The sequence below is a fragment of the Chrysemys picta genome, chromosome 9, assembly GCF_011386835.1.
Source record: "Chrysemys picta bellii isolate R12L10 chromosome 9, ASM1138683v2, whole genome shotgun sequence".
Taxonomy (NCBI): domain Eukaryota; kingdom Metazoa; phylum Chordata; order Testudines; family Emydidae; genus Chrysemys; species Chrysemys picta.
The window spans coordinates 9,304,616-9,592,973 of record NC_088799.1 but is presented as its reverse complement, the minus strand read 5'-3'; the positions used below and the strand labels follow the sequence as shown (position 1 = coordinate 9,592,973).

The 288,358-nt window shown below is 41.6% G+C and overlaps 1 protein-coding gene and 2 long non-coding RNA genes across 9 annotated transcripts; 2 read left to right on the top strand and 1 right to left on the bottom strand.

Moving 5' to 3' along the window:
• The first annotated feature begins 66,281 nt into the window (after window positions 1–66,281).
• On the top strand, window positions 66,282–74,925 carry LOC101942515 (uncharacterized). The gene is made up of 3 exons (XR_509095.3): window positions 66,282–66,408; window positions 74,611–74,712; window positions 74,844–74,925. It is a non-coding gene; the product is annotated as an uncharacterized LOC101942515 (long non-coding RNA).
• Window positions 74,926–175,019: 100,094 nt separating this feature from the next.
• ATP11B (ATPase phospholipid transporting 11B (putative)) lies at window positions 175,020–281,564 on the top strand. Of its 7 annotated transcripts, XR_010590569.1 has the most exons (32): window positions 175,049–175,289; window positions 196,818–196,934; window positions 197,905–197,994; window positions 199,336–199,416; window positions 207,196–207,303; window positions 207,509–207,637; window positions 208,464–208,567; window positions 209,991–210,038; window positions 212,724–212,788; window positions 213,320–213,401; window positions 214,672–214,822; window positions 217,668–217,865; window positions 218,129–218,287; window positions 218,549–218,724; window positions 219,913–219,981; window positions 221,065–221,138; window positions 221,225–221,328; window positions 222,931–223,112; window positions 224,087–224,290; window positions 224,573–224,726; window positions 229,696–229,798; window positions 232,045–232,190; window positions 242,616–242,675; window positions 248,182–248,309; window positions 252,016–252,154; window positions 256,971–257,036; window positions 257,356–257,459; window positions 258,648–258,813; window positions 269,193–269,278; window positions 272,265–272,390; window positions 275,884–276,017; window positions 280,382–281,564. XR_010590569.1 is itself a non-coding variant. In XM_008170681.4 (31 exons), the coding sequence occupies exons 1-30, from the start codon at window positions 175,263–175,265 to the stop codon at window positions 275,984–275,986; spliced, it is 3,423 nt and encodes a 1,140-aa protein (XP_008168903.1). In that variant the 5' UTR covers window positions 175,049–175,262; the 3' UTR covers window positions 275,987–276,017; window positions 280,382–281,564. The 7 variants fall into 7 exon arrangements, 5 of the variants coding, with proteins under 5 accessions (XP_008168905.1, XP_065413774.1, XP_008168903.1 ...); XR_010590570.1 differs by lacking the exon at window positions 269,193–269,278; XM_008170681.4 differs by lacking the exon at window positions 272,265–272,390.
• On the bottom strand, window positions 248,170–253,627 carry LOC135973634 (uncharacterized). Its single transcript, XR_010590571.1, has 2 exons — window positions 248,924–253,627; window positions 248,170–248,835 (listed from the first exon to the last, which is right to left on the bottom strand). It is a non-coding gene; the product is annotated as an uncharacterized LOC135973634 (long non-coding RNA).
• Window positions 281,565–288,358: the final 6,794 nt, after the last annotated feature.

Sequence of the window (288,358 nt, the reverse complement as noted above, 5' to 3'; positions counted from 1 at the left end):
GGTGAAGTATTTACAAATATTCATCAAATAAGTTATTAGTAAAATTATTATGAAATTAACTGAATAAAAAATGTGTGCCTATATTCTCTGAGCCCTGATCTAACATAGCACCTGAACGAGTGCTTAAATTTAAACATGCGAGTAATCCCATCTCTGATCAGCAAAGCACTTAAAAATGTGAGATTTATGGAACAAAAGCATTCTATAAAAGAGGTAGACATACTAATTAATTTGAAACATTGGCAGTGCAAAGCCCTTTACTGCACATAATAAACTATACTGAACATCAGCAAAATGCATCCAACAACATGGAAGAAGATACTGTGGAATAAGACAAGGGGAAATATTGAGGCTGGATAGATGGTATGAGAGTATGTCTATACTACCCGCCGGATCGGCGGGCCGCGATCGATCCAGCGGGGGTTGATTTATCGCGTCTAGACTAGATGCGATATATTGACCCCCAAGCATTCTCCCGTCAACTCCTGTACTCCACCAGAGCGAGAGGCGCAGGTGGAGTTGACGGAGGAGCGTCAGCAGTCGACTCACCGCAGTGAAGACACCCGCGGAGAGTAGATCTAAGTACATCGACTTCAGCTACGTTATTCACGTAGTTGAAGTTGTGTAACTTAGATCGATCCCCTCCCAGTGTAGACCAGGCCTAAGTCTCTTGTTGACTCTCTTTCCAGCCAATAATGTTACACAGAGGCTGTTGCTCAGTGCAAACGTGTGACTACAAAACAACTTTTAAACTGTTAGAAAAGAACAAGTGCTTTCCCAAATATCACACATTGTCCCCCGTTTTCATCATCAACCATTCTTACAGTTCTGTGCCCAGCGTATGGTTTAGTTAATGTATATAGTGATGGAGAGATTTAGCAATTTACCTGGTGGATTCTGAACAGAATGACCACAGCTATGCTAGGGTTTATGTGGCAGGGGCCTGTAGCTGGTAGCCGGCGTATGTAGTTTTTTCCCGTAACGTTCACTGGATATTCACACCTGTATGGAAAGAATGGTAAAGGGATAGTCTAGGCCCCAGTGATGCTGTAAAGATAAGGAAGGGTGGTCTATGGCTGGAGCAGTAGCCTTGCAGTTGGGAGACTCAGGCTCAATTCCCTGCTTTGCTACAGAGTTCCTGTTACATGAATACGCCGCTGAGGGTCCAGCTACAGAAGGATACAAAAACCTCTTGCTGGCCTCCATCAGCTGATGCAGAGGTCAGGCTCTGGGGCTGAACAATTGCTGAGTTGACATTTGGGCTCAGCTTGTGAGGGTGGAGGGTCCTCAGGCTCCAGCCTGAGGCCAAACACCTACACAGCAATTTTGAGGCCAGCGAGCCTGAGTCAGCTGACCCATGCTGTGAGACTTCTGGCCCTGTGTAGACGTAGCCTAAGGCTACACTTGCAGAGTTTCAACGGTGATAGTGAACTGGTGAAAGAGAAGCGCTGGTTTGTGTACTCACTACTTCCACAGGCATCACAGAGGGTTTACATTTGCAGCACTTCCGTCACTGATGAGAGCAGCACACTGAGGGCAGCTATCCCACAGGGCAGCTCTCTCCATTTTGATGATGGGTCTTGTGGGAAGAGGGGGCTGATAGCAGGGCATCCTGGGTCCCTGCACAGCCTCCTCTCCCCAAACACTGATCAGCTCCAGTAGTTCAGCATTGCTCCAAGCAGGGGATCATTTGCTCCCTGGAGCAGGCATTGTCATCTGGCCACATCATAAGTGAGCACTTGCCAAGAAAACAGGAAGGGGAGTTTCAAAGTTTCCAGGGCTTTACGGGGCGGGAATGTCTGTTTACCTGGCAGCAGAGCAGCAGAGCTGATGGCCAGAGTGGTCACCTAGGCACTGTGGGATGTCCTCAGGAGGCTAAAAGCTATGTAAACAGGAAGAACGTGTCTTCACTTGCACATTACTGCAAAAGCATCACCGGTAAGAGCTGTACGCCTCTTGTGGAGGTGGTTTTCTTTTTGCGGTGAAACTTCGGAGTTTCACCGCAAAATAGCATTTGAGCATTAGCATTGGCAAGTGTAGACGCTTCCACGGTGTCTGCGCCAAAAAGGACTTTTTCCACTTTAAATGGCAAGTGTAGACAGGCCCTTAGTTTGCCTGTTTGCCTCCGTTCCTCATCTATAAAATAGGGATAAATAGCACTTTCCTGTTTAGCCTTATAGCACAAGGGTGTTATGAGGATAAATACATGAAAAGATTGTGAGGCTCTTGGATATTACCGTAGACAGGGCCCTGTAAGTGTCTAAAATAGATGCTTTTCACCAACCAGTGCCCCTATACCAGCAGATATATGAATCTGCTGCACTGTGTGTACATGTAGCAAAAACCCAAATTTCATAGCAGTCGTCTTTTGGGTGTTTTGCTCCACTTTGCTGAGCCCACCCTTGCTGTGGGTTGTCACGGTTAGATTTGGTTTATTTTTATTCTGACATGCAGAATCCTCCTGTCCAGTTTCCTTACTCTCTTGGCCATTCAAGTTATTCAATAAATAGAACTGCTTGTTAACCAAAAAAAGCCAGATGAATAATAACCTTTCCCTCCTCCACCCAACACCCCATTTAAGAGCCCTGTCTTGGAGCATTTTTCCCAAACTGCATGGCCGTGAAAGTAAATGCTCACATCTGCTTGCATTGTCTGTATCTTCTGGCACAAAGATTGATTTTTCTCCTCAAAATGAAAAAAAAAAAAAAAAAAAAAACGGAGAAAAATAGATATAAGATTAGTGTTAAGTCTTTCTTACTCTGTTCAGAGCCTAGCACAATGGACCTTAATCTTGGTTGCGGCCTTTAAGTGCTACTGGAATACAAATAATTAATAATTATAATCATTCATTGCAGAGCTGAACTATTTATGCAGAACCAGTCGTTCTGTATGCCTTATTAAAGGTTCTGCCAACGAGTGAGGGCAGCTGGTCTAGGGCCTGGGTAGAAAAGAGGCACATGCAGAGTGTAAGTCTAGGTGCGGGGGGAGGGTGCTGTATGATGGAGCAACTGTAAACATGTCAAAAAGTGCTCAGCAAGTTGCAGGTATGTTGGTAATCTAGTGATGGTACTTCATATGGCCCACATCACCATAGTACCTGGGCACCTCACAAACTGTAATGCATTTATTCAGCCTCACAACACATCTGTGAGGTAGAGCCGAGCTATTTCCCCCATTCTACAGATGGGGAATTGAGGCCTAGAGTGACAAAGTAACTTGACCAAGGGATGCTCAGGGCCGGCTCCAGGGTTTTTGCTGCCCCAAGCGGCGAAAAAAAAAAAAAAAAAAAAAGCCCCGATCGCAATTGGCGGCAGCTCCACCACGCCGCTTTCTTCTTCGGCGGCAATTCGGCGCCAGGTCCTTCCCTCCGAGAGGGACAGGGACCCTCTGCCAAATTGCCGCCAAAAAGCCCGACGTGCCGCCCCTTCCCCTTGGCCGCCCCAAGTACCTGCTTGCTCAGCTGGTACCTGGAGTCGGCCCTGGGGATGCCTGTGGTAGATTGATCCCAGGTGTCCCCTGGCTCAGGCTAGGACTGTAACTACTGGATCATTCTTCCTCCTGATCAGTTAGATTGATGAAACTGCTGTACCTTCAGTGGATACGATGGCATACCACAATGTGGGATGTGGTGAAGGAGGACAAAACAGTCCATCGGCACCTCTGGCATGAGACTATGAGCTCCGGCATGAGCTAACTATGGAGTCCCTCTTGATCCTTTAGCGTAAACCAAACACTTCAGGAACACAGACTGCAGCAAAGCCTTTCTGATTGACTTATTTTCATTTTGTATTTGTACTGTGGTGGTTGTTCATTTGCCCCACAGCTAAGCTCTGATGAATTTGGCTACAGGCAATGCACAGACCTGAGCAGCGTATTATCTACGTGTTAATTTTAGAAATGCTCTTGTATTGAGACTCAGGTGCCCCCAAATTTGGGAGATTTCCGATCTGGACTCTCAGCTGGAGTGCAGTTAGATAATTTAGAAGTGACAGTTTCCAGACAGGAGGAAGAGGTCTGTAGCTATTGAGACAATGACGTTTACCCCCAAACCAGCCCAGCTGTGTGATTAGCGCCCATTGCTCCCAAACATCTATAATGGCGTATTTTTACACAAATGTCTCTGACAGCAGTTTTTGAGCATCCACGGACCGGCATGGTAAATTCTATTTGAAGCACAGTGATCCATTTTGAGGGTGGAGATGAAAACTCAGAAAGGAATTTCAAATAGCCTGACCAGCAGAGGGGACATTCCATTCTCCAAAGAGGAGAGTGAGTATGTCACGCCACTGCATTGCTCTGAAAGATAGAGTGGGAACATCTAGGTTTAAATTCTGCTCTCAGCTACATCAGTGTAAATCTGGAATAATTCCAGTAAAGTCAGTTCTGGCGCACAGTAACAGGGTGTCACAGGGTGGATAGATGCCAATCCACCACAGCCACTAAGGAGTTAACAGGTAGGCAAGTTATCTTCTCAGTTGTGACTAACTGCTGGGCCAGCAACAGCTGCGGGATGTGGAAGGTTGGAGATCAGTGGAGAGGGGTGGCTGCCAGGAAGACTGGGGGATTATCTAGAGCAGTGGTTCTCAACCAGGGTTACGTGTACCCCTGGAGTATGCAGAAGTCTTCCAAGAGGTACATCAATTTATCTAGTTTTACAAGAGGCTACATAAAAAGCACTAGCAAAGTCAGTACAAACTAAAATTTCATACAGACACTGACTTGTTTATACTGCTCTATATACAGTAAAAGCTGTTTTATCTGGCATGTTGAGGGAATGGGGGATGCCAGTAAGTGAAAAATGCCGGTTAACTAAGAGGGAGGGAGTTTGGGTACAGGAGAATGTGCGGGGTTGGGGCGCGGGAAGGGGTGTGGAGCGCAGCCTCTGGGAGGGAGTGCAGGGTGCCAGATCCGGGGGGGGCGCTCACCTTGGGCAACTCCCCACAAGCGGCAACCTCCAGCTGCTCCCAGGCGGAGGCGCGGCCGGTGGCTCTGCGCGCTGCCCCCACTCTGCCCCGAGCACCAGCTCTGCAGCTTCCATTTTGGCCATTTTGAATGCAAAGATATTGTGACAAAAAGGGTCTCCTGATTTATTTATTTTTTAATGTAGGGCGGAAATCCTTTTTTTTTTTTTTCCACTCCTTCAGTAAATCCTGGACTCTCGTTGCTCAAACTTTCAAAGTAAAAAAATGCCTTTGAACGAGAACCAAGCATAGCAAATTTCAACCCGGAAGATGAATGTTTCCAAAAGTTATGGTCCTCTGAACATAGGGAATTATAATAGCATTGTTTTATAATCTTGATAATAGAGCCTAAGGCGATAACGAATAAAGTAACCCAGGCAGACTGAAAATAATAGTCAGTAGCAATAACAATACTCAGAATAAGACTTGGCAGAATTCAATTTTTATTAATTTTGACAGATAATATTGATATTTATTTTTAAGCATTTTTTTATATTTTTGTCAATGTACATTTTCAATTGCATGAAATTATGGGGTTCAGGTCTTTTTTCTATTTTTATCAGTTTAAAGTTTTACAGTTGCTGGAAATTGTCAGGGGATGGGGGGAGGTCAGATAGTAATTCTGTAATGAGAGTAAGTGTTGAGATACAAAAAATTAAAGCATTATGACTGTTCAGACACACATTGTCAACATCAGATGTCAAAATACACAAAGTAAATATCCTTAACTCAAGCTCTAATAAATTCTCAAGCAGCATTTTTCTTACTTTGCCTATCTATACATTTTGACTATTATTGATTGGAAATATTTTTTTCATCAGTTCATGTGTGTCTGATGAAATCGACATTTACCAATACAAATCTAATCCTTCCAAGCTTACTTATAATTAAATATTTGAGAATGGGCAGTCTTGGAATGTGAAATATTTTGGAATGAGGTCAGTTTTGCTAGGGCCTCTTAAGGCCAAAGGAAAAAGGAGCATGTTCAACCAAGTGGAGGTCCTTATCCTGCATTTCTGGCTTTAAGTATGTTTCTTTAATTTCAAAAGCTTTTAGATCTAACTGTATTGTGTCCATTTTGTGTAATGGAATTGGTCATATACTGTACATGATTTGGTTTTTTAAAAAAAAGTCAGTTTGAGTTTCATTTTCTTCTTAGGTCAAAGGGAAAACATTTCACAATAGAGGTCAACTGAATGTGGAGGCCGGGGTTATGGGAGAAGCCTCCTCTCTGATTAGCTAGCAAATTGCTCTAGGGGCTGTCAGTCACAGTTTGACTAGTTCAACAACACAAATGCACATTTATTTTTAGCCTATCTGTGACTGGCTAGCGATAGAAATTAAGGAAACAATCTTGAGACATGCAGAACAGTCAGCTTCTATGGAAGCAAACAGAAGTTGTGAGTACTCAGCACCTTTCATGATCAGGCTCTATACTGGGACACATGCCGGTCCCTACATGTAATCAGTCAAAAAGAAGCTGGCATTCAGTTACTAGGGAAACAATACTCTTTATAAAGGTGTCTTACTGTTTTGTTTTGAAGTGTTTCTGTTGTACTCAATCAGTGAGAGCATAGAATCAGGTACTAAATATTACAGAACAACAGAAACATTTTAAAATTAGTAATATGCTTCTATAAAGAGAACTGTATATAGAATATACACGAATATGTAGTAGGGTTGCCAGGTGTCCGGTTTTCGACCAGAGCACCTGGTCGAAAAGGGACCCTGGCAGCTCCGGTCAGCACTGTTGACCAGGCCGCTAAAAGTCCAGTTTTGGCTGCACAGCGGGGCTAAGACAGGCTCCCTGCCTGCCCTGGCTCCATATTGGTTCCAGAAGTGACCAGCATATCCTGCTTCTAGGTGCAGGGGTGGCCACAGGGGTTCCGTACGCTGCCCCCGCCCTGAGCGCCGGTTCCGCAGCTCCCATTGGCTGGGAACTGTGGCCAATGGGAGCTGCGGGGTTGGCACCTGCGGGCACGGGCAGCGCGCAGAGCCCCTGGCTGTGCCTCCGCCTAGGAGCCGCAGGGACATACCAGCCACTTCCAGGAGCTGCATGAGGTAAGTGCCACCCGGAGCCTGCACCCCAAACCCCCTCAAACACCCCAACCCCCTGCCCAGGTCAGAACCCTGTCCCGCACCCAAATTCCATCCCGGACCCCGCACCTGACACCCCCTGCCATACCCCTACCCCAGCCCTGAGCTCCCTCCCATATACTAAATCCCTCATCCCTGGCCCCTCCTCAGAGCCCATACCCCCAGCCAGAGCCCTCACCCCCTCCTGTACCCCAACTCCCTGCCCCAGCCCAGTGAAAGTGAGTGAGGGTGGGGGAGAGCAAAGGAGGGGGGATGGAGTGAGGGGGGGTGGGGCATTGGAAAAGGGGCGGGGCAGGGCCAGAGCCTCGGGGAAAGGGTTTTCGATTTTGTGCTATTAGAAAGATGGCAACCCTAATATAATATAGCCTGATTCTACATTCACACGGGTATAAACCAGGGGTAACTCCACTGAAGTCCGTGGAGTTACATTATTGGAAGTGAGGGTAGAGTCAGATTTATAATATGTATATTTATTTATATTGAAGCGCGTGTGTGTGTGTGTGTGTGTGTATAGATAGATCGATAGATATATGTAGATATGTATTAGAAGATGGATTAAAAAACCCTGTAATGTCCCTATTTTATATAATGTCTACCCTTTTACCCTCTTACAGTGAATTCCAACATCATAAAAAATAAAACTCTATGCCTTTTAGTTTTGTTTCATAAATTTAAAGAAAAATGGCTTGGAACTGTCTTTACAAACAAGCTGCATCTGTTTAATATAAAAGTGCAAAAAATAATCATAAAGGCACTACTTTTTGGAACATCCAAATAACCTGAGGAAAAATAGCATCCATCTGGTCGGTAGTGTAGCTGGTTTTTACATCAGCTGGATGTTTTTGGGATTACAAGATTCGACACTTATCTTTAAGTAGAGTGAGTTTCTAAAGATGTAGCATCCAGAAACTTGTGAGTAATCTGTCGTCTTAGAAGTACAATATTGTGTTACCAGATCTGCTGAGCAAATGCACAATAAAGTTAATCCTTTGGTTCTGGGAAAGCTGTAGGTATTGCAATGGCAGATGTGCTGAAACAGAAGTGTTTACGTTTGTTAGGGCTTGTGAAGCAGCAAAGCTTGGCAGCTCACAAGCATTTGAGTTTCCTGCAAACAGTTACCTAAAGGCTGTGATGAGGGAGGAAAAGGACTCCAGAAGCTCAGTGAGCCCTGCTGGACGACTGGCAAATCTGTATTGCATTTGAGTTGCCTATGGATTGGTTGGCATCTTACTTCCTTTTATTGTGTGTCTCTTACAAAGCACCTTCTGCAGAGTTAATTTTCTTTGAAGTTATCTGTCTCTTTATGTAGCTATTCCCAACACACCCATCTCTGTGGTATCCCAGAGTAAAATATTATATGCAGCAATATTCAGTTGTAAGAAACACATTCTCCACCTCTTCCTTCTTATTCTGCCCTGGGATGTGTGAGGAAGACTTTAGCTTAAGGAGCTGTTGTGTGTGTGTAGAGCATATTTCTTTTCTTGATTTGTGTGGGATGAGGGGATACCTTTTTTATCTGGAGGAAAGCATAGACGGGTCACTTGTCAGGGGGCTGGTTGTGGCAAGGCTAAATCAAAGACATTATTGTTATTTGCATTTATTTTTGTATTACAGTAACACCTAGAGGCCTCAACTGAGATTGAGGCCCCATTGTCCTGGGCACTGTATAAACACATAGTAAGAGACAGATAAAATAACCCCTCCAATAGAAATTGTGGTATTGTGGCTAAAGCATAGGATAGGGTCTCAAGAGATCTAGGTCCTAACCTTGCCTCTTCTACAGATTTGCCAGCTGACATAGGTCAAGTCACCTAACCTCTTAGAGAGCTTGATGTACAATCTGTAAAATGGAGACCATAATGCTGCAATGGTCTTCTCCTCCCCTATTAGAGTACAGCTGGGTGTAGTTTGAGAAAGAGGCAGGGAGAATGGGAATTGAGTTACTTTGCTGAGCGGTGCCACCTGTCACCAGCTATAGGAGAGTTAGGTGCATCTGTGTGAGGGCTCTGGCAGCATTAAAGTTTGTTGGATTTTTGTTTTAACACAATGGGGTCTCACCTCCTTTCTTTGGATATCCCGAAGTTACAATACTTACCTACCTCACAGGGGTATGTGTCAGATTTCATTGATTAATATTTGTAAAACACTTTAAGATCTTCAGATAGAAGGTGGTGTAAAATGGAAAGTGGGTTTTTTTTGTAATCTATCATTTGTTTTTTTTTTTCCTCCATTTGTGCAAGATCTAAACGTCAAGTCAGGCATTTTTCCCCCCATCAGAAAATTCTTGGGCTGCCCAAGCAATGTAAAAGAAATCCTAAATTAACAGTTGGCTTATTTTTTTTTTAACCACAAGGAATGTACATCATGACATCAGGGTAAATAACAATGGGAAAGTATTACAATGAGTTGCCATATAGATTGCCTATGGAATAGATTAGTCATTCAGTGAGTTAGTTCAAAGCATCAGCCTTTTTGTTCTGGAAACTAGAGTTCAAACCCTAGCTTAAAACTAAATGTTGTCCTCCCATGTGAGCGCCTGTTGAAAGCAATGATTGTGCATGCTCATCTGAGGGCAGAATTTGGACTATAGTTTATAAGTGAAAATGGGCTCCGTGGCCTTGTGTTAGTACCAATTTGAGCACTTCTCACAATTCAGTATAATTGTACAATCAGTACAATTTCTGCTCAAGAGAGGCAGAGAGACATGAGTATTGCAGGTCAAGGTTGAGGTGCACTGACAGAGCTGCATGAGGAAGCTCATACAATGCCTGGCTTAAGCACAAAACACTCCGTATTTTAGGAGGGGGGGGGGGTGAAAACTAATGTGGTTGCCCAAGCAGTTCCTGAATGGAGCTCTGTATTCAGGACTCTTGGAAAAGGGTATTAACTCAATAATAATACTTAGCACAGCTGTATAAAATATGTAGTGCTTTTCATCAGTAGATCTCAAAGCACTTCACCATCTTTAATGTATTTATCCTCATAACACCCCTGTGAGGTAGGGAAGTGCCATTAGCCCCATTTTTACAGACGGGGATCTGAGGTGCAGAGAGGCTAAGTGACTTGCCCACAGAGGAAGTCTGCGACAGAGCAGTGAATTGAACTCAGGTTTCCTAAGTTGCAGGTAGTTTCTTTGCCGCGTTCTCTCCACGCTGCCCCCCTCCCCGGTTGCCGGAGTAGTAGAGGGAAGGCTGTGTAGCAGCCTAGAAACGGGCAGTACGTTCCAGTAACCAATCAAAAAAATCAGTCCTGGCAGCACAGTGAGAGAAAAGAAATAAAAATTCAGCAGTGGGCTCAGAGTCTGTTTTTTTAAAAAGGACGATGACCTGTTAACAAAAAAACAATTAAGTGAATTTACTGGTTGGAAAAGCCTGATGGATTGTTATCCCTACGCACTGAATTCCTCCAGCCAGAGAACAGAAGCGAGAACAGCACAACCTTCCCCAGTCTGCCAATGTGCCGACCCCAACAGGGCCATTTGTGGGGCCCCACCCACCATAAAAACCTTTCTATCATAAGACTGACCCTGACACCCCTGCTGCTGCCCATAACTTCTAGCAACAAGAAGTAGTAGTAAAAGAAAAGGAGGGGGGAGAAAAACGAATGAAATATATATATTGGGAGGGGGAAGTGAGGAGGAAACTCTACCCCACCCAGAGTTTTAACTCCAAAAAAAGAAGTGCCGGAGACTCCATGAAGTCCGCTGCGGACTTCTGTATTGCTACTGATTTTACATGGGAGGCCCTCAGATTCTGTGGTGATGGAAGGCAGTATAAAACTAGTAGAAAAATAAGCGCATCCAAAGCTACACCTCTTTGAGACATAATCGTTATTTGTATTGTGGTAGCAGCTAGAAGCCCCAGTCCAGATCAAGGCCCATTGGGCTGGGTGCTGTATATACAGATATAATGAAAAGAGGGTCACTGCCTCAACAAACAGGCAGGGGGCGCACACGGTAACAGCAAGATGATTATTACTTAGTCCAATGATCAGGACATTAGCACACCAGCAGCTTAGCTGTTGGTCAAGTACTTTGTAGACATCCCAGCATAGGTGGGTTTTTGAGAGAGCTTTGGAGGGACTACCGAGGAGGGTGCTGATGGTGGGGTTCATGGTGATCTTAAAAATCATGATAAGCCTGATTCTGCAAGGTTTTGAGCAGCTTCAACTCCCAGGGCAGACAGAGATGAGGGCTTTCAGTACTGCGCCACCCAGGACCAAGTCTGAAAGTCACTCAAGGTGGAAATGTCCTGCCTTTATTGGTTTGGTTTTGTTTTAATTTCAGTGTATAGAAATGTAACTATCCAGTGATCTAGGCATATCTTTCAAATTATTATAATTATTTAAAATGCAGTGAACATTTACATTTGACCATTATTAATTAAAATCCACCCGCTTACATCAGAAGTGAAATGGTCCCCTCTCTACCTATTCATTCACTCATTCAGAAAAATCCTGGGAAAACAGGCTTTGCCACGTGCCCGATAGGTCAATGTATTTGGGCTCTAATTGATCAAGGCGGAGGAGTGAGTTCCAGAATTGGGAAACCTTCATTAAAACTCCCTTCTCAAAGAGAATGAGTTCAGAAATGTGAACAGCACACTCAAGAAAAATGTCTGTGGCCCTTTGCCCAGCTCAGATTTTTAAATGTGTCTTTTGATCTATGCGTAACCAGCTACCCAAGGAGGGGATACCTACCTAGTCTGCATTCTGGAACGGAACAATGGAGTAGACTTCGGAGACCCTTAAGGTTTTGACCCAGGACTTGCCTCCCTCTCTCTCAACTGCCCTCACTAAATATATAGATATATACCCACAACAAACTGTCCTCTCTGTGTTCTGTCAGAGGAATAATTCACCCAGTTTTCCTGTGTCTGCTAAATAATAGCAACTGCTTCCCTGGGGTAGTTAAACTGGTTTATAGTCCGATTACACCACCATTGTCATGTGAAGCGCCCATGTCCTATCAGAGGACCTGGCCCAATAAGGCTACTTTTACCAAGGTCACATAATGAAAATTCCCCCTTATAATAAGGATGAGCCCCACGTCTGACTTCAGAACCTGGAGCCAAACTACCCCAAAGTTTAAAGGAGTTTGATGTTCCATTGCAGATTCAACCCTAAATAGGACTTCCTAAATTGGACTAACCTCTTCCACTGTCTAGATCAGAACTCTTCTTATCCTATTCGCATGTCGGCTAGAAAACACTAGCAATATTTTCAATACCCTGCACAGGCCCCTGTATTTATATCAAGTCCCAATTAAAACCCAAGCTGGAATTTAATGTTGCAAACATTATTTACAATATATGAAGACAGTCAGTCCATTACTTCTGCTCATTACTCTGTTGAAACCTAATATTAGTAACAGCATGTACAGAAGATCTCGACCATGAATTAATAATGAGGCGCTTGTACTGGAAAACATGTCAGACTCTAGTTCTTTTAGTTGGCAGACATCCGGTGGAGACTGGTTTGCTCTTCCTGGCACGGTGATCAAATCATTTGTGTGACTAAACAATCAGGAAGCAAAGTATTTCTGATTAGTTTACTTTTCTGCTGATCGTTTACCAAAAACAATAATGAAGAAAGACAATAAATTACGGGATTCACAATAGTAAATAAATCTTTAACCAGATCAGCATAATACCAGTTAATGCTTCTCTTAGGATGCTGGGGAGCTTCAGTTAGATTAGTGTTGGGAGCCTGCATTCCCTAATCTGCATCTTTACAAATCCCAATGACTCAAAAGCCGCCTCATGCTCTTTTTTAATCTTGAGTTGATTTTTGAACAAATCTTTTTCTCCTTTAATGCCAAGATGTATGGAACTTTCTTAGTTCTATCTGACAGCTATTTTTCAAAATATTGAACGTGTTTGTAGAAAACATCACTTAATAATTCAGATGACTTACACCTATATTTTATTTAATCGGATTCCAAACAGAAAATCAGCATGTGAATGAATCGACAAAGCAAAACAAAAACATGGTGGAAAGATACCCTTCTGGTTCAGGCATGTGACTGGCAACTGGGGGATCTGGATTCTAATTGTAGTTTTGCCACAGACTTCCTATGTGATTTTGGATAAGTCACTTAACGTTTGTGCCTCCGTTTCCCCATCGTTTTCCCCAAAAATGGGGACATTATTTTCCTATCTCAAAAGGGTGTTGTGACATTTAATTAATTCATATTTGCAAAGTGATTTTAGACCGTATGGGGAAGATTCTATATCAACGTAAAGTAACATCATAGAGAGATCCAAAAAACTATAGTAAAGAACATTACGTTTGCAAAGTGAAGCACTCGAAAGTTAGCAATTGCCAAAATTAAGGTTGCCCGGCCCTTTTGTGCATTATGATACAGTCTTTAATTAGATGATTGTATTTTGTTTTTTTCTACAGGATCCCACCTCATTCAGTGCACAGGGTGGATGGTGTTGACCAGTTAGGTGGCTATTCCACATTTCCTTTTGTTCGCATCATTCAATATGTTGCCCCATGCATTTTTTACTGTACACCATCCAAAACCTCCACCGAGTACAGAATTATTAATTTCCTCATGGGCTTTTCTGTGCTGCTCTCATTCTAGTATCTTAGTTCTTTACAAGTATCAGGGGGTAGCCGTGTTAGTCTGTATCTACAAAAACAACAAGGAGTCTGGTGGCACCTTAAAGACTAACAGATTTATTTGGGCATAAGCTTTCGTGAGTAAAAACCTCACTTCTTCGGATGCATCCGAAGAAGTGAGGTTTTTACTCACGAAAGCTTATGCCCAAATAAATCTGTTAGTCTTTAAGGTGCCACCAGACTCCTTGTTGTTTTAGTTCTTTACAAACGTTTATGATCACAACACTGCTATGAGGCGAGGCGATATTATTATCCCCCTTTTACACAGTGATGCAGAGAGATTAAAGCCAAAATGATCAAAAGTGTACATCTCTTGGAAGGGCTTAATTTGAGACACAGAGGGTCTGAATGTGCACAGTATTTAGGGCTTTAGAGCAGATGTTCCGAGCAGAGTTCCCACTGACCTCTACTGCAGTCATGAGCGCTCCCCACTTCTGCAAATTACTCCTCAGACGTTGGCTACCCAGAAAATGAGGAACTCACCTTTGTTTCAGAAAGACACCTGTTCACCTGTGAAAAACGTTGAGCACTTGACTTCACAACCTCCGCATTCTTTTAATGTTGTGTTTTTAATGTAATCGCCTAAGTTTCTAAAAACGTAAACACTGAACAAACAAAAATGTCATCCAGTGGAACCACACGGACCCTCCCCCGCTACATGGGTCGTCTGCTGGGTGGAGAGATCTTTAGACCCACAGCACAGTCTTTTACCGCTTGAGCTGATGGAGTAATGGGTTAGCATCTTCTGTGTTGATCTGCCACTAGAGGGACATGGAAACACACACATTTCCAGTAAAAAGAAGAACAGGAGGACTTGTGGCACCTTAGAGACTAACAAATTTATTAGAGCATAAGCTTTCGTGGACTACAGCCCACTTCTTCGGATGGGCTGTAGTCCACGAAAGCTTATGCTCTAATAAATTTGTTAGTCTCTAAGGTGCCACAAGTCCTCCTGTTCTTCTTTTTGCGGATACAGACTAACACGGCTGCTACTCTGAAACAACACATTTCCAGTGGGTTTCATAGCTATTTGCCAGACTTGGGAACAACTGGTTCAATTCCAGGTTCTGTAGAGGAATGTGTTCTGGAGGTTATGGACTTTTGTGCCCTTGCCTCCTTCTAGCCCCTCCCTGTGCCTTTCTGCACCTATCCCCAGCTCCTGCTCCTATGGACCACCATTATAATTCCACCTGGTCCTTGCCTGTTCCTCCCTCTCTCACTTGTGCCCCTATCCCTCCCCAGCTCCTATTTGCCTCACTATGTTCCTGCTCCTTTAACCTCTCCAGCTCTTGCTTCTATTTCCCATTCCCCCTGAGCACCCACTGTTGTCGTCTCTTGTCTCACTGCATTTCGGTCAGGTTGCCACCTCCTCCAGGCTGCCTGGGCACCGGCATTGGGAGCACGGAAGAGACAGTGCCCCTGCTCTCAGCTGTGGTGATCAGCAGCCGGGGCTGCTGGGAGGAGCAATTTCAGGGAAAGTCCAGGCATTGTGCATGCTCAGATGCTCTGTGAGGATGGTGTGTGTTCTGGTTGGCACTAGGAGCTGTGAGGGGGTGGGGCATGCTTAGTGTAGACACAATCTTCAGATCATTTAGCTGCCAAACTGTAACAAGTTTCTACTGAGCATGTGAGAACTCAGATTTCAGGAATGTATAACATGCTCAAATTTGGGAAGATATTAATGGACATGACAAAAGGCATGGGGATGAAGCCCAGTCCAACCCTCTGCCAAATTTCAACTCCCTGTTCCAGAGCATGAGGGGGGGGAAGGATGCTAGAGCCTAGCAATGAAATAATTGCAAGAATTTTTTTAACATTGGCAAAACTCCACATATTTCCCAACCTTATTCTGGGAAATAGCAAAACCATTTTTCGCTAAAATTTTCAGAAAAAATAATCACATTGAGACGGCCACCCAGTATGGAAAATTTCAGCCTGCATAATTAAAGTTTAACAAATGTATAAGTAACTAAAAACAGGGTCTTATAATGAAAAGTGTTGGGGAACCTTAACTATAAGCATTTCCTGTGCCACCTGTAAGATATCTTTAGAACGCTAGTGTAATAATATGTGCCTGCATCAGGCTGCATTGCCTCCTGTTATCCTCCCCATTTAGCCCTACACCTCACAGGCGGCTCTCCTCAGGGTCTCGGAAAACAGCTGTACTTTGCTGTGGAAGTAACTGACTCCCTTCTGCCTTGACAGTCCCCCCCCCCTCCACTCCCCCCTGTGCAGATCCACATAGCAAGCCCCCACTAACTTTATATCGCTTCCTGGGCACAGGGAAAAATGCCTTCAACATTTGCTGAAAACAAATAATTATTGGCACTATACTTGCCCTGAAACTTTAGCTTTGTGGTAAAATTACACCTACACCCTTCCTTTAAGATGATCCCATATACTTATCCATAGGGAATTAATTGTATATAATTCACTTTTGAGTCTATTGCCGTACTCTCAAAACTGTAAACAAAAAGGAGCCTTCTCTAGGTACAAGGTGCAGAAAGATTTCACAGAATAGAAGAGAGAAAACTATTACGTAATTTTGTGTAATTTTTTGATGCAGGAAATAATTTTGCCAATGCACCTGCATGGGGGGGGGGAAAATACATCAACGAGGCGGCTTCAACCATCAATCTGTGGGACCTAAGCGCTCAGCCTGAAAGCAAAGGTGAAATGGAATACGAAAATTGCAGAGCAGCAGAAGAGGAGTCGGCTATCCAAGGGCCCCTACTGAAATCCCATCTTTGGGGTAGGATTTCTTGTGCATTTTCATGTTTTGGTCACCTGACCTTAGCTCCCTGGTCTAATTGGTCTCCTCATTTACAGACTAACTAATGATGTAACCAGAGTGTGTGGGAACCAGAACTGTGTGACAGATACAATTTTTCCCAGTCATTTATGAGGCTTGGATACTAATTCTGCCTGCTTACCTGGTTCTACTGCTGGTTATCTGGAAATTTGAACTTCTTTAAGGACATAATGAGGCTAGCTATAACTGAGGCTGAACTTAGTCCCTTTAACGTAAAACTATACCTGCTGCAGAATATATTCATCTGTGAAATCGAATTATTTCTGAACGGAACAAACGGTGCTCTATATTTTCATACAAATGGCTGTGTTCATATCTCTCATTTAGTTTTCCTATGATCGGCTAAAGTGAAAATTATTCTCATTGCAGTCTAAGAAACAGATCAACTTACTTTGGTTCTAAAAGGGTTATTTTATCCACCCTCTGCTTCTCCTTCCCCTCCATCCCCCAAGGCTTTTTCACAAACACTACTAACTGGTTTTATTGGTGTAATTTGTTACCATGGTAGTATTAATAATAATAAAGTTTGCAGTGCAGTACTACAGAAAGGCTCCCACCCAAGATTGGTGTTGGGGCATTGTGCAAAGATATAGTGAGAGATGATCCCTATCCCAAAGAGTTTACAATTTAAATAGACCAGACAGAGATGGATTGGGGCTAAGGAAGGGATATAACATACAAGTAAAGCCAACAGTGACGGTACTTTTGAAAATGCTTAACAGTATATGAGAGACAACAATACAGCAGAGGTAATTAAAAAAAAAAGTTGCATTTGGACAACTCTTTCCAAGTATCAGTGATAATACACTGGATGAACTGAACAGTTTCTCAGTGCGGAAGATATGATGCCATATTCTGAATTTTTTTTCTCCTTACACTTGTACAGTTATATTGAGTGGGATGTGGGCTCTTAATTTGGGGGTCACAATAAGTCCAGGGGGGTCATGACCAGTCTCTTTTTTTTATGGCTAGATGAAGGGTGAGGAGGGGACCAAAACGTCTTTTCTGTTGTAACACACAGTTCCTGCATGTAAAGCTTGAGAACAATGGCAGCAGGGCATCTTTGAATGGAGAGACACACCTGTGTACTGTAGTTTTGAGGATTCTTGTGTATCGGAGTATTTTGTAAATCTAGTTAATCTAATGTAGTGGCAGCAAGTTGTTTTTGCTCCACATCAGGAAACATTATCAACAAGGAGAAGAAACTGAAAGCAGTAGCAAAACTTGGAATCCTAAGAGAGAGTGTTAATGTTTTATGTTTCCTATGCAAATAGGACCTTTATGTGTGGTTAAAAGCTGACAGTAATCATGCATATAGCACAGTTTTGCATATGCACAAAGTGGTTAATCCAGTTAGTAAACATGTCAAAAAAGGAAATCCCCCAGTGTTTCTGTATCTTTCTTTTTGGAGTATATATGATGCCCAACACATATGCAATGGATCTGGGACCTGACATCTATTTAAACTCTTTGGGAGCTATATCAAACATTAATGGGGATTAGTGTTAGAACTGGTGTAAACATAGCAAACAATCTGCTGTAAGTGTATGCTCACATTTCCATATGTTATGTAGTTCTGGGAGACGGTTCTCAGTTAACTAGCCTTGGGATTGGTAGAAGCAAACACTACTAGTGCATGGTTATTTCATGATATCAGGCACCTCTATAATCGTAAAGCTGCAATTAATTTTACTAAAAGACAAGCCAGATTTAAGGAGATCCATTTTCATTGTGCACAGCCACTAAAATACAGATAAAAGTTTAGTTAGTACTTCCAGGTGCACTGTAATTCTTGGCAGAAAAAGTTAATTCCAGGTGTGGAACTTCAAAAAAATATTATAATACCCTGTTGTCAAAGGTGGATAAAATCATCAAGTTAGAAAAATGAAAGCTAAACTAGGAACAAAGTCTAAAGGATGGCTAGGGAAAGGCCATCTCTCCATGAAGAAATTATGGCATACAAGAGAATCTCCTTATTACTTATGTAAACATGGTTTGGATCTGGGCAACATTTCAAAAGAGATAAAGCTTCAGCATGCATGAGCACATAGAAATATGACATCGTCTCAGTGGGAGGTATGGGGTGGGGTTTGCAGTCTAGAGCCAAAACCTACCTCACACATGTATATTCAGGACGTATCCAAAGCATGGTGAAGTTAGCAGCAAGTCTTTCCACTGACTTCAGTGGGCTTTTTCCTTTACTCACAGGAAGAGAGGGGAGGAAAAATAGATTTGCTTCTTAACTTAAAGGCAAATTATTTAGCGCCTTTTCCTGCTCCATTTTAGCCCATAGGAGTTTGATCACTGACATCCGCAGGAGCAGGACCTTAATCAACACGTCAAATTATAAACTATACCACAAAATGGAACTGATTATATCAGTTAAAGCAATTTGCTAGCTGAGAACATGTGTTATTCCATAATATAATGCACACTGATTCATTTGACACTTTGTTTAAAAGAGCTTTTATTTGTATGATGGGTTTATGGACAAATATGCACTGAATGCTTTTAAATCCCATTGTGGCTTGTTTTTAGTTCCACGTGTTCACATGAAATGACCCATTACAGTTACTAGAAGCTTACACACTAATAGCAGTTCTTACAGTGTGTTCCAGTTTTATCTCCTGTGGAGCTAGTTACCACTACATTAATATCCTGTGGGTCTAGTTAATCTAAAAAAAATCCAAAACATATTATATAGGCACCATGTGGTTTGATGTGCTGTACTGCTCGGTACATGCCATTTTTGCATCTGGTTCAGAAGAGTCCCTGAACTAAACCAATGCAAACCTCCAAGTGAGTAGGTTGTTGTGAAATGCCACGGGCACACAGAATCAAGATGAAAGTCGTAACCTTCTCCCAAAGGTGCATGTGTAAACCCTATCAGGGTCAATCGCGCTAACTAAGAATGAGCCACATTTCTTGGTGAAGTATGACCTTCTCTGGAGATTGGGTTATCCAGCCCACTCTGTTGTCCTGACCAATCGCTGAGGGCTTGTCTCCACGGAGATGTATTCCAGAATAGCTATACCTGATTAACTGCTTGTCTATGTTCTTATTTTGGAATAAGAATGCCTTGTTCTAAGTAGCTTAATCCACTTGAAATAAGAGCAACCCCACGTGAAGTTAATGAGGAAGCGTTAATCTGCTCTAAATTCACATCCAATTTTATTCTGGACTGACTTTCATACATAGACAAACTCTGAGTTTATGATGGTACACTAGGTACCATCCACCATAAATATCTCAGATGGTTTGAATTGCTTCTATGAACCAAATGTTTTCCCTGTCTCTAACCCTAACCAAAGATTTTTCTAGAAGCCCAAACCTTTCTCAGTCATATGATCATTCCCTCCCATCATCCATGTCAGATGTTATCCATATGATCCTAGTCAATGATGTGACTCTGACATCAGGTGGGCGGGCAATTGAGCGATGTGAAAATAATGCCAACAAATACTACAGGCAGTTTAAAAGGAGTTTTGATCTTGACTAGGGTGACCAGATGTCCTGATTTTATAGGGACAGTCCTGATTTTTGGATCTTTTTCTTATATAGGCTCCTATTACTCCCCACCCCTGTCCCGATTTTTCACACTTGCTGTCTGGTCACCCTAATCTTGACACTACTGGGTTTCCTGACCTTTTCTTTTCGCTTAGGAGGTAGAAGGTATGATTTTGTGCATAGTGCAGAGCAAATAACATAGCTCTTCTGCAAATGCACATTTATGATTCCACTACGTCAATACATAGATCCTTATCTCAGTGTAGGGAGGAAAGTGAAATCTCTGGTTTTGCCATTGTTTGAGAGTTTTAGAATATCTAGGGCATTCAATAGACATTAATTTTATTTTCATTGCATTGCAGTGACAGCAAGGTCACCTATCATTGAGGCCTGGTCTACACCTAAAACTTAGGTCAACCTAGCCGTGTTGGTCAGGGCTATGAAAAACTTCACGCCCTGTGCAATGTAGTTAAGTTGACCTAACCCATGCTGCAGATGCAGCTGTGTTGATGGAAGAATTCTTCCGTCAAGCTAGCTACTTCCCTTTGAGGGGATGGATTTGCTACAGCGACTAAAAAAAACCCTTTCCTTCACTATAGAAAATGTCTACATTATAATGCTAAAGCAGTGTAGCTGAAGCTGTGCCACTGTATCACTTGTAGGATAGACATATCCTGACTTGATAAATATGGCCTGATCCGAACTCATCCCCTCTCAGAGGGATTCAGCACCATGTAAGATTGAGTCCTGAATGAGGTGTGCAGATACATCAGACGGGCTGAGTCGATTTTTGTGTTTGTTACTTTCACCAGAACACTACCCAAAGGCTGTCTGAATAGTTACAGTGATCATTTCACACTTTCCAGTCTACTAGTGCGGTGTTAATATTGAATGTTTAGGTTATGTACAATGGGATCATTCTCTTTATATAGATCAGAGCTTGTCACACTATTCATAACGACATCTCCAACCACGTCTGCTCTTTTTTCTGTTTTAATTATCTGCAGATAGACTTTGATTTTTCCAACTTTCTTCATTATTCAAATCATTCCATGCATGCTTTTCAGAAACATATTTCAGTCTATACATTGGTCTTCAAACTACGCCTTCATGGATTTGCTCTTTGTTATTTGAAGTGTGTGACCGGTCACTAAGCTTATGTGTACACTTACAAGCTTACAGCAGCACAGATGTACCAATACAGCAGTGCCGCTGCAAGATTGCTCATGTAGATGTAGCCACGTTATGCAGACAGGAAGGAGCTCTCCAGTCAACATAATAAAACCAGCTCAACGAGCGGTGGTAGCTATGTTGGTGGAAGAGCGTCTCCCGCTGACATAGCGCTGTGCACACATACGCTTATGCCAGCAAAACTTATGTCGCTCAGGGGCGTGTTTTTTCACACCCATGAGCAACACAAGTTTGGCCAACACAAGTGCTAGTGTAGACATCCCCTAAGTAGCATATGTGGAACTCCCTTTGACTTTAATCAGGGTTTACAGGATTGGACTGAGGATTCACATAATGGCTAGAGATGTTAATCTAAAACCCTCTCACTGCGTGTGGTATTTGGGCACATAGTACTCTTGATCTGTATTTTGTCTTCATTTCTTTAAAAAAATATTAGTTAATTTAGTGCTGATGGAAGCTGCCAGACTGATGGCCAGGGGCAATGAATTCCTCTGTTTATCCACAGAACAAGCACATAGGAGTGCCAATTTCCCAACACTGCTCCATTATGTGACCTAGTGGAGAGAGCATTTGACCGGGAATGTTGCTCTGCCAGTTCCTTGCTGGGCGACCTTGGGCAAGGTCATAGCTCTGTCTCATTTTCTCCTTCTGTAAAATGGGGGTAGTGATACTGACCTCCTTTGCAAAGTACTTGGAGCTCTACTGATGAAAAGCACTTTATAAGAGCTAGGTATTAATAATGTGCCTCGATTCTGATCTGGAGAGACAACAACTAGGAGTGAACTTTTATCTTCATGCCTATTCAGTCAGGATACCACAAATGGATACTGTGGTATCCATCCAATGGCAACTGAGTGCATACTGTAACAAATACATAGAATAGTGCATCTCCAGATTATGATCAAAATGTTAATCCATAGGTAACTTCTATATGATTTTTCTTGTTAAAAGTCCAGTGTGTTTCTCTCCAGTCCAGATACTTTGTTCTTTAAAGAAAAGAAGTGAAGGGGCTCTTTAATTTTATGTCCATTCCATTGCTAATTCATGGCTGAGAGATCTTTTGGGTGCATAACTGAGCAGTTGTTATCTACATACTGGGGAAAAGAGGTTCAAAGTAATGTAGACAAAAATTAAAGTCAGTAGTAAGGAACTAATTTGTGATTGTGGATCTATATATAGTTATAGTCAAATTGATAGTAACAGTCCACAGTAAGACATATTGTGCCTCTTAATACAGCATTAAGATAAGCAATGATTAGAGCCAATTGAATTTTTTTGACCAAAACATTTTCCTACCAAAAATCAGATTTAATCAAAAACAATAGTTTTCACAGGATGATGTGATTGTCAACAAATTTTGATTTTTTTCAGTGAGACGTTTCAAAATGAAACAAAATGAATATTTTTGTTTTACTTCCGTTCAGATTCCATTTTTCATTTTCATTCAGTTTTTGAAAACAGACTTTTTTTTGATATTCTGGGGTTTTTTACCCCATTCCCCTTTTCTATTCCTTGTTACTTTTTCCACTGGAAGAAAAGGAGTAAGGGGAGGGAAAAAAACGGACACAAAGTGCAGAAAGCCTTATTTTTATTTTTTACTCACTGGAAAAAGTTAGAAAATTTTTTTTAAATGTGTGGTAAAATGTGTGTGTGAGAGAGGAAGAACATTTCCTCTACTTTTTCACATTTTAAAATTTAAAAAGTGTTAAAAAGCAGATTCTCACTTTTAAAACTTTTAAAATATATTTTTCACACTTTTCACTTGAGAAAAGTAAACAAGTGAAAGTGGGGTTTCCCACCTTGCCTTTTTTTTTTTTTTTACCTTTTTTTCCTCCTTTTTCTAGGAAATAGGAAATGAAAGATGGTGGAGAAGAAAATCAAAACTACACAAACTGAAAATCGAAAACCTAAATTTTTCAGGTTTCAAACACTGCAATGAAATTTTGTATTTGAAGTCAAATAAACATTTTGATTTGAACTGAAACAAAATCAAGAAATTCTTATTCAAAATTTCCCATGAACATCAAACAATTTTGAATGGAAAATTTCAAATGAAAAAATTTTATGCAAAAATCAAATAGTCTTCAGTCAGCTCTAAAAATGATTTATTCTTATTTCCTTTCACTCCTCTGCCAACATTTATTAACGAATGATTCTTCTATACATGATTTACAGTTATTCAGCTATCTACTGAGACTAGAAATTATATCTACTGGAAATAATACTGGTGGATCTACTGGTAATGGTGTTGATTCGAGCAGTAAAAAATATACTGTATTTCTATAGCAACTTTCCTGTGAGAATCTCAGTGCTTTGCAAACATGATTGAGTTAAGCCTCAGCCGTATTTTACAAATGAGTAAACTGAGGCAGAAAGCGGTTACATATACAGATGGTCCAGCCCTGCGCAGCTCATATCTGGATCTGGATTTTAAATCATCTAAAAGTCTGGCCATGTTTGCGTCTGACATTTTGATTTGGTCTATTTTAGAGATAGGGAGCAGCTCTGACATTTTGAGTGGGGTCAGAGATTAGATTCCAGAAACATCCCCTTGCCAAAAGTTTGGGTTTCTTCTAAGATGCTGTTCTCATTCATTATAGGGCCCTGAAATCCTAATCCTGATGCATGTTCAGGTTCTGACATAATCTCTGTGTCCAACATTTCCGAGTGTTAAAATCCAGGACTTTTGTTCATGAGTATCTCTAATTTTAAAAGCAGCTTACGAACAGATCCCAGGAATACCTCCTATCTTAAACCAACTTGCCTAGCAGCAATGGAGACAATGCCAAAGGGAAAGCACAATAACCTTGTTTTTCTCTTTTGATCACCATTATTTGTAATCTAGTGTTAGAAGCTTGGAAAGACCATGTGTTATTTTGGGTGTTTTTGTCTGTTTCCTGTCATATACATTAATATTAGTCAGTGTTTCTAAAGACGCACCAGCCAAGATGGCACTTCTTCCTTCTGCCAGGGTAGATGTCAGCAGAGTTCCAAGAATAAAGGTTTGTTCATAACCTTGGCTCCCTCTGCTGGCTGGCTCTGCAGCAGTCTAGCACCAAATACTGTTAGCCCTACAAAAATTACAGCTTTTGTTGTTGTTGTTAAAAATGTAAACAAGAGAGAGGACAATATAGGATTTTTCTTTTTTAAAAAAATCTGAGGGCAATTCCCCATCAAAATATAATCCTGTAAAATGAAACAAACAAATCTGGGCTTCAAGCTATTTGCCAATATCCGCTTCGAGCCAATCTTTTCTGAATACAATGTTAGAGAGAGTGTATTTCCTTCGTCTATTTTTCTGGATTACTGCTGTGATTCTTCCTTGTCTTCCAAGCTCTAGACTTCTACTTACTAAGTGTCCCAATAAAGACTGCGTGTGTTAGCCTTAAGCAGTGGTAGCCTTCCCCCCACCTGCTAATTGCTTTATTTGTACTTACTGCTTCCGTCCTCTCATCAACAAAGGCTTTAGCATAAAGGGCAATGAGGTAGAACATGATGAGGAGACTGGGAGCCAGAAGAGAGAATACTTCTGTAATTACGCAGGAGCCTGGAGTAGCTCTTCTCAAATCAATTATGGAGCCTGGATTGCCTAAAACTGAGGACAGAACACCTGTTTTAAGTTGTCTATGCATCTAGGTTACTATAAATAAGGGCAGAGTTTCTGCTTTATTTCCAGTTGCCTGTCATTAATATTCCCATATTTCCTTCCTAAAGTGTTATCAACACACATTTTTATTCAATTAGCATTAATAATGCTTTGGACTTGCATGACTTCTTTCATCCAAGTGCTAGAGTGCTGTACAAACATTAATGAATTAAGCCTCACTGTACCTGTCAGGAAGGTATTCATATGTCCATTTTACAGGTGGGTAAACTGAAGCACAAAGTGGCTGTGTGAGGTGGTTGGATACAAGAGGGATAAGCATCTGTATAAAAACCTACACAACTAAGGTCACTGAGCAAATCAGTGGTTCAGCCAAGAACAGAACCCAGGAATCAAGTATTTAGAGCAGCAGCTCCCAAATTTTATTGGTTCTTGTATGATCTCAAAAGTGTGTTGTGGAGTGAATTGATGGAACATCAAGCTCATGTACCACCAGTGATACATGTACCAAAGTTTAGGAACCCCTGGTCTACAGCATGACACCCAGTCCCATACTCTAGGTCAGGGGGTCCCAAACTGCAGTACATATACCACGGATGGTACATGAGCAAAGGCATATGCAATGCTGACTCAGGTACTCGCTGTGTCTCTTTAGAATCTGTAATGTTTCTGTGGGAAACAATTCATTACGTAACTGTGGACTGAACCAGTAAATCTTACTAGGTTTTTTTAAAGTGGTGAAAGATTGCAGATGGATAGCACTGGAAACCTCAGTTAATTATATATCCACAAAAGAAGTCCAGCAGCTGTGATGCAAGCTTCCCATAGCGCCATACTAAGATGCCCCAATCTTGGCCTGGTGGGGACCCCTATTCAGTACTCAATCTCACCAATGAAACTTCTCATTAGAAAGCCAGATGGCATGGTGGTGTCTCTTAGGGTCAGTAGTTCCCAAACTATGGCAATGAACTACCAGTGCTTCACGGAGAACTAGTCACAGGTGCTAGCTTCTCCTTTATTCCACCTGCAATTACATTAAGAAAAGTAAAAAATGACATTAAATATGGTTCTAATATTAATTTTCCATGTAAGCAATTATTTAGATCCCGCAGAAACATTATTCAATGGCCAGTAGAAAATGAGGGTGGTTACGATTCAGAAGGCAGGAGTCCATGAAACAATCTTTGTACCAAGATGCAGTTCATATGAAAAAGTTTAGGAATGTCTCATTGAAATGTTTATGGGACAACACTCATTATTGTATAGTATCTAGGCCCATGTAGATGTACTGGGGTCACCCTTATGAAAATACCCGTCCACTAGGAAATCCCAGATCAACCACTGAATAGTGGTAGTTATCTGATAGTGATAACTTTCTGCCACTACCAGCCTCAAGATGCATTTGATCTGGTGACCTAGGGGTGAAAGGCTCCATATCTCATTACCAATCCCCTTAACTGCTGAGTCCTGAAAAGCATCTTAGTTCTGACATGTGCAGTTCGATTTCAAGGCACATCTGAAAAACAGTAGATTGCTAATAGACTTATTTCCAAGAAAAAGAAAGCATTTATATTGTCAATTAATCAGGTTAAATTAAGTGACACAAAACTGTGTTTTAATACAAACGTCATAGGTATTTCCACCGCACTATTTATTCTTTTTTATATAGCTGCTAAAGTTTACACCAGGAGTAGCTACTTGCCACACTGATGAAGCCAAAATTCTTCTCTTTAAAAATTTTGATTTTTACCTCCACATTGAAAAAAAACCCCTAATTTGAAAAACAAAGTAGATTTCTAAAGTTTATCAACTATTGTAGACACACACAATCTGTATTGAAAGATATAGGTTCATGTTAGGATCATCACAGGCTCAGACTGGAGCTAACAGCTGGCAGCCTGGTTAATTTTACCATAGTTCAAACTGAGGCCACACTGGAGGGAAGGCAAATTCCAATTTCTGTTTTATCAAACCTCTATGCAGAGGCAAAGATCAGCTTCAGTGTTTAGCTAAAATTCTTCTGCGTTGCATGTTGTCAGATCAAGTGAGCTGCCAACTTCCCTGGAATTACCAACCTGCCGTGTGGGTGTTTTTATTAACATTATGTATACGTGGAAGGACACATTTTATACATCTGAAAAAAAAATCAATGAATTAACAAACTACGTCTCATGCCCCCCAACCTGTATGGAAATGCACGTTAGCTTTTTAATACATGTTAAGTTTTTATCATTACTGATTCAAGGATAGAACGTCACATTCTAAAATAACATTGCACTTCTATAGCACTCTGTAACTTCAGACATCTAGGCAGAATCTGAAGGGAGGAGGCTGTTGCTGATGATATATATATTTTTCTCCCACTCATTTCATACAGTTATATTTATACAAGACTGAAACCCAGAGGTGGCTGGGGGAGAGTTTTAACTAGCAACCTGGACTGTTGGGAAAAGGCATTTTCATCACTAGGAAAGCTCAGAATGGCAAACGAGTTAGTTAAGCTTCCTTTTTCTCAAATCTTTTACCATTTGAGAGTTTTTAAGGGGGGGGGGAGCCAAAAATGCTGACCTTAATTAATGGAGACCCACTAGACCCAAAGGAAAAGTTTGGCTCTCAAGGCCTTGGCCTCCCCCTGAGCCTCTCTTGGGTGTAATGAGAGAGCTCAGCTTCATTACTGGCAGCTGAGGGGAAGGGTCACTGGGGATGGATTTGCAGGGCCCTCATTGAGAGATCACTCCATGCTGAGAGGAGCTGGCCATGCTCTTGGACACCTGGTCATTAACATTGCTAATTAGCGGCCATTAATCAGAGCTCTCATTTTTTTTGTTGTGTGTCACCGGCTCAGAGAAACCAAGTGAATAAGAAGATTGTTTCATTACCTCCACAAGAGGTGGAATGAAAGCAGTTCCCATCAGCTCAAGATGAGATGGATTAAGGGAAAGGTTAGACAACAGTTTAAGATGAGCCAGGGAGGGGGAACAAGGGGACCTGAGCTGTCCTCTGAGGGGGAAACCAGTCACCTATAATTAATGAAATCTTCCGCAACCTAATTCTAATCACCGTGTGAGCTTCCCACCAGCAACCAAACTTCTGCAACTTAAGGGCTCTAATTTATCTGTTTGTGCATGAAATTATCTGGCAACCAATTTCTCTCTTGTTTAGGTTTACTTCGAAACCTAGCAGGTTTTAATTATGTGTCATTTTGCATATATATAGATAAAGAAATTACATTTTGTTCAATACACTTGATTAAATTGGTCATGGTGCCCCTTCCCGAGCCCACCAAGTGGCAGAGAAAATATTTTAGTAGCCTAATGTAGAGCTATATTAATTAGGAATAACTGAGAAAGTAGAGAAGAAAGCTGAAGAAAAAAACTGAGTTGAAATCTTTCAGCCACACAAGAATTAAAACAATATTATTTGTTCTGCTGATACTGGGTTAAAAAAAAAAGACAAAGAAAAATATAATTACTGGTGTATATATACCCAAATAAAGAATATAATGAGCAACTAGATTGTTAAAAGCTCCTTTGCTTGTGAAAATGCACTGTGGTTCTCTGATGCCCTATTGTATAATTTTTTAGAACAGGTGCCTAATTCTCCTACTGGGATACATTTTAATTGACAGGTTTCAGACATTTTAATTGAGTAGTTTGGTTGCTTTACACCAATTTTAATTTTTTTTGTTTACTTTTACTATAAGAAGCTCTTTATTTCCACAGGCGCAGATACCCTCCAGAATGTGATTAGGAGCAGGTTTTATCTGTCTGAGTTTCTATCAAGAGCATTTTGATTTCTAAAACAAACTAACCAAAAGCTTGATTTGTTCTGCTTGTGTGTGAGAGCCAGTAACTTTTAGACATATGCACTGAGCATTTCAATCAAGTTGTTTGCATATCCATTCATTTCAGAAAGACACTCAAAATGGATTACAAACATTTAATTGTGACAGGCATAAAATAGTTAAGCAAGGACAAATGGAAGTTCAAAATATGCCTAAGGATTCACTAGTGTTAGTGGATTGTTCTGATCATGGAACATAAATTCCCCCTTGTAGTTTCAAAGTGACTTCATTCAGCTAATGCACATTCCCTTTCATAGCAACAAAAAGCAAACCCATGTTTCTTATGTACTTGAATTCACTGTTTATGTATAGCAGTGAGGTTGGGTAAAAATGTTCATAAAACCAACCTTTGGAGCCATTTCATTTTGGGCTGGAAATCTAATAATATGATTTCTGGGACTTCATGGGAAAGTTGAAGACTCAAGGGAAAATTCACAATGAACAGCTGAGAAAAAGTTGCATTCTGGCACAGAATCATGCAAATGGGGCACATTCTTCAGTTTTCTCATGACGGATTGTCTCTGAAACTACTGAGCCAAGCTGCTGAAATGCTAATGAAGGAGATGCATCAATGAGCTGTGTCATCCTGGGGGCTTCTGAAGGGGACAGAGTAGGAGAGAAAGGGGGGGGGGGAAGGAAGGAAGGAAGAAAGCGAGAATGAAAAGAAGAGGGGCAGGAGGAGTTTCAAATATTGGGGCTGGTCTGCTCTTAAAATTAGAGAGGGGGAAAATAGAGTTGTGGTGAACTCTGATCAACAAGCCCTCTTTGCTTGTTAATAATATAAAAGAGCTCGCAAGCCAACTGCCCATTAGACTTGGGATGGGGGTGAAAAGACTGGGATCCACACATTTTGGGGGTTTTTTATGTTTTGCAAGAATGAGATCAATGTAGAGAGCAGCAGATTCTTGTGAAAACTCAAAAAAAAAATCCATGCTTTTTCCTGCTTAACTTAGAAGCTCAAAAATTGCTGCTGCTTACAAACTCTGTTCCCTCTTCCATGATATTTAAGAGTCTGTATTTGGTAAGAAGACCTGTTACTTTTCATCCAGGCTGATAGAAAGCCACAGAACTGAACTTTTTTTTGCTAGCAGAGTCTTAACTCAGCTTGTGGCACTTGCTTGCCATCCCCACCTATGAATTTATTTTATAAAATATATTGATAGAGGTGCACCAAGATCTGTATTTTGCTATAAAGTCCTCTGTCTTTATAATGGGGTGAACCAAAATCTCAGATCTGATCTATCCCTAAACTATTCAGGATATGAGATTTGGATCTCAGAATTAAGGCTTGAGACCCTCTCTACCAGCAGGGCTGGCTCCAGCGTTTTTGCCGCCCCAAGCGGCAAAAAAAAACAACAACAAAAAGCCGCAATTGGTGGCACTTCGGCGGCGGCTCTACCGCCGCTGCTTCGTTCTTTGGTGGCAATTCGGAGGCAGTCCAAGAGGGACTGAGGGACCCGCCGCCGAAGACATGGACATGCCGTCCCTTTTCGTTGGCCGCCCCAAGCACCTGCTTGCTGCGCTGGTGCCTGGAGCCGGCCCTGTCTACCAGTCTTAAAAGTATGCTGTAGGGTCCACTTAGGAATAGTTTTTTTTGTTTTGTTTTTTTGATTTTTTTAAAGAGTTCAGCTCCCATTTAGGCACCAAAATAAGCAGCCACGGTTTCCAAAGATCTCAGCATACTGGGCGCTGATGTCTTTTGAAAAGCTGGCTGTAAGTGTCACAAGAGGAATTGCTGGGTGCTGAACACTTTTGAAAATCTGACCCCAATTGGGGGTGCTGAGCACTTCAACATATGGACTTTAACTCTCCAAATATAACATGCAGGATTCAGCCTTGCAAAATTGTCATGAAGAGTTACCAACAGCTGAGGCACAAAATCTACTCACCTGCCCTTTGCCATGAAGATTGGGGATAATAGAATTTTTTTTTATTTACTTACTTGCCCCAGGCAAATGGGCAAATAGAATGTTGTGAATCTGGTTTCATGTAAACTCATCAGATAATATCCTGTGTGGATTTATACCCTCAGAAAGGCAGTATGGTCTGATAGGGAACTGGGCCAGGTGTCAGAAGACCTTGGCATTATTCCTGGCTATGCCACTGACCTGCTGTGTGACCTTTGGCAAGTCACTTCACTTCTCTTTGTTTTCTCTCCCGTTCTTTGTCTATTTAGGTCTATCTAAGCTCTTTAGGGCAGAGACTACTGTTGCTTCGTATATGTTTGTTTGTGCAGCACCTAGCACAATGAGGCCCCAATCTTTGCTGGAGCCTTTGGTGCTACTATTATGCAAATAACAATAATAGTCATAATATAACATAATCCCACTGAAATCAGATGAGTATCAGTCTGCACAGAATTTGGCCCATGGCACTTTAAACTATTATTCTTACGTAAAAATCTGCAAAGCTTCTGTTTAACTCATTACTATTTTATTGTCTCTTTTAAATCTTTTCAGCAAAACCAATTTCAGTTTCAAAATCAGCCTCTAAACGTAAACCAGTATTTGCATGCGTGCGTGTGCTCTCTGTCTCTGTCTGTCTCTCTCTGGATTTGTGTGCACATGAGGTAACCAGAAGTTGTCTGCATGCCCAAATGTAAAGGCTGAGTCCAAAGGCCCATATATTGTGAATTAATTCTTCTTCCAAAAATATCGTCAATAGCTATAATTAGTTTAGTTTCAATGTAGATGCTGTCTGTGCTTTCAAAAAGTACCACTCTAATTCATTCACTCTTGGTGAAATCCAAGGGACTGCATTCTCTTAATTAAGTACTACTCTTTGTTTCTCTAGCTTATTTTATGAGCATCTGTGTTAGAACATATAAACAACCAACTAGCAACATCTCAGCTCTGTGGCCAACTTGCAGCTTTACTGTTACCGTATCAATATGCCGGCTCATCTGAACTGCTAAATATGCATTTGGTAAGAACTAAAATGTTGAGACAAAAATAGTAATTCTTTAGCAGTGTGTTGATACATAGTTCTATGACTACTGTAGAATGCGGGATTTGTTTGTTTTTAATTTCTTTAGATTTAAATAATAAAAAGACACCATACAAAGATTCTGGTACTTAAGGAAATGCTATATCATATTCCAGCAGCATTAAAACAGCAAACAGAATAATTATAGCAAAGTAATCATAATGTAACATAGATGGATGCGGTATAAAGCATGTGTGTGTACAGAAAGATAGACACACACTCACATATAGATAAACCCATATGCCTTAGATGTTAGATGCCAAGTTAGGACTTATGAAGATAAGGATAAATCATAATGTAACGATCTGGAGCTGAATTTCTCCGAGGTCTTGGTGTGTTTGGATCTAAGCTTTTGGTTCAGGTCCATCTCTCAAAAGCAAGGAAATTCTAAAATACAGCTGACAATTTAATGAACCTTTTTGTGCCCCAGCGTGTAAGACCACCCACGCCTCTTAAGATCTCTAATGGAAAATTGTACTAGCTGCTCTAACTAACCATAATTGGATGGGCAAAGGATGGAGTTTTCCAGCCTTCATAATAGTTTAGTTGTTATGTTTTAATGTTAGATTAAATGGAATATGAAATCTTTCAAGGAAATGTGTAAGGGTTCTATATTTTTTTAAGTCTACTAAATCTTATTTGTTCAGAAAGGTGCAGGTGGGTAAATGTATAGTACAAACCCCCTTTTTAATATTATGGACCAAATTCATTCCTGGGGTAAAACTGACATCACTTCTGAGTTATAACAGGGATCAGAGCTGATTGAAAATGGCATGTTTTGCAAGAAGTTTTGAAAATGTTTTTTCTCTGAAAATTTCACTTTTTTTCATATTTTCAGATATTTTAGATGAAAAAAATCAAAATAGGAAAGAAGAAAAAAATTGATTTTGTTTATAAAACCAAAAATGAAAACATTTTGGTTTTTCTTCCTTTCTCTCACTTGGAGAGAACTGGAGAAATGGTCTGAAGTAAATAGGTTGAAATTCAATAAGAACAAATGCAAAGTACTCCACTTAGGAAGGAACAATCAGTTGCACACATACAAAATGGGAAATGATTGCCTAGGAAGGAGTACTGTGTAAAGGGATCTGGGGGTCATAGTGGATCACAAGCTAACTATGAGTCAGCAATGTAACGCTGTTGCAAAAAAAGCAAACATCATTCTGGGATGTATTAGCAAGAGTATTGTAAGCAAGACACAAGAAGTAATTCTTCCGCTCTACTCTGCACTGATTAGGCCTCAACTGGAGTATTGTGTCCAGTTCTGGGTGCCACATTTCAGGAAAGATGTCAACAAATTGGAGAAAGTCCAGAGAAGAGCAACAAAAATGATTAGAGGTCTAGGAAACATTACCTATGAGGGAAGATTGAAAAAATTAGGTTTGTTTAGTCTGGAGAAGAGAAAACTGAGAGAGGACATAACAGTTTTCAAGTACATAAAAAGTTGTTACAAGGAGGAGGGAGAAAAATTGTTCTTCTTAACCTCTGAAGCTAGGACAAGAAGTAATGGGCTTAAATTGCAGCAAGAGCGGTTTAGGTTGGACATTAGGAAAAACTTCCTAATTGTCAGAGTGGTTAAGCACTTGAATAATTGCCTAGGGAGGTTGTGGAATCTCCATCATTGGGGATTTTTAAGAGCATGTTGGACAAACACCTGTCAGGGATGGTCTAGATCAGGGGTAGGCAACCTATGGCACGGGTGCCGAAGGCGGCACGCAAGCTGATTTTCAGTGGCACTCACACTGCCCAGGTCCTGGCCACCAGTCCGGAGGGCTCTGCATTTTAATTTAATTTTAAATGAAGCTTCGTAAACATTTTAAAAACCTTATTTACTTTACATACAACAATAGTTTAGTTCTATATTATAGACTTCTAGAAAGAGACCTTCTAAAAACATTAAAATGTATGACTGGCACGTGAAACCTTAAATTAGAGTGAATAAATGAAGACTCAGCACACCACTTCTGAAAGATTGCCAACCCCTGGTCTAGATAATACTTAGTCCTGCCTTGAATGCAGGAGACTGGACTAGATGACCTCTCAAGGTCCCTTCCAGTTCTCTGATTCCCCTTATTTTCCTTTTTCCATTTTGCCATTGAAAAGGAAGATGAAGGAAAGAGAGGAAGGAGATCGGGATGAATTTGGGCCAAGTTATCTTCCTTACTATAGATGATTAAAAAATAGGGCTTAATTCCCCACCGCCTTGCACCTTGAGTCATGGTTTACACCTGTGAAAAGTGGGTGCAGGACTGTAATAAATTAGAATGGCAGAATTTTATATCCACTTCATGCAGGTACAAATGATAACTCAAGAGGCAAAGTAGTGAAAAATCTGTCCCATAATAATTAATAGTAGTGCATATGTGGCTTTATAATTTGCTCCATAAACCTGTATTTAATCCTCAGATTTGAATCAGCCAATGTCACTGTATCTTGTCATTGCACTTGACACTGAAGTACCTGATTTTTTAAGGAAATCTCTGTTCATATACAGTAACTCAGAGCGGGCATGGCCAGTTGTGGGCATGAGTCCAGGTACCTTTGTGGGAGATGCATTCTGCCTGTTCTCTCCCACCTAGGGTGACCAGACATCCCGATTTTATCGAGACTGTCCCGATATTTCCTTGTTTGTCCCGCGTCCCGACCAATGTTAGGTCGGGACACTGGACAAACAAGCAAATACTCCAGAGCCCAGAAGTGCTCGCGCCCACCCCCCACCCCAACTCCGCCGCCTCTTTCCCCTGTTGGCTCCCTCCCCAAATCCCCACCTCTTCCCCAGGCTCGCCATTCCTCCTCCCTCCAGTGCTTGTGGAGGGAGGCCTGGGAGACGCAGGGGAGCATGGGGCCAGGGTGAGTGAGAGTCCGGCCTGGCCCCGAGCACCAGCGGGCCTCAGTTGGGCGGTAGGGAGAGGAGGGGGGGGGGCGGCTGTTTTCCACCCCCCCCCCCCCCCGGGCAGCAGGACTCGGGAGCAGCCGCTGCTGCAGCTCCCACTGCCACGGGGGGAGGAAGCGGCCGATGGCCAAGCTCGGCGTCTGCGGCTCTGGCGCCCGGGCCTGAACCCCCCGAGCCCGGGCCTAACTTTGGTTAGGTCCCATTTTGTAGTTATACTTTTGATTTATTTCTTTGTATGTGTAGTATTTTGAACTTATCTTTACTGAATTTCATTTTGTTGATTTCAGACCAATTCTCCAATTTGTCAAGGTTGTTTTGAATTCTAATCCTATCCTCCAAAGTGCTTGCAACCCCTCCCATCTTGGGCTAGGTGGTAGTACTGCTGAAAAGGATGGCGGGGGGTGAGGGTTATCGTGGATCACAAATTGAATATGAGTCAACTATGTGATGCAGTTGCGAAAAGGCAAATCTCATTCTGGAGTGTATTAACAATGATGTCATATGTAATATACAAGAGGTAATTGTCTCATTTTATGTGGCACTGGTGAGGCCTCAGCTGGAATACAGTGTCCATCTCTGGGCACCACACTTTAGGAAAGATGTGGATAAATTGGAGAGTCCAGAGGAGAGCAACAAAAATGATAAAAGGTTTAGAAAACCTGATCTGTGAGGAAAGGTTAAATAAACTGGGCACATTTAGTTTTGAAAAAAGAGGACTGAAGGGGAGGGGACCAGATAAGTCTCCAAATATGTGAAGGCCTGTTGTTAAAAGGATGGTGATCAATTATTCTCCATGTCCACTGAAGGTAGGATGAGAAGTAATGGGCTTGATTTGCAGCAAGGGAGATTGTGGTTAGATATTAGGGAAAACTTTCTAACTATAAGAATAGTTAAGTACTGGAGTAGCCTTCCAAGTCAGGTTGTTGGAATCCTCATCTGTGGAGGTTTTTAAGAACAAGTTAGACAAATACCTGTGAGGCATGGTCTAGGTATACTTGGTCTTGCATCACTGCAGGTGGCTGGGCTAGGTGACTTTTCCAGGTCCCTTCCAGCCCTACCTTTCTGTGATTCTATAAAGCTTTTATCTGTAGATCTCAAAAAGAGGCACATGAAAATAAATCAAAAACCTCAACCTCAACACAGGTTTCAGAGTAGCAGCCGTGTTAGTCTGTATCCGCAAAAAGAAGAACAGGAGTACTTGTGGCACCTTAGAGACTAACAAATTTATTAGAGCATAAGCTTTCGTGGACTACAGCCCACTTCTTCGGATGAATTTCCCAAAATTGTTCAATTTCACAAACATCCTATATAATTTTGTGGATTTTTTCAGTTGAAAATGGACCTACTTTTGCTCCAAGTGCACTCAAAACCTGCATATTTATTTGGGATAAAAATCAGTATTCATGAAAAAATGTGCAAAATTTGAAAATATTTTTAATTGTTTTCAATGTAAAAATGACTAGTTTATGAAAAATAGATTTCGGAGTCATGAAACTGCCCAGAACAAAACTATACAAAGTCTCATGTGAAAGATCACTTTTATACAACTCTGGCATAATGAAGTTTTCCTTCTGTAAATCGCTGCTTTGAAACTTGCTCAGGTCTAAAGAGACTGATATGCATTATAACCTATTATTATCAATTGTATTGTGGTAAGGCCCTGATCAGAGACATTGTACTAGCTGCACAAACACAAAACAAAACGATGGTGCCTGCCCCAAGGAGCTTACAGCCTAAAGGTTATTCTGTGGCATATGAGAAATGGGTTGGTGATTTTAATCCAGTGTGTATTGGAAAGGTGCTGACATCACAAAAGTCACCACAACTTGGACTAAGTGACACACTTGTTGATGAAGGCATCAAGCACTGGCCCATCTGGTATAATAACAATAAATATATGAATAATGGGTTGGCAAAAATGCTCTTTTTTCTAAACCATAGCTTTGGGGAAAATATTGTCATCCGATGAAGTGAGCTGTAGTCCACGAAAGCTTATGCTCAAATAAAGTGTTAGTCTCTAAGGTGCCACAAGTACTCCTGTTCTTTTTGCGGATACAGACTAACACGGCTGCTACTCTGAAAATGATCAAAACTGAACATTTTCATGATTTTTTAAATCTAAAAGTTTATTGATATATTCTGTTTACAGGCTTTCAATAAATGACAAATTTCAATAACCATTTAAATTTTAAAATGTGCATTTTTTATGAAAAACAAAAAAAAGGGTCAATTTCAAACCCTGAGAAATTAAAGCAACTTGGACATTTTTCATGGAATGCTTTTCCCAATTTTTTTTTAACCAGTTCCAGTGAATGGACAAAACAACTGAGTTCTCCCTAAAAGTATGGTCCCTTTAGTACAGAGTTGAGGTACATTACTAGAGCACTATGGGGGAAACTTGTATTGAGCCTGTCCCATTGAAGGTCAATGGGAGTTTTGTACCGATTTCAGTGGGAACTGGGTCAGGCCATTTGTGCCTAAACAGAGGATTTCAGCTTCCAGATATTAACATGTTACCTTTGAGCAGCAAAATATTAATTCATAAAATAAAAAATAATAATAATCTGGGCAAACTGATTTAGTTTTGTTTTTTTGTTTACTGAAAACCAAACTGAGTACAAATGAAGTCTTATAATAGGATTCATAGAGGTATCTAGGTGCCGAACTCTCCTGGAAATCAATGGAAGTTACGTCTCTAAATACCTTTGTGAATCCCACCCTTAGTCTAGAACAAAGAATTAGAACCAAATATTCAACATTTTCACTCTATAAACAACTTATTGGCATATTAGACTGCAACAACAAATAAGGAACCTGTATAAGAGGCATAACACATTCATTGGATCGGCATTCAGTCTGGAAAAGAGAACAGCATTGTGTATTTATCAGTCCTTAATGCTTTAACTATTGGTTTGATACATTTCATCATGTGATAAAAAATACCTGTACATAGATAACAGGGAAGAACAATTACTTATATAAAAGCTGCTGAAAAGTTGTCCCGAGGTATATAATAAAAAAAATAAGATTTCCCCCCCTAGTGAGAAATGATTGCACAGTAGTCCAGGCCACTTAGTCAAATACCAGAAACGGATCCCTTAGACCCATAATTACCAATGTAACAAGCAGAGCCTTGAGAAAACAAGCTGGCTGCTAGAACCCAACCGCCAGGCTTCATCTTGAGAAGTGAATGAAGCAGGCAAGGCAATAAAGGGACTTACAGAGCCAGCAGGAAAGTTCCACATGTGCTACTTTGTGAGCGGCCTTCAAGGGGGTAGGAGGTGGGGAGGGGGAGAAAAGCAGGACGAAAAAAAGAAAAATAACAAACCAACTTGCTTCTGCAGCGCTACATAAAAATAATTAATACAACCGTCCCCTGTTTGCAGAAGATCTTATCAGTAAAAATAATAATAAAATGAGCCCTAGCAAGCCTGGATCTCTGCAATTACAGTGTGAATTGCATGAGAGGATTATATGAAGTGCTCTTGGCTTGGAGGGTGGGGAACCAAGACGCTTCAGCTTGAGAGCAGCAAGCAGCTGCTTTGGGGCTTTGCACCTGCTGGTTACCAGGCTGTTTTCACCTCTAGACGAAAAGCAGCCTCTCTGCCTCTCTCTCACTTCTTTTCACACAACTTCCCAATCTGAAAACAGAAAAGGGGAATAGAAAAATAATCAAATCACCCTCCTAAAACCTTAAAGGAGTTCCACTGAAGCAGCAAGAAACTTCTCAAGCCAGTAAAGGGAAAGCTAGAGATGAAGTTTGGGGCCAAAGAAGCGGGGCAGAGGCAGCAGACAGAGTGTGATCTGATATTGGCAAAGTTTCAATGTAAATCCAGGGGGGCAAGGAGGGGGAGGGGGCTGGGGAGAGAAGAAAGGACTCTTTTACTGTTTCATGCTTCTAAGTCCTGCCGATCAGCATAAGCTCAGCTCGACATTCTGGGAATAGCAATGAGGCACACACAACAATCAAAACACACTAAATCTGTTTGATGATTCAGACACTTCGTGCATCTGCACCAACAAAATGGGACTTCAATTAAATAACCTTGCAGATTTCCACAGGAAAAAAAAAAAGTCGGGGGAGCATGAGGATTTTTAATTAGTAACTCCAAATACAAGCCGTTTTTTTAATTAGGTATTTGCATTACCACTTTACTCTAAAGTGAGAGTTGTAAGTGCTCGGGATTGTTCTGAAAGAAGAACCTGGACAGTTTGTTCTTAACGTTTTGCCGCAACCTGGATTTTCCCCATTCAGCTTTCTTTCTTTTTTTTAAAGCAAATTGAACTCGGCTGTAATTCGTCAAGTTGTTCAAAATAAGACAGGCTTCCTTTAAGGCTTTTAAAAATATATCATGAACCAGGAATGTGTTTCAAGGCCATAGAATAGTTGTCCCATATTTTTTAACATGTCAGGTTTCTCTGGGTGTTTGTATTTAATCTCCATATATATGTAGTTATACAGTGGAATATGTATACTCTGGTAGAGTAAAAGTGGGCTTGAATGAAAGTCCTATATAATTGTAGTGCATTGCAACCTGCAATACCAATCAGAGTGAACCTTTGATGATAGTGAACTTATGTGGGCCATAAAAAATAAAATAAAGATAAGTGAAATCTGGGCCCCATTGAAGCCAATGAGAGTTTTTCCATTGACTTCAGTGGGGTCAAGATTTCACCCTATAAGTCTTCCATAGTGTGTTCTGGTATGAGAGTGTACTGTCTCCCTTTCCTCCTCTTTCCAGACACATGCACACCCACACAGCGTCCGTAAGCTTCACCCCTTACCTCCTAGGCAGAACTGCCCCTGAAGTAATACGATTTTTGTCTGCATACGGCCCATGCTGTCTTCTCCTCCTGAAGGTTTAGAGGGAAAACCCAAGCGCTCTGACAGCTTAACCGCCAAATCACAACAGGGTGTGCAAGTGCCTTCATTTTTGTTTAAAAGAATTAGACTGACAAGGATACGTTTGTATTGAATTGTGAAACATATTTTTGAATCTTTGCCTTCTGGCTTTGGTGACAAATTTTTCTTTGACAGGAAATTTTTCGCCACTGATGTGGAAGTGTTAAGATTGGGTTCCTTTTTATTCTCCAGTTTTTAAACCCGTAACCTTTGTTTCCTCCAACTGCAAAAATTAGAAAAAAATATTCCCTCCCTCCCAGAGGTGCTGTGAGACTTACCATTTGTAAATGGCTTTGAGAACCTTGGATACACAAGGCCGTGTGCATTATTAGATACTATTAAATGCTCTGTTTTCTTTTTACATACACAAGCCCTGACTTCCAAAATGGCGAGGAACCCAGGCCCGTGAGCAACTGTGGGCCTCATTTGAATGCACAGTAACTGCAGTTGCATGCACAAATGATGGTATCTGTGCATGCAAACTAGACACACAACTGTTTACAGACCTGGACAGTGTCTGTGTTTTGGAAAATCAGGGCCGCTGTATACTAAGTAGATAAAAAAAAAAATGCTGCCGTCTGTGTAATATCAAATGGCTCCCTGGAAAGCATTTTGAACGGGTTAATAATGTATGATGATATCAATTCCTTGAGAGGCTGAAGTTGAAAACGTTAGGCATTTATTATGTAAACTTCAGGTTATGTTGATTTTGGAAATCTTGCATGGTCACCTAGCTTTAGAAAGGCATGACAGATTAGATTCTTAGCAGAAGAAAAAGTGGATCTTAGCAGGTGTAAAGCAGCGTAACCCCATTGAAGTCAATGGAATAAACCCAATTGAGGATCTGTCTCATTGTATGCTGACCAGGAAACCAAATATATTCAGAGCTGGGTACGTTTATTCTGTGAAGCATTGTGAAGATTCAATTACTTAGGCCTCTCTGGCACTCTTCATTAAGCAAAAGGGAGCAAAACTAGGGAACTTCTCCTAGAAAATAATAGCTCCGATGGGCTTGGGGGAATTGGAAAGGAATTTTGGTGCCGGTTCCTTTTGATTATGATTTATTTGTAAGCTAGTGAAGTATTATGCAAAGAAATAGAGAGAAAAACGGCCAAAGCCAAGCAGAGGGGAAGCAGGGGTGCTGGACCGATTTTTAAAGTGCGGTGCTGATGATGGAAACCATGTATTTGGTGTTTGTTTTTACTACTTTGAGCCAGCACCACTAGGGGGGAATATGTGGCATGTATCCTATCTCTATACAGTTGCATGCAGCCCCAGTTCAAATTGTCCGGGTGAACTGTAACTGTTCAGGAAAAGAGAGCATGGATAAGCCATGGGGGAGTGAGAAAGGTCAGAAGTAGGAGCGGGGCAGAGAGCAGCTACTCATTGCAACATATTTACTTACACATCCCCGCCCCCAACTCCCCATGGGATGTCAAAGCCACATTTCTCAGTGTTAACCAGCAACATTTACTATCCCAATGTATCCTATGCATTTTCCCTACTCTCTGTCATCGAAGGCATATTGCCCAGAGGGTTATGGTGAGACCTTCCATCTACTTGCAAGGAAGGGGGGGGGTGAAGGTTGCTCTGTGGATGCCCACCCTTCACATGCCCACCATGCCTGGGATACACCCTTTTCTGGCCCAGTGTCGAAGTGCTGGAACTAGGGGTACTGGGGGTGCTGCCACACATCCTCTCTTGAAGTGGTTTCCATCATATACAGGGTTTACAGTTTGGTTCAATAGCTCTCAGCACCCCCACTACACACATTGTTCCAGCACCCCTGTCCTGTGTAGTAGAGGATTCCTGTTCCTCTATCCCAGATGTGGGCAAACTACGGCCCGTGGGACCGTCCTGCCCAGCCCCTGAGCACCGGGGAGCCTAATCCCCGGCCCTCCCCCACTGTCCTCCCTCCCCACAGCCATGCCGCCGCGTGGGCCACGCTCTGGCCCGCCGCTCCCGCTGGGGAGCGCAGCTGGCTCTGGCCAGGTGTCGCGGCTGCGAGCTCCTGCTGCTGGTAAGGGGGCAGGGAGCAGGGGGTTCTGTGGGGCAGTCAGGGAGGACGGGGCGGTTGGATGGGGCGGAGGTTCTGGGGGGACGGTCAGGGGATGGGGAACAGGCAGAGTTGGGAGTGGGAGTCCCGAGGGGCCTGTCAGGGGGTGGGGATGTGGATAGGGGTCGGGAGGGCAGTCAGGGGACAGGGAGCAGGGGGAGTTGGATAAGGGGGTGGGATCCTTGGGAGCAGTTAGGGGCGGGGAATCCCAGGAGGGGGCAGTCAGCGGACGAGGAGCAGAGGGCAGTTGGATAGGGGATGGGAGTCCTGGGGGGGGGCTGTCAGGGGGCGAGGGTGTGGATAGGGGTCCAGGCAGTCAGGAGACAGGGAGCAGGGGGGTTGGATGGTGGCGGGGGGTCCCGGGAGGGGGCGGTCAGGGAACAAGGAGCAGAGGGGTTTGGATGGGTTGGGGGTTCTGAGGGAGGCAGTCAGGGGGCGGGAAGTGGGAGGGGACAGATAGGGGGCGGAGGCCAGGCTGTTTGGGAAGGCACAGCCTTCCCTACCCGGCCCTCCATACAGTTGCGCAACCCCGATGTGGCACTCGGGCCAAAAAGTTTGCCCACCCCTGGTCTATCCCCATACCAGGTTTTGAGGTGAATGTTCCTCTCGCTCACCTTTTCACATACGGTTGGGACCTTTTGTTAGCATCTGCCCTTAGCAGTGTACTCACAGGGGAAAGGGACTACAGTGACGCCTGTCTGCAATGTGCACCTCTTCAGCACGGGTGACTGGTGTCAGCTTCTGATGTCCCCATCACCAGGGCTTATATGCTTTAAGCAGTAATACACTAATTCACTACTGTGGTAGGAATGATTGAAATATTTAGACATAATGGAGGAAGTTTAATAGGGTCTACTGGGAAACCCAGGTGTTTAGATCAGCTTAAAAATAATAACCTCCTCCCCTGCTGAGAGCTTTCTTTTCACAATAAGCTCAGCTTTTATTCTTAGCCATAAAGGCTACCTCAGACAGGAAATTATTCACGTGATTGGTCTTTACAAGTAGTGGAGGGTTTAAACTCAGGGCTGGAGAGGTCATTAGTGGACAGCCATGTGATTAACCTTTGCTAGCCCATTTCTTTTCACACTTTGTTAACAGCTTCCATTATTGCCCTTCTATGTCTTAAGGAAGTAGTTTATTGACAGTATTAAAAATACATAGCTACAAATTCCAAAGAGGCCATCCTGGTGTAAAACGTCTAGCAATTTATAACCATCTGATGTAAATGGGACAAAACTCCTCTATTTTTTCATGAGGGAATCCCAAAAGAAATTGAACGGCTAACACTGGATTTGATTCATACCCATTGTTTTACCCTTCACTGTCCCTAGTTCCCCGACCCCTCCCCAAAAATATATTTTATGTGACACACAGACACAAAAACCAGGTCACAGCCGTAAAGCTGGGTTAGCAGTCAGCTGAAAGTGTCAGGGTACAATTGGATGAAATTGGATCCTTAATATTATTTTCACTGGAGATGGGTTTGGACCAAAAGCTGAGGATTTTGAAGATGTTTAAAATTAAAACCTGGATCGAGGTCCAAATTTTGCACATGGCCCCAATTTTTACAGTGGTCTAGGCACCAATAAATGCTGAGATGTTTGATCCAGATCTAAATTGTGTGGTGTGTACTTCTAACACCGGTTTTAGTTTGTCGGTTTTGGTTTTTAAACCAATCACGTGTTATGCTTTTTTCCTAGCTTTTAGTCTGAAGTTATCTTTATTCATAATGTACTGAGACTCTAGGTTGAGAATCTGGCTGGCTAGACATGGGTATAGAGCATTTTGTGGTCTTCTGCCTTAGTGTCTGCATGCGTGGACGTGACCTGCCTCTAACAACATGTAGATTCACAGGTGGGACAGACCCATCAGATGCAATGAATGGAACCAAACTGTGGAAGAAACCAAATCTAGATAAAAATGGAAAACGTTGTGATCTGAATGTGTATTTTGCCAAAACAATGGAAATGAGCAAGATTTTGCACTGACCAAAATTTGCACATTTTTCACAGTAAAGTTCAACAAAAATGTAACAAAGCAAAAGCCGGAGATTTTTTGCACTGCTGCTGAGCAAAGAATTCAAGTGAGTAGTAAAAGTATGTGTGTGTGTGTGTGTGTGTGTGCACGCGCACTAGATGATGGCTTTCCAAATCTAAAGAGCCATTCCTAGAGAAAGAGGGTCAAATCATTTAAATAGAAAGTGGCTGAATGTGTCTTTTCTAGTTAACTTATGGGAATTGTTGGGCATTTTTGCACACAATGGGACACTCTTTTGGTGTCTGAGGAGTGGGGGCAGAAGTCACAGAGGGCAGAGAAGCAAGCCAAAGAAGAACATCAGTTTATGAATGCAAAACTTACAGTAGAATATTTTTTTTTAAAAGTTGAATGTGCAAGTTGAAGCTAGCCCCAGGCAGTAGAACTTCTTCAAGTGGCATTTGTTTGTCAGGAAACCCAAGGCCTCACTCAACTTACCAGTCTTACAGGGGACATCTTTATGTACGATTGAACTGCCAGAACAGTGTAGTATGGAATCATGGGCTCTTTATACAGTAAAAGTGAATTTCCAATCCCCCAAAGCACTTAGCTACAATTTTCTGTCCTGAAGTGCCAAGGAATATAAGGAACAGCTTCCCCTTAGAGTGGTGGGAGACCAGAGGTGAGGCAAGGTGTGGGATCCTTTTCAAGGAACCTGAAGAGGGAAGACTCCCAGGTGTGGGTAAGTTCCTCAAGTGGCTTTAAGGAGATTTGGGAGAAGGCCTAGAAACAGGATATGGAAAGATCCTATGGTGGGGAGAAGTGAGATAAGGAAGAGGATGTGAGTAAAAGGGAGAGGGCTTGGGATAAGAATTGAGCATTAGCTTCCTGTTTGGGCAGTGCATTGCTGGAGCTGAGAGGGAGGGTAGGAGGAAGTTCCCCAATATTGACAGGAGAAAGCCCAGAGAACACATAGGGGAAAGGATGATAGAACTGGTTAGTCCAGAGAGTGCAAAGGCAAACTACAAAGCTATAATTTGTATTGATCAACTCTATATCAACAGAAGGAAAGGCTGTGGCCTGAGCTGGGGCTAAGGGTATATGTTTATATTTGGACTTCTTTTCCCCAGGAAGGGAGGATTATGGTTGGCCAGAGAGCTACACTTTTATCAATTTACCCAAGAGTAAAGGGGAAACTGAGGCTTGGCCACTTTCTGAGGTCTGAAAGATAAGGACATACTATGTTACCTTTTCTTTTGGTCCATGTAAGCTGTGGACCAGAAAATGCCTGATCAATAACATAAAAACATTAATGATATCAATCATGTAACAGAGTCTTTAGTGACATTTTAACAATGCAAAACATTTCAACTGATACATCTATTTGAATATTTTAGTGGCACCGGCTTGCAGCCCTAGTCTTAAAGACGTGTTGGAATTTCTATCCTAAACTCTGAGTTTATTGAGTTTATCATTTTACTGTAAAAAAAAATTAGCTGCTGGCTACAGTTTGACACACAAGGACACAGGAGCATATTTTTGAATGAAATTTTAAAAAATGCAGTTTGACAGGTTTATAAGACAGCCGACTTTCTAAAAAAAAATTGTACACCCAGGTATTTTTTTTGTTCTCTTGTAAATCAAACCCAGCTGGGGGTTTTAAATAGAAATGTTGCTGTCTGTTAGATTGCAATGATTGATACTTTGGGGTATTTTATGGCAGTGGGGAGGGGAATCTGGAAAGGCACCAGGGTAATGTTTCAAAAATCAGCTACTACATATATGCTTAATTAATTGTCTTCCCCATTCACTCCTCGTGCATTTTTTTAGACCAGCCCCTTTGCACTTCTCTGGCAGCACCAAAGGGCTCAGATTTGGCTGAGTGAGATCTCTCTTAAGTGGTGAGGAGCTCTCAGCCAGTATAAAGTTGTCATGCAAGGTCTTGCACCAGCTGACCCTTTCTCTCCAGTCCCTCCCCGACACATACCCCTCCTCAAGCATATGGGGTGTGCCTGGACAGGGAAGAAACATGCCAAGGACGGAGTGCAGTCCTCTGCTTCCCTACTCCTCTCTACCTACACTAGTGACATAACATAGAGCAACCCCTAGACTGCTCGCACAGGACCTGAGCTAACTATCCCCCACAATATGACCCTGACACTGCCCCATCCCTGTTCTCCTGTGCTGAGTGGAGTTTAGCTGCTGGACAGAATCTGACCCTTAGATTAACACAGATTTAGATTTGATATTTGGCCCAATCCTGCTCCCAGTGAAGCCAATTGCAAAAGTCCATTGAATTCAGTCCCAATGTGTGTAAAATGCTTTGAACATGAAGTGCTAAGTATGGTTATTTGAAGTCTGTGGACAGTGCTTGCTCTGGGAATCACCTCCCTACTCCTTAATCCTGCACCATCTCAGTCCTCAACCAGATTCTGGTATCTCAAAGATTTGGATTCAGTTTGATGAATGACTTATTTTAACTAAACTAGTTAGTCTCTTCCTATTATGACCTATATGCACAATGGACATTATCATTGGGATTAGGTTCCATTAGTATTACTTTATGCTGTTACTGGGATATCACAATACACTATATATATATCTTTAAAATGCATATAAATAGGTATCTAAGGCTTGGTCTACACTACCCCCCTAATTCGAACTAAGGTACGCAACTTCAGCTACGTGAATAACGTAGCTGAAGTTCGAAGTACCTTAGTTTGAACTTACCTTGGTCCACACTCGGCAGGCAGGCTCCCCCGTCGACTCCGCGGTACTCCTCTCGCCGAGCTGGAGTACCGCAGTCGACGGCGAGCACTTCCGGGTTCGACTTATCGCGTCCAGACTAGACGCGATAAGTCGAACCCAGAAGTTCGATTGCCAGCCGCCGAACTAGCGGGTAAGTGTAGCCAAGGCCTAATATATATAGTTGCATCTGTCTGATGTATGTGCATTGTTCACTGCAATATATTTGCTAGTAGTATGTGTGGGGTTTTAACCAGATACTTGGGGGGGGGGGTTCCCCATAAATTACTACAATGAGAAAATTTTCTTACCCAGTAGCACTAGTGCACCGTATTGATCTTTATTTTGTTTTATTTTATTTTATTCCGCATCCATAACCCATTCCGATCTAGTATGGAATAGCTAAAGCACTGTTATCAGTTGAGGTTGACCAAATGCTCAAGAGTTCAGAAGCAGAGACCTCATAAGGCACATTACTAACTAACATGCCATTATTTCCCTGTCTGAGCATAGTTTCATGCAGTAATCGAAGGAGGGAAGAATTGTGTTATCTTAAAGAGAACAACACTTAGTCTGAATCGTGAAACTGCTCAATGTGGACATACACCTCGGCATTCTCGCTGCATTGGCACAGGACTCAGCAAAGTTTTCAGTTAGTCACAATATTACACTTTCTGATCATGGTTTAATTTAGCCAAATAGTAAGGGCATGACAAAGGGCATGAAAAAGCCCTGGATGGGATGATTTAGTTGGTGTTGGTCCTGCTTTGAGCAGGGGATTGAATTAGATGACCTCCTGAGGTCTTTTCCAACCCTAATATTTTATGATTCTATGTCTTGACAGGCAAAACAGGTGTTCTTTTCAGTTGTGTTAGCTCATCTGAGTTGGCTAACATGGCTTGAAATACACTAGCCTGTGTATTAACAAGGCTTTTCAATCATGTTAAGCTAACTCGACTGAGGTAACATGGTGTGGGGGCATCAAGACATGGCCTCAGAATCAGCTTTATCTAGTTTTTAGTGAGTGCTTTAGTTAAAGACATACCTGACCTCAACCCAGCTCAGCTGCTGCACAACTGTGCAACACTGTCCTGGAAGAGATTAGAATGACCACAGAACTTGCTGCAGAAAGCACTTCTCCACTGTAGTGCCTCAGCTTTCCCACTCTTATGCAGTTTAAAAAAAATCCTTAAGGCACTGACCTGGGAGACCTGGGTTTAATTCCCAGATTTGGCACCATTTTCCTATGGGACCTTAAGCAAGTCACTTCATCCTAGGGTTACCATATTTCAGCAAGCAAAAAAGAGGACAGGAGGAGCCCTGACCTAGCCCCGCCCCCGTCCTGCCCTAGTCCCGCCCCTGCCCCTTCCACTCCCTCCCACTTCCCGCCCTCCTCAGAACCCCCAACCCTCCCCCCACTCCTTGTCCCCTGACTGCTCCCTCCTGGGACCCCTGCCCCTAACTGCCCCCCCAGGACTCCACCCCCTACCTAAGCCTCCCTGCCTCTTCTCCCCTGACTGCCCCCTCCTGAGACCCTCCCCCCATCCTAACTGGCCCCCTAGGACCCTACCCCCTACCTGTACCCTGACTGCCCCAACCCTTATCCACACCCCCACCCCCAGACAGACCCCTGGGACTCCCACGCCCCATCCAACCACTCCCCACCCCCCTGACAGCCCCCCCCAGAACTCCCGACCCATCTAAACCCCTCTTCTCCCTGTCCCCTGACTGCTCTGATCCCTCTCCCCACCCCTGCGCCCTGACAGCCCTGCCCCCCAGAACTCCCAACCCCCCACCCCCTGCTCCTTGTCCCCTGACTGCTCCCTCCTGGGACCCCTGCTCCTAACTGCCCTCCAGAACGCCACCCCCTACCTAAGCCTCCCTGTTCCTTGTCCCCTAACTGCCCCTCCTAAGACTCCCCCCACCCTAACTGCCCCCCCAGGACCCTACCCCCTACCTGTATCCTGACTGCCCAAAACCTTATCCACACACACCCCAGAAAGCCCCCCCGAACTCCCGACCCCCCCAGCTCTTGACTGCCCCCTCCAGAACCTCTCTGCCCCTTCTCCGACCCCCTGGCCCCCTTACCCTGCCGCTCGTCCCGGCACGCTGGGCAGCAGGGGAGGAGGAGCGGGGGAGGAGCTCCAGGCTGCGGGAGGCGATCTGCGAATGCAGGGAGGGAGGGAGTGATCTCTGCTGCAGGGGAAGCGGAGGAGGGGCTCTCTCTGGCTGTCGGAGCCCCATGTAAGTGGCACCATCCAGCCGGCTGCCCTATTAGCCGCGCGCGCTCTGCATGGGGCGGGGGGAGAGTCCGGACATTTACAAATTACCCCCGGACGCTATTCTTAGCTCAAAAAGCCGGACATGTCCTGGGGAATCCGGACGAATGCTAACCCTACTTCATCCCTCTGTGCCTGCATTTCCCCTCTGTAAAATGGGGTTAATATTTCTTTTGTCTCTATTACCTATTTAGATTGTAAGTGTTCTGGATCAGGGGCTGCCTCTTATCACATGGATTTACAATGCTTAATGCAGTGAGGTTCCCCATCTTGGTTCCCTCCCTTACGCAGTATTGTAATACAAATATTAAATACTGTAGTAATAAATTAGGGAAGGAGAGAGAGAAACAGGTCTTATTCCTATCATTTATTTTAGTTCTTTCAAGATACTTCAGTGCCACTATGATGAATGTTGGGAATACCCAGGTACGCAGCCTGGGGAATGACCAAGCAGGAGGGAAAAGAAAAGACTAATTCCCATCGTGAGGGTTCATTTCAGTGTGTCAGGTTGATGGTTTACAATAACTGCTTGGTATCCAAAGGGAAAAAGAGAGAAAGGACTATTATGCCAATAATATATCATACGGCAGTATACAGCTTTAATTGTGTCCTCTGCATCAGTTTATATCCTGAAATTTGACTCTGCAGATCTGCTCTGATCTACCCTAAATCAGCCGTCCAATTAAAGGATTTGCATATGAGATAATCCTATGAGTCTGCAGGAAGCTGAGTTAATGTTTGCTTTATACTTTAATGTCTAAAAACCCTAATAACTTAAACCTCAAAATGCCCAGTCAAGTTTGGGGAGAAGCCCTTCATTTTTTAATTCAATGCAGTAATGGTTGGGATCAACATGGTATCTCCTCTCCCAGTTCTGGCCACAGCGCCTTGCCATTGCCAGCTATTGGGCTATCTTTTCCACACTGCTTTCTCAGGCTTCTTGAAACTCAGACTGGAAGACAAAAGGCAATTCAGACCAGCTTGATGCTCACATATACTGAGAACTAAACCACTAAGCAGATATCATCAAAACACATTTCACTTGTGACCTTTCACAGCCAATGAATTGGAAGGATTTTCTTTTGCTGTGGATTGAATTTAAAACTACTTCCCAGGAGCGAAAGGTCATCTTGTGGAGTCATGATATCCAGTTAAAGAGTTCTATTTAGCTGTATTTAGCATCACAATGAATGTAGTTATATATTACCTGGTTCGGGACGCTTTTGAGCTGAGAAGGGAGATGTTGGTGGGGGAATAGATCCTTCATCACCCATGGAAATGCACTGTAATAGTTGAGTGAAAGAACAAAGGTAAAATATTTGACTAAATCTGCCCTTAAATCTGTTCCCCTTTGCCAGCAATGTAAGTGGACAGAACAGCAAGGTTTGTGTTGCATAAAGGATGCATTCTCCTCTTGATGTGTACACATTCATGGGAGTTAAGCATGCATTAAAGCGAGAATATACTATTTACCAACTTTCTGCAGAGCTTTGATCTTCAGATACTGAATGTATTGTGGTAAAAAAACAAATTCATTGATCTTGTTGCATGAAACCAAATGCCCCCACAGCAGCAAATTGTACCATGGGCTACAAATCTAATTGGCAGCTAAAGGGCCATATACACCAGGGGATCCCATGACATTATGTATCCTTCGAGGCCATCTCTTTTCTAGGGAGCACTCCCTCTGCTCCAGATCTCTCTTATCTTAAGGCCTCTCTATTTCAGCCTTTCCCTTTCTGTTCAGATTTCAGGAACGACTTTCTCTCTGAGCCAAATTCAGACTAGGTGTAAGTGTGTGCCACTCACAGAGCTGGCTGCAGTTCATGGCACGGGAAGTGATTTCTGTAGACACTTTGGGAAATGTTTTGGGATCCTTTGGCAATATAAAATGAGAGGTTCTACATCCAGTGTTATGCATGATCGTACTGCTGAGCAAATACTGTAGCAAGATGAGGCCCTGAAACAAACTCTTGTGTCAGGTGCCCAGTCTGAGGCCTGAAGCCTGAACCAAAGTACTTCCAGGCATTGCTAAGCAAAAGCTGGGCTGTGAGCCAGAGGCAGGCCTCACTCACAGAAGTTGGCGAGAAAAGGGTTGTTAGAAGCAGGTGCATTCACATATAAGTGCTAATAAGAGGAACTTGTGCCAAGATGGCACCTGGACAGCCCGATACAAGGACACTCCACAGACATAACAAGGAACAGGCAGGTGCATTTTAAAGACAGGCTCAAAAGGACAGCATGATGGATAGATCTGTTTGTTTGAAACAACATGATCAAAGGGGGAGACAGCACGCTAATGAGCCAAGGGGCTGTACCTCAATACGTCAGTAGGAATGAGTAATCTGTCCTGTAACTGTATAAAAGTCGGTCCCGGAGTGCGCATCTTTGTCTGGCCTAAGGGGCAGTGGAAAGTCCCGCCACTGACTGAGCCGGTCCATTGCCAGGGGACACAAATTTGTAGTGTGTCCTGCAGAGTCTATAGGAAACTATTACTGTGCTTTGTTTGACAATAAACCTGTCTGGATGCCTTCGTACCTTATTAGAGTCTGTGGTCATTGGGGGTTCTCTCGGGGTTTGCTGTGTCAGAGATCTGCGCAGAGCCTGGGCAGCACATGGAGGGAACACGCACGCAGCTGACTGTTATCATCATCGAACAAGAGCAGAGCACCACACCGGTAGCTACTGACAACAAATACACTTAGGGAATAATGTGGGTGATTTAGCTGCTTATTCTGTTCATGAGATCGCCGCAACAATTAGGGGTTTTCATGAACTAAGCCATTTTTTAAAAATTTATTCAATCTTAAGTGTTTTTTTTTAAACTTTGTGAATTGCTTTGAATTTGCTGCACTTACCAATACTTAAAACTCATAATTGCTGCCTGTGTTAGTTATATCAATCATGAGTCACATAGATTCATAGATATTTAAAGGCCAGAAGGGACTATGATGGTCATTTTGTCCGACCTCCTGCATAATATGGACCATCGACCTCACCTAATAACTGCTGCCTCAAGCCCATCATTTCTGTTTGAGCTACAGCATACGTCTCAGAAAGACATCCAGTCAAGACTTCAAATGATGGCGAATCCACCCCATCTCTCTGTAGCGTGGTGTTGGAGCGGTTCCCTGACTGGATGAGCGTCACTCTTATAATCAGGAGGTGGGCAGCTTAAAGAAGCCGATGGGGCTTGGAATCTCTCAGGGTGAGGGAGCAGGTAGAGTTGATTGAAAACAAAGGGAAACTGTCATTAAAACGTTCATAAAAAAATTCATTTTGATTTTTTCATCAGAGTTTTGAAATTCAAGGAAAAAACCTTTTGCTTACTGAGCTACACAGGGCTTGCCTGAGGCACCATTCCTAACAAAATTAATGGATTCTAAGGGTACATCCCCACTGCTATAAAATACCCAGGGCACAGCCGTGGCTGGCCTGGGTCAGCTGACTGGGCTTTGGGCTGCGGGACCGTAAATTGCAAGGTTGGTGCTCGGACTAGAACCCTGGCTCTGAAACCCCGCGAGAGGAGGGTCTCAGAGCCTGGGCTTCCTCCAGCCCAAGCCCGCACATCAACACTGCAATATTTCACCCCGCAGCCCAAGCCTTGCTAACCAAAGTCAGCTGACCTAGTCTCGTCTCTGTGACTCAGTGACACAGATTTTTTTATCACAGCATACACATACCTACTATCTAAAATCCTGCACCCAGCCATTACAGGTCTTAATGTGTGCTCTCACCCATGCATGTGCAAGGTCCTAGTTGTAAAGGGTGCAGTCAGGCAGATCTTAGTCTGGTTTATTCAACTCCCACTTTGCAAGGGATCAAGTGAGGCATTTTTGAGGACTCTGTTGCCCTGCTATATTAGGGAGTTTCACATCCCATATAAAATATACCATTTCCTTTGCAAATACTCACCCAAGTCTGCTTAAAACTCAGTTTCTGCAAGGGTTGATGTGAGTAAAACATAATCTGTCAAGTGTCTGCAGGAAGCAAACACACAGGTAGTGTGAGCACGGCCAAAGTTGTTGCTATTAATGTTGATTACTTGCAATGTGGACCAGTTGTGGTAAGCACTGCACAAACACACCAGAAAGCTCTGCCCGGGAGATCTTGCAGTCTAATTTCATATAATGGCAAATTGAAAACTGATAAAAGGAAATCCATTTGATACCAGGTACAGTTACCCTGTGGAACTCATAGCCAAATTGGATTAAACATTGATGTGAATAACAAGAATATTCAGCAAAAAGCAACAGAGGGTCCTGTGGCACCTTAGAGACTAACAGAAGTACTGGGAGCATAAGCTTTCGTGGGTAAGAACCTCACTTCTTCAGATGCAAGTAATGGAAATCTCCAGAGGCAGGTATATATCAGTGTGGAGATAACGAGGTTAGTTCAATCAGGGAGGGTGAGGTGCTCTGCTAGCAGTTGAGGTGTGAACACCAAGGGAGGAGAAACTGTTTCTGTAGTTGGATAGCCATTCACAGTCTTTGTTTAATCCTGATCTGATGGTGTCAAATTTGCAAATGAACTGGAGCTCAGCAGTTTCTCTGAATATTCAGGATCACAATAGTAAATACTAAAAATAAATAAACAAGAGAGGTCAAAACATAAATCATCCCCAGGGACAGATTATCTCATAACTGACTGCTCCAGGGCTGCTTGCACTTTCCTCGGGAGCACCTGGAACGGTATTGTAGGCCAGATGAACCACTGATTGGATCCTGTATGGTTTATGTTCCTAGAAGATGAAACCACTGAGTGTACAAGCAGTGGAGTGCAGGGATGGAAAGAGTATGAGGGGATCAGTATTAAAAACATGCACTCAGGCCACCTAGGGACATAAATTGATGGTTCTGAGTGACTTTTTAAAGTTCAAAATAAAAAAAGTAGTTAAGTAAATATCAGCCATCCTTACTAGCCATCCAAATGGCCTCTCTCTGTGGCGAGTCCCTGTAGATATTATTCTTGAGGTAGGCCTTGGGGGAGGAGGGGATAAGATTTGCCTTGCTCTACAATATAATTAATGGTATAATTGCTTTAAAGTATTCAATGAACACACTATATATGGATCTGAAATGTATTGAAACAGCCCAGTCTTCCTCTGGTGTAAATTAGTTTAGCAGCACTGGAAACAATGCAGCTAATGCTGATTTACATCAGCTGAGAATTTGGCCCAAGGGTGGTGGTGGTGGTGGTTTGTCTCCAGTGTTAAAGCTTTTACTAGCTGGAATAGGGCACATTCCATGCAGGAGCTCACCTTACGCATTTAGCATAGGAAATCATCACCTTTATGCAGGCAAGTAGCAATGTTTCTGGAAGGCTTGCCTTGGGCAAGAGCTGATTTATAGGCGTAAACGAAGCACTTTACACAAAAGTGGACATGCCTACCGTGCGGGCATCTGGAATTCGAGACATGCATATTGCTTTGCTTCATGCTGGTAGAGCTGCAACTAAATTCTGACCCAGAAGACCACTGCCACCTCAGGGTCTCAGATCCTCCAATCACCTACAGTTTTTCTCCTCCCACAGCTTTAACCCTTACAATACTGGCTGATTTAATACTTAATGTGACATAGACATCTGTAGTTTTCAAAAGGCTAATCTGTCCCCTTTCTCCACTCCCCAATTTCAAATTAGAAACCTGCCCCACAATATATCTTTTCGGATTTATGGAAATACTATGTTCACACAAGCCATTAATGAGTGATTCTGTCAGTTAGAACCCTAATATCTCAGAATTATCCTGTACTGTAGCGGTTCCTAAGGCAACCGCACTTTTTGAATGAACTGTAGTGTAAAATATGTAACAGTCAGTCTACAAAAAGCAGCCACTGCTGTTCTAAGTACATGCATATAGCAGGGTAACTGCTCTTACTGCATTTAAAGGCTGGGCCACATCCTCCGCTTCAGTGGAAGGAACTGTAGTGATTTATACCAGCTGAAGCTCTGGCCTTTGGTGATTTGGGATATGATATTTAATATAATCAAGCAGTTGAAGAGGGTAAGACTGTAAGTCAGGAAGAAGGAAAGCCCCCCAAATATTAAGACCAGTCCTTTTCAAGTCCTTTGAGGACTCCCATTGGGCTTGGAGTGAAGAGGAGGTGATTGGAGGGATCCGAGGAATCGTATCTCGTGCTTGGGGTTTCAAGTTGTGCAACAATTTTGGGGTTTTCTGTTTTGTTTTTAAGATCCAAAACTCCTTGAACAATTGGAGAAATTAGTTTGGAACTTTGCAGCCTGGTTTTCTCTTATATCCCTAAGTGTTTCCTCCCCACCCTAGAATAGGAACAATCTGGGTGCTTAAAAAATCTAATTCTAGTTATGTTTTCCCATACACAAAGAGCTGTGCTCTAAGTTTGGTGATAACAGGTCGTATTTTGTATTAAGAGAACACCAGCATCGAGAGAACAAATGTAAGATTTCCATGTGAGAGAGAGGGAGTCTCCTCTGTAATAGGCTGACTCTGGGCACAAAATGGCAGCCTCTGAAGCAAGGAGCGGGAATGCTTTCCGTTTAAAGGTGCAGTACAAATTCAAAAACCTTTTAAGCTGCATATAACGTGGCTCTTACCCTAGTTTTCTCTAATTGAATCTAGTTAAGGCTTTTGAGCACTGGAGAATCTTAAGGAATTCTGAGAACAGTTGTTCTCAAAGTCCATAAAATCCAACCAATAGCATGCTTTAGTCATATCTAACTGAAGAAGGTGATTGGGCCTCCTGGAGAGAGGGCAACAGTGTAGGGTTCTAAAGGAAAGTGATTGACAGGTTCAAAGATGACTGCTAACTAACCCTTATGGCAACTATATTTAATAAAATGTGGATTTCAGTTTGCCCCAACCCCGCCTTCCCCGCCACCATCCTCTAATCAATATTGGACTATGCATGTGGCTATTTTGACATTTCCATATCAACTTTAACCTGATCCACGTGCGTGTTCTTTCAAACAGAATAGCTAAAGGAGACTTTTATAATGCCAGATCTACAGTACAACAATGCAGCATAAAATATACTTTCAACTATTGTGCACTTCTTTTGCAAGGAAAACTTCTGATGCATTCTTTTATCTGCTCCATTTTATGTGGGCCAGCCCTTGTGCTTCTAGATTTTTTTCCCCCTCCAAAAAAGAACTATTTGTCTAATAGGTTGTCACTGCTCTCATATTTCCATTTTTAGCACATGCAGATGTGCTCACTCTGATGGAACCTTTCATTTTACTAAACGTGGAGAAGGATTTTTTGTCCACACACCAATTGGGCTGCAATTAGGGTCATTACAAGAAATAGATCCTGGAAAGTTTCTTGTGTAAAGTAGGTCCTAGGTTTCTTGGCAACAGATTTAAAAAAAAAAAAAAAAAAACAAGAAAAGAAATCCAGGACATTTCCTTCACAACAATCTCCTTCCATCATATCTAGTCTTTTGTTGGGTCTTTTCATTTTTTTCAGTTTCTCTTCCCAAGAAAGTAGGTAGCTATAACCATAGGTATCCCGGAGCCTTTTGTTAATACTGTAATAACAGAAGAAGATTGTTCAAAGGTGTGCTTGAAGTATGCAATTTCCAATTCCCTTTTGAGTGGTCAAACATTATTCAGCCTTTGCTTTTGATTCAAGCTAAACAAAAATCAAAGATACACCCACCAAAATTCAGGATTTGAAAGTTTCATCACCCCATGTTTGCTGCTAATACTGATGAAATAGAAAAGAATTCTAATTTAAAAATCTAGGGGGCGATAGGTTCGCTCTTCTTGCCATCCTAAAGATGTAGTTCAATAGGCATTATGAATTTTGTAATATCCTTGCAGTGTTTTTACTAAAAGCCAAAGCAGAATGACCCTAGCTGAACAATACGTCTTGTAAAATTGCAGCAGTTGCTAAAAGCTTGAATACTGCAGATAGCCACGGGTCTGAATGCAGTTCTGTGTACTCTTTAAGAACAATTGATATAATTTTCAGGTATCTGAAGTACAGAGACTCATCTGCTGCATTCTGCCAGGCAATCATGAGGTTGAAAGTGGCCTGGATCTCAGTAAGTAGACTTGAAAAACCTGTATGCTGGGGATCCTGAAAGGACAACATTGGGGGATTTGCTGGGAGTCAATGATGCTGTACTTCATATGTGGCAGTGAAAATAACACTTAATGGGTGGATGGAAAGGATGCCTTTAACTACTGGAACTTGAGGAAACATTTTAGGTGGGCTGTTTATTTCTGAGACCTTTAATCTATTTTTCTAAGGGAGCAGTCGCCACATTTCCTAAAATGTTTGGACAACAGTAAGTATTTTAAGCTCCAAACAGCTGCTGTCTGTTTAGCAAATTCAGAGAGAGCATGTCTTATGCACATTTAACAGTGGGTGGCAAACATGGAAAAATGTCTTGTTCCATCAAACTGCAACATGCTATGTCATGAACAGCTTGTCAGAAAACAATGTAGGTTTTGTGTTTGCTTCCAGGTATTGCTAGATAGAGAACATCTGACTTGTGATTTTTTTTTTGTAGCTAATTAGTGGGTGGGGTTACCCACACAGATGCAGGTATTTGGGGATTAACTGCAAATCAGGCAGATCAGCAGGTATTCAAAAATTCAAAATAGTTAACACGGCTTACCTGCTACCATCACTTTTTAAGGTGGTCATGATACATACCATACTCTCTTTGCTAATTCATAGATTCAAAGGCCAGAAGGGACCATTATGATCATCTCATCTGACTTCCTGTATAACACAGGCTATAGAACTTCCCCAAAATAAGTCCTAGAGAATATTCTTTTAGAAAAACATCACATTTTGATTTGAAAATTCGCAGTGATGGAGAAACCCTCAGAGCACTTGTTAAGTTGTCCCAGTGGTTAATTACTTTCACCGTTAAAAATTCACACCTTATTTCCAGTCTGAATGTGTCTAGGTGGGATCGTGTTACACCTTTCTCTGCTAAATTGAACATCTTATTATTAAATATTTGTTCCCCATGAAGGTACTTTGAGCAGGGGGTTGGACGAGATGACCTCCTGAGGTCCCTTCCAACCCTAATCTTCTATGATTACAGACTGTAGTTATGTCACCTCTTAACCCCTTAACCTAAATAGATTCTAAGAGACTATCCCTAAAAGGTATGTTTTCTAATCCCTTAATCATCCCTGTGGCTCTTCTCTGAACCCTAACCCAGGCCATGGCCCCCACCCAGACTTTGTCCCGAGGCCCCGCCCTTGCTCCCCCCCACCCCTGAAGCCGGCGGGGGCTCTGTTCCAGCGAGCAGCCAGGGGCTGGGGCGGCCAGGGGCAGCTTGTGCGAGCCCCGGGGGTTGAGCCAGCAGCCTGGGCTGGCTGGTGGCCCGGTTTTTGGGCCAGTGCTCTGGCCGGCCAGCAGCCCAGTGCTTGGGCTGGTGCACGGGCCGGCCTGGGGGTCGGGCAAGTGCAGCTGGGGCAGGCAGTCCTGTGGGCCGGGGTGGGGTGGGCCAGGGCTCCTCCGGCCACGAGGGGCTCAGGGTTCCAGCCACAGGGGGTGGGGGTAGGGGCTCTAGCCATGAGGGCAGGGGTTGAGGTTCTGGCGGGCAGGGCCTCAGGCATAAGGGGTGAAGACTAATCTCCCCGAAAGGGGGATTCCCCCACTGCCCTTGAACAGATAGATGTGTAAGGAGTCAGTCATCCTGTTCCCTAGTGTGATTTGGTATTCTGTAGCAAACACCAACTAATATCCCATCTTGTGCTTTATCCCATTTTGTGCTTTATGGACATTGATCCCTCCTGGCTTTTATAGAGATGAAAACAAACCCTATCACATAGTATATGACTATGGAGGAGCATAAGCATAGTAGCTGATTGCACAACTGAACATGGTCATTTACTATTTTAAAGCTTGTTATTGGGTTTTTAGTGTATTCATTTAGTTGGGCAAGGTAGGAAATTAATAGCATATACGTAGCAGCCTATTTTCATGTTGGAATATCGTTTGATTTTTTCCCCCAATTAAGAGTCTCTGGGACAATGACACAACTTCCAGGATTTGAACCATTAAAAAAACTGAACATTTGAATTTGGGATAAAATGTCTAAGTCAAGGTTTATCCAGATGCAATCAGAAACCCTGCAAATCGGAAGGAAAATGGTCACCTTTAAACATAGGGCCACATTCCACCTACAGATTCCCAAGCACCACTCCTACGAACTTTAATGGGAGTTGTATATGTAACCTCGGACAAAATTTAGCCCACTACTGTGAGGCACTGGTGTAAATCAGGAGTGAAGTATTAATTAAAAGGGCCAATCCTACAATGTGCTGAGCAACTGCTAAAAATTTACTAACCATTCTTGACCTCCTCACTGAGTTGAGGGCATTCAGCACGTTTCAGGAAAACCTAAGCCAATTTTGTTTGGGATACAGGTGACTCTGGACTCTGGACCACATCCATGGCAGAGTGGTACTTTCCTCCCCTGGGAATGTTGCCTTTACCAAAAGAAGAGACAATGTCACCTTCCTATTGAGCCAACATAGACAAATCTGACAGTATGTGCCACAAGCCATATTTGTATCTAGTCCTGTGAGGGCTTCTGGGAGGTATTGAGTAGCCTCAGCAGTCATTGAAGTCCTGAGCGTTAAGTGGAGTTCTTCTGGTTCATGTATCTTCAGCAATAAGAATTCTATGATCAGAACCTAGCAGAAAACAGTGGGCCAAAATCTCTGCTGATGCAATTCTTTGTTCCTTGTCTTTCTTCTATTTATAACTCACCCTTGTGGTGAAAGGGACACAGGACTCTAAAGACCCTGTTCTATTTGGGGAGATACGACAGCGTATGCATCTGGACAATGAGATGTTTGTCTGAAGTTCTCCTGAAAACTATTTGAATGTTCAAGTAACTAGTATGGAGAACCAGGACCAGATTAACATTTTGTGGGCCCAGCACCAAACATATTTGTGGGCCCCCATGGGGCAGGAAGGGTCGGTCACGGGAGCGAATCAGAGGCTGAGGGCAAGAGCATAGAGGAGTGTGGGGGTTGATCCCCAAATGAGGCAGGAGTCAGGGGCAAGCACAGCAGGGAGGGGGTCGGTCTTCAGAGCAAGGCAGGGGCCTGGGACAAGCACAGTGGGGGGGGGCAGACAAGTTCCCCCCCCCCCCCTCGGTGTGGGGAAGAGCTGGTACCTACCTCTCACCTCCAGAGTCGGGTCCTTAGCAGCCAGTTCTCTCTCTCTCCAGCTGAACTGCAGCTCCTCAAGGCACCAGCAGCTGCTTTTCCTGCCCTCCTGGCAGGGAGGCTGATTGCAGTTACTCCTGTAACCGGAATTTTAGTGTCCAGTCAGCACTGCTGACCAGACACTGCCAGGTCCACTTTTTGACTGGACTTTCTGATCAAAAACTGGCCACCTGGCCACAGGGGTACTGGACCAGAGGGGGCCAGGTGCCATGGCTCCATCACTTTTTTCCTTTCCTTAAGCGTGAAAGATGAGGGGAGGGGGCGGAGAGGAGCAAGCAGTGGGCGAGGTCTCAGGGGAAGAGGCAGAGTGGGGCGGGGCCTCAGGGCGGAGCGCAGGTGGGGCCACAGTCCAGGGACCGATGCCCCCCCACACTTCTAGGGAGCTTCTGGCACTCCTGTCTGGCAACCATAATGGGCCCTTCTGAGTGTGGGCCCAGTGTGACGGCGCCATTGGCGGTGGAGAACAATGTATGAATAGTTTATTATGCAATAAAAGAGGAAACTTAAGAGTGATAGCAGGCTCTAAGAACATATGGAGTGTGAATTAGGTGTTCCTACTGTAGGGGCTGATTCAGCTTCCATTGAAGTCAATGAAAAGACTCCTATTGACTTCAATGGGGAATTGAATTGGGTCTCAAAAGACTATTCCTACAGCACTTCCTCACATAAGTAAGAGCAGCAGAATTATGCCCTTAGTGACTGCAATGTTTAACATAAAGGAAGCAGTCATGTTAGTCAGGAGAGAAGATACAGCATTTCCTTATTAAATTCGTTAGCACTTAGCGCCTTCTGAGTCTGCTTCGGCTTCTGAAGCCATAGTTCATGCGGAGCATGCTCACAGGCTTAATACAGGTGCTAGAATAGTCGGTTCCATATTAGAATGACATCATCTTGTTTTTCAAAGTTGAGCCCCTGGTAGTAACTTGATACCTGTCCTGTGATGTGTTCTGGTTCACAACAGGAAGCACTGCTGCCTCTCATTCAATTGTGTCCAGTCAACCAGTCACTAGTGTCTGAGCTGTTCACTGAATTGTGTTTGGGGCAATCCCATCGGGGCTCAGAGTACAGATAACTGAGAGATTTAGTCGGCTAAGGTCCAAAGACCCAATTCTGCAGCTCTTATTTCCATTAGTGAGGATTGAATCTGATAAATGGTATTATTGCCCAGCAAAGCTGGGACCACTTTGCTATCCCATGTTATGCTGCTTAGTTTGGTCAGAAGCCAGCCACGTTGACCATCACTATTGATATTCAATAAAGGAAAAAATGACTCCTGCAAAACAACATACTGAGACCAAGACCAGGCAAACAAGTCCAGGAATGAAACTAACATTTACAGTGTCCCACCGCAAATCTGAACAAACACCCAGACCTGCAGCTGACATCGTATCAATAGAACAAATCAGGGATCTGGATTGTGGATCGGAGAGGAGAATTTTGCTCAGAGAGCTCCACTAATTAGATCCACCAGTGAGCAGCAGCGTCCACCAAGGCAGCACATACAGGGAATGTGAGTTTGTTTTGCAAACGTTAAATGAACTGCATGATGCCTTGTAGAGTACATGAATGGCAGTATTATTCCCATTTTCCTGATGAGTAAAATGAGATACAGAGAAGTTAAGAGAGCCACTATGAGAGCCAAAAGTCCTGACTACCTGCTCCTCTTGTAACCATTAGACAGCATCCTCAAAATCTGTTAGTCTGTTAGGCCTGGTCTACACTGGGGGGGGGGTCGATGTAAGATACACAACTTCAGTACGGGAATACCATAGCTGAAGTCGACTTATCTTATTCCGACTTACCTCCCGTCCTCACGGCATGGGATCGACGGCCGTGGCTCCCCCGTCGACTCCTCTACTGCTGCTCGCTCTGGTGGAGTTCCGGAGTCGATGGGAGCGCTTTCGGGGATCGATATATCGCCTCTCGACGAGGCGCAATATATCAATCCTCGATAAATCGATCGCTACCCACCGATACGGCGGGTAGTCTGGACTTACCCTTGGTCTATAAGGTGCCACAGGACTCTTCATCCTCAAAATGAGGTTCTAAGAGCTTGGCATCCTCTCCTGAAGGATGAATTCCACCAGCGATGGCATTCTTTTGTCCTTAGGCCACGTTTTCACCATAGAACATATCTGCTCGTAATGACGGAATACAGTGTTGGTAGTGAGCGGGAAGGGGGCATCAGGGGGAATTACAGCAATTGTATGTATTTGCTTGCCTTTATGACTTGCAGGTAGGGGACAGCTCCGAAGCACTATTTTGATTTATATAAACAGGGTAACGCATCCAAGAATGAATTTGTACTCCTTGAATGAAAGCAGCATCTGTTCAACACAAATATCAACCTCTGAAATAGACACATCTTCTCATTTCAGCCTAACAACTGTAATCCACCATCAACAAGTTGGAAGAAAATGAATATAAGATATCAGAGCAAGAGGAACAGAGAAGGGAAGTGTGACAGAGGGGTAATGCTTAAGATGATCCAGGAGGAAAAAACAACCCCTAAATAGATTCCATATTCCCTTGCTGTCCTTGTGAAAGGAGGATAAGTCAAGGCTAGACAGAGATGCAAAAAAGATGATACAACACAGGAAGAGGAAGTGACAAGATGAAAGTTTTGCTGAGATCAAACAAGAGAAATGAGAACTATAAGAGTCATTCCTTCCTCTTGCATTTGCAAGTTCAGGATTGGCTTGTGCAAGGAGCCACAAGGGAAAAAGCAGAGTTTAACGGATGACCTAGAGATGCAGGGCCTGATTCACTGCTCCATTACACCAGTTTAGACTGGTATAACTCTGACTTCAGTGCAGAAAAATGGTGCAACACAGTAGTGAATCAGCCCCTAGTTTGGACAAATGTTATAACAGTATAGAGCCTGAACTATGTGGGCTATGGTGCAGAACACTAACAGTGCAATGATTTCCTAGAATCATAGAATAGCAAGACTGGAGTCTCCTGCACTCATGGCAGGATTAAGTATTATCTAGACCATCCCTGACAGGTGTTTGTCTGACATGCTCTTAAAAACCTCCGATGATGGAGATTCCACAACCTCCCTAGGCAATTTATTCCAGTGCTTAATCACTCATTAGGAAGTTTTTCCTAATGTCCAACCTAAACCGCCCTTGCTGCAATTTAAGCCCGTTGCTTCTTACCTTATCCTCAGAGGTTAAGGAGAACAATTTTTCTCTCTCCTCCTTGTAATACCTTTCATGTACTTGAAAATGGTTATCATGTTCCCTCTCAGTTTTCTCTTCCCCAGACTAAACAAACCCAATTTTTTCAATCTTCCCTCACAGGTCATGTTTTCAAGACCTTTAATCATTTTTGTTGCTCTTTTCTGGACTTTCTCCAATTTGTCCCCATCTTTCTTGAAATGTGGCACCCAGAACTGGACACAATACTCTAGTTGAGGTCTAATCAGCGTGGAGTAGAGCAGAAGATTTACTTCTCATGTCTTGCTTACAACACTCCTTCTAATATATCTCAGAATGATGTTTGGTTTTTTTGTAACAGTGTTACGGTGTTGATATATATTTAGTTTGTGATCCACTTTGACCCCCAGATCCCTTTCTGCAGTACTCCTTCCATTTTGTATGTATGCAACTGATTGTTCCTTCCTAAGTGGTGTACTTTGCATTTGTCCTTATTGAATTTCATCCTGTTTACTTCAGATCATTTCTCCAGTTTGTCCAGATCATTTTGAATTTTAATCCTATCCTCCATAGCACTTGCAACCCCTCCCAGCGTGGTATCGGCCACAAAATTTATAAATGTACTTTCTATGCCATTATCTAAATCATTGATGAAGATATTGAACAGAACTGATCCCTGCGCGACCCCACTCACTATGCCCTTCCAGCTTGACTATGAACCACTGATAACTACCCTCTGGGAACAGTTTTCCAACCAGTTATACACCCACCTTTTTGTAGCTCCAGCTAGGTTGTGTTTCCCTAGTTTGTTTATGAGAAGGTCATGTGAAACAATATCAAAAGCCTTATTAAAGTCAAGATATACCACATCTACCCCTTCCCTCCCATCCACAAGGCTTGTTACCCTGTCAAAGAAAGCTATTAGGTTGGTATGACATGATTTGTTCATGACAAATCCATGCTCACTGTTACTTATCACCTTATTATCTTCTAGGTGCTTGCAAATTGCTTAATTCTTTGCTCCATTATTGAAGTTAAGCTGACTGGTCTGTAATACCCCAGGTTGTCCTTTCCCTTTTTATAAACTGGCACTATATTTGCCTTTTTCCAGTCTACTGTAATCTCACCCGTGTTCCATGACTTTTTGAAGATAATTGCTGATGGCTCATTGGTCAGAGGAGTGCACACAATTTTTGGTCAAGATTCTTAATGTTCAACACTTGAGGACTTTCACATTTGGTTGCAAATACAAAAAAAGGCCCTGTCTTTGCAAAAACTTCACAATAAAATGAGATTGTGGAGCAAAATGGTTTTCATTGTGAAATTCCATATGTTTTCAGAGACAAATTACTATTATCATGAAAATGGTCAGAACAGAATTTCATAAGAAACAAAACCACAATGATAGTGCAACTAGCCAATCATACAACAGAAAGACTAGACATAGGAATGGATACCAATATATAGAAGCAATAAGGGGTGGAGATAGAAACAAGCATTCTTCTCTGGTTTGTTCCCCTTTGTATAAACCCTGGGCAAAACTGATCAAGGTTAATGCATTGAAACTTCACAAATGTATCTTTAGCCTGGCTTCCTCTGTGTCTCGTAAGTATTCATGTATGTCCTTGTACTGATACCATGTCATGTGGTTCTTCCCACTACCAGTCTCTAGTCAGTTACTGATGCACTCTTTCACTGAGCAGGTTGTTTCATGTGCATTTAATCAGTCTGGCTGATATTTCCTCAAATATACAGTAGCCTGCAGTTTCCATAATGTATCTCTGTAGCAAATTGTATTTATGAACAGAATTGATCTTTCTTCCCTGAAACTTGGTCTACTTTAAATGTTCCTTACTAAGCTGTAGTTCATGTATATAATCAACATGATTAGTTCTGTAGTGAGATACAGTCCTTTTTTTGTATTTCCCCAAGCACCAACTACCCCTCCCAACAGCAAGTCCTGTGACCCACCTTTCTTTCCTTATATACCTTTGCAGGGAGACATAGTGACCTTTACATTAGAACTGGGCAAAAAGAAATAGGACAATCATTTATTCACTAGAAAATGCAGTTTGGGATGCCCTAAACCTATGTACAAATTTGACAAGAATTCACCAAATAGTTTTGACCCATTGGTCCTGCTTTGAGCAGGGGGTTGGACTAGATGAGCTCCTGTGGTCTCTTCCAACCCTAATCTTCCATGATTCTATGATTTTTTGTTTGAGTTAGAGTCACGAAGGACTTTGGCACCATTCACAAAATGGCCAGAGGAGGAGGTGCTCCTCCCCTTACAACTTTTAGCCCCAGGGTTGGGACTCTCCCCCAGGATGTGGGAGACACAGGTTCAATTCCATCCCTGCACACACACCCACGCCCGATGTGGAGCAGTGTTTTGGTCTTCAGTCTCCCATCTCCCAAGAGACTGCCTAAGCACTGGGCTTATGGGGTATTCTGGAACAGGTCTCTCGCAAGCTTTCCTGTTGATGTTGTTCCACTTTGTATAACATACCTCAATAGTCATTAGGCCAGAGAGAATAGCCCAGTGGTGAGGGCACCCACCTGTGAGGTGGGAAACCAAGTTCAAATCCCTGCTCTACATCAGGCAGAGGTGGGAATTGAACCTACGTTTCCCACATTTTGGGTGAGTGCCCTAACTACTGGGATAAAAGTGATAAAGGGGGTATCACCAGCTCCTTCTCCTGTTTTGTAAATCTAGCCCTTTAAAAATGCCCTGGGAAACAAAATATTTCATTTTCACTAAACATCTTAGTTCAACCCTAAATGAACTTTTTTGATTCACTGAAGATTCAGAACAATTTTAGATTTGGTTCAGCCTGAACCAAAAGTTCTTCGTTTGTTTTAAACTGCTGGCAACCTGAAAAATCAGTTATACAGCGAGCTCTACTTTTCACCCCTTCCTTTTCTTTTTCAAACCTGATGGCCTCCACCACTTCCCACAATCCTCATTGGATGTAGTAATGAGCACAGGATGTGAGTCCTAACTTCTTGCATGAGTATGTAGGCAAGAAAACCTATCCCTGATTGTGCATAATCGTAAAGATGTCCTGTGTGACATGACATGTTCATCACTAGCTGCAGGCTGGAAGCTGCTCACCCCTGCAGTGGCATCCAATAAGGGCTGGTGCCTTCCCCTATCATAAAGGGGATGACAAGTGGAATATGGAACGAGAAAAGGGAAACAAATTTCTAGCTCTGCTGCTGGCTGGCTCTAGTGAGCTGGCGCGGAGAGATCCTGTGTAATGTTTAGCACAATGCCTGTATATTATTAGGGTTCTCTAGCGAATATGTTTGGGATTAGGGGGACTCTAGAGGAATTTGGCAGCAGGAGTTAGGAGTGCTTTTGCTGCTGCTGTTGAACTGGGGCAGGTGCATACTACACTTCTAGAAGAATTTATTTTGGCCTTGGATTAGCATCATTTCCTCCTTTTGTGGTTCTAGGTGACCAGGCTGTGGGAAGCGACCACACATCAATCTCATAGCCCCAGGCAAGGCAGTGAGCCATCTGATTCCAGGAGAGCGGAGCAGGTGTGGGAAAGCCACCAGCCTCCCCTGAAGACAGCTAAGGTACAGTAAGAAGAGGAGTCTGGGGAAGGAACACAGAGAAGCCAGTTCACACAGGTTTTGTAGCTATGCAAACAGCTTCAGTCAGGGATCTCAGGCTCACTGGGTTAAATCTGACCTCACTTTGAAATCAAACTCCCATTGACTCAACAGGGACAGACTTTCACCCACTGAACCTCGAACCCAAGTTTCAGTTGAGTGAATTTGAGATTGATTATTTTACACAGTTTTAGATTTTATATAGATAGATAGATATAAAAACTACTGGATGCCTTTTTCTAGTCCAATAAGATTAATTTATAGCCCTTCTGTCAATGAAAATTGGGCAATGTTTTTATTAGCTGACTGTAGTGAGGTTGAGTGGCCTCCCACTGAGCCAGATGGGGAGGGACCACTCCCTGAACTCAGGTGGGCAGAAGTAGGCCATGCACGCCCCTCCCACCGGAAGTCAGGAGGCGGGACAGGAAGTATAAAGGGCAGGTCCTGGAACTCAGTTGGGCTGCAGCGACTGGAGGAGAAAGATGCCTTCTGCCTGCTCCCGAGCCACGAGAACATAGTGCAGCCCCGCCGAGCTGAGGACTAGGTACATCCCAAGGGGAGGGGAGGAAGTGGCCCACAGGTAGCCGACCTCAGTCTGACTGCATCGCTGCCTAAAACATGGTCAGTGTGTTGCAGCTGAATTCCCTGCAGACCCAGGGGCAGAACACTCCACCTCTGTTAGGGCCCTGGGTTGGGGCCCGGTGGAGTCAGGTGGGCCCGTGTCCCCTTACCCTCTGCCTCCCCTCTCTAGGCCAAGAGACCTGCATTTGTTGGCTGTCCTCTGGAGCTAGGATGCCAGACCCCTTTTTTGCTCTGTCCTGAGTACAGGCGAGAGCCATGGACTATTTGCTGCCCCGCTCTGACTGAGGAGTGGGCTCTTAAACCTTTGCTACTCTAGGCTCAGAGACTCCTTTGCTGGTTGGCCTTGATTGCAACCCAGAGCCCCGAACAGTTTGCTGCTCTGCCCTGACTGCAGGCTGGAATGATAGACCGGCTGTTGCCTAGCCCTGCTTGAGGGCCTGAGGCCCCGAGACTCATTTGCGGCTCTGCCCGGACTGCATGCCAGAGCCATAAACTGTCAGTGCTCTGCTAATTCCCTGACTGTGGGCGACGCCCAGTGATGTAGTGAGGCGGAGTGGGCTCCCACTGACTCAGAGGGGGAGGGACCACCGCTAACCCACTACACTGACTCCATAAGTAATTTTTCCAGTTGCATTGTTGGAACAGTTCACAATGTAACCACTCTTGAAAACTATCAGCAAGATCACGTCTGATTCCATGATGTATTTCGATTAAGCTCTTGGGTGATTGAATTAAAATCCAAGGTGGGCAACATCTCACATCGATGATGTTTTGGAAAGTTTGGTAGTTTCAAGCCCATACCATCTGCTTTGAGGATCTTACATTTAAAAGATCATCTTAAATAAAATTTCCATTGGCATTAAAGATACTGTCATGAAAAATAGTTTAGTTTGGGGCAGTATATTTTCATGAGACTAATATGTATTAAACTAAGCTGTTAACTCAGAGTTGAAGCCAAGACCTGGCAAATCAGATTTGCTCTGCTCACGAAGAGGGATTTTCCATCAATATTATTTTTTCTTAAGATTAAATCATCTTCAGCTGAATTTTGAGCCTATTACCTAACATTTCTCAGAGTGTGCCGGTAGCCAAAATATCTAACCTTGGATGATACATTTGAAAACAACTGCTTGAGAAGTTGAATTTGATTTTTTTCTCAATTAAAAATATAGACCCTTAGTCAAAAATTTGGCTGATACCTCTTATCAAGCCACATGTAATGTGTGTTATGGCTTATTTTTTCTCATACATTAATGAATTATCTTCTCAGTGGAAGAAGACTGCATGTCTCAGCACTCTGAATAAGTACAGAGCATTCAGTTCCTCTCCATAGCAAATTCAGCCTTCAACAAGTCAGTGCTTCCAATGAGGCAGCGATGCAAAACTGCTTCGCAAATGTTTTGCTGGGTTTGTTGCTAGGTGATGACTTGGAAAACTTTGCTATTCCCGCTGAGCGGTTTAAAAAAAAGGCTTCATATTAAATAGCATAAAAATAGGCCATCTTGCTTCTTTAACTTCTGTTTTCTACCCCCTGTAGTTCCCTTTCCCCCGCCCTTGCACACACCCTCCGCTCTGCTCTCCAGAAGTTAGGGCCACTAGAAAACATTTACATTTTATAAGTAAAGCGGGGGAGGGAGGAACATTAATCTTGTTGCACGTGAAATATAGTGACTTTTACAAATGCCCAGTGATTTATGGTGTCTCTTTGTTTCTACTTAAATTTCAAGTTAATAAAATAATCAGATTTTTAATTATTCAATGTGATTGGAGTGGGGTTTACAGGTAACAACAGATTAGGGCGTTCCATTGTTCCTGGGAATGGCCACTCCAGCTTAATATGTCTTGTACCTGAGCTGTATTTCAAAAAGTCCTTGGCTGTGACTCCTTCACCTGCCAACCAGCAGGGAATCCTGGGAAAGCCCCTAGGCTTGTCTGAGGCCTGGTAGCATGTCAGTGATTAATGATGTAAAGTTCTAGAGGTGACACACTGTGAAATCAGATGGTAGCACAAAGAGTTAATTCTTGGGCTATTTCCAAACTGGGCCTGTGAGGGAAGACAAAATATTTATTCAAGACATTGTACATTTTGTATCTATGGAGGTACTTTTGATGTCTTATTCTCTAGACATGATGCCAGCAAAGTAACCCTACAATAGTATAAGGCTAAATACCATACAATTAGATGCAATTATTTACCTTTTTCTTCTGCTTCACTGTAGACTTCTTTTAAAATCTTTGCTCTGTTATGCGATATATTGTAAACATACTGTAGGAACAGCCATTTTGTGTGGCAGATTTGGACAAAAATAAACACTGGCCCAAATTTGCCACAGTCATAAACAAATGCAACTCCACTGACATTAGTGGAGTTACACACATTTTCAGCCAAGAATTTGGACCATTGACTCCTTATATAGGGTGACCAGATGTCCGGTTTTATAGGGACAATCCCGATGTTTGTGTCTTTTTCTTATATAGGCTCCTATTACCCCCTACCCCCGTCCTGATTTTTCACACTTGCTGTCTGGTCACCCTACCCCTATAGCATCCAGTTATAATCTAGCTCATAGGGCCTGATCCTACAATGTGCTAAGTGCAGAGTCCTTAAATCCCACCTCCAAGGAGATGCTCAGCAACTTGCAGGATTGGGTGTTTTAAAAGTGCAGCTTTCTTCCGCCTCCCCCCCCCCCCGCCTCCCCTCGGGTGTGTTTGGTGCTGTACAAGCATAGAGGAAGATGTGGTTCAAGAACCTTACAATCTTAGGCCCCAGTCCTTCAGAGATTATATAGCTATTTAACTCTACATACATGAGTAGCCCCATTGATTTCAATGAGACCACTTGGATGCATAAAATTCAGCATATGTGGAAGTCAGGGTCTAAAACCAGAAAATGAACAAACATCAGCGTTTGTGCTGAGTTTCCCCTAGTCCTGTCCTATGAGGAGTGGGGTGAATGTGGGTTTGGCTCTGCTACAGAACTCGTTTCCTATCTGTGTGTAGTTTCCCCCAGCAGATGCACGAACTTTAGCAGAGTCTCTTTAACACTTCATTAATTATTGAGAGATGGCAGAAGTTGTACGCTCCCACATCAGTAAATAGTAATTTAGAGGAGTGGGGGGTTGCATAAGTGAGCAGCTTTTTCACTACAGCTGCACTCCGAGTGGTATCAAAAGTCTTCCTGTGCTTTTTGCCAAAAGAGCTTGTTAGCATAACCTTTATGGGTTACATTATTTAAAAAAAAAACAAGAAGAACAATTTTGGTGCTAAATATGTGAAGCAAGAATGGGTGAATACATAACATTTTGAACAGACCTATGCTCCCCGTACTTCATTCATTTTATATCTTCATATTGGACTGCAGCGCTGAAAGGCATAAAGACAAATTGATTTCATGATTATATATTACATAACATCATACAAAATTTAACATTCATTACAGCATCGCTCTTCTCAGCAATATACTTGTCGTTCAGTTAGGGGCCTGGAGAAGTTGGGAATGGTTAGCTAAGGTTATCTTATTATCAGGATATTACTTCATGGTTTCTATGATCCATCACTTGGGGGCCGAGGTGTTCAAAGGTTGGAGCCTAACTTTACGCTTCCAAGGCCATAGTTAGGCTCCTAGATAAATGGCTTGAATTACAAAAGTGCTGAGTACTAGACCTGGTTGAAACATTTCAAACAAAACATTTTCCCATTAGAAAATGGGCTTTTGTGGAAATTTTCCATAGGAAAAGATTGATTTTTGCAGAATTTTTCATCAAGAACATCGTAAACCATAGAGAGACTGCAGAGCATCATGGGAGATATAGCCCTAGGATCCCTACTTCCCAGCTGCAAAGAATGGGGGCGCTACGGACATGGAACTACAACTCCCATGAGGCACTGTGGCAACTCAAGTAGATGCAGAAATTAACGTTGATCTGACCTGAAACAAAATGTGTTGATCAAAAATTGTTGGAACTGCTTGTTCCGTGAAAAGTTTTGATATTTTGACTTTTCTTCCTGATTTGAGACAAAAACAAATATCATAATATTGGAATTTCTCACAGGATGGAAATTTTGTTTTGTTTTTTATCACTTCTGTTGAACACCCAGCTACACCTATTGAAGTCAGTGGGTGATAACCACTTCTGAAAAATCAAGGCATTAGCTAAATTGGATTTAGGTGCCTAATTTTAGGCTCCTAAATCTTAATCCTAACTCACTTGGTCTGAGGCAATGGAAGTTGATACAGCAGCGACAACTAATATAAACCCATTTGGCACACTTCTGTATTTGATTGTCAGCTCTCTAGGGCCAGGGACCTTCTCTTTCTTTATATTCTTCTCCTCTCTCACCCACTGGATCTACAAGATGAGGGAGTAGCCACCTGGCAGCCTCTAAATATCCCAGCACAAAGTTACCATGCAGGCACTGCTTCCCAAGACTTCAAAGGAAAGGGATATGCAGGCCTTCTTGAAGTAGAAGGGGGTGTTATGCACAGAGGCAATGCAGTCCAAACATTATCCAAACCCAGGCCAGTTGTGAACACTTTTACCAGCTCTGTGGGCCAACTTGCATTCATTGTTTGTAGCAACCTGCATGGAACTTGGAGGGAGGATCATAGGTTGCAGGAGGGAAACGTATAGAGGAGGCACCAGGAGCCAGTCTGTGTGCACATGACTTGAATGTTAGTGGGAGTTGCAACATCTCTGTCAATAGTTTCCTTAAAGATCCAGTTTAGTTATAGAAACATGGAGCCTTCTCATGTCATTACCTAGGAAGTCATTCATAAAACATGGTTGCAGTAGTCAGTCTAGTGTGACCCACAGCAAGGAAAAGAGTGTGATTAATAGGATAACAAAGAGAAACCTAGAAACAGATGAAATAGGCAGCGTGAAGGGACTCAGACCAATGGGAAAGCTTGATTTGCATCCAAAAAAACGTCTAGAAGTATGAAAGCAGCGGAAGCAAGAATCGAGTCAATATATAGAGATGACCATGGAAGACAAATTTGGGACAATGAAGCTAAAGCTTTCTGCCTATCTCATTTGTGGGGGAAAGGATAAGAAGTGAATGAGACACTGTTGCCAGAATAATGCCCGAAACATTAAAACAGCTGATAAAAGTGACTGATGAGTACTGTGACCCCAGACAGAATAAGGTTGTAGAGAGACTATTTTTTTACCCAAAACCAAGAAGCAGAAGAGGGAATAGATATTTACATTACAGAGCTGCCAACTGTGGCATTCATATGTAACTTTGGAGACATTAACGATGCCCTAATTACAGGATTATTTGTGGGACATGTAATTCCAGTTTACAGCAGATGTGAGAAACAGATCTAACCCTGGAGAAATGTCTCCAAATAGGAAGGGTGAGATGGGACTAAGTGCTGGTGATGCACAATAAAACCATTCTGAGGCCAGTGCACAAATGGAGGCCATCCATAAGAAACCCATGAAACTAGTCCTAAAGTAATGCAATCATGGGGAATGGCTAAGGCCACAGTGTGATGCCTCAGAAGGAGGCCTAAGAACAGCACTGATGCAAAGCCCAGCAACCCTTTGCATTTGCTAGTGAAGCCCTGAGAGACACAGAATGGGAATATGCTCAGATAGAAGAGGAGCTATTGGCTGTGCTCTTTTGATTGGAACAGTTCCATCAGCTGGGCACAAGGTGGATGTGCAGTCTGATCTACCCCCGACTGCCAGGGTCAGGAATGTGGGATTTTATTTAAAGGGGCTAAAGTGTCATCCTAGCAGATTTTAGAGCTGACATAATGAGACTGATACACACTTCACACCTGGGGACAGAAGCATGCCTGAGATGAGCGAGGGAGTATATATGCCAGCCACGCACAAATGCCAAGTTGAAAGCATACATAGAGTCATGGGTGGCGCTTGAACTGCTGGCTGGGGGAGACTAGCTCCCAGTCCCACCCCTTCCACCAGAGGCCCCACCCTTTCCACCCCAGCCTCGGAGCGCCAGGAGGGCAGGTGTCACAACCCCAGCCCCGGAGCGCCGGGAGGGCGGGTGGTGCAGCCTGAGCCAGGGCCACCCCACAGGGAAACTGGTCACTGGAGCCGCGTTGAGTGGAAGCAGGAGGGAGATGGAGCACGAGCATGGCCACATTTGGCTGTTTGGGGAGGCACAGCCGCTCCCAACCTATGTTACCCGCCGCCCATGCATGGAGTGGGGCATAGTGTGCAAAAAGTATAGTGGCCGACAACAGAAGGAAGCTCTACAGCCTAATGAAATCCCAACCCGACCCTGGAAAAAGGTCAGAACAGATCTGTTCACTTTTAATGATAATAACTACATGGTCACAGTAAATTACTACTCCCATTTGTGGGAGGTGGACTATCTGGAGGACACTCAGGCAAGAATTGTGATCAGGAAACTGAAGGCGCATTTTGCAACATATGTCGTACCTGCCACGCTGGGCTCAAGCAATGAGCTGCAGTATGCTGCAGCAGAATTCAAATGATTCCCGGCTAAATGGGATCCAAGGAACCTACCAACCAATGGGAAGACAGAGCTGGCAGTAAAGACAGTGAAGAGTCTGATGGCGGAAGCAAAATAGACAGGAAGGCAATGTTGGACCATCGCAGGCAATGTTGGACCATTGCAATACGCTCTCCCAGGAAGTAAACAGTAGCCCGGCACAGGGACTGACAGGCTGGAAAAACGAGACTCTGCTTCCCGTTAGAGGTAATCTGCTGCAGCCCATCAGAAGGACAGACAGTACACAGAAGCAGTTAAGAAAAGGCCAGGCTAGACAGGCAGTTTGCTACAACAAAGGAGCCAGTGATCTGAGCCCACTACACATGGGTGAGCTGGTCTGGGTCCCACCATCAAATAGCTACACAAAGCAATGGCAAAAAGCCACAGTCCCATCTGGGACGCAAGTCATATTGAGGTAGGTACAGACTCAGGAAGGCAATGGAGACAAAACCAAAGACAACTGAGGAGTAGTGGCAGACAGTAGACCCACGGGACCAAGGCCAGAACCAGGAGAACCAGATGGACTGACATACCTCATTTCTTCTGACTATATGTGAGCAATACAACAGGACAACACCCACCAGAATTACAGCAGTGGAGTGGAAGTAAGTTCCCCACCAACAGCAGCAACACAAACCAGAAGTGGCAGACAGGTTCTAAGACCAGCACCCTTAGAAGACTATCAGGCCTATCAGAGGTCATGATAGGCTGGTGGTAAAGGCCACATCCCTAAGGTGGGCTGTGTACTAGCAATCTCTGGCCTGCGCAACTCAGCAAACACTGGCACAGAAGACACAACAACAACAAAAACTGATGAAAGATGTAGCAACCTGAGTAGGTCTTGGAGGGGGGGAGCACAAGTTGTAGGAGGGAAGAGTGTGAAGGAGAGGCCAGGAGACAAGTCTTTGTGCATGTGGCTTGAATGCTCGTTGCGGTTGCAGCATCTCTGTAAATATTGTCCTTAACAAAGAGCCAGTTTAGTTTTAGAAACGTGGAGTCTTCTCATGTTATTACCCAGCATAAAGGACATGCAACAACTGTCTTGTTTTAACCACTTAAACGACTAATGCTTTTCCACTCTGGCTGTACTTATAGATATCCTGGTCTAGATCTTGAGTGTCTGATGGGAGCTTGGTGTAGCTCAGAATGGAGGATGGCTTTAAGCATCTTCCCCATCCTTGGCATAAACTAAAGCAGGTGAGGATTGCCATGGAATAAGAAAACTCTGGACACACCCTTTGTGTCATCTTGGGGGGTGGGACATTAGTGTAGGAACCATAACCAGAAGGTGACTGACTAACATCTGAACTGTTCTTTTTATCACTTAGCATCTGCTAACAGGGAAAATGTTCTAGGTCAGCCAGTATTTACATGACAGACTGAACGGCACTAAGGGGGCTTATTCTGGTCTATTTGGTAAGTAATCATATATCTTTCACATTTTTCTTTTTAATATGTATTTGCATGATAGACTGGAATGGCTCAGAAGAAGCAGTTTTGTTCTCTTGGGTACAAAACACATGGTGTGTTTTTGTTGTTGTTTTTTTGGTTTTTGTGTTTTTATTAACTTCCTGAATACGCATTTACTTAATCCCCAACATAGCAGTTCTGTTTTCTTGAATAAATAATACAACTCTTATAACCTTCCATTACATTTGAAAAGAAATACATCAATTATATGATTTTTTTTAAAACATGTTATACAGATGGAAAAGTTTTGGCAAATCTACAGGAGCCAGAAAACTCTAAGCTTAAAGAACACCGTTGGATTAAAAATGTCCTTCTCTTTATTGCAAACACCACCTTAGATTAGGGTGACCAGATCACCAAAGAAAAATATCGGGACGCGGGGGGGGGGGGGGGGGGTGATGTGGGGGGGGGGCGTCGCGGGGGGGGTGACGTGGGGGGGCGTGGCAGGGGGCGGGGCCAAAAAAAAAAAAAAAAAAAACTTCCTCCGCAAGTGCTGGAGGGAGGCCCGGGAGACTCAGGGGAAGCGCGGGGCCGGGGTGAGTAAGAGTCCGGCCTGGTCCCGAGCAGGCAGGACTCAGTCGGGTGGTAAGGAGAGGAGGGGGGCGGCCCGCGGGGCCAGGCGGCGGTTGTTCTCCCCCCCGGGCAGCGGGACTCGGGAGCAGCCGCTGCTGCAGCTCCCACTGCCGCGGGGGAGGAAGCGGCCATGGCGCTCCGCGGCTGCGGCTCTGGCGCCCCCGAACCCCCCGAGCCGGGGCCTGCTGCGGGGACCCAGTAGCGCGCACGCTGGGCCCAGCCCCTGGCCAGCGTCTGGGCTGCTGCCCAGCTGGTGCTATCCCGCGGCGGCCCCGGAGTGGGGGCAGCAGGCCCCAGCCCCCCCGTCCCGCAGGGGAACGAACGGGGCTGGGCGGCCGATGCCTCCACCCCGGGGCCGCCGCGGGATAGCACCAGCTGGGCAGCCCAGACGTGCCTAGCCAGGGGCTGGGCCCAGCGTACGCGCTGCTGCAGGCCCCGGCTCGGGGGGTTCGGGGGCGCCAGAGCCGCCGAGCGCCATGGCCGCTTCCTCCCCCGTCGCCTGGCCCCGCGGGTCGCCCCCCTCCTCTCCCAACCACCCGAGTCCTGCCTGCACTGCGCCAGGCCGGACTGTTACTCACCCCGGCCCCGCGCTTCCCCTGCGTCTCCCGGGCCTCCCTCCAGCGCTTGTGGAGGGAGGGGGAATGGTGAGCCCGGGGAAGAGGCGGGGATTCGGGGAGGGAGCCAATCGGGGGAGGAGGGGGCGGAGTCGGGGCAGGGGGGGGGGCGCGAGCACTTCCGGGCTCGAGGCTCGGGGCATTTCCTTGTTTGTCCGGTTGTCCCGACCGCATGTCGGTCGGGACGCGGGACAAACAAGGAAATATCGGGACGGTCCCGATAAAATCGGGACGTCTGGTCACCCTACCTTAGATTATTAATAGTGGATGAATATATTCTTTGGCCTTTGTTCGCTTTTTCATTTGTGTAAGCACAAACAGTGAAACCAGACAAGTATTCTGTTCGCTATTGCTTATGACAGGTTTCTAGGCAATTGCACTCTCCGGTTCTCATGGTTTAATGCTACAATCGGTGAGTCCTATTGGGCACGTTTCTGGGGGCAGGACCATTGTTTTGTTCTTTGTACAGCACCTAGCACAATGGGAGTGGGGACTGGCTCATGACGGGGCTCTTAGATGCTGCAGCAATGCAAACAATAACTTGTAAGTAAGCACTTTTTCCTGCTGGCTGTCATCTTTTGCTCCAGAGTCTAAGCTTTCTCTTAAAGTAAAAAAGGATGGTCCTGATCCGAAGCCCCCAAATGTCAGTAGATGGCCTTCCCAGGATGAATTTTTTAATTTTACCCATATAACTCTAGGTTCCTCAGCTCCTTGGAGGAACCTGATTATGTTCTGAATCTTGTGGGAAAACACATCTTTTTGAAGGAACTCTCTTCCTGGGTTTACATTTCATTGTATGCCCCATTCATGAGCTCATTTTAGAATGTGTTTTTTCCCCCAGCTTCTGTTGTGGTACTGACCATTTAATGGTGCCAACATTCTGCTAGGACAGCAACGTTTGCTGATGAGACAGATTCGGTAGCTGGGATAAACTGTGCATCTAAACTTCCATTTTTTTGCAGATTAAAAACAATCCAGTCCTGCCCCAAACTGCTCTGAGCAAAATGTTTCTGTGCCCTACAAACACCAACAGTCAAAAGGTAGCATGGCGGAGATAACAGGAAAGGACACAACCACACCACTAAACATGGATTTGTAGCTGGTCTTCAATAGCTCATGGTTCAAGGAGGGGGAACGCTGTTCAGCCCATTGTATGTTTCTCCATTACATAACTTGACAGCATCATATGTTCTCATGTGGCTATACAGTTCGATCCATGATGAGCAAGATTGCAAACTGTTGTCACATAGGAATGTGCAGGCTTCAGCACAAGACGTGGCATCACATGTGGCCCTTTTTTTCAATCAGTTTTTTGCATCTGTCTTCCTCAAAGTGTTTACAGCCTTTATTGATAATTGCCATGCGTATCTGTCCTTGGTTCCGTCTTTGAAGTTATCAATATTTATGCTGCATAAGGGCAAATTATGTTATGGGCGTCTTTGAAGTGTTTTTGTTGACCACTCTTCCTGCACGTTCCAAGTTTCAGTTCACCATAGAGAACTTTTTTCACTTATTCTGATAATGTCCTGTCCCTCTAAATTGAGCTTTGATGATCATTGCCGGTGGTTTTTGATCTTTCAGCAATGTTAATAATGGATACTTTGTCTTGCCAGTGGACCTTCAGAACAGAGCATATGGCATTTTTCAAGTTGTTTAATGTGTCTGTGGTAAACTATCCATGAATCATGCCCATGTAAAAGGCCCTTTGCTGTATTGTACATCATCAGTCTTATTGACTGTTTGATGGTGTGCTGGTTGAGTATCCTATGGTGAAATCTTCTGAAGGCCTGGCTTGCCTTTCATAGTGTGTCTGACATTTCTTGATATAGGGAACCATCACCAGAGATGGTACTGTCAAAGTGTATAGCTATACATTATACAGCTAGGGGTTAGGCACAAAACTAAGTTCCAGACCCAAATGTTCCCCACATCAAAGCCAGTTCATACATGCTGCCACATGTGCCTTTGCAGAGGACTTCCAGGAAAAGGAGGCCGCGCTCCACCAGGGACAGGGTAAAATACTACTGAAGGGTTTTCCCTTTGCGTTCCAGTGACGTGTTATGTAGAGTATCAGCAGATTTTAGATGACTGAACTGTGATAACAACTTTAGCCCTATGTGGAGCTGGAACATTTCCCTCACTGTGTAGCCCTGGCCAGAACACATCATGGTTCCCCCTTCCTCCTGTGTAAAGGGAATGTCCATTCTCTATTCCCCCATCTCCACTCTCACACATTCATAATGGGAGACATTACACCAGATTCTGATTGCATTTATACCTGTGGAAATATGATGTGACTTCACTGAAGTAATCATGTCTTTCCCCTGTTTGCCCCTGCGGGAATAAACACTCCCCTTCCTTCCCTAGCTGGCATGGCATAGGCAGTATTACTAATCTCAAGCATTCAAACAGGTCCCCGGAATTGAGAGAGGCTGAAAAACCATGAGACTTTTAAAAAGGTATGGTGTTTGGGGTTTGGTTTGTTTTCTTTCTGGTTCTGAGCCTTTAGGGTCACTGTTTCAAGCTTTTCTGTGCAGCCATGAGAGCTAGAAACTTGTATTAAAAAAAAAAAGCAAGCTGAGATTCTCATGTGATCACATGATTCCAGAAGCTGGGGCTCTTAAAAAAATCCCCCAAATATAGTGAGAGTGATGATAAAAGTGCCAGAGTTGGCAACACAGACACTGACAAGATTTTGAAAGTCACCTGGATCAATATTTAGATTTTCATGAGGTAGCAAGTTTGGAAAGCTTTGAAGGTGGCTATTTGCATTTAAACCCTAACTGCAAGTGAAAAGAAAAGCACGCTTAAAATAACAACCACCTCCTTTCTATGCCTCCCAGTGTGCAAAAGGGAGGCTTTAAGACTTTGTTTGCCAATTTCCGTTCACAGTGCTGGCGGGGGGTCGGGGGTGGGAGAGGCAGGTTTATAGCTTCCCCCCCCCCCCCTTTTTTTTTTTTTAAATATGAGAAAGGGAAGTTCACTGTAAGTTGAAAAGCAAACAACCAAGCAAAGAATTTCCATGTACAAAGCAGATGGATGCGCATGGCCTTTCTTGAGGGAACTGGGCAGGTCTCCTTAACCACAGCTTGTTTTGTACTGCACATCACTCCGCACTAGCAATTGTTACTGTGCACCTGTCTGTAATTTCAGAGGTTCACCCACCTCAAGCAAACTATATTTAAAAACTCGACGCTGATAAAAAAAAAAAAAGTTCAGAGGAAGGGATTTCCTAGTTCACAAATAAAAATGTGCAGTTGAGCGCTCACTAAGTAAACAGAAAACATGGGCAGCTGAGAGAAATCAATTTAGCTGAACAAACAATGTTCCATGTAATGAACTACTAATTATCCTTTTATGCCATGTCAGTCTGAGTGATTACAGAGCTGTGCAGTTTAATTTGACGTTTGAGCATTGCCTTGCTCCATTAGCCTCATATAAAGCTACGACACGTCGAGAGGGGGGAAAAAGTGGTGTATGGGGCGGGGGAAGCTGTCTTTATCTAGAACTAAGTAAGCACCTGTAGCAATACTAAGGAAAATATCTTTTGACAAATATCCTGATGGTGATAAAGGGCCCAGCATCTGGGGACTGTAGCAAGCATGAGGAGGCATCTGCTGCCCTTTCAGAAAACTTAGCTCTATGCGTTGATGGTGTCCCAAATATTTGAGGCTTGCATTAAACTATCCATAAGTACAGAAATAAATTCCACAGATCAGACACATGGACAGGTTGTCTCTGTCTCCAATTCACAGGCTCCTGCATGGTGTTTGCCTTTGGCTGCAAGCTCTGAACAAGAGGATGCGTGGGCCTCCCAGATTTGAGAGGAAAAAAACAACACTTCGTGAGCATAAATATCTTTCCATGTGTGTGTGGCGTGGGTTGTTGGGGGTCCCTTCTCTCCCCACACACACACACTTTTATCTGGCAATTTTCACACTGTAGGTAAAGCAAATCCCCTTAGTATTTGGGAAATCTCCTGGTTAATCTGGAATTGAAAGAAGTGTATGATAAATACTAGTTTATTATCACACTGTTTGTCCAACTAGCTGTACTGATAACAGGATTAAGGAGAATTAACATGTGGAGAAAGCTAAAGACAATTATTTGGTATATACATTGTGGCTATTAACTCTGAGGATACCAGTGTAATTACCATATTCTAATATCTGGAGATAAACATTTTAGACTTGATTCTTTTCTCACAACAGTATAAATCCAAAGCAATTCCACTGAAGTCACTGGAGTTACTGCAGTGTAAACTAGTATAAGTGTGGAGAATTGGGCCCATTGTCCAGTATAATAAAATGCAGATTCTTTCATTGCAAAACAGTGACATTCAGAATAAATTTGATCCAGTGTAACTAATGTAACAGTTTCTGGAGTTAGGTTAAATAATGACAAACCTTCACCCAAGCAAAAATTTATAGTAGGTTTTTATAATCTGTACATCGGAAATGCCTCCCATTTTCAATATCTTCAGTATTGAAAATTGTTAGTGGACTGATAGATGCTAAAATAGTCCATACTCAGGGGGAGCTGATTGGCAGGTGTAAAAGTGGTTCAGAGCACTCCAATTTGAGTTAAAATTAAATTAAATGATTTTTCAACTGATCAGTTTTATTGCTCATTCTCTTTTGGAGTCAAAATTAATATTTTCCCCTAAAAATAACCACCCAAACCTGGAAACCCCAAGGATATATTTCAGAATGTTATCTTTCATATAGGATGTACCATCTATAGTTCATCTACGTTCAGATCCCCAGCTGGAGTAAATCAGCGTAGCTACATTGACATCAGTGAAGTTATACGGCAGCTGAGGCTCAGGTCCACAGTACATAACATACTCAAACGTCCACCCTCCCGAGTTCTTGCTGTTTCCACCCCTTGTACCATCATTCAATTTGGCCCTTCCTTAGGCTATTCCCAGAGCTTCCACACTGTCCCCAGTTTAAGCAAATTTAGAGCTGTTGAAAAGTATCATGTTGACAACCCTGAAGAGTGAAGTCCTCTTACCCACAGTACAAGTATCACAAAATTTACCGTTTCCCTGACACTTTTTTGCCTAAAGGCTTCAACCGTAATTTGGCATGACCATCATTAGAGAGGTTCAGTCTCTATGCTCATTCGGTTCTTGGCCTTTCTACTGAGCCAAGAACCACAGCTGCGATTGGTGGGTTTTGTTATTTGTTGTTCTCAGTGGACAGGTGTCCAGAATTGAGAACACCAAGCTCATTTGGCATAGGATCCCAAGCACCTACAGGGTAATGGCGACTTTTTGGTCACTGCCAACCTGGGCCAGGTTACAACACATTGGGTAAAATTCAACTCTGGTGTAAGCGACAGGATTTAAAAATAGAACTGCATCTAATCACCCCAGGGCTGAACTGGCTCCATTATTTCTTTTTAATCTGTCACTGTTGTACACATTGGGGTCTCTCTCCAAAGAGCGTTTTAACTCCCATTGATGCTAATGGGTGTGACATGCGTGTATCCAGAAGAGAATAGATCCCATTGACTATCGTAGCTCCCTGGACTTGAGCGATGCTCGACACTTGATTAACCTAAACTAATGAGGCACAACTAGAGCCAGTGGAAATGCACAGGACGCATGCCCTCTGAAAGGCTGTAGTGCAGAGTTTACAGTGGTGTTTTCCAATCAGACACACCAGAGGGCTTCACCCTCATCCTGAGAGAGACCAGTGGAAAGTGACGGCAAGAAAAAAGTACTCTTAGGAGCAAGCACTTTCTTCCTTACATATGTGTACAGTGCACAATGGGGCCCTGATCCTTGGCTAGTGCTCCTGCAATATAAATAATAATAAAAATGACATAGGAGATTGTTTCAAATTCCTGGGAAGTTTAAGGTTTTGCAAGATTTGAAACAAGATTTGATGTCAGCTCTCCACTCATGCACTCGTCCCCTTCATAGGCCGGGAGCTTGGAGGTTGCCTGGGATTCTTTCTCTAGGGAATTCAGGTGTGGCAAGAGCAGGGTCTCCTTCAGGGCTCTCACCAGATAGGCACCTGGTCCCAAAGGAACTTTCCCAGCTGGCATTAGGCAAGCAAGAATGACCAGCTCTTTCCAACATAAAACACTGCCAATTTGGCAAGCAGGAACCTGTGAAATCTGTGAAAAGCCAGTGTCCCATGCAGTGGACACTGGTCACGTACCGACAAGTATCAACCTGGTCCTGAAGGGAGGCCAACACTTCTGCAAGGCGATAAGTACCATCATTTATTCATTGATTCTCCTGCTTATGGAGTGTAGTGTGCACATTTTGGATCGCCCAGTCTCCTGCCAGTATTGCAGCCTGCCCTGTATTAAGGCTGAGGTAGGCGAGGTCGGAAGCCACAACATCCCTCCAGCATTTGTGAGGCCATCCACAAGGTCTTCTCCATCCAGCTTTTATTGGATCAAGTGCATAAAGCTGGTGGGCTTGCATGGACTCCAGCATATAGAGCAAAAGTCCAAGCATCCTGAGCTCGTGTTGAGTCATTTGGGAAGACATTGGAGGCTGGCTGATCTGACACCTGACATCCTTGTTCAGAATGTGATGAAACCACCATGTATGCTTTCAATTCATCCTCGCTGGTTCATGTTGTTCGTGTCCAGCTGACGCATTTGAATCTCTGTGGTGGCCCAGGTTTCAGAGCCATACAAAAGGATAGAAGCCACTGCTGCTTGATAGATGTGCATCTTAGTCCAAGTTGATATGTAGCGTTGATGCCATAGAGGCTTCCAGAGCATGCATAACACCCATAGCCTTGCTGATGCAATGTGTCATATCAGCAAGGCAACCTCCCTTCTTGGTGACAAGAGAGCCAAGATACGCAAATAAGTTAAAAAGAACAGGAGTACTTGCAGCACCTCAGAGACTAACAAATGTATTTGAGCATAAGCTTTCGTGGGCTACAGCCCACTTCATTGGATGCAAATAAGTTAACAGATTCAACTTCTTGTCCATCAGTTACAATGGGAAGGAGTAGAGGTCCACCATCAGCGTGGTCTTTTTCCAATTGACTTGAAGACCAAGGTTACCATTCAAATTAATGCAAAGGGGGGTCCTATTAATCTGCTCCTTCTCCCCTTGAAGTTAATGGCAAAACGCCAAGGGAAGCAGGATCAGACCCTTATACAGATAAGAAACAGTTTTAAAAATCGGAGTCTCATGTAAAACATATAGTTTATTGGGAACACTTGGTATAAAAGTTCTGTAATACATCAGTCTTTCTCATTGTATTTTACACTGCCAGTGCATTCCAGGTCACAGCAGGTTAGTGTTTTTGTCATATCTTGCAATGCTTGCCTTTATGTAAGTGCTGCTAAGAATAAAATTAGCAGTGGGAGCGAAACAGCAGTTGGATGTCTAAATTTAGAAAACTTGATGAATAAATCTATTAACTTCATTGCAGGAGGAGAAAAGAATAGCAACCCTTTGTTTAAAGAAAAAATAAAATAAATATAAAATAAGAGCTGATTGCCCCTTTAGTTTCTTGAGGTGGCTGATTTAAAGTCTTCTCATTCCAAGTAGAAATCTAAATATTAGTTGATTGCCTGGTTTGATTCATGGGACCATGACTTAAGAAGACATTTTCCAGACAGATCTAAGAGGTTTTGTTGAAAATATCATCAAAAGGGTCTCCTTTCAGCATTTATTGGCGGGGGAGAAAAACAAAAGGCTATGTCCTCTTCATTACATGGCATAGCATAAAGCAGGTTCTTCCAGGTGTTCTGTGCTAACATGATGCTGGCTTCATTGTACCGCTCACAATAATCACATACCACACCCCAGACGTCAGGCAAGCAATACTGCTCACAGTGTGACAACGACCGGAAGAAGTGAAAAGCTGATTCCTAAAATAATGGTGGAGTGAAATAGCACAGGGAGCTGTGGGTTTTAAGAGAGAGGTTCCAAGCTTATAACACAGGAGACCAATCATTTCCTAAAGTGAAGCGAACCCCAGTGCAGATGGCCTGCATAGGAACATATGCACCACTTAAACCCCATGGTAAGGGCCAAACAGGGTATATATACATGGAAGCTCTGATCCAGCAAAGGACTTGAGCACATGCTTAACTTTAAACACATGAGTAATCCCATTGACTTTGGTGGGACTACTCACATGCTTAAAGTTAATTAAGCGTGTGGTTAAGTACTTTGCTGGATGGTGGCCATAAGGCCTTTCTGCCCTGAGGTGATATCCACCTGGAGAAGAGATCACAATTTCATGGATCCTGAGCCATGCCTGAGGATGGATTTAATTTGTCCCAGTTCTGTAGCCCATCTCCTTCTTCCAGACAAAAAAGGCTGCCTCCTGGTGCCAATAAAGAGGCTCTAAGATGGGAGTCAAAAGTCCAAAAGAACAAAGCGGTGTGACTATAGATCGGTAACACACAAATCCCAAAGCTGCTATTGCAGAACCTTAAAGAAACAGCCCATGACTATGGCAATGAAATCAATAGCCATGGCATGACACTGCTCTTTACTTTGCTTTCAAATAAAAAAAGGGAACCCTGATAGCTGAGCATGTTAAATCCCTGCTGAGCAGGAACAAGACTATGCCGCAAAATGTTTATTTTCTTCCTTTAAGAATATTTGCTCAGCTTTGATTTCCAGTGTTTCCAGTTGCCATATCAACCTGAGAAACTTGCTCTGCAATTGACAACATATTTTTCAACACACGATTTTAACACTGGTTGCATCAGCACAGAGTTTCAATTGCTAATGTTCCTTTTTTTTTTTTTTTTTTTTAAAGTGTGTATCTTCCCAGATAGCTCATGTTAGTTTGGGAATATGCCACTCCCTGTTTACTCAATGCTTCTCAGGTTTAAAAATGTCTCCTGAAAGGCAAGACGCAATGGACCAGAATCATCCCAGCCTCAGGAGAAAGGTCAAAACTACAGGCCAAACCCTTAGGTGTCGAAAATCAGCATCACTCCCTTAACATCAGTAGAGCTATGCTGATTTAAACCAGCTGGGGTCTGGGCCTATACTCTTGCAAGGCAGGCCTGCTGCACCGCAGGAGAGATTCAGCCCTCAGGGAAAGATGGTTACCATTGCTACCCTTCTTTTGGAAATTCGACCAATCAGAGTCAGCTTCATTCTCTAGAACTCTATATAGGACTCTAGAAGCCTGGCTGAAAGAGGAGATACACTGAATCAATGGCGAGCAGAACCCCTTTTCTTTGAGGTTGTGCTGTCTCCCTTACAGCTCCCCCGATGGAGGGGAGCTTGTAGTCCTCCAGTACTGTTAGAACCTTTGCCCTCAATCCAGTGGACTTTCAGTTGCTACTGGCCTAAACAGCAGTGAATCTGGCGCCAGTGCATGAAATGAGTCTGATAGAGTGAGAGTCTATAATATTTTTCATGGTGATTATACTGGGCTTTTAAAAAGAGAGAGAGGAGAAAAGAAAGGAAAAAAACCCTGAATCTCTATCTTTTTAACATGGAGATGCCACCACAGCAGGAAATAATGGATTGCTGTGATGGTGGCTTGCCTGAACGCCTGTAGATTTATGTAACGAGAAATACAATTCTTGCAAAGGACATTGTTAAATCTTTTCAAAATTTCAGCAATAAGCCATTTTATTGCTAATAATATGGCTAGATTCTTCTTTTGAATCTAAGAACATTTGACAAGAGGGGAAAATGGATAGGACTTGAGGCACTGTAATCTATATTTTTCATTTACCTTGCTTGAAGCTTGAACAACACATGTGCCACAAATGATTTGTTTATTACTCGGAGCCCCTAAGGGGACCGGTATCCAGTCTCGGGAGCATAATGGCTATTCAAATGAAAGCTTTAATAGATTGTTGCAGATTTGATATCAATGCAGCAAGAGAAAGAGATATGCAAATGTTCGGAATTAAACAAACTAGCTGCCGCCTTTCACCTCTGGAGCCGCGGTTTCAAATCTGGATCACATCATAAGTGAAATGAGTTTGTTGGCCTCAGTCCAGGTCTCTGGGGAAGATTTTTTTTTTTTTCCTGTCTCACAACAACATTGCCCGGTTTGAGATGTTTGGCCTCTAACTGGCATTTGTGGCTGAGGAGAGCGCAGGGGTGTTTCAGGTCAGGATCAAGGTATAGCAGGGGAAACAGCTGCAGTTCAGGTCTGCTTGTAACAGGGTTGGCTACCACCCAAGTGCCGCCTCATGGCCAGAGGTAGCTCTGCAGCACTCCCCTCCTGTTGTCTCCTTCACAGCGTTCCTCAACCAAACTCACGATAGTTCAAAGGAAATTAAAACATTCCCGTCCTGTGGTCCAATTTATTCACTCTTTAAGTACACACTGGCCCTCTAGCCCCCAACCCACTTCAATATCTCTATCCCGTTAGTTGGGGGGTTCCCAGCCCTCTTTCCCAGAGTTAGGCACAGTTAAAAGCCTCTGCGAAAGCTAATCTTGCTGCTGCAGATCTCTGCCTCCAGAGCATCCCCCACCTTACTGCAGCCACCTGCTGCCCTTTATAGGGAAGTTCCTGATCCCACTCAGGTGGGGCGCATCCTGTAATGAGGGTTGGTTTAACCCCAGCCCATGGGACAAGCCACCCTGTTACTCTGCCCTATGCCTAGCTTAAATCAGGGCTAGTAATCTCACCCTTCAATTCTGTATAGATTTTTATACCACACTCATCACCATAGCATCTGAGCAACTTCCAGTAGTGTATTAAGAAACATGACCACACAACAATCACATGTTGGTCTCTTAACCTCTTCCCAGAGGGAGACGTGTATGCAGTGGAGTGTCGTGCTTTGGCAGGGTTTTTATTTAACTACACATGTTGCTCCGTGTTTATGTTACAGAAGGCAAAGTCAAAGAAATGTGTCTTGCACTTGGAGTGAAAGGGGATGAGGTTTGAGCTGGTCCTGCTACTGAAGCATAGAAATTAAAGATGGAAAAGGTGCTATTCACAAAGATCCCAACGGCCCCTCTCCGTTGTGTTAACCGTTGTTGCAGGAGGATCCAGTTATACGTTTGGAGAAAGTCGAGCAGAGCTGTAGCTTAATTTGGGGACACAGTTTAAACATGGTTCCATCCCATCTACACTGCAAGACCATGTTGAGGGATTGCCTTGTTGTTACCAGGGTCCCCGTGGTACAATTGCCTAGAATCCTGGCCCCAAATCCACCTCAAGAAATGCTCGTATAACACCCTTGTCCACCCTACAATTGAAACTCTGCCAGCAACAACTGAAAACATGAAACACGGGGGAAAAATAATAATTATACATAAAAAAAACCCTGTAAAAGTTTTCAGTGTCTTCTAGGTTCTTGTAAAACTGCTATTATCTTGTCCAACCCCCATAGCTTTTTATGCAATTATCAATTATGTCGGGTGGATTTCAAACTGCAGTCTGAAACACAGAGGCCACATTTCAGGAAAGAATGCTCAATATGGAGACGCACTCCTCTTAGCAGTACTTTTATTTGTTATTTGCCCAAAATGGAGCATAAAAATAAGACAATGGAAAAGGTTACAGAGAAGGATGGTCCTGTGGTTAAACCACTGGGTTGAGATTCAGAAGATGTAGATTCAGTTCCTGACTCTGCTGCAAACTTCCTGTGTGAACGTGGGCAAATTGCTTTAATCTCATCATGCCTCACTTCCATATCTGCAAAATGAGGATAATGGTAGTCCTGATGTCTGTCTTGTCTACTTGGACTGCAAACTCCTTGGGGCAGGTAGTGTCTCTAACTATGTATTATTAGGAGTATAACAATGGAGCCTAAGGGTCTGTCTGTACTGAATTGTAAACCTGGGCCTGTTGGACCTGAGCTTGTGGATTCAGTGGGTAGGTCTACACAGCAAGCAGAAATCCTTAGAGTGAACCTGGCAGAGAGTCTCAAGCCCATGTCTATAGACTCAGGCTTAGAGAGCTTGCATCAGGGCAGTAAAACTAGCTGTGTAGACATCTCAGGTGCCAGACTCTGTGTGCTTTTTAGTAAGTTTGATTCTTTTCAACCCTCATTGGGCCTTAGGATGTTTTTCCAGAAAGTTATCTTGCCTAAACTTTAATATGGCTAGCCGTTGATTTTAGAAACAAGTAAGGAGATGCCAGTAGATTTATAGGAAGCAAGAGTAGCAGCCATTCATAAAAATATTTGAAATATTGTACAGAATGGGTCTCAACCCCTATGGCTTGGGGTGATGACGTTTTGGTGCTATTGCTGTAGAATAATATGGTATTTGTAAATGGAAAGATGAGTGGATGCGTTACTACTATTTGGTCCACACTTTTCAGTGAGAATGAAAGCACTGACCACTCCATGACCTGTCCTAAAAAGTAGAGCTGGTTGGGAATTTCCCAACGAAGGCTACATCTACACTACAGGGGGGAGTCGATTTAAGATACGCAAATTCAGCTACAAGAAGAACAGGAGGACTTGTGGCACCTTAGAGACTAACAAATTTATTAGAGCATAAGCTTTCGTGGACTACAGCCCACTTCTTCGGATGCATCCGAAGAAGTGGGCTGTAGTCCACGAAAGCTTATGCTCTAATAAATTTGTTAGTCTCTAAGGTGCCACAAGTCCTCCTGTTCTTCTTTTTGCGGATACAGACTAACACGGCTGCTACTCTGAAAAAATTCAGCTACGTGAATAGCGTAGCTGAATTCGACGTATCGCAGCCGACTTACCCCGCTGTGAGGACAGCGGCAAAATCGACTTCTGCGGCTTTCTGTCGACGGCGCTTACTCCCACCTCCGCTGGTGGAGTAAGAGCGTCGAGAGGTCGATTTCTACCCGCCGATTCAGGCGGGTAGTGTAGACCTAGCCAAAGTGTTGTTTCACTGAAAAATGTTGATTTGTAGAAACTGAAATTGTTTGAGACAGAGGGCTGGTTTCAGCGAATCTCCCGATTCTAAAAAAAATCATTTTTTTTTTAAATTGTCAAAACGTCCCAATATGATAGTTTTGAAACAAAAAGTTTCATGTGTGTATTCTAAATGATTCTTTGTTTTGAAATTTTAATTTATTCTAAAAAGGTTTTTTTTTCTAAACCGTCAAAATTGCAGTGAAATGTTTCAAAATTATCAAAATGAAATGTGGTGTTTGAGCCAATTTCAAAAATCTTTCAAATTATTCATTTGTGAGAATTTTCAAGATTGACTTTTTGTCTGTTTCAGGATGGGAAATTTTTTTTGAAAAGTTTCATGGGATGGGAAAGCCATTTGCCATCTGGCTCTACTCAGAAGAGACCAAGAAAATTTTTTTGTTCTCTTCTTGGTCCCACTTAAGTACGGCAATGCTGGGTCAGACCAATTGTCCATCTAGCCTAGTACCCTGTCTTCTGACAGAGGCCAGCAGCAGATGCTTCAAAGGAAATGAACAGGATGGCAACTATAAAGCAATCCATCCTCTATTCTCAAGTCCTAGCTTCTGGCAGTCAGAGGTTTAAGGACACCCCAAGTGTGAGGTTTCATCCCCGACCATCTTGGCTAATAGCCATTAAGGGACTTATACTCCATGAATTTATCTAATTTTTTTCTGAACCTAGTTATTCTTTTGGCCTTCACAACATCCCCTGGTAACAAGTTCCACAGGTTGACAGTGCATTGTGTGAAGAGGTACTTCCTTCTGTTTGTTTTAAAACTACTGCCTATTAATTTCATTGGGTGACCCCCTGTTCTTGCTTTATGTGAAAGGGTAACACTTCCCTATGCACTTTCTCCACATCATTCATGATTTTATAGACTTCTATCATATCCCCCTTAGTTGTCTCTTTTCTAAGATGAACAGTCCAAGTCTTTTTAATCTCTTCTCATATGGAAACTGTTCCATATCCCTCATCATTTTTGTTGACCTTCTGTATCAATACTGATAGATCTTTTTTTGAGATGGGACGACCAGAACTGCATGTAGTGTGCAAGGTGTGGACATACCATGGATTTATATAGTGGCATTCTGACATTTTCTGTCTCGTTCTCTATCCCTTTCCTAATGGTTCCTAACATCCTGTTCGCTTTTTTGACTGCTGCTGCTTTCATACCAATGCCGTTTTCTTCATGCTGCTTTCCACGACCAACTCTGAGCCAGACTCTCAGGTTTGTGTGAATAGCAAGTCTTTTTTTTTTCTTTTTTAAAAAAAACCAAAATGTTTCCTGAGTATAGAAGGGTGTCTGATCACAAACAGCTTTTAAAATTATTTTGGTAAATAGTTTGAAACCAGACCACGAAGCCTCTCGTAACTGTAGGCTTGTCCTAATTTGGTTTGTCACTGGCAGCCCATTTTCATTTTCTTCCCCAACCCTCGCACCCCCTCCCCCAGAGCAAAACATTGCATATTACTTTTGAATCAGGGTTTGTAGGAAGTTGCTACATCGAACAAGATCCATAAGTAAACAGCGACACCTTGTGGACAAACTGTATCAGCTTTTCCAAAATATGGAAAAGGCTTGTTGACATATTCCTATACACCTCTACCCCGATATAACATGACCCGATATAACACGAATTCGGATATAACGTGGTAAAGCAGTGCTCCGGGGGGCGGGGCTGCGCACTCCAGTGGATCAAAGCAAGTTCGATATAACACGGTTTCACCTATAACGCCGTAAGATTTTTTGGCTCCCGAGGACAGCGTTCTATTGAGGTAGAGGTGTACTTTACCCTCTGTCCTAGAAAAATCAAATTTCAAATGGAATGAATTAAATGTGCCATATGTTGTGGTTCATGGTAGTATCAAGAAAAAGTCTTATTTCCAAATTTCTGCAAAAGTAAAGGTGCCCAAAGCAGTGGCCAATACAGATAGAGGATCTGGAGTATTCTAAGCTCCGGGCATGGACACAGCTCCAAATAATGAGGGGAGAATAGACTCTCAGTTGCAACACCTGGAATTCAAAAGGTAAAGAAGCAAAACATGACATGCTATAGAAATGCTCATCACGGGACTTGCTGGGAATTAACGGATGCTCACATAAACAAAGGCTCAGTACTATATCCATCAAAATGAACTGAGGGATAGCTCAGTGGTTTGAGCATTGGCCTGCTAAAACCAGAGTTGAGTTCAGTCCTTGAGGGGGCCATTTAGGGATCTGGGGCAAAAATCTGTCTGGGGATTGGTTTTGCTTTGAGCAGCGGGTTGGACTAGATGACCTCCTGAGGGAGGTCCCTTCTAACCCTGATATTCTATGATCCATTAGTACAGTTCTGCCTGTAAAGAGTGCAGAAGTTCACGAGGACTTCCATACAAGTAATAGTATGTCCACATCTCTCACCAAGTCAGGTTAAAATGAATGACTAGCTCTGGTCAACTGATATGTTGAGAAGAATATTTGTTACAAATTTGGCCCTTTATCCTGTATATGCACCCATACTAAGCTGAGCATTCACCATCCAGAATGAACAAACTACGTTCATCTCGTGCTACCATTCATTTCTTCTCTTTGCTCCACGTGATAAGTATTGTTTCTGCTCCCTGACTGAAACCTTTCAAACCAGCGACGATGGCATAACAGACTCTCTAGCGTTTTTGTGGAGGGAATAATTATTTGTGCTGAAATTCACGAAGCTTGCATGATTCTCAGACTTCGTCAGTTATATCGAGTGGCTGTCCAGATACTCGCACACTAACAATAGGACCTTACAAGTCACGGCAAACTGAATTTGGTGCTCTTGCACAAAACAATTTGTGAACTAGGGTTTCTTTCATGTTCAGCCAGCTCTCCTAAACCCTCACTTTAACGCAGGCTAGAGCTGCAAAGCTCCAAACCCAACCTGCCTCAGTGAGAGAAATGGACGTAATGGTTACTTCTATGGAAATCCTTGTGAAACTTCTGCACTCTTTGCAGGCAGAACTGCAGTAATGGGTGGTAGGTTCATATTGACCCATCTAGAATTGAGCCCTTGTTTATGTGAGCATGAGTTAATGCCCAGCAAATCCCTTGATGATCATTTCTATCGCACTTCATGTTTTGTTTCTTCTATGGAAGCTCCTTTGAGGATCATGCCCATAGTTTGTCAATGGCGCTGTAGGAGTCTGATTCCAGCATCAGTAATGCTGGTTTGACAAAGGTCTAAGTGTGACTTCAACAGATTGACTCCTGATTTACATACACAAGGATAACCGAGAGAAGAATCGGGGCCTGTGTTTCTGCCAGTCAGAGTTCTTGCAAAATGTCCGTTTTCAAACTTACGTATTTATTATTTATTTGCATTGTGCATCACGGCAAAGGAGAGCTTTATGGGAGGATTTGAAGGTGGACAGTGAGGTGTCTCTGTAGGTGTTTACAGGGAGCTTAAAGTGAGCGATGAAGGCTGGCATCATTGGCCAATCAGAGGCAGGAGGCAAAATCATGATTGCCTCTGCGAGATGATAGGTTGCATGGGGATAGACTGTGAAGGGCCTTGAAAGTAAAGCCAGGTAGTTTCTGTTCGATGGGATGGAGAAGAGGGAGCCGGTGAAGAAGTGCAAAGAAAAGTGTAACATGGTCAAAACAACAAGCTAGGGATCTTTGCAGCAGCATTTGGGATAGATATGAGCAAGGCAAGATGGGATTTGTCAAGGCCAGAGAAGGGGATGTTGATATTGTGACAGACTGACAATATCCTGGACAAGCCTTATGGAATTAAGATAAACTTTACTGAGTTAAGTTAAACCTTATTGAACTGGGTTTAATACCTTTGGGGTCCATTGTATTTTAAAAAATGCGGTTGTCTGTTGTGGCATTTTATGTAACTTCTCTAGTAGGTGGGGGATGGTAATGTACTTCCTCTGTTATCAGCCCCGTAAAGCCCAGGAGAGGTGCGCATATACTAGTTCCCATGGGTAGCGGGTATCCATAGGCCAGGGAAGGCTATGCCTCCCCAAACAGCCAGGCGTGGCCCTGCCCAAGTTCTGCCCTGAGGCCCCACTCCTGCATCCCGCTCTTCCCCCGTGGCCCCGTCCACACTGCTCGTCTTCCCACTCTTGCTCAGCCTCTCCCCTGAAGCGGGTGGGGGCTGGGGCTGGGATGAGGCTAGGGTGGGCCGGCCAGCAGCTCAGGACTCAGGGCGGCTGGTGGGTTGGTGCTCAGGCCAGCTGGCCGGGACTTGGGGCGGGTTGGCCGGGAACCTGGGCTTGCTGGTGGGCCAAGATTCGTGGTGGCCAGTGGGCCAGGACTTGGGGCAGCTGGAGCTGGGCTCCTCTGGGCACGGTGGGGGACTCGGGGTTCTGGTGGGGGAAGGAGTGCAGAAGGGGCAGGGTAAGGTGGGGCCTCGGGTGGAAGGGGTGGGGCTGGAGTTAGCTTCTGCGAACAGGGGGTTCACGCACTGCCCATGCTAGTTCCAATTGGATTCTCCAGGGACCAACAAACAAAGAAAGGAGTTTTGGATAAACAGCCTGATTTTACACAGGCTCAGGGCCTTCTTCCTGATTCAGCCGAGGTATTAGCACTCCTGGTTTGCAGAAGGCCCCAATCCTTAGGGAAGGGTTGGAAGAACTGAGCCTATGGAGGCCCCATAATACTGGATGCTTGTTCTGAGCTGAAGCTGCAATGAACTTGAAATCACAAGGAAACCCCTTGGGTTGGGTGTTGGAGGCCTGCTCCTGCCAGAGCCCCACATGAAGGTTGGGGTGATCTCTGGTTCTTTTATTATTTTTAATGTGTTTTCTCTGTAATGCTTTTACCTTAAGAATAAAATAGCCTTGCGTAAAAGAACTGCATGGTAACTATAACTGTGGGCAATCATGCTATTAACCATCCCTGAAGAGCAAGCAAGCAGGCAGGCCTGCTTGGGCAGCCTGTCTCGGCCGGGAATAACACAGTGAAGGCAGGGAACTGTGCAGCCTGGAGGTACTTCAGTCAGAAGAGAGTGAGATGCAGGTCTCTACCCAAGAAAGGCAGCAGCCCGGGGAGCTGGAAGCCTGAGAGTGGGTGCCCTTGGTGAACCACTGAGCTGAAATACAGGTGCAGTTGCCCTGAAGTGTGACAGATATTGCAGGAGTCAATGTTCTATTAGTCAACTTGATATTATCTAGACTTTGAATTTCAGGGATTTTTTTCTTCACTGTTGTTTTTAAGAATGAAAAGCTATTTTCAAAATGAAGAATATTCTGAGATTTGATTGGTAAGGCATTATTTTTACTGGTAAGCTGATTCAAGGCCTCTGATATTTTTCTTTCCAGCTATCAAACAGAGGTGTCCCTCACCAAACCAAACCAAACCAAAAAATCATGTGAGGCCTTATTGCCTGTCAAAAGCCAAATGGAACTCTATATGTAAGTCGTCTAGGGTGACTTCACACTGCAAGTTGGGACACTTTCTCATTTGAATATGGTTGTGTTTGCAAAACAAACACTTGTGTAACAGAATCTACCCTATATTTAATGCAGGCTTCCATTGAGCTATTTTATATTTCTTTTTCAAACATACTTTTGGACAATTCTCCAGTTATCATGGAATAGTCACTGGAAGGGACTTTAAGGTGCCACTGGACTCCTCGTTGTTTTTGTGGCTACAGACTAACCCAGCTACCCCTCTGTCACTGGAAGGCAGTATTTCCTAGTGGCTAGTACCCGGGGTAAGGATACTATTTCTGGCTGTGCCAAGGGCTCACTGCATAACCTTGAGCAAATTCCTTAACTGCTCTGTTTATCTGTCTGTAACATGGGTTTAAAAATACTTACCTAATGGAGGTGTTAGAGAGACAATGTCTCTCTTACCAACAGAAGTTGGTCTTATAAAAGATATTACATCACCCACCTTGTCGCTCCAATATCCTGGGACCAACATGGCTACAACACGGCAAACGATAATGGGGATATTGTAATACATAGGTAACAGTTGAAGGATCAGAGATCCTTGGGGGAAAGGTGCTATAGAAGAGAAAAGTATTCTTATTACTAAATTGAACATTTTTCCCTCCTCCCAAAACGCGTGAATTTACCGTAAATTACACAGCTACAGGGGCAGGTTATCTTCTCACTCAGATGGATGTAAATGAGAAGGAACTTTTTTAAAGTCAGTGGAGTTACAATAGTGTAAAAAAAGAATATGCGAGCTTAGAATCAGGCCCATCCGTTCATACTGTTCACGTCAACTTTTAATGAAAATAAAATGGGTGGGAAAACAGGAATGTATCACAGATTTTTTTTGGAATTTTTTAAACTTAGAAATAAGATGTCTGGACTGACAATCCTGCAAGAAAAAGATAATCCCTACAAACCCCAATATTAGTCACATTAGCCTGTCTATCTATTTAATAGAAATTCAACTCCCCTGCGGAATCATTTTTCAACTTCTTTCCATGGACACCTATAATATTGTAGAGATCCTATTAAAAAAAAATAGCCCCACTAAATATTCAGCTCATTGACAAAATACCAATTTCATTCAACAGAATCGTAATTAAGCTAGTTTGGAGGTTGAGGAGGGCTGGCATATCCCCTTAACTGTGGGTAATGAAAGCCCAAAATAGACTCAGGCAGCTTAACATTCATGACTTGGAATCCTGCCCTTAACAAACGTATTGGATGTTCTTACATGGCCTCCTGGCTGCTTATGCTCATATATCCATGTGCTTTGATGGCATCGTGCCCAATCACAAGGTGGCATGCCAGTTTCGCTGGGGGCATAGGTACCACACAAAGAGGCGGGGTTTGCTGGGCAACCTGCCTAATGCTGGAAGGGGCATCGCTTATGTGTGAAATTCCCTTCCATTGTGATAGCAATGCCACACTGGTGCCACAAAGCCCCTCGGACTTATTAATAGACTTGTGGGCCAATAGGCCGATGGTAGAAGACAAGTTGCTCCTGGGTAATCATGGCTGCCAAATAGACAAATTATATAGCTGCAGGTACCTATTACAGCCAGGGATAGGGTGTAGAAATGTATAATTGCATTTGAGTCCATCCCTCAGATAGTCCATGTGTATGACGATCCTGCACAGACAGACGGTTCAGGGGACAAGCTGAGTCACAAATGGCTCCGTTTCCTCGCATGCAATCCTGATGCCGAGGGGCTCGTTGGAACTTTTCCATCCCCACTTCTTTTTTGACTAAACTAAAGTTTTGGGGGAAAGTGTCCCTAGCTTTCCTCAGAAAAATCTCCTCCTGTTTTTCATTGGCATATCAGAAATCAAATCGTTTTCAATTATCGGCTGAAAATGTTTGGGTTTCAGATGAATATTCACAGATATTGGTGGTCAAAGAGCATATATTTTCCAGTTTGGGGGTTTTTTTTTCAACAAAAAGGCTGACTTTTCCAATGAAATTTTTGGTACAAATGAAGAAAATTAATTTTCATCTAAATTGACTGGGGGGAAATAACCCTTTTTGAGCTAGCTCTGCTACTAACATTCATGGAGTTGCACAGATGTACTGGGGGCAGAAATCATCCTAAAGAGTGAGCCCAAAAGCAGAGCAGTGCACTGGCCCTGAGAAATGAGGAATTGCTAAGGGCTAGACTCTGCCTTTTAGGGCAAAGTGCTTAGTAAAGGTCATCACTGTCCTCAGGGGAGCTTTCTGAGCCATTCTCAGAAAGGCAGAGCACCTCCTGTAGTTCTCTAATTGCACAGGAGGGAACACAATTTTTGATCCCCCTTTAAGGGATATAGCTTACTCCCTCCCCTAAAGAGATGGCGCCATGGCTCTTTCTACTTCCTACCCCGCCTCAGATGGTCGTGTTTGTTCTGTACTCTGTTCGGTCTTCCAGATCATTAATGATAATGTTAAATACACTACAGTCCTCGTTCCCAGTCCACTGCTCTATCCATTAGACCACAGGACCTCATCTGGTGATTTGCAATGCCTACTGTGCATGAGGCAAACATAAAAAAGCATAAGGAGTAAGCCTTAGGTGACGCTCAAGAGACAGCCGAGTCACCTAGCTCCTGATCAGCATTGTAGCGATGACTGAGGTAGATAAACACAGCTGGCTTGTTGCATAAGCCTCTGGGTCAGATCTTCAACTTGTGTAAATTAGTGTAGCTCCCCTGAAGTGAACAGAGCTCGGCTGATTTACACCAGGTGAAAATATGGCCCTCTGAGTGGAGATGCCTGATAGGAAGAGAATAACCAAAGAATAGGCAAAACTAAGAAATGTGTTTGTCAGTAGGCAAGATCTGCTGCTGTTGACCCTTTTGCCGTTAACTCTGTCTGGGTTATGGCTCTGAATGTGGTAGTAACCAAAAGCCTTTAGTAAGTGATGGTTGCTAGGTAACCAGGGAGGCTGGACCAATGGGTTGCTATTTCCCCAGAGTGGGAAATGAGAATCCCCCTTACCTGTGCCAATAGGTCCAAGCTGCTGCGGAGGAGGATGCGAGCGAAGGTCAAAGGAGAAGTGGTAAGAGTGGAATGGAGTGTGTGGGATCACTTGTAATAAGAGAACAACAAAATAGGTCTCTAGGAGAGAGGAAGGGGACATGATGGTGTGTGTTTTCTGTGCACTAGGCTGCTGACTGAACACAAAATGGCAGCTGCCTGTGCATCGGTCAGTTCTCCATTCTCCAAGGGTGCAGTAAAATAGTGTGACCAGATGTCCCGATTTTATTGGGACAGTCCTGATATTTGGGGCTTAGGCTTATATGGGTACCTATTATCCCTCACCCTCATCCCAATTTTTCACACTTGCTATCTGGTCACCCTAAGTACGTAGAAAAACAAGTCACAACAGATACAAACTACTTACAGCACATCTTTCATGCATCTTCATTTGGTAAAAAGTGATGGCACCCCTGAGGCCTGTGAATCAAACCGACCAACAAGGAAAATTTCAGAAACTAAAAAATTGTCAGAGTCACAGAAGACACACCTTTTATTTTTTGACCAGCATGTGTTTTATTTAACAGGGAAAAAAAGGAAAAAAAAGGCTCTGCAGTTGCCGGGGGGGGTATTTATAATCAAAGTACTAATGAACTTGTCGCGGGAGAATGGGTCTGTTTTCTGTTATTTAAAAAAAACCCACTTTTCCAAGGCTAATAGTGAGTAAGGCCCCTGATGGCCCCAGGGAGTGAGAATGGAGGGATGAAGCTGTGAGGGATATGCACGCTGAGGGGGTACAGAGCCCTTCGTGCTCCACTCCAGGTCACTGGTTTGAATTTGTCCCTGCTTGTCATGGAACAAGCTTTTCCCTTCTTGGTCTCCAGTTCATCTCCAGCCCCAGGGCTCGATCACTGCCTTCAACTCTGTGAGTTGGGGGCTGGAAAAAAGCTTGGCAAGGTTTCCTTCCTGGAGATGGACTCATAGCATTCTGTCAGTGGACAGGTTTGCCTCCTCAGCCTGCCACCGCTTCCCCAAGGACAAACAGGCTTCTGTGCCTCTGTACTGGCCCTGTGTTTCCCTCCTCCCGACCTCCTGAGTAGAGTGGTTGCAATGCATCCACTCTGATGTAGGCGGCTGCCCCTGAACCTGCGAAGGAATTGAAGGGGCTTCAGCATAGTCAATGCAGCTTCAGGCTACATGTTCCCTGTGGGGCTTGGGTTAAGAAGATGATGCACGTGTCTCAGGCCCCTAACTGCCTGCTGTCAGCGTGACTGTTTTCGTAGGATCCCAGGCCTGTGGAACTCCCTTCACAGAGGTTTGGGGACAATGCACTGAAGTCTGTCTCACTCCCAAAACTCCTATTGCATTGCCAAGGGCAGATCCTCGTGTGGATAGATCTCTCCACATACTGATCTTAGGGGTTCAGATTCAGTAGCTGTTTAGTGGCCTCTGTGAAATGGGTGAGAGGATCTCAATCCACTTTGTCAAAAAGAGGTCTCCACATCACAAATCACCGCTACAGCTGGGCGGTGGCATGAAGTTGTCAGGCACCAATCTACCTAGAGGTGGACCCATGTAGAGTCACACTAATGAGGCTGGAATAGCTTCCTCTGCTTCTGCCTGTTCTATAGATAAAATAGGACTCAATCTCCAGTCCTGTCGAGCACCTTTCCCCACACCAAATTCACTATATATAGATTGATAGATAGTGGATATTCTTGTTCGTGTTCTATAGGTAACATTAAACGGGATGTTTTAAGCCAAGCATATTTTGCTGGGTCCTGGAAATGTTAGACACAGGGCCCTGTGGTGGGCAAAGTATGTGATTGCCATCGAACTAGGCAGTCATGCTCTCCTTGTCTTGGATTTCTTTATATAAGACAGAGGCTGATTCACAAAAGGAAATGCTGAGGCCACACAGGTTGCCAACTCTCTAGTCTAACCGGTGTAATGATTGAGGTTTTGCTGGGGAGCAGCAGTTAAAGAAAAAATAATAGAACGTGAGTCACATTCATCCCTGGTGCAGCTCCACCAATTTCAATGGCGCTAAACCCATGACGAATCTGGCCCCGTGTTCGTCCCTCGTAAAATAAAGGAAGATCCCTCCTGCAGCAGAATCAATTGGAAAAGGGAGAGAGGAAAAAAAAATGTGCTTCCTTCTAACCCACATTAAAAATAATCATTTTTAGTTGCACAATGGGGACAGATAAAACCAATTCTACTAGATACCACCGTACAATCTCCACAGCGTGTCATGAAAAACAAATGGGCAAATCCCAGGCATTTCTTTCATCTCTGCTCATTTATATATAATACAGGGGAAGTGAGGAGGGCATAAATTGTGTGTGTGTGTTTTTCCTAAGTTGATCATGTCACCAAGGTGAGCACTGAAAAGCTTTAGTGTGGATTTTATACATGGACAAAATGATTAGGAATTAAAGTTTTTATTTGTCAGGTTGATTTAGACCAGTTGGCTAGAAATAATAATATTAAAAAAAAAAAAAAAAAAGACTGCCAGGGTTTTCTCTAGTGTGCAGTGTTTTCTGTGTCAGCCGTTTCTTCCCATTTGGCAGGTTGGTTGTGTATGTGAGCACTACTGGAATGCTGAAATACCACCTGAGGGAGAAAATTGCTAATCACTAAAAATGACTAATCATTCTCTCACGCTAAACAAATCCTGCTGAGAGGTTTTTAGTTACACGGGGGTGCTGCCCCCAGCTAATGATACAGAGATGCAAAAGGGACCATATCACATCCTAAAATTCATTAGCCGAGGCATTTTCGCATGATACGTTCTAGGTCTGTGTGCAAAACAAAGGTACAAAAGACTGAAAAATCTTCGAATGCACAGTACCAGTGCTCTCTGACAGAAACGGCAGGGAAAGGAATTTAGACAGCTATGTAATATTCTCTTAATATTACATATTGCCAACAGTCCCCAACTGACACTATGACCCTGTTGTGCCAGGTGCTGTATAATACCATAGTAATCATGGGCCCTTCAAAGAGTTTGCAATCTAAATAGACAAGAGGGATAAAGGGTGGAAGAAAGGAAAGTATTATTTCATATAGAGTGGCCTGTGGCACAGAGATTAAGTAATTTGCCCAAGGTCACACAGAGAGCAGAGCTGGGAATGTAACCCAGATCTTCTGAGTCCAGTACCATCCTTCCTCTCACTCCTCTATTACTCCCTTTCCCTGCCATATACATTTCTTATCCCTAACAATGACATTTTTAATGACATCCCTGGGGATATGGAGCCTTCTCTTTCCCCACTGTATTTTAACAAAGCCATTCTCATGTAAGCCTTCTAGTTGTCACTATGCAACGTACCTTGACCACTCAACCGTCCACTAGCAGCAGGCCTGAAATCCCAACCCTGCTGCTCCAAAAGCCCAAGTCCCACTAGAATTATAGGAGGGGGACCACTGTGGTTTACAAATTAGAGGATGTGCAGACTAGGAGAATGTGTACCGGTGAGATGCTACTATAGTGGTCATAAAAAATATATTGCACTAATGTGCAATTAATAAATATGGCAAACATATTTCATCAGCAAGACTAACCCATTCTACAGCAGTTGAAGGCGAATAAAAAGAGGCTTTTAATCTGCCAACATCTAGCTTCAGTGCTTTGTATTTCCCCTGTAGCAGCTGATGTAGCAAATGTCTAAAACAGGGCAGAGTGCTGCACACCCAGCGTTCCAGACACTCTTATAGACATTGACTCTAGAAGAGGAATCAGGGTGCTGTGAGATAGGGTGATTGACAGCTGAGAGCAAAAGGGCCATGCATTTAGTGGGGAAATGTTGAGGTCACGTGTACTCTCTGGCACAGTTCCAAAGGTGCACACCCTCTCGCTGTTTGTGTCCAGCTCTTGTCTTACACTTAGCTTGTAATCTCTTTGGGACAGGGACCATCTTATTGTTATGTGAGTGCACAGCGCGTCTCACAATGGGGTCCTACTCCATGACTAGGGCTCCTAGGTGCTGTGGTAATATAAATCAATAATAATCATTAATAATAATGTCTAAATACATCAATCTCGCTGGTTCAGAAATCTGGGGGATTTTAGGCATTTCTCCCACAACTGGCAGGCCTAGCTGAATTTAAAAGTGCACCTTAAGGTGGATTTAAAAAAAAAACAGCTGTACGGTTTTGCTTGCTTAATTCTACTTTGGGCCTCTGAGAGCCATTAGAGAACTTCTGATCAGTGAAACTTGGGCATGTTTTGTTTTCCTCCTTTAAGCTTCTTTGGGAGCCTGTTTGAGCTTCAGATTCCACAGCCAGTGCTGCGAGGCTGGGATTTCCTGGGGCTCAACTGCTATGCAGCAGATGCACAGGTGTGTTCTGATAACACATCAGCATTCTTGTTTTTCACTTAAGCAGAAAGAAAACAAAAAGGTAGCAGATTAAGTCATATACAGGCACTAACAGACGAAAGAGAGAGAGAGGTTTGAAAGTACATTTGGCCAACATAGGAGGTCCATGATATACTCCCAGAAGCCACTTTTTTTTTTTTGACAACCGTGACAGGAAACTTTACCACCAGCCTTTCTGAAACCTACAGTCAGGTTGGAGATTATCATCAAATTGTAGCAAAGTGCCTGAGGGGAGACAATAGCATGGTCTTTAGTCAGTCACCATCAATTCTACATGACACCGTTATGATAGCGCCGCCTGCTGAGCGGGCTGTTGGGTTTGGGTTGGGTTTTTTTAAGGAATTTCATGTGATTTGATTCTTTGAGCCAAATATAGCCCTAGTGTAAACAGACTCAACTGTTGACTCCAGTGAAGCCCACTTGCTCCAGGGCTGATTTTATCCCCCCTCGTTTCTCAGGTATCAATCAAGTACTGTCACATTGTTAAGCACAGTAGTGGATGCTTAGGACAGACTATGACTAAACTGCACTGACTCAGATACAGTACATTCTCTGTTCACTGCAGCCCAAGGCCTGGAGCTCACTTTCTGTGTCAGTTGTGCCCCCCTAGAATGGAAAACACAAGGCCTTTTCCAGGAAGATTTTTTCCACCACCCACTTAAATAGTAAAAAAGTTTACAACCAGGAACAGGTCTTAGAGTGTCCCACTCAGAGTCCTGGAGGGCAAGTTAGGATCTGTCCTGTAGTGAAGCATCTAGAAGACCTGAGTGATGCTTCACTACAGGACAGATCCTAACTTGCCCTCCAGGACTCTGAGTGGGACACCCTATTTCAACTCTGCCTACAGCCTGGGATAGCTAGATATTTCTGCTAAAATGATCAGCAGTGAAAGAGTTAACATTACCATTTACGTTGTTGTCATTGAGCTTCAGCATTAAAACCCCATTGGGGTGAATGTGAGAATCCACATTACTCAGCTCTGTTATGGAGTACAACCATACTATGTGGGTGCAGTTATATCAGTACAGCGTATTCTTGTGTGGAAAAGGGAATAAGCTACACTGATACAAAGTACCTATATACAAGTATAACTGCATCCGCACTTACGGTTGCACCAGCAAAACTATTTCACTATAAAAAAAAGTCACACCCCTAACTGACGTAGTTATACTGGTACAAGATGAGGCATAATACTGAGTACTATATTTGTAACCCTGCTGCCATGGTGAAGGAGTCAACAGCCATAATAATTCCATTGTTCACTGATAAGTTTGGTAAATGCTTTTAACGTACATGAGTCAAAAGCAATGGATTGGTGCATATTTTTACAGATCAAGCTGTAATATTAACATGAATGTGACTTTCTGCTCAAGTTACAGATTGCCTGTGAAATGCTTTCCCAAAATGGAGCAAAAAGATGCTTTTTATAAAAACACCTGGCACGCTCATGTCAAGTCTTTCTCCAAATCAGTGTTGTCTGGTAAAGCAAGATCAGGCCTATTTGAAAACAGCAGAAAGTTAAGCTCTTCTCTGAAAGTTGCGGTGAGGCCTAATTTGCTTATCACCTGGGGTTTCCTTTTTCTCCCAAATTTAGGCATGCCAGTAATTTCTATGGTGATTGGGCTGGTCATGCTTGTATACTAATTTATTGGACATGGGAGTAAAATGGCCAAATATCTGGAACATCTGAGTTGGGGAAAGGGAGCATGAAGAAGTCTACAGGAAAGACAACATGAGGGAATTATATTAAAGCCTCAGATTGCTCAAAGGCCCAAAGTTCCCTTTTCCTTCCCCACCAAGCCATAGCTACTGAAATCTGCATGGGCCTAGTGCACTGCACTCAGCTTGGTTAGCACTAAATGCAACAAGGCTCTTATTAACTCACAGGTAAGGAAGCCGCAGCTAAACGAGTTACTCATTAACTCTTAGGTAAAGCAACATAATTAAATAGGGCACTTTGTAAGCCATAGGTAAGCAGTCTGCTCAATAATGTACAGATAAAGCAATTCACACTTAACTAGAGTGCTCCTTAACCAAGAGCAATAATTCTTATCTATGCTTTCATGCAGAAGGATCTCAGAGTGCTTGACAGACTTTGGACCACATTCTGTTCTTGTCTGTTGTCTAGTCTCTCTAGGTATATGTCTACATTGCAATGTAAATGCAGAGTTCTCACTCAGGGTCAAACTTAAGCTCCCTTCTATCTACACATGAATTGTGCTAAGCCAGGGCTCAGACCCAGGGTCCTAGGACCCCCTTGTCCAAGCTTGACTCAAGCCGGGACCCAAGGTTCAAGCCCTATTGCTTTGCAATGTAGATGCAGCCCCATGGGACTTCTGCTTTAGGAGTCTGCTTAAAGTATCCCACAATCCCATGGACCAACTTTATTTGTCTTCTGGACAGTTATGTTTTCCCACACTGCACCACAAACAAAGGGCTAGAGTGGCCACATTTTGGGAGTACTAGGAAGTCTGGATAAGGGTGCTTAGACTCAGACCCACATAATACTGTATAGACTCTGGAGCTCCAGGTTGGGATCCAGGGTTCAACAACTCTGAATCTGGGGTTACAAATAACCCTAGGTGCTCGAGACCTAGGGTCTGCTAACTCAAGTTCTACTAATCCTGGGCTTACATTGTAGCATAGACCTACCCCTTGAGTCTGTGAGCATGTCCACACTAGGAAAAAGGTTAGAAGGCTGAGGTAAATTCTAGCTAAGCCTACAACTGCCTTGTCCTCAGTAGGATGTTAGTTACTACATGTTAGCTCCACCTTTTTTGCTAGTGAACTCAAGGCCTGCAGTGTTTGAGTTTACTGAGGGACAGATTTTGGGAGATAGGGGCCTAAATACCTTTGAGGATCTGGAACTCCAGGATTCTCTCCTGTGCCTACACCTAGGGCTGTTTTACATGCAGAATTGTAATGGTTGAACTTAACGCCTTATCTTAAACTGGTTTCATTAAATTGGTGCAAAAGTCTGTGTGGACACTTATTTTGTCTTAAATCAGGCTTATTCTGATTTAGATTAAATTGATTAGGAACAGGTGTAAACTGAGCCAAAGTAAGTTACTCAAAACAAAATAAGAGGGTCCATTCAGGGGTTTGCACAAGTTTAAATTGGAGTGTAGACAGGGCCTGATTCTCCATTGCTCTCTGTCTTGTGCAGTCATTTACACCACTGCAAAGTGGGTAAAAAAATACTACCGTTCTGATCTGCTGAAAATGACTGCACAAGATACAGAGCAATCAAGAATGAGGCTCATTGTGCTTGCTAACTTACAGGTGGAGTACCTCCCAGCTCATCAAGGTGCACCAGATGGAATAGTGAGAAAGAAGAGAGCAAAGACAACAGGAGGAAGAGGAAAAACAGATGAAAGGTATCCTGTCAGCCCAGGAGCACCGCTTGTCAGTCACAGACCGGAAGGATTGCCTCCAGGGAAGCCAGTTCAGGTAGCAAGAGTGATAAGGGATAGATGATTCACCCAGCTTGAGATAAGGAAAGAAATTGTAACTTGGTTCATAATTTTGTCCCCCTCTGTTTTGGCCACTGCTCAGGTTCTTTCCTCCATAGACAGATTTCTGAAATAGATTATGATTTCCCCCAATGTGTGATGATTCCTTATAATTATTATTATTAATTATGGCTCATTGGGAAAGAGACTCTGCTATGCAATATATTTTGGTTTGGTGAACAGGAGAAAGAGTGCGCATATCTGATCTGTTCTTCTGTCCAGTTGGTTTTATGTATTGCATTTTCCAGGCAAGTTCATTCTTCTAACTAATCTGTTCTTTTATTAGGTATTCATTTCAACCAGGGTCACCATACAAGTGAACTCTCCTCATAATGTCCTCGGCTTTTTATATCACCACTGGCCACTTCGTCCCAAACCTTGTCATGTTCAATGAATAGTGGCATTGTTCATTGATAATATCCTGGTCCTTCTGTAGCTTTGTATATATGATGACACTCATGGACATAGTGGGTCAAATTGAAGGCAGTGGAGTTAAGCCAGCAATGGATGGCTATATAACTGTAAGGAAATATATTGATTCCATGTACTTTGCCTTTAAATCTTTAACTCTTTCATTTTGCTTGCTGTAGAAACTGTGGTATGAGGTGTTTTAATGTGGAGGATTTTGTGGGGATTTGATATTTGTTGGTTAACCTATGCTAAAAGTACAGCTCCTTTTAGAAGATATAATTTTCTTATGGGCTTTGAGTTTTTAAAAAAAACAACAACTTCTAACATGCCTTGTTCTTGTATGTGTGGTAGAGACAAAGCTGCATGGCAGTTTACGAAGCTTTGGGTGTTAGCAATGTGTTGTGGAAGTATTACAGTAATAAGTAAGGGTTGATAAATTTTATGTTGATGTAGGTAGAGCCTGAGAAACGGAAGTGGCGGGTTTGACCTTAACTGTGTGTTTGTTAGCTTTTCAGCATCTGAGGAAAATGTTACAATAGCAGAATGTAAGAACCTTAACTAGCATTGAACAAAGGGTTGTTTTCTGCCTGGGATTTACCTTAGATATGTGGGGAAATAGGTTTTTTACCCACTCGTTTCCTTTATCAGGTGTTCACCAGAGCTGGTCTCAACCTTCCAAATTCCAGTGAAAATCTTCATCAAAATTTCAGATTTTGACAGAAAAGATGAAGAAAACTGGCAATTATCTCTCCCCCCACCAATTTTTCAAACAGCTTTTATATTCACTGAAATAGCCCCTTTCCTTTTTGAATTTCTTCTTGTGGCGTAAGGCATTTTTAAACTCTCTAATTACTTTTCATTTGGTCTGACATGGCTTCAGTGTTCACTGAATGGAACAAGTATGGTAACAAATGGTCAGGTTATTAAAGCAGAGGTTCTTGACATCCCAGAAAAGAGGACTGTGAGTTACCACTGTCAACTTCTGACACTACAAAATTATATACGATGCATGGTGATTTTTAAGGTACTAGAAAGGAAGACTGGGCTGTGAGCTTGTCTGCAAATAATTATTAAGGAAAGGAATCTGGAGGACTTGGAATTGACTTCACCTCTGATCCAAAATAAAATTTAGCCCTGATACAAAATGTGAATGGGGAGAAACATTCAAGGATATGTGTTAATAGTAAGCTGTTGTCTAGGTGTGCAATGAGTTCTCCATTAGGAGACCAGGAGAGAGATGAAGCAGCCACTGGGAGTGAAGCTGGCCCCAATGGTGTTCATGATTAAAGGGCATGATAAGGACTTCCAGGGAGAGAGTCCTGGGAGGTGCTCAGTGGAAGAACAGCAAGGGGGTTAATGAGGCCAAGCCCAAGGAACGTGGAAGTTGATTTGAGTTTGTGCCTTTGGTTTGGATTTGTTAGAGGCTTCTAAGGGAAGGCCTTGAGAGTCCCAGCCCTGAGAGGATTTACTCATAGACTCTACTCATAGACTTTAGAGCCATAAGGGACCATCTAATCTGACCTCCTACACATCATGGGCCACAGAACCTCACCCACTCACTCCTGTAATAGTTACTGAAGTCCTCAAGAGTGAGCCTAGAGAGTCTGCTGGGGAGAAGGCCAGATAGGCTGAGCAGGAAGAAGCCCTGGAAGACAGCAGCAAGGAACTGGATGAAGCCCCAGTCCTTGGCTGCCAGTTATTGGGACATTTGGCTAGAACCTGGTGTAGTGGGAGGGCTCAAGTTCCCCTACTCGGCACTGAAGAAGCTTGCTTGGAGCCCCTGAGATGGGGATAAGGATGAGTGAAACCAGGGAGAAAGGTGTGAGGGCCCAGAGTTGGAGCCAAAGACCTAATCCAGGGTCTTGGGCTCTGGCTTGTTGGATTGTTATTACAGAAAGGGTGGACATAAATCATGACCTGACCAGAGGGTTGAGTCATGGGAAGAGGTGGACCACTGGAGGACCAAAACAGCTGTCATGAAGGGGTGCCAGAGAGGGACAGAGCTGCTATACCATGCCAAGTCATGAGGAGGCGCTACAGTGGTGAGTGCCCCCTTCACTAGAGATAAGATGCCCCTACATGCCTGTGTAAGGCCCGTACACCATGGAAATCACTCACTTCTACTGCACTATGAAGGGTCCACAGAAGTGGACACTGCACAGCCCTAAGTGGTGGCCTCCCCACCACAGGCTTCCCTGTTGTTGCCACTCCTGGGGAAGGAGCAGGCATGAGGCGGGCATGGGTGCCAATATATCATGCATACACAGCCTGCCATAGCTGGTTATGTGGGTTTGATCACTTTGAATCACTTGTTGGGGCTGAAGATTCCTGTCCTCAGCCCTCCTATCTTTCAGAGCATTTTCCTCAAAGCAAAGCCCTTTATTCAGGCTCAGCTCTCTTTCTGAGGGCTTCGCCCTAGAAGTGCAGGGACTTATGAAACAGCATCCTTTCACCCCACCAGACTGGGAAAGCCCATATTGTAGCTATTAGCGCAGCAATGACAGCAGCATGTGGATAACTAGAAGGCCTTCTCCCTGAGTGCCATTAAACCACTACCTTTTCATGAGAGGAGCACTGAATTCCTCCTCACCCAAATAAAACAGTAAGCCTTTTATTCATTTCATCATTATCTAGGGCTGCCACATTCAAATGATTCTCCAGCAGTCCCTTCATTTCGGAGTACATGTGTTGAGAAGGGATTGGAAGCCTTTTGATTAAGAATAAGAGGTGATGACACTTACAACCAGTGCACGGTTGTTATCATTACCAGGTACCCTCACTTCCACAGAGCTCTCTCTCTAGGTTGCCTCTGATATAAAGCTACTGTACTCTGGGTCTTAATTGAATGGAACTATTCTATAAACACACACACACACATATTCCTTGAATCCCCAAAAAATCCCTAGGGAGGGAGGGATCGAGGGGGGAGGAGAGGAGAGACAGATGTGTTTAGTCCCTAGCAGACTGTGTGAGAGAGAGAAAAAGACTTCTTTGTTCCCTGCAGAACCTGCTTGCCATCCACCAGAAAGTATCTTTTTTCCCCCGGATGTCTAATGAGTGATTTGACCACCCACTTTTAATCCCACGATTTTCTGCTTTTGGCCTGGATTACCATTCACCGAAGGCCACCTTTCCTGCTTAGCTCACCATAAATTTACACAAGACACCTAAGGGAAAACATCTACCCTTTTGACCTTATTTACTGTTCATACATATGACGCTTTAACTCTCTGACTCTGTCGTGGTAACGTCCTCTTGGTAACAACCTGGGAAGGAAACCTGCTATCTACCCATCAGGATCCAATCATCTGTTTCCTGAGATTTTATTCTCATATACATCTTAAATCCATCCAGAAACTGCAGCTGGTGTAATGTTCGCCATACGGCTTGTTCAACAGGGTTTGTTCAGTGCACTGGTAATCCATCATCTCCACTGGCTGTCTATTTTCCTGGCTTATTCTAAGGTGTCAGTTTTGACTTCTATATCCCTAAAAGGCCTGGGACATACCTATCTCTATTCCCATACAGCTGTGGTCAGCAAAGGCACCCTGCTATACCCTCATTGGTATAAAAGACAAAGGGGCTTTTGGCAGGGTATTCCCATTTAGAGCTCTGCTCATTCTGGAATTTGCTCCCTCCATCTTGGGTTGTTATAACCTGAAGTTTGTTAACCCTTTGTTGCCCCTGGCTTGTTCAGCTGGGGAGAGCTCAAGTTTTTCCAGGGTGCCTATATCTTAAAATAAATACTCTTTGTTGTAGAAGGCAGAACTAATGGCCAGGAAAATTATAACCAATGAAAAGAAATACTTCAGTATGTAGTCAGTCTGTGGAATTCACTGCTGCAGAAGGACATTGTGTCAAAAGTGGTAAATATGATTTCATATTGTATCTTGGCTTACATAAAGGGAATCAATCTAATCTCCTAGCTCAGAATGTAAATTGATCCCCCGCAGGAATCAGGAAGGAATTGTTCCTACAGGAATGACAACTAACACTTGATTAAGTACCCTGATATCTTTCTCCTTCTGCTCAAGGGACAAAGGGCAGTGCTTTTGGAACAGGAGGTTCTGAGTTCTGCCCTCGTGGTAAAGATATACAACATATTGGCAAGAGTGATGTTTCTAGAGGGTTCCAGATATGTTGCAGTAGTTCAGTGGATCAGGCACTGGACTGGGATTTAGGAGGCCTTTGTTCAATTCCCTGCTCTCCCACTGGACTTCTGGGTGACCTTGGGCAAGTCAGTTGCATTCTCTGTGCCTCAATTTCCCTATCTATAAAATGGGGGTGATACTTGCCTCCTTTGTGAGGTTCTCTGAGATCTAAAGATGAAAATGGTATACAGGACATAGGTGGTGTTTTATGACAACATTTGACTTGTGTGTCTTGTTAAAGGAATGTATCTATTGCATTATGCAAGACACCTCTTCAAAACTTAAATTTTTTTTAGACTCCATCACTTTTTGCCATCCTGATGTTGAACTACTGTATCCCCGGAAGCATGTCTGTGTGCGTGGGGTGTCTCGGTTTTGATTTAGGATATCTGCAACCTGCAATCTTAGTGCAACAGGACTTGCCAGTCAAGCACGGCAGGAGAACAAAGGGACAAATAAGATGCAGATTCCTTTACATGCTCTCCATCACTAAGTGACACACCCCCCTCCCCAAATATCCTTTTGCATCTCGTCTGCTTCCTGTTAGTCTCCTGTCATGAGGCCTCCTTGCCCACAGCCATCAACAGTTTGCTAACATGACAAAAAAAATAAAAACCAGCTTGACATCCAGAGCAATCTTGGCAGCTAAGCCCCATTCCAAATGTGTTTTCTTAAGCATCACTGACATTTTTTTTCTTTTCCCGTCTTTATTTTTCAAGTCCAGACTTGACTGCTAGCGAGCTGGGGATTTCTGTGGTTGTGCTTGTCATGCTCCAAGTTTTCTTTGTTTGGCAATGTGTGCAGAGTGCTGGTCACCCTCTCCTCTTACTAGATAAAATGCACTGGGATGAAGAGGCTTACTTGCCATCTGATGCCCCACTGAGTGTCAGAGTACATGGGGTATGCATGCTGCTCTTTAGTTTGGGTCATTTGAAATGATAGATGTTGGAGGATGGTAGATTAGCTTCTGTTGAAATCCTAGAGGCTGCCTATGTTGGTAAATGTCATCCAGCGCTCAGCAAATGCATTCAGCTGAAATCAACAAGACCTTGGATTTCAGTCCTAAGTGACCACTAGACGCACTGACAGCTTCTACCCATGGAATAAACACTGCGACCTAATGGCACTTTCTGTAGCGTGCGCTCTCCGAACGCTCCCTATCTCCTCTCCTATTTATAACATTCCAAACTCTACCCAGAACACAAATACATTAACCTCCATTATAAGTGTCTTCAGTGAAAGCAAAGTTAAGCAATTATATTATGATAAGTCAGAGGTAGAGCCTGGTGAATACGTTTTATGTTTAAGCTCAGTGGCAGCTCTGAAAAATAAAAATAAACCTTTTCGGGTCAAACTGAATCTGAAATTTTCCAGAATTTTTGGTGAATCAAAAAAGGTCTGGGTTTTAGAGCTGTTCCAGAGTGGGGATTTGTACCTGGGTCTACGACATCTCCGGTGATTGCTCTAACCACTGGGCTAAAGGTTATAAAAAGGGAATGTGGTGACATCACCACACAGCCACTTTCCTCCTTCCCTTTCCCCAATCTTGTAAGTGTCTGGAGCGATTCATGTCAAATTTGCAAATAGTTTCAAGTTGATCAAAACTGTATTTTTTCCCCTTTAGTGAATAAACTATTTCTTTGAAAAACTTCACCCAGCTCTAGTCACGATGCTGTTTGACTGAGTTGAGTCACACAATCTTACGGTTTCTTTTTGTACGGAGCTTGGATTATAAACTGTGGGATACTGATGGGGGAGATACAGGACTTGGATATTTCTTCTACTTATTGCATTGTTGGGTAACTTGTCTAAGAGTTTCTCCCTAAAGAATCTTTTGAGGGAAGTGTGGTCAGCTGTACAGCGAGCTGGGCTCTGCCATGGACCTGCTGTTTGATCTTGGACAAGTCACTTCCTGTCTCTGGTTTTCTCTCTTATCCATTGTGTTCTGTCTATTTAGTTTATAAATAATTTGGGGAAAGAACTGTCTCTTGCTATGTTTGTGCAGTGCCTTGCATAATGGAGTCCCAGTCTTGGTTAGGCCCTCAAGGTATTATTGTAATAATAATAATTTAACATAATGGTTAATAGTATGGAATAACCATTGTTCTTTGAAAATCAGTACAACAAAAAGGCTAAGGGAAACAAACACGTTTTGATTACACACAAAATGATCAATAAGGTTATGAAAGTGGAGAATTATGTTTTCCCATTTTGTCTGTAGCTCTTTCTCACTCTGTGCTAAGAGTTACACTCCTATTTCTCATAATTTGTAGCCAACTCTTCAACGAGGAGCACGGCCGTTAGAATTTAAGAAGCATTTGACTTTGATGTTAAAAGAAATTAACTGAGGTTGCATTGTTCTGCTGCTGCACCTGTTCCACTCATACACAGAAATGCCAATGTGCACTGTGGCGCCGCTTCACACTGGTGAGATTGGATGCCGTGATCAACCATATGTCAATGAAATTATTCTTTTATCAGTAACTCTGGGTGGGATTGCTTCAGGAGCTGGAAAAATCCAGGAGAGGCCAAAGCAATGGTTTTCAGTACTGGATGCTCAAGACAACAGAGGTGAAATGGCCTGTTGCCCAAGTCCCATATTTTTGGCACACGCAAATACTCATATCTGCAGGCCTGTGTCAACTGAAGCATCTGAATGCAGACTATGGATGTGCCTGTGTTTCAACATTCAGCGTTGTTGTCTTCTAAAATGGGATGTTACTGGCTCGTAGAGCTCAATCCAGCTGCCAGTGGTTTCAGTAGGAGCCTTTCTATTGATTTCAGTGGGAGTTGGATCAGGACCTTAATGAGAATATCAGGTGGGTTGTAGGAGGGGGACAGAGAAAGGAAATGGGAATGGAGCAACGCTGAAATGAAAGAGTTGGGTGCCTGAGCAGCCCAAGAGGAGGAAATGAAGATAGATGGGCTGCTTAGATTGGAAGGCTTTTTGGATAGGGACCATCTGTTTGTACAGGGCCTAGCACAGTGGGGTTCTGATCCATGACTGGGGCTCCTTGGTACTACCAGAATACAAATAATAAGTATTAATGAAATGGGCTTGAGCTGCAAAGCTCAGATCTCATTTTCCCAGGGTGGAGATCTAGAGTTTAGGTTGGGCTCACATCTAACTAAAGAACTCCGCATGAAGATCTGGAGCCTATCTGTAGAAAAGGGTACTGTATAGGAGAGAGCAAAGCAGACCTAGGGAGAAGAAAAGAGAAAATAATGGCCGAAGTACTCTAAAAAGTAGAGCTGAGCAGGAAATGACCTTCCCATCCCATGAAAATTTGAAATTTCAGATCAGAATGAAAAATTATTATTATTTTTTTTTTTTTACTCCTCTTGGTCTGCTCAGTCAGCAACCTTTTCATTTCAGCATCATCCAGTTCTTCATTCTTGAAGAGAATCGCGTTCAACTGTACACACGAACTACAGAAAAGAAAGCTCTCTAATTTAACACCAGTCTTTAGATGGCTACTTTCCCAAAAGCAGCTGTTGGGAGCTTTCTTTCAGATGCCTATTAAGCACCAGCCTGATCACAGAAATCAAAAATGCACAGAAAAGGTTCAATTCATCCCTGGGGAATGCCACTGATGTTGCATTAGGGATGAATTTGGCCCAGATCATTTTTACTGGGCTGTATTGCAACTGAAGGGTTGTATTTGCAGTACTGCCAACGCTTGAGACTTTAACGCAAACATCCAAAAATATTTGGATCAGGTCCTTAGAGAAATTGTAAAATGAAAAGACATTTCCAAAATGTTGAAGTGGGATATTTCAACAATTTTGAAAGTTCTTTCAAAATTGTTTTGAGGCAAGAAATTTGTTGAAATTGACCCTTTTCCACAAAAAGTTTTGGTTCAGACAGATCAACGTTTTTCAACAAAGAAAGTGTTTGTTTTCTCAAATTCCTGACCCGTTCTACTAAGGAGTAGTTGGAGGACCATGTCCCTCATGTTGAGAGATGTCATTCATCATAGTTACCTATGCTCCACACAGATTTGGTATCCCCTTCCCTCTTAATGCTTGAAAATCATTTACATCAGAAATAGACTCATGAAACTGGAGGTACAAAATGTTACTTGCACTGAAGGAATGAGTCCCATAGTTCTTAAGTTTCCACAGATGATTGTTCTGTGTTTCTCATTTTGGGGTTTTGTCATGCATGATGGCCTACATCTGAGCTTCAGCAGTTTGAGGTGTGGATGGCACACAGGAATAAGTAACAGGAACCACAATTTAATAAGCCCAGTGTTGGAGAGAATGTAATTTTAAAACACATTGTCCCAGGTAACTGATGCTTATTGCTGGAATCCAAAGACAAGAGTTTATACTTGGCTGGGAGAAACAAATATATATTGATCTGTTTTGTAGCCATCACCTGATTGGCCTTCTAGGCAAAGAAAAATGCCAGCCCCTATATCAACACTTACTTTTAAGATTTTTCACAGGCAGAGGGTTGCTATCATCAACCCAGAAGAACCCTTCTCTTTGCTCCCCATCCTAATAGCAACAATCAATACACTGAGCATGCACAGTGGATTGTCTTTTTCCATATCTTCGGCTTTTTCCATGTGGCCATATATGGCTTGAATTTGCAGGTCAGGGGTGCAGGTGAAATAGAGGGCTAAAATTCATGTTCTGCTGTGCCAAATGGTGGCGGTAGCTCCAAAGCCTGCAGAATTTCTATTGCTAGCAAGTGCATTATTTCCAACAAATCCTGAGATTGGATTAAAACTCATCAGACTTTTCTTTAAAAAAAAAAAACATTTTGGGCTTTTTTCTTTGCTTTCTGGTTTTCAAACTTTTGGGGTTTAAATGGGTCACAGTTTTCAAGCTTCTCTCTGTAACCCTGAGAGCTAGGCACATTTTTTGAATGAAAGCTGCAATTCTTACATATTCACAGAACTCCAGGAGCTGGAGCTTCAAGAGAACAACCAAATATCACAAGATCTGTCACACCGCAAGTGCAACCTTTCAGTTGCAAGACACCTCAGTAAAAATGATCTGGGCCAAATTCATCCCTAGTGTAACTTCAGGGTGTTACGCCAGGCATGAGTTGAGCCTCATTTGCCTTTTCTGTGCATCCTTGATTTCTGTGATCAGGCTGGGGCTTATTATGCACCTGAAAGAAAGCTCCCAACAGCTGCTTTTGGGAAAGTAGCCATCTAAAGACTGGTATTATGTTGGAGAATTTTCTTTTCTGTAGTTTGTGTTTACAGTTGAAAGCAAATCTCTAAGTCTTGAAAAGGATATAATTATTTGCTTTTACAATTAAATCCATATAAGGGGCTAGCTATTGTTGCATGCTCCTTGAAAACATGCTCTCTTTTGATTACTGTGATATTATTAATCAGTTAATTATCATCACTGAATTAAAATAAAATGCCCAAGTAAACAAATGCCTTTTCTCTAAGGAATGGATTCAAACTCTTTCGTGTTTTGTTTTGGTTGTGTTTGGTTTTCGTTGTTGTCTTTTTGGTTCTTACAGAGGTGCATGTCTCCCTGTCTCTGCAGATCTTCCCCAAATGACAAACACGTGTGCATGCCTACAACTCTCGGAGATTGTGCAGGCCTCCTAAAGGTTGATGCTTTTGTAACAATTCCATCAGACTTCACCACAAGGTATTTGTCTGTCAGCAATGGCCAGCTAAGTGATTAGCTGACACCGCTACTCACTATATGGGTCACTGGCAGAACAGACAGGTTCAAAAATACAAGACATTAGTTCCAAACCCTCCTGAATGCCTTGCCTACTTCATTAAGCTTTAAGCTCAGTTGTCTTGTGCAAGCAAAATAACACATGTTGGCACTTAAAAATAAAAATAAGCTGTTTAAAAATAGCAAACTGACCCCCTGCCTGGAGAGAAATGAATTTTTGAGGGTAGGGATTTCCCCCCCCCCCCCCCCTTCATTAGGGCTAGGCTGTATTTCCGACCTCTGTGCAGGATGGAAATGCACCCCACTTCTCCATTCTGAACACCAGATTTATTTATCGGAACGAAAATTCTGCCCTGTGACTGCATTACATTTCTTGACAATTCAGGCCTTAATTTTTGCATGCCATGTTTGTACATCAGTTCTATTAAAACACAGACCAACGTCCTCCTTCTCTTTACCGCATACAGGAAGTTCATGTTAAGAAACAGTTCCAGTATTTTCATTTCTAGAAACTGGGTATCTAACACTAAATTTTAACATGAGATTTTTATCATTTTACTCTTTCCACCCACACCCCTCCAAAAGCTCTTCACTCAAGCACGATTTTTACCGAGTGCAGGACTGAGAAGTATTGGCGACACGAGACGCAGCTGGCATTTTAGCCCTTGAGATAAAGAGTAGGTGTAAAGGAGGGTTATGATTGTATACAAAGAGCACAAATGCAACAAACTACCATAGGAAGTAGATAAGAAGCACATTCTCTATGGAATATAAAAATCTATGGTCTAACAGAGAAAGATCAGTAATCAAACTAATGGACTGAAAGATGGACAGCCAGTTTTCATTATGACAGGAAGGAGAAAGCAGTTGCTTTCCTATTAAAGCTGCATTTCATGCTGAAGTGGGAAGGTGAAAAGTTGCCAGGCATTTAATGTTTAATTTTTTTTTTTTTTTTTTTTTAGAATTACCCTAATGCTATTCAACATCAAAGTTTCATAAGGGCCTGGTTTCTTGGATTGCCTCCTCTGCACTCATATATGTGAATTTCTCTTGAAGTGATAATGGCTGGTGATGAAAGCTATGGGATGGACTCAAGGTGATCCTGCTGGCCAAAAAAGTTGCACAGATGGAGGAAGTTAAAGAGCAGGTTTCATGAAATATAAAAGAGGCAAGTGTGATTGAAAGTCGGGGGATATATTTAGACGGAACAGGATCATATCCTAGTGCCTAGTTTCCATGGTGTCAAAGTCTTAGCTAAATCCTTATTTCATAAAAAAAAAAGGAGACAGAAACATTCTCTCTCAAATTTCGATTATGTGTCAGAAGGGCAGTAGGATTTGAAGATCTTGTCAACAGACAAAACGGAAGAGTATTATCCTTTTGTGTAGGATTCAGCACAAAAAAGATACAGCTCAGTTGACCACAAATAGAAATGCCAAGAGACACGAGCCAAAGAATAAACTGTACAGTGTGTGTAAAGGACTTTAAATAACTTACACTGGGCTTAAACTACCCAAAAAATATGTTCTGTTAACATTAAGGGTTTGACTTGAGCTTTTAAGAGCAAAGCAATTCAGAGTTCAAAGGCAAAATATCTGTCCTGTTGTGCCTCTGTATATCAGCCCATGGGGATGGCTTGTTTGCTATTGCACTATAGCCATGTGTGAAAATAATTCTTACTGGCAAAAACCACAATTTCCATTGGTTTTGCAGAAAAACCATTTTTTTCCTCAGCTTTTCTCCCACCCCTAAAAGTAAATAAGCACAGGTAAATAACACACATTTGGGTGGTGGCTTTTCCAATGAGAAAACGGCACTATGTCCTTTGCAAAAGTGGTGACTTTTTACCAAGGACCAAACTGACAAACATCAGCATCTGGCACACCGTGATTCTGGGTGTTGCCAAAAACAAATGATAGCCCTGATTCTGGAAATACATAGGCACGTGCTCATCTGTAATATGCCAGCAGCCCCACCATTAGGACCTCACTCCATAAAGTTAAGCATGTGCATAGGTGGTTGCAGGATTGAGGACAATAATACATGATTTGGGGCTCAAGCCAACTATTACTGAAATCAATGGGAGCAAGATTATACCCTGCCTCTGGGAATATGACAGGTGGTGCTTGAGCTGAACAAAACTCATTCTTGGTTCAAATTCACAAAGTCTAATAACAGTCACATATTTATGAGTTTAGCATTTTTCATCCAAGATGCTGCAAGTGAGGCACAGAGAAGGTTAAGTGATTGCCCAGTGTCAGACAGTGAGTTGTGGAAGAGCTGGTAAAAGAACCCATAAGTAGTGACTCCTGGTCCTTTTATCTAACTCCTACATTGCCCTGCCGCCCTAGTCTACATCATGGGGGAAGGGGGTTATATAGCCAATTAAGATATAACTTTTAAAAAAGGAAATCTTTTGAGTGCATCCCCCCAAAAAATATATATATAGTTGGCCACATTTTCCCCATGGTTCTCTTAGAAGTTGTTGCACCATTGCACATGAGGGCAGAATTTGCCTCTTTGAATTTCTAAGGTACTCCTTTAAAGGCCCTAGCTCTGCACTTTGCTGCTCATGGGCATCTCTCACAGATCTGATTGCAAGATGGGTGCCTTAATGTTCAAGCATCCAAGTCAAACCAAATTTGATTTTAATTGAAAAGAATTTTAAAAAAGTAAAACCACAAGTCAAACTCCCTCCCAGCCTGAATCCTTGCATGCCAAGTTTCAGACCTGAGTATATTTAAATTTTTACAGCCAAGCTATAAACCCTTGCAAAAATCTTATAATGGAAATGCTGACAGGCCCTTAACTACAGCAGCGCCAGCGGTCGCTGCTATAATAAAGATATTGCATGTTATCAATAATCCTCTTTTTGGCTGAATCCCTGTATTTCTAAAGAGAAAGGGCTTACTGACTTGGCAAATCTATTTTATAAACTTTGTCTCGGCAAAAGAAGAACCCTATTGACAATGCAACTGAGATCTGGGAAGGCACCACAGCCTGCCTGACTGCAAGATAGCAGCGAGCTGTGTGTCAAAATGGGGCACTTATATTTTTATCTCTGTCCTCTAGAAGTAGTGGGGAAAGAAAATCTTTTTTCTCTGAACAAGGCAGGGTCAGCTGAGTTTATAAAGATTGAGTAAACTGCTGCTCTAGGCCCCTGGGATGGCTTTGATATGGAGAGAGAGTCTTCAATTGCTGCTTTCCATTGGGCAAAGTCCTCCTAATTAGGTAGCGGATGTGTGTGTTTGTTTACATATACCCCTGTTTCTTTGGCAAAGAGGAACAGGATGGTTCTTCCTTCATCCTGGACTAAAATTGAATATGCTAATACTTCTATTTAAATAACAATACATATAGGAAACGCCAGCAGAAATGGATGAGATCTCAAGGATGACTCTTTTTAGTCATTATTCTTTCTTTTTCCAGTAGGAGTTATTTTAAAAAGGTATATTTTTAGTTTGGCGACATAGTGGATTTCACATCCGTTACATTATGTCTCATGCTTCACTTACTATACCCTGAACTTGCTCAAAAGATTGAAATACTCAGTGAAATCTCCTACAGCGAGGACAATGAATCTGATTTATCAAAGGGGAAAAATGGGTATAGTTCAGGTATGATTCTTCACGGCTTTACTCCACTATGTATACCATTTACAGTGGTGTAACTCCATTAGAACCCCCTTGGGTGTGGGGTTTTGTTTTGTTTTCAGATTTAGCAAATCAAGATGGCAGTCGTACTTGCTATTCACCCCTAGCTGAATAGTAGCAAATAATTGTTGACTCTCCATATGGACAGGTATGTGGCGCCTTTCCCCCAATGGACTAGAACCGACTGGATCTTTATTAAATGTTTGGTTTCCTGTGAATGTAGCAGTCCAGTGCCATTTTCTTCTCTCTCTTCCATGGACTCTGCACTTGAATGGATTTAAAAGCTACAGGAACAAGCACTCTCCCCTTGACCATTCTTGCAATGACATACACCGCAGACCATGCAACCCTCCCCCCTTAGCTCTGCCACTTTCCATCACCCCCTTAACTGCCCTTCTGCACACAACCTTCTGCTAAACAACTCTCTTCCAGCACAGCCAAGTACTACACCAAACATCAACTACTACTAATGGTAGTTTTTCACACCCTCCCCAACTTTCTGGTAAAGAGATGTGTGCAGAAGGGTGAAAGGGAGACATGGCGAAGGTTGCAATGTATGGTCTGCGGTGATTGCTTACTCTGTCATGAAAGAGATGCCGGGGCTCAAGCAATTAGGTGCTGGAGCTCAAGTAATTTTTTTTTACATTCATAATTGATGCAGCAAGCCCACAGGTGCCAGGGCTATGAACTGCCAAGCCTAGAGGTGCCGGGGCGCAGCCTTGGCACAAATTAAACACTGTCTGTGGTGCACAGTAGTTGTGGTGAAAAGGTGTGTGCTTGTGTGTGGAGGAGTAGCAGGGTTGTACTGTTAGATGGATTTATTTTTCACTTCCGTGCTCTTGTGGGTTTGTGTCAGGTAGGGTGTGGGGATAGCAGCCCGAACTGCTTCACAACAAAGTTATTTGTGTATTAATATATGTAGGGCAAGATTTCAAGTGTTCAGTATTGGCCTAACAATATTTTGCCATTGCTTTCCATGGCAGCGGAGTTAGGCCAGTGCGGGATGCTTTGGAAAATTCCACCCATAACGTAAATGGTTCTCCTCTATCACACCAATGACAGACTTTCCCCTCATTTTACCCTAAGACTAAAGCTTACACAAAGCAGAACAGCAACGATCACATTCTGCCCTCCATAATAGCTTACCATGTGGAAACAAAGGCGTGACAATGGGTTCTTGGTTCAGACGTGCAACATGGTCCGTGTGACTAGGGCTTCTAGCTGGTACAGTAATACAAATAATAGGGAATTTATCTGAATGCCATACTATTTAAGTAGCATGTGAGTTTCATAAAGGACTTATGAGTTCGGTTCATAATATGAGTAATGGTCCCTTCTGTATATTACAGTCCATGTACATATGACATACTGGCTATAGGTCTGCTCTAATGCCCATGGATATTAAAACTAGACCTTGATTTAGACAGGGCTGGATCAAGAGCTGTGTATAATACATGAAATATATATGTCCTTTCCCCAAGAACTCATTGGGGGTAGCTGAAGGTGGAACTAATGGCAAGATTTGATTCCAGCAGCTCACTTTCAGCTGCATGATCCAGAGATATTTCTTACTGGCTTTGTAGAGAATATGCTCTAGAAACTGAGGCGAACGGAGGTAATAACAGAAGCGGGAAAACTACTTTGGGACAAATAAAAAGTGACTGAAAATCTGCATAGGAACTGACTCCAATCCCTTTGTAGAGGCTGTGAAGAAAGCAGGTAAGGTTTGTTTTTCACTCTCTTTCTACTGGTACGTTTCCTAGTCTGTGGGATGGCAAGCGAGATACCATGAGGGAGCTGGCGACTGCAGTCTGTCTAATTCAACCAAGGAAGTACTAAAAGTCTCATTAGGGAGTCTATTCTAAGGACAATACTCTGTCCACTGCTTCTGCTAATGGACCGTGGCAATGGAAAGGCTCCTCATCCTGTGCTCACCCAGCACTGCAAAGTGTCCTTCCCCCATGCATGGGAAAATCCCGTGTAGGGAAGAGCATGACCAGTATTTAAACTTAAACTCTGACATCTCTCACATTCTCCATGTGAGATGACCTTTGATTACTGAGAACTGGGGGGGCTTTCTCCACAGGAGTTGTGCAGCCAAGACCCTAGAGCAGTGCTTCCCAAAGTCGGGCCACCGCTTGTTCAGGGAAAGCCCCTGGCAGGCCGGGCCAGTTTGTTTACCTGCCATGTCCGCAGGGACGGATGATCGCAGCTCCCATTGGCCGCGGTTCGCCGCTCCAGGCCAATGGAGGCTGCAGGAAGGGCGGCCAGCACATCCCTCAGCCCGCGCTGCTTCCAGCAGCTCCCATTGGCCTGGAGCGGCAAACCGCGGCCAGTGGGAGCCACGATCGGCTGAACCTGCGGACGCGGCAGATAAACAAAACGGCCCGGAGCGGCAGGGCCTTTCCCTGAACAAGCGGCGGACAGGCTTTGAGAAGCACTGTCCTAGAGACTAGTATATTTGCCTTTGAGTTTTGAAGACTATAATTAGGAGATGCTGTTGATGGAATCGACTAATGCCTTTTCTCCCAGAAGACACAAGTCGGGTTAGTAGGTAGTGAGAGATCAACTGTGAAAGTTGTGAGACACCAGCAGTTACAGAACTGGCAATTCTGCACTGGCAAACCAATAGCAATCGCAAATACCACCCAGGGCCGGCTCTGGCTTTTTTGCCGCCCCAGGCAAAAAAGCCTCCCGCCGCGCCCCCTCCCCTCCCCCAGAGCGCGGCAGGGGAGGGTGCCGAGCCTGGCCGCGGGCCGCTCTCCCCATCCGGCTGGAGCACCGGGGGGAGGGCAGTGAGCCCGCCGTGGCTCCGCTGGCAGCCGGAGTCCCGGGAGGAGGGCGGAGAGCCCGGCCGCGGCTCCACTCTCCCCGGCGTCCAGAGTGCCGGGAGGAGGACGGAGAGCCCGGCCGGGGCTCCGCTCTCCCCGGCGGCCAGAGCGCCGGGGGGGAGGGCGGAGTGCCCACCGCGGCTCCGCTCTCCCCGGCGACCAGAGTGCCGGGAGGAGGGCGGAGAGCCCGGCCGGGGCTCCGCTCTCCCCGGCGTCCAGAGTGCCGGGAGGAGGATGGAGAGCCCGGCCGGGGCTCCGCTCTCCCCGGCGACCAGAGTGCCGGGAGGAGGGCGGAGAGCCCAGCCGGGGCTCCGCTCTCCCCGGCGACCAGAGTGCCGGGAGGAGGGCGGAGAGCCCAGCCGGGGCTCCGCTCTCCCTGGCGTCCAGAGTGCCGGGAGGAGGACGGAGAGCCCGGCCGGGGCTCCGCTCTCCCCGGTGGCCAGAGCGCCGGGGGGGGGAGGGCGGAGTGCCCACCGCGGCTCCACTCTCCCCGGCGGCCAGAGCGCCGGCAGGAGGGCGGAGAGCCCGGCCGGGGCTCCGCTCTCCCCGGCGGCCGGAGCGCCGCGCCGCCCCCCTCCAGGTGCCGCCCCAAGCACAAGCTTGGTGGGCTGGTGCCTGGAGCCAGCCCTGATACCACCACAATTTCTGAATGACTTACAATACACTCAAATTTAACTGACCATACAGCACTGAGCGAGGAATGGATCACTTGGCACAAACAAGCCAGTCTTTTCAAAATCCTCATTACAGAAATTACTGTTGCTATTTTGGGGAGGGCACAAGAAGAGTAGGGGACTCTGATCTACTTTGGAGAGTTTCAAATGGCAAATTATAAAACCCTTTATCCACTTATAAGGTTTTAGGGGTTGGGGAAGAGAGTGGGGTAAAAGGTGCAAGCACTGCAAAGAATTTAATAAAACCATTAACTAAACCATACTTCCAGGATGTACTTTTACCCAATTCTTTCCTCTCATGTTTGATTCATTATAATTACACACTTAGAATCTCTGCCAGAGCCTTTTTTATTTTATTTTTTAGACAGTACCAATAGCTAGGTCATATTCATGTTTAACTAAAAAAAAATCTATTTCTTTTTGTTCCAGGGTACTGAAAATATTGCACCATCTGTTTCACACATCTAGTCAGAAAAAAACTAACTTACTAGATTTTTAGATCATCCCACATGTACTTAACGGATTAAATCATCTTTCTACATATAAACCCTCCATCACCAATTATATGTTTTACACACACACTTGTGCACACACAAACACCCCTTTTGATCCATAAGTTTTATGACACAACTTTTAACACTGCAAAATGTGTCGACACTATTGTTTTGTTTTAAATGTTCGAAATCCACTGTGCCTTGTTTTCTTTTTCCTCATGGGGACTAAGATATTTTGCTTCAAAGTACACATTTTAAATCTATATAAAGGTGTCTAGGTACCCTGGAAATGAATACTTTGGAAATGTGGTGGTGGTCGTGGGGGCGGGGGGTGTAGAGTTATATATGGTTGGTATGTAAAATAGATGGCAGCCTCCGCATTAAAATGGATGCTAGTAATATCCTCCTTAAAAGGAATTTCTTCCTCAAAGGGTTAAAAGGCTCAGAGCAATAAAATATTCATCATTGACAGTTTTAAGAAGGTAAAAGCATTTCCCAGGGGGCATCTTGCGGTGCTGTGGTCTCGCCTTATGCACAGTTTCCTATCTCTCACTTCCTTCCTCATTAGGTTGGTGTTGGGATAAAAGAGTAGAATGGGTCAGGAGGTCCTGTTCCAAGTAATTAGAGAGTTGCTTCTTTTATCTAAGTGTACCTTGTTAAAGTATATCGGTGTCAGCCAGGTTAATTGGAACTTTAATACATAATTGATGTTAATTTATGGCCCTTTTTGTTCCAGGATGCTCATGTGGACCCTACACTCAGGATACAGTTTTCTTGTTATTAATTATATACAGAAAACCAATATCCCCCTGGGAAGAAACCAGTGTCACCCACCATATATAAAAGATCCAGCATATCCATTATAGTTATGCAGATCTGAGCTGCCCGATTTACTGGTAATTCATGATTTACAAAAGCTTCTGTTCCGTGCTGGCATAAAATAAATGTCATTTCTCCTCTGGCCAGTTAACTCGACTGAGTTCAGTGGCCCTACTCCCAGGTTCTACCATTATAAGTGGGAGGCGTAAGACTGGACTCCAACATTATGGATTATTCCGTTAGTTTCATAAAGACACAATCTATTTTCTCCCTGAATTTACAATAATCCATCTGGTAGCAGCAACACCTTGGACACTGATGAAATAGTGTGCAACACAAATTTAAACAAACAGTCCATTTAAAGATCAAACCTAAGACCCTCAGTTAATCGCGGTCGATACCAGTCAATACACTATATAAATTCACTAATACCAGCCAAGGACCATCTCCAGCAATAGGTCATAAGAAAACAAGTTAAAAGAACTAGACTTCAGCTTCCCTGTATTTTTTTCCCCTCCAAGCTCCAATTTGCTCTGTTTCTGTCTTGCTTGGTTGGGAAATTGCACTGTGAGAGGCCTAAAACCCACCTGGCTCTGGTTTCTTGTTCCATTTTGGAGTGGAGGCTGATTGCACAAATATTGCCTTTAGAAACCTACAAACTCAGGGCCATATGCCACCTTTCTGAAATCCCATCAGAGGGGGAAATAACTTGTTGCATCTCTTCATGAACTGGAGTTGGGAGCCCCCAGGAGGAGATAGCAGGTGCAGCACTGAAACTCTACAGATCCGCTTGTCCTAAGGGATAGCCATAGTCTCAGCCCTGTGAATTCCAGGGCATCCATAAAGACGGCTCGGACCCTCTTCAGGAAGTCCTCCTCCCTGACAGGAGCCATGCTGCCATTGGTTCACCCTGCCGCATGTGGTCCTCTTTCCACCCCTGATATGAACAGAAGGTAGTTGGTGCTGGTCTGCCCAACACCAGCTCCCATACAGATATCTTAATAGAAATCTGACTGTCTATGAGGAGCACACAGTGTGTAGAATGGCGGCTTCCTCTTCTCTCCATCCCCATAACCCATCACTCTAGCCCCAAACCTGCAGTTCCCCTTCCCCAGCCTCAGTTGGAGGGGGAGCATTTTTTAAGAGCCTTGCTTTACCTTCCTCCCAATTTATCCATGTTTGGGCAGACTTTATCCTCCATTTTGATTCCCCTCTACAGCAGGGAATGATGGAGAACATGGTATTTTCAGAGTCTGGTGCCCTCAAACTGATGGGCATGTACCCAACAATACCTTGAACACTTGCCATTCCAAGCTCAGTGGCAGCTTATTGATGCTACTGAAGTTCACTTTCTCCTAGATGCTGCCAGGTTTCAGACTGGAGAGACACACGCTAACCCTGTACAACTGGTTTTCCCCTTTAATTTATATCTTGACTCATTTTGCTCTCGGAAAACTAGCTGTGACATAACATAACAAGCCTGTTGTGGCTCACGCTGGAACATGACACAGAACATGATGTGTCAAGTTTCTTTGGAACCTTTCTCAGATCAGGTATCAGCCAAAAAGAGGTCATTTTAATTATCAGATGATTAATTAATTAGACAGTTAATTGTCAGACAGATGAACCCAAAGATTATGTAGCACTCTCCCTGTATGTCTGTGATACAAAAGAAGAATTATGATTTTTTTTTAAGCTGAATGAATAGAAAGAAAAATGCTCAAAGTTTTTTGGACATCCATTTTGCTGATTTAATGGTTTGAATTGAAGCCTTTTATGTGAGGTTTGTGTAACATTTTGTAGGTATTGTTGCATCTTATTGCAGACAGAGCTATTACAACAGCTGGTTGAACAGTGACAAAAAAAATTGTGATCATTTGCAAGTTGGAAATTGCAGCTTGGTTCAAATATGTTCCCACCCCTTTTATTCTCCAATACGCGAATGTTCATGCTTAGCAGCTTTTGTCTGTACAAATGCGTGGGGAGGAGCATGGGTTTGTGTGAATAGACATGTTGCATGAGAACATGGGGATTTGTGCCAGAAGTACTTGCCCCATTATCCCATGTGGATTTTCTTCGTGGGTCTGGAAATGAGGTAGGTAGGAGGCATTTAAAACCAAATAATTCTGATGAAAATGCAGCAGTGATCAAAGAAGGGAAGAGATGGGGCTAGGAAGGTGGATGTTTGAGGAACAAAAAGAAAAGTCCATTAATTAGAGATATTTTGTGCTCTAGCCCCTGAGCATGTAGTAAAGTCTTTGACGTGTGGCCAGAAATTGAGGCAAGGAGATCAGTGTCCCCCCTGGGACAACAACCCTTTGGGCCTACCTCTGTACAGGAGCGGCGCCAGGGTTTTTGCCACCCTAGGCGGCAGCGCTCCTCCTCAGAGCAGTTGGCAGCGGGGGTCTTTCCGCTCCGCGTCTTCGGGGCGCTTCGGCAGCGGGTCCCGGAGCGAGTGAAGGACCTGCCACCGAAGCGCCCCGAAGACTCGGAGCGGAAGGACCCCCGCCACCAAATTGCCACTGAGGATGGCAAAATGCCGCCCCCCAAATCCTGCCGCCCTAGGCGACCGCCTAGGGTCGCCTAGTGGAAGTGCTGGCCCTGCCTCTGTGTATGACACAAGAGTAGGTATATGTCTGTACAGCCACAGAGTCACCAGTGGGAGGACTGTCAGGAAAGTTTAGAAGCCAGCAAGCAGCTCCAGTCAGGAAAGGGGCGGGTCCTCAGCTGCGGGAGTATCAGCAAGGAGCGCCGTAGCGGCTGCAGTATGGTAGAGTGGAGGCCTGACACTAAGGCAATTAAACAAAGATAAGTGACCGAGCTACAGAAAACAGGACAGAACATGTAATCGCTCTGTCAGTGACCATGGAGACGAAGGCTGAGGAGATCAGTGTATGCAATACCCTTGATATCGTTCTATGATGGCTATATAGGTCAGTGTTTAATGCAGCAAGCAGGACTTCAACCTCCAGCTTTAGTATCCACATGAACTAGCTTCCCTTTACTCAATCCTTTCTGGATGCCAGCATATAAACAGTAAGCCTCTTTCACAGATTTATGCAATTTTTAGACAAGATGCCATCTTGAACAGCTCGGTTAAATAATGCAGAGTTGTACTGTGCCTTGTTAAATAGCTTTTAGGATGGAGTGCAGGTCTTAGCTTTAAGAGAACTAAGTGTCCACATTTTTTTAAGAATCTGAATACTTAAAAGTATTTTTTCCCAGGAGGGTTAAGGTTATGAGAAAAAGCCAATAGACATCAAACAGATCTAGACACCATCACAATTGCATGAAAATCTCTTATGGCTTTTTATCGTATTGCTTTGTCCCAGAATTTCCTGATAGAGCACTGAGCAGAACTGATTAACCTCACAGAAACTCCTTCAGGATTCAATGTTCTCAAAGGAAAGTTACTAACTGGCACTGAAGGCTCTTACTGGCCTGTAGTCTGGAAACCATGGACCAGGAATTGAACCAGGTGTCCTTCAAATGCAAGGTTTCAGAGTTGTAGCTGTGTTAGTCTATATCAGCAAAAACAACGAGGAGTACTTGTGGCACCTTAGAGACTAACAGATTTATTTGGGCATAAGCTTTCGTGGGTTTTAGCCCAAATAAATTTGTTAGTCTCTAAGGTGTCACAAGTACTGCTCGTTGTTTCTTCAAATGCAAGTAGTTGTTGATTTATAATGGGTTTTTTGGTAGTGGCTGCAACCTATTTTCATGAATGTCTGTGTCCCTTAGTCCACTTTGCTAGAGAGACAACACTTCACATGGTTGATTGTTGCTGCTTCAAATGGTTCAAAATCAATAGAATCAGAAAGACACAGGTACATTAGGGCAGCAGAAACAAAAAAAGAAACATCTGAAACCCTATGTGACCCCACAAAAAGAGATATGTCTACACTGCAGTTGGGAGCATGCCTCCCAGCCCCGAGAGACACACTCGCTAGCTCTGCTCAAACTAGCATGCTAAAAATAGTGGTGTGGACATTGTGGCATGGGCGACTACTCTGCCTAGCCACCTCAATATGAACCCGAGGGGTTGGGTGGACTTGAGTGGCTAGACCGTGCCACAACATCCACAGTGCTATTTTTAGCGCACTAGCTGAGCAGAGCCAACGCATTTGTCTACTTGGGCCAGAAGGCATGTTCCTAGCTTCAGAGTAGACGTACTCATAATCAGGGCCGGCTCCAGGGTTTTTGCCGCCCCAAGCGGCGGAAAAAAAAAAAAAAGCCGCAATCGTGATCGGCGGCAACTGCACCGCGCCGCTTTCTTCTTCGGCAGCAGGTCCTTCCCTCCAAGAGGGACCCGCCGCCAAAGAGCCCAACGTGCCGCCCCTTCCCCTTGGCCGCCCCAAGCATCTGCTTGCTGAGCTGGTGCCTGGAGCCGGCCCTGCTCATAATGATTTCTGCTTCACTAGTGTGAAAACTGAGCGATCTTTGCCTCTCTTCCCAGGTGCGACCTACCTGTGCCACTGGGGCAAGTGATGCAGTCAGGGTTAGCAGTAAAGGACAACAATCTTAAATGTAGGGACTTGTTTCTTTCTTTCTTTCTTTTGAGACGTGGCTGAGAACCCACAAGTCCTGTGAACTCCACACTGAGCTGTAGGCACTTAGCACCGCTGAAGATTAGGCCTATAGTGCTCATCTATGTGCCTAGTGCTGTTACAGTAAACTGAGGGCCTGGTGGTGCAACCCTTGCATTGGTGATGACACAAGTCATCCCACCAATTTAAAGGCTGCACAATTGAGCCCTGAGTTAATATGACATGTGCTTAGAATTTGTTTTACAACAGCTCATACCTGATTTTTAATGGCCCTGAACTTGTGCATAGAAAACACAGGTGAAATATGTAGCCACAGAGCTAGAAGTAGCAACTTTGAAGATTTAATCCGGTGAACTCTGAACTCCGCCCTTCCCATCTCCTCACTATCATTTTGTTACTCCTGTTGTCAAATCTGAAATTAAATTGGAAGCTCCTTGGGCAGGGGCCATGGCTTTTTATCTGTACCTGAAGACACCTAGCATGCTCCTTGGTGCTGGAAGGTAGTGACAATGAAAATGTTTAGGAGTAGATTGCCACAGACCTCACTCTGCTGTGCACGGGAGTCCAGCACCTCCCTTATTCCCCCTGCTCATGTTGCGACTGACTGGGAGAGATCTGGGGCTGCTCACTTGAGGGGGAGGGGAGAGGATGGAATAGGGCAGGCAAAGGGAGGAGCCCTGGAACTGGCCACTCCATAGTACCTGGCTGGGCCCTTGATGAGGAGTATGCAGCTCCAAACACAGAAGTGCAGTGACTTGCTTCTCCCGCCAGGGGGAGACTTTGTGAATTTGTGGGTCACAATCTAGCCCAGAAGGGGCAAACTATGTGGCCCGCGGGACCCTCCTGCCCGCCCCCTGAGCTCCTGGCCAGGGAGGCTAGACCCAGGTCCCTCCCTTGCTGTTCCCCCTCCCTCGCAGCCTCAGCTCGCTCGCTCGGTCGCAGGTGCAATGCTCTGGGCGGCGGGGCTGCGAGCTCCTGGGGCAGCGCAGCTGCAGAGCTGGGGCCTGACCCAGACTCTGTGCTGTGTGGTGGCGTGGCTGACTCCAGCCGGGCGGCATGGCTGTAACGCCGCCAGCCACCGGTGCTCCAGGTAGCGTGGTAAGGGGGCAGGGAGCAGCGGGGATTGGATAGAGGGCAGGGGAGTTTGGGATGGTGGTCAGGGGGCGGGAGTGTGGATAAGGAGTGGGGCAGTCATAGGGCGGGGAACAGGGGGGTTGAATGGGGGCAGGAGTCCCCAGGGGGCAGTCAGGAAGGAGAGCAGCGGTTGGATGGAGTGGGGGGGGGGTTCCGGGGGCTGTCAGGGGACAGGGAGAGTTGCATGGGACAGGAGTCCAAGGGGGCCGTCAGGGGGTGAGAAGCAGGAGGGGGCGGATAGGGGGCGGGGGCCGGGCCACACCACGCCTGGCTGTTTGAGGAGGCACAGCCTCCCCTAACCAGCCCTCCATACAATTTCGGAAACCCGATGCGGCCCTCAGGCCAAAAAGTTTGCCCGCCCCTGATCTAGCCAATGATCATGCATCATGAAGAGGCTGAATGCTGTATACTGACATTGAACAGGCACATCCAAGGCTCTTGGGGGGAGCCCTGGGTTTAAAACTTGCCTGGAATATGTGCAGCAGTGCAGAGGCTGGGATAGTGTTTCTACTGTCTCAGGTTAGAAAGACCCACTGGTGTGTGGTGGTAATCTAAAAAACATTGGCTCAGATTCATGGCTGCTGTAACACCAGTGAAGTGGAGTTCCCTGTGTCATGTTTTCCACAGGGGCGTCTCCCTTAGTTCTGTGTTACTGTAGCCACTGATGAGAGAGAGGCATGGTTGGAGCACTAGAATGGGAGCCATAAACTCCTGAATCTTAATCTTGATTCTGATACTAACTTTGAGCAAGTCCCTTAACTTCAGCATCCCCATCTGTAAAATGAGTTAATGGCCGTTACCGACTGCATACGTAGTAATTAGGTAGTGCTTTGAAAATGAAAAGTGCTCTACAAATATCTTGAGATGACCAGGCTGCCTTTTTAACCAGTGAACACCCAGTGGTGCTCTGAATGTTCAAGGAATGTACGATCAGGCCCTTTACTCACAGTTGATTCCCCACTTGCAGTTGTCATCTTGCTTCTGACTTTGCAATGATGTCTGCAGCAATCCGTTGCAATGCCTCCAAGGATGAGAGAGAGGTTTATTACTTCACTGGGGGAACTTGCACTGGGGTAAATGAACCCTACAGAAACAAAGCTTCTACAAATTCCCTTAGTGATCAAAACAAGAGAAGGGAATCACAGACAATCGAGTATACCTGCAACTTTGTCTCTATAAACAACAGTTGGATTGGTGTGACAGCAGGACCTTAAATGGGAATTGCTTTGCTCTTGAGCTTGACAGAACTGCCATTAATAATGCTGATGCATTCTTATTGCGTTGTGCATTAGGGACTGTGGAGTCCAGAATGAAAAAAAAATCCCCATCTATTCACTGGCCTGCCTAAGACCAAGAAAAATACAAACAACATTTGCTTTAAGGTGACTGGTTCTTAACCAGTCCATAGAGAAGTTTGAGGAGACTTGCAGGAAGAGGGGATAGATGAGACAAAGTTTCTCATAAAAACAGCCGACTCCAGCCATGGCCAAACAAAATTGACTAATCAGTGCTACTCCAGGAGGGTCAGAAAATGTTGGAAAGACACCACTTTCATGCAGTGAGAACAGCTCCTGGTACACCTCTGTCACCCAGAATAAAACAAACCAAATGGGAAAATATTTACACCCCAACCTAACCACATTAGAGCCCTGGGCATAAGCCCCTCACAACTCTCAATGTGGCTGTGGAGGACCTTTCTGGCTGTTAAACACCTTTTAATTTCACCTCGGGGACAGTAAAATCATGAGGTTATGTTTGTCATGCACCATGGACTGACTGCTGCTCCCTCAGGTTTCTAATGCTTCATTCTCAAATTGCAAACCAATTCGAGCTGTTTTGTTTTCCTGGTTACGTGAAATTCCAGTATATGCTCCTCCCAGAGCTGCTCTGCTACATACCTGTTGCAATGTGTTTACACTACCCAGTGAGCATTGATCAGATTGCAAGTGTTTCATGCTGCAAAGTGTGCCACAGTCTGATCTGAAATTTAATTTACCTGACCCTGTAGCTTTCAAATTCCTAATATTCATCTCTTATAGGTGAACATTGCAAATGCTTTGGAAGCCACACCACTAAAATATGAGCAAACTCCTTATCTATGTTATAAATGATTCTATATTGGTGTAAGGCTTTAAAACACTAATCTTTAGGCTAAAAGGATGTATTTGGGTTGTTTTGGGGGGGAGTTTTTTATGCCATATGCTAGATTTGGACTGTAAGTATTTTATAATGAAGTACTAATCCATGTACATTGTAAAAGCTAAATCCACCCTGCAAGCGTTCTGTGTTCCTGGGAAAGTATTGAGGGTCTGAATGAAATTTGCTGTAAACTTCAATTTCTGCCATAAAGTTCCTTTTTTGGAACTGTTTGCTACCCTTTTGCAAGTGCCATCAAGAACATTATCTGAACTGACTTTTGCTCACAAACAACACTGTAAATATTCCATTATTTATATGTACCTTGTTATCACAACATACTCTAGAAGCTTTTTTGCTGTAGTTTACATAATATAAGGAGCCAATGTCTAGTTCTGAGCCTAGAGCTCCCCTTAGTGGACCGAGCTGTGCATGCAATTTATTGCATATATTTCTTCTCAGGACCTAAGATCACAGCTATTAGAGACAGAAATGACCGATTTGATTAATATAAGCCCCATTTTACAGATAGAGAAACTGAGGTATCTTACGTGAAGTTTCTGTCAGAGGTGAGGAACAGATCCTACCTCTCTTGACTGCTACTTCCATCATTTAGCCACAAGACCAACAGATCCTCCAACATGAGTCTCTGTTCAGCAACAACTTGGATTTCTATATTGGTCATAGATCATAGGCCTGCCTATTTCAACTGCTTTGGTTCTCATGCTTGATTCAGAAGCCCAGTTGCCTTCCTACATTAAGCTTATGCCGTTGGTGCTAATGGCACCAATGACAGCTCTCTCCTTTGTCAGTTGATTAACAAAGTCAAATCGGCCCCACGGAAGCCAGCAAAGAGTGCAAGCAAGTGCTGGAGTGCTCTCTGCCAAAGTGAGGCAATTTCTGTTATCCTCACTGTCACAGCTCTCCACTGGCTGTGGTTTAAACTCGTAGCTAAGATGACGTGCTACTGACTTAACTGAACGAGCAGAACATGAAAACTTGCGAGCGAACTCTCAGAAGCAGAATGACCATACCAATGTAGAAAATGACTCTTGCAGGGGACAATGCATAGGGGTTATAGAATAGACCCTGAATAGATTCTATTGCATGACCTAGTGATTAGAGCACGGGACGGGGAGTCAGGGCTTCTGCATTTTATTCCTGGTTTGCCAAATGACTAGCTGTTATCCTGGTTAAATCTCTAAACCTCACTGTGTCTCGCCAATCCATGTGTAAAATGGGCATAACTTAGCTACCTCACCGGGGGGGGGGGGAGGGGGGGGAGTTGTAAAGCTTAATTAATAAACATAGTTTTTTTTAAAAAGCCTTATGCTAATCTCCTAAAATGACTTAGGCACCTAAATAAGTGGTCTGATTTTCAAAAATGCTGAGGATCTGGCAATTCCCACAGGAGTCACCCTTTCTGGGGGGAAAAAAGGCCTTCAAAGCACTCGCTCCCGTCTCTGCTCAAGTCCACAAACAGCTGAGAGACACTTTTACTGGTAAAACACACCCCATGCAATTTAGTTACAACATTAGTTTCCACCATCCTTATACACTATATAGCCTCGCCCCTACAGTCGCCCTCAGCTCCTGAGACAAGCCCGGAAAAGCAATCTCTCTCTTCTGCTTCCCCACCTTTCCCACTTCCTTCCTGTGCCTGTTGTGTCATCTACCGAGTCAGCTGTCTAACTAGCCTCTTAGTTCTCCTCAGCCCATCAGTTAAGCACAGCTCTTCTTAATGAGGTCTACTCTGGGGTAATTCATTAGAGTTGTTGTGACTAGAGTGCTGGATCGGCTGTTGATGCCCAGCCTCTGTCACAAGCACTGAAACCCGGGGATGAAAAGTGTTGGGACAGAGCAAAGTATTTTTTACCTGAGTGAACCGAAGTATTCAAGTATTTACAATGGAAAACTGATTCTACCAATTACTCATCCAGTCAGGGCACAGAAGCACACTATGATTTGTACGACCAGTCAAAACTTTTGTTGTTTATTTGTATTGCAGTAGCACTTAGAGGCCCCAGTCATAAACCAGGGCACCCCTTGTGCTAGACACTATACAAACACAGGACAAGAAGATAGTCCCTTCCCTGATGAGTTTATAATCTGAAGTAGCCCACACATCTTGAGTCTCAAATTACACATAATTTTCCAGGACAAGTGAAGAGATGTAGCTCTTGGCCTCTGTCAGTTCTCTCTTTTGAATTATTCAGATTGTTTCACGGTGCCTTATCTTCTATGGGGTCTATTTTCATGCACAGTATCCAGAGGAAATGGTTTATTTTTCCAGATTTGACTCCAACAGTGTTGAGTTGTCTTTGTTTATCCAAGGCACTGCAGTGGCCTCGATCCTGTGAGGTGATGAACACCTGCCGTGTGGACTTCAGTGGGGAACACGGGCAGCTCAGCATGTCACTGGAGCTGTTTATTATCTCGCAGGATTGGGTCCCCTTTTTGTTGTTAGTTGGCACTCTGCCTGCACTATATCTTCCCTTTCTACATTGTTTAAATATTGTGGGCTGGGGATCCAGTGGCAGACATGCCAAACCCACAAAAAAAAACCAGAAATTGGGCTTGTTTTTGGCTTAATTGGCTTGTGAGTTGCTCATTAGCTAGTTTTTAGCTTGTTGCTTGTTTGGCTTGTTGCTTCTTTTTTTTGATCGGCTCCCGGCAAGGTGGGGAGAGAGTCGGGGTGCACAGCGGGCCCACCACAGTCCTAGACTGCACGCCAGGGCAATCTAGTTGCATAGAGTGTTGGGGTTCTTAGGGATAGGCTTGTTTTGGCCTTGTTTTGAAATGGGATTCACTTGATTTTTGGCTTATTGTGAAAGTCACAATGCTTATTTACCGTGTGAAAGATGACAACTGTGTCCAGTGGTCGCACAGCAGCAGTAGGTATGCTAAGACACACATCTGTATAACAATGTTGCATGGAGGAAGAACTTCCAGAAGAAGAGATGATTCTATTCAGTCTGGCCATCTCTTGGAATTTGTGTCCAAGCCAGCCTGGCTTAAACAGCTTGTAAATGGGATTCATGGCATATTACCAGATAGGCATCAAGTTGGAGATAAAAGACAGTTCATTGTCATCACACTTGTTTTGCTGAAGTTCAGGATTCCCACTAACCTATAAACTTTGTGGGAGTTGAATATGCACAAGATGAGAGAGAGAGAGAGAGAGAGAGAGAGAGCGATCAATGCCCAGGGTAGTGCAAGCTTCCCTGCCTGTGTATCTCCAGGTTCTGGTCGGGAGGATGTAGGTTCGGTCTCTATGCCCATTCAATACTGGTCCGCTCTTTGGAGCTATAATTGTGTCGGGTTTGCTACGCAAGGCACCCAGTTGTATGTATGATTCCACCACCTAATTTCATATGGGTGACCGAGCAGCCATGATACTCACTCCCTGCCAACCTACACTGAATTTAGACCAGTGACCTACATGCAACTACACCATACCCCGTTCCCAATTCCCTAAACTATCCAGTCCCTTATGACTCTTCAACATGATCCTCTTTCCCAAAACGATCTGTGCCCATCTGATGAGACCGACTGATAGGATTTAGCTAGTGAAGTAAGAGTAAATACCAATTTTATTTAAAATAGCGGCATTATTGAATTAGAAGTGAAATCTGAAATAAGTTAGCGGTCTCACTGAGGCCCAAACCTAAGGTCTAGATTTGGATTGGAGTCTAAATTTCCCCAATGCCCGGGAATAGCTTGATCTAGGGTTTCCCTCCCAGCCCATCTCTAGAAAGGCCATTTGCATGGTAAAAGCATCTTTCGACAAACATGCGGAAAATCAGTAGCAGCTGAAGTCTGACTGAGCAGGTGATTTTGAAGGGTGGTTGCGAGGGAGGGAGGATAAGATCTTGGCAACGTCACTACTTCTGATAAACTTGTTTTGTTTAATTCCACAGTTTGAACATATGTTCTATCAACTTTGCCTAGGCATTTAAATTGCATTTCATAGCCAGGCTAAGGTGTGTGTTATTAATGCAGGATGGTGGGAGGTGTGCTCACAAATCCTGTTATCAGATAATGGGATTAGCACGCATACCTCTTGAGCGCGGCTTTAAAAACTTACTTCTAAATCTACATATTCAGCGCCTCTACCAGCCCCACTATGGTACAACAAATAAAAGTGCTGGGGAAGCGTTCTGAAGGCCCTCTATCATGCTTATGATTATGCAGCAGTGGCGGCAGGCTGAATGGAAGACAAGCTCTGGCAGCATTTAGTCGGGTGGAGGAGGTGAGCTCTGGCAGGACTGCTGAAGGGAAACAAAGGGGAAAGAGTCTCTTTGAACAGGAGAAAATGATGCAGTGATAGAAACAATGAAGGGCCTTATCCTGTCCCAAGTGGATTCAAGTCTACTATTAACTTCAGTGGGAGCAGCAACAGACTCAAGGCAGAGGGAGAGGAAGAAAATAGCTAATTTGAGGGTTTGGTGGGCAAAACCCCGGGGTTCTCACCACAGATTTTTTTGGTGGCCTCAGAGTATTTTTCCTAGAATACTTTAATTAACTTTAAGAAAAGCAAATAAATATGCACATCAAAATCATTGTAATTTATTTATTGCTAGCTAGTAAGTCTGCTGCTGTGAAAAGTGATATTTGTATGTTAATATTTTTCACAGCCTCCCAGCTAGCTACTAGGTCTGTTGTGAAAAGTGATATTACCAAACATGCACACAAGTATCACTTTTCACAGCAGACTTACTTAGCCCTGGAAAGCCCAGGGACAAATTAAGCCCTGGATGGGGAGGTGGCTGGATAGGCAGCAGGGGCCAGGGGCAATGAGGGTTGGGAGAGGCAGCGGGGAGCCAGAGCCAGAGCCTGAAGCCCTGGGGACAGGGCCCCAGGAAGGCGCTTGAAGCCCCGTGGCCGTAGCCCGAAGCCCTGTGGCCAGGGGATGGGGCCCTGCGGTCAGGGGACGGGGCCAGAGCCCGAAGCCCCACGGCCAGGGCTCAGGGATGGAGCCCAAAGCAAAGCCTGAAGCCCTGTAGCTGGAGCCTGCCACCTCCCCACCCCAGGGCTGAAGCCTGAGCCCCACCACCCCCGGCTGCCTGCTCCTCCAGCGTTTGTGCCCTAGATGTCTCCAGAGTGGGGCAGGGGCAGGGCCCAACTCCTGCTGGCAGCCCCAGCAACCAACACCCAGGCAGCACATCCAGGAGCAGCAAGGAGGGGGAGGGACAGCTGCTTTGCTCCCCAGTCACTGCCCATGAGGCTGTGGTCACAAGAAAAGCGCCCGGTGGCCGCATGCAGCCACAGTGGCCGCATTTAAGAAATGCTGGCCTGACCATCACAACTCCCATCAACACTGTCCTGTACAGCTCTCTTTTCCATGTCAACGCCCAAATCTGCCCTGCAGCACTACAGAAGCTCCCTGCTTAGCTATTTCTCCTCTCTAGACCTGCAGTGGAGTATTACTACCAATGACTGATCTTGCATTCCTTGCCCACCTCAGAATTCCCATTAACTTCAAGGATTTCTCCCATTAGCCCCACATACTTTACGGTTGTCAGCTTTTTGTATATGGAAAAACTGTGGTGATTATTAAAGGATTAATCTGTTTAGGAGCAGTTTTCTAACCTCACGAGCTAATAAGGGCTTTTTCCGATGGTGTAACACCTCCTATCTTGTATCTCATTGGTTAGGTGTTTTTTAGTGAGTGGAGTTTTGGTTTTTGGATTTTTTCTTAACTGCCCAGAAATACATATTTCATATTTACTAGTGTAGCCATTCTATACAATCCTTTCCAACAATGTTAGCCTAAAAATCATGGACGTGTACATGTATTGATTACATATTTCTGTTTAAGATAGAGCTAGTCAAAATTTTTCTGACAAAGTTTTCTCATAGGAAAATAGGGTTTCTTTAAAAACTACATTTTATACAGGGAAATATTAATTTTTGACAATTTCCTCAATTTTCCACATTAAAAAACGCTTTTAAACACTTCGGGTAAAAGAATCCCGCAATGTGGAAACAAAACATTTTGGGTTTTCCACACTGACTGTTTTTCAACTGGGAAAAGTGTAGGGGAAAAAATAATGTACCCGTTGTTTCAAAAACTTCCTGCAGATAAACTGGAATTTTCATAGGAAAGATCCTGGGTTGTTTTTTTCACCCAGCTCTAGTATTAATCATGAAGCCTGAACCTAAACCAAAACCACAGAACCAAACACCCCCAAACATCGAAGTATTAGAAATAAAGTGTTAAAAATCCAGATCTGTATCTGAACTTTGTAACATGGACCCATATTTACCTTTTAACAACTGACTTTTTAGTTCCGGAAAAGCAGAGATTAAGAAATTGGTTCAAAGAATGTCCTACAATCTGCAGAATGAATTGGTCTGTGTGCGAGGGGGAGAGAGAGAGGGTTTAACATTCTTATGGTGCATCTGTTAGTTTGTCTAGTAAAGAACATGTACAAGTTCGAAGATTATTAGCATGAAAACAGTAAAATATATTGTGAAACAGGATGCAGAGTCTTATGGGGGAAGAGGATTAGTGGATTTTGTAAAAAGGCTGCTGCAATAAAGGATGTACCAGGGTTTTAATAGCATAAAGAACTTACTCAGTTTATGTCTCTGTATATCTAAAGCTTTTGACTGAGAATTATAAAGCAGTTGAAGGGATTTGGACACACATCTTCCACTAATGGAATCAACAAACTGCCACTGGCTCAGAAGCTGCCTCAATACTGAAGAAATCCAGATCCCAACTTTGTGGCTCAGACCTGTCTCTGTAACTGGCAAAACCAGAATACCAAGTTCAAATGCTTTTAAATTTGGGAGAAACTCGTATTCAAATCTTAATCCAGATCTGGATCCAGACAGTAGCTTGGGCCTAGGTGTATTATACACCAAAATAGAACAATGACTCCTGATACCCTCAAACTCTGGGGCGGTTTGGATCTGCATATGAATCCAGAATATCACAGCTTGGGCCCATCTTTAATTAGAATTTGTAAGTGGTAGACGCCAGTTACTATTGATCTGTTGCTATGAGGCCAAATCCTGAAAAGGACAGCAGAGAAAAGGTCCAGAAAAACAATCACCAATAAGAAGCGCTTACCTCAGGTGTGAAATTCACGTAATGTATATAATGTCTCCCTTTAGTAGCTGTCCTGAGGAGCTGCAGGTACTTCAGGAAATGTTCATTATGTTCCAGCAACAGTGCTAACACTGGCATAGGCACTAAAGTAGATAGGACTCGTGCTTTTCACGTCATGAAATCTATGATGTCAAAACCGTCCCAGAAAAACCTGCCTAGGTGGGCTCCCTATCACAGTGGTTCCTTAGTGAGGGGAAAGACGCTCAGTGAAAACCCAGGGTTTCAAGACACAGTATTGAAACAAACTGCTCAGAAACAACAAAGAGTCTGGTGGCACCTTAAAGACTAACAGATTTATTTGGGCATAAGCTTTCGTGAGTAAAAACCTCACTTCTTCGGATGCATCCGAAGAAGTGAGGTTTTTACTCACAAAAGCTTATGCCCAAATAAATCTGTTAGTCTTTAAGGTGCCACCAGACTCTTTGTTGTTTTTGTAGATACAGACTAACACGGCTACCCCCTGATACTTGACAAACTGCTCAGAGCTCACTAGCAGGATATATGCATTATTGTTGTAAGGCTTAAAAAGGTACTGCATATGAGTTTTATCTGAATCCTCCCCTTCCCCCCATAAAGGACCCAACACTCCAAAATCATAAGTTTGGACGAGTAAAACTCCTGTTCAATTTCTTGCTCTTGAAATTGCGTATAGATCTTTTGAAAGGTGGCAACCTTTTAAAAATTCTGGGATGGTGGGTGGACTCAACAATGAAAGGCTCACTCCCTCAGAGGAAGGTGAACTCACAGAACCCAGAACTTAACCAAGTCTGGGGGACAAAAAGTGAAGATCAGCAATGGGGACAAGGGTCATTGAGTGAACAGCCCTGCAGAATGAAGAACTCTATTTATCCTCTCAACAAACAAAGCACAGAGCTTCCCCAGCATTGGCCCACCAATATGCCACAAACCCGATCTGCAGGGAACACCGGCAGGGATGGGAGGATAATTCAGTTTCCATCCTTGACCATTTTGCTGAGACAACCAAGCAGGATGCTAGTTGTGGTAGTGGTTGTCTGTGGACACTTGTCTACTAGGAAGGGCACTGGGATTCGTGCTTCATTTCACATAAGTATCTGTGCCGCTCTTGGATGGTAACTACTTCCAGAACTATGTTGGGTTCGATGTGGAAGGTCTGGCTGTGAAGGGATGAATTCCTAGAGTCACCATAACCTATGGGGACCAGACAGCAAGTGTGAAAAATCAGGACGGGGGTAATAGAAGCCTATATAAGAAAAAGACCCAAAAATCAGGACTGTCCCTATAAAATCGGGACATCTGGTCACCGTACCATAATCTTGCACTGCTGAGCACTGTACTCTTTATATGATGGATGTGACTGCTAAACAAGGCCCAGGGGGACGAGTTCATTGTAAATGAAATGACTGCTCTCTGCCCAGCTTTGAAATGGGAACCTCAAACAAAATGAACTAATGCTTTCTTATTCCTTAAACCCATTTGTCACTGCTTGTATGGCCAGCAATGGCCACATGGCATCCTGTCTCTGTCGCTCTCTTGGGGAGTGGAGGCAGCAAGTGAGAAACTGGAAGACCCCATGACAGTGAGTCCATAGAAGCTGGTCAGCCCTTGGCTCTGATATACTTCATGAAATGTAGCTGAAGTCAACCTCTCTAGATATAATGAAATCGTAAGGTTCCATATTTATGTTCTTTGATTTATTTCAAGGATGAAGATCTACTTTGTGGGGCAGGATAAAATGGGCCATCCTGCTGGTGCCTAACAGAATAGCTCTGGGCAGGAGCACGCACCGCTGATCCTTCGCAAAGGAGCAGGATGCAGCCCTGGCTATTGCATGCCACAAGCAGCAGCATGTGCCGCTAGCCGGCTAGGGGTCAACCATTCCCTTTACTTGTTAAACCACAAACCCTTTTGGGATTGGTGGGTGATTGATATCAGCCAGTTCAGGAGCACATCTGCCTGGCTAGTGCTTGTGTGGGCCCCAGTTTAGTAAAGCGCTTAAGGATATACATAAATTGCCCTCTGCAAGACTTAAGCATGTGATTAAATGATTTGTTGAATCTGGACCTAGAATTCCAATCTGCATGCAGTGCCTTGGGAAGATTATTATTATAAATGATCTTTTATTTTCAGGCAAAAATCTGCAAAACTCCAGATTTTTCATACAATTCCACCAAAATGTAATTCAACTCCAATCTACACCCCAAATAGTGTCATGATTTTGTTTCAAATATTTCACATAGCCCAACAGGATGAGGACCCCTCCTGTTGATAAATATTTTCACTCTTTAGGCTCTGAGATCTTAGGGATTGTTCTAGAACCCATAATGTGGGGGGAGGGGTAATTTGAGTATAGATCCCTTGTTGAATAGATCCAGTAGGAAACACTCCCTGCTGAGGGAAACTGTCGTGTTTCTTGGTTAAGATTTGGTTCTGTCAGAAATGCCTGTATAGATTTCCTCACAGAAGGAACAGAGTATTCCCCTTGCGTGTGAATAAATCCAGCTCAGATTTATTAATTATTTTTTCTTCTTCACTAAATACCATTTTCAATGCAGCGAAAGTATCTTTACTACCACAATTTCTAACCCTGTATTTGATGTATTGGGGGATTTTTGTCTGGAAGATATTTCTCTGATTTTTCACTAGATGGTGCTTTAATATCTCTTTTCTGAATGACAGTGCTTTTCAGTTTTTTTTTTTTTTAAGATGGAAATTCAGTTACACTTAGAAAGTGAGCAGCTCCTACTTCTACAGCAGGAAGTCTCCATGGCCTCTGCTAATAATATTATTTTGCTTTACTGAAAATGGCAACAGCCCAGAGCAACAACTGTTTTCCTAGCTGGGGGGAAGGGGAAATTCCCATATATGCCAATGAAAACTCATAGAAGAATTCTTGAACTCATGTATTTATTCTTGGAGTATAGCCAGAGCATGTGTTATGAAGCAGTTTGTGGCAATATACTGTCCTTGGTTTTTAAGTTTGCAGGATATCTGTGCTCCAGAATAACTTCCAGCCTTTATGGTTGAGAAGAGAATTGTCAACTTTCCTACTCACCGACATAGCACCTCCATGTATCAGGAGACAGGGCTGCACTGATCTGCACCTCTGGCATGCCTGCTTTCTCTGCACTGTACCAGCTTGCCCTTTTGTCAATGTGTTCTGTGACCGAGCCCTCCTGCCAGAACACTTCTCCAGACCCATCCCCTTCTGGGGTATCAAAAGTCTAATGTAATACATTCCAATCAACCATAAACAAAAAATATCCTTCTGCCTCTCCACAGGGCTACCTGTAGGATGACCAGATGTCCCGATTTTATTGGGACAGTCCCAATATTTGGGGCTTTTTCTTATATAGGTGCCTATTACCCCCCATCCCCTGTCCTGATTTTTCACACTTGCTATCTGGTCATGCTAGCTACCTCAAGGTCATCAACTTTCCTCTATCCTTCCCCAGGCCTTCCCTCACAAAAGCCTGTCTTGCTCCTTGTAATTCTCTCTTTACAGAAGAGTTCTACCGTCTCTGGCCTCTCTCCCACTTGTGGGCTTCCCTCAGCATACTTGTAAGGTTACGAGTTGGTCACAGATTCCGTAATTTTATGTGACCTCCACGACTTCAGCCCCGTGCCGCGGGGCTTGGGCTTCCATGATTTATTGTTTGTTGCCCACGTCCTGTCTGTGACTTGTATTAAAAATACCCATGACAAAATCTTAGCCTTCCTTATAAGGCCCAGGTTTCTCATCATCTAGCTCATCAGCCACTGCACAGTTGGGGAGTCTCTCACTGTTTTTTTTCCCTTCTCTGGCAGGTGATGGGGGAACCCCTTCACAAGAACGTTCAAAATGTGAACAGAATATAAACTGATGACTGAGTCTGCAGAGAGCTTGAAACAACAGCGGTGAAAGAAATATGAACTCCTACTATTCATCTTGATGAGTGTTGATGCCGAGGCCTAATGATGGCACTCCAGACATTAACTTTCTCAGCAGTTTCAAAGCTCATCATTTTAGCAGACCCATGAGGGTAACAAATTTCCCCATTAAGTCTGGATGTTCTGGCGAGGCATATCAGGATAACAGGTCAGTGTCGCATTTTGCTGGGGGGAGAGGGAATGAGGGATTCAACTACTACCTCATATTTAAAGTCACACCTAGAATTGCCCATAAATGGAGAAAGAAAAAGCATCCCCAATAGCTTCTATGCATTTTCAAGAGCATAATTCCATAGTGTTCTAGAAAGAGAAACAGGGACTGCAGAAGGGTGAATATATAGTTAGTGTTTCTATCAGTGATAGATGAGAAATCCTCAGCTGCAGAGGGACTTCGGTGTGATGGAGGGAAAAATATACTAATTTTACCAAATCTACACCTCAGGTACCACATTGGAAGGTGTGGGGGTGGGAATGAGAATTTCCTAATGAACTTACATGGGTGAAAATGTGACCACTGCTGTCTGGCGTGGGTGACATTTAAGATCCTGTTTACCCAATTAAAACTTCCTTCTGCTGAAGAAGTTCTTTTCCCCCATACGCGGCACAGCTAAACAGCTTGGGAAAGGCACCTTTGTTTTAACACCGAAGAGAGATGATGATTATATTATGTGGTGTTGTTGACAGTGCTTAATTTGTGCCAGGGCTTGGTAGTTCATAGCCCCAGCACCTCAGGGCTTGGCAGTTCATAGTCCTGGCGCCTCTGGGCTTGCAGCACCAGTTATGAAGTAAAAAAATTGCTTCAGCCTCGGCACCTAATTACTTGAGCCCCGGCATCTCTTTCATTACAAATTGAGCACTGGATGTTGAGCACATACAACAGAATTAATTGTACTTGACTGATTATCATAGAAGACCCATAAGAGAGTCTGTCCACTGCCCAGTTCAATGGGACTCTGACCTACCTTTATTACAGTAATACAAATGATAAATAATAACAAAATAATTGGACAGTGCACAGGTCAAATATATTTCTTCAGGAAATCTGAGATGGCAAATAATATTTCCAGTCTATTTTGTTCTAAATTTAAGCTGTAGACACTAGACAGTCCAGCAGCCTAAATTCAACCTGCCCTTCAGGCTGAATTCCAGACTTTCATGAGATGTGTTTTGTTTTTGTTTGTTTTAAACAGAAAGACCCTGCCTTCCTACCGAACAGGTGAAATGTTAAGGCCTCAGGTAAATGCAGTGAACGTTCTGCTGTAGGAGAAGGTTGTATATTCTGCCTAAGACTGTGTCTAACATCTATCATCCAAAATAATGTCTGACATCCTTGAAAGCACCTGAGCATCTCAGATTTTGTAAGCTGTTCACCTTTGCTCCTTCTGTGTATGCCAGCATAGCTCAACTTGGGTGTCATTTTTCAGACTCGGCTTGCAAAATGCTTAATTGTGCTTGTTGAGCCTGAAATGATCAGCCTGCGTTGTGCAACTCTTCCCAGTGAAGGGCATTCTCAATTAAATGGCTTCCATTACCTGAGCTTCTTGGATGTACTGATTTACAGTGATGAATAATGTATTCAGGGAACTACCCAAACTGATGGATGAGCCTTTAAAAATCCAGTCTCGGCCCTGATATTTAGTCAAACAAGCCTCTGTGGCTTTTTTCCCCCTCTTATTGTCTCGTCTTATATTGAAACCATTTATTTGGTCATAAAAGCTAAAGATGGTATTGCTTGCTCATTGATCAGCTGATTTATAACCAATAGACTGGCAGTTTCCAATACCTCCTAAACTGTTCTGGAAAAGTATAACTTTGCAGCTGGACTGAAGGAACAGAAAACAATGTCACTTGAGGAAAGCAATTCAGTGTTGATAAAGGGGTGCTTTTCTAATATGGAACATTGTTGTCTAGGGGGAAAGGTTGATTGGAAGCCTATCATGTAATGAGCTGACTGACCTCTTGCTTACAGTGTCATAGCTTGTTTGTCAAGGGCACCTGCAGGGTTGGATGCTGCACCAGAAAGGAGAGAGGAAAGTTACCCTGAGGTAATTCAGAAACAAACATGTATCACAGTTTCAGGGATATCCTTTAAAGTGGCTACTTTGCATTTATAGAACCCATTTCCCAGGGGAAAATATGTTAACAATATTGATTCAGGGTGGGGTTTTTCAAAAGCACTTCAGTGGTTATGTACCTAACACCCGAAAGTCAATGGGTGTTAAGTACTTAAGCACTTCTGAAAATCCCACCCTCAGTCTCACAACCTCCCTATCAGGGACCCACAGCCAAAACCAGACACAGTTCATTGCCCCCCGCTGATTCAGCTAATGAACCAAACCGCCTGGTTGTGCCTGCTGGAGTCTTCAGCCATTCCTAAGGGCCTGCAGCAAGCCTGGGTCCCTGGCTACTCAATAGCATTCTATACCTCCAGCTACATTTCTGATCCTGTTCCTGTTTCCTCCTTGCTCCCAGTTCTTGTTCCTGGCTCCTGTCCCCGCTCTGTCTGATTCTCTGGTTTTGAGTCTTAGCTCTGGCTTGCTCCCTGGACTTGGTATTTGTTTTCAGACCCATGGCTTCTGCTTTCCAGCTCTTGACTCTGGCTTGTTCCCTGGGTTTAGTGACTTCAATCCCGATTTGGGTTTGGGCCACTAGGCCTGGTCACCCCTGTTCCAACCAGTAGGCCACCTTCCTATCTTGAGCATTAGGCAAGACCACCCACAGCCTGGTCCTTAACACTCCCCAACAATGAGATAGGTAGGGATTGTCAGATCTATTTTACAGATGGGGAAACTGAGGCACAGAGGTCAAATGATTTGCCCATGGTCACACACAAAGTAAGTGGCATAGAGAGAACGGAGCCCAGGGATTCTCACTTGGTTCCCTGATCTAATCCTTGCACATCACTCCCTCTCACAAGAAAATATTTTCTTTCTTTTAAACAAATCTTCCATTATCTCCCAGTAGCATCACTAATATCCTCAGAGCTACCATGGTATTTTGCCTGCCTTTCTGAACCAGTGATAATGCCCCAACAGATTTTGTCAATTACAGCATGGCAATTATTCAAAGCATTTAGGATGTGTCAAATTTGTTGCAAACAGCCCATGAAAATAAACAGAACTGAAGGGACCTAAATCAAAGATCTGGACTTGAAAGGATAGAATTGCTTCCAGTCATCTACCTGGAAGGAGGGATATTTGGTAACCAGGTGGCAGAGCAAAGGAAACGCTAAGGATGGATGAGTGAGTAACACAACTTTTGTGGTACAGCTAATTACCTTATATGCTAAGAGGCAACAGAGGGTCCTGTGGCACCTTTAAGACTAACAGAAGTATTGGGAGCATAAGCTTTCGTGGGTAAGAACCTCACTTCTTCAGATGCAAGAAGTGAGGTTCTTACCCACGAAAGCTTATGCTCCCAATACTTCTGTTAGTATTAAAGGTGCCACAGGACCCTCTGTTGCTTTTTACAGATTCAGACTAACACGGCTACCCCTCTGATACTTATATGCTAATTCATTCTTGTGAGCTGGTTACAGCTGGTAACAGTTTCCAAGTTATTCTGTTGTGTTCTGGTGGCACCTGCAGTGGCTATGAGAAATAGGCTTGGGGGGGACAGGGTTTCACCAGCTGGTTTTATCCCCCTGAGGTTGACCTGCTGAACCCTTCTCCTTTTTTGATATTTTTTTTTTTCTGGAATGGAGATTCCTCCAAGAGCCCCAAGCAAACTGACAACAGGGACTGTCTGCCCAGAGTAAAGGATGATGCAGAACTGCACTGGTGCAAGAACAAACCGAAGCACTAATTGTGTCTGTGTTACAATTCCTTGCCTGCTCTCCCTACCTTGATCTTGGAGGAAGTAAGGGCTGCATTTGTAAAAGTATTTAGGTACCTAAAGAGGCACCTAGGGGGATTTTCAAAAGTACCTAACTTCATCTTTAGACACCTAAATTTCTGGCCCCAAGTTACTTCGCCCTCTTTTATGGAGCCGCCTACTTCCCCTTGTGCACCCAGCCAACTACTGTGGCTGGAAAGTCAGGTGGGCAGAGCCAGGGCTCCTCCCTTTCCCCCTCCCACTTGTATCAGTCAAATAGCCTCCAATCAGAGGAATAAGGCCGGGCCGTACTGCCTTGTGCAGCCAGGAAAGGGCTGTGACAGTCTCTTACTTGAGGAGGGAGGGAATATTCCATGCAAGTGACGAGGACATAACTATAGTAAGAGGGACATATACAAACAAAGCCACATGGTTCCTCTTTCTCCCAGCCCCTGTGTGCAAGGGCATAGTTTGGAAAATATCAATCTGCCATATAAGATGAGTATTGTCAGTGGTCATCAGCATGTTCTGATGCTTACATTGTCACATCATCTCAAGATATCACCATCTTGATGGGCAGTTGCAATGGGGTGCTATTTATGGGTGACAAAGGTGACCCTGAGACTTGTGACCATACCAAACATGGTGGTTTACTTGCAAAATCTGGAGTGAGGGCAACCCTTAATTTATAGGATCTGGACCCTCTACCAGAATAGTGGTTATTGCTAAATGTACTATCTAGTGGAGAAAATGCATATAATATCAAAATAATTTTTAAAAACTTCCCATTTTTGTACAAAAGCCATGTTTTAAAGGTCTTATATGCATACAGATAAAGGAAAACAATAGTACCTGTAAATTTGGTTATGATAGCCCTGGGTAGATTTCAGCAACATCAAACTGCATTCTGCTAGCTAATTATCATTGCTATTAAACCTCTATCTTAGTGCAAAATACAGCTTAGGAGCTTTAGGGCTCAGACTCATCAAGAAGCAAGATTAACCACTGACGCAGGTCATCTTTTCCATAACTCAGTTGATACAAAGCTGATACTTGTTGCTTTTTACCACACAGTAGTTTACATTGGAAAAAATAAAAGGATGCTATTCTCCGATTTGAAATATTGGAGTAATTACATTTTTATTACATGGGGATCAGTCACAAGTCTCACTGTATACCCATTCCAGTGCAAAAAAACTAGCTGTATAGAGGACAGAGAATTAGATTAAATCCAATGATATATCTTCTAGGTTATACCTTTTATAAAAAGTGCTGCCTGGTTCCACCTTAAGGGCTCAACACATTGAAGTAACATTGAAAACATTATGTATTTGTATTACAGTAGCACTTGCACCAATTGTGCTAAGCAGTGTACAAATATATAACACATAGTCGCTGCCCCAAAGATCTGTGGAAGCAGAGAAAGAACAGTCATGCATTGCATCCCCTTCCTGTCAGTTCTTTCTCTGCTTCCACAGATCTTACAGTCTAAGAATTAGACAAAAGGTGGCTCTAACAAACAGACAGCGAGCAGTAGCAATGCAAGCTTCTCGATGCTGCCCTAACCAATGTGCCTCAACTGTGCAGTGGAACCTCCCAGCCATGAGGTATCTTGATACTCTTCATACACGCTTGTATCTCTTTGATGAGAGAGCCAGTTGTAACAAGAACATGAGACTGAACCTAGATCTGATGCTGAAAAACCTTGTTCAACTGAATATTTCCATGGAACAGAATGGGACTACTTACAGGCCTACAACCTGATCCCCAGGCTGAGTTCCTATCTATATTAAACATATAAACACAAAAAGAACGTTATTAAGTTTGTGAAGTCAAGCCCTCAAAAGTTAGGAAATGGCAGAATTCAGGTTGCCTGTGTAACCTTCATTTGGTCCCTTGTATATATGGATTATGATGTGATCTTTAAGTACATGATCACAGGACCCCGGCCTCATTCGGTGCACAGGAACAAAAAGGTCACCAGAAATTTTTAACAAAAGAAAACCAATGTATTTTTCTTAGTTTTTTCCTTGGAAACAGCTGAACTGTTTTGGCTGAAATTTTCCAAAAATTTCAGCATGAAGCAGACACCTGGCATATCTCAAACTGTTAAAGTTTGGCAAAGTTATAAGCAGCTGTAAACAGGGTCTTATAATGGGAAGTGTCAGGCAACTTTAATTGATGGAGCTACCATCTCTGTCTCTAATAGCTACTTATGAAGCCTGCCTTGAACTATATATAGTCTGAACATGGAGTTTACAGGTCTGGTGATTAGAATAAACAGCTTTTGCTTTGTAAAATGGGCTCTTTTTTATCTGGCGATCATTGTAAGAAAATAAGGGTCAAAGGTACATAGGCTAAAATTTTAAAATTAAGCACACAGGTCCCAATTCAGCAAAGCACTTAATCACGTGTTTAAAGTCAAAGTCAGTGGTATTTAACTATGTGCTGAAAGTCATTCACTTTACTGAATCAGGGTCTTGAATCCATATTTACCATCTAAATTAATAATAATTAAGACCAACCTCTTATATAAAACTTTTCATCAGTGGATCTCAAAGCACTTTATAGAGGTGGTCAGTATCATATCCCTATTTTACAGATATGGAAATTGAAGCAGAGAGTGGTGAGTAGCCTGAGATTCTACACATGCTTATGTTAACATCAACCCTAGATCCTAGTGATGGAACCCATTCTAGAAAACTAAGCTCCAGTGATGTGAAGTGGCTGAAACCTCAGTCACTGGGAGCTGCAATAAGCCAGCACAGGCCGAAAAAGGAGGCAAGCGCTGGCTGAAAAGGAATTGTAGCCAAAGCACTGAGTGTCTGCTGATTCAGTGCTCTGACACATCTCTCATCATCAGCGCTCTTAAAGAAAATGGTTGATTCTGTATCCTTTTAATTGACTCATTATTTTAACTGATTAGCCACTTTAAAAGCTGCCCACTTGCCCAGAGAGGTCTGTGCACTTTGATTTTATTTTTATTCAGAATGATTTGTCATCTTGTTGTTCACATGAATGATAAATGCTTTTAAACCCTTCAATTAATTTTTCTCAGCACTCAAATTACGCGGCAGATTCATGCATATTCAGACAAACTTTAACATTTTTTTCAAATCCAGTTATTAAACAGTAAATAAAATAAACTCCAGTCCATTCTCATTATAATGCCAGTCTAATGAGCAAAGTGCTTTGAGTGATATAAATAAGTGATGTTTAATGGAGTTCAGTGCAGTAAGAAAGTGTTTCTCTCAGCCTCACAGCAGACTGAGTGCAACTGAACAGAGAGCCATGTAACTTTCTGGGCTTGATTCTGCTCTGCCATCCACAGGTTTGACACCAGTATAACCCCATGGGCTTCAGTGGAATTACTCCTGATTTACACTGGAATGGGAGGAGAACCAGGCCCTGTGCTTTTTTGTTACAGGATGTTGTGATCCTTCAACACTGTGATGCTAAATTATTACATGTGTGTGCTGGTTTGTAAATGAAATAATTGTTTACATTAGAATTACCTCTATTCACAGGTGGCTGAGTTCTGGCAGGGGTTCACACAGGTGTAGGCCCAAAAGGGTTTAAAAGATATAAGATGGAGGAAAAGAGCTGTGCACTTAATAATCATTGTACTACTAACTTGGGTGTGGGGGTGAAACACAGCTGCATGTGAGGTTGCAATGTAAGAACAAGGAAGGTGGCAAGATCAGAGTTTCTCAAGTAGGAAGAATCCACATAAAGTTCTGTGGTTGGGATATGACTAAACTACCCTGTCTCTGAGTTGAAATAGTAGCAAATGTGTATTGGTACATGCACTCATCTGTTTCACAGACCTGGTCATTAGACTTTGGAGCCATATAGCAGAGGTAGGTATTTGGACATAGACAAATATTTGGCCTAACAAAGTGACTTTAGGTGCATATCTGACTGAAATCTTTGGGGATTATCATTTATTATGTGTATTGAGGTAGCACTAAGAGATTGCAGAACTGTTGTGGTAGACACTGTACAAACATACACCTCTACCTCAATATAACACTGTCCTCGGGAGCCAAAAAATCTTACTGTGTTATAGGTGAAACCACGTTATATCGAACTTACTTTGATCCTCCGGAGTGCGCAGCCCCGACCCCCCGGAGCACTGCTTTACCGCATTATATCCAAATTTGTGTTATATCGGGTCGCGTTATATCGGGGTAGAGGTGTATAACAAAAAAGACAGTTCCTGCCCTGATATGGCAGTTTTCACAAGGAACAGCCAGAATTTGGCCTTTTAGTTTCAAGATGAATTCTTTTTTGCACAATGACAGGAGTATTCTATGAAACAAACACGGAGCTAGTCTGGCAAAAGGAAATCCAGTATCCACCTCCTTGGGCCAGATATGGCTACTGCATTCTGGGGCAGGGAGGGATTCCACCAGGAGAGAGCAGAGAATGTTGCCAAATACTCCAGAATAATAAACTGGGGAAAACCAGGTGGCTGAGGCAATACCTTTTATTGAACCAACTTCTGTTGGTGAAAGAGACAAGCCCTATGGGACTCAAAAACTTGTCTCTTTCACCAACACAAGTTGGTCCAGTAAAAGATATTACCTCACCCATGTTGTGTGTCTCAGATCGTGGGGCCACCGTGGCTACACCACCACTGCAAACAAGCTGGAGAAGACAGTCTTAAGTTCTGTGAGGATCTCCACTGGAGCTTGTTGCTAGAGGCTGCATTGAAGATGAGCTCCTCTAGCGTGTTCCCTGGCTGTCCAACTTGTATTCCTTCCGCAGCCTATGCTGCCCACTTTTGGTGACACGACTGGCTGCCTGTTGCTAAACCAAGAGGTCATGGTCACTTTCCCCCACTGGCTTCCTGGTGAGCTTTTCGCTAGTGAGAGTCTGTATCTGGGTCTACCCTGAACTTATCCCATCATTCGCTTGTGTCATCAATGCTACAGTTTTAGTATAATTATAAGCTCACTCCTGTAGAAGTGCCCTCATTTATCACCTTCACTGGGCCTCTGAGCCATGCACAGTTCCTGGAATGGCTCCATCCTCGTTATTTATAAATACTGTACAGAGTACAGCTGCTTTGTGGAGGTTTTTGAGGAACTATATACCCAAAAGCCTGTAAAAACAGGACTGGTAAATTGTGTTCAGACACCAGTAACAAAGACCTGGCAGAATTATAGAATTCTCTTGTGAGCATAATGGCCGGAAATAACAAGTCAGATTATATATTTGGGGCACTGCAATGTGAATGATCATGCCCCCAGTTTTGGACTGTTCATGACACATTGAGGACAGAAATTCATCATTTGAATACGGGGTCTTCTGGCTCCCACAGCACAGAGTGCCAGGGGCCCAAGCAGGATGGTCAGCTCCCACCAGCTTCTGATCCGCCGGCTCCTCGCAAGAGGCAATGGTTTTCAAACTGTACACCCCAAAGTTTGAAAACTTCTGTGCTAAATGGAAGGCAGAAATCTGGGGGAGCACATAACCCCACATGCTCCCCACGTATTGACTCCATTCTAAATGAACTGTATGAGTAGTTACTTTTATTCCCCTCCAATGTGTGTTACTTTGCACTTAGCAAATCGAATTTCCTCTGCTGTTGTGTGGATCATTTACCTACCTGGGTTAGGTTCTTCTGAAGGAATAGACAAACAGGCCACACTGTAGAACAAACAGTTAATGACTATTTTAGTCACTTGTGGTTAGAGCTGGTCAAAAAATGGAAAATATCTTTGAAAAACTTTGACAATTTTGAAGTCATTTTTATGCCACAGGTCTCAAAAAGAACCATCATCATGTATACAAAAAATTTTGTGAACTTTTTATCAAAAATTTTCAGTTTCAAAAAAAATTGGGGGGGGGGGGGTGTGGTTCTTTTTCTGTTGCCGTCTTCTCCCCCCATTTTACCCTTTAAAAAAAGGAAAAGAAGGAAATAAAGGATGAAAATAGGCAAAACCATAAACTAAAAGAATGTTTTTGTTTGTTTACCAGTTTAATAATTAACAAAAAAATTTTTTTTTTAAATGTTAATGACGGCCATTTTGAAAAACTCTGACCAGCTCTACTTGTACACCTCTACCTCGATATAACACGACCGGATATAACACGAATTTGGATATAACGTGGTAAAGCAGTGCTCCGGGGGGGGGCTGCGCACTCCGGTGTATCAAAGCAAGTTCAATATAACGCAGTAAGATTTTTTTGGCTCCCGAGGACAGCGTTATATCGAGGTAGAGGTGTAGTACTGTAGTCTTTACACTTTACCACTAACCTTGTTGAACTATTCAGTCTGCTTCTGATTATATATCCTTGCTGGATTTAATACCACCCTTATAGCAGGTGCAAAATCTGCAGAAGAACTTGAACAATTAGCACTAACACGATTCTGGGGGAAATGGCAAGTGACTATATAATTTACTCAGTAGTGTATTTGTACTTATAATTACTGCTCAAGCAAAATACACACAGCAAGTTGCATGACAGCACAGTGTAAAATGGGTGTATAAACTGAACATAAATATATCAGTGGAAATACTTTGCAGGATGACAAATGAAGTGCAAAATGCTATTGTTTGTTTATCATTTGTTGCATTCTTAAGCATTCAGTAATCTGTGTTTCAAAACGTAGCCTGAGGTATCTGTCATCCTGTTGATAATTCAGTTGTGCCAACACTGGGAAGCTGAGCAAGTAACCATGATTGCAATTACCAGATTTTTATTTTTTTTAATACAGCATTGTTTCTTTATACTAGTGTCAAAATCCAGGGCCATGTTGGACTGGCCCTTGAATAACCATGGTGAGGGAGCACATGTGCAGCCTTCCCACACCTCTTGTATAGCCTGCACAAGCGCAGATCACAATAGTTGTCCCCACAAACCTCTGCTTACTGTAAACTACTTTCTTCCCCTTCCACTTCCCAAACTCATTGCCCCAGAAGGGAAAGGGAGAAGTGAGGAGAAGACAGAACCATGGGCCTGCCTCCTTCTACAGTAGTTTATGGAATGGAGCTAGCACACTAGAGAGAACAATCTGCATCATCCTCATTAAAAAGTAGAGTATTCTCTACTTCCAGACACAGAATACTTCAGGAGCCAGAGTCTCTCCTGGTGCACTGTCAGGAGAGGTGAACATTTACACCACCCTCTATTTAGGGTTGTATGTAAATCGCACAATCTAGTCCTGGGATCAGCAACCTTCAGCACGCGGCCCGCCAGCAAAGCCCCGGGCAGGCCGGGCCGGTTTGTTTACCGGCCGTGTCTGCAGGTTCGGCCGATCATGGCTCCCACTGGCCACGATTTACCGTTCCAGCCAATGGGGGCTGCGGGAAGTGGCGCGGGCCAAGGGATATGCTGGCCACAGCTTCTCGGCCAGTGGGAGCCGCGATCGGCCGATCCTGCGGACGCGGCAGGTAACCAAACCAGCCTGGGTGCTTACCCTGGCGCGGCACGTGCCAAAGGTTGCCAATCCCTGATCTAGTCTGTAACATATGCATCATGTGATCCGGTCATGTCATGTGATGAAACTATGCTTTGATGGAAACTGTCATATTACATTACCATTCTGAAGTATCGGTGATTACACCCAGAAAACAATTGTGGTGCCTTTACAGACTTTTCAATGACTTGATCATCTATTTATTTATTTATTGCCACACACTCTTCCTTTAAACTCTGCTCCTTTTCAAGAAATACAACTAATTAGGAAACTAAAGCTGTGAGAATAATCCAAGGTCTGGAAAACCTGCTTTACCGTGAAAGATTTAGAAAGCTCAATCTATTTAGCTGATTAAAGAGAAGGCTAAGAAGTGACTGGATCATGGTCTATAAGCAGGCTTGGAAGGATTAGATTTTTATTGGTAAACATCAATTTCACCATACACACACAAACCAATGAAAAAAATTTCCATCGATAACTGAAATTTACAGATAGGCAAAATAAGAAAAATGCTGCTTGCAAACTTATTAGACTTTGATTTTAAGCATATTTGCTTTGTATATTTTGACATGGAATGTTGATGGTTTGTCTTAATGATTATAAAGCTTTAACTTTTTGAATCTCAGCCTCTACTGTCATTAACTATTGTCTGGTGCCCTGCCCCCCATAATTTCCCATAACTGTGAAAATTTAAATTTATAAAAATTAAAAATGCTTAAACCCCATCATTTTTCACAACTGTGAAAATTTAAGTTGATTAAAAATTGAAAAAAATGCTTACAAATTTATTTTTATCCGTCAAAATTATAAAATAACAATTCAATTAGGCTTGGCATAGTTAAGTACCTATATGGGGAGAAGGTAAAAAACCTCTCTAGGTAAAAAACCAAGGGATTATAAGGCCAAATGACTGGAAACTGAAGTTAGATAAGGTGCACATTTTAAACAAAGCAATTGGAACAACTTACCAAGAGATGGGGTAAATTCTCTATCACTTGAAGACTTTAAATCAAAATGTGTGTCTCTTAAATATGTTCTAGCTCAACCAGAGGATATGGGCTTGATGTAGGAATTACTGAGTAAAATTCTTTGACATGTGATATCTAATTCAGCGGTCGGCAACGTTTGGCATGCAGCTCGCCAGGGTAAGCACCCTGGCAGGCCGGGCCCGTTTTATTTACCTGCTGACGCGGCAGGTTTGGCCGATCGCAGCCCCCCACTGGCCGCGGTTCGCCGTCCCGGGACAATGGGGGCGGCGAGAAGCCGCGGCCAGCACATCGCTCACCCGCTCCCTCTCTCTGTATGATCTGGCCTTCATTAATACAGAAACAATTTTTAGTAGAACAACAAGGAGTTCGGTGGCACCTTAAAGACTAACAGATTTATTTGGGCATAAGCTTTTGTGGTAAAAAAAAAACCCCACTTCTTCAGATACATGGAGTGAAAATTACAGATACAGGCATAAATATACTGGCACATGAAGAGAAGGGAGTTACCTTACAAGTGGAGAATCAGTGCTGACCAGGCCAATTCAGTCAGGGTGGATGTGGTCCTCTCCCAATTGATGAGGAGGTGTCAATACCAAGAGAGGGAAAATTGCTTTAGTAGTGAGTCCCTATTCAAGTCCAAATTAATGGTGTTAAGTTTGCAAATTAATTGTAGCGCTGCAGTTTCTCTTTGAAGTCTGTTTTTGAAGTTTTTTTGTTGAAGGATGGCTACTTTTAAATCTGTTATTGAATGTCCAGGGAGATTGAAGTGTTCTCCTACTGGTTTTTGTATGTTACCATTCCTGATGTCCCTGAGGGTGGTGAAGCACTAGAATAGGTTACCTACGTAGGTGGTGGAATCTCCTTCCTTAGAGGATTTTAAGGTCAGGCTTGGGATGATTTAGTTGAGGATTGGTCCTGCTTTGAGCAGGGGGTTGGAATAGATGACCTCCTGAGGTCCCTTCACCCTGATAGTCTATGATTTGTGTCCATTTATTCTTTTACATTGAGACTGTCCAGTTTGGCCAATGTGCATGGCAGAGGGGCATTGCTGGAACATGATGGCAAATGTCACATTAGTAGATGTGCAGGTGAATGAGCCTCTGATGGTGTGGCTGATGTGGTTGGGTCCTATGGTGGTGTCGCTAGAGTAGATATGGGGACGGAGTAGGCAACAGGGTTTGTTACATGGATTTGTTCCTGGGTTAGTGTTTGCTTCAGGTTGGGGGGCTGTCTGTAAGCGAGGACTGGCCTGCCTCCCAAGGTCTGTGAGAGTGAGAGATTGTTTTCCAGGATAGGTTGTAGATTGTTGATGATGTGCCAGAGAGGTTTTAGCTGGGGGCTGTACATGATGGCCAGTGGTGTTCTGTTATTTTCTTTGTTGGGCCTGTCCTATAGTAGTGACTTCTGGGTAATTGACATTCTGTCAATCTGTTTCCTCACTTCCCCAGGTGAGTGCTGTAGTTTTAAGAATGCTTGATAAAGATCTTGTAGGTGTTTGTCTGTGTCTGAGGGATTGGAGCAAATGCAGTAGTATCTTAGGGCTTGGCTGTAAACAATGGATCGTGTGATCTGTCCTGGATGGAAGCTGGAGGCATGTAGGTAAGTATAACGGTCAGTAGGTTTCCAGTATAGGGTGGTGTCTATGTGACCATCACTTATTTGCACTGTAGTGTCCAGGAAGTGGATCTCTTGTGTGGACTGGTCCAGGCTGAGGTGGGGTGGAAATTGTTGAAGTCCAGGTGGAATTCTTCAAGGGCCTCCTTTCCGTGGGTCCATATGAAGAAGAAGTCATCAATGTAGCGCAAGTAGAGGAGGGGCGCTAGGGGACGACAGCTGAGGAAGCGTGGTTCTAAGTCAGCCATAAAAATGTTGGCATACTGTGGGGCCTTGCGGGTACCCATAGCAGTGTCGCTGACTTGAAGGTATAAGTTGTCCCCAAATCTGAAATGGTTGTGGGTGAGGACAAAGTCACAAAGCTCAGCCACCAGGTGTGCCATGGCCTCATCAGGGACACTGTTCCTGACAGCTTGTAGTCCATCCTTGTATGGAATATTGGTATAAAGTGCTTCTACATCCATGGTGGCCAGGATGGTGTTTTCAGGAAGATCACCAATACATTGTAGTTTCCTCAGGAAGTCGGTGGTATCTCAAAGATAGCTGGGAGTGCTGGTTGTTTAGGGTCTGAGGAGAGAGTCCAAATAGCCAGATAATCCTGCTGTAAGAGTGCCAATGCCTGAGATGATGGGGCATCCGGGATTTCCAGGTTCATGGATTTTGGGTGGCAGATAGAATATCCCTGGTCAGGGCTCTAGGTAGATTTGTTCCCATGCTATAGCAGGGAGTTTCTTGAGCAGATGATGTAGTTTCTTTTGGTACTCCTCAGTGGGATCGGAGGATAGTGGCCTGTAGAATGTGGTGTTGGAGAGTTGTCTGGCAGCCTCCTGTTCATAATCAGACTACAGCACCTCCTTTGTCAGACCCTTTAATTATAATGTCAGAGTTGTTTCTGAGGCTGTGTTGTGTTCTGTATGGCTGAGGTTATGGGGCATGTGATGCTGTTTGTTCACAATTTCAGCCTGTGCATGTCTGCAGAAGCACTGTATGAAGAAGTCCAGTCTGTCGTTTTGACCGTCATGAGAAGTCCACGCCGAATCTGTAATTTTCACTCCATGCATCTGAAGTGGGGTTTTTTACCCATGAAAGCTTATGCCCAAATAAATCTGTTAGTCTTTAAGGTGCCACCGGATTCAAGCTTATTTCTAATAAAATCAATACAGTTAAATACATGCCTGAAACCTACTATAAGTTATGGAAGTCAAAGACCCTGATTCTGATCTCATGTACACCAATTTTGCATTGATGTAACTCCATTGACGTTCACAGAGTTACTCCTGATTTACATTGGTATGAAAAGAATTGGACCAAATAACTTTATTAAAAAGTCCATCGAAAATCATATAAAACATGCATAATGTATTTCTCTCTCTATGGACTTCAGCCATGTTTATTTACTATTGCAAACCACTTCTATTTAATTTGTGTCTTCAGTACTCCCTTGGCATCTGTAAGTACCTCTGCTATCAACTCCAACTGATGCAGCTGTATCCATATCATGAAAAATTAATTAATCTGTTGCAGAATTATATCTTGATTGTTTCTGATTTACGTAGCTCAACAAAGTAAAAATGTTAAAGTAAATCTGTTTTTTAAAGACATTGGCATGTGGCTAAAATCCAGAACAAGGAACTGTTCTGTATATGTTACAACAACAGGTTTTAATTACAATCTGCATGTCCACAGTTCTGGATTGAAATACTTGCATTTATTTAACCACTAGTAATAGAATCTCTAGATCACTTGTTCAAATCTGGACTCAGTTCATGATCAAAAGTGTTGCCCTCTGAAGACGAGTAGCTTGTGGTATGTGAAATGAATTTTGGTGTGGTCCTCGGTGGACTGGTGTCCATATTTGATCACTAAAATTAGCAATGATTGACAAATGTTTCCACACTGTCCTAAAAGAGACCAAGAATGGAATGGGCATAAAGAGCTGGACTACTCTCTTTAGCCCTAGAGGTATAGTCCTTCCAGCTCAGAGTTAGTCCTATAGTGCCACAGTGTAAGCAAGTCGGTACTTCCGCTGCCTATAATGTGCTTTACGTGCTCTGTGGTTATAGAGGGCTTCACTCCTCAGTTCTGCCAACCCAGCACCATTCATCTACTCTAAAGTTTACTCAAGAATATTCCCGTGAAGGAAGAAACCAGCAGAACTGTTTCCCAGGTGTAGGACATCACCTTAAAGGGCACTGGCAATTCAAATAATTCTGACAATTTGACATCTTGACTGGAACATAATGCTGTGAATTAATCTACCATGACAATCTGTTGGTGAATATTTAAATAGGTTGGTAGTCAACACTAGAACTGTGGAACATAATATACATTGACAGCAGGAGAGAGCAGGTAAACCCGATAGCCAAATTAAAGTGTAAATTGCATTTTTATTATCTTAATCTCAGTATAAAAATTCATTCCTCACATGAAATGAAATAATAATAATAATAAACGCTTTCCCCGTATATAGTGCTTTTCGGCCAACAACTTTCAACAGGAAAAGAAGGAACATCTATTTGTTAATCTGCAGATTAAATCCTGGATTCATTACTCAGGCAAACCATCCATTCACTTAAACAGCAGTTTTATTTCAATAAGGATTTCATGATATGGTCCTGAACCTTCAACCCTTATTCACATGAATAGTCCCAGACAACTAGTCGATACTCAGTTATTCACATGAATAAAGGTTTCAGGACTGTACCCACAGTTTGTAGGTATTATTACAGAACTGTGTTGTAATTTCAAATAGTCGAAAAAATCAGGTAGCGGGACACAAGATGTTAACCTCTAGGTTACTATTCTAACCCAGCTCATGCCAGTAATGTCTAAAAGTTTTTGGCATAAGATGGCCGTTACGTGAACGTGCTAAAGTTTCCAGTTTATAGGTGTCTATATCACAAAAGTGATAGTCACAATTATATCTTGTACCTTTATTGGTCTCTCTGCAGAGAAGCTAATAGCTGAATGGGAGCAGAGACTAAACAACCCATTCACCAATAAAGATGGTCCCTAATAAAGCAAGTTGAAAATAGTGCATTTTATTCTGACGAAAAACGTGGGTGGGGGGTTTAAATGAAAATTTTTGTTTTATTTGAAAATTGTTGGCGTTTCAATAGAAAAAACAAAATGTCCATGAAATTTTTTGAAACCTGGCCTCAAATTTTTGTTTCTTCTGTAAGTTTCCATGGAAAATATTTACTAATTTCTCATCAGCTCCAGGCTCTACAAAATCGAATAGTGTTCTACCAAAGTGCCCCTATGAGGGATCCTGCACTGTCATTCTCTGTGCTAGGCTTCTGTTCTGGGAAAGAGAAGACTCTGAACTCCAGGGCCCTCAATCTGATACTAACTCTGCTAAAAATAATAAAGAAAATAAAGTTAGAAAAAGAAGGAAAGATTGTAAATATTATTAACTTAGTTCATATCTCAGCTACTGTATGTGAAATCTAAACTCATATACAAACTAGGTCATCCCAGGTATCTTTCTGACAATATTCAAAAAGACTAACTCAACTGGCACCACACAAATGAAGCGGAAAGTACATCATTAAAAATGTACAAGATAGAGAATGCATTTTGACTATATCAGTTTCAGGTTTTTCATATGGCACCTGTCCAAAATCCAAGCAAAGGGTACAGAACTCATCAACAATTGCATCATCCATATTATTCATTGGGAGTGGTGCATTCTTTTCCCAAACTAAAATCCCATGTACCTCAGAAAGCATTGAGCTTACTTTTGAAGGTTACTTAGTCCATTATATTGATAACTCTGTGGTTTTTAAGAACATAAACAAAATACAAGAAAACAGAAAAGCCCTAAAAATCATGAAACTAACAAGGTGCATGAATCTCACTGCTCTCTCCTTCTGTCAGCTGCTGTTCCCCTTTCAATATCTTTAGGGCCTTCATTGTCAGTTTTTATTTTATTTAATTTTCCCTGGAAATTTTTCATTGTTTATTACCACAACAACAAAAACTGGTGAAAATCAGTGCAATAAAGTATTCATAATTTTTCTGGGTAAATATCGGGGCTTGTTTTGGGGGACAGAAAGATTGTGGGGGGGAAAGCATTCAGTAGATTAATGCTTTGAAATACATTCATCAATGTGGTTTGCTGCAGAATTAAAACAGAACTCAAAACACAATGCCATCTCTGAGTTTAAGAAAACAATACATCTCTAATCCCCACGTAAAACTTTTCATTTGAATAAACAGTTTACTGTTGTAGACTTAAAGCTATTAGCCTATAAATATTTTTACATTTAATAATTGGGCCACACCATTTGAAGTGCATACACTCAACTTCATCCTTTTTCTCCTGTTTTTGTTTTTTAAAACTTTCAAAAATTTCCTTGTGTTCTGAAACTTCTTCTGATACAGATTTTCGTTTTCTTCTCATTTTAGTGTGTCAAATCTTTAAACTGTTATCTGCTAACAGCTTGAAATGTGTCCGTGGTGGATGTGAGATTCATCAGTATGTTCAGATGCACATGCACTTCAGAGCTTATATGCATGCCTGTTTGTTTATTGTGTACAGCTTCTAGACTAATACATAGCCTTACTTCAACAGGCAGCTTTGCATATAAACACAGACTAATGTATTATCATAATACACATAGCTCATGCAATGTATTGCATTTTCCTAATAAAACAAGTTTTTTTATATATATATTTGAATGATACAAATGTAGGGTGAAAAATCAGGAAAAAATGAATAATACTTTTTGTAAAACCTGGGAATTTTTCCGTAAAAATAGTTTTAAACTGAAAATGAAGGGGCTTAAATATCTTTCAGCTGTAAATTGTAAATATAGGCCTCAATTGCATAGCTGTATTTATGTCAGCACTGAAGCACATGCTTATATCTACCCCCTTTTAGGACAGCAGTCCTGCTGAAGTCAGTGGAACATAAGTATATGTTTAAGTGCTATCCTTTGAATAGGTATGTTTTCCTGAATCGGTGCCTTCGTTTTTAAGCTCTTTGTGGCAGGGACGTTGTCTCTACTGAGTGCTAGGTGTTTTACAAACTAAGTATAAAATCCAAAACCAAAATACTCGAACTATTTATTCAGAAGGTTTCATTATTAAATACAATTGCTTAATTGACTTATGTCTTCATAATCCCTTGATATATGTAATAGTGTCACTGTTTAATCCCTCAGCCTGTATTTTGTGGCTCTGCTTGTTCAATTAGCATAAGACAAGATAATACTATATATCATGCTTCAAGGGGCTATTTATGTAAGGTGACATAGCTACTAGAGATGGGTGAATACCACAAAAAAGTCCATAAATATTTGCATGATTTTTTAAAAATAAATGTGTGTTGACTGTGTTTGGTCCCTTTTCTGTTCCCTTTCCAACATGTTCTAGCAAACAAACTGATGGGCAGAAAACAGCAAAGTTTTAAACAAGTGCTGGAGAATATTCACAGGACTCAGACGTTCGATAATTCGTAAACGTGAGTATTCACAGCAGAAAACTGTTTGTAGGAGTTATGTTTATGCAGCTAGGGAACAGAAGGACCATGTGTCTAAAGTAACCAATACAGTTCAGATTTTGAATACTTGCAGTAAACTGCTTGGCCAAAATTTACAGCCCAAGAATTATTCACCAGTGGCCCAACACCAACTCCTATGGAGGCTAATGAGAATCATCCCACTGCTCTCAATGGGAAGTGAACAAACCTCACAAGTATTTTGGCAAATAAGCTCAAATAACGACCATATGCGAACATCATATGCTGTTTGTGCACAATCTGCAAACAGAAAGAAGCTAAATTAATTGAATACATTTCATTTATTGTGAACCATTTAATCAACTCTGCTCATTAGTTCCTGTCTTACGCCCCTTCAAACCCTTTGCTAATCAGTCATCAAAAAATACTTCATTTTATTGTTAAAAAAAGAGACTTCCTCACACAAATATGAGCCAAAGGTATAAAAGTTGCTAGAAGAAAGTAAAACAACTACTTATATATATTTTTTTGAGTAATAGGAGACATCTGCAAAGCAGGTAGATTCCAAAACAGTGGTGATACCTGGAAAGTTATTCACTAGTCTCTTGTCGATTTGGAATTCAGCATGTAGTGACTAATCCTGCACACTGCTCAGTGAATCAGTAAAATCAACTCCCACTGTGTCAGTGGGACAAATCTTAAGGTCCTTACTTAATCAAACTCCTGTTGATATCAATGGGAGTTTGAAGTCAACTGGAATTTGACTAAGTACTGAGTCAAAACTGTGTAAGGACCTCTGGGTTTGTGCCAATGGGCTCTTCAGCTGCTGGGGCTTAACATCTCATTGGATCAGGTCCTAATATAGCAATAGCTTCAGTAGCATACCATTGCCCTGTTTAAGCTTCCAGTACACTAGGGAAGCAGGACAGAAAGCTACTCCCGATTGAAAACAGGATCGCTCATTTAATTAAGCCCAGTATCAGTTGAACGCTCATGCTTTCAGACAAAGGTGATCAGTTAACCAAAAAAATTAAAAATATCCAGGGAAATCAAATATGGGAGAGCTGTAGCGTTAGTACTGCAGCAGGACTAGATGGAGAAAGTGAGATGACAGAAAAGGGATTAGGATTAGGATTGCTTATGTACTTACATAATGTTTGGCCTAAATTTGATTACAAGTACTCAATAAAATCAGTATTCACCATGTACAGCAAAAGAAATTAATCTGCATCAGGATCAGGCCATACAGTTGCATAACTAATTCAGCAGCAATTGTAAAATGTTTTAATTAGGTAATGTTTGTGCTGCACTTGGAAGATATAAAGCATTGCATACAAGCTACATAATAGCAGTAATGTTTGTTTTGCATTTCTGCAATGGTAATAATAATAATTTTTCATACAGCACCATGCCTGTAAAGATCCCACTCTGCATTACAGTTTAATTCAGCCTTACATGTCTGCATGGGCAATACAGTATTCTACTCAGTTTATCGATGGGTACACCAAGGCACACATACTTTAAGGCCCAGAACAGTGGCCTCTAATTTTGGGAATCCAATTTTAGATACATAGGGTTTGACTTTAGTAGGTGCTGCGCACCTGCCGTTCCTATTGACTTCACTTGAAGCTATTAATGTTCAGCATCTCTTAAAAACAGCTTCTATGTCTCTAAAGTGTGGCACCCAAAATTAGAGACAATTAAAAAGAAATCTGGGCTAATGACTTTTCCAAGCCCTTGGATAATCAAGAATAGGAATAGGATCAGGAATACCCTGCTTATTAGATAATACAGCCTCTCTTGGAAACTGACCCTTTATATACAGAGACACCCATTAATTATGGTCATCTGTACTAAAGGCCAGTAAGATCACATTCCCCACAATTACACTAATTATGCTGACATCAAGAATATGAACCAGAAAAATAGCCCATTTACTGGGTGTTATTAAAAGGTTTCAGTAGCTCAGAAAATAATTATACATAAAGAAAGGGGGCATGCTGTGTCTGTGGAAGGGTGTGGAATGTCTGATAGTTGTCTGTACACGGGCAACTTCAGAAGATACTGTGTGTGCATGTGCGACAGCATCTCTGAGAAAACATGGTAACACAAAATGTACTGATGGGGGAGACACCTATGACCTCCAACTGAACCTAGTAGTGGGAGGTAAAAAATGTCATGTGCAAATGTCTGGAGTACACATTGCTAAATTGCTTACAAATTAAAAGTAGATCCCTTACATCTTTTCACACTGCTTAATCTGAAACCCGTCTTCATAGCAAACTCTGGCAAAGATCTTTTGACAGTGGCGGCTCTGTGGCCATTTTAGTGGAGGCACTCAAATTTGGCTTTTTATCTTCTCTTTTCCTTCATTGCTCTGCTCTGGCTGGCCAGTTATTCGATTAAGTCGTGATGCTCTGGAGCCTCCTCCTGGTGCATACACACATAATGTGTGCCGGTGTTGAGAAGCTGGTACGGGGCAACAGCCACTGTATACCAACTAAATCTTTTGCACCCTCTGAAAAGGGAACAAAGATGACATGAGCTTCCCGCTTCTCGGCTCTCTGAGCTGTGGCGCAAACGTAGTACCTCTCCCCACAGCTTGTCTTCCTTTCTTTCTTCCCCTTCTACAACTCTCGCCTTTTTCTCCTGTCAGATATTTTTCGCCTGCTCTCATCTAACCCCTCCATTGTCCCAGTTACCCCATCCTATCTCCTGATCTTCCTTGTGCCCACTCTCATCCCCTCCCTTACTCTTCTCCTTGACCTCTCATTCTCCTCTGACTCCAGTCACAATACAATCATGCTTACATTTTTCTGATCTTAAAAAAACCATTGTGACCCAGGGACCAGTTGTTGCCAACTGGCATAGGGGGGTGCATAGGGTTTTACAGGGATCTGCATAATAGTTCATCAAAGTCTGGCATGTGAGAGAACCAGAAGCCCACTGCTGGTCATAATCGTTGCAAAATATACTTACAGATAATATTTTAAGAGTTATATATCTATACTAAAAATTATGTTCTTACAGTCTTGGAGTTAAGGCAGGTCACCAGGAGAGGACATACCTCCTGCCTGAGAGGCACATTTCCAAGGTTACTGACACTTATCTCCCTGTCTGGCCATTTGTGTATTTTATACCTCACATAGTTTGCCTGTTTGCATACTGAGCCAGGCACGAATTGAGAGATTGTGAAACCTACAAGTGAGGAAATCTATAGGAAGAAACAAACAGCAGTGTCGTGTTTATGAATAAAGACAAGAAATAGATCTGGTATATCTCAGAGTACAAAGAAACAGACTGAATCCTTTGCTATGGAGGCAAACTGATAGTGTGTATGTCTCATGAAAGAAGGATCACAGCCTGTCTGGCTGTAACGCACTGCAGGGATTGTGCGTGAGCAATATTTTCAGACATGAGTATCTTGTTAATGAAGTCGGGGCTCTAGAATGCATTGTGATTTTTATTTTATATGTAACCATTTGTTTCCTGTCCTTCCACTTGCTACAACTTGATTCTCTATGCTTTGTTAAATAAACTTCTACTTGATTTCGCTATAAACAAATTTATGTGGTGTGAATTAAGCAGAGTGATGATTTGGAGGTAAAACTGGCAAGCTGGGGTGTACTGCTTCTTTGGAAACAGCAGATCAGTAAATACTGCAAGTGTCCAGTGAACTAGAGGTTGCATGCTCCAGGGAGATTCTCAGATGGCTCAAGGGTTGGAGCGTGTCTATTGCTAATCTGTAGAGTGACAGTAGGACCTGTGAGGCCTAAAGGAGAGTGCTTGTGTTGCCCTTGGCCATTGAAGTTGGGGAGCTGATTCCTGGCAGGCACAGACAAAGCTTCCTCACACTAAGGGCAAGTGGTAAGAAGGTGCCTCACAACCTTGGGTACCTCTGGAAAGCATCACACCCACTCTTGACCTCACTTGCTTCTCCCACTACTGCCCCATCTCCCTTTCATCTCTAAATTAATTGCACATTGATTACAATCACTGTTTGAAGTTCCTCTCCTCCAATTCCATCCAACATCCTCTCCAATCCAGTTTCTGCCCCTTGCACTCAACTGAAACTGCTCTCACCAAAGTCTCTTCCTACCTAAAGCTCAGAACTAGTACTCCATCCTCATCCTCCTTCACCTGTCAGCTACCTTTGATATTGTTAACCATGCTCCTCTTCTTGAAATCTTGTCCTCCCTTGATTTCCATGACTCTGTGTCCTCCTACCTCTCTAATTGCTCTTTTAGCATGTCCTTAGGAGGATCTTCCTCATCCACACTCCAGCTTTCTGTGGGCGTTCCTCAGGGCTCAGTCCTTCCCTGTTCTCCATCTACATCTTATCTTTGAGTAATGTCTTCCACAAACCAAATTAAATTACCATCTCTATGCTGATGACTCACAGACCTGTCTCCTTCTATCTGAACAAATCTCCTTGTGACTGTCTCGTAACAGCTCAAGATCAACATAGATAGAACAGAGATACTAAGCTTCCCCTCCTTGCTACCTCCTTGCTTGATTGCTGTGGACACAACCATCATGCCAGACACTTAGGGCCATGACCTGCACATCAAATTTTCAACTCGGATCTATTTCTAGGTTCTCACATCCAAGCTATGTCTAAGTCTTGCCAATGCTTTCTGCATAACATGTCTAAGATACCGCCTTTCTTATCCGTCCACACAGCTAAAACTCTGCTCCAAGCTCTCATCAACTCACATCTAGATTACTGCAACATCCTTCTGTGATGGGTTGTACCCCGTTTTCGGGGTGCCACCTGATGTGCTGGGGTCCCACTGAGCTCGCCTGTTCCACCAGCCTGGGCTCCCTTATCCTTATTAAACAAAGAACAAGTTTATCAACTACAAAAGGTCAATTTTATGTGACTATAAGAGATAGCAAACAGAACATAGCAGATTACTGAGCAAATAAAACAAAACACATAAACTAAGTTTAATACACTAAAGAATACTGGCTACAAATAATAATTTCTCACCCTAAATGTTGTTTCAAGCAGGTTGCAGAGTTTCTTGAAGGTAAACTGCACTGCTTGCAGCTTGAATCTCCAGGTATTCCTTTTACAGGCTGATCTGTCTCGCCTGGGCTCACTCCCTACCTCCCCCAGCTTAGTTCCTTTGTTTCTTCAGGTGTTTTCAGCAGTCTTCCTTCTTGGGCAGGGAGGCAGTTGAGAAGAGCCTAGATTAACTCACTCCCCAGCCTTAAATAGGATTTACATATGGTGGAAATCTTTTATTTCCTAGCCCACCCCTTCCAGTGGAAAAATACCAGCTCAAGATCGGACCCTGTACCAGATGCCAGGCTTCACATGACCTTATAGTGTCAAAGCAGCATCCCAGGAAGCATCTCAGGAAGGTGGGAGATTAGTATCTTAAAAGTTCTATTGTTCTTCTTAATAGCACATCCAGGCTGATTGCCTACTGTCTGGTGGGCATTCCCCCAAATACACACACAGTTGTAATTGCTACATAGTCAATAATCCTACCTTCAGATACAGAAATGATACATGCATACAAGTTGGATAATCACATTCAGTAAATCATAACCTTTCCAATGATACCTCACATGACCCATCTTGCATAAAACATATCTTAGTTATGCCATATTCTTATTATAGCAATATTTTTATGAAGAATATTGGGTGCAGCGTCACATCATCTGTCTGGTCTTGAAAAATGCAATCTTGCCCGATTCATATCCATTCAGAATGCTGATGCAAAGATGCTGTCCTCTTTTCAAACGTTAAGGATTATCCACGTAGCAACCTTACTTGAGATGCTACAGTACGGAAAGACCTCCTTGCAAGAATATATTATGATATGAGCTTTCATTAAGTGATCAGAATACTGAGCTATGTCTTATGCTGTTTTGCATAAGAATAGGGGTTGACTGTAAGAAACTAACTGGTGCTAATTATCAGATTATAAAATTTACAGGAGGGAAATTATAAGATTGTACCACTAGGAAACCTATATTCTTACAAATCATTAAAGGATCGGAAGATTAAACCATATTTCATATAGATATCTGTATTTCTTTTTCTTCTAGCCTTAGTCCCATCTACATGGGGTCGACTCTTTGAGTTCTTCTTCTCCATTCCCATCTGTATTGAAACAGTTCCTTGGAAATTCTGCAGCTAATCAAATCCTTTTGTATGACATCCATCCATCTAGTTTTGGGTCACCCAACCTTTCCTTTACCCTCCACTTCTCAATTGAACACCCTATTTCCTAAATATTTTCAAACTTTTCACATGCCCAAACATCTAATCCTGTATTCCCTGATCTTTTCTATAATTGATACCATCTTCACACTTACCCTAATTCATTTGTTCCAAACATGGTCCATTCTTGCAACTCCAAACAGCCATTTTTAACTTTTTCCTTTCCACTGTATTCAAGATCTTCTCCTGTGTCTTCCTCAGTAACCAGCAGTCAGAGTGCATGCCTAATTACCATCTTATAGATCTTACTTTTCAATTTGAAAGGCATTTTCCTATCACAGATCAGTCTGCTCACTTCTCTCCATTTAGTCCATGCCTTTCCTGTTCTGCATATATGTTAGATATCTGTATGTATAGTGTATAATTGCAAAACAATACTAACTAGCATAGATGGCAATTAATTGTCAAATACAAATTTAACCATTTACAGAGCCCTATCTTGCAAGGTCATGGGTGCCCTCAAGTTCCACAAATCAATGGGTTTTGAGAGGCTCAGCACCTTACAGAACCGGGCCCAAAATTATTGGAAATGGGTAAATGTTTTTTTTAAAAGAGCTGGAGCTTGAGTCTCTGTTCTGGCAGAACTATGCCCAGTGTAGAAATGCAAGGAGAAGAGCACTCTTCTAACCTATCTTTCCACTGCCTCTATTCTGAGGTTCTTCTCCTGACATAGGAACAGCCTTAGGATAAAGCCTAAAAGTGCTCTGATATGCACTTAGCTGCCATTCTGGTAGCTGGGAATAACTACAATATAGAACCCCCATCCCATGGCCATGAATATTAATTGAAAGTGGCTGTCACTTATCTGTTACAAATTTCCTACTGTGTGACCAATAGTATCCCAGTTCTTCCATGAGCTCTGCACAGATGAACTCCTGCACCCATGCCTGAAGGGAACAACTTCCAGGATTAGGGCCTTTGTGATCACCACTGACAGTCTGAAGCCCACAGCATTTTAATTTTAATAAAGATTTATTGAACTGTCAAAGATCTGTGACTCTCCATTTATTTGCTAGTAATAAATTAATCTCTTCAGTTTGCCTTGGTATCAAATCAAATTGACAGATAAAAGTGTGCATATATTTATATGTGTAGGGATAGCAGTTGAACCTTTTACACTGTAAAACAGATTTTGAAATCTAAAAAGCAGTAGTAGGGGGTGGGTAAAGCAAAGGATCCAGCTTCCAATATACAAGAGCAGACATAGCAAAAAGAAATGAAAAGATAAAGCTCTATTGCATTTATACAATCTTGTAAATGTCACTATTTAAAATGTGTAGTACTTTTGTTCATCAGATCTTATTTCTTGCAAGCAGCAAAAAAGCAACAACAAACTGGACAGAATATTTTCTTTTTTAAAAGCTCTATTCATTTTCTAAGAGTCTTTGTACTTTTTCCTGAAGATTGATGCTCTAGGCAACAATCTGCATGTGTATTTAGATTCAGGGCCTTGTGACTGGAAATCAGCCGCTGATTATCTATAAAATTGGTGCTCCAGCCAGGTAATTGAATGCCTGCAGAATAAGGATGCGTTAAAGTAACCCTGTATCTCTGACACAGACTTTTTGACTATGCTGTGACACTGGCAGACTAGGTGCCAGCTCATTCCAAGGACCAAAGGCCTCACTGAACACTGACAAATACATAGGGGAGGCAGACTGGTTTCCTACTATGTGTTAGCATTGTTAAAATAGATGTTAAGTTGATAACATGTGTTTAGACTTGATGAAATGATTCCAGGATGGTGCATATATTGATCTAATAATATCTGCAGCCCATGGTATAGTTATATTGAGTGTTTGCACTGAAAATCTCTGTAATTGTGTAACTCACCAAACAGGAAAGAAGATTAGTGTAAAGGGCTGGTCCTGCATTCAAAAACACCCACTGAAATCACATGAGCCATTGCAAAACATCAAAGGACAAAGACTTTGATTGCTCCTCCACACACCCATGAACATGAACTCATCCCATAAGCTTGAACTCTGGGGTAACAGAATATAAATGCCTGAGAAGAAGGAACTGTATTGCTCGGCTGCTTGGAATTTGGAGAGGGCAATACTTCTAAGCATAAACAAGGGATCCCCAAGCTGCTTAGATTGGGTTAGCCTTGAAGGACTTATAGAACTTGCATATATAACAACTATTACCACTTTTCGGAACTGAAGACTGTAAACTCATTTATGTATGTTTACCTGCTTTAACCTTGTACATAACACTAATTTTTTTTTTTTTTTGAGTACACCTCCACCCCGATATAATGCTGTCCTTGGGAGCCAAAAAATCTTACTGTGTTATAGGTGAAACCGCGTTGTATCGAACTTGCTTTGATCCACCAGAGTGCACAGTCCCGCCCCCCCGGAGCGCTGCTTTACCGTGTTATATCTGAATTAGTGTTATCGGGTCACGTTATATCGGGGTAGAGGTGTATTATAGGATTGGCTACAAGCATCTTTAGTGTGAGATCTGGGGTACAATTGACCTCGGGTAAGTAACTGGTCCTTTGGGACTGGCCGTAATCTGAATATTGTTATGAGTCTTGGTGTAAGGAGCCAGCTATCATGGAAGCAAGCTTGCCTAGGTGGCAAGATAGACCAGAGGATTGTCTGTGACTCCATGTTAAGGCTGTTGTAATGCTTGAGGAGCTCACGCTTGATACTTGATTGGTGAAATCTAAGTATAGAACACACAGCCAGTTTGGGGTTTGTGGTCTGTTTATTAAGAGTCTGTCCTGAAGTTGGCACTCATGGTCATGAGCCACTCAAGACAGTTTGACGTGTGGATTTGGAAATGAAATCACTAGTGTTCTACATATTTAGTACATAGGTTTGTTTTTTTTAATTGGCAGCTTAGTTGCCAATATAAATTTTGTAGATTAAGGTTTTCAAGAATTACAAAGTAATTAATTTTAAAATGGAAAAAAACAAGAATTTTCCAGCGGGAAAACATTGGCTCCTAAGGGGCTGGATCCTGCAAGTCTTTATGCTTGATTAATTTTATACACAAGTAGTACCATTGACTTCACTGGGACCACTAATGTGCGTAAAGGTTTGCAGGATTGTGTATCTGAACTCTAACTTTTTATATTTAATTTTTGAAAGCGTCCTTTTATCATTATATATTTTTGTTAATATCAGGGGACAGTGAAGTCCTTTGTTGCTAAGTAAACAACTGAAAACATCTTCCCCAGGGATAGGGAAGCCTAGTCAAGTGGCTAAAGCATATGACTGAGGTTCAGAGTATCTGGGATCTTATTCTGTCCCTGCAGGATAGTTACTCATATTGAAGTCAAGGTGGGTGGGACCTTTGTTCTATTTCTTGCTTCAATACAGATTTACTGTGCAAAGTTGAGCAAGTCTTCAAATCAAAATGTTCAAAAGTGGCCTCTCATTTTGTGTCTCAGGCTATATGTACACTACCGTGGTAAGTCGACCTAAGTTACGCAACTCCAGCTACATGAATAACGTAGCTGGAGTCAACATAGCTTAGGTCGACTTACTGCGGTGTCTACACCGCACTGGGTCGATGGGTGACACTCTCCCTTTGACTTACCTTATTCTTCTTATTCAGGGTAGAGTACCGGGGTTGACCGGAAAGCAATCTGCGGTCAATTTGGCAGGTCCTAGACCCGCTAAATCGACCCTCGGTGCATTGATCGCTGGAGCATTGATCCGGCAGTTGTGTAGACATAGCCTCAGTTTTTGGGTGCCCACCTCCCGACAACCTGAGGCTTGATTTTCAGAAGTGCTGAAGACTCACTGCCTTCTGTAAATCAGGCCTTCAGTGTCTAGGTTGAGAACCCCAAAAACGTATGACCTGAAATCTCAGGGTCCGCTTTTGAAAATTCTGCTCCAGATCTTGTTTTGCTTCAGTTTTCCTCTTCGGTAAAATGTGTGCCACACAAGTGTATTGTGAAGCTTAATTCATTAAGATTTGCAGATTGCTTTTGAACAACTCAGAAGGGATACTCCAGAAATACAAAGTTTTATTTTTCTCAAGGGTAGAATTATTATGATGGATCGAGTGTTTGCCTGATATTGTAAAAGGCAGAGTGTTCAGAGCCTGTTATGGTAATTAATAACTTTATTCTACTAATGCATTTTCTTCCACTAACTTTTACTCCTTTTTTAAGCAATATATATATATATGATGTTGGAATCAATTAGTTTGTCAGGTGCTTTCAAGTTATTTTTGATGCACTGCACCACTAGAGTAACCTAATAGGAAGTGAAGAATATCTTCATCTAACTGAAACTGCATGTTGAAATGTAAGCTTTCAGAATGTTGCTACTCTTATCTGAATTTGCTAAGGATACAGCTAATGCCCTCACTCTTCAGAAAAACACCATGATCTTTAATAACTAGTGGTCAGGACCTTGTTTTTACTTCTTATCTGAAAGACACCAGCAGAAGAATGCTGATCAGATCAGTTAAGCTTTTGGCTAGAAGCTTTCCAATAAGATTGCTATCTGGGCAATGTTCCACAGCTGTGAAATCACTGTGGTAGTGCAGAAGTGGATTGATTTAACATTAGTTTGTAATGCTGTTTGAAATTCAACTGTGCTGTATTTGAATCTTTTCAATAATACATAGCATTCAATATAGAATTTTACAATGTTTGAGGTGCTTCTGATAAAAATTAAGGATAAGTATTTTTCTAATTATAAATTCATATACTTAAAACTGTAGGGGAGAGGAGAGATCTCACTACTCAAACTATCAATCAGCCACACTAAATGTCCAAAATAAGTTGTATTCTGCCTAAATCGCTAACTAAACGCTGAAACCTACACACAAGATCTGTGACAAATACGGTCATCATGCAATACTGCACATTATTGTGTTGGACTAAAGTGGTAGGCAGGACTACATTACTCCTGCCTCAGCAAGACTGGACTAGATGATCTCTCAAGGTCCTTTCCATCCCTACATTTCTATTATAGTAATTTGGAACTTCAGGGTAGTAGCAGGGATATAACTCAGATCTTCCTTCACAAAGAACCTGTTTCTATTTTAATCAATGGCAAAGCTCTCCTTGACTTTAATGGGAGCTGGATCGGGTCCCAAAAGCCCAGGCTTTTACTACTTAAAATAATCCTCTTTTAACTGTTTGCACAATAGAGCCTAGGAGCAAGCCCCTCATCCTACAAATATTTATGTGCATATGGTTAAACATGTACATGTATGGAGGCTCGGGCCTGAATACTTTATTTAATTTTCACAATTAGAAGTACTATTTTTAATAGAGCAAAATAGAAATTTCATGGAGAACATTACATTTTATGAAAATGCTTTAATATCCACTTTTAATCAAACAGTAATTTTTTTTTTAAACAGGCTTCTATAAATGTTTCAGTACAGATTAAGATGAGGAACCAGTCAAACGCTCCACTGCATTACACTAGTTTATACCATGTAGTACAACAAAAAGGAGATGCAGGCCTAAAGACTTTCAATTGGTTTTTAAACATTCAAGTATCAGAGGGGTAGCCGCGTTAGTCCGGATCTGTAAAAGCAGCAAAGAGTCTTGTGGCACCTTATAGACTAACAGACATATTGGAGCATGAGCTTTCGTGGGTGAATACCCACTTCGTCGGATGCTTGCGCAGCTTTTTAAACATTGCAATTTTTGTTTGAATAATTCCCAGAATTGTGCAAAACACACAAAATTTAATAAAAAAAAATCAGACACACATGCTGGCATTTCTACTCCAGCAAAGCCTAATGTCTTTATTTTGCAGCAGCACATTGTATAGATGTCACTTTCTCTTTTCTCCCTTTAACTTCTTGTCCCCTGTTTCTTTCTCTCTTCCCCCCAGTTTGCTCTCTGTAGGTTGCTATTAGGGTGACCAGACAGCAAGTGTGAAAAATCGGGATGGGGGTTGGGGGTAATAGGATCCTATATGAGAAAAAGACCCCAAAATCGGGACTGTCCCTATAAGATCAGGACATCTGGTCACCCTAGTTGCTATACTTTGCCTAACCGCTTCCTCTACTTTTCACTAGCTTCTTCCCAGCTTTATTACTTATTTTTGTAGTGTTTAAGAGCTCTAGTAAAGGACATGGACTCCATTGTGTAGGCCCTGTACAAACATATAAGGAGGGATAGCTCAGTGGTTTGAGTGTTGGCCTGCTAAACCCAGGGTTGTGAGTTCAATCCTTGTGGGGGACACTTAGGGATCTGGGGCAAAATCAGTACTTGGTCCTGCTAGTGAAGACAGGGGGCTGCACTTGATAACCTCTCAAGGTCCCTTCCAGTTCTAGGAGATGGGATATCTCCATTAAAATAAACACAGTCCCTGCCCCAGACTATACAATGAAGTGTGAGAGCGCAGACAACAACTGGATACACACAGATGGGGGAAGTACCTGGAAACAGGGAGACAGTCCTGGCCAGCAGGATAAGCAGTGGTCACAGCAGCAGTTGAGGGATTTGTAGGCATCACAGCAAAGGAGGGTTTTAAAGCGACAGGAGTTGATTTTTCAAGACGTTTAAAGGGAGCGCCTCCAAAGTGTGAGGGGCAGCATAGGAGGAAGCACAAAGGTTTGAAAGTTTTCCTCAGTTCCCCCCCCCTCCAGATTTCTCCCCTCCCCCCACTCCTGGACCAACTCCCCCCCCCCCGCCCCTTTCTGGAGGCCCCGCCCCTCCCTCTGTGTGGCTGCTCCCTCGTCATTTCCTGGAGGCGGGGCGGACCGCCGGGAGAACCTGCCTCGGTGACAACAGCGGCTGTTTGATGGCGGTTATCGGGCGGCCGCGGCCCCGCCGGCTCGGGGTGCTGGGCGGGCCGCGCTGCACCTAAGGAGGCGCCGCGTCTCTGCGCCATGGGGAGGCGGAGCAGCGGCGGGCGGCTACCCTGAGGCGGCGGCATCGAGCGGCACTTTCGAGGGGGAACCCCGCTCCGGGACCTGCAAGGCCGGGGGGATGTTACGGTGGATCCGCCAGCAGCTGGTAGGTGCCGGGCCGGTGTTGGGGCAGCCGAGGAGCGCTAGGCCTCGCCCGGGGGAGCGGCCCTAGGGCGAGGGGGGAGCGGCCCTCCCCCTGGTAGGCGGCGGGGACCACCTTTTGCCCTCACCTCCTGAGGGCGGAACTTTCCCGCGTCGCCCCCTCCCCTTACCCCGTGTGCCTGGACCCCTCCCCCCCGGGCAGGCCTCCCGGGGCGGCTCCCCAGCAGCGTCCCGAAATCCCGAGTTGCGTCTAAACACGCCCAGACCCAGCGGGACCGCGCTGAACCCGGGGCGAACGAGGGAGACCGGAGGCAGGTCTGAAGTAGTCCGGGACTCTCGCTCCGAGTCCTCCACCTGTCTCGCAGCGAAGGAAGTGAGCGTCCGTCTCCCCCTCCCCCATGGCAGGCGTGGTGCAATTTGGCGGTGGTAAGGAAACGAAGGTTTCCTCCTGACTGCGGGATGTGTATCAATAGCGCTCAGAGGAGTCAGACGTGGCAGGGCGGCTTCAATCGGAGTGGATTTTTGTTTGGTCTTGAATAAAATATGTTCCTGCAGCTGTTATCTTTGGGGGGGGGGTGCTCACACTCTTTAGAGAAGAACGACAATGGCTTTTTCAGTGGGTGGACAAAGTCTGGGACTCTTCTTTCCTAGCACACAACCTTTTGAGTCTTCTCTTTTGAATCCTTGCCTGTCCCAATTCGCAATACATGAGCTCTTAGAAGCTGGGGTAACTGAATGAATAAGATTTTTTTTAAACCTAATTGGTAACATAACAACATCTTCCATCTTAAGTCGGACACTCTCTTGATTAAAAACTGCATTATGGCAGACTAGTAGTGAAGGGAGACTCCTTCAAATGAGCAAGAGTTGATATGCCTGTTGCACAGTACTCTGATAGGACACAAGGTAACTGTACAGTGAGTGACCCATATATTATCAATGTCACTACAAAAATAAACATACAATGATGTTTGCTGTTTCCCTTTAAATCATTTGTCAATAAAATAAGTCAGCTGCCCTTGAATGCCTTCCAATTTATAATGAAAAAGTGAAATACACTCTCCCAATTAAAGAAATGCTTTTAGACTGTCTCGTGGATAGATGCTTCCATTATTTTTAAACATCTATTTATTTTGTTTATTCATTGCACTTATCTTATGGCTGGCATGATTAATACAAAATGTTAGTCTGGCTAGGGCTTCTCTCTCATTATTTATTCTAGTTTGTTTAATTACAAACTCATTTTTTTATAAAATAAAGAAAGACAAATACTGTCTAGTTTGTGCACATGATTTGCTTTTTTTGAACTGGTTTATAGTCCTGAAGAGACCTATAGTTTAGATTATTTCTGATGTAATTATTTGAAGCATAAAGCTGCCAATGACAATATGATTGCCAGTTTTGACTGGTTTTATTGCTTTGGAGTGATGCTGAAGTTTTATGTCCCTGGAAATTAATTGTTTTAATCTCAGATCTGGCTATACACTTTTGTTTTATTTCATCCACACTCAAAAGGTTTGCTAGGCTGTTTGAGTCATCAAGAATGAAGGCTTTGATATAGTGCAGTTATCTTTCATGTTTACCGGGAAGATGGGATTACTGTAGAGCCCACCTGTAAATAGGTTGGTTTTTTTTTAAAATGTCTAGTCTCTTTCCCGCAAAGTGTACCTTGAAATAGAATAATCCGTTCTGGATATTAATATATAAGATATGGTTTTCTTTGTTCTCCAATTGCATTATAATATGAACGGTTGTTCAAAGATCTTTTTAGTCTTGGAATAGAAAGGTAATTATGTGGCATAGTCTGCATGCTCAAGATGATCCAGTAGATTTAAGGTAACTGCTTAAAGTGTGGCGAAAAAGTGACTTTATATGCAAAAATCCTATAACATAGATCTATCCTAGATTTTGAATTTCTTAACCTGCTGTTTATTTTTAAAGTTAGACATTGGGTTGCCTGAGCCCACAGCTCAGCCACTGCAGGTATCGAACTTCACATTGCAAGCTGACAATGGCAATTTTCTTAAGAAGGTCCTTAATTTAATATTTAAAATACTGTAACTAAAAAAAAAAATCAGGTGAATTAAAGGTATTTTTCCAGATAATCTGAAGATGAAGCTGTGATCTCTCATTTCTATAAAAATAACAAATGGCACATATTTCATTTTATTTGCAGTTTTTAATGTTGTTAAAGGTTCAGCAAACAGTTGTATCAGAAGAGAACATAGTAGTGCTGAGTAGCTGGAGTGAAATAGTGAGAAGGTACTAGGGAAACTGGTGAGCTGCAAGAGACAAAGTTAGATACCAGAAATAGGTTTGATTGTGCCATGGACAGCACAGAGGTTCAAGGAGAACTGGGGCTATTGTGGGGAGGTAGAGGCAGAATCTAGTGGGTAGGAGGAAATATACTTTGTTTTGGATTATTTGGAGGTGTGTGCTGGACATATATTGGGTGTAGCAGCAATGGGTCCTGAAACAAAGTATGCCTGTAGATGGGAAGTTTGGAAACTTGAGTGTATGAGTGAGCCTGATTTCAGTGAGTGGGAGTAGTGAAAGAAATATTAAAGAAGAGTATGGAAAATGGCAGGGAAGCAGCGTGCGAATGGGTGTCAATGGGCAAGTCAGATATGCTGCTGAGGCTGCATCTATCTAGATTTTATGTGAATACAAAACTAACAATGTTTCACATACCTTTTTAAAAAATTGTTTTACTGAAAATCCAGTACTGCATGTTGTTGTTACTGGTAAAATATGCAGAAATAGGATCACCATAGTATCTGAACACCTGTGTGCACAAGGAAAACAGCAAGAAGACTGGTGTACTCTGAGATGTAGGAGGGATGGTAGGGGAAATGGGTTACTGATAGAACCTGATTCTCAGTTGAAGAATTAGATAGTAAATTCCTCAGAGTGGTGACCTTGCCTTGTTTTTGTCTGTGATGGTCTATGCAAACCTCTGGTTTTGTACAGCTAAGTGATTGGCCTAGATCTCTCTTGTGTTGGGAGGGCTCTGGAGCCCTCATGACTGGGAAGGCCATAAATAGAAATTAGCAGTAGCTTCTCAGGAGGACTGGATTTGAAGAGACTGAAAATGTAGTGTATGTTTAAACAAAAATGAAGCATATAAAAGAAGTAGGAGAAGCAACAACTTTAAAAAATGAACACAGTACAATGTATAATGAACTTATTAGTATTCACCACCATGAAGAGAGTAATTGTTCTACTCTGTCCCTCCAAGGAGATAGATGTGTATATATAATATAGTCTTTCATTATGGTGTATGAACATGTAAGTTACCATTCTAATGCACATGAGCAACAAGCATGAGTGGGTGTAAACAGATTAATTTGCAGAACTATTTTGCAGAAAAGGAGAGAACAATCCAATTTGAAAATACTTTTGTCTAGATGTAATCTAAAACTATTGTTTTAAAATATAGTTTCCCTTCAAGCTAATGTTACTATATTGCTATATAGTATTTCTCACAAGCCTAGAAGCACTTTACAGAATTGCAAAACTATACATATATCTTCCTTAATATTTATACATTGTTTTGCATATTTGTTTTCCAATTAACTAGTCATATAATATAGCTGTGTTCTTAGAGATAACATTATTGATCAACATTCTCTTGCTCTGTGTTCATAAGACTAGAGGTCAGTGTTCAGTGTACGCGTGTGAATCTGTAATACCAATCGCTAAGTTCTGTTTTGTTGGGTACTGTGCTAAATTTCTGCATATTACATTAATAACTGTCTGTGTTGTTAGCCTAATTAGTAAAACTTAAAAATGCAACATCTTCAATTGTTTTTATTTACATAATGCCAACATGCAACAAGTCATGCAGTAGGTTTCTAACCAGGTTATCTTGCTAGCTGCCAGTTAACGTATATATTGGGTGTGGTGGGAGAGGAGGTGGATGTGGGACCAGCGCAGTCAATAGTTATAGGAATGGGGTATGGAGGGTGGAATGTGATTTAGTATCTTGGAAGCAGCAGTCAAGCAGCAAAGATGCTGGTGCCCTCACCATATTTAATCTTTAGATTACACAAAGAGAATAGCTGCGTGGATTTGTTGAGGATTGGTTAATTTCATAGGTGCAACCAACTGCAGAAAAATGCAGCCAAGTTGGTAAAGAGCAGTTAATTCTATGTTAATGCAGTGTTCTATTAACACCTGTACATCTACCAATGTGAGAGATGCCATCATGTGCCAGCAGTGCCCCTCTGCCATGTACATTGGACAAATCGGACAGTCTCTACGCAAAAGAATAAATGGACACAAATCAGACATCAAGAATTATAACATTCAAAAATGAGTAGGAGAGCACTTCAATCTCACTGCACACTCAATAACAGACTTAAAAGTGACACCATCAAAGTAGGCGTGAATAAAGACTGGGAGTGGCTGGGTCACTACAAAAAATAATTTTCCCTATGTTGATATTCACCCCTTCTTATCGGCTGTTGGAAATGGGCCACATCCACCCTAATTGAATTGGCCTCGTTAGCACAGACCCACCACTCAAAAAGGCAATGCCTATCTTTTCATGTGCTGTGTATTTATACCTGCCTATTGTATTTTCCACTCCATGCATCAGATGAAATGGGTTATAACCCACGAAAGCTTATGCCCAAATAAATTTGTTAGTCTCTACGGTGCCAGAAGGACTCCTCGTTGTTGTTATAGAATGAAAAGTGTCACTTTGCTTTTTAACAGTAATGATGGCACTTTAAAACAATACATTTTTAAAGTTCTACATACTGCATGTGAAATGCTAGTATTCTGGAGTGAAATGTGTCAAATTTGAAAGAGCAGTTTAGTTAGTGATAATTTATAATATATTAAACAAAGCATTGTAGTTCAAATCTTGTATATCTTGGAGTATTTAGATGTGAGAAATCAGACAAGTAGCCTGTCAGAAATTACTCTAATTTTGGTGTAACTAGCTAAAATATTTTTTTAAGAGTATGTGAACCTGCCACTATTTCCACACTCTAGAGTTGCCAGTTCTTTGGTTCATATGTGATTGACCACCCTATTGGATCTAAGTGAAGCATAAATATAAAAACATAAGTTTGGCATCTAGGATGCTTGTTTTTCTTTTACCCAAAAATGAATAGAAGATCTAACCAAGCATATAGGTGCATATGTGGAGTCAGATTCCTAATAAATTTATATTATGTTCTAAGGCCAGGTCTACATTGTAAACGTACATCAGTATAACTGTGTCGCTCAAGGGCATGAAAAATCCACACTCCTGAGTGATGCAGTTATACCGACGTAACCCCCACTGTAGATAGCGCTAAGTCGATGGGAGGGAGAACTACGTTCTCCTATCAACGTAGTTACTGCCTCTCACGGAGGTAGATTAATTATATTGATGGGGAGAAGCTTTTCCATCTGCATAGTAGCATCTTCACTGAAGTGCTACAGTGTAGACCTGCCCTAAGATGCTCTTAATCATGATTTTGAACTAAAAACGTTGATAGAGGATGCCCTAGGACAGGAGTGGGCAAACTATGGCCCGTGGGCCACATCTGGCCCTCCAGTTGATTTAATCTGACCCTCGAGCTCCTGCTAATTTAGTTAGGGTGGATGTGGTATTGGTATTGAGATCTCCTCATCTATTATTGGGAGTGGGCCACATCTACACTAACTAAATTGGCCTTCAGTATTGGTTCTCCACTTGTAAGGTAACTCCCTTCTCTTCCTGTGCTAATATATATTTATGCCTGTTTCTGTAATTTTCACTCCATGCTTCTGAAGAAGTGGGTTTTTTACCGGCGAAAGCTTATGCCCAAATAAATCTGTTAATCTTTAAGGTGCCACTGGACTCCTCATTGTTTTTGTGGTTACAGACTAACACGGCTACCCCTCTGATACTTCATACCCAGATGTGGTCCTCAGCCCAAAAATGTTGCCCACCCCTGCCCTAGGACATAGCCAAGGATATAGCCATCATGTTGCCGATTTGGAGTTAACTGTCTAGTTTTGAAAAGAAAATCCTGTTTTAAAAAACAAACAAAAACCTTCCAAAAAAGCAATCAGGGATATTATTTTCCATGATGTTTCTTCTTTGTGGTATGCCTGAGATGAACTGGTGCATATCAGGCATTTATAAGGCATGGGATGTCTTATTCAATAATCATTTTATGATGCTTGTCTCTATACAGCGAAGAACTACTGTAGCTCTCCTGATCCAGTCTGGATGAACAAGCTGTCATGAAGCTGTGGTTTTGAATATAAAGTAGAAATTTTAAGCTATTTATAGCAAAGGTTTCTGTTTTTCAGGGTTTATTAATTTAGTTTTTCAGGTTTATTTTTCAAAATTTTGAGTTTTATGTAGAAGCCCAAAAATTAGGGGACTTGGGGGCTTTCTCTTTGTATATACTGTAATGAGTAATTTCTTTTTCTAATGTTCTCTCATGCGCTTTAATGTAGTACTCTTTCAAACAGCACTACAGTGAAGCACACGAGGCAGGATTGCCAACTTTCCAATTGCACAAAACTGAACACCCTTGCCCTTCCCCTGAGGCCATGCACCCCCCTCCATCCCCCCCTCCATCTGCTTGCTCGCTGTCCCCCACCCTCACTCACTTTCACCAGTCTGCAGCAGGGGGTTGGGGTGTGGTAGGGGGTGAGGGCTCTGTCTGGGGGTGCGGTCTCTGGGGCGGGGCCAGAAATGAGGGGTTGAGGGTGTGGGAAGGGGTTGGGGTGCGGGAGGGGGTGAGAGCTCTAGCTGGGGGGTGCAAGCTCTGGAGTGGGGTTGGGAACAAGGAGTTTGGGGTGCAGGAGGGCGCTCCAGGCTGGGGCTGAGGGGTTTGGAGTGCGAGAGGAGGTTCAGGGTTGGGATTGGGGTGAGGAAGCGAGTGTGGGTTCTGGGGTGGGGCAGGGGTGCAGGAAGGAGTGTGGGCTCAGGGAAGGAGTTTAGGTGAAGGATAGCTCAGTGGTTTGAGCATTGGCCTACTAAACCCAGGGTTGTGAGTTCAATCCTTGAGGGGGCCACTTAGGAATCTGGGGCAAAATCAGTACTTGGTCCTGCTAGTGAAGGCAAGGGGCTGGACTCAATGACCTTTCAAGGTCCCTTCCAGTTCTAGGAGATGGGATATCTCCATTAATTATTATTATTTTTATTATTATTATAAAGATGGGGGCTCAGGGCTAGGGCAAGGGGTTGGGGTGTGAGAGGGGGTTTGGAGTGTGGGCACTGGCCGCAGGCGGTGCTTACCTCAGGTGGCTCCCAGTCTGCGGCACAGCGGGGATAAGGCAGGCTCCCTGCCTGCCCTGGCTCTGCGCAGCTGCTGGCAGCGGCAGCATAGCCCCCCCTCCGACTCCTAGGCGGAGGGGACGGGGGCTCTACGCGCTGCCCGCAGGCGTCACCCCTGCACTTCCGAGCCAATGGGACCTGTGGACCAGCGCTTGGGGCAGGGGCAGCGTGTGGAGCCCCCGTGGGCACCCCTGCACCTAGGAGCTGGACATGCCAGCCGCTTCTGGGATCCAGGGCAGGCAGGGAGCCTGTCTTAGCCCAGCTGCACCACCGACCGGACTTTTAGCGCTGACCGGAGTCACCAGGGTCCCTTTTTGACCGCACGTTCTGGTCGAAAACTGGACGCCTGCCAAACCTACTGGGGAGCCTTCAGTGCTTACCAGCAGTTTCTACCTGGACAAATTAATGCACAACACATTAGTGTGTGGTAGAAATACCCCCAAAGGCCACATTGCTGCTCTATGTAGATACAAGCCCTTAGATCAGTTGTTTTCAACCTTTTTTCATTTACCGACCCCTAAAAATTTTCAAATGGAGGTGCAGACCCCTTTGGAAATCTTAGATATAGTCTGTGGAACAAAGATTGAACACCACTGCCTTAGATACAAGTCACCATTTCTGCTGTTTTTCTGGTGTTTGTTGGATAAACACCAATTTCATTTTTGTTTAAATCAGGGGTGTTTTATCAGTGTTTAAATTAGTGAAAACCAATAACCAGAAGCCCTATTTATAACTGTGTGTGACCTGATTTGGCTTAATGCTATTTGGGCAGTGTTTGTTCATGTTTGTTTTGATAAGTCATTGCAATGTCAGCAGCTGAAAAGAATGGCAAGTTTGCGATAATTTCATTAAACTGCCCTGCAAGAAGTCCTTTTGAAAAGCCCTGTCGAGTGAGAAAAGCTCTCTGGAGCTCTTTTCTAACTGCTGTTCTGTGGAGTTCTTGAGCTTCTCAAGCTATTATATTCTTGCACTATTCAAACTAATTTAAAAAAAAATCTATGTAGAAGCAGTTCCAGGGAAGACGCCGAGAGCTACCTGGATTCCCAATTTTCACAAGCAATAATCCAAGAGTACCAGCATGCTGCAGATGGCAGAGTATCTTCTTCCTGTGTCCAGCGAACCTGAATATTATCATGCACTAACAATGCATTTGACACTGTGCAAGACATGAATCAAGACCGTACCTGCCCTAGCAGACTTAATTAGAAAACGGACAAAATTTATGGAGCAATCCTTAGGAATAAGTCTGTGTTTTGTGTGTGTGGGGGGTTATATAATTTTAAATTCATAATTTTCCTTTAGTACTGCCAGACTTAAATATTGTAACACATTCTATGTTTTTGAGAATGGGAGTTGCAGGGTGATTGAAGACTCTTTTTTCATATTGGTAATTATGACATTCCTAGCAGGCCAGTCCAAACTATGAGTTTTATATTTTTTTCCTAGCAGACTGACACAAGAAAGGGAAAACCCCTAAACCTTTGTGAAATCATTCCTTGAAAAGGGTGTTGTAATATACGACTATACTTTATTTCTTGTATCTCTATATGGGGAGGATATTTTTTTCACCACCTGTACACCATAATTAAGACCAAAGCAGACTGTGAAGAACTTCAAAAAGATCTCACAAAACTAAGTGATTGGACAATAAAATGGCAAATGAAATTTAATGTGGATAAATGTAAAGTGATGCACATTCGAAGAAATAACCCCAACTATACATACAATATGATGGGGGGCTAATTTAGCTACAACAAATCAGGAAAAAGATCTTGGAGTCATCATGGATAGTTCTCTGAAGACATCCACGCAGTGTGCAGCGGCAGTCAAAAAAGCAAACAGGATGTTAGGAATCATTAAAAAGGGGATAGAGAATAAGGTGGAGAATATCTTATTGCCATTATATAAATCCATGATATGCCCACATCTTGAATACTGCATACAGATGTGGTCTCATCTCAAAAAAGATACACTGGCATTAGAAAAGGCTCAGAGAAGGGCAACTAAAATGATTAGCGGTTTGGAATGGGTCCCATATGAGGAGAGATTAGAGAGGCTAGGACTTTTCAGCTTGGAAAAGAGGAGACTAAGGGGGGATATGCTAGAGGTATATAAAATCATGAGTGATGTGGAGAAAGTGGATAAAGAAAAGATATTATGGGAACAAGTAAATAATAGAACTAGGGGCCACCAAATGAAATTAATGGGCAGCAGGTTTAAAACAAATACAAGGAAGTTCTTCACACAGCGCACAGTCAACTTGTGGAACTCCTTGCCTGAGGAGGTTGTGAAGACTATAACAGGGTTTAAAAGAGAACTGGATAAATTCATGGAGGTTAAATCCATTAATGGCTATTAGCCAGGATGGGTAAGGAATGGTGTCCCTAGCCTCTGTTTGTCAGAGGGTGGTGATGGATGGCCAGAAAGAAATCACTTGATCATTATCTGTTAGGTTCACTCTCTCTGGGACACCTGGCATTGGACACTGTCGATAGACAGGATACTGGGCTGGATGGACCTTTGATCTGACCCAATACAGCCATTCTTATGTTCTTATGTACTGTTTAATGATCTAATTTAATTTTAGTAGACTTCTTCATCTAGCCTCTCAATTTACTGATCATTACTTGGTTCTAAATTTTAGCTGCTGCTTAGCAAAGGTTTTCTTAATATATCATTAAATGGGCTTTCATCTAGTACCATACATACAATGAGGAAAGCCTGACTTGCTGGTAGGAGATAGGTCCCTGTAAATATAGATTTATTTTTTTCTTCAAGGTGTTGGACTCTGTTTAGACTTTCTGAGTGGGGTGGAAGGAGTTATGAGGTAATTTGCATTTTTTTTCTACAGCCTTAGCAAGTTGAATAGCATTTGGCTATATTGCCTATTTTGGCACTAAAGGCCTTGCATAGTAGTTTCATTTTGTCACTAAGTAATTTCACTACTTTTATTATTTATACATTATTCCTGTTTTTCTGTATGGTAGTGTAAGTGCTCTATTTTGAACTAAAACGTTACTAAAGATCCTTAATTTCTGAAGTCATCAACAAAATGTCTGATTGCTCTGATTCTAGGTTTTTCTTGTCATTTTATCCACCAATCAAGATTGTGGTCCAGATTCTCTGCCCTGAATCTGGCTTCTTTGCACTGCCTGAGCAATGCAAAAGTGGAGGAATCTTGCCACCCCTGCTTAGCTGAGAATTTCCCTGGCTCAGCTCCACCAATTCATAGCTGCTGTATGGTCCCTTACAGATTATAGTGTTGTATGTTAGAGCAGCTTTTGGGCTCCTCTAACTTGTGTTGGGACACGGGCAGCATGAGAATCAGGGAGCTATAACCAATGCGAACAATCTCCCTCGTAAATCTCCACACAGGAGAGAATCTGTCCCTTTGTCTTTGAATGGGCACATTCTATCACCCAATTAATATGTTTTCTTTTAATCATGTTACTAAAGTTGAACTTGCTGAATATTTTCTCCTTCTAATTTCTCTTTTATTGTCTGTTTTACTGCTGACCAGGGTTTTTTTTCAGTACAGTGTATTCCAGAAGCATGCAGCAATGGTCCTATGTTCAACCAGCTGTCTGCTCCACAGAGAAACGTCAGTTGCCTGCCTCATATATGACTTGTATCCCATTTCATAAACTTCTAAATTTTAAAAGACCTTCAAAACTGCAATTGGAAATTCTGGATAGGGTTTGGCATTTTAATGATATGCTTTGGTATCTTGTCTCATCTTTTGCTCTAGTCATGAGCCTCTTCTAAGCATCAATTTCTAATTGTGCCAAACTATTTTGGTTTTGATTTTTGTGATTTAAATGATGGATACTTAAACCAGTGACTAGTAGACTGTGACCATTATATAGATTACATGTCTCTATGCGCAAGACTCCTGCATTAACCCAATCCTATCAACTAGGTGTTCACTCTAAGTTTATATTCTAATATTGTTGGCTAAAGTATTCACCAAACATGTTACGCTGATAAAAATGAAAAATTTCTTGTACGTTCTGGCCGATGCACATTATACCAGTAAAAATAAGTTACAGTAAGTGATTGTTCCACTACGTAAATTCGCTTACAAGAGAAAAGCTAGTTTCCAGTTTTGTAAAGCATGAATAATTTAAGGTAGTGCCAGTATATTATTTTAAATCAGATTTGCAACTAACTTCCACAAGTTGGAGAAGCTTGTTATTGTTGCAACTGGCAACTGCAGTTTCCAGAAAGTTTTAATTTTAAAACTCAGTTTTAATAGATTATTTAAGAGTACATAGTCTGTAAAAAAAAGCACCCTCTTAATAACTGTCAAAATATTTGAACCACAAATCCGTTTTTAATAGGTTTCTGTTATTATTATAACGTATTTCTAGTATGGGGTAGTGACTCAATCTGGATCAAGGTTCTAGTGTCCTAGGTGAGTACAGTCATGTAGAAACACATAGGCAGCATCAGACATGTTAGACACTTTATAGTCAAGTTAGAGGACAGTGTGTTTGTCACTAGGAGCTTAGTCTAAACAGATTACTTGTAGATGAAAGATGCAATATAATAAAAACCAAGTTAATTTGTTAAGCTTATCAATTTTTGTTCTTGAAGATCTCTTTGGTGATACATTCTATTTTTCTTTTTTGAAAGGAGTCCTAGGGATCATAGGCTTCATGGAAGAATGATTTTTAAGGTGGGACATGAAGGAGAAGGTGGAGACACAATGCACTGGCCTATTTAGCCTGGATGACAGGCTTTAAATAGAAGCTAAATTCTTGAAGTCCCTACACCTAATCATGTGAGGGTAGAACAAAAAAATCCATTAAGCACTTTGAAAGTAAAAATTAAGACTGCACTTTAAAAAAAAAAAGAGAGAGAGAGAGAGAAAGAAAAGGGAGGGGGGGAAGGGCAACATAGAAAGCAGAAAAATAAAGGGTCACTGTTAATATGGACAGTCCTAAAGTATAATCTGCCTTTAAAATAACACGCTTTCTTTTGTACTACTGTACCTGGACTATTATATTAGTTCTCAGAATGAAAGGTGTGATGTATGAAAAACGCCATGTACCCAACTAGGCGAGTATATGGTGACAAACTAGGACACTGGAGTTTACTATTTATAAGTCACTTGAAGATAAAAATAACTATACATCTAGTATACCGTAGCATATACCAACCAATACCTACCATACTTGGTCAGTCCATTTTGTTCTAGTGTGCAGGTAGGGTATTTATGCTGCAGTTAGAAAGCCTAGAAAGTATTTTTTGGATGAAGATAAAAGTATATTTACAGTCCAGGTCTAGCAATGAACCCTTTTCCTTTTTATATGGATTGACGTAATGAATCCTAATTGACACTTAAAACAAATATGTTAAGACGAAACTTTGTTTTACTAGGCTGTTATATATTCCTTAGGCATCTTGAAACACAAGGCCAAAAGAATATCTTTCAAAAATGTGCAAGTATGACCCAAATAATACAAAATATGTATTAGTTTAATAATTCAATGTTACTGCAGTCTGGATTATGATTTAATTTTTTTCTTTGAAATTATAGGCAGGTGTTCTTTGTATTTTCCCTATCATTTAGTCAAATTTGCCTGCAACTTAAATTCTTGTTTCATTTTCTAATGGAGGTGGGAGGAAGATGTAGAATATGAAATAATTCCTTTTTTATTTTAATGAAATTGAAAGAATCCTGACTTGCAGCAGTCATTAGTGAGTTATCTGTGTCTGGTTACTCCTACCTCCGCTGTTGTGTCCTGTATAGTTTTGACCCCATTTAACTAATTCTCTAGGAACCTGGCATTGATATCAATGCCTTAAAAAGGCGCACACAATCCTTTAGTTGCTTGCATGAAGATTTGAGAGCCAGCAGATAAGAGCAGTAACAGAGTTGATCTGACAAAGCAGTTCTGGAAATACAAGGTCATTTCTGCTAGCAAAGTACAGGTGACACATTTGCAACTAGGTTACTTTTTTTTATGTAAATTCTTCTTTTCTCACCTCTCTTCCATTGAAAGGATTTTAGGAAAAACTGAAACGGTAGTGAGAATGAATAATAGGAATAGCAGCAACACTATCATTTTTTTTTTTAAGAAAAGTCTAAACTTATTTGGCCTCCAAACTTGAACAGGATTTTTTTTTAGGATCAGCTAGGGGGAATTTTCCTGTAAATGAAGTAAGAAAACAAGTGGTTTAGAGACATTGAGAGAGGGTATACCTTGAGCATGTTACATATTTCTCTTCTGAAATGTTTGTTTTTATGTATGGGAAAAGAGGTTTGTTCCTATACTACCAGGAAGCTTAAAATCTTTAAATTATAATTCTTATTAGTTAGAGTCTAACCCTAAGGGAACAGTGCTCCTTTTGATATTAGTGCATCATATATTGAAGACTAAAATTAGCATTGCCTTTTGTCTATGCAATATCTGAACTTCAGTGTAATAATAGACAGTTGCTGAGTAACTTTCATAGCATAGAGCTGGAATTTAACTTTGGGGCTTTTCTTCACAACTAAGTCTTCAGTTTATTATTGTCTGAGGCGTGTTCCTCCCTCTCTTTGTGCACGTATAACTTTATTCTGGTGGTTAATTAACACTGAGTTTAAGCTTTCTACCTAGAACTGTTAATTTCTCAGGATATTTAAATATCAGCTTGGGAAAAAAAGGGTAGACACAAAATGCCAAGGAAAGTTAAGGTTTAGCAAGCCTTAGGGAGGAAATTGTTCATGGACATGTCTGAAAGTAGCACTTTGTACTGATATTTTAAATAATAAAATCATGGTTGAAATGCTGAATTAAAAACGGAGACAAAAGTGGCAGGTTGATAAAAGAACAGAATAGGCTCTGAGCTGTAATGTTAGGTGACAGTGCATCCTTTATCATAGTAAATTAAAAGGAAGAAGTAGGCAGTTTGAACTACTAACTAAATTATTTTCCTTTGTAATTTGTTGAGCAACAATCGTAAGTGCAATTGCCACTGTAATTTTGGACTAAATTTTAAAGCTCTTCATTTCTTGTGAATGTGTCTAGGAATTTTAATCAGGGTAAAATCTTCAGCTTTCTCTTTCTGTGAAAGAGGGAAAATCTGAATAGATTTTGAGGGATTGGGGGAGAGGAGGAAATACTTTACTTACTGTATTTCCAAACTAAACATATTAGTCTAAATTATCTACTAAATTAAGACAAGATGTTGGAAATGGGAATTATAAAATGTTTTTGGTGAGCCATTTGATCCTATTCATAGGTGTCTGTATGAATGACCTATAGCGACATCTAGTAATAAGCTTGTTGAATAATGTTGGGCTGCACGTTTAGAGGATTTGTCTGGGATGTCATTCTGAAGTGAATAGGGCAGAACTGTTTTTTAGTTGGTGTAGTCAACATTACAAGTAAATACATAAATGAAATGAGTGGAAGTGCATCCCTCTTTGTGGTTGTGCATCTGTCATGGTATAGACTCAACAAAATAAATGAATTTTTGCATTATGAAATTGATCTCTGCAAGTGAAAAAGAGCTTGAAATTTCATTCTAATTTTAAATGAGAAGAAAGCTCATGGTATGGAACAAATTTGGAGTGTCCTTTATGTCCCTGTAGAAATTTTCCTCCAACTTTCAACACACAGATGATGATAGCTGCCTGATAGTTGTGGCAGGAGTACACAATTGGATTTTTCAAGACAGTATAATTATTCCAGGTGTATGAAAGATAGGTGTTGAAAGAAATGGATTTTTTATTACTGAGAGGAAAAGAAGGCATGTTTTTATTCTTTCATATGTTTAGAAACCATGCAAATCTTTCACCATATATAACATGAGCACAAGGAAATATTAGAGTAATAATACTTAACACTTACGTTCAAAGTGCTTCATGTATATTGGGCAATATTTTAAAAAGTGGCTATTCAAATATCAAATTTGGTGTGCCTAACCTGAGGCATGTTAAATGTGTTTGATTTTCAAGAAGTGCTGACCAGTTGCCTTCTCAAAATAGATACCTTTCAGGTACTCCAAGGTGAGCATCCAGAAATTGCTAGTCACTTTTGAAGATCTTGGCCATTATCTAGTTATCACACTCTTCTGGGAGGGAAGTTATCCTGTTGTAGATGGGGAAACTGAGGTTAAATTATTTGCTCAAGGGCACAAAGGCAACTGAAGATAGCACTGGGATTAATAATACCTAGTTCTTCAAGACATCTTGAAACCCGCTTAAACCACTAGGCCATATTTGCCTATCGGAGTGAGACTGAATATTGTATTCTGGAACCTGTAAACTCTCTTTGGTTTCACCCCATTGTTAGAGATGAGGACTTCTCAGTTGTAAGCCCTACCTGCTAGTCTGCCATCTCTGATAGTAACCAGTTTGTTCAGCATATCTTGGACTCTTATTAAAAGCCCTGTTGAAAGACGAGCTCCATACTTAACACTCCTCTTCGGTGTGCTCCTACTAGACCTTATTTTGTTGCCAGAGCCATATTTTCTTCCCATAGGGTCAGGGAGGCCACTTCTTATCTAGCAACTGTGTAAAATAGGACAAGATCATATGGTGGAGGACATTGAATGAAGTTGGAACTGTGGTGACACCCATAAAATAAGATTTAAAAAAAAACATAGTTGTTTACATTTTTAATTTTAGAATTACTTTTGCATGAACAGTCATTGACAGTTCCACAGTTTTTGTGTTGTCCAAAGCTTTATTGGAAAATTTGACAGGAACTTGTATAAGGATGCATCGTTCCACATAAATGCCAAAATCCCTTCCCCAGAATACTAAAGAATTAGAGCAAATGTACTGCTTTGTGATAAGACTTGAATAGATCTATTATTTACTGATAAAATTTGATGGTCTATATCAGGGGTTGGCAACGTTTGGCACGCGGCTCGCCAGGGTAAGCACCCTAGCGGGCCGGGCCAGTTTATTTACCTGCTGACGCGGCAGGTTCGGCTGATCGCGGCCCCCACTGGCCGCGGTTCGCCGTCCCGGGCCAATGAGGGCGGCGGGAAATGGCGCGGGCAAGGGATGTGATGTGCTGGCCGCGGCTTCCTGCCGCCTCCATTGGCCTGGGACGGCGAACCGCAGCCAGTGGGGGCCACGATCGGCCGAACCTGCCGCGTCGGCAGGTAAATAAACTGGCCCGGCCCGCTAGGATGCTTACCCTGGTGAGCCGCGTGCCAAACATTGCTGACCCCTGTTCTATATTAAATGAATGACCTTTGTAAACACTCTCGTCTAATAGTCTTTATTATCTTATTTGCTATAAATTCTCATTTTACTTTTTAATGTTAACAAAACGTAGTTTAGAAGAATTCTCGAATCTGTATTTTAGTTGTTCATCCTGAATTCAAGCAGTCAATGAGAAATGTAGTATGGATAATTGATTAATTTAAATTACATATGGTATGTTTGTGTTATACTGTACCTATTTAATGTTCCCCTAGATAACTTGAATTTTTGAGTGGGGGAGAGGTAGAGAAATGTATCAGGTTTCTGTCAGAACAAAATTTGTAAGAGAAAATAGCTAAATTGTATGTGTATGCTGCCATATTGATTAGGGTAAAAACTTTTTTACTACTGCTGCAGAGGAGTTTAAATGTCTTAATGCTCTAATAGAGTTTTAGGAATATAGTTTTGTTTTGTTTAAATTATGACTTTTTGTGCTTACTTCACAATCAGTCCTGGTTACCAAGAGATCTGTGTAAACAGAAGCAGTCTCCTTCTTGCTCGGATTGCTCTTTTTTGTGTGTGTGTGTGATGTCAGAAATCCATTATGTTTGACATCAAAATTGTTTCCATGGCGAAGCTGCCACAGTAAAGTGCAGCATCATTGAATGACCCTGAAGAAAGAAGGGTGGATCCAGAAGAAGGCTTACAGGGGTAATTTAGACAGGCAGTTAAGTTCTGCTTAACCAAAATGCCCTGGATGAATTCCAATTTAACAGCCTTACTCTTTTAAAAAAAAAAAAGTCTACTAAACATCATCATAGATAGCAGTACGGTTTCCCAAACAGCATGCTGAGTTATTGTTCTCTTTTTCAGACTAGAGTGCTACTACTGAATTTTCAGCCTCAGTTTTTGGAACACCCGTGTTTCCCATCAAAATGTCATCTGATCTTACGAGATACAATGTGAATTGGTTACAAAATGGGTTAAACCACAATGATTGAGAGGAGGCGGAAGAGGAAATTGCAGAAATAGTACATGATAGCTATGTTTTCTTTCTTCTTAACATTGTGGATCTTTAGAACAGGAAGGAATATAGCAGTAGTTCTTTAAAAGAACAGGAACAAATTTGCATGGAAACACATAAGCCTGAGAGTACCTGGGGTTCTTCATTCTTTTTCTAAAACAATGAGGAGTCCTTGTGACACCTTAGAGACTAACAAATTTATTTGGGCATAAGCTTTCGTGGGCTCTAACCCACTTCATCAGATGCATGGAGTGAAAAATTCAGTAGGCAGGTATAAATATACAGCACGTGAAAAGATGGGAGTTGCCTTACCAAGTAGGGGGGTCAGTGCTAACGAGGCTAATTCAGTCAGGGTGGATGTGACCCATTCCCAACAGTTGACAAGAAGGTGTGAGTATCAACAGAGGGACCATCCTAATTGAATTGGCCTCCTTAGCACTGACCCCCCACTTGGTAAGTCAACTCCCATATTTTCATGTGCTGTATATTTATACCTCCTTGTTGTTTTTGCTGATACAGACTAACACGACTACCCCTCTGAAACTTTTTCTAGTTGACGCTGTGCTTAAAATTGCTGCACAAAAGGTTTTTCCTTCCTCTACAGTAATCTTTGATATGATAAATTTTGTTTGACTTTAGTACACCAATATGCCTAGAAGAATTATTAGCTGGCTGCGTGAGTACAGATTTGTACAGACTGAGTATAAGTAAGCTGGTCCTTTTCTGATATAAGAAAACTAGTCATCTAAATAAAATAGTTTTCAGAAGATGGATTTTCTTACTCAGTTTTACTCAATAGGCTCAGCAATCTATTGGCAGATCAGTGGGCTGTTTCTCAGAGGGCAAGAGTTCAGATCCCCATGCATCTTGGGTCAGAATCCCTCCCCTCCCTAGGGAAGTGACCTCTTACAATGGTCTCAAGTTTATTCTCTTTTTGTTAATACTTGGTTGTGTTGATGGGCTCCAGAAGGAGCTCTTTCCTCAGTTGCTGTTGTGAAGGTCTTCTGAGTAAAGGAAGAGTTTCCAGATAAGACTTTTCCCTCTTCTTTTTTCACCCCATCCACTTACACATGAAATTCTGAAATTGCCTTGTTTCTTTTCCATAACAAATTAGTCTCACATCTTTCCTGATTGGAGTTGGCATGACAGAGGGCTGGCTCAGGGTTTCCTAGCCAGGACCCTGTCACACGCTTCCCCCTTATGAACCGCCATGTTGGTCCTTCGTCGGCCTCTCCGCCTCCTTCTGGTGGGGTTCGTCTGGGGAAGTCTCTCCCCCTCTTTCGGGTGATCACCTGCGTCGTCTCCTGGGGGTTCCTTCTACATAGGCTATGTCTACACTACAAGTGCTCTAGCAACGCAAATGCTTCCTTTCATGCTTACAAATTGAGTATGAAGGGATAGATCTCTAATTGGTTTTGTCAAGCACTGAAAGAAATTTTAATATAACAGTTTTCAGAGTACTGGACATTGCTGCTTTAATTTTAAGGTCTGATGCCTTTATTACCTATGATCATAGTTTTTAATCAGGAATCCTCTTTGAGTTGTTTTATTGCAAAAGGCAGTTTTATTCCCTCTACAGTTTATAAAGTGGAAGAATTGAACTTTTCAACCCCATATATGTTACTAGTGAGGCCTTGAAAAATATACCTAAACTTACTTGTATGAGGATTAAGCTTTCCAGAAAGATGAAAAAAAATCTTACCTAGACTGGGAATCTGTGAAATGCTACAAAGAAGAGATAATAAAAAACGTAGAGCATATGATTAGGTTTTGTGCTGTGTTGCTTGTTCTACCTTGTTGGATTTTTAAATTCAACACTTTTGTGGCTTTATTGGGGTTTAGTCTTGTCAGATTGTCCCCTTATTTCTCCCGTTCTCATTTGGTATTGTGTTGTGGTTATTTGTGCAGGATTTGGACTAATTAGTTGTTGCCTTCATTTCTTTACCCAGTTTATTCCATGACTTATGCAGACAAAAAAGCTAACTTTAGGCCATGTGCATTCTGTGATACCTTGTTGTTTGTTACTAATGACCACATGAGATCATTAGCTGAGGGGAATAATCTAAACCAGGGGTTCTTAAACTTCATTGCACTGCGATCCCCTTCTGACAAAAAAAAAAAAAAAATTTGCTACATGACCCCAGGAGGGGGGACTGAAGCCTGACCCCACCTGAACCCCGCCGCCCAAAGCCCGTGTCCCACCACCTCAGGCAGGGGGGCACAGCCAAAGCCTCAGGGCTTCAGCTTGTGGCAGGGAGCCTATAACCTGTGCCCCACCACCGAGAGCTGACACCCTCAGGCTTCAGCTTTGGCCCTGGGCAGGGGGGCTCGGGTTTTGGCTTCAACCCTGGGCCACAGCGAGTCTAATGCCAGCCCTGGCGACCCCATTAAAACAGGGTTGCAACCCACTTTGGGGTCCCGACCCACAGTTTGAGAACTGCTGATCTAAACTGATATTTGCTTTCCATCAAATTCAAAGGAAGTGTAAGGGCTACCTCAGACTCCCGCTGTTGGAGTAGATTTTTAAAGCCCCATTCTGCAGTCCAGTGCTGAGGATCTGTAAGGGAGCCATAAAGGAACTCTTAGGCTTGGTCTACACTGGGGGAAAGGGGGAGATCGATCTAAGTTACACAACTTCAGCTACTTGAATAATGTAGCTGAAGTCGATGTACTTAGATTGACTTACTGTCAGGGCCGGTGCAAGGAAGTTTCGCGCCCTAGGCGAAACTTCCACCTTGCGCCACCCCCTCCGCCCTGACCCCCCCCCCCCCCCCGGCAGCTCCCTCCCCCTCCTGCCCTGAGGCGCCCTCCCACTGCAGCTCCCCACCCCAGCTCACACCTGCTCTGCCTCCTCCCCGAGCACGCCGCCCCCGCTCTAATTCTCCTTCCCTCCCAGGCTTGCAGCGCCAAACAGCACTCCGGCATTGCTGTCCTGTCCCCCTCCACCCACTTTTACCCACTTTTTTGATAGTGGGTCTTCCTGACCTACTACCAAAACGAGGGCAGCAACAGATGTTGATGTGGCCTTGCTGGCGCTAATTCCAGAGCAGCTGCCAGTGTAGACTACAGCAGCACCGGGAGTAGGATAAAGCTCCCAGGTGGCGTATCTGCTCTTCGAAGAGGCTTTGCAGAAGAGGCAGCACTATGAGATCAATTTTCACTTCTAAGATTTGTTTAACACTGCTCAGCAAGTCTACAAAACACAGTGCTCCCACTGTTATCATTGGTGGACCTGAATTGGTGGTAACAGTGGGAAATTTTAGAAAATAAAGTCTCTGAATGTAAGCAAGGCTTTTATGCTCTTTGAGGCAGGAACTCATTTACTTACTTGGGAAAGAGGGAAAATAATGTTGTTCAGTCAGTTTCTTGATTTTTGCACTGGTCGGATTATTTTTTCAAACTTGAATCAGAGCATTATGTTAGTGTAACTCTCTTCTGTTTATTTAAACTGTCTTATATGATTCAATTATGATCAACATTAGTTTGGCTTTTAAAAGTACAGCTATGACTATCTTTAATTTCCGCCTGTATTTTGGTTTCCATTTTTGCTTCTCTCCGCCTTACTCATACCCTCCCTCAGCCAAACTGCCATTTCCCTGTTTTCTTTTTTTCTGGTTTTACTGTGAGACAGTAACTTTTATCCTCATTTTGCATAGCCTGTATTTGCTCTTTCTTCTGATTCTTAACGTTTTTTGTGACGTATGTCCCATAAGGAATGAACACACTCCACGTAAATTTAGGCTTGTTTTCAGTTGATCATGTCAAAAAATTTTAAACACAAAAATTAATCAAACACACAAGTTTAAAAAAACCACACAAATTAATCAAAAATGTGTTTAAATGAAAAGCAAGCCTCCTAATAGCAAAAAAAAAAAAAAAAAAAAAAAAAAAAATCCTTTCTGGTCCAGATATGTTCATCTGTGTGTCCAATTAATAATCTGCTATTCTAAGACTCTTGTTAAAATTTGGATCCCAATTTCAGTTTAAAGATGAGCAGAATTTTGTGTGCCATGTGTGGTCTAAAACTATGGTTTTGATGTAAACTGTCCTGCCTGTTGATCAACTGATTTTTACTTTTGCCTTTCAGGGTTTTGACCCACCACATCAAAGTGATACACGAACTATTTACATAGCAAATCGTTTCCCCCAGAATGGCCATTATGTTCCTCAGAAATTTGCAGACAACAGAATCATATCATCTAAGGTAAGGATCCATGTACTTTGTCAAAAATATTTGATAAAGAGTAAACATCACTTAGGATGTTATGGAGTATCTGTGCATCTGGTGGTGTGACATGTTTTCACGTCATTTAAAACAGCAAATGATTTCAAAACCAAAGTTTAAAAAGTGAGGCCCCTTCTTCTCCTCTCTGCTCCCATCACCCTGCCCTGCAAAATACAAAAACCTAATTGCACACTGACCAACCCTCTCGGGTAAAATTCCTCAGAAAAGAGATGGGTCTTGATCCATGAGCTCCACTGGCAATTCCCTGAATCACCTCCAGATATTTACATCTGTACTTAGAGAGGGCATCTCTCAAATGACCAAGTCTCAAGCCTGTTAGGTGAAAAAGAGCATGTTAGTGTAGAGAACAATGAGCTGCAAACAGAGTTTCCTTCCTGGTGCACAGTCTGGCCGTTGGTGGGGTGCATGGACGTAACTGGTCAGGGTAAATATCTTAGTTGGCTGAAGGGTAAGGACAGAAGGCAGCCGATAGCAATGTCTGCTGCAGCAGCAGCCGCAGTAAATCTTTCCCCCTTCCCAATAGCCAGCTCGCAACCAGCTGATTGGCTCAGTGGGAAGGAGGAAAGCAGTCCCCAGGGGAACCACTCTGACACCGCTCGCTCCCTCCCACCCTCCCACACGCATGCACTGATAGGTAGAAAGGTGTCTTCAGCTGGCACTGCCACAGCAGCACAGCTACCTCCATGCCTGGGTTTCTCCCAGCTCCTGGCTTGCCCACAAGAAGGGACAAGCCTTGGCTCTGCCTCACCCCAAAGACAGAGAAGAGTGTACAGCACTTTGGGGAGGGAGGGAGGGAGAGAGAGAGACGAGGAGAATTAGAAGGTTTTGAGGGATTGGTTGGGGAGAGACTGGGAGGAGATTGGGACGTTTTTGATGGAAAATGTATGCAGTGTCATGTTATATAACCACACTTCTCTTTTCTTTACAGTATACGGTGTGGAATTTTATTCCGAAAAATTTATTTGAGCAGTTCAGAAGAATAGCCAATTTTTATTTTCTTATTATATTTTTGGTTCAGGTAAGTTGAATAAAACTCACAATTTCATGAGACTCCATAGTCTGAATATAGAGCTGGAAACAAGGATTTTCTGGGTTATATTCTCAGCTCTGCTACTCATTCTCTACCTTGGGCAAATCACTTAGATGAAAAAACTTTTTTTTTTTTTTTAAAGGCACAATAAGTAGTTAGGCCTCCAACACCCTTGTGAAGTAGTTAAAGGACTGCACTGAATTTAGGCTCAAATTTGAAATATTATTTTGAGTATTTACAGTTTTTGTGAATTTTAAATCTCCTTAACTTGAGAGCAGCATTTCTTTTCCTATCTACTCTATCAAAGTAGATTTTTATTTACTATTGTTCATGGTCCACTTGGTACCGCCCAATCTTTGTCTGTTATAGTATTCTTCTTGGTATAAATTATGTTTCCAGGCTGAAATCCTGTCTGGGTGTATAATAGCAGTACACAAGTTATCTAGCTCAGACTTGAATTTGCCATATTTTTTAACTCTCTAGTAAATTTGAGAGTAAAAAGATCATGAACAGGCCCTGCTGTGGCCCAAGCTATTTTCTCTAACCTTTAACTTTTTAAAACTCTATGCAAGATTTATTTGGTAGTGCTTCCCAAGGCAGTGAGTTAAATTTGAGGTAAACCTAATAACTTTATTAAATTAATATTAATGTTTTGAAATAACTGTTTGCCTCTGTATCCTTTCTCTTTAATACAGTTAGACGCTGTTCCTGCAGTAGAGAAAAACCCATGCAGGCCCATGCACAGATTTTTAGTGTTTGCACTGAAGTTGGCACCACAACAGTGGTAGCATAAATTGTAAAATCTGCAAGATTATCTTGTAGAAGACAGAAAGCAGTACTATGAGCAAGGGGATTGTTTAATTTATGTGCCAGAGATAAAGCCCTAGGAAATTTGTGCTTTCAGTTTTCAGTTTGAATTTAAGATGTCTTTTATCCTACTTTATATTGTTGTAAGCTAGTTCTTTGTATGGTGTAAAAAAGCAGTTTCATATAATATTTCTTAACTCAACCTGGTAGGAGAAAATTTTTTTGTTTTCATTGGTTAAGAATCTTAAAATCAAAATATGTGATGCACACTACCAACTGCAAGAGAAATTCGCTTCTGTGATCCTCACCATGGATTTTCTGTCTGCACTGGATGCCACCTTTAAGGAGAACTTCTGACATCAAGGGGAGTTTTGCACCTAGAATGACTATAGAATATGTAATAAAGATCCTCACTGACTTACACCACATGAGCAAAATTGTGTGAATGTTATTGCCTTTGGTTTTATAAGATTTTTAAGAATAATCTGGTACTAACATTATTCTCATTCTCTTTTCCTATAGCTTATGATAGATACACCTACCAGTCCTATTACAAGCGGATTGCCATTATTCTTTGTCATAACTGTAACAGCCATAAAACAGGTATGAAATTAGCTTAAATAGCATGATTCCTTTTTAAACACTTTCTTTAAATGATGTAGTCAGGATTTGATAGACATTCTAAGCAGTAAAGTGCACACACATAGTTTCTAGAAAGAAATCAGTAAATGTGTTTAAAATGTTGCCCACCAGAAGCTTAAGCTGGGGAGCTCTGCTTAGCTGTCAGGCGCACAATGACTCATTGTAACACCCTTAAATGCACAGGAATGACTGTCAAAAGGCATTTTTGTCTAGGCTTTGTATGTCAGTTGTTATAAGACCATTTCCTAACGCCTCTCACTCATTCGCTTGGCACACCTCAGTACACATTATAAAGGAATCCTCGTACATAATACAGATCAGGAAAGAGACTTGGGGTGGATGATGCATTAAAAGTACCTGCACGATGTTTGGCAGTGGTTAAGACAGCCCCAGGAGTGGGGGGGAGAGCTTTTCTTTCCAGTATAGAATGGTGCCCTAGGCAGGAAAGGCTTAAGTCCTCCCCTGGGGCAGAAATATAGGCATTCACACAGCTGTCAGATGAATGGAGGTAACCACTTTACAGTTGCATATTGATTAGAAGCAGAAATTCAATTAAGATCCTAACCTTACAAAAATAATGTTTGTAACCTAAACAAAGAGCTCTGACTATATTTCACTGTCCCTGAAGTACATTAATGCTGGTAGGGCTTGTGACGTTGTGCAGTCTATATGGTTTTATAAAAACATGATAATAAGTGAATATAATGCAACTGGGATATGCTTTGTGCAAAAGGTCTCTTGTAAGGTATCATTATAAAGCTCATAATCTGAGTGTGATCATCCTATTTGTAGAAATGTACCACTCTTGTATCTAAAACTAGAAATATAAAACATAACTCTGAGGGCCTATTGTAATTATGTAAAGTGTGGGCCATTAATGATGTTTTGGAATCTTGATGACTCCCATTAACCAGGACCATTGTCTGCAGATGGCTGTGTTTATCTGTTAGTCTTCCTGTATGTGTGTGTGCTGGCAAGTGGGCAATGAAGTCTTGCAGTGACATGTGATCATGTCACCTGAACTGGAATCCATCTTTAACCTGGTGCTTTTCCAGTGAGAGGGGGGTGGAAACCCAGAGGGACAAAGGGTTCCCGCCTTATGTAAAAGATATATAAAGGGGTGGAAGAGAACAAAGGGAGAGAGGAGCCATCATGAAGAATCCCCTAGCTATCACCTGAGCTGGAACAAGAGCTGTACCAGGGGAAAGAATTGTGCCCAGGCCTGCAAGGTGTCCAGTCTGAGAAAAACTTACTGAAGCATCTCTGAGGGTGAGATTATCTGTATTTCGCTTGATTAGACATAGATTTGCGCATTTTATTTTATTTTGCTTGGTGACTTACTTTGTTCTGTCTGCTACTACTTGGAACCACTTAAATCCTATTTTCTGTATTTAATAAAATCACTTTTTATTTAGTAATTTACTCAGAGTATATATTAATACCTGGGGGAGCAAACAACTGTGCATATGTCTCTATCAGTGTTATAGAGGGCGAACAATTTATGAGTTTGCCCTGCATAAGCTTTATGCAGGGTAAAACGGATTTATTTGGGTTTAGACCCCATTGGGAGTTGGGCATCTGAGTGCTAAAGACAAGCACACTTCTGTGAGCTGTTTTCAGGTAAACTTGCAGCTTTGGGGCAAGTGATTCAGACCCTGGGTCTGTGTTGGAGCAGACGGGAGTGTCTGGTGCTGGAGTCCTGAGCTGGCAGGGAAAACAGGAACAGGGGTAATCTTGGTACATTGGGTGGCAGCTCCCAAGGGGGTTTCTGTGATCCAACCCGTCACAGGGCTTTTGGGAAGGCTTAATGGTTACCTGCAAAATGGGTTGTTGAATGTTAGTTAATCCTAAGAGATATCTGAGCCATTAGTGATTATCTTTGAGAAGTCATGGAATATGGGAGAGATTCCAGAAGACTGGAAAAGGGCAAATATAGTGCCCATCTATAAAAAGGGAAATAAGGACAACCCGGGGAATTACAGACCAGTCAGTTTAACTTCTGTACCCAGAAAGATAATGAAGCATATAATTAAGCAATCAATTTGCAAACATCTAGAAGATAATAAGGTGATAAGCAACAGTCAGCATGGATTTGTCAAAAACAAATCATATCAAACCAACCTGATAGCTTTCTTTGATAGGGTAACAAGCCTTGTGGATGGGGGGAAGCGGTAGACATGGTATATCTTGATTTTAGTAAAGCTTTTCATACTGTCCCACGTGACCTTCTCATAAATAAACTAGGGAAATGCAACCTAGATGGAGCTACTATAAGGTGGGTGCAAAACTGGTTGGAAAACTGGTCCCAGAGAATAGTTAGTGGTTCAGAGTCATGCTGGAAGAGCATAACGAATGGGGTCCTGCAGGGATCAGTTCTGGGTCTGGTTCTGTTCAGTATCTTCATCAGTGATTTAGATAATGGCATATAGATAGTACACTTATAAAGTTTGCGGACGATATCAAGCTGGGAGAGGTTGCAAGTGCTTTAGAGGATAGGATTAAAATTCAAAATGATCTAGACAAACTGGAGAAATGTCTGAAGTAAATAGGATGAAATTCAATAAGGATAAATGCAAATACTCCATTTAGGAAGGAACAATCAGTTGTACACACAGAAATTGGGAAATGACTGCCTAGGAAGGAGTACTGTGGAAAGGGATCTGGCGGTCATAGTGGACCCCAAGCAAAATATGAGTCAACAGTGTAACGCTGTTGCAAAAAAAGCAAACATAATTCTGGAATGCATTAGCAGGAATGTTGTAAACAAGACATGAGAAGTAATTCATCCGCTCTGATTAGGCCTCAACTGGAGTATTGTGTCCAGTTCTGGGCGCCACATTTCAGGAAGAGTGTGGACAAATTGGAGAGAGTCCAGAGAAAAGCAACAAAAATGATTAAAGGTCTAGAAAACATGACCTATGAGGGAAGAGTGAAAAAAATTGTTTGTTTAGTCCGGAAAAGATAAGACTGAGAGGGGACATAACAATTTTCAAGTATGTAAAAGCTTCGTACAAGGAGGAGGAAGAAAAATTGTTCTTAACCTCTGAGGCTAGGACAAGAAGCAATGGGCTTAAATGGCAGTAAGGGAGGTTTAGGTTGGACATTAGAAAAAACTTCCTAACTGTCAGGATGGTTAAGCACTAGAATAAATTGCCTAGGGAGGCTGTGGAATCTCCATCATTGGAGATTTTTAGGTTAGATAAACACCGGTCAGGGGTGGTCTAGATAATATGCAGAATTCCCCAAATGACAAGGGTAAGAAGGTCATTCAGGATACAAATTACTGAAGTGATCTTTTTCTGTTTGTGTGACTCCCCAGCCTTCACTGCACCAGTTTCAAGACACAGGTCACAGAACTCCGTAACTCTGTTAGACTGGAGCTGTTCTATAGCAACGTTGCAGTGGAGGTAGTAGGGGGAAGAGAAATAGTGCCTCTTAAAATTAGGGTATTAAAATCCTGCAAGATGGTATGATATTTTAAATCCAATAAGCTTTATGTGACCACTATACACTATCTCCAGTCTTTAGCAGGATTCCATAGTGTGTGAGGCATCACCAGCATGCTATGGTGAAGTACTGTAGAGCAAGCTCTTTATCATGAAAGTGCAACTTACAAATGTAAAAAAAATTTGTTACATAACTGCACTCAAAACCAAAACAATGTAAGACTTCAGAGTCTACAAGCTACTCAGCCTTTTTCTTGTTCAGCTAATTGCTAAGACAAACAAGTTTGTTTATATTTACGGGAGATAATGCTGCCCTCTTCTTATTTACAGTGTCACTTAAAAGTGAGAACAAGCGTTTTCATGGCACTTTTGTAGTTGGCATTGCAAGGTATTTATGTGCCAGGTATGCAAAACATTTGTATGCCCTTTCATGCTTCAACCACCATTCCAGAGGCCATGCTTCCATGCTGATGATGCTCGTTTAAAAAAAAAATGCGTTAATTAAATTTGTGACTCAACTCCTTGGGGGAGAATTGTATGTCTTCTGCTCTGTTTTACCCGCATTCTGCCATATATTTCATGTTATGGCAGTCTTGGATGATGACCTAGCACAGGTTGTTCGTTTTAAGAATACCTTCACCGCAGATTTGACAAAACGCAAAGAAGGTACCAGTGTGAAATTTCTAAAGATAGCTACAGCACTTGACCCAAGGTTTAAGAATCTGAAGTGCCTTCCAAAATCTGAGACGGATGAGGTGTGGAGCATGTTTTCAGAAGTCTTAAAAGAGCAATACTCCAATGCGGAAACTACAGAACCCGAACCACCAAAATAGAAAATCAACCTTCTGCTGGTGGCATCTGACTCAGATGATGAAAATGAACATACGTTGGTCCGCACTGTTTTGGACTGCTATTGAGCAGAACCTGTCATCAGTATGGACGCATGTCCTCTGGGGGAATGGTGGTTGAAGCATGAAGGGACATATGAATCTTTAGTGCATCTGGACATATGAATCTTTAATACCTTGCGATGCCGGCTACAACAATGCCATGTGAACGCCTGTTCTCACTTTCAGGTGACACTGTAAACAAGAAGCGGGCAGCATTATTTCCTGCAAATGTAAACGTATTTGTCTGAGTGATTGGCTGAACAAGAAGTAGGACTGAGTGGACATCTGTTTTATTTTTGAATGCAGTTATTTTTGTACATAATTCTACATTTGTAATTTGAATTTTCATGATAGAGACTGTACTACATTACTTGTATTAGGTGAATTAAAAAATACTATTTCTTTTGTTTTTTACAGTGCAAATATTTATAATCAAAAATAAAGTGAGCACTGTACACTTTGTATTCTGTATTGTTATTGAAATCAATATATTTGAAAATGTAGAAAACATCTAAAAATATTTAAATAAATGGTATTCTATTATTGTTTAACAGCACAGTTAATTGCGATTAGTTTTTTTAATTGCCCGATTAATCACGATACATTTTTTTATTCACTTGACAGCCCTAGTTCCTAGTGTGTATTCTTTTTAGCAGTTGTGTTGCTCAGAAACAAGAGAATTGTAATGGCACTGGGATTTACATGACCCAAATAAGCCTTCCCTTCTTTCTTCTTCATTGTTCCACACCCTCAAAGAATTGGGTTAGCCTTCTGAGTATTAGAGGAGTATTTGCAATATAACACTATAAACTTGGAAACACAGAATACGGTATTTCGGATTTTTTTCTCCATTCATTAGTCATGTGTGGGATCCTCCAATATCAGGTCATTTTTTAAATAAAGTGTTCTGTATCCAGAACACTTGAACCCAAAAGAAAAAAACCTCATGCAGTGGCTGAATTAAGAGTATAATTGGGCAAAATGCTTCTATTTTATATATAATAAACACCATGTATGGAGGTGATATCCATTTTATAAATTAAGAACCAGTTGATAGATGATAAACCTATCATACCCCTTTGACAGCCTCAATAAACTTTCCATAGAAATATTTCCTCTGTCAATCCCCTCAAATTAACACTAGTCCAAGGTTCAGGACAAGCAAGATTTAGTTTTGTATCAGTAACAGCTTTTCTATACGTGACTATAAAAACATTCAGGTCCAATATCTTGCGGCATTCCAAGGTCAGAAACAATCTCATTAGGGTGGTGATATTCCCAGCATTTCAGTGAGACCCAGTACTCACTTCTAGGCTTGCAAGGTTCCAAGAAAGCAGACTGCTTTGTCACATTTTTATGGATGGAAAAGCAATTCAGATCGCTTTCCAGGTTTTTTATGGCTGCTTCTGACCTCTGTACAGTTGAATTCATGGTAACTAATGTCCCCAGCTTTGCAGATGGAAAGAGAGATGAAAATACACACAACAAGATGTCTAAAAAATCCTCTAAAACATCCCTAAAATAGATTTCTATAATATTGCATATGACAAGTATAGAATACATGTTGGCGTATAAGATATTGGAGGTAGCACTGCAGAGTTGGTTGGCTGTTTTGTCCATTTGAGGCAAAGTAAGGTAATGAATCTGTTTCTCCGGCATCAGTGGAAAGTGACTTTTCCACATTAAATGAACATACCCTTGAATATTTGTCTCTCTGAATTTAGTATGTTATCAAAAGTACCCTAGATTTTCACAGAAAACGGATCTTTTGCTGTAATCCTTAGAGGTAGTTGATGAACACACTTTTAGTACTTTGAGTAGCATTTAGTTTTTTATATAGAAATGGTAAATATAAATCTGCTGCAGGCTTAGCTTTTTATCAAGTCAAACTTTTTAAAATTTTCACATCTGAATGTTATGCACAGCTGTGAGCTTGCTTACTCGCCCACTAGGCCTACTTTTGTAACTTTGAATTGAGAGTACAATACACACACACTTGTGAATGAAACATTGGTAGAAAAATTATTTAACGGTGAATCATAGCCAGAGTTAGTCAGGAAACAGCAAAATACATTGCTGTTAAAAATTACTGGCTCAAGAACTTCCCTGTTATATACTTAGATTTTAAGCTTCTTGGGGCATGGACTGTCTTTTTGTTCTGTGTTTGAGCACACCTAGCACAATGGGATCCTGGTGCATGACTGGGACTCCTAGGCATGACAATAACACAAATAATATTAACATTAACCTTCGTTTCAGGAATACAGATAGTTATTGAATTCATACGTATGCTGCCGGATCCATTGCCTCCTGCATATCAATAGTATCTTCCAGGATATACCTATTACTGTCTGACCACAAATTTATTGGGAGGTGTACAAGTAAACAAGCAATATGTTTACTAATGCACAAAGAAAATATAAAACAGGACATGTACCCTCTGATTTTTTGATATCTGGAGGAAAAAAGTTAGTTTGTCTTCTCTATTAAAATTCAGGTTGATTAGTCAGTCTAAATTATTGCCCTGGCACAGTCTGGATGAATTAAAACTTTGTACCTGACTATTTTTCTCACATACACTGTCATCTCCACTTGCTCAACAAAACATGAACGTCAACTCCACACCGTTGAAGTTAAAATCCCTTTGCCTCGGCTGTTGCTTAGAAAGACACTAGAGCAAGCTCTTTGGGAATTGCATAGTTTAATAGAAAAGGGGGTTATTTTAATAAATCAGTAAATGAGACTGTGGGAATGATTGGCTGTATTCCCTACTCAGTTGCCTTAATCCACTTAGACATTGTGATGCTCTCAGGTTGCATGAGCAGTTGTTTTAACTCTTCTTCAGGAACCTTCACCTCAGATATTTTTGTTTTAAAATAGTAATAACAGATTCCATAATTCTACATTACGACTGTACAGTGATGGGTGCAGTAGAACCTGAATAGAACAGAGGTCCTGTGCAGTGGTTCCCAAACTTGTTCCACTGCTTGTGCAGGGAAAGCCCCTGGCGGGCCGGGCCAGTTTGTTTACCTGCCACGTCCGCAGGTTCGGCCGATCGCGGCTCCCAGTGGCTGCGGTTTGCTGCCCCAGGCCAATGGGAGCCGCTGGAAGCGGAGGCCAGTACATCCCATTGGCCTGGAACAGCGAACCATGACCACTGGGAGCTGCGATTGTCCGAACCTGTGGACGCGGCAGGTAAACAAACCGGCCTGGCCCGCCAGGGGCTTTCCCTGCACAAGCGGCGGAACAAGTTTGAGAACCACTGGTCTAGTGACATGCTCAAGGTCAAACAGCTGGTTGTTTGCAAAGCTATGGTGCCTCACAGTACTCTGTGACTCTTAGAAAAGTATATAGCTGTTAGGTTTCTAGTTTAAAATATAACGTTCAATCTTGTATTTCTGCAGGGTTATGAAGACTGGTTACGACATAAAGCAGACAATGAAGTAAATGGAGCTCCAGTTTATGTTGTTCGAAGTGGTGGCCTTGTAAAAACTAGATCAAAAAACATTAGGGTATGTGTCTAATAACTAGTAAAAAACAATGTATTTCTTTTTTAGAACTATAGTTATGCCAATTAGTTCATTTAAGCAAAATGCTCATTTGCTGCTTTGCAATTTTATGTAGGCCTATTGCATTATAATTCTGAATAACTGTTAAAATTAATTCTTAATCTATTCTTTTTCAAAAGCATACTCTCATTTGTATTTATCTTTTCAGGTGGGTGATATTGTCAGAGTAGCCAAAGATGAGACTTTCCCTGTTGACCTTGTACTTCTGTCCTCCGATAGAGTGGATGGTTCGTGTCATGTTACTACTGCTAGCTTGGATGGAGAAACTAATCTTAAGGTTGGCAGTCTAAACATATGCAGTTTTCTAGTATGAAATGCAACATAGAAATAAGTCAAATCAACTTTCATCCTTTGCTTCCTTAAATTTCTCTGTTAATGACTCAAATGGGAGGTTTTTGTGTGTCTAATTTTACTTTTATTAAAAATTTCTTGCAGCTTCCACAATGTGCTAGCAGTTTTACTAAAAGTAGAGAGAGTGTCTAGGCTCTGTACTTATCGAAATATAGCTATTTTTTTATTTTTACTTATTTAAGCACATAGCAAGGCTATTTTAAAAATCACAATACGTCATAATCTGCTGTTTTACCTTGTTGTGCTACACATAGGATCTTATTCTGCCACCCTTACTCAAACTGAGTAGTACCCAAGCCCCTTGAAATCAATGGGCTTTTAAAGTAAGCTGTACTACTCAATGAGAGTAAGAGTAGCAGAATCTGACCTTTAGTTATTAGGTATGTCTTAATATATCAGAACTGTAGTATCCCTGTTTATTTTTCTTCGGTTTGAGCTGCAGTATATTAATAGGACCAAGAATCTTGCTTGATCTGCTAATGTAAGAAATGTTATAAAATGATACTTAATGTGGGTTTTCTCTGGCCAAGTTAATCACTTTTAAGGAACACTATTGCAGTACTTTAAATGGCAGTTTGCAATGTCACAGTGGTGAAACATCTGTCAGTATACAAGATGTGATGCTTTCATATACAAAATCCATGACCCTTTTCGGGGTTCCAGAGGCTTTACTTGACCAACGAAACACCAGCAAACTAGTACTGTTCTGTATCATTGAGAAATTCTCATATATAGAGATGTGTGTTTTTCAGACTCATGTTGCAGTCCCAGAAACAGCAGTATTACAGTCAGTTGCCAACCTGGACACACTCGTAGCTGTTGTCGAATGTCAACAGCCAGAAGCAGACCTATACAGGTGTCATTTTATTCTTCATAATTTCAAAGTTGATTTAAAAGCAAAATTTCTGATGGTTGTTAATGATATGGATCTTGCTGAGAGGAAAGTTTCTCCACATGTATTGTTGTACATTTCAGGTTTTATTAAACAAATTTAGGAATTTGTATGTAAATCCCTATGATGCTTAAAGCTACAAAAAGAGAAAGAGCCTTCTGATTTTTATTGTTTACATTTTAACACCAGCATGGTTCTACATCGCTAGATAAGCAGTAAATTTGTTCACAAATTTTAAAAGTAATGGTGCTTGAGCAGGAATTGTGGAAAAAGACGAGCTGTATATGGTTCTGCCAAAACACTTCAGTCCTGAATATTTAACACCCCCTTCTTTTGTTCTAAATTTAAAGTGTCTCAAATTGTGTGCTTTGTGTTAATTTTCCACTAAGAACATATACCCCAAAATTCACTTTCATTTACAGCCTAAGCAGGATTTGAACTATGTTTCCCAGCAGCAAAAGATTAGTTTAGTAAATCATTAACTCACCAACATGTCTCATTTAAAAGCTACAGTCAGCAAGCAATGTGATAAACTTTTTAAAAGGGTGTTTTCATAACAAATGTATGTTATGTAGGTCTATGGCCCTGTAAATATTTCTGACTCATAGCATAATATTAACATTGCATTAATTTTTTATTCATGACTAGCTTTAATAGAAGCTGATAACTTTCATGTACATTAGTTTTAGTAATTATACTATATGGAGAGTAGCTTATTTTAACTGAGTGTTTGGTTCCTTGTGGAATTTCAGATTCATAACATGTATATTTGCTTAACTAATTATTGAACACTGAATCTCTTAAGTGGATTGTAACGGTCATAGAATTAGTGATGTCAGTAAGGAGGTACTAAACCAATGATAGTGAACTTTTACAGTCATTTCAAATCAGGGTGTTATAAGGCATACAAAATATATTTGACATTTCAGACACCTAAGAAGTTGAAAGTATGGTTTATTCATCTGCTTTGTTAGATGTGAATTAGTATTCATTTCAGATGGGAAAATGTACTGGTAACTTTGACCTTTTTTTTGGAATTCTGTTTCTTGATTGGAACATGTAATCACTCTGGATTTTTTTTCAAAATTTACTTGTTACCTGATTTCATAAATTGAGTTGTATGGGTTATTTCTAAAATCACTCATTTTCTTGAAAGGGGGGATGGTTCCTAGCTCTTGTTGATGACTTCTTGAAACATACCTCAGAATTATCACCAAGGTTAATGTATTGCCCATTAATAAAACAGACTGTAAATCAAGGACGGGATATTCCATCTGGCACATAACACATTTATGTCATGCTTTCCTTGCATAAATGAAATAAAGATTTTTTTTTTTAATATTGGAGTTTGTACACTAACATTCTGACATATGACCTTTTTTCATAGATTTGTTGGAAGAATAACTATAAGTCATCAAATTGAGGAAATTGTACGGTAAGTAAAATGTTTGTAAAGCTCACTTAGTAAAACTTAAAAACTAAGTTATGGTGATTGAACATGACTGTTATAAAAGAGCATTATCATGGAATGGAAAAGGGTAATAGTTTATTATCCAGATACTAGTTCAACTCCATAGTTAAGGTTGAGTCAAGTAAAACTAGATTAGACAGTTGAAATATTTAAACCTAAATTTACTTGTTTTCCAAAGATTATTTATGGTAATTGTATGTGTTAGCTTCACCACTTGAATTAACTTGCTTTTTGTAAAGTTGGCATTTGAATGTTTCTAAAATGTGAGTATGAAGTTAGCATGTCAAATTTGAGAAGTGTTGTAATTTACAATTCTGTATCTCATAATGCAATAGATACCCATAGCTTGATTATCAGAGGCACTGAGCAATCTCAGCTCCTGTTGAAATCAGTGGGAAATACTGGCTTATTACCCTGATGGGGCTTTGGTTTTTTTAAACACGTTTAATAAATGTGCACTTTCACTAGGTATTTAACTACTTAAATGTTGCAGAGCATATAATCCCATGTATTGCAGTAAATGCACATGACCTGTTATAGTGAACATGCCTGGTGTAATAGGTTTTCCTGTTCCATTGAAATAAATGGAATATCCATTTAAAATGCAGCAAAAATTATCAAAAGGGTCAAGCAGTAAAGAAGTTCAGAGGTTTAAGAACAGATTTTCAACTGATATTAGCTCCCATATAGGCACCTAAAAGAAGTGCCCAGAGTTTCAAGAGTGCTTAGCACCCAGATTGCAAGTAGAGCTGGTGGGTGTTGAGATCTCTTGAAAAGTTGGTCCTCTCTGTCTTTTAAAATGTGCTTTTGTGCATAATAGATATATTCATTAACAAACCAGTTCCTTCCTATGACTTGTTTGTTATTTTAATACCCAAGAAGTTCATTCTTAATTGTTTTCGTTGTTCAGGCATAGAGCTTTTATCTCTAGGGCCTGTCTTCTGTCCCCACACTTCATACAAGGCTTTGGGCAAATCATTTATTCACCCTGTACTTCAATTTACTCATCTTTAAAATTGGCATATTTACTGAGCTCACAGCCAAATTGGGAGCTTGCTTAATTAACATTTTATATAAATTTTTATATCTTCAGATAGAAGACACTATATAAGTGCTCAATTATAAACTTGTTAAAGAGATTATTCAGCTAAGTGGGAAAAGAGCTAAAAAAAAATCAGAACCAGTTAAGAATGAACTTCTTGGACTGGTTCTGATTTTTCTTTTTTAAGCCCTTTTTCCACTGACTGAATAATCTCTGAAACAAGTTTATAGTTCAGCACTTATATAGTGCCCTTTATTTGAAAATATAAAAATCTTTATAAATGTGAATGAATTGATGCTCTCAATACTGCTGTGAGGTTGGTAAATATGTCAGTTTTAAAGATGAGTACATTGAATAAGGGGTGAAAAAATGATTTGCCTGAGCTCTTTTCCAAGGTCTTGCATGAAGTATGGAGACAGAAGACAGATCTTTCAGCCCCAAAGCCTATGCCTGAACAACAAAAACGGGGCATTCCCAAAGGTTTTCTTTAGGTTGCGACCACATTTGCAGCTCTTCAAAATATATTATTGCCAAGCTTTTCATGTTCAGCTCCAGGATTAATCTCAGAATTAATTCAGTTGAAAACTATATCAGAACCAGTTTAAAGCATGTGTGAAGACACACTTACAACACCACCAGTAGACAGAGCTTATCTCTCCTTACCATCAAAAATAAACCAGTTTAGCCTGTACTGCACTGATTTAGCTAGCTCAGAATACACAGTTCAGCTGGTTTTATTGATTGTAAAACCAATTGAGTCCAGCAATATGGGTACAGCTTCTTAAGAGAACATAATTTACCTGAATACCTAAAATCCTCTCTACTTCAAGTGTACTATATTGCATTGTTTTATTTTTTTATTAAAACTTTGCAAATCTACTAAGAAATATTTACATTATAAGAATTTTTACTCAAGTTTGGGTTGAATTCTTTCTAACAGTGATTTTATACGGAAAAAATTTAAAGCAACTGTCACAAACTCAAGTGCATAATTTGCACATGCAGTTACTGTGGTTGTAGATGCAACTATGGCAATTGCTTGTGTAGCTATAGTTAGTCTAACAGAAAAGTTTGTCTTTTGTGAACACAGTTTTTTAAATCTGGGTTATGTTTTCAACTGAACTTGAAGGATAAGACATTTTGTTTATGTAAATGGTAATCATGAGCTATTGTTGCTACTGCTTATGAAAGAGTGAAAAACCAACACTAAGCTGTACAGGAGGTTAATAAGCTGTACATCTTAGTGTTTAGTTTTTAATTCTGGTGTCTGCCCCTCCACTGGAGTTTTTTTCCATTTCAGTTTCTATTGGAACCATTTCAGGCAAAATAAGAAAATTTTACTTTTTTTGCTTGTCTTCAAGCTAACATTTTTGACAGTTTCCAAAGATGGTACAAACACTGGGATGGAACATATACATATCACTCTTACCTTAAATTAACTTTCCTGATAACTACAGCTGTGCTTTCCACAGCACCAGTTTCAGCTAATACAAATTGATTTAAAGGGACCCTTAGAATTCAAAATGTGGTGATGTCCTAGATTTAAAAAATAGCCATTCTTAAATATTGTGCTTTAGCATTTTTTTTTAATGTATCTTTCTTTTTAGACCTCTTGGGCCTGAAAGTCTTTTACTTCGAGGAGCAAGATTAAAAAACGCAAAAGAAATTTTTGGTTTGTAGACATCGAAACGTTTTTAACAGTGTGTCTTCTTAAAACATGTTGATGAGTTGTGGCCTAACTTTCCCATTCATATTGAAGATATTTTAACAGTCCTACTGGGGTTTACCTGTAGATGGGGTATGATTATGGCTGAAGGGGAGGAGACTATGACCAGAGAGCCCTGTGGGATATCAGATTCTGTCTTTGGGTTTAATAATGGAGTAACAAGAATCCATTAGCTAGGTGGCTCTGACACTGCTGTCTGTTTTCACTGTTTAAGACCCACTCTAGGGCATTTATATTCTGACCTCTATACCCTTAATTATATATCAGGGAACAGTACAGATCTAACATTGAGCAGTATTAGCAAGTGCTAAAATTAGTTCCAAAACTCTGCTTTATCATCACAGAATGCCACCGAAATGTCTAACTAGCCTCACCATGGTGTCTGAGTGCACATTACAAGTACCAACCCCTCTAATTTTTGTAGAAAATACCAAGCTGTACTTGAACAGAAACTGAAGTATGGTTCTGTTTTTTCAGGTGTTGCTGTGTATACGGGTATGGAGACAAAGATGGCATTAAATTACAAGAGTAAATCTCAGAAACGATCAGCAGTAGAAAAGTATGTATGTGTTATACTGTCTTATTTATGTGTAGAATCTAAACTCAGTGTTTCAGCAGTAATTAAAATAATTAATTGCCTATATTTTTGTCAGTACATAGACAAAGGGAGCTATTGTAAATGCTAGGTCTTCTGCTGGCTGGTGTAATTGTAATTTAAATTTCATTTGTTAATACTGGTTATCTAATTTCATCACTTCATTACTTACAGCTTCATTTTGCAATAGTATGCAAAACTAGTTTGATTGCTCTCTTTTACAAGGAAGGATTAGAATAATAAAAATAAGTCAGTTTTTCCTGTAAGGCCCTGTTTGGCAGTCCTTAGGCAGCGACTACCGAAGGCCATGAATGCTACTCCAGAGTAGTCAGGAAGAGATTATTCAAGAGATATGAGGTGCTCCTTTCACCAGAGGTTCAGAGACTGTTTTACAGTAGTCCCAATCTTTGTCACTCTCTTGACACATCCTTTATTAGGAAGTTGCATCCTGCCCTTGTAGTGGGATGAACTCAGTCAAAGTCTTAATCTCTATCTCCTGAATCCTGATTTTTCTCCCCTTCTTATTCCATGTGGGTGCTTGTTCCTGTTACTTGGTCTGCGGTATTAGTAGAGAAGATACAAATTCTGAAAAGGAGCACTAAGTACTCCTTTTACAACCAAAGAGTTAATTATACTAATGTAGCCAGACACAAACAAATCTGTGGGATGCACAAGAAGCTGCTGTATCTTTCCATCCCCGCATTTAACATTTCCCGTGCACTGACATCAACTCTGGCCTTAATGAGTATTGACAGGGTTGAAAGGTGGTCACTGTCCAGCTATGGAACTGCATTTTCAGGTAGCGAAAAGGGAGCGGCCTTGGATTGGATCTCTGTATTGGTCTTCCTTAGTTCCTTCGCATTCTGAAGTGGTATTCAGAAGAGAGGGTGTCCTCGGAACAAGGATAATAAAAGTTAATCCCCAAAACTCCAAACAGCAGCTGTTACAGGATACAGATTTTGATACAGTGTTGCACCTTAATCTAACCTTCAATTTACAATAACTGCAGAAATCTACTGTAATTTAGTATACATTTTAGTCAAATGTAGTATTCCATTCCTGTTTGCCATTGTTTCCATTTGTCACATAGAAACTTTTCTATTTGAAACAGACGCACTGAAAATATTTGCCAACAAAACATTTTGTCATAGTTAAATTTTAACATTGCTTTCATACATTAAGGAAAAAACAAAACAGAATACACTGAAATAGTATTTTTGTGTCCTCCTTCTAGGTCTATGAACTCATTTTTGATTATCTATCTAATAATCCTCCTTTTTGAAGCAGTCCTGAGTACAATCTTAAAATATACCTGGCAAGCTGAAGAAAAATGGGATGAACCTTGGTATGACCAGAAAACTGAACATGAAAGAAACAGCAGTAAGGTAATATGTGACTATGTAAAACTACATATTGAGTAAATACACCCATAGATACTAATAGTATGTCTGAACCTTAGAATACTTCCATTCTTGGATTTAGGCATGGCAGCTGCATAGTCTTTCATATATATAGTTGGAAATCAGTATTGCTTTAATCAGAGCCGGTTCCAGCTTTGTTGCCGCCCCAAGTGGCGGGGTGGGGAAGCAGAGATCGGCGGCATTTCGGCAGCTGCTCTACCGCGCCGCTTCTTTCTTCGGTGGCACTTCGGCAGCCAGTCCTTCCCTCCGAGAGGGACTGAGGGACCCGCCGCCGAATTGCTGCTGAAGACCCGGACATGTCACTCCCTTCCATGGGCCGCCCCAAGCACCAGCTTGCTGTGCTGGTGCCTGGAGCCGGCCCTGGCTTTAATTAAACCTTTGGAGGAATCCAGCTTTAGTTTTAGTCCTGTTTCTGAAGTGGGGGAGCGCAAGCTGTCATTTCCTAGAGTTTTTGTTTCTTTTGGCAAGGCCCAGTTTTTGATAGTTTTTGTTTTTAGTAGGGTATATTCACAAGGCTCTGTCGCAGGGTTCTGTGTGTTCATCTCACATTGTTTGAGGGTATCTTGCCCATCCTTTTATGTTAAAACAAAGAAGTTTTGGGGATTTTGCCTATTTTGTGCACTGCCTGTTGCAGTGATTTTATTATCTTTTTTACTTTAGGAAATCCTGTCATGCTGGTATCATTCAAGTAACTTCCCTTTGCCTGTAATTTCACTGCTTTGAAGATATTGCCAGACAGAATTCTCTTTCCTTTAGAGTTTGAAGGGATTCTTTGAAGAGATGTTCTGTTGGATCTTATAGTTTACATCTCTGGAGGATATCCCTCCTTAGTCATGTTTTACTTTTTTATTTTAAATTTCTGACTTGTTTTGCGGGCCTCCTGCTTCCCATGCAGTTCAGGAGCTTATAGGAAAGTTTGGGAGGGGGTGAAATTTTCAGAGGTACAGAGTGGAGTTAAATGCTCATTTCCCGCTGACTCACATTGGGAGTTAGGCACCTAACTTGCCTTTGTAATTTTGGAAATCTCCCCTCTAGACTCTAAAGCAGTGGCAGTTGGTGTGTGCTGACTAGTCATCATACAAATATGCAAAAGGATCCAAATTATTAGACTGAAGAGAGTTCTCCCAGGTTTCACACTGCTGCTGTAAAATAAAATGGAAGAAGATATGAGGAGCTCTCATTCAGGAACCTACAGTTAATGTTGTATTGGTTCCTTTATTATAACACGTGACTTTCCCAAGGGTTCATGATGTGAATGTTCTTCATGATTGAACTGGAAAAACATAAACATAATCTCTTCCCGCTTTAAAACAATCTTATTTAAAATTTTAATTTTGCAAAGAATTAATGAATTGAAGATGTTTCAAAATTGCTCAGTGGCCATCTTTTTAGTATCTGAAACTCCTTAAAGAATCTCCAGTTTTTTGATGTAGTCAGTCAAGTAAAGGTGTATTTTTTTTCTTAATTTGTCTGAAGTAGTTGCTATGTAAATGAGGAGAACTTCTGGGGCCATTGCAGTGTGTTTGGAAAAACAGGATAAGTATTTACGAAGCCATTCCATCCCCTCATCCTCACCTTCAAGGCTATATGTAACCGTGCCCCTTTCTTTGATGTCATTTCCTCCTACTTTTCCTTCTTAATCATCTCTTTTTCACTCTGTTGCTCCCTTTATCTTTCTTCCACTCTTGTCAACCACCCGCCCCTTTATAGCTCCATTAAATATGCAGTTTTTTAAGAATTCCTTCTAGCTTCTGCCGCTGCCTTTTTCCCAAAAAATACCTCACACCCTCCATTTTCTGAGCTACTACACTGTACCATGTCTTTGTTTATCTTGTCAGTCTTAGATTTGAAAATCTTTAGGGCAGGGAGCCTCTGTTTTGTAAATCACCATGTAAACTTACAGTGCTGATTAAATAGTTATGCCAACATTCCCTAGTTAGGAAGAACACTTTTTATTATTAGCAAAATATTTACTACTTTTCCACTCTATTCCCGCACATTGTTCTCCTACTCCAGTATATTTCAATGGAGTTAAAAGGTATGTTCCAGTTCTGCTTGTCTCAAATATCTCCCTTTAAGCTTTCAGACCTTGTTAGGAATTTCCTCAAAGATAAGTTTAATGCTAAGATTGTCACACTAATTATCAAGATAATATCCAAAGAAACTGTAAAATTGCATTTCATCCTTGATTCACACCTTTTTCAAAGTATGACTGAACTATGTTGTTATCCTTTAATATAGAAATTTCTAGCTTTTGTTACTTTGTATGTCTACTTTAATGTGATCTTCAGTATCAAATGTAAATTATGAATACTATAGATAAACGGTTAACAATGTGGAATATCTATTGCTTTTAACTTGCTTTGCCTTCATAATTTGTGGATTGTTAAAAACAGTCTGTGATTGGCTGTTTTGTGGAGTATGTGGTGTGAGTTGGTCATCTCAATCCAATTCCTAAAAAAAAAAAAAAAAAGTGTTCACATTACAGAATTATCAGAACACTTAATATTGCAGCATCCTTTACAGTCTCAGCAGAAAAGACATGGATTGATGGTCTTGAGAACTGAAATATCCTCTCATCACTAAAGGCAGTCTGTCTGCATCAGTCTTAAAGACACATTGCTGGGACACTGTGGTGAAGCCTGCATTGTTGCTACTTGTGTTGTACCTCTTCTGTGTATATAGAGGACTTCAGTCTCCTCCAGTACAGACAATCTGATACCTTTCATAATGCTGAAACACACTTAAGTGACTACGTTCCGCTTAATGACTCTGATAATCTTTCCTTCTCTCTCTCTCTCTCTCATAGATTCTGAGATTTATTTCAGATTTTCTTGCTTTTCTGGTACTTTACAATTTTATCATCCCTATTTCACTTTATGTGACTGTTGAGATGCAGAAATTTCTTGGATCTTTTTTTATTGGCTGGGATCTTGACCTCTATCATGAAGAAACAAACCAGAGAGCACAAGTAAATACTTCAGATCTCAATGAGGAGTTGGGACAGGTAACAATGTCCATTTTTTACTTTTTGTTTAAATATCAGTGTTAAACAGTAAGGAAAAGTATTAGTGACTTCATATTGACTCTATTTTGAGCAACTCATGAATTTGAAAATAAGATCTGCATATCTGACTTGATGGCAGAAATACATATTTGACCTTTTTTTTTTAATGTTAGCAAAGTAAGTTTGTGATATGGGGAGATGGTAATAATTTTTCTGTATTAAATGTACATGATTCCAATTTGTTTTCTTTCATATTACTCTAGGTGGAGTATGTGTTTACAGATAAAACTGGTACATTAACTGAAAATGAAATGCAGTTTCGGGAATGCTCTATTAATGGCATCAAATACCAAGAGATCAATGGCAAACTAGTTCCAGAGGGGTTGACTGAGGATTCCCCAGATGGAATTAGACAGAGTCTTGTAAGATTTTATTTTTCTTCAAACTGAATAGATGCTGATTAATATTTCAGTTTAAATATTCTCTCTTGGTGTGTTATGTAGAAGAAGCAGAACTTCTGGAAGAATTTCAGGTAGTAAAAGTGATTACAGAAAGTGGTAGATGTAGGACAGTTTGAGAAATTTGATTATTTAAATACCCTATTCTGTGGTACTGTAGAGTAGCACGTCTTGTTTTAGAAAGATAAACTTGGCTTATGAACTGCTTTGTCTTTCTTTTTATAGATGAAAGAGGAAGAGCTCTTCTTGAAAGCAGTCTGTCTGTGTCACACAGTGCATATCAGTGCAGATCAAACCGATGGCATTGGTGATGGGCTCTGGCATGCCAATGGAATAGTGTCTCAGCTGGAGTACTATGCTTCCTCACCAGATGAGAAGGCTTTAGTTGAAGCTGCTAGCAGGTGAGTTCTAAGGCCAAAATTGTGACAGGCACAGCATGGCCTACAGCAGCTTCAAAAGTTAACGGAGATTTCACAGCCCTGTGGCTAATTACTACAGTTTACTGCAAAGGGGTTTTATATACCATACACACACACCATCCAGGCATTTTTTTATATAGAGAGAGTTTTACTTCTGGATCAATTGATAGAAAGTAGGCAGCCCAGGGATGAGGTCAATGGGGTCTGTACACATCACGGTTCCCTAGGCACAAAGAGACTTAGGGGAGCACTTGGAGACTTAGGCCTGGTCTACACCAGGGATGGGGGGGAGAATCGATCTAAGTTATGCAACTTCAGCTATGTGAATAACGTAGCTGAAGTCGATGTACTTAGATCTACTTACCGTGGTGTCTTCACTGTGGTAAGTCGATGGCTGACACTCCCCCATCAACTCCACCTGCACCTCTCACTCTGGTGGAGTACTGGAGTCAATGGGAGAGCGCTCGGTGGTTGATTTATCGCTGCCCGTCAATCCAGCACGTAATGTAGACATGCCCTCACGCAACTCACATCCTTCACACGTAGACTGTGATTATTCGCCTTTTAGCAAAGTCTTAGACTAGATTCATAATGAGGCATTGGGACATTGCAGAATATTTTACTAACTATTACAATTAAATACTCTGGCTGCAAATGTCTTAGTTTTAATTCTCTAGTTTTATAATACTCCAACCTTAAAATTGGATTGCTGTTTAATAGTTTCGTCAGTTATTTTAAAAATAAGTTAGGCTACATTACCAGGACCTGTGAACACTTTGAATCAGTTGATCAAGCTTAAACAAAGCACACTGTTTTAATTGTCATATCTATGTTTTGTTAATATTTAGGAAGATGCTGCTATTGCTGAAATGCAGTTATAATTAGGCTTAGCAAATTAAAATCTGTTATGGAATATGTAAAGTGTATGTTTAGAATAATAAAGCACATAATATACTTTAAGGTAGACTGTAGATCTGTAGAAGTATGTAGTATTGCATCATCTTTACTACAAAAGAGGCATAGAAGTATTGAGTATTTTTAATTTTCTGGAAATTAGAATATCTTTTTTCAGGTTATGTAATACTTTTGCATTATTTAAAAAATGGCTCTTCCACAGAATCTCATGTTGATGAAAATAGCAGGTAAACCTTTTTTTCCCCCCACATTTAGAGTTGGTGTTGTATTTACGGGAACTAATGGGGAAGGTATGGAAGTGAAAAGCCTTGGAAAACCAGAAAGGTATTTCTTTCATATCACATTTATTGTGGTTTTCAAAGGACAGAACCATAAATAATATGGATTAATATAATGTTATACTTTATATTATCTTTACCCTTCTAATTGGAAAGCATAGAATATTTTGTTCCTCTTGCTTTCCCCGTAACTGCCGTTTTCTGAAACCTTTGCATATGATGTCCTTGAAACGGTAGTATTCAGTCTTTTTTAATGAGAATTAAATACATGTAACAATGGAAGGTGTGTGTATATGTATGTATGTGTGTATATATATATATATATATATATATATAAAAATAAAAAAAAAATCTACTGGTATGTATGTTACACTTGTCCTCTGTGCCCAATCCACAGATAATCTGAGCCTTGTTACAGTTCTCAGAGAACCTGGTTCTTTAGCTCAAGTTGTAGCATCTCATGCTTTCAGCTCTGGAGGTCCTCAGTTCAGTTCCTAGGGTCAGTCAAGATGGCAACTGTCATACATGCGCATTTTGATCATGTCTCAAATTTTTCAGCAAGCAGTTGAGAATATATGGATATTTGCATTCTCTGCATTATACCATAGAATTTTTTGTCTTGGTCTGATCTCTCTTAGTAATAACATGACTGAGGTCAAAGTTTTCAAACCTCTTAACTTCTTTCAGAGCTCGTAAATAACATTTTCAAAAGTGACTTAGACACTTAGGATCCTAAATCTTATTGAAAGTAAATGGGCCTTAAGTTCCTAAGTGACTTAGCACTTTTCCAAATGTTACCCCTTAAATTAATACAAGGTAAGGCAGCAAGCTAGCAGCTAATAGTAAAAGTAACTTTCCAGGCCCAAAGCTAGTATTCAGTAAACAAGATTTCCATTGGAAAAAGAACATACTTAACTCTTGCCAGACAGAGGCTACTAATACACCACTGCTGAAAAATAGCAGTTGAGAAAGTATGGATAATCGTCCCCATTTTACATAGTATAGTTCTTATAGAATGTCTGGAGCAGAATAGGGGTTTGGGAGACATTTTTATAACTTGTATTTAACTGCTTCCTACTGGCATTTGTTTCTAAGAAAAGCTGCTTTCCTTTCCCCTCCCTCTCCCCAGGTATAAATTACTTCATGTTTTGGAGTTTGATCCAAATCGTAGACGAATGAGTGTCATTGTAGAGAGTCCTTCTGGTAAGCAGCCAGATCTTGCACAAAGTTGTAATTTGTAAACTGCTAAATGGTGCATATGCTCAATTTTTACTCTGTTTTTTTCTTAGGAGAAAAGCTCTTATTCACAAAAGGAGCAGAATCTTCCATTCTTCCTCACAGTAGAGGTGGAGAAATAGACAAAACAAGGATTCACGTAGATGAATTTGCTTTGGTAAGTCAAAACATTCAAGGTCTGAACCAACTAATAGATCTTGGTTTCTTGTGCTACTGCTCAGAAAACATAGTGGAAGTATACAAAAGAACTGTGGGTCTCTATTATGTGGAAGGGGTACTGTTTGTATGTGACAGGTTTCAGAGTAGCAGCCGTATTAGTCTGTATCTGCAAAAAGAACAGAAGTACTTGTGGCACCTTAGAGACTAACAAATTTATTTGAGCATAAGCTTTCGTATCCCACGAAAGCTTATGCTCAAATAAATTTGTTACTCTCTAAGGTGCCACAAGTACTCCTGTTCTTTTTGTTTGTATGTGGCACTGCCTCTGCAAGATCTGAACCTGACACCACCAAATCAGAACAAATTAGTATGTCTTCTAATTTGGTTTGATTTATAACTCAGTGTAATTTATAAAAACAAAAAAAATCGGTTTTATAGTTTAAAACTCATTCAGATTTCAGTTTGGCAATTGCATCCTAAGAAGTCACTGTTACGTAAGCCGGTTGGGAACCCATTCAGTCCTTTTCTGGCTGCTGTCTTTTACCGATCCCCTTAAATCTCTGGTCAGCCCTTTTGTTCCTTCCAATTACAATATCTAGGGTCTTAAAGCTTCATAAATGGCTTAAACCAACCAAAAGCCTTAGTCTTGAACAGATTAAACCACTCTATGTAAGGCTTTAGATTAATTTAAGATGTTTATGCAGCTTTAAGGCCCTAGATAGGTTTAAACTAGGAAAAATGTTCAAGAAAACATAATTTAGGGGGACTAGTAAAGAGTGGAGTCGCATTTATATGGGGAGAAATTCTAAGATTCCATGAGCTCAAATGCCAGCAATTTGCAGATGACACTGAGCTCTATTATTAACATTTTTATGCCAATGCCACCCTCGCCCCACCTATCCCAGAGTCTGGGTGAGGAAGATCTGACTGAAGCTATACCCAAGCAAGGTAGAGGTTATGTTTACAAGCAACAGGAAACACTTAGAAAAGCTTCCACCACACTGAGATCTCCTATTGAGGGAATTTGTTCCCAAATCCTCAAAATTAGACCAGTTTGTCCTTCTAGACTCCTCAGGGTTACTGAACTCTCACATAGCACTGGTTGCAAAACTGAGACTAACTAGGAATCTATAGCCTATTCTTTCCACTGACAAATTTTCCTTATCTGAAGACTTTTGTTACCATCACACAATACTACCACAACTCAAAATATATATACACACAGGTATTAGAAAATTGTATAATCTGCTGTGCTCTGTCACTAGTCCACATTCGGCCTGCCCTTGCTTGTTAAGTCAAATACATTCCTTCTGCCTCTTCTAGGCTTTCCAATATGTTTCCTTTCCTTGGTGTCTTCTAGTGATTTATTTTTTGTCTTGTATGGTGCTGATCACATTTTTGGCACTTAACCAAATTTTAGCTTGGTACTGGTAATCTGCCTTATTTAAAGCAACTGGTCAGTTTTTTAAGGTGTCAATTATGTATATTTATAGGATATAAATATTGTACTTATAGTGCCTTTTTTAGTGCCTTTCATATGCTTTTAAATCATTTTATGAACATTATTATGCCTGAAAACGTGCTACTTGTTTTGTTGCAGAAAGGGTTAAGAACTTTATGTGTAGCCTATAGAAGATTCACAGCTGAGGAGTATCAGGAAATAGACAGACGCCTTCATGAGGCTAGAACTGCCTTACAGCAACGAGAAGAAGGACTGGCACGTGTATTCAACTTCATAGAAAAGGATCTGGAATTACTTGGGGCTACAGGAGTAGAGGACAAGTATGTTTTGGGCCTTCTGCTGATTCCGCTACAAAAACAAAACAGGCTTCTGTTTTATAATTCCATGATGATGTACCCCTCTTTGTAAAATTATCCCAACAAACCATGAAGTAATAGCTGCTTATCTGCGCTTAAATAAATGCACACATACACTCAATGAAGTCTTAAATGTACTAAACGTGTTGTGCAGCATGAGACTTGATAGTTCCAATAGTGTGCTATGTGCTTTACAGACAGGTTTTCAAATGTCTACCTTGTAAAGTGCATTCACAATCAGACTGACTTAAATATATGGTAAGGCTTCCAGATTCCTCCTGGGAAAAACCTGAAAAGTAGATATTCTTGAGGCCATTCTACTTTTATGCTGTATTTTTTTTAAAAACTATTTTAATTAGTCTCAAAATAAGTTCTGCTGATTCCCAATTTGAAGTCATAATCTCTTTAACAATAGATTGATGAATAAATTATTGTGATTTGTGTAAGATTATAATTTCAGGGTGCAGATAGAACACTAAAGGGGTTTTCATGTATTTTATGGAAATATTGCTAAAAGTAAAAAAGAAAAATAGAAAAAAATACTGAATATAGGAAACTAAAACTTTTCTTATAAAAGATTTTTCAAATATGTAGAGAAGATCTCATCTTAAAATGCCTTACTGCTGCAAGTTTGAAGTAATTTCACTTAGTAAAGGTAAACTTTTTAGATTATGCTTCGCTGAGGTCTTGATTAGACTGGGTGGAAACAAAATTAGCTGAATACATTTGTGAATAGTGTTAGGAACACCCTTATTGCATCCAAATAAGCCAATTTACAAGTTAAATATCCTGCCATATCATAACTGCCTATTTCAAACATGATTTTGTGTTCCTTTTTATCACATGCTTTGTTATATTTAAATATTAAACCCAATCATCATGTGGACTGTTTCTTTGTAGTGAGTTCTACCAGTTAGTGAAGATGTTCTTATTTTCAGACTCCAAGATAAAGTCCAAGAAACTATCGAGGCACTCAGATTGGCTGGTATCAAAGTGTGGGTGCTTACTGGAGATAAGCATGAAACAGCTGTTAGTGTCAGTTTATCATGTGGACACTTCCATAGAACCATGAACATCCTTGAACTTGTACAACACAAATCAGACAGTACATGTGCAGAGCAGCTGACGCAGCTAGCCAGGAGGTAAAGTACCATATGTGGCAATCTGAATGATGTTACTAACTCTGTATTATTTTTATTTCTCAAGTTTTATGACAATTACTCATTTTAGTTTATTTACTAAAACATTTCATTTATATATAAACTTACTCTGACACTAATAAAGCTGTTGCTTCTGAAAGTCTAACAGACACTCTTCTTCTCAACTTGTATGATTATTTGTTGTGAATATAGTACTTGCTTACTCTGTAACTAAATTAAAATACAATGGTATTTTCAATATAATGCCATTTTTTCTCTGAATAGAATAAAGGAGGATCATGTAATCCAGCATGGGCTGGTTGTGGATGGGACCAGCCTCTCTCTTGCACTCAGGGAACATGAAAAACTGTTCATGGACGTTTGTAGAAATTGTTCTGCAGTGCTGTGTTGCCGCATGGCACCCCTGCAAAAAGCAAAGGTAAGTCAATATACAATATTAATGGTTATTTTCAAATATAAGAATGTTTACATTTGTAAACTATATTATTGCATTGATTATGATGACATCCTGCATTCCAAAGCTTATTATAAAGTTAAGTATTATGAACTTCTTCTCAGAAGAATAGTTAGTATACCTGAAACCAGAGACATATTGCATAATAAAGGCTTAGTTCTCAAGCATTGGCTTAGCTGTTTGGTCATCTAACAGCATTGTCATTATTATTTACCTATTAAGTCCGTGTCAGTGGTGGTTCGGTCATTTGGGCAACCCTATCACAGTGAAAAATCAGAACATGAAATCTGTGTGTAAAATTTTATTTCTAAATCAGTTAATTTAACAAAATACGTCTTAGTGTGGCAAGTTGTTCAAGTGCTTCATGCTGTACAGTACATATTCCAGTAGGTGGTTTCAGAGAAGTAGGACTTATGTGAATAGTCTGGCAGCCACACCAGAGCAGGAGGGGGGATGCTGTTGCTAGTATCCCTAATTAATGAGTACATGGACAACTAAGCGTGAGCAAATTAATGTCCAAGCTAAATTTGGACAAGGACATGTCACTATTCACTAGAATTCATGTAGCAGAATAATGTATTGGGTTTTGCTCATTTAGGATATTTCAACAAAAGACAAAAGGAAAACATTCTAGTAACAGTTTACTTACAAATTTTCTTTTCTTGTGTTTTGTTTTCTGTGAAGTGTTTGTAGGATATCAAAGTGACTGTGATACCTGCAATAGTTGTAATTACTAGTGTTTTGAGTATCTCCGCTCTTCAATGCTATTTTTAGTAAAGACATAAGACTTTCTCAGTTACTGCTGACAGGAAGAGAGGCCAGTCCTATTGACCAGTAATAAAATTGAGACTCCTTCAAGGAAATCCTTTCCATCTCACCTCAATGGAGAAATTTTCTTGGATTAAATTGGAGAAGCTTTATGGAGAAAATACAGCTGCAGTTATTAAAAGGTGTAAAACATCTGGAAGTTTGAGTTGGGGGGAAATGAGGCCTCACATCTGCAAGAATAAGATCTCTAGTGGTAATGTGCCTTCAGACTATTTTTTTTCTCTGAAGCTGTCCTGATTTCACATCTACTCATATTTAGTTCTTCATTGAATTTTGTTCAGCACAGTTGTAATAAGTTGCTGGATATCCCATAACACTGGATAGTGGCATCTTTCTGGCTTGTTCCTATCAGGCACAGGAATGAAGTTTGAACTTTCTATGGTTCTGTTCAGACTGTATAGAAGAAAGTGGTTGCAGAAGTACTGGTAACTTATTACCACTATCCAGCCCAGAAATCCAGATGTTTTCAAAATTACTGTCTGGGGTGAAATTTCATGTTTGGCCTGGGGCCTGTAAATGATACTCCCTGGAATGCTTTTGAGTAACTGATAGCATGGATAACCATCATGATAGATCTGTTGCTCCTGAGAGAGATTATTATTCTGCTTAACGTAGTGGGACTGAAAATGGGTGTATAATATAAGAAAAAACTATTGCCTCAATAGCATCAGACACCTTTCCAACGTGGAACTAGTTTCTGGCTGTTGTGTAACATTGTACCTCTTAAAGGATACATGGAAATCAAAACAATTAATTATGGGCCTGTTCCAATGTCCACTGAAATCAGTGAGGTTCTTCTATTATTCACGTTTCTGAAATCTCAGGAGTGGTTTGTTTCTTGTTGTTACTATTCTCCACTGGCTGAGACAATTCACTGGCCTGATGATGATAGTCATATTACATATTTTGCTTGACTTGAAATTTTTGTTGCCAGCCTGCATCTTGAAAGCATAGCTATCTTCCAATTTTGGGTCAATACTTGTTTAGTTGCTTTTGCATCTGTGAAGTACGTATTCTTGGGTGCCAAAGAAGGTAGGTGGCAGCCAACAAGAACGATTTTTCACATCCTCTTGTTCCTGTCTTCTCCTACAAGTAGATCTGCCTTATTTCCTGCATCTTATCACAACCTATGTTAAAGCAGCTTCTGATGGAACTGACTTGCCTTAGCCATCAAAACTACAGTCAAATTACTCTGAAATGAGTACAGAATGGGGATAAACATGTTTTGTGGCAGCTTACTGTAGGCCTTTAAGGTTGTATTCCTTCATTCATCTTGCCATTCCTCTCCTTTCTTTCGCCCTGAGTACATATTGATACATCAGGGAGTTATATGATTTTCCTCTGGGAGCTATTTTCTGAAAAGGTTCTGGCTCCACATCCAACAACTTGAAGGCTCAGAACATCTGTAATTGTGTTTGTGAGGTTTATCCCTTTGAGCTAGAGCAGCAGTTCTCAAACTGTGGGTCGGGACCCTAAAGTGAGTTAGTCCCATTTTAATGGGGTACCCAGGGCTGGCATTAGACTTGCTGGGGCCCCGGGCTGGAGCCGAGGACTGAACCCCAGTGCCTGCATGGTGGGGTTCAGGTTACAGGTCCCCTGGGATTCCTCCCCTCCCCCCCCGGAAACCCAGGGCGGTGGGGCTTGGGCAGGCTCAGGCTTCAGTGTGTCGTGTCCTGTTCTCTCTCTCTCTCTCTCTCTCTCCACCCTCCCACCCACCCCCCATGTAGTAATTTTTGTTGCCAGAGGGGGGTTGTGGTGCAATGAAATTTGAGAAACCCCTGAGCTAGAGCATTCTCTCTCAATCCAGGAAATTAATCATTCATTATTTCTTCTTGGCCATGTGTCTGTCTCAAGGAATGCTTCTCAAGTTGGAGTTTTCCTAGCACTGGTTAGAAGGTTCCTGTTCAGAATGTGTTTAATGTGTGCAGCAAAGATTTCGAGGACTGCTGTTCTCAGGAATGCACATAATTCTTGCATCCAGAGATACAATAGTGTTTCTCCTTTTTACCTGTTCTACAGTTGTCCTGCCCAGTAACTAAACTGGGGCTACTCACTGACTGACTGTCTGTCCTTTTTAAGGGATGTTTCTTACATGAACTTATCCTTTCTTCTAGTCTCACTTCTAGTATGTGAGAGGGTGCAAGATTCTTGTATAGCAATGATATGTCCTTCTGCCAAAGCACATCCTTTCCATTGTCTGTGCCAAAATACATATTTGATTACATTACTTAAGTACAGTGCAATAAAGGAATTGCTAATCTGGGGAGACTTCTGTACATATGTGTACTTTCCTTAGCTGTATTCATCATGGTTGAGTCTATGGAGTATTTCACAAAAGTTTTAGCATTCCCTTCCAGGTTTGCTATGTCTCCTGTTACACTACTAGTACCTTTCTAGGTTCTAGCCTTGCAATCAAAGACATTGGGGCTGCATTTCTCTTCCTGCACAAACCAAAGACAGTTCAAACGTGTCCAGAGGGCTTGGTCACACCCCTTATTCTTACACTAGATTCGCTCTGTCTCTATTGGTGCAAACAAAGCAGCAGTTTAGCATCCCCTGCCTTATCCATTGCAGTCCTTAATGGTGGAGCAGTCCAGTCGGACCAAACTGAAGATCAAGAGGTGCTTCATCTGCAAAAGTGACCTTTTCAGGAGTCACTTCTCTTCTGAACTGTGTGGAAAGGATGAGTTTGTTAATCCTTTTCAATTAGCTTTTCCATTTAAGAATATATATGCAAGTCTTTTGGATGACTTTGTTAGTATATACCTCTACTACTCAACTTGATACTAATGCAAAAGATCACATACAAAGGAATGCAGCGCAGGCCATGTGTTATTGTCTTCATTTTGAGCAGTGTTGATCATGTCTATGGCCGTTTACCACCTGTTCAGGTATTCCCATATTCTCCTGTTTCCTGTTTGTTGTAAGAAGTTTAGGAAGTCTCCAGGGTTTTCTGAGATACAAGAAACATCCTTGGATTATTCCTGGCCCCTTTTATGATCTGGTTATTGTTTTCTGGATACTTCCCTTCAGCTATATAGCCTCCAAGAAAAGGAATTTAGTAAATACTGTATTTTCAGAGAGATTAAATGTATTGTAATTAAGCTTTAAGAGTTGAGGAAATTTCATGCAGTCTTGTCAAATTATGTGATGCTGAATTCAGAGAAATTAATCTCTCCTTAAATCTGCACATACCACCAGATAAGAGTTTTCTCCATAACCTACTCTGCATGATCTTGAGACCATATTATCAAGGGATTCAAATTTTGGATTATTCCCTGGTTGAATTTTCAATTTTCCCTTTGTTCAGCAGCTATGGAATATCTCTGTTCATCCTAGTTATTTTGTATGTCTTTTATGTGAAAATACCAATTTTATAGTAGATGTGTTTTTTATATTGTAGTTTTTGAATCGGTAGCCTGTGAATTAATATGGGAAAACTGTGCTATATTCTTTTCCTACCCTTATTGAAAACAAGCTTTTCTTATGCTGTGTGGGATGATTTATATCATACAATTCAACTCCAGGATACAGTTGAGGTTTTTTCTTCCTGTCTTAAGTGTTTTTTCTTATATTTCAAGTTTTTTAGCATTCACATTTTTTTCGTTTGCCTGTATTATGTATACACAGCATGATCTGATGGATGAATGAGTCTGTTTTCATAGTCCCCATGAAACCTTTTAAGAGAGTTAACTCTGTAGGTAACCTTTGAAGGTATTGTCTATCTGTTGCTCCCACTCCCTACTTGCATGAGAAGTAAAATTCAGTATTTTGATTAGATTAATAGTTGTAAAAGACAAGATGGTTATGTGGATTGTCTTCAAAGCTCGCATAGGAATACCTACCCAAGCTGTATTCACTTATTTGATTGCAATGTAGACATACCCTAAAAGTTGTGTTAAAAAACAAGAGGCTTTTCCAATAGAGCTATGAATTTATGTGACATGTCCATTTATGTGACATGCTGGAGATACTCTTATCCAAGCATGCTTATCCCTGGGGATCACTGTTGGTTGCATTTATTTAAGCTACTCATGAATTAGTGACAGATTTATAACCTGAAAATCCCCCCACCCCCCTCCTTTTTTTTTTCTTCTCTCTTCAGGTAGTACGACTGTTAAAAACATCTCCAGAGAAACCTATAACATTAGCCATTGGTGATGGGGCTAATGATGTAAGCATGATACAAGAAGCACATGTTGGCATAGGTAACTGACCTTTTTCAGAACTTTCACTTGATATAAATATTTAAGTTTTGTGTTTTAGTAAAGCATTTTACTATATGTAGAATTAGTCTGTACTTTACTTTTAAACTGCTGAACTTGACATTTTTACACCTGAAAATGAGAATACATCAATCTTCCAAACATTTTTAAACACACTTGCAGTTGCATGTTGTATGTCAGAATTTCAGTGGAATCTAAAATGGAAGACCATTCCCTTCTGAAGACAATATCTTAAATATCAATAGCTTGTGTCTGTTATACGGCACATCAGAATCTAGACCCCCATAAAGTGGTATTCTCTTAATTATCTCCAGCTGTTACTTAAGACACTATTGAATGTCTCTCTTGACACAGAATTGAAGCTATTACCTTTATATAGGTAACTAAAGTTTTACCACCATAGATCTTTCATTACTATACACTGAACTTTAATTTTATATTGGTTAGTCACACCAATGTTTTCTTTCCATATGTGTGATTTTCTTGACTCGCCATGTTGAAAGGGGGCCTTACCCAATGTCTAGTGAAAAGAATCCAAAAATTTAAAAATCATTTAGTTTTATGTTGCACTAATAGAATAATACTTTATCAAGTAAGACTTCAGCCCATTTTACTAATCCATCTCTCTACTTTTTTGCAATATATAAATAGCAAAGTTATTAAGATTTAGATTTGGATATAATTAAATGCTGCTCTAGATTGTCTTCCACCTCTTATCCAAAAAGTGCTTAATTTTCAGTGCTGATTAAGGTGCAATTTAGGAAATAAATATAATCTTGCACATATGCAGAAAGGAAAGACAATAAAAAGAGTATCATGAGAAGAATGAAAATCTTATTTCTGCAGTCACTTCTGCAACTCGTTAATTTTCATTCTAGATCATTCTGTTATATTCTGCATGAATAAGAGAGGTTGATTTTGCTATTTAAAAAGAAGTGTAACAATCCTTTAATCCTTGTGGCACCTTAGAGACTAACAAATTTATTTGGGCATAAGCTTTCGTTGGCTAGAACCCACTTCATCAGATGCATGGAGTGGAAAATACAGTTGCAGTTATATATACATAGTACATGAAAAGATGGGAGTTGCCTTATCAAGTGTGTAACGAGACAATTGAATTAACAGTAGAATACCAAGGGAGGAAAAATCACTTTTTTGTAGTGGTAATGAGGGTGGCCCATTACAAAAACTAACTTCCCTATAAGAATTTCCCCCTACTGTTACTCACATCATCTTGTCAACTGTTTGAAATGGGCCACCCTCATTACCACTACAAAAGTGATTTTTCCTCCCTTGGTATTCTACTGTTAATTCAATCGTCTCGTTAGACTGACCCCTCCCCTCTCCCCCTTGATAAGGCATTCTCTCTTTCTCTTGAAAGTCTGTTGCCGATCCACAGTTAAATATTGTAGATTTCACTTAACTTCCATCCTTTTTTTTCTGGGATGAAAGTGGATTATGACACACGTGCCACTTTTCATTCTGTTACTCTTTTCATATAAACTAATCCCACTAGCCTCTTAAGGATTGCTGTAACAACACCACCCTAAGAGTAACTGTAGGAGGAATTGCCGTAAGGTCTTGAATATCCTGATGCGGCCTAGTAGCAACTCTTTCTGTGACAAGAAAAATCTACACAATATTCATTTATTATGGTGACTGTGAAGAGCACAGGACAACCTGCTTGAGAAATATCCAAGTAAATAGTAGATTGTCATCTATTGTCATAGTATGTGGTTAGTTCACATAAAAATGATGTAAGGAACATGAAATGATGTACAGTTATCCAAGTTCCATTTGTAATTTGTCCAAATAATTCTAGCAATGATACCTTTTACTACCTGTTTTTAGAGAAAAGCCTCTCTCTAAAACTGGGCGTAATAGGTAAATTCAAGGGTTGATGGTAGATTTGCACATTTTAAGTAAAAAAAAAAGTTGTGATTCTGTATGCTTTATTGTTGCTGTACGTTCCCTTAACATATTTTCTTTTTATATAAACTGTCATTCAGGTATAAATACAGTAGTATTTTGGTCTAACTGGTCCAGGGACCTTGAGTGAAGCTGATTCTCTAATTGTCTCCTATTTTTATCAATAGCTATTGGAGTCTTTAAAATGTGAAAGTGTATAGAAGATAACCTGTCGCTTTCAAATGTATATTTTCATAAATTTACTTTTTCTGCAGCGTTTACTCTAATTTCATTTATATTTTATGTCCCAAATATTACAGGAATCATGGGGAAAGAAGGAAGACAAGCTGTAAGAAACAGTGACTATGCAATAGCAAGGTTTAAATTCCTCTCCAAGTTGCTTCTTGTTCATGGCCACTTTTACTATATTAGGATAGCAACCCTTGTACAGTACTTTTTTTATAAGGTAAGTCTATTCAGTGTGCCAATGATGTTCAGTAGAACTAAAGATTCTTTTTCCTAGCCTAAAATGTGTCTCAGATTTAATTCTTGCAGTTAAATCACCAAAATATTAAATATCTCCCACCTTGGAGTGTGTGGGTGTTGATATACAACAGAGCACACCTGAAATGAGAGACCCATTTTGCTTCAGAATTCATGTGGAATACAGCTCACTGGAAGTATCTTTTAATATTGCAGCAGAGTTCACCTGGGCCAGTGTGCAGCTATTGTTACTCTACCAACTTGAAATCCAAGTAAATTTTAAAATGAGTTAAATCATCTTGGATACTACCCTGAGCCCAGTTCCTCTGTCAGTTTTTGTCATCTACAGTCACTTTTTCGCAAAAAGAACAGGAGTACTTGTGGCGCCTTAGAGACTAACATATTTATTTGAGCATAAGTTTTGGTGGGCTACAGCCCACTTCATCAGATGCATAGAATGAAACATAGTAAGAAGATATATATAGATACATATATATATGTATATATACACACACACACACACACACACACACACACACACACATACATAGAACATGAAAAAGTGAAAGTAGCCATACCAACTGTAAGAGGCTAATTAATTAAGATGAGCTATTATCAGCAGGAGAAAAAAACTTTTGTAGTGATAATCAAGATGGTCAATTTTAGACAGTTGACAAGAAGGTGTGAGGATACTTAACATGGGGAAATAGATTCAATATGTGTAATGACCCAGCCACTCCCAATCTCTATTCAAACCCAAGTTAATGGTATCTAGTTTGCATATTAATTCAAGCTCAGCAGTTTCTTGTTTTTGAAGCTTTTGCCACCTTTAAGTCTGTTACTGAGTGACCAGAGAGATCGAAGTTTTCTCCAACTGGTTTCTGAATGTTATGATTCCTGATGTCAGATTTGTGTCCGTTTACTCTCTTGCATAGAGATTGTCCAGTTTGGCCAATGTACACGGCAGCAGGACATTGCTGGCACATGATGGCATATATCACATTGGTAGATGTGCAGGTGAACGAGCCCCTGATGGTGTGGCTGGTGTGATTAGGTCCTATGATGGTGTCATTTGAATAAATATGTGGACAGAGTCACATTTTCCTATTTTTTTTTTAAAGTTTATTCTTCTACAAGTGATTGTCCCTTTTGTATTCCAATGAGGGATATGTGCATGTGCCCTTGAATTGCCTCATGGTTTAGCCCGAGGCAATAAAGGGCGGGGCAGACCGACCGTGTCTCCAGTTCCTTCTCGCTGCCGCATGGTCAGGGTTGGAACGTCTGTTGATCTCTTGTTCTTAGTGTGCACTTTCAAAAAATTTTACCAAAATACTTCTTAATTTTTTTTATAGTTAGGATTTTATTGTTGTAATTTGATCATTTCTTGGGACACCGCTTCTGCGTTTTTTCCCACCAAATAATTCCTTTCCGCACCCCAGCTCCTAGGTCTGGGTTCTGGATTATGCCGAAGATGCCAAGATTCAAAGTCTGTGCTTCCTGCCGTGGCTCATTTTCCATCAGCAACGAACACCAACGCTGTTTGTACTGTTTGGGGGAAGCCCACATCACCTTCTGGTGCAGTATCTGCCTCTCCTTCCATGCCTATACATGGGAGGGCCAAGCTCTCTACCTCAAGAAACACCTCATGGAGGTTGCCATGGAGCTGAAGTCGGATCCTGGCTGGAGACCCCCCATTGTACATCAGCCTGAGCAATCCAAGAGCATTCCCCCTACCGCAGAGCCTCCGTCTGGATCTGCCGGTACCAGTCCTACAGGCCCAGAGTAGGGGCCTAGCCATCAGCCACAGAAGTATGCGCAGAAGCATGGTAGTAAGTCTTCCTTTAAATCCAAGAAGGACACTGCATGTTCCACAAGTTCCAGGCATGGAGGAGCTACACGTTCCATGGTGCAGAAGAGAGACGAGAGGCCACACCGCTTGCCAGATCCACTGGTGCCGGCACCAAATCCTCATATCCCTCCAGCATCCTGTGAATTGTTGGTCCTGAGACAGATGCCTTTACTAGTTCCAGTACCATCAATACACCGGACATACCATTGACTCCGGAGAGACTCAGAAGTGCTCCCAGCCCTCACAAACTGTTAGCTCTGGAAGGAGCAAGGTTTCTGCATATTCCAGTGCACTCACCTCTGCAGAGGGCTCCATCTCCTGCACTATATCTCCCATCCGCTGGCCGTACCTCTCTAACACATCTTGTTCTGTTGGTACTGCCATTCATGCAAGACTCCGACTCCTCTGAATCTGAGGGATCTGGACTTTTGGCACAGTGCCACTTCCATTCCAGAAACACGACTTTGCCTTACCCAAGTAGCTGGTATCCGGCTCCTTGGGCACAAGTACAACAGGATAAACTGGGTTGGCCATATTGGAGCTTCTGGCCCCAATATTCGTCTTCAGAACAGTCTTGTCTCCCCTGTTTCACCACCCCATCTTTCATCCGGTAGACATTCGGAAATGGGGTTAGACAAGGCACCGATCAGCCCAGCTCTGACAGTACTGGGGGATCCAGGGAGATTCCCTTCGTCGTCTCCAGACACAGCTGTGTCATCGACACCTTCCTCCCTGCCAGATGACTATCGTCAGTTTCAAGAACTCCTATGGAGAATAGCCAATACCCTTGATATCCCACTGGAAGAAGTCCAGGACACTTACCACCAGTTAACAAGACATTCTGCACACGTCATTACAGGCAAAGGTGGTCTTACCCAACATTGATGGGTTTCTTCAACCAGCACACATCATGTGGCATACCCCAGCCACATTTGCATCGACCCCAAAGAGGGCCAAGAAAAGGTACTACATCCCCCAAAAAGGGTCAGAATTTTTATTTTCACACCCTCCACCTAACTCCATGGTAATACAAACTGCGTCGGAGCAGACCAAACAACAACACACGCTCCACCCCGGCAGACTGGAAGCATAAGAGACTGGACCTCATGGGTCAGAAGGTCTTCTCCTTGACTACAATTCTGGATCTCTAGCTACTTGGCACTGATGGCCAAGTATACACTCTGGCCAGATGGAGAAATTTGAAGATCAATTACCTCCGCAGGATCATACTCGATTCCAAGCAATTTTACAGGAAGGCAAATTGGTCACCAGTTCCATACTTCAGGCTCCAGTTGATTCAGCGGATACGTCCTCTCTTGTATTGGCAACTGGAATTGTCATGAAGAGGTAATCCTGGTAACACTCCTCAGGTTTCCCTAGAGAGGTAAGAACACAAACGAGGATCTTCCCTTCGGTGAATCACACCCCTTCAACCAGAAAACTGATGATTTCTTACACTCACTTAAAGAACCACCTTATGATCCTGGGGCATATATACACTGGCACCAAAGAGAAAATGTTATCACCTACCACCAGCCCAGTGCTATAGAACTCCACACTTATAAGAACATAAGAATGGCCGTACCGGGTCAGACCAAAGGTCCATCTAGCCCAGTGTCCTGTCTACCGACAGTGGCCAATGCCAGGTGCCCCAGAGGGAGTGGACCAACAGGCAATGATCAAGTGATCTCTCTCTTGCCATCCATCTCCATCCTCTGACAAACAGAGGCTAGGAACACCATTCCTTACCCATCCTGGCTAATAGCCATTAATGGACTTAACCACCATGAATTTATCCAGTTCTCTTTTAAACGCTGTTATAGTCCTAGCCTTCACAACCTCCTCAAGTAAGGAGTTCCACAAGTTGACTGTGCGCTGCATGAAGAAGAACTTTCTTGTATTTGTTTTAAACCTGTTGCCTATTAATTTCATTTGGTGACCCCTAGTTTTTGTATTATGGGAAAAAGTAAATAACTTTTCCTTATCCACTTTCTCCACATCACTCATGATTTTATATACCTCTATCATATCCCCCCTTAGTCTCATCTTTTCCAAGCTGAAGAGTCCTAGCCTCTTTAATCTCTCCTCATATGGAACCCGTTCCAAACCCCTAATCATTTTAGTTGCCCTTTTCTGAACCTTTCCTAGTACCAGTATATCTTTATGTAGATGAGGAGACCACATCTGTATGCAGTCTTCGAGATGTGGGCGTATCATCGATTTATATAAGGGCAATGATATAGTCTCTATCCCCTTTTTAATGATCCCTAACATCCTGTTTGCTTTTTTGACCGCCTCTGCACACTGTGCGGACATCTTCAGAGAACTATCCACGATGACTCCAAGATCTTTTTCCTAACTTGTTGTAGCTAAATTAGCCCCTATCATATTCTATGTATAGTTGGGGTTATTTTTTCTAATGTGCATTACTTTACATTTATCCACATTAAATTTCATTTGCCATTTTGTTGCCCAATCACTTAGTTTTGTGAGATCTTTTTGAAGTTCATCACAGTCTGCTTTGGTCTTAACTACCTTTAGCAGTTTAGTATCATCTGCAAACTTTGCCACCTCACTGTTTACCCCGTTCTCCAGATCATTTATAAATAAATTGAATAGGATTGGTCCGAGGACTGACCCTTGAGGAACACCACTAGTTACCCCTTTCCATTCTGAGAATTTACCATTAATTCCTACCCTTTGTTCCCGGTCTTTTAACCAGTTCTCAATCCATGAAAGGACCTTCCCGTTTATCCCATAACAACTTACTTTACTTAAGAGTCTTTGGTGAGGGACCTTGTCAAAGGCTTTCTGGAAATCTAAGTACACTATGTCCACTGGATCCCCCTTGTCCACATGTTTGTTGACCCCTTCAAAGATCTCTAATAGATTAGTAAGACACGATTTCCCTTTACAGAAACCATGTTGACTATTGCTCAACAGTTTGTTTTTCTATGTGTCTGACAATTTTATTCTTAACTATTGTTTCGACTAATTTGCCCGGTACCGACGTTAGACTTACCGGTCTGTAATTGCTGGAATCACCTCTAGAGCCCTTTTTAAATATTGGCGTTACATTAGCTAACTTCCAGTCATTGGGTACAGAAGCCGATTTAAGGGACAGGTTACAAACCATAGTTAATAGTTCCGCAACTTCACATTTGAGTTCTTTCAGAACTCTTGGGTGAGTGCCATCTGGTCCCGGTGACTTGTTAATGTTAAGTTTATCAATTAATTCCAAAACCACCTCTAGGGACACTTCAATCTGTGTCAGTTCCTCAGATTTGTCACCTACAAAAGCCGGCTCAGGTTTGGGAATCTCCCTAACATCCTCAGCTGTGAAGACTGAAGCAAAGAATCCATTTAGTTTCTCCGCAATGACTTTATCATCTTTAAGCGCTCCTTTTGTATCTCGATCATCAAGGGGCCCCACTGGTTGTTTAGCAGGCTTCCTGCTTCTGATATACTTAAAAAACATTTTGTTATTACATTTGGAGTTTTTGGCTAGCCTTTGTTCAAACTCCTCTTTGGCTTTTCTTATTACATTCTTGCACTTAATTTGGCAGCATTTATGCTCCTTTCTATTTGCCTCACTAGGATAAAACAAAGGAGATTCCTTCCCCATGGTACTGATTCTTACTGAGAATTCAATGATTTTCTGTCCTGCTTTAATTAATGGGGATATCCTATCTCCTAGAACTGGAAGGGACCTTGGAAGGTCATCGAGTCCAGCCCCCTGCCTTCACTAGCAGGACCAAGTACTGATTTTGCCTCAGATCCCTAAGTGGCCCCCTCAAGGATTGAACTCACAACCCTGGGTTTAGCAGGCCAATGCTCAAACCACTGAGCTATCCTCCCCTACCCTCCACCAGTGAGCCCACGATCCTTTTCAGAAGCACCCGAAGGTACACAGAACTCGTCAACTGTTCTGGCAGCGCAGACCTCTGCACAACATACTAAGTCATTGCGAAAGCAGTATTTCTTAGTGCGCCTAGAGAGCCATCAACCACTCCGTACACCGAGCTCTTACTCTCCACCCCTTTCAGGGATTGTCTCAAACTCTTTCTACAAGCTTGGAGAGCTATAACAACAGACAAGTAGGTCTTGGACATCGTTCGATGGAGCATACTGTGGAGTTTATGCTGACACTACCTCCACATCCCCCACCCTGACCACCTATCAGAGATTTCTCTCACAACAGTATTCTTACCCTAGAGAGTGGACTCCCTTCTGCAGAGAGGAGGAGTGGAGCCAGTTCCTGCAGCCTTTCAGGACACAGGGTTATAGTCCAACTATTTTCTGGTACCCAAGAAGAAAGGGGGATGGAACCAATTTTGGAACTCCGACACCTCAACATTCGATTCGCAAGCCATAATTCCGTATGGTCACGCTTGCAGCCATCATTCCCTCACTGGAAAAAGGCATATGGTTTACGGCTCTAGACATGCAAGATGCCTACTTCCATATTGGCATACATCCGACCCACAGAAGGTTCCTGAGGTTCAAAGTGGGTCATCGACATTTCCAATACTGGGTTCTCCCATTCAGGCTCACCACTGCCCCACAAGATTTTACAAAGGTTTTCTCTGTGGAAGTGGCTCACCTACGATGTCAAGGAATTCTTGTCTTCCCCTATGTGGACGACTGACTGCTGGCTGCCCAGTCCAAAGAGGAAGCTCAAGCATCGACGTCCCAGCTTCTTCTACTCCTCTCCTCCCTAGGAGTGACCATCAATATCGAAAAATCAACTTTGCATCCTACTCGGTTCTGTGAATTCATAGTAGCTCACATCAACATAGCCTTCGTGCAAGCTTATCTGCCACAGGACAGATTCCAGAGGCTACCGGACCAAATAGCCCTGATAACCTCCAACCCTTTGGTCTTGGACAGGACCTGCCTTTCCATCCTAGGGCACATGGCAGGCACATATGTCATGATCTTTGCTGGCCTGCAGCTTCCCTGTCTACAGCTATGGCTGCAAAGAGTCTATTCTCCTATGCACCAGTCTATGGACACCATATTCAATGTTCCTTCAAAGGTCATCTCTTCGGTGGTGGACAGACCCACTACAAGTCTGCTCTGGGATGCCCTTCTTCCCATCCTCGCTGACTGTGATAGTCATAACGGACACGTCACTTGCAGGCAGGGGTGCTCACATTGGAGATCACATGACATAAGACACCTGGACCACGCAGGAGACCAGGATGCACATAAACATACCCAAACTTGGGGCAGTATGCAAAGCATGCCATGTGTTCTTACCAGCTATCTGCTATTGCCATGTTCTCATCATGTCAGACAACACCACCACAGTATACTACATAAATAAACAAGGGGGCACAAGGTCCCCAGTGCTTTGTATGGAGCCAGTTCACCTCTGGGAATGGTGCATTGCACATGTCAGCAGCCTATCTTCTGGCCCCCAGAATACGGCTGCAGATTCTCTCAGGAGGAACTTTGCAACTGACCATGAATGGGAGTTGTCCATGATTATCATGTCATGTACCTTTAGTCGCTGGGATGCACAAATCAGAAACCTTTTTGCATCACGCACCAATACCAAGTGCACCCAATATTGCTCCGGGGAGAACTTGGTGCTCACTCACTGGGCGATGCTCTGGTCATCAGTTGGTCAGACCGGGCGAACTACACTTTCACCCATACGCAGACTCCTGCCCCTCATCCTCCACAAACTCTGGCAGGAGAGAGCGACGGCCATTCTGATCACTCCGTTCTGGCATCACTAATTCTGGTTCCCTCTTTTCTGCATATCTAAATAACCTCCACTCCCGCTACAGACATTTCCAGAACTGCTGACACAACACAACATCAGACTCAGGCATCCAGATCCATGGACTCTACACCTGACAGCATGGGTTTTGGATGGACACCTCCATTAGCACGAGAATGGTCATTGACAGTGCAAGACATCCTCTCGAATAGCCAAAAGGACTCCATGAGGTGATGCCATCAGGCCAAATGGACACACTTCACCTCCTAGGCCTCCGAAGCTGTGCGCATCCCCATGCTCTTAAACTATTTCCTCCACCTGAAAACCTCGGGATGTGCTCTCAGCTCTGTCAGAGTGCATGCAGCCACCATTAATGCTTTCCGCCCTGGAGTGGAAGGGCATTCAATTTTTACCCACCCCTTGACTGCCCAATCCTGGAAGGGCCTTTTGCGTAAATATCCACTCATTCGGCCTATTGTTTCCCAATGGGACCTCAGCTATTTCTTACCTCTTTAATGAAAGCTCCCGTCAAACTGCTGGCCTCCTGCCCTCTCTCTCTCTCCTCTCTATGAAGGTTGCTTTCCTTGTTGCTATTACCTCAGCAAGGAGGGTTGGTGAACTGAGAGCCATGATGGCAAGCCCCCCTTTCACCATGTTCCATAAAGACAAGATCTCACTGTGACTGCATCCCAAGTTTGTGCCAAAGGTGGTTTCCCAATTCCACCTCAACATCTGACTACCTTCTTTCCAAAACCACATGCCTCAAATGATTAATGGCAGCTTCCTTCCCTCAATGTGCATACGGCCCTAGCCTTTTATCTACAAAGGACAAAGCAGTTCCAGAAGTCTCCCAGGCTATTTGTCACCATAGCAGAGAGAATTAAAGGACAGGCCATTTCCACCCAGAGAACTACTAAGTGGGTCTCAGGGTTCATTACACGCTGCTATTAATTGTTAGAGCGCTCCCCCGAGATGGGATACGAGCCCATTCCATGAGTGCGCAAGCATCAACCACACCCACGCTTCACGACATGCCCCTTCTGGACATATGTAAGGTGGCCACATGGAGTTCAGTACACACCTTTTCCTCTCACTGTGCTCTGGGATGTGATTCTATGATGGATGCCTCATTTGGCACAGCGGTCCTCTGCTGTATGATTCCACCATCTGTCTCGCACCCTCCTCTCTCTAGGTACTGCTGGTCAATCACCTTCAATGGAATACAATAGGGACTAGCATTTGAAGAAGAGGAGGTTACTTACCTGTAACTGAAGGTTCTTTGAGATGCGTGGTCCCTATCTGTATTCCAAGCCCACCCTCCTTCCCCTCTGCTGTGGATCTATAGGTCTGTGGTGAAGAAGGAACTGAAGACAGTCGGTCTGACCCTCCCTTTATCACCTCAGGCAAAACCACAAGGCAATACAAGGGCACATGTGCAGATCACCGAGCAATACTACCTTGAAAAGCTCTGGCTCTGGGCACGTGGTGCATGCGCATAACCTTCAGTAGAATACTGATAGGGACCACATATCTCGAAGGACATCCAGTTACAGGTAAGTAACCTCTTCTTTCCTCTCTTGCTGTGTGAAAGTGCCACACCAACAGGACACTGACTATAGAGGAGTTAGAGTGAAAATGACAATGCACAAAGTGCTGTTAAATGCCCAAGTAAACAAGCTGGGGTGGAAATAGAGATTTTTTGTTTTTATTATTCTCACATCTTTCAACAAGGACTTGTCTACACATAGGCCTGGTCCGTACTAACGTTGTAAGTCAACCTAAGTTATGCTACTTCAGTTATATATGTTATGTAACTTAGGTTGACTTACAGTGGTGCCTACACTGCGCTGTGTCAACAGGAGACACTCTCCTGCTGACTTAACTTCCGCCTCTCGGGGAGGTGGAGTACAGAGGTTGATGGGAGAGTGCTCTGCCATCAACTTAGCTTGTCTTGACCAGACCCACTAAATCGACACTGCTGGATCGATCACAGACGTGCTGATTTAGCTGGAAGTATAGACAAGCCCACACACAATTTTTGTACTGCTATGCCTATTTCTGTTTAGAAACCTGTATCATAGAAATATAGGGCTGAAAGGGACCTTGAGAAGCCATCAAGTCCAACCCCCTGTGCTTAGGCAGAACCAAGAAAACCTAGACCATCCCTGTCAAGCATTTGTCCAACCTATTCTTAAAAACCTCCAATGATGAGGATTCCACAACCTCTTGAAAACCTATTCCAGAGCTTAACTACCCTTAGAGTTAGAAAGTTTTTTTTTCCTAATATTTAACCTAAATCTCCCTTGCTGCAGATTAAGCCCATTACTACTTGTCCTACCTTAAATGGACATGGACAATAGTTGATCACAGTCTCTTTATAACAGCCCTTAACATATTTGAAGAGTATCATCAGGTCCCCCGTCAGTCGTCTTTTCTCAGAAGTAAGCATGCCCAGTTTTTTTCCTTGTAGGCTGGGTTTTCTAAACCTTTTTTCATATAGTTAAAGCAGTACAACCCCTGAGTCTGGACAGTTATACCAGTGGGAAAGGTGTTTATATTGGTGTAAATTATTCTCATAAATATATGGAATCTTAGGTGATTCTTGTGAGAATAGTAGATGGTAAGATGATTATGTTTAAATTGAAAATTCAAAAGCAAGATCTGGTGCATGGTGAAGCTTATTACTTTGCTTTCCCAAGTGAAACAGTGGAATGCTTTACTCACTCCATGTATTCATGCCAGCTTCATAGAAGTCATTTTTTTCAGGGCTGAGTGTGAGGGGCTTATACGTTCTAGGACTAACCATCCCTTTCATTTTTGTTTTTCAGAATGTATGCTTTATTACACCACAATTTTTATATCAGTTCTTTTGTTTGTTTTCACAACAAGTAAGTATTGGGTGTCTAACTTCTTTGTACATGGGAGGGGATGTTAAATGACTAGACAAATGGGGAGGAAAGCAGTAAACTTTCTGCAGAAACTTTGTACAATTTGGCAGCTGAGTAGGAAATTTTTTTTTTGTAAATTGCATATTCTTTAGCCTGTTGCTTTATTCTTTTTCAGAAATGCAAAAATATATTAAATGATATTTTATTTCTTTTATCAAAAATGACTGCTGGCTTTTAAAAATAATCAACCACCTATTTCTTAACATGGCACTTTATTTAAAAAAAAAAAAAAACTCTCACTTCAGAAAAAGTGTCTGCTGTATGACAGTTACTTTTCCACAATAACTGTATGAATCAGTAGTGCAACTTCATGGATATTTTATTTTTCTCTTTTACCTTCAAAGTTTGTCACTTTTTTTAAACTGAATTGATGAGCTTGTTTTTCCCATGTCTAAAGAGAACATAATTATGGAGGGAATAAAATTACACTATTGACAACCCATTTTCTCTGACCAAATCTAATTTTTTGAGGGCATTTTTAACTATTTGTAGTGCCTTTCCCACATTACAGACAAATCAGCTTCTGCTGTAGAAATGATTGACTTCAAGTGGACAACACATTTAAGTATTAGCTTAAAAATAGCCAGCCTCCATTTTAATATTAATGATTAGTAAAAAGCAAAGTAATTTTCTAGAACAAATCTAAAAAATTCATTATGTCAGTGAGTTACTGTTTCCCACCCCAATTAAGTCACTTCTGCTTATCTCTCATAAATTATTATATAGCTGTAGAGTGTTTATAAAATAGCAATTGCTAGAGGTTGGGGATCTGAGTTTTTAGAGCTTTAGACCAGGGGTTCTCAAATTGGGGGGTCAGGATCCATCAGGCGGTCGTGAGGTTATTATGTGAGGGATCACGAGCTGTCAGCCTCCACCCCAAACCACGCTTTGCCTCCAGCATTTATAATGGCGTTATAAATTAAAAACACTTTTTAATATATTTAAGGGGGGGGTTGCACTCAGAGGCTTGCTGTGTGAAAGGGGTCACTAATACAAAAGTTTGAGAATCACTGCTTTAGACCATGCAGATTTCATCTCATGGGAAAGTGGTCTTGAGGACAATGTGGAGCAGAATTAGGCGCTAGTGGCTGAAGATCAGAAAACTGGGTCAGCGATGGAGGTCTCATTGTCTTCTCTGCACCACCTCTGACATCAGTTCCTGCACAAACAGCAGATTTTATTGTTAACATTATAAGTAGCTTGGGGTTTTTTTTCTTCCAATATCTGGTACATAATCATAAGGCTTTTAAAAAATGTAATGGTTTACTTTATGTACCACGGTTTGTTTAGGTAATTGGTTTTTGCATTTGAATTTCCCTGCTTTTATTGCTTACGTGTAGTTAATCTTCGGATTATGCCAGTTTCTCTCTCACATTTCTGTCTTCAACTTTACAAATCTTTGATTAGATTGTTTGGCTATCTGTTAAAGCCAGTCATGTTACAAATCAGAGCTTATGGGAGAACACACTGTTTCCCCCCCTGGAATCGAAAGAGAGCTAAAAAGCTCTCTAGCTCCCTCTTGGGAGTATAAATCCTATTTTGAAAACCGTATCCCATAGTATCCTGAAGACTAAGGCCAGGTCTACACTATAAACTTGCATCGGTATAACTATATCACTCGGATGTGAAAAATCTACAACCCTGAGCGATAGTTATATTGACTGAGACCCGGTGTGGCTGGGGCAGCCCTCACTGAAAATGCAAAGGGCAGGGCAGGCTTCAAAAGGGAGAGCGGATACTCCCAAGACTGGTGGGTAACACTGAAAGTAAACCTCCCAACCAGTCACAAACTGTGCTTCTGATCCCCACACTGGTTATCAAGAAGCAAAAAAAAGAAATCACAGTCCCCTTTATTGAATTCCAGTTTTCTGGCTCCCAGTCAGCACATAGGTCCTATACAGTGCGACATTATTTTAAAAATTCTGCTCACATATACAAAATGTTCTTCTGACCCCAAAGGGTCAGCCACGTTACCAGGTTTGGATCTTATCCAAAATACCACCCTGCCCACCAATCCTTTAGTGTCTAAAACTCAAGGTTTATTATAAAGGAAGAACAAGAAGAGAGTTGTTAAATGGTAAAACAGTCGTATACATACAAAGACTTCAAAGTCCATATATCAGGTTCCTAGCAGTATTGGTGGGTTTGCTGGCTTAAAAGTCCTCTGGAACACATCCACAGCTTGGATGGGTCAGTCAGTCCTTTGTTCAGAGTTTCGTTTGTAGAAAAGTTACTCCAGAGGTAAGAAGCAGGATTGAAGACAAAATGGAGAAGATGCAGCTGCCTTTTATAGTCTTTTGCCATGCAGTCTGTGCTTCCGTTGTCCCAAACACAAGCTGCCTAGCACATGGCTTGGAAGCCTTAGAGTTCTGCCCCTGCATACCTTGCTGAGTCATAATTTGTATCCCTTGCCTTCTCTCAATGGGTCAGTTGTATAGCTGATAGTCCTTAATGGGCCATCAAGCAGGCTAGGCAGTGCTGATGCCAAACTGTCTGGGGGTGTCACCCAGAAGCATAGCACAAGTTTTGTAATACAGACATACATACGTATCCACTTAAATGTATACCATAAATTTAAAAAACCAGAAAAAAGCCACTGTGGCTAAACAACAAAGTAAAAGAAGCAGTGAGAGGCAAAAAGGCATCCTTTAAAAAGTGGAAGTTAAATCCTAGTGAGGGAAATAGAAAGGAGCATAATTAATCTGGCAAATTAAATGTAAAAATATAATTAGGAAGGCCAAAGACTCAAAGTAATAGCAAAAAAAAATGTTAAATATATCAGAAGCAGGAAGCCTGCTAAACAGGCTGCTAGTGGGGCCACTGGACGATCGAGATGCTAAAGGAGCACTCAAGGACGATAAGGACATTGTTGAGAAACTAAATGAATTCTTTGCATTGGTCTTCACAGTTGAGGATTTGAGGGATATTCCCAAACCTGAGCCATTCTTTTTAGGTGACAAATCTGAGGAACTGTCCCAGATTGAGGTGTCATTAGAGGAGGTTTTGGAACAAATTATTACAAACAGTAATAAGTCACCAGGACCAGATAGTATTCACCCAGGAGTTCTGAAGGAACTCAAATGTGAAATTGCAGGACTACTAATAGTCTGTAAGCTATCATTTAAATAAGCTTCTTTACCAAATGACTGGAGGATAAGTAATGTGAAGCCAATTTTTTAAAATGGCTCCAGAGGTGATCCTGGCAAGTACAGGCCAGTAAGCCTGACTTCAGTACTGGGCAAACTGGTTGAAACTATAGTAAAGAACAAAATTGTCAGACATGTAGATGTACATAATTGTTCGGGGGAGTAGTCAACATGTTTTTTGTAAAGAGAAGTCATGCCTCACCAATCTACTAGAATTCTTTGAGGGGGTTAACAAGCATGTGGACATGGGGGATCCAATGGATATAGTGTATTTAGATTTTCAGAAAGCTCTCACCAAAGGCTCTTAAGCAAAGTAAGTAGTCATGGGCTAAGAGGGAAGGTTCTCTCATGGATTGGTAACTGGTTAAAAGATAGGAAACAAAGGGTAGGAATAAATGGTTAGTTTTCAGAATGGAGAGAGGTAAATAGTGGTGTCCCCCAGGGGTCTGTAATGGGACCAGTCCTATAGAACATATTCATAAAAGATCTGGAAAAAGCAGTAAACAGGGAGATGGCAAAATTTGCAGATGATACAAAATTCCTCAAGATAGATAAGTCCCAGGCAGACTGCAAAGAGCTACAAAAGGATCTCTCAAAACTAGGTGACTGGGCAACAAAATAGCGGATGAAATTCAGTGTTGATAAATGCGAAGTAATGCACATTGGAAAACCTAATACCAACTATATATATAAAATGATGGGGTCTAAATTAACTGTTACCACTCAAGAAAGAGATCTTGGAATCATTGGTGATAGTTTTCTGAAAACATCAACTCAATGTGCAGCAGCAGTCAAAAAAGCTAACAGAATGTTGGGAATCATTAAGAAAGGAATAGATAATAAGACAGAAAATATCATTTTGTCTCTATATAAATCCGTGGTACACCCACATCTTGAATACTGTGTGCAGATGTGGTTGCCCCGTCTCAAAAAAGATATATTGGAAATGGTTCAGAGAAGGGCAACAAAAATGATTAGGGGTATGGAACACCTGCCATATCAGGAGAGATTAATAAGACTTGGACTTTTCAGCTTGGAAAACCGACAACTAAGGTGGGATATGATAGAGGTCTATAAAATCATGACTGGTGTGGAGAAAGCAAATAAGGAAGTGTTATTTACTCCTGCTCATAACACAAGAACTAGGGGCCACCATATGAAATTAATAGGCAGCACGTTTAAAACAAACAAAAGGAAGTGTTTTTTCAGACGACGCACAATCAACCTGTGGAACTTCTTGCCAGAGAATGTTTTGAAGGCCAAGAGTATAATAGGGTTCAAAAAAGAACTAGATAAATTCATGGAGGATAGGTCCATCAATGGCTATTAGCCAGGTTCGGCAGGGATGGTGTTCCTAGCCTGTATTTGCCAGAAGCTGGGACAGGGGATGGATCACTTGATGATTACCTGTTCTGTTCATTCCCTCTGGAGCACCTGACATTGGCCATTGTCGGAAGATAGGATACTGGGCTAGATGGACCTTTGGTCTGTCCCAGTATTGCCGTTTTATGTTCTTCTATCAATACCCCAAAATACAAATGTGATACAAACACATAAACGAGATCATCATATCTGGCAAATTGTAACATCTTTGCAGATATCTTTCATGGCATATCTGGCATAATTCATTGCAATTTTACAGTATTGGTATTCATAATATCCTAAAGTGTCCCCCAGATTCCATACAGCGTCGCACTGACCTAACCGCCGGTGTAGACAGCACTGTTTCAATGGGAGGACTTCTCTGAGCAACATAGCTACCGCCTCTCATGGAGGCAGATTAACTATGCTGATTGGAGAAGTTCTCCCTTCGGCGTAGCACCGTTTTCACTCAAACGCTACATTGGCGCAACTGCACCTGTGCAGATGCACCGCTGAAGCGTTTTAAGTTTAGACCTGCCTGAACTTGGAAGATTACTTCACATTTGCATAGAAAAGGATGATCACAAATGTCCAAACTAGAACTTGCTTAAATTATTAATTCTTTGGGGTAGGAGGCTGACTTTTTTTGTTCTGTTTACACAGTGTCTATCACAATGGGGTCCTAGTCCATGACAGGAACTCCTAGGTGCTACAGTAATACAAATAAAAAATAATTGTAATAGGATTTAACACACAGTGGAATGCACTTTCATGTATACACTGTATATCAAATTTTAAATAGTGCAAATTCGCATGAGATTAGGTGGATTTGCTGCTACTATTGCTCTATTGCTTTTATATATCTGTTTTTAAACATGTCACTCTTTCCATTTTTGTATTTAAAAACTTAAACTAATTAAGTGTATTTCCATTTACAGACGCTTTATGACAGTGTGTACCTGACTTTATACAACATTAGTTTCACTTCTTTGCCTGTTCTGATGTACAGTCTTTTTGAACAGCATGTTCACCCTCATGTGTTACAGAGCAAGCCAACACTCTATAGGTATGCATACCTTTGTACCTAAATGTGGACCTAGTAGAATGTCAGTAGTAAAACTTACTAATAAAGTAAAATAAAGTGGTGTCTTCTGTAGTTATATCTTAATGTGCTAAAATTACTGCATTTGCTTAGATTCCCCAGTATTTGTATAACTTATTAACAACCTTCAGAAGAAAAACTTGTAAAAATGAGGTTTCCAATATTAAAGGTTAGTTTTCAAAAATATTTTTGTGATTCAAGAGACACATCTGTTATATCCAATCCCATGTTAAGATTTGAAAAGAATGAGCTCTTCTTCGAATGATGGTGGTCCCTATGGTATTCCACTGAAGGTTTACACATGTGATCCTTGCATCCAGAGTCAGAGAATCTGAAAGCAGGAGCGTCCATTAGTCCGTGCATGTGTCCTTGCTTTGTCTCATGGTTTCATCTGAGGTGATAAAGGGTGGGGCGGACCGACTGTGTCTCCAGATCCTTCTCACCATCGCATAGTCCCAGTCGGAACTACTAGCGTCCTCATGTGACACACCTTTAAAAGTTTCAGAGTAGCAGCCGTGTTAGTCTGTATCCGCAAAAAGAACAGGAGTATTTGTGTCACTAAGGTGCCACAAGTATACCTTAAAAAGTGTAGAGCTGTATATAATTTGTTTTTCTTTTATTTGCTGTTTTTATTGTTTTAACATAGTTTTAGCTTTTTAGTAGTGTTTGGAGTAGAACTAAGACTTTGGGGGAATCTGTTTACTGATTACCCCTCCCACCCGCATACCCACATGTGGGTACTGGACTATGCCGCAGAGTCATGGATTTAAAAACTGTGCCTCCTGCCTTGCTTCTCGACCAGCGATGAACATCTGTGCTGCCTCTACTGCTTGGGAGAAGCCCACATTTCATCCAGGTGTGGTATCTGCCAGTCTTTCCCAAGCTGTACCCGTTACCCTGTTAGTTGGACCAAATTAACTGCACCTGGCCTCCTTACCACTCCTGCCACTAATCCTCCACAAGATCAGGCAGGAAAGAGCCACCGTCTTCCTGCTCATCCCATTCCGGCCAAGACGGTTCTGGTTTTCAAACCTTCTCTGCATGTCAGCTTGTGCCCCACTTCCCATTCCCAGTTTCCCTGAGCTGCTAACACAACACAGTGGCAGGATCAGACATGCCGCTCCACAGATGCCTCAACTCAGAGCATGGTATTTGGATGGGCGCATCTGCTCTAGAGCAAGAGTGCTCATTGGAAGTGTAAGACATCCTATCGAGCAGAAGGAATGATTCCAATAGGCATTCCTACCAGGCCAAGTGCAAACGCTTTGCCTCCTGGGCCGAACCAAAGGTGCTTTCCCCATAGGAAGTACAGATTTTCCCTTCTTTTGAATTATTTCCTGCCCTTAAAGATGTCAGGGCTTGCCCTAAACTCTCTCAGGGTCCACCTAGCGGCAGTCAGCACCTTCCATCCTCCCAGGGAAAGACACTTCCTATTTACACATCCGTTGACTACTAGGTTTTGGAAAGGCCTCCTCTGAACTTTTCCACCTGTACAACCTGTTGCTCCCCAATGGGACCTCAACCTTGTCCTGTTTGCACTGATGAACCAATCCTTTGAGCCACTGGGTTCATGCTCTATGTCCCTTCTTTCCATGAAAGTCACCTTCCTTGTGGCTATCACTTCAGTGAGAAGGGTAGAGGAACTTAGGGCCATGATGGTGAACTCCCCTTTCACCACTTCCCATAAAAACAAAGTCTCTCTGTGCCTATATCCTGAGTTTCTACCAAAGGTCATCTCTGTTTCATCTCAACCTATCCATCCACTTGCCTGCTTTCTTCCCAAAGCCTCATGCCTCAGAAGAGGAACGATGACTTCACTCCTTTGACGTATGACGGGCCTTGGCCTTTACCTGCAGAGGACAAGATTGATCAGAAAGTCTTCTAGATTGTTTATTGCAATAGCAGAGAGAATTAAGGTGCAAGCACACAGAGAATTTCCAGATGGATTTCCGGGTGCATTACACTATGCTATCAGTTGTTAGGACTGTCTCCACTCTTCAGGGTGAGGGCCCATTCCATGAGAGCCCAGGCATCCACCATGGCCACCCTCCACAATGTGCCGCTTAGAGAACATGTAGGGTGGCCATGTGGCATTTGGTACATATCTTCACTATATGTTACGCCTTAGTGTAGAACTCTGCGATGGATACCTCATTCAGCACAGCTGTCCTCCACTCAACCATTCCATCCTCATCCTCGCACCCTTCTCCAAATTAGGTACTGCTTGTTAATCACCCAAGGTTGAATAGAATAGGGACCATCACTTGAAGAAGAGGAGGTTACTTACCTGTAACTGGAAGTTCTTTGATATGTGTGGTCCCTATCTATATTCCACATCCTGCCCTCTTTCCCCTCTACTGCGGATGTGTTGGATTTGTGGTGATGAAGGAACTGGAGACGTGGTTGGTCTGCAACATCTTTTATCACCTTGGACGAAACCATGAGGCGAAGCAAAAGCACGTGCACGGACCAACGGACACTACTGCTTTCAGATTCACCAGTTCCGGATGCAAGGTGCCCTCAGTGCAATTCAGATAGGGACCACATGTCTTGAAGAATCTCCAGTTACAGGTAAGTAATCTCCCCTTCTCAATCACTGTCCGCTCATGTCCAAAATCAATGGTGGGGTTGCAGGTGGCAATCCTTGTAGTGAAGGGCAGTTGGGGAGAAAACAGTATTTATTCTTGTGTGACTCTCTTCCTATTCTCTCTTAATCTCAGCCTATCCCCCTCAAATCTAGTTGTTACTATGTACCTCATTCCTCTGCGGTCTGCAGTTTGTGCTTGTGGAGTATAATTCCCCTAGTGGAAGCATGTGGTACTGCATTACACACTTGTGATATTATTGGTGGTGCTTAGTCCCTTTAGCTTTTAATGATCAGCTGACCCTTTCTAAATTATAAATTATATTTACTTTATTGAAGGTAGTCTTGCTTATTGGAGACAGAAAAGTGTACTGTAGCTAAAACTAAATTCACTCATGTCATCTCCGAAGATCTTTTAAGTAGAACCATCTGTCATAACTTACTTTGTGGGGTTTTTTATTTGTATCTAAAGTAATAAGTGAAATAAAAGTCCATAGACAAAATAGATGCTCAGATTCTACAGTGATGGGAGAAAATACAGTACAGATTAAAAAGTGTCTTAGCCAAGATTTGATGGTAAGGTTACAGGGCCTAGATGGCAGATCCTGTCCCCCCTGGGGAAGGAGGAACTTCATTGTCTGACATTCCTGTTAGCGACTTTTTAATAGGACCCCCCTGTCCACTAGAAAATGGGCTGAGACCAGCTTTTTTTAAAAATGTGAAGTGGTTAAAGCAGGGTACTCTGAGTGAGAGAGCTCCCACTGATTCCTCTTACGGCCTGAGGTATATCATTTAACCTTTCTGCCTACGTTTTTCCATAAGATTGAGATAGAAATAATAGTTAGCCCATGAGGATGTTTGAAAAGGAGATTTAGAGGTCCTTGCCTACATGGGAAATAAATCCTATCAGTGGTTTCAAGGTGTCGCTTAAATAATTGTTTTATTATTTGCAATTTTAAAAAATGCATCTCAGCAAAGTTAGAGAATGAATGAATGTTATTGTTTTGAGTAAATGCAGATTCAGTAGCTAGCTGATTAGTTATTTGGAGAAAATTTTGAAATCTAAAATTTGTTTTATTTCCACAGAGACATTAGGAAAAATGCACTCTTGGGATTTAAACCGTTTCTTTACTGGACCATTTTGGGGTTCTCTCATGCATTTGTTTTCTTCTACGGCTCGTATCTTCTGATGGGAGAAGACACTTCTCTGCTGGGAAATGGCCAGGTAAAATAGTTCACAAATTGCAAGACAGTGTATTCAGTGATATGGTTTTTTTTTATTATTTTATTTAATATACTCTGCAGTTTCTGTAAAATTAGTGTACTCTAGCAGTGCAAAAGTCACACTGTATTCAGTAAATTTAAATAGTAAACCAGTAGACTTCTTTTTTCAAGACCTTAATACCTTCTACACTGAATAAATACAAAATGTGCTTTACCATTATTCCCTTATAGGCAGTAAAAGATCCTGAAATTAAAGTGAAGAAAAGGCAGAAGAACAGATCAGTCATATGATGATCTGTTGCTCCTAGGCTGGTGCGTGGATGTTTGTCCAAAATAAACTCATATCCTAGAAAGATCCCTGCTAATGGATTAGATTCTATCTGCTTTATTTCTAATATAGTAATTGAAATGTTGAATCTTTGGATAGTAATTATGAAAAACCATTACTGTTCTATTCTACTTACTGAAAATCTGCACACTTTCTGATTACATAACTTTCCCTTTGTATTAGCCAGTGACAATAGAACCACAGAGTTACAAACACTTTGGGAATGGAGGTTGATTGTAATTCTGAAATGTTCATAACTCTGAACAAAAATGTTATGGTTCTTTCAAAAGTTTGCTATTAAACATTGACTTAATACCGCTTTGAAACATTACTATGGAGAAGAAAAATGCTGTTTTTAACTCTCTTAACTTTCTGTGCTTTTCATTTAAATTTCCTTACTTTGTCAAATCTTTTTTTAAACTTTCCTTTTATTTTTTTTAGTAGTTTACGTTTAAAACAGTAATGTACTGTATTGGCTGCTTTTGGGGAGTGGCGGGGAGGGTCTCTTGCTGCCTGATTGCATACTACTGTTCCAAGTGAGGTGTGTGGTTGGCTGATTAGTTCATAACTGTGATGTTCGGAACTCTGAAGTTCTATTCTGCAAAGCAAATGTTCATAAAAGCCCAAACAAACAAAATCCCACAGAAAAATTAAATGGATTACTGAGTTTTTATATCACATGAAAACCTGTAATAAAATGTGTTTGAACTACCAGTGAATTATGACTGAAGATGACAGAGCATTATATAAATACCTCCACTCTTGGAGGTACAGAAATTCAAGCATTAAAAGAGAGATCCTTCCAGATGAGCATTTCTGCTTAGCCACTAACAAAATGTTGAGCAATCCTTTAGTATGCCCTGGAGTATATTTTGATATTTATTAAGATAATGAATAGAAAACCCTGTGCAACTCTTAATTGTCAGAGTAATTCTGCATAATTGTATATCTTTATTCCAAAAAAATTGTCCCCCTGAGAGCATGTGCTGAAAGGCTTCTTTTGAAGTGGCCACAGAACCAGTTATAATAGTATTCAAAATGTCATCGTTTAACATCTCTGTAATTTGAAGTCTTTAAATCATGATTTGAGGACTTCAGTAACTCAGCCAGAGCTTATGGGTCTATTACAGGAGTGGGTGGGCCACATTCTGTGGCCTGCAATGTGCAGGAGGCCAGACTAGATTATTATGATGATCCTTTCTGGCCTGAATGTCGGAGTCTAAAAGGAGTCCTGTTGGTTCTGTGTAATAATGAAATTTTAGATTGGTTTGGTGATTTAAACAATTTTTCAAACTCTTTATTCACTGTTCTAGCTAGTCTTTTGTAAATCATTTTGACAGATTTGATAGTCTGTCATTAAATTTATATGAGTAAAGTGTAAATAGTTTGTTTTCCAATAACATGAAGTCTTCAGCAAATAAGTGGCTGTAGCATCAATGATGAACTCTCCTTCAAGGTCATGAAGTGGAATAAGAGAGTCTAGTTTTCAGTACTTAAAAGTGAAAATATGTCAGGAAGACTAAAACTTTTGTTTTAGTAGAATTAGTAGTATTTAATCATTTAACCTTTTAAAATTACAGGACACTAACATCAATTCTTGGGATTTCTTTTTTACTGCTAGACCAAAACAAGAAAAACAAAAGGGGCACTCTCTTCTAGAATCTGTGCAGGATCAACTGGCCATTTCCCTTTACCGCCATCATTACTCAACTTGTAGTGTGTTTGATACTAATGGGCAATTGCTCCTTTTGTGGGACTAGGATTTAGCATCACAAAGTAGTTTTTTTTTCTTACAGGTGGCTGTACAGATTAGGCATTTCTTACCTACTACCTTGTCCTCAGTGAGATTCTTGCCTTGTGTACCTTATTGTTGAATGCCAAATAACAGGAGAACTAAGTCCTATCCTAGAAGTTAGATTTTTTTTCTTTCCCTGCAGCAAATAACTTCAGCAAAGAGGACTGTTTGACTTAGTAAATTTGTAATGGAATATATATCTCTTCTCTAGGTCACTGGTTCAAATTCACCCCCATCTCAGTGACCTTGTTTCCATCCAGTGGCCAATGTGAAATAAGTTGGTGGTTTCCTTCTAGGATGATGTGGGGAAACTCCCATTTCCACTATCCACATGCTACCTGTTCTGTGAAGAAAGAAGATTTCAGTCTGTGAGGCTGTAACCAAGCACCTTTCACATATATACTTTGTAAAATAAATTTTTCAGTGAATACAGTCATTTTCTTTTATTTTGTAGTATGACAGGGGTTTTTTAGGTCTTCCAAATGAGTGCTGCTCTGATGGCAGGAATTGTCAATCTGTTATATTCTGTATATCTCTGCCATAGACTCCTCATTCATTCTTGCTCAGACCTCAGTAAAACTTCCCTCCATAGCTTCCATTTATGGCAGTCAGATGCTAGAAAAAAGGCATCTGTTAAAGTTCTTGAATGTTCCCATAATCTTACAGGTACCTTGTGAGCTCTACCCCAGTTTCACCAGCAAATGATATATATTTTTTGGTGAATGGACAATGGCCAAAAAAGTTTTGTGTGGCTAAAGTCAGAGAGAACATGAAACAATTGCTAGATTCTGTTTAGAGAGAGCAGAATTTAGATAGGGTGCAGGCTGAAAAGTTAGTGGTGATAATACAGCTAGCTAGAGTATCTATCCACTTATGAGATGTTTGACAGAGGCATTAAAATAGTTGAACCTCTGAGCAAAATATCTTTACTAATTGAGGTATGTATTGTCTCCTCTGGTGTAACATAGTAAAGGCCATATGACTTTCTGCTTGTGCATTCATAGATATCTTGCTTTTGTTGAATTTTATTGAATGGAAAAAGTTTTTCAATACAGCTTTTCCCCTCTGGATCAATCCATTCCTGAGCAGTTATTGGTTCAAGTAAAAAATCCTTTTTACATCAAAGTGCCTAAGTACAGACTTAATGGTAGACTTTCAGAGCACCAAACAGAACAATTTACTTTGTATACATATAACATATGGTTAGCTTCCAGAGCAGAGTATGTAAATGTGTGTTTGAGGTTTAATAGCCTTACATCATAACACACTGTACTACAACTTGATCTTTTAGTTCTACTTTTTTCCCCCTTTTTTCATGCTGTGCATGTCGTCAGATATTGAAACCTAACAGGCAAATGGTAAGATTTACGTTAGAAGAAGAGAAGGAGATACAAAATATTGTATCTGGTATTCCACAAAATTAAAGGATGTAGCATCTATTCTCTGTAAATGCTTTCAAAAATAAAAATGGTGGCAAGAATTTGTTCATTTTTTGCATTGCAGCTGTACAGCCATCAATGGTAGTGTAAATTAAGACACTTTCTTTCATGGGCCACTCTTAATAGCAGTAGTTTAATTTCATGGTTAACAAGCTGAAAAATTATTTTTCTTCCTCATATAGCAAGGCACTGGGTGTATGGGGGTACACTTGAGGTTTATTTGTTTTTTAAAATCATTTATCTATTACAAGGGCTGCAACCATGTTAATCCTAGCTTTCTAATTGATGAACTAAACTATGAAATTCCAAAGTGATGAATTTGGTTGCATATCTGCAGGTGGTGTCTTCCTGCACTATCCATGTTTGCCTACTTCTAATAAATGGTAAAGAAGTGAAATTTACAAGAATTCTGGGCTCTGTCTTAAAGTATGTAGAGTGTCAGTCACCATAGGTCTAGGTGCTGCAGAGTCTCTTCAGTTTCAGTACCTGCTTGTTCATGAGAATAGTACAGGCGGCAAAGTAGAAGGGTGATGTGTTTGTGGAGCATGTGGGTACACAGTTGAAACAAACACAGCATCCTCGCCTTTTGTTAGAACTGGGATTTTGACGTTGGAGAATTTGTTCCAAGGTCTGATAATTCAGTTGGGATGGGATGATGAAAGTGGTAGATGCTTTAGAAGTATTTTAGGGTTTGGATTAAATTTTTTTCTTACCAGCCTTGGAAAAAAAAGTGTCTCTCTTTTCTTAATGTTCTCTTTAAAGAACATAACAGCACCATTATTTTTGAATTATGAAGATTGTGGTTTGGAAAAACGAAACCCTCCAATGATGCTGCATTTCAAAAATAACTTTTAATGTTAAACTTCATAATTGAGGAGTTATTGCTTTTACACTAAAGTGGAATACCTTCCCATTGATAATCATGGCTAACTGGATATTCACACATAATTGGTTGATTAGTAACTTCATTTTCCTACCATCTCATTTTATGATTTGGTTTTGTCATCTTCTGCTGTAGATTTGTGGTGGTAAGGAAAAAGATTCCTTGCTAGTGGGATGTAAATTTTGTAACTCTTAATAGGAATTATATTTTTTCTTTGCCTATGGTTTGCGCTGTACCCTTCTTGCTCTACTAACTATACTTAGTGAACAATCACAGGTTTCATTAGTGTAGCTGGTTTCAGATAGCTATAATTTATTACAACTGCTATTAATTGATTTTGTGCAATGACTTCTGTTTTTGTATTTTATTTAGATGTTTGGAAACTGGACTTTCGGTACTTTGGTCTTTACTGTTATGGTTATAACTGTTACAGTGAAGGTACAGTAGTATAATATTTACCCTCCATTTTGGGAAATGTAGGCAAATACAGAATAATTTATCAGTTTAAAGTTGATTTCATAGTTTACAAGAGTGGTGAATAATTTCTGTCTCTCAAGGAAACAGGAGGTAAAGAGGGCATTAGGGTTAATTTCAGTGATGGCTTAAAAAGATTCATTTCATAGTTTCATGTGTCTTGAAAGGTGTTTACTGATTAAGTTTGACAGTAAATCCAAATAATTTGAAAGCAATGTTGCCTTTTCATATTAATGAAGTAAAACTGCATAGCTTAATTTTCTAAACATTCTTTGTTTTTTAGATGGCTTTAGAGACTCATTTCTGGACTTGGATAAATCATTTTGTTACCTGGGGCTCCATTGTATTTTATTTTCTATTTTCCTTGTTTTATGGGGGAATTATCTGGTGAGTGATTTTTCCTTTTGTCTCTGTGTGTGCATAAAACATAGGAAGATAAAGTAGAACATTGCTTTTAGTATTTGATATCCTGCACTATAGCTATTAATTTCTTCATACATTTAGAACAGGAAATGAAATGACAATCCCAGCAATGGGGTTTTGCCCTTTTCTTCAAATCTAGAGCCTGTTACTCCTAGCATATAGTGTGTAACTTTGCAGCCTTGCGTGCATTTATCCCTCACCTGAAGCAGACACATGTTTATGCATTTTAGAACTCTGAAATTCATTGCATTTTTTCTAAGTTTACTAGTTTTCTGGTTAAATGAAACTGCAGTCATTTTGTGTAACAACCCAAATTCTTCCCTTAGAATGACTGTTTTCTAAATCTCAGCATCCTCATACTGTTTCTGGAAACTCTTTTTTTGCCTGCTACAGTACTCCATGGATGCCATTCTCTCAAAGGCCATCCACCTCTTTCTGAAGAGGCTTCTGGCACCTATTTCCATACACATGAATGCTGAAAAACTTGGACCGTTGTCTTTGTAAATACAGATTTTCACTTCACCATGCTGCACAATGCAAGGCTCACTGTCTCAAATAAGGAAGATGAACTAATTAGATATTTGCCTATTAGTTCTTCATAGAATTTAAGACTTTATAACTTCTACATAATGTTGGTTTAACTATTAGAATACTTTAAAGAATACTCTTGTTAATCATGTCCCTTTTAAAAATCCTCCACTGTTCTCATTTCTGGTTCTACAGGGATGTGCAAATTGCACATAGCTTTATCCGTATGGAACCTTACACAGCTGTGGGAAATCCATGACCTATGGCAAGGCGATGTTTCTGTTGTGTCATCCTCATGTGTTCTGTTGATGGGCAGCTTTAAGGTGTTCCAGGAGCTCCGAAGGAGCATTTCCTCTTATAGAGGCTGCAGCAGGGATGAATTAAAACAGTACATCCCCAAACTTCCCTAGCCACACTCTTCTCCAGCCCACCCCATTCACTTTTTAGCTGCCCTATGCCACTTGCAACTACTAGACTCCCCTCAGTGGTCTCGCCAGTGCTGGTGTCCTACACTCTGACTTATTCTGGTGGACAGCATAAAACAGGGATGAATTTAGCAAATTAGTTTTGTTTAATTTGTACTTCTGATATTTTCCTCTAATTATCTTTTCTCTAATTTTTCAGGCCATTTTTGCATACGCAGGACATGTACTTTGTATTTGTTCAGTTGCTGTCAAGTGGTTCCGCTTGGTTTGCCATAATCGTCATAGTTGTCACTTGTTTGTTTCTTGATGTTGTGAAGAAAGTGCTGTGCAGACATCTACAACCAACAAATACTGAAAAAGCTCAGGTAACGTTATATTTTTATATAGAACATGGTCAATAATTAAAAGAAGAACTTTATTAAATTCAATCCTGTTAGTGGATAGCTAAATAATCTTTCTCTGAATAAATGTCAAAAGATCACTTCCTCTGCAAAAATTGAAATTTTTATGATGCTTCAGGATGTAAAATAGTGGTTTCATTTGAAAGCTGTCATGAGATAAGAGGGAAGGTCCTCTCATGGATTGGTAACTGGTTAAAAGATAGGAAACAAAGGGTAGGAATAAATGGTCAGTTTTCAGAATGGAGAGCGGTAAATAGTGCTGTCCCCCAAGGGTCTGTGCAAGGCCCAGTCCTATTCAACATGTTCATAATTGATCTGGAAAAAGGAGTAAGCAGTGAGGTGGGAAAATTTGCACATGATACAAAACTACTCAAGGGAGTTAAGGCCCAGGCAGACTGTGAAGATCTACAAAAGGATCTCTCAAAACTAGGTGACTGGGAAACAAAATGGTAAATGAAATTCAGTGTTGATAAATGCAAAGTAATGCACATTGGAAAACATAATCCCAATTATACATATAAAATGATGGGGTCTAAATTAGCTGTTACCACTCAAGAAAGAGATCTTGGAGTCATTGTAGAGAGTTCTCTGAAAACATCCACTCAATGTGCAGCGGCAGTCAAAAAAGTGAACAGAATGTTGGGAATCATTAGGAAAAGGCTAGATAATCAGACAGAAAATATCATATTGCCTCTACATAAATCCATGGTACGCCCACATCTTGAATACTGCATGCAGATGTGGTCACCCCATATCAATAAAGATATATTGGAACTGGAAATGGTTCAGAAAAGGGCAACAAAAATGATTAAAGGGTATGGAACAGCTTCCGTATGAGGAGATTAATAAGACTTGGACTTTCAGCTTGGAAAAGAAATGACTAATGGGGGATATGATTGAGGTCTATAAATCATGACTGGTGTGGGGAAAGCAAATAAGGAAGTGTTATTTACTCCTTCTCATAACACAAGAGCTAGGGGTCACCAAATGAAATTAATAGGCAGCAGGTTTAAAACAAACAAAGGGAAGTATTTCTTCACACAGCACACAGTCAACCTGTGGAACTCCTTGCCAGGAGATGCTGTGAAGGCCAAGAGTATAATAGGGTTCAAAAAAGAACTAGATAAATTCATGGAGGATAGGTCCATCAATGGCTATTAGCCAGGATGGGCAGGCATGGTGTCTCTAGCCTCTGTTTGCCAGAGGCTGGGAATGAGCAACAGGGAATGGATCACTTGAGGATTGCCTGTTCTGTTCATTCCCTCTGGGGCACCTGGCATTGGCCACTGTCGGAGGACAGGATACTGGGCTGGATGGACCTTTGGTCTGATCCAGTATGGCCGTTCTCTTGTTCTTATGAAAAGATAATTAATTTAAATTATGTAAACCTATTTAATGCTATCATCAGATCCAAGTGTAAGTAAGGATTTTACTCTTGCAAAGGATAACTTTTGTACTAGAACTGACTAAACCATTTCTGAATAAAGTGAGCCTACAGACTTGCTGGCACACAAATTGTTCAGTCTTTAGCATCTACGTTTATAAAAGCATGCCAGGATACATTTCGTAAAGAGTTGCACTGCTTTAAAGCTAGTTGCGAAATTTACTCTTGTTGTTTTCTGAGACTGAACAAAGTGTCTAGAGATATTTGCCTTGCCTTTTGAGTGGCTGTTACAATGTAATGATGTGCAGTAGTTTAAATGATTTCATAGATTGTAGGACTGGAAGGGACCTCGAGAGGTCATCGAGTCCAGTCCCCTGCCCGCATGGCAGGACCTAATACTGTCTAGACCATCCCTGATAGACATTTATCTAACCTACTCTTAAATATCTCCAGAGATGGAGATTCCACAACCTCCCTAGGCAATTTATTCCAGTGTTTAACCACCCTGACAGGAACTTTTTCCTGATGTCCAACCTAGACCTCCCTTGTTGCAGTTTAAGCCCATTGCTTCTTGTTCTATCCTTAGAGGGTAAGGTGAACAAGTTTTTGCCCTCCTCCTTATGACACCCTTTTAGATACCTGAAAACTGCTATCATGTCCCCTCTCAGTCTTCTCTTTTCCAAACTAAACAAACCCAATTCTTTCAGCCTTCCTTCATAGATCATGTTCTCAAGACCTTTAATCATTCTTGTTGCTCTTCTCTGGACCCTCTCCAATTTCTCCACATCTTTCTTGAAATGCGGTGCCCAGAACTGGACACAATACTCCAGTTGAGGCCTAACCAGCGCAGAGTAGAGCGGAAGAATGACTTCTTGTGTCTTGCTCACAACACACCTGTTAATACATCCCAGAATCATGTTTGCTTTTTTTGCAACAGCATCACACTGTTGACTCATATTTAGCTTGTGGTCCACTATAACCCCTAGATCCCTTTCTGCCGTACTCCTTCCTAGACAGTCTCTTCCCATTCTGTATATGTGAAACTGATTTTTTTTCTTCATAAGTGGAGCACTTTGCATTTGTCTTTGTTAAACTACATCCTGTTTACCTCAGACCATTTCTCCAGTTTGTCCAGATCATTTTGAATTATGACCCTGTCCTCCAAAGCAGTTGCAATCCCTTCCAGTTTGGTATCATCCGCAAACTTAATAAGCGTACTTTTTATGCCAATATCTAAGTCATTAATGAAGATATTGAACACAGCCGGTCCCAAAACAGACCCCTGCGGAACCCCACTCATTATACCTTTCCAGCAGGATTGGGAACCATTAATAACAACTCTCTGAGTATGGTTATCCAGCCAGTTATGCACCCATCTTATAGTAGCCCCATCTAAATTGTATTTGCCTAGTTTATCGATAAGAACATCATGCGAGACCGTATCAGATGCCTTACTAAAGTCTAGGTATACCACATCCACAGCTTCTCCCTTATCCACAAGACTCGTTATCCTATCAAAGAAAGCTATCTGATTGGTTTGACACGATTTGTTCTTTACAAATCCATGCTAGCTGTTCCCTATCACCTTACCACGTTCCAAGTAAAAAGCAACAGAGGGTCCTGTGGCACCTTTAAGACTAACAGGAGTATTGGGAGCATAAGCTTTCGTGGGTAAGAACCTCACTTCTTCAGATTCACTTGCATCTGAAGAAGTGAGGTTCTTACCCACGAAACCTTATGCTCCCAATACTTCTGTTAGTCTTAAAGGTGCCACAGGACCCTCTGTTGCTTTTTACAGATTCAGACTAACACGGCTACCCCTCTGATACTTGACACCTTCCAAGTGTTTGCAGATGTTTCCTTAATTACTTGCTCCATTATCTTCCCTGGCACAGAAGTTAAATGTTGTTAGTTGTTTAAAAAAAGCCTCATCCACCTCTTCCACCTGGTTAGGTGGCCTGTAGTAGACTCCTAGCATGACATCACCCTTGTTTTTACCCCTTTTAGCCTAACCCAGAGACTCTCAACACTTCCATCTCCTATGTCCATCTCTACCTCAGTCCAAGTGTGTACATTTTTAATATATAAGGCAACATCTCCTCCTTTTTTCCCCTGTCTATCCTTCCTGAGCAAGCTGTACCCATCCACACCAACATTCCAATCATGTGTATTATCCCACCAAGTTTCAGTGATGCCAACAATGTCATAGTTGTATTTATTTATTAGCACTTCCAGTTCTTCCTGCTTATTACCCATACTTCTCGCATTTGTATATAGGCATCTAAGATACTGGTTTGATCTTTCCTCCCAGTTTTGTCCTGACCCGCCTTTCTCTCTGACAATATAGCCCACACTCCCTCTCGTTTCCGACCCATCTCCCAGGTCTCCATGTTCCCCACTTACCTGTGGGCTTTGCTCACCTGTCCCCGTCGAACCTAGTTTAAAGCCCTCCTCACTAGATTAGCCAGTCTGTGTCCAAATAGGGTCTTTCCCCTCCTCGAAAGGTGAACGCCATCTCTGCCTAGCAGTCCTTCCTCGAATAGCATCCAGTGGTCTAGGAAGCCAAAGCCCTCCTGGCGACACCATCTTCGCAGCCAGGCATTCACCTCCATGATGCATCTGTCTCTGCCCGGGCCCCTACCTTTGACAGGAAGAATCAAAGAGAATATCACCTGCGCTCCAAACTCGTTCACCCGTACTCCCAGAGCCCTGTAGTCACTCTTGATCCGCTCAGTGTCACACCGCGCAGTATCATTTGTGCCCACATGGATGAGTAGCATGGGGTAGTAGTCAGAGGGCTGGATAATCCTCGACAATGCCTCCGTAACATTTCGGATACGGGCTCCCGGCAGGCAGCATACCTCCCGAGATGAAATGTCAGGGCGACAGATGGGCGCCTCCGTCCCCCTCAGCAGAGAGTCTCCGACCACCACTAGCCTACGTTTCCTATTCGCAGTGGTGGCAGCAGACCTCCCAGCCTTAGGGGTACGAGGCTTCTCCTCCTTTACTGTAGGGGGTGATTCCTTCTTTCCTGTATCAAGAAGAGCATAACGGTTACCTATTACCACGGCAGGAGGGTTCGGAGCAGGGGTGGAGCACTGCCTGCTGCCAGAAGTAACCAGCTGCCAGTATCCACTCTGAGCCATCTCCTCCTCCACCAGTGGTGTGTACTGGGACAGCTACCTCAGCTGTCTCCACATGGACACTGTCCAGGAATTGCTCGTGGATTTGGATGCTCCTCAACCTAGCCACCTCCTCCTGTAGCTCTCCCACCTGCTGCCTGAGAGATTCCACCAGCAGGCCCCTTTCACATTGGATGGTCCCCCCAGCCTGGATGTCAGTAAGTGGAAATTGCAAGTTACAGTCCCTGCAAAACCACACCAGGATCTGGGTAGAAGCACCCATGCTCAGGCACTCTGTCTGGCTACAGGCGCAGGTGGAGGAGACAGAAGCAGTGCTGGCACAGGTGTTGCGGGTCTTCCTAACCATCGTAAGCCTCCCTCTGTCAAACTCCCGTCTGGAGCCCCCTGTCCGCTGAAAGGGTTGTTTAAGCAAGAAGTTTAGGTTTTAAGGGGAATAAAAGGAAAACAGATAGAACCGGCAAGGGACCCTCGCCCCCTTCCCACTCCCCTTCCAAACTCCCTTGCGAAACTCCCTGTTAGCAACCCCTGTTTGCAAAAGCTCCCTGGTTGCTTGTGCGCTGCTTTATAAAGCCCTGGCCTGTATGAATGCCCCGCCCACTGATTAAGGCTCAGCCACTTACCAGAGGCTTCTAGCTTTCAAACCTTCCTTTGAAGCTCACAGCTTCCAACTGCCAGCCACAGCACACGGTCCTTCAAACAAACAAACAAACTGACAAACACAAGCTCAGCACACAGCAAATAACCCCCAAACACAAACAAATGCACACTACAGACAGTCACTTACCCCAAAAGGGTGCTGTATTGCTCCTCCTTCACCTGGAGAACTCCCTTGCGAAACTCCCTGTTAGCAGCCCCTGTTCACAAAAGCCCTGTTCACTAGCATGTAGTTTGGCAAAATAGTTTTATAGCAAATATTCATTAGTATTACTATACAGAAATACATACTTCTCTATTATATGCTGATAAAAACATTCTCCATAATGTAATTAGTGTTCCATAAAATCCTGGTTATGACTTATGCCTTATATAGACTATTTGACGAAAGGTTATTGAGTTTAATAAAACTGTATTATAATGCTAGAAGGGACCACCGTTGTCATCTAGACTGACTTGCTGAATAACAGACCACAGGACTTCCCGAATTAATCCCCATTTGAACTAGAGCCTCTTTTAGAAAAACATCCTATCTTGATTTAAAAATTTCCAGTCATGGAAAATCCACTAACCGTTGGTAAGTTGTTCCAGTGGTTAATTACTGTCATTGTTAACTATTTGCACCGTATTTCTTATCTGAATTTGTCCAGCTTCCAGCCAGTGGATCTTGTTATACCTTTGTCTGATATATTGAGGTGCCCTCTGTTATCAAATTTGTGTTCCCCATGTAAGTACTGATAGATTGATCAAGTCACCCCATAATCTTTTCTTTGATAAACTTAATAGATGGAACTGAGCTCCTTGATTCTTTCACTGTAAGACATGTTTTCCAGTCCTTTAATCATTCTAGTGGCTCTTCTCTTAACACTCTACAGTTTATCAACATCCTTGAATTATGAATGCCAGAACTGGACACAGCATTCCAGCAGTAGTTGCACCAGTGCAAAATACAGAGGTAAAATAACCTCTCTACTCCTACTTGAGAGTCCCCTGTTTTGTTTGCATCCAAGAATCACATTAGCCAGCTCGTGTTCAGCTGATTATCCACCATGATCTCCAAATCTTTTTTAGTCTCCTTGCTTCCCAGGAGAGTCCCCTATTTTGTAAGTATGGCCTAAGTTCTTTGTTCCTAGATGTATGACTTTACATTTGGCCATATTAAAACACACATTAGTTGCTTGCTCCCAGCTTACCAAGTGATCCAGATCGCTTTGTATCAGCGACAAGTCTTCTTTATATACGTTCCCCTATTTTTTTCATCTGCAAACTGTGTCAGTAACAATTTTATTTTCTTCCATGTCATTGATAAAAATGTTGACTAGTGTAGAGGCAAGAACCAAACCCTGCAAAACCCTAATGGATTCACACCTACTTGTTGATGATTCTCTATTTACAATTACATTTTTTAGTCCATTTAATCTGTTCCATGTTGATTTTTATATCATTCTGGTTTCTTTCTCAAAATGTCTCGATACCAAGTCAAATTTTTTACAGAAGTTTAAGTATATTACATGAGCACTATTACCTTTATCAACCAAACTTGTAATCTCATAAAAAAATCAAATTCGTTTGACAAGATCTATTTTCAATAAACCTGTGTTGATTCGCATTAATTATATTGCCCTCCTTTAATTCTTTATTAATCAAGTCCTGTATCAGCCACTCCATTATTTTGCCTAGGATCGATGTCACAGGCCTACAGTTACCAGGCTGTCGCATTGACCCTTTTAAAATATTGGCACCGCATTAACTTTATTCCAGTGCTCTGAGACATAGCCAGCATTCTAAGACTTAATGAAAATCAACAGTAACAGTCTAGAGAACTCTTGGATACAAGTTATTTGGACCTGCTGGTTTTAAAATGTCTGACTTTAGTAGCTGCTGTTTAACATCCACCTTAGTTACTGTTGGAATGGAAAATATTTCATTATCATCATATGACAACATCGTCTGGCTTTCTTCCAAATACAGAACAGAAATATTTATTGAACACTTCTGCTTTCTGCATTTTTGGCAATTTTATCACTTCCATCTAGTAATGCACCAATTACATTGGTACAAGATTCCTTTAGTTCCTAACAGATTTTACACACACACACACACACACATTTTCCTTAACTCAGCTAGTCATAGATTTCTGCTTATGTCTTTTTTTCTCCTCTTATCAGTTTCCTACAGTTCCTAGCTTCTGATTTCCATTCATTAGAATACATTTATTTTTAATCTCACTTAATCTTTCAGTAAGATGTTTGTTGCCATTGTGATTGCATGCTTATGGGCATGGCCTGTCATCTTACCTAAGAGAGAAGTGTGATGCTACCTAACATTTTTCCTGTGGTAGTGTAGGTATGTGTTTTGGTTAGTGCATTTTTTTCCCTTTCTCCATTAGTACTGGACAGTTTGGCAGCATCTGCATTAGTGCCACTGCATTCTGCCGGAATACATCTTGCTGGGAAACCCCAATTCTGGTATTAATTGCATTAGACAATCAGCTAAACTTTGCAATAAAATCCATTAACTGTTGTGTAATTTTTAATGGTGGTAACAACTTAATGACCATCTAGCTGCTTTTTGTGTGTGTGCATGTGTGTCTTTAGAAGTGTAGTTATAGTCAGAAAAGTAAATTTGCAAAAACGGGACCTTACTATTTCATGGATCTCCTCCTGCATACGTTCATACATATACTCGTCTCTTTCAACAATTGCAATCTAAGGGTCAGGTTCTGCCACTCTTTATGAGCAGTTCTTGGGACCAGTCTGAGATCATGAAATCAATGGGAGTTACCATGGAATAAGGAACTAAACATGAGTGAAGGGTGACCATTTTTTTTCTACTTATTTTAGTTAGCTGTATTATCATTAAAGCAGTGCGGTATGGGATTCTTTTCAGGTTTGTACATCACTATGTTTATTAACTAAATTCCAATTACAGAATTTTTTTACTGTTGATCTCAAAGCAAAGAAAATAACCCAGTTTGACTTTCAGATCTCATGTTGAGTTGGTAGGGATGATGACTAGAAAAAGTTGTTGTTGTTTTTAAAAATAAGCAAATTTTGTATGGAAGCTATTGAGAGAATAAGTGGAACTCCACATTTCCACTGTAAACTTACTTTTCACACTACAACTGCGTCTTACATGTGGCTGAATTAATTCCTGTGTACTTGCATCTTTTAAAAACAGCTTAGCTCCCAATAACTGAGACTCTGTCAGGGGTCAGCAACCTGTGGCACGCATGCCAAAGACGGCACGCGAGCCGATTTTTGATGGCACACTGCTGCCTGCCAGGGTCCTGGCCCCACTCAGGCCCCCTCTTCCGCCCACAGATTTCTCCAGCGGGGGCAGAAGGCAGAAGCTTGGTCATGCCAGCAGCCAAGCTCCCCCATCCCCTGCTTCTTCCCCCAGCATGGTGCTTTCCTGCCCCTCCCACTCCCACTCCGTGCCGCCAATCAGCTGATCGCCCTTGTGAGGGGGAGGGGGAGCCGAGCCGCAGCGTGCTCGCTGCTCCGGGAAGGAGGCAGAGAGAGGTGGGGATGGGGCCCTGGGAAATGGTGTGGGAACGGGGCATATTCCCTCCAGCCCCCTGCCAGGAGCACCCCCACGAGCCGAGCACCTCAGCCCTCTGCCCTGACCCCTGAACCCCCCCCCACACACACCCAGCCCCTGTTCTGACTCCTGCACCCCCCACACCCCATGCCCTGACTCTTGGACCCCCCCACACACACCCTGAGCACCAAACGGGAGCTCCTGCACTACCACCACCACCCACATTCCCACCTGCACCCCTGGTCTGGGGTCCTGGCTGCCGGCTCCTTGCCAGCCAGGGTCCCACAGGCCCCGCTCAGCCCGCTGCCGAACTAGGTGAACGGAACCCCAGGCCGGTAGTGGGCTGGCGGCGTAAGATCAGCATTTTAATTTAATTTTAAATTAAGCCTCTTAAACATTTTGAAAACCTTGTTTACTTTACATACAACAATAGTTTAGTTATATAATATAGACTTATAGAGGGAGACCTTCTAAAAAATGTTAAAATGTATTACCGGTACGCGAAACCTTAAGTTAAAGTGAATAAGTGAAGACTCGGCACACCGCTTCTGAAAGGTTGCCGACCCCTGCTCTGTGTGATACAGCAAAGTAAAACTAGTTTTAGGTCAGGACAAGGAAATAGATTACATGCAGTAATCACAAATTTTTAAAAATGGAGCTGTTGGGCTTTCATCACCTGCTGTCTTTCACCTTTAAGTTCTAAAATATTTCACTGGGAGAAATAAGCAAGCTTAAAGTACATTTTTCTTAATTTGGTATGCAAGGTAAAATAATTGTCCCAGTAACTCTGAAAATGAGTCAACAGATTGTCTCCATCTTTTTAAACCCAGATAATAGTTTACTTTGAAAATTATAAATACTACTATCATCAAAATAATCATTCCCCAAAGACCAATTATTTTCTGCACGTAATTAATTTAGACATCATGTAAGATCTGATAAACTTCTGCATGAGAGAAATAGCTGAAAAATAACATTATACACTGTTTCTAAAAGCTGTCTTAAAACATAAATGTTAAGGTATTGTAATCAGGAACTACTGTATAAGAAACGATTAGTTTTACTGCATTTTGAAAGCCGATTTAATTAAAAACTTAGCAAAAAATGTAGTGTGGCTTGAAAATGGGCTTTCATAGTGGGACAAGCATGACTTTTTGCCATGTTCCAAGATTTTCTGCCTGGTACTTCAATGAAATCATTCTGTAATTGCTGTGAGCTTTTGCATTTATAACTACCGTGCGATCATATAGGAAGATGTGGCTACTGGGGGGGACAATCCCAGTAAAAATATAAATCTTTTGGTAAACAGCAGAAATTGCAATACTAATGGGGTGGCGGGAGAGTCTAAGGACAGCTGGAGAAGCATGCCCCAAGTATTCCCATGTTTTTTTTGCCCATTATGAAAGTTAAGGGACACTTTTTAAACATGGCCCCAGTGAAAAATAAATGAAGTTGGTGCCAGGAACAATCTGCAAGTATCAGTCTCATATGTGTTGTGCGTATGAAGTATATTCCAGTAAATAACAATGTCTTTTAAAATCCTGTCCTGTGTCTTTCTCTTAGAACAATACTATTACTTACTGACTTGTATGTTCCATCCCTTCTCTGTCCACTTATAGATGTACTCCAACAGAGTTGCTTTAAGTGATGAGTTCATCGCACTGCAGCCATTATCCAGGGCAAGGAATCAGCTGAGCAGAATTAGGTAGAGTAGGAGGGACAATTCCTCATAAACTCTTATGCATGTTGAAGGTCAACTAACCAGCAATGAGAGAAATGGGAAGAGGCATGAATATCAAAGTGGGATGAGAGGCAGTATCTATAGTGGAGATTCATTCTATTTGGCATCTTTCTTGGCTTTGCTCTCTGTTTTTTCAGGCCAATTGCTTCTCATAAGTAGCATGTATTAGACAGTCTTTTAGGAGAAAATCCCTAGCATGATGCTCAATTTAGAGACTACAGTACAAGTCTTTCTTGCATCCATTTTTAAAATAACCACAGTTTCTAGCATGGTTCCAATGTTTTTGCTTTGTGTAGTCAAAATTAGCAGTGCTTTCTGCATGTTGGATAACTACAGCTTCATAAGACCACAACAGAACGGTCCTTGTATTTTAGGCAGCAGTTTTCTTGCTAATTGTTTGCCCAATTTAATTTGCTTTCACTTGTGCCATAAGAGCATAGAACATGTCTTTTGCTTGGGTGTAAATATACATTTGTGCATCAACTAAGACTCTTGCTTTTGTTTAATGCATCTATCAAATGAATGTTGTTTATTTTCAATGTATTATGGATGTCTGTGTCTCTAAAGATATTTCGGTGTAAATTGTATGAAATACTCAAAAAGACTGAATTGTGCCTGTCTGTTGTCTAGGTAAAATACTAAGATGCTGGAACTTTTATAATGCACTCAGTCTCAGTATGTGAAATGCTATAGGACTACGATTTGACATTTCTTTTTAAAGAATAAAACAGCACAAAAATAAATGTTTTAACTTGCAACAAAGATTAAGGGCCAAACCTTCGTCCCAGCCTTCTACAACCATCCACTTTTGCAGCAACAAAAAATTAAAAGCACAGTTTTGTTCATATAGTATTTGATTGTCTAAGTCTGGGATGGTGCCTGTAAAATCCGGACCAGGACATCCATGTGACCTACATTGAAGGAATGGATGTACATCCTTCAAAATAGAGGAAATAGGAGAGGAAAGTGACCTATGCAAAGGTAATGAGTGCTATATTTTAAACAAATAATTGTGACTACTAACTCTTAAAAACCTGAGAAATCTCAGTTGCAGACTCCATAGTTCATCTGCCAGGGTGACTGACATCACCACAAAGAGAAATTTGAAATAACAATTCCATTCTTTTCTGTTATTGCCATGTGATGGTACTTGTAATGCAACTCACTATAGCAGAAATACCAGGAAGTCTGCAACTCAGATTTCTGAATATCATAGGGAGTTAATCTTGTTGAAATTCAGCACAAAATTAACTTTTGAAGGAAGGTAAGTTGGCACTTTCTAGCTTTTTTTTTTTTTTTAAACTAAGTTTTTGTTTAGGAATGTCCCTGTGTTTTTAATGTGGTGCCAAAAGTTAAAAGTAAATTAGTATATATGGTCCATATGAGTAGCGTAGGCATCAGCAGGTCTTAAGAGTTCTTCTAGGTGGCTTCTCTCCTATAGACTTCACCTGTACATGAAAGTTGTGTGTAATGGGGTCATTATAGTTGGGTGGCAAATTAAGGTTTTGTACGGCAGAAGGGGAATGTAAGGGACAGGAAAGACTTTTATCCACACGGAATGCTAATGCGTGAAGTTTTAAATCTAGGAATTAAATGTTAACACTTTTTATTAATGTGGATCAAGCTCTGTCCTTCCATCACTCTCTGCCCCCCACCCTCCTCAAACGACTCCACTGTTGCCCCTTGTTTTCTCCACTATCTCCATGCACGTCTGCTTTTCCTAAAGCCCTCCATTCCAAGACTACAAGAGTATGCCTCTGTGGCCTCAGGTTTTCATGACCTGAACTGCTGCTGTTTTTCTCTTCGCTATCATGTCTGCCTCTGGTCAGTAGCTGCTGCAGCAAAGCCTGGAGCCAGAAGCAGATCAATTTCTATTAAATTTGTATTGTACATATTGTTGTAATTCCACTGGTAAACCAGCCTTTTCCTCACCCTTCAATGCTTCCCCCTCTCCCCCCGCCCCACACACACACTAAGGGGCACCAAGGCATCTCTTCTTAGGATGACAGACTTAGATTGTATGCTCTTTGGTGGCAGGGACGATCTTTTTGTTTGTACAGGGCCTACCACAGTTGGGCCCTGATCCATGACTGGGGCCCCTATGGGCTGCCACAGTACAAATAACAAAAAGTATTTGGTGTTTGTAGACTAAGTCATTTTAGAGGTACAACTGAGCAAAAGATTTAGGAAAATGTTTTGTTTTTTTTAAAAAACTTTTGAAATGCCAAACTTCAAAATGCCTTTTCTAAATTTTCTGGAAAAACTAACCAAGGATGAAATGTGGCATTTGAAATTTCAGGGGAATCAGTCTTTTGTTGGGGTGACTAGGAGAAGGTAAAAATGGGGGGTCATAATGGGAAGCTACTTTAAAGCTTAATTGTGGTGTAGCAATAACCATCTCATAATCTATTTTAGCTATTTACATAGCGTCGATTATATTAGTATCTAGGACCCGGCTTCAGCAAAGCACCACTTAAGCATTTGCTTAACTTTAAGCACATACTTAAATCCATTTCTTTTTAGCAGAGCACATAAGCATATGCTTCAATGAGATATAAGTGCTTTGTTGAACTAAAACCTGCAGATGTCATTTGGCATACAGAAGACCCAACAAACTGGGAAAAGAATTGGAAAGACCCTTTGGACAAAAGCGCTAGTTTTAGACCTTTATTTGGGGGAGGAAGGGGCCGGAATTGAAAATTACTTATCTACATTTTTTGTAAGCCTTTAATTTGTTGACAAACTATACTCTGTGGTAACATTGATGTGCATTAATAAATAATTTGTGATTTGGATAACTTGAGAAAGTGGTCATCTCTTCCTGCGTAAGCAAATGTGCACTGTTCTATCAAGGACAAGTCAGTAGATTAAAGACTGGTTTAAAGATTACTGTTTTAACTTCAACTGAGTGTGGTGTTTTATAAGATTTGTTGCTTTTCTGTCCTTCTAGATGGAAGAGGATAAGGGTTCAGTCAGCTCAGCATATGACTTTGCTGAAAGCAGGCACAGAGGGGAGGACAATAGGCAACTGCTAGCTGATCCATCTAGCCAGCAGGACAGTTCTTACATTCACTAGGTAGTACTCCCATTGTACCCTTATGTATAGTCCGTCATGGAATCATCTTTGAAATTCCCATACTTGTGATATTTACAAGGAAACTTACATGACGGCATGTTTTTTGTTTGGGCTTAACAGATTGAATCACTAATTGTAATACATAGTATTTAATTTTTTTCTTGATTCATTCCATTAGTTATCCATTCCCCTGAAAAACATTTGCATTACAATGATTTAAGATCTTTAGCCCTAAATCATACCTTTTGCAAACTTCTTTGCAGCCCAAAGATTAGTGTTCTCATTTTTTTCTCTGTATATATCAGTCTTTAAGCAGTGGCTCTTCCTACCAGTTGCAGCCCAGTCGAGGATACACTTAGTATTGCCAGAGACTTTTTTGTTTTAAAACTATCTGTGCTCAGTACTGTCCACCTCACCGCATTCTTCTGCATTGTTGTCTTACCTGTTTTTGTCAGGCCTTAGTTTAGTGTAACACACAACTGTGATCAGATCTGTGCACAGATCTAAAATTGGAGAGGAAGGCTAGAAGAGATGCAGACAATGAGGGGAGATTCTGTATTAAAGATAAAATCCTTCATTCAGGAAAGGGATATAAAGAGAATGGATCTTAAACCAGGTAGCCACTGTCATCATATTGAGTTTATTTTACTATTGTCTCCTTTACAGTCTCCTAATATTATTTTGGATGTTACTAAGAGCTAGTTGGTATAGCTGACATAAGGAAGGTGTGGATTTGGGATTGCAAAGGGATCTCTGATGTTCACAGTTGACTCTGGAAGTACTACTTGTAATGCTTCCACTCAGTTTTTAGTCTTTAAAGTGGGAGGTCTATGGATCTAAAATAGCAAATATTAGTTCTTCGCAATTATCTACATACCAGATTCTGTAAAGTCACTACTTTCAAGTAGGTGGTATTAACCCTTTTGAGTCATGGTAAAGCATTGACTCCTTATTAAACCACTATTGTATTGCACAGAAACTAAAGGCAAAATTGATTCTAAGCTCATTAGAAATCAAATATTTTCATCTTAAGTAGATTTTTTTTTTTTAGGCTGTTTTGTTTTTCCAAAATCCCCCCTTTGCATTGCAGTCACTGCTTTTTTTATATCTTTTATAGGCAGTTCAGAAATACATGGTGCATTATACATTAAAGATTACACAGGCAGAGCATAGGATTCTGGCATTGAGGGAGACAAAGATAGTTTTATGCACCTTTTATATGACCCTTCTTCCCAAATTCTGGTGCCAACTGTTTCATCCCACAAGTGCAAATCTGTGCAGCCTCTTGGCTATTCCCTCTTTGTGTCAGCTTGTAACATTCTTCAGTGATCTCCAGCCATTATGCCAGCTAGGGATTATTAGAGCGCAATTACACCCTGACTACTTCCCCAATATGCACCCTCTGCCAGGGGCTAAGGAGGCCAGAGCTCTGCACCATCTGGATATTCCCTCAGCTGATTGGTGAAGTCAACTTTATGGCCCCAGAATACTGCAGGGAGCAGGTTCTGCTTCATACAGTATATATTAAGGGAAGAATCAATTCTCTATATAAAAATCAAGATTATAGAATGTGAAGTTGGCTCGCCAGTGATTCAAAATTAGGGGTTATATGAATCTACTGCTAATAAAAGACCTGTTTCTGGAGCGACTATGAAACAAAAATATAGGTACATATGCCTCCATGAGTGTAGTGAGAAAAGGGACATGTATCATGCCTGAATAAGTAATAATGGAGCTCTTTCATGTGTGATCAGATAGAAATTATTGGAAAACGTTATATACTATTAGAGAGAGAGAGAGACAATTTTCTGCTAACTTTGAGCCAATTGTAAGTAGAAATCTCAGATCTTAATCTCTTTCCTGAGACTTTTTAAAGCCCCGCTCCTGTGATTTACTGAGGCACCTTCTGAGAGGGTCTCTGTCCTCAACTCCTGCTTACTTCTGTTAATTTCTATATCTAAAGTGAGCAGCATAAATTTGTAAATATTTGAAGGTCCTGTTGGAAATTTTTGGAGCCTCAGAATAATTGATACATATCGTCCAGTCAGGAGGTACGCTTCTGTATATAATTCATCTCACTGCATTGCATCTGTGATGTTAAGTGACTAATACAGTTTAATGTGTCTCTTTTCTCCCCCCCCCCCCCCCCGAATTAGTATAACTGCTAAACAAATAGTTTAATTTGAGTTATGTAGGTAGCTTCCCCCTCCTCACCCCCACATCACCACCCTCAGTAAATTTGTATACCCTATTAGAAGGGAGGTAAGCACAAATGAATTCAAAATATTCTCTCTCCAGTTTTTCTGTAGTGCTAAATATTTGGAATTTTATGTGTGCTGCAGTGGAAAAATACTCAGATGAAGTGTAGTATGAAGGAAATTGTTAATAGGTGATTTGTAATAAAAACATCTTCCTTAACTCTCAGTATAACCTCTTTCAGTTTATTCTAATCTGTTTTACACGTACTAATAAACTTTGTTGTATTCATTCATAGTTATACTAACATTCAACTTTTCCTTATTCTTGCGTGAATATGACTGATGGTTCTTAATGTTAATTCTGTGTTTAAATTTAGATAAAAATCTGTAGACAACCGTTTCTCCCCCCCCCCCCCAAAAGTGAGAGATTAGTTCAACTCAATATCATAAGCTTTAATAATGGCATTCCCAAATTCCAATCCATATCCTGTATTTTGTAAAGGGAGGCTTATCTGGCATCATAAATGGTAACCTGGGATAAAATTTCAGAACTATGTAAATAAGACAAGAAGGGTAGCTAGAAAAATTTACCTCTGACTTTTTTGCTTATGATTTAATGTCAGCTTAAAATAGTAATAGTGAGTCTATTGCTAGTCATGGAACCTGACTTCCTTCAGAAAACTGCGTTCTGCAGTTCTTTTTGAATTGTTAAAAGTATTATTTTTAGGCAGGTTGCCACATCCACAGTCTCACTTATTCTAAAGCCTTTTTCTATTATTATTATTGGATGGGGGGGGGGGCTAGTATATTTTGAATGGGGATAGATCTTGAGCTAGTGTAAATTGTCATAGTTCCATTAACGTCAATGGGGCTATGACAATTTATACTAACTGGCGATCTGCCCCTGTAAGTGTATTACAGGTAGAGCACTATAGCAGATGATTTGCCAGCCAGGTTACTTATGACAGTAGTGGGAACTGGACATATTTTTATTTGCTGGGTGCTTGCGTGGGATCAATGTTAAACAATCGCCATTTGTTCAATAAGCCATTTATTTGTTCAAACCTTGGCCGCACCAAAAAGCATCTAAATCTCCATCTGTATGATTCACATGGAGAAAGCAAATGCTCTTCTTAATAAGATATCATAATGATTTTCCTCTAAAATAGAAACACATTCTATTAACACTATTGAAATTTAAAAACTAACCTTCTTTAAGCATTGTCTGTGATAGCAGGACACTTTTGTCACAAGAATCCACAAATACTAATTCTTCTCTCTTTTTTTCACTCCAGCTTACTGAGACAGGCTCAGGTATCAACTGCTTGGACTCCATGTGCTGCTTCTCAGATGGGGAAACAGCATGCGCATCTGTTAGAAGAATGTTGGAACGACTAATGGGAAGATGTAGTCCAACCCGGGTCAACAGGTGTGGAATTTCTCTCAATAGCCTTTGCTGCAGACGATTCTCCTATAAACTGGAACCTGATGAGCCTGCAGCTATAGATGTCTAGCAAACCAGTTGCAGGTTTTGCGTAATTAACAGGAAATGCTGTTCTTTATAGTGCTTTTTGATCCTAAAAGATCCGTTTCTTGCTTACTGGGAGTGCTTTTGTTAGAAAAAGGAAGAAAACAGTTTTTCAAGAAACAGAACTCTTCAAACTTTGTTTGGTCTTTCTAGTATGAGATCTTGTGTTGTGTGTATATATGGTATTTTCTCTGGGTTTGTACATCCTTCTGTTTAGAAAAACAAACCTCACTGTGCTGATTGTTTTCCTGATCCAGCTTTTTGCCTTCACAAATCAAGCGTTATTTGTCAAGTCAAAAGGCTTTTCCTTTGATACTTAATGTATGTCCTCCAAATAGTCATGGATTAGCTTGTTACTTCTAAAGATATACAAAAGGGTCGCATTTCCCCCAGACAATAACTCCATCATTAAAAGGAAAGTCTTTAGACTTTTCATCCATTGGTGGTTACTAAAATTAAATATTTTTTGTAATATAACTTTTATACTCTATTTCTAGAAACCAGCTAATTTACAAAACACAGCCTTCAATTTAACTTAGTTTGAAGGATTTTTCTGTTTGTATCAAAAATGTCAGCAAAATCATGAGTGCCATTCAAAAATATGTGCTAAATATCTTCTTGAATTACATACACTAAAACACACATTGGTGGAAGAAAAACATAAGAATAATCAAAAATTATTTGTCACAGGTAATGCTGACATCTTACAACAAACATAGCTGTGAAAGAAATTTAGAAAGTGATTTTGAGATCTACTGAAAACACTTTCACATCTCCCCGTTTCAAAAAAAACTCAGAGAACTAGGTAACAAATTTGGGGGTAAAAATAAAAAACCTTTTGTATATCTTAGTCTGTCTTTAGCTGAATGATATCATAGTACTCCATTATTCAAAAGCCAAACCTGGAAAAAAATTGCACTTCTCACATTTACATGGGGTTTCCTTTAATATGTGAACAACTGTCTCTTTAAGTTAAAGGATGTGATATCATTCATACAAAATAAAATCTTGTATGGGTAATTTATACTGACATGCATTGTCAGTTCTGATTTTACCTTTAGGTGTTGACTTGGTATGTGGTATATTTCAGTTTTAAAATTCTTGTGTTAACACATTGTCTGTGATTCTAATCATCTTCTTTATTCTGGCTTGCTTATGAAATTTTGTTAGTTATTTCCATAAATCTAGGGTATAATTATGCAAAAATATCCTATTCTGTATAAGAAGGAACTGTTTATGATCAAGTAAATTTTTTTAATCAAAACTCTTGCTGTATAGTAAGCAGGCATGATGTGTAAAATAAACAGTTGAATAGAATTTTTAAACTACAAGATGAGCCTTTAATTGGTCTAAAACCAACATTTCTGTAGTGGTTGCTTTAGCTATATTTTCACTTATTGCTATCTTCTGTAACAAATGAAAACGCTGCGCTGCAATCTAGAAACTTTTATTTTCCACGCTGCTTTCTTTGTTCTAATGTCACCTAATAAGTGATGCTGCTTTTGGCCAAAAATTGTTTATTGTGCAGGATCTCATAAAGGTAGGTATAATTATTTTTTTCATTCTGCTAGGCATCTAGATTTTTTTTTTTACAATTTCCTCCCTCCTTCAGTGGGATCTACTACTAATAAAAATAAAATATCATATTTGACAGAATATAAAGCACTTTAGCAATATTGTGCTATTTCTCAGGTTACTTGTCTGTTACCGCTTGTCATCTTTTTTCCTAATGACTGTACCGTCTAACTGAATAATTTTAAAGCCTAAAAAAGAGTTGCTAAAGCATTAGAATTAACATTGCTTTAAACAAATGAATATGCAAAACAATCTAGGTGCTAGTCAAAGGGCTTTAGAAGTTCCATTGTTGCTGCTGCAGCTCCAATTTTTATATTGAAATGGGTCTTCACAACCCTTTCAGTTTCACTTCATGAAATTAACTAAAAATGAATCTGTTTGCTTTATTTATTACATTTTTGTTTTGAGTGATTCCAGCTCCTTCCCTTCAGCATTTCTATTTAAAATCTAGTCTAAAAGTGGTAGGAGGATATATTTACATTCTTCCCCTCACTTCCCTTGCAATATGTAAAAGTTGCTGAATACTTTTGTTGAACATACTAATTATGTAAGTCACATAAAACAGTTACCTGAAGGTACAGTGAAGTACTTTTAATCCCAAAATATATTTATTTCTCAGGGTTAAGCTTAGATCAGGCTTGGATACAAGTACAATTTAGATTTTACTAAATAGCTATTGTCTTTTAGAAGATGCATGCAATCTCAAATGTAATAGACTATTGTGTAATGTTACTGCTGGTGTGAACCAACTGTTCTATTCCATCCCAGAGGCAGCTGCATATCATTGATGAATTAAGTGATACCTGTATATATGTAGTTTGTAAAAGTGCTTTGTAATCCTTTGTAATGAAAAACACTTTTTTCCAATTTTGTTGATATAGATAGCTTGTGTTTATATACAATATGTGCACCTAATATTCTGTCAAATATGATAATGGGATATGAAATTATTATACTATCAAATTTTGGGTGGGAGCCATTTCTTTTGATCTCAAGGTGTACAAATGCTTGGAGTAGAGGGCAACCAGCATAGAGTACTGCAGATTTATTGGGTTTTTTTAGATATAATCAAAATACATTTTTCATTGTTTCATTCATTTAAAATAAAATTGAAATATTGCATGTTTCTTGCAAATTAGTAAAATGCATTTCTGTCTGTCTCTCTCGTCCATTAAACTAAACTGTCTGTCTACTCATCAGCCAATAGAGTATTAAAAATGCTGGATCACATGTAAGTTCTTATGGTAGAACCCATTACTGAATGATCTGGACCTGTCATTAGCCAATACACCTGTCAAGATACATGCGTGTACTATTTTTGGAGAAACAGCAGATTTCTGACAGAGGTGGGCTTTGGAGCATAAATTGTTTCTACTTTGTGGCCCCCTTCCTTCCCACCCTTTATTTTCAACTTTTAGTCTAATATGTTGACTTTAGCAATCCTGCCAAAGCAGTGGCCTATATACAGGATTTATTCATCTAGGAAAATAACTTACTCTTAGGTGAAAAACGTTGATAGATTATATCAGAATCAAAAAGCAATGATAGTTTGGATATTTTTTCTCTTGTCATACATTTTCGTTTAAATCTAGCACAGCCAATAGGAAAATACAGTAACTCCTCACTTAGTCGTCCCGGTTAAAGTTGTTTCATTGTTACGTTACATGGGGGGTCGCGAGCTGTCAGCCTCCACCCCAAACCCTGCTTTGCCTCCAGCATTTATAAGGATGTTAAATATATAAAAAAATGTTTTTAATTTATATGGGGGGGTCGCACTCAGAGGCTTGCTATGTGAAAGGGGTCACCAGTACAAAAGTTTGAGAACCACTGATTTAGCAGCACGGCATTCCCTGGGAAATATCCCACGCTCTTCCACCCGCTAACTTCACCAACTCAACCAAGCTTCAGAATCATCATAGCTGTAAACAGTATTAAATTTCGTTTAAAACGTATTGTGTGTGTGTGTGTGTGTGTGTGTGTATATATGTGTGTGTGTGTGTGTATTTTATATATATAGTTTTTTGTCTGGTGAAAAACATTTCTCTGGAACCTAACTTTGCCCCCCCCCCCCCCCCCCCCTTTACATCAATTCTTATTAGGAAATTGGATTTGCTTAACATCGTTTCTCTTAAAGTCGCATGTTTCAGGAACATAACTACAACGTTAAGTGAGGAGTTACTGTATAGCTTAATGGCTATAGTTAAACTATTAGATTAAACTTGTTCTAAGTTAAGTAGCTCACTGCATCAGTATTAAAATATATAAATAAAACCCCAATATATTAACATACTGCAATTAGCTATTTGTGTATTGAGAGGATTTGTTAGAATGATCTTACTATGCCAAATATAAATGTAGTATTCACCGTGCCTGATTTACATATATATTATTGAAGTTGCCTCAAAAAGCCTAGAAGCCCCATATAATTTCAATTGATAGCAGGTTAAATATCTTTTTAGTCATGTTTATAGTGAATTTTAAAAATAAATACTGTCTGTTCAGAAAATTCATGAAATAGTTGTTGCAGCATATTTTTGAGGGTTTGAATGAATTGCAGGTGTCAGGGTGGAATTAAGTGACTACAGTTTTAAAGAAAGGAGTAATTTGCTTTATGCTCTTAGACCTTTTTTCCTCTCACCTAGAATTATAGGTTCCTAGTCAGCCAAACTTTTCTTTTATTGTTACTGTAGATCATGGAGCTCATCGGATCCCTGCTATACCAACGACAGAAGCATCTTGACTCTCTCCACAATGGACGCACCCACTTGTTAACAAGGACATTTGTTAGTGCCTGGTGGAAGCCATATGGTGCTTGCATATTGATAATAGGTTATGCATGAGTTCAGTGCTGTACTCGCTGTCCTAGAAAATGTGCTAGCACAACAAAAACATCTAAATACAAACCTCGTGGTCTATCTTGTAGCATAGCAAAACATACTCTGAAACATGTGAAGGATAATCTCTTCCACTACATTTTCTAATCTTATAACCAAATTATTAAATATTTGAATGCTTTTTCTGTGCCCATTTCCTCTTTGTGCTTCATACTAACAGGTTGGAAGCCTGTGTTTGACATTTTATTTGAGATCGCAAGGTGAGGGAATGACCAAATTTTTCTGCTCCCAAGTAATTGATTTGAGGTTACTAACTTATTTTTAAATCTGGTTTTGTAAATTAAGCTGATTTTTTTTCCTTGGGGGGTGGGGGGGGGGGGGGAGAGATTTTTTTATTCTAAATTTATGTTGAAGCTTCTTGTTATGCTAACCTCTTAGTCTACAAATAAACAAAACTCTTGTTTCTTCCATGGGCAAGTCAATTCATTAATATATCACTTTTAAAAAAAACTGTGCTGATGGATTAGCTGTTAAGAGATTGAAATACCATCCACATATCTGTACTGGTGTACAAATGGCAAAAAATAAAATGTACAAATGTAAAATATGGCATAGCCTTTTGCAAGTGGTGACAAAAGCATAGCATTGTGTACCCTTCAGGTATAATAAGCATCTCCTGTTCTTTACAGGTAATATTTAAGAGCCAGTCATTCTCCTTCATAACCATTATATCCTACATGTTTTAATAACTATTATTGATCCTAACATGGAAAAATAGGGGGAAAACATGTTGACTGGATTGTGCAGTTCTCACTAGCATAAGTGTTGAAAATGTAAATGATTTAATCCTTTTACCATTGTTGGGGGGGGGGGGGTTGCATGTGTTATTTTTATATATTTATATTCATACTGTACTTCGAAGATTTAAGCATTATCTTCATATATCTGAAGGATCTGACACATTGATGACAATGGTTTGATATACATGTATCTCAATAAAAACAAAGTGCACAGATGCTACTTTGCACAGAATTATAAATGTTGCAGCTACATTTTCTGCTATAAATGTGTCTGAGTTCTTGGGGCTGGGTAGGAGTGTGTGTGACACACACCCACCCACCACCACCACCACTACTACTACTACTACTCCTACTAATCAGCAGGAGGACTGAATCTACTGGTCATAGAGAGATACAAATAGGATGTTGCTAGACAGCCTTCTCCCACCCCGGCTTCTGGGATGGTGGAGAGTGCTGCAGCCCATGGACACTGATTGGGGACTCCATGTTTTAAATGAGTGGTTCTCAACCTGGGGTTCACGAACCATTTCAGGGGGATCGAGGTGCTCTGAGGCTGAACCTTGGTGCCCCAAACCCCAGCACTGAAGCTGGGAGGATGTGGGGCTGAAGCTACCCCCCCAAGTCCCTGAAGCGGGGAGCCCCAGCGTGCCCCCTGCTGAAGCTCAGAGCCACTCTGGGAGCCCCCCTTCCTGTACACAGCCCTGAGTTACTCCCGCACACAGCCCCTAGCTACCCCCTCCCACCACCCTGAGCTACTCCCGCACACAGCCCCTAGCTACCCCCTCCCTGCATCCTGAGCGGTTTTCAAACTTTTTGAACTGATTCCCCCCTTTGAGTTATATTTTTTGGTTGTGTTCCCCCACAGCCCAGACAGGTTGGGTGGCCTCCTGAGTGAGTCAGGGATGGAGGTGGCACTGGACCCTGCTGTGTGGAGCTGGCTCGAGCCCTGCCACCCCTTGTCTCTTCCCCCACCCCCAAAAAATAGAAGTAAAACTATGCCTATGCCCAAGGGTCCCCCACTGGCCCAGAGCCCTGTGCTCCCAACCCCACTGGACCCTGGTGTTTTTATAACGTGCTGAGGGGGGCCTCAGCAAGAAAAAGGTTGAGAACCCCTGTTTTAAATCAGCCTCTAGCTACTAAGTCCCATAAATAAAATTTCTGCCCCCCCTGAAAAGGAGAAGGAGGTGGTGGAAAGCTGCATCTATATTGGCAAAACTCAGACCTGTAATTATCTATCAGTGGTGGCAACGGTGAATGCTGTAGTGTAGACAAGGTGTGTAGGCAGGCCTGCTGACAGGAGGGGCAATCGCCCAGGAGGGCCGCAGGGTGATAACCGTGGTGGCGAAGGTAGCCGGGCAGGCATGTGGAAGCGCTGGCTATGCCAGAAGAGCGCAGCCAGCAGGTCGCTGGGCACCAGCCAGCACTGGCACAGCACCACCCAAATGTCAGGCGGACCGTGTCCGCGGCTTGTGTGTGCGTGCACCAGCTCCACACCAATGTGGCAACATCATGCCAGGCCTGGGGACCCATTGACTGTTCTGCCCTAGGGCCCGGAATTGCTGTCGGCAGGCCTGTGTGTAGGGTAGACAACACAAGGGTCTAAGTGCCTGCCCCTGTCTACACTACAGCTTCCATTATGCTATCACCTGTAGAGCTGTATTAGCGGTGAATTACATGACTGATATCTCTTTCATAGTATAGACAAAGCCTTAGAAGTCTTCTACACTATGGGGCATGGGCTGCTGCAAGAGAGAGATTGGTCTCCATTATCCTACTTCTCCCAAGCTTTCCTGGATTCTGTGAACTGTAGAGGATGAAGTGTTAAGATGTCTCCACTGCTGTTCTCCTTTTCTCTTCTCAGATTTTTGGGTCATCCTCACTGCTAACACCTCCAATGCCTACCTCTGCTGCTGTTCATGGCTTTCCCAGCAATGCATCAGTTTGGTTCACATCTTGAATCTTCATTTTTGCTACAATAAGAACCAGAAACTTAACTTTTTACAAATGAAAGTTTAAATTCTTGAGAAACTGGTGGATTTATCAATCTTTCAATTGTATACATATACTTGGAAGTCTGAGTTAAATACTAGCACAGGTTTTCTCAGTGGTTTCTGTTCCTGAGACACACAAATTTTATGCCATGGTTCTGTGTGAAATAATTGTAGGCCCCATTTTCTAAACAACTTCTCATCAGATATCTGTTTTTTGCAACTGTTATCTTTGTGTTTTAAGCCATTATGCTTCTCTTCTCAAAAGTAGCCGTTGTCTGTCAACGTCATTCATTCCTCAGCCAGCCCTCAATGGTTTTCAGTGTTGCCATAGTTTTTCATTAGTTCTTGTGATTAGTATGTCATGTTTTGAAATCTAAATTATCGCAAATGATTTATTTTTTAAAAAAGGGGAAATGCTTTGAAAAATAACCCTGCTCCAAGCATTTATAACAATCCCATACCACACATATATAATGTTTTGACTTTTGTGGTATGAATAAAAGGTTCTACTTTTGTGCCAAACAAGAAAAATCTAAGGTTAGTGAAGAAATAAGCTCTTCCTGAATTGTTTAAATGCATAAGAATTTATCTGTTTACCACAGGTACACTTCTCTATTTGGAGAAAAACTTTATCAGTAATGTTTATTTCTCATTAATGGAAATACATACTTGGTTTGCATAGAATACAGAATGTTTATCTAATGAATGCTTAGGAGGAAAAACAACAATGTTTTGTAATGTAGCACAAATAATGTAGAATTGGTTTTACTCAAGAAAGATTGGTTTTGTGTACACCTCTCACTGTTACAGTATATGCAATATGCCAGTTCTAGATTTGCTAGTATGTGGAATTTTACACAAAGCAAAGTTAACCAAGTATGTTGTCTTCAGTTATCCAACAGTAACTATTGATCTTTCTGATTGAGAACATGAGGGAAAAGAATGTACAGTATAGAGATGAGTGTGTGTGTGTGTGTGTGTGTATATATATATATATATATATATATATATATGTATATATATATATGTTACTGTGAGTTAAGAATGTTTGGAGTAGCCTTTATTGCGGTAAAAGGAAACTCCATAAGGAATCCTTTGCATGTGCCTTCATTTTGTGGATTTCAAGAGTGTGTGTGTGTGTGTGTGTGTGTGTATATAGAATATATGTGTGTATATAGAATATATATATGTATATATTCTATATACACACACACACACACACACACACACACTCTTGAAATCCACAAAATGAAGGCACATGCAAAGGATTCCTTATGGAGTTTCCTTTTACCGCAATAAAGGCTACTCCAAACATTCTTAACTCACAGTAACACATGACATTATATACATTCTTATTTTACTGTGCTGTATGTTTGATAACATGGATGAAAGAGAGCACTTTGTCCAGAGCCACCTTTTAAAACTAGATTGAATTCTCAGTGGATCTTAATACCTGGTATGGGGGAAAAGTCAGTTTTTCAAGAGCATATATTGTTTCACACAACGTTTGGTGTCTAAAGCATACCGGGTAGAGACTGGAAACTGGAAATGACATAAAAGTCTGCTTACATTAAAAACAGTTCAAGCTAAAATATAAATATTATTTAAAATATCCATTTAAATATAATAGAGGGAGACCACAAAAGTGGAGAGGCAATGTTGAAAACTTTATAATTTCAAAATGATCTCTTGTTTGTGAAAATGGTTATTTAAAACAGTTTACACAATTTACAATACAAACTACCCAACTGTCTCTCCTTACTAGAAATAATTGGTAATACTTTCAAACCCTTATTTTTACAATCGGATAAAACTGTTCTGTGTGTGAAAAGTCTCATTTCTAGTACTAGAAATCTCGCATCATAAAGCTATTGGTAAACAAGAATAGTCTATAGAATTTTTGATTGACAATATTTCGTTTAAGATTAGGCTTTATGTACTCCAATTGTATTTGTGAAGTGCAGCATTCAGAAGTACTTACCATGTATGCTACCAAAATAATGTATCCAAGAGAATCCTATACCTTGTATATTGTAAAATGAGAAACTAATATAGCAATAGTAATGTGGCTATTTAACAGAGGTTAACCCACAGTAACTGTAATTGTTACTGCATTATCATATGATCATCATGGTTTCTAATGGAGTTACAATACTAGAGCTGGGTAGACCATTCATAATGAAGAAGTTGACTAACTTATCATTTTCTGTTCACAAATTATCTACGGACAGACATTTAACAGATTAGTGTTTTATGCAAACATTTCAGTCTACTGCTGGTTTGCAGATTCCTTGCTTCTGCTATTTGCTTTCTAAGGTGTGTGATTTATCACCTCAGTCACATATATCTGGTTTCTTCTCCCTATTTTGGGTTACTTAACTTGTATGAAAGGGGTAGGGGAAATTGGAGATTTTGCTATGGCTGTGTGAAAACTTCTGCAACTGATCTTCTCACAAACACATTCACAAAAATACTTGCCAGTCTTTTTGTTTTTCACGGAAACACCTGCAGCTAAATATCATTCATACAGATTGCAAAGGCAGTCAAATGAAAAATACACCCCAGGTGTTATCCACATTAATCCATGGTTTTCACTAGAATGTTCTCCATCGCTTTCTTGAAATATTCATCTAGCTCTAGTTATTACCATAGTAGTATGCAAGTGGTTTTGCAGTAATTGTAGACAATTGTCATTACTGTAGTTATGACTTTTTGTTTCCAGTATGAATAAATGCATGGAACTTAAATAAAGTCTGACAGGCTTAGGGCAAAAAGGCATCTGATTACATAATACAAAAAGGTATATGAGAGCACCCTAAAAATATTGCTAATTACAACTTAGTGTGAATTGTTTAAAAGACATATTTCAATGTGTCTAAACATGATCTAATGTAATAGAAATATCATTCTTTATAGTCAACATTTTTAAAGGAAATTGTTTCGTATGTCAAAGGAGCCTGGTTGATTGTATTTTTCTTGGCAGTGGGATAAATCGTAATACGTTGCATGTATATATTTAAGAAGCATGGGCAGAATACTTTAAAAACAAGACTGTTTCAGGTATAAATAAAAATGTCATTACTACACCAAAGAGTATATTTGTAAGAAAAATGCGTAATTATGGTCCCATTAAATGTTTCAATTCTTAAGTAGAAACAGTGAATCATCTTAACTTCCCCCCTTAAGAAAAGCATGATCAAGTGCTCCTTGTTTTGGGTAAAAAAACTTGAATGATACTCATGCAAGAAGTACTGGATGCTATGTTGAAACTGATCCTGTTAGACATTAATGGGCGTTAACAACTGGAAACTGTAGCAATCATTAGTACAAAAAATTTCAGACCTCAAACACTGCGCTGCCTCTAATGTTCTGACTGACAGCAGAGTTAATGCAGGGTGTTAAATGTACAGTTCTGTTAGTGAAGTTTTTCAATAGTTCATGGAAATTATATTTATTAAATAAAACTTTCACTTTTAGCTGGGTTGGTTTGTTTTTAATTGTGTAATTTGCTTTGAATTGTGTCTATTTTGATGCATTTATACTACGCCATTATGTGTGTGGAAACAGTACTCCAGAGCATGATTTCATAACCACAGGTCTGTGTTTAAATTGCCTTTGAGCTATTGTAAAAGTTACTTTACAGTCTTAATGCTCCGTAGCATCCTCTCTTGTCTACATTTGGGAGTTTTATTTAACCCCTTCAACAGCCCATTGGTGTACCTATAGCAAAGGGAATCTTCAGCACATCCTTCAACTTAGAGCTGCTAATTTTTCTGGTAGCCACAAATCAGCATCCAAGAATTGTAACAAAGAGAAGTTTGGTTCTCTGATAGCTGATTCCTTTTTGTTGTTGCCAGCATCCTAGAGTAAATAAAGCCATTTGCAAACTCAGGTTTTAATTTTGTCTTTATCTTTACCTTCAAGACAACTTTACAGTGAGCAGAGCAGCAGCTTTTGTTGATTTTTTTATTTGTTTATTTGTTTTCTTATGCTGAAACTTTATCACTGAAGTTTCTTATGGGGTGCAAGCAGACCCAAATCTTCAAAAACTCTCTTGGGCTGCATTAAAAATTTAACAGCTCCTTTGTCCCTTAGCATCTCCTACTCTTTCAAATAAGGAACATCCTGTGTATCAAATTAGGAATACAATTCAACCTTATTTTTTGTTGCATCTTCCATGCCAGTTATCCCTCTGCTCAAGAACGGTATGCCCTATAGAAACTTGACCTCAAGTTGAATTTTAAGACCTTTAAAGAATTTTAAGGCATAGAAGGAGAAGAGGAGATCCATGAAAACTATTCCCATTGACAAGAGTAACTACAGTGAAGTTTTATTTGCAACCCTTGTGGCAGGATTGTGTAACGGAACAGAGAAAACCAGTGCTGGATGAGCAGAGAGAAGCAGTCCAGATAGCTTAGATGAAGTCGCACGGTAGGCTTATAAAGCAAACAAGCCAACTGTAACTTAGAGACCGAACTGCTTGTGGCTTCTCCTCAAGGCCTGGCTAGGCCCCGGTGGTGATTTTTGTCCTTGGGAGCTCTCACTCTGCTGAGCCGAAGAGGAGGGGAGGGAAGGCCTGCATGCAGCCAAATGCCTCTACCACGTCTCCATTTTTCTGAAGGCTCGGGGTGCATTGGTGATACGTTACAGTAGGCAAGCCTGTCCCTGAAAGCAAATTATACAGATGCTACTCGGGACAGTATTATAAATTTTGCAATTGCTGACAACACCAGCAATTCATGGTTTGTAAACGAAGCAGAGGAAATTGTCTGGTGAGGGAGTCTTCAAAATACAGCCTAGTTCTTCTGCAATGTTAATGGAGGTAAATGGTGGAAGGGGCAGTCTATGAATTGCATGTAAATAGCATCTTACTATAAAACAAAGACAAATCATAGCAGAAGTGTTCCACCTAAAGGGGGGGGGGGGAATATTTGTAAAGTTCTCTAATGGGGCTGATGGTTTTTCCCTTACCCAGATCTGAGCATGTGCCCTAAACTTTGGAACCTGGGTATATCCCAGCATGATGTGCTTTCACTTTATAA

What these genes read in the sequence shown, in the direction of transcription:
- ATP11B (XM_065557702.1), top strand. Translation starts at nt 175,263, where the DNA reads ATGTTACGGTGGATCCGCCAGCAGCTG. An exon ending in CATTGTAGAGAGTCCTTCTG is followed by an intron (nt 221,139 to 221,224) that starts GTAAGCAGCCAG and finishes TTTTTTTCTTAG; the next exon opens with GAGAAAAGCTCTTATTCACA. An exon ending in TTTTATGGGGGAATTATCTG is followed by an intron (nt 257,460 to 258,647) that starts GTGAGTGATTTT and finishes CTAATTTTTCAG; the next exon opens with GCCATTTTTGCATACGCAGG.